The 288358-nt window shown below is 38.9% G+C and overlaps 5 protein-coding genes across 13 annotated transcripts; 4 read left to right on the top strand and 1 right to left on the bottom strand.

Moving 5' to 3' along the window:
• Nucleotides 1–2866: 2866 nt before the first annotated feature.
• LOC101879336 (arg8-vasotocin receptor-like) lies at nucleotides 2867–5574 on the bottom strand. The gene is made up of 2 exons (XM_005154296.3): nucleotides 4659–5574; nucleotides 2867–3601 (listed from the first exon to the last, which is right to left on the bottom strand). Exons 1-2 carry the CDS (start codon nucleotides 5572–5574, stop codon nucleotides 3402–3404), a joined length of 1116 nt encoding a protein of 371 aa, XP_005154353.2. The 3' UTR covers nucleotides 2867–3401.
• A 17535-nt stretch (nucleotides 5575–23109) lies between these two features.
• Nucleotides 23110–61200, top strand: PNPLA8 (patatin like phospholipase domain containing 8). 4 transcript variants are annotated; one of them, XM_034062969.1, is made up of 10 exons: nucleotides 23110–23246; nucleotides 25287–26128; nucleotides 26672–26821; nucleotides 28060–28211; nucleotides 29967–30061; nucleotides 34587–34758; nucleotides 39526–39583; nucleotides 41801–41995; nucleotides 58335–58530; nucleotides 60575–61200. In XM_034062969.1, exons 2-10 carry the CDS (start codon nucleotides 25310–25312, stop codon nucleotides 60847–60849), a joined length of 2112 nt encoding a protein of 703 aa, XP_033918860.1. In that variant the 5' UTR covers nucleotides 23110–23246; nucleotides 25287–25309; the 3' UTR covers nucleotides 60850–61200. The 4 variants fall into 4 exon arrangements, with proteins under 4 accessions (XP_033918860.1, XP_033918859.1, XP_033918858.1 ...); XM_034062968.1 differs by having other exon boundaries at nucleotides 23129–23246; nucleotides 25026–26128; XM_034062967.1 differs by lacking the exon at nucleotides 23110–23246 and adding an exon at nucleotides 23402–23671.
• Nucleotides 61201–78225: 17025 nt separating this feature from the next.
• NRCAM (neuronal cell adhesion molecule) lies at nucleotides 78226–232279 on the top strand. 6 transcript variants are annotated; one of them, XM_034063145.1, is made up of 29 exons: nucleotides 78226–78386; nucleotides 128525–128608; nucleotides 162369–162557; nucleotides 167033–167138; nucleotides 170074–170270; nucleotides 171189–171311; nucleotides 171703–171873; nucleotides 174478–174589; nucleotides 176837–177021; nucleotides 178414–178545; nucleotides 187138–187281; nucleotides 188470–188581; nucleotides 189225–189391; nucleotides 189475–189622; nucleotides 190156–190280; nucleotides 192571–192672; nucleotides 196168–196365; nucleotides 196479–196549; nucleotides 197432–197657; nucleotides 197964–198079; nucleotides 200146–200350; nucleotides 200539–200661; nucleotides 201632–201817; nucleotides 211388–211513; nucleotides 212548–212700; nucleotides 216991–217122; nucleotides 220035–220113; nucleotides 221876–225884; nucleotides 229914–230047. In XM_034063145.1, the coding sequence occupies exons 3-28, from the start codon at nucleotides 162452–162454 to the stop codon at nucleotides 223716–223718; spliced, it is 5388 nt and encodes a 1795-aa protein (XP_033919036.1). In that variant the 5' UTR covers nucleotides 78226–78386; nucleotides 128525–128608; nucleotides 162369–162451; the 3' UTR covers nucleotides 223719–225884; nucleotides 229914–230047. The 6 variants fall into 6 exon arrangements, with proteins under 6 accessions (XP_033919036.1, XP_033919035.1, XP_033919032.1 ...); XM_034063144.1 differs by lacking the exon at nucleotides 221876–225884 and having other exon boundaries at nucleotides 78235–78386; nucleotides 201632–201808; nucleotides 229914–232279; XM_034063141.1 differs by lacking the exon at nucleotides 221876–225884 and having other exon boundaries at nucleotides 78235–78386; nucleotides 229914–232279.
• A 37820-nt stretch (nucleotides 232280–270099) lies between these two features.
• Nucleotides 270100–281195, top strand: LOC117436197 (ankyrin repeat domain-containing protein 26-like). Its single transcript, XM_034062911.1, has 16 exons — nucleotides 270100–270314; nucleotides 270875–270989; nucleotides 271230–271403; nucleotides 271491–271597; nucleotides 272230–272371; nucleotides 273625–273843; nucleotides 274365–274583; nucleotides 274924–275142; nucleotides 275664–275882; nucleotides 276404–276622; nucleotides 276964–277182; nucleotides 277707–277925; nucleotides 278445–278663; nucleotides 279183–279464; nucleotides 279879–279925; nucleotides 281045–281195. The coding sequence occupies exons 1-16, from the start codon at nucleotides 270100–270102 to the stop codon at nucleotides 281193–281195; spliced, it is 2985 nt and encodes a 994-aa protein (XP_033918802.1).
• Nucleotides 281196–281541: 346 nt separating this feature from the next.
• LOC101868590 (ankyrin repeat domain-containing protein 7-like) lies at nucleotides 281542–288086 on the top strand. Its single transcript, XM_034062910.1, has 4 exons — nucleotides 281542–281738; nucleotides 287343–287463; nucleotides 287708–287881; nucleotides 287994–288086. Exons 1-4 carry the CDS (start codon nucleotides 281542–281544, stop codon nucleotides 288084–288086), a joined length of 585 nt encoding a protein of 194 aa, XP_033918801.1.
• The last annotated feature ends 272 nt before the right edge of the window (nucleotides 288087–288358 follow it).

Below are 288358 nucleotides of genomic sequence, written 5' to 3'. Positions count from 1 at the left end.
AAAACACATGTTGGGATTTTCCTTTCATTCTGCGGGGTTTGTTTTTTTCTGTAACAAATTATACAGAATTGGTAGATTACATTGTCTTTGATCTTATCTGCACTGCAAAACATAAACCAATCATTTGTAAGAAAGAAGCTAATTCCTTTTACTGATCTGTGCCTTTCCCATGTAGTAACAAAACCCTGGAAAGTAAAAAAAAAGACCAATCACCAAACCACCCAGATTAACAGAAACTACCACAGTGCCAGGATCAACAACATAGTCATTCATCTCCAGAGTGTGACTAGTATGCCATGTATTATTCTGCTCAGAAATGGTTCGTGTGAGAAAACAGAATCTAGACATCATTGAGGAAGGCTTTAATCTCACAACTGATTTTTTCATTTGCACGTGCTTCCACAGTGCCTCCAGGGACTTGTATATTTGAGTTTCCGATTCTCCCATATGGATTAAGCACCATGGCAGGCTAGTGATGTCTCACAGTCATGTCTCTTAATGAGACACTGTAAATACATATTGGAAGTCTAAGTAAGAGAATCGGGAAAGCTATCATCCATCTGAAGAATCAAAATATATAGGAAAACAATAGTATAAGATGTCCAAACTACGGCTTGCAAGAAAACCAATGGCTAAATTTACAAAGAGAAAAAATTCATTATACTTTAAATGTCATTTTCTTAGGAAGTAAGAAAAACCCTGTTAAAGGACACTTTATTAAAAAAAAAAAAAGAAAAGAGCTATTGAAATTAATTTTCCATCATTTGAGAATGAATTTTGACAGAAAATTGTGGACCAGAATCAAAGTCCCCACTTAGTGTGTTTGTCAGTGATCAGTGTTGCCCATTGGGCAGGCAGGGTAGGCCATGCAGGATAACGACATAAAATGACTTACAAGTGAAAAATGCAGCCCAATGCACTTTGCTAGGAAAAAAAAGCAGGAATACCTGTGCTCAAATACCTCCTAAGGGACTGAAACTAAAACTATCCATAGCCTGTAGTTTGACGCTGTTGTTGAGTAACCTTTATTTTTCGTCTTAACAGCAGGACAGATCTCAGGGGAAAGAAAATTAGACAGCACTTGAGAAACAAAAATATTGTTGTTTTCAACATTACAGACAGCGACTATCCATTATGGAACTTCAGAAGTTCTGGCATTTCATTCATCATATGATCAAAATATCTGAAATATGGACAGTTAATATTGCCCTCAGACATTCATAGAACACACTAAGCTATTATTATTTGAGAAATTAAGCTCTACCAAATTATTTATAGAGCCAGTAACAAATATATGAGCAATGCAGAAGTCTAAGTAGTAGAAGTTATGCATTTTAAATATTGGAGGCCAGATCAGGGGTGTAAAATGGCAGAGTTTCACTACAGTCTCTGAGCAGCATTCTGACTTCGATTCTGGATCTGGATGACTATTTACACACAATTTGAATGCCTGTTTTCTTCCAAGTGTACAGTTTTTGAGGTTTTCAATGTGTTTTCCTGCAAATCCAGTAGTAAAATGTCAGAGGTAATTCCTTGAAGCATTTCTATTTACAGTCCTTTTCGACACTAAATTTTTAATACGTTACTAACTGCAATCAAAGGAAGTAGAAAAACAAAACCTCACCATTAACCACTGAATTAGGTCACGAGAGAGAACCTGAGTGCTAATTTGACTGAAAGTCTTAGGAAGTCAGCGGCTGAATATAGACAATATCCTATCAATAGTATGGATTGTATCTTGGATGTTCATACCCCAGATGAGAACGCTGTCATTTGAGTTACAGAATTACTATGATAGAGTGCATGTGGGGTAGAAATAAGAACTATCAATTAAAGGGGGGGGGGGAATCAAACAAACAAAACCAATGTAACAAAAACAGCAAGAAAAAATTACCAATTGCAATTATAAGAGACTTCATATCGACTCTTCCAATTCCTGTCATGTTCTGGTACCATCTTCACCCACCTTCTTCCTAATTTTCAGAGATCTGTTCTTCTTGCCAGCCAGACTGGGACACTAGCTTTACCCGTGATGATGAATAGCAATATTTCATTCATACCTCTACCTGGTCTAATTATACAGGGCACAGAAGTGACAGCATATTCAGCAGGCATTAACCTGAAGTATAAGTATTCATTGTACAGCAACACTTCTCACAATCCAATAAGTGTTTAGCTTAAATCAATAATTCTTTGAGTATAATTTAAAGACTATTACACTCCTCACACTTTTATAGCTTTTCCATTGCAATTTGACACTGCTAGCATTCACAGAAATGAAATGTGCATAGCACTGATGAAACATAGTATAAGGTAGGCAGATGATATGCAAGTATCACCAAGAATCTCTGTGAATGCAGCTCTAGTCTCACCTGAAAGAGCCTTACTGATATTGCTTCCATACTCCTTTGATTAGATTGCAGGCACTGAGAGGGGATTAAATAGCTACCTGCATAAAACACCCACAAATCAGCAAGCAAACGGCATTTTGAGATAAAAATACACAGGTTTATTTTTATCATGAAGGAGTAGTAATTGAATTTGAGCCTGAAGGGGTTCTAAGCACACTCTGTCAATAAATTACATGCCAGGGCAAATAGGTCAGAATACCAAAATAAAGTGTATATTCCTAAAGCCCACTTTTATTTAAAGTATGTACACATGCGTGTATTGAGGGAAGAGGGAGTCAGTTAACTGTTTGCACACCAGGGAATACATAGAAGATCAAATGCCATAGTGTGAAGCCACAGACCTGAACTGCTACTCTGCTGATGACACCTGTGATCCACAATGGCATCTGAAACAGAAGTAGTCACAAGAACATCGAATTCCTTTTCTTTTTTTAATGATATTATGCTGCTTGGCATTTTATAAATGTACATAAGGAGTTAATTTCAAGCAGGTATTGATAATAGCTGGCAAATGATTTTCCTGACTTTCTGCTGCCTTCTCAAGATTTGCCAGACTGCTCCCCAGTCACACGAGAATGATGAACAATTTGTGGTTCAATTGGAAAAAACATATTCAAATCTAAGTATGCCAGACTTTCCAATTATGTTTTAATTTATTGGACCAGTTATTTGTAAAATTTTACTGCTTAGAAACCCAGAATCAGAGGAGCAAAAGTACTTCAGGACAAAAATATATAAGACACTTTTACATATCTCTATCAGTCTTTACAAGAATTCACTCTGAAAATGTAGTGGTGATGGAGGTACTGAGTCAGGCTTGCACAACACAGAAACTTCCTGTATATGCTACAGAACTGCAGAAAAACATACTTATACAACAAAAGACAATTTCCCAGCTTCTTTATCCACAAAACATGGGATGGTGGCAATATAGTGAATTGTGAATATAGCAAATGTAATGTAAACAGAACCACAAAAAGCATTCAACATTTATGCAGCAGTACTGTTTTCCTCAGGGTCTCTGTCCACAAGATGAATGCTTCCCGTGATTGCCGACTCCTCTTGAGCCGAGGTGCTCTCTACCTGTTTATTTGTGCAATATGGAATGTGGCCACAAAAATACATGTAAATCCAAGGGTTGGTACAGCTATTTAAATTGCCAAGGAGCATGATAATGGTGAATGCTGGACCTAGAATGGAAACAGTTAAAGGAATAACAGTCAATAAAGCACTTGTACAAATCAGTAACATTTTCATAGTCTGCTGCTTTCTGGTATACCTGTTCATATATTAAAGTTAATCTAATAGGAGGAAATTCCCATTTATTCAAAGAAATTTTTAACTGTTGAAGGTATGAAGCACACCTTATTCTATGCATTTCAGAGTTAAATAGTTTCAAATAGCTCTTTTTTGATGTAGCTGCTTTAGATTTAAAAGCAATTACTAACCTGCTATACAGATAAATATAGATATAGGTATTGATATAAATGTATGTATAATAAGACTCAAATTCACACCGACAGGAAGAATTCTTAGAACAAAAATCAGAAGATGGGCTTTTTTCATCGGGCAGAGCTAGTATCTTTTTTTTCCTTTGGTTTATATCTTTGAGTTTAGAATAGGTGAACTTAAACAGTCACATACAGAGTCTGCCTTTCACAAAGAGGTGATAGTATAAGTTTGACAAGATTAATTTTGTTTACAGCATGGTGTTCTTTGATACCTCTCTCAGGCTTGCTTTTTTGCCTTATAAACATCTGTTTCACAACTTTTAATTATTTCACAGTGTACTACAGAGATTTCATCAATATGATTTTATGATTTCAATATTCAAAAAAACACAGATATCTTATAACATCACTGTTCTATCCAATAAATAAGAAATATTTCATTACATGGAATAGTTCATTGTTTTCACCTCAAGAATCAAAAAAAATGAAGCTATAACAACTAAAACCTCTAAAAGTCTGAACCTTTGATAAAGCAGATGATACTTTTCACTGTGCTGTTCATTAACCTTTAAATCATTAATCACTCAAAACACACAAAATACACATGTTTTGATCACATAACATTAAGTTCTCTGAAGCTAACTAGGTACAGTAGATAATCAATGCAGAAATTTCTTTTAATTATACTCAAATGACCACATGTAACTTTTACACAAAAGCGAAGTGCAAATTTAAAGCAACATAGCACTTAGCTAGCTTGCTATGAAGTTATGAATGAGGATGGAGAGTATCTTACCTTCTGTCACGACACTGGGGAACCACACGGACCACAGCTGTGCAATGAAGAAAGGTGACCAACAGAGAATGTATGCAACAACTGTCACCACTGTCATTTTTACAGTCTTGATCATAGCCTTTGAAATACAGTTCACACTGCTTGCTCGGGATGGCAGGACTTGCTTCTGATTTGTTACTTCATATTCGTTCTGGTTTTTGACATACATATTTCTTTTGATTTTTCTGCAAACCTTAACCTGGCACGTGATGAGGATGACTGAGGGAATGAAGAATATAACTACAAAAATCCAAGTCACATATGCCCTTGGGCCCCATGGCTGAATAAATTCACCCCAACATTCAAAAATTCCTGGAGATATTTCAGTCTTAGAAAAGATAAATACCTGCGGTAAGCTAAGAAACAGTGATATAGACCAGCTGGTGCAAATGGGGATGTTCCAGAGAGCTCTCTTCTTTTGGAAAGTGACCATAGGGTAGCAAACCGCTTGATATCTGTCCACTGTCATGACCACTATCATATAAGTAGAGGCAAACATGCCTAGCAATTGTAGATACTTGATACTCCTGCACAAGAAATCTGGCCCTATGAAAACATCTGTAATATCCCATATGAGTTGAGGCAGCACTTGAAAAAAGGCTACCACTAAGTCAGCAATGCTGAGGTGAAGCATGAACACATACATCCTAGAGAGCTTCTTTCTTCTTCGCCACAACACCAGTATGAGAATAATATTGCCCACAGACGCTGTCAAAAATATGACCCCCAGTACAGCAATCTCTACTTGAGCTAATTGCTCATCTCGTTCTGGTCTTCCAACAGGATCTGACTGATTTGTCAAACTCAGGAATCTGTGAGAAGAAGGACTCTCGGTCTGATGTGTATTATCCTGCATAGGAAATGAAAAATTCTTCATAGTGCACAGCAGCCACTTACAGTAGCTGCTACTTGCGACTCAGGTTGACAGCTGTGAAGTACTGGCTAGCAAACAGACCAGCCTGGGTTCAGGTTTCAGTATATCTTCAAGCAAATCTCCTCCTGCTTGTGTGAACCACAGCAGTGGGACCTGGATCTTGATAAAATTCTGCCTCTTGCTGGCATGCAAAAAGGCTTTATATAGGCTCCCAGCAGACAGAGCCTTATGTAACTGCAGAGCCCTCGGGTAGGCTGCAGGGAACGCAGCCAAAGGCAGCCCGAGCCACACAATTGGGGGAAATATATAAATAAAAGGCAAACTTCAGAGGCTCAACGTAATTCAATTACTCACTTCAGTCGAAGCCTGAACTTGTAAATAGCTGTGGCTGAAATCATACTTAAATGATCCTACTCCAGAGAGTTCTTGCAAATTTTTTTTACGCAAACCAGAAGTGAACACTTTGGTCGAAGCAAAAGGAATGTTTATACGTAGATGGAAAGTTGGGCCCTGAGCTCAGGCACATCATAACTGCAATTCTCTAGGCTCCTGGGGCATGACCACATCCTAAATGCAGCAGGGACAGAGAAATGCAATTTTCCAATCTCGCCTTCTTTTTTTTTCCTTCTCTTTTTTTGAGTCACCTGATTCTAAAAAAAAAAAAAAAAAATAAAACCAACCAAACAAAAATATTTGACCTGCCCTAAAAATAATGTTTTTATTTCAAGACGGGGTCAAGGCTCAGAGGTTTTTTCTCAGCAAAATGAAAAATAACACATGTGAAATAAATTACTTTTAATGGGATTGTGAGTCTACCGAGAATTTAATAGAGAAATAAGTTAAAATTCAGTGGGAGATCCAACTGAAGAAAAGGTCTCTACAACAAAACAATTTCCAAGTGCCTCTATTCTACTATAGTGCTAAAGATTGAGAGGTCATTTTTCATTATCTAAGCATTTTTAGTTTTGTGGAGTAAGTTGTATTATGACCACAAGAGTTTCACTGGGTTTTGACCTTCTGTGTGACTTTGGTATATTCTTAGTGGACGATAAAAATAGCAATTTTGATTTAATTTCATTTTTTATCCCTCAGTCTGCCCCTTTAATCAGAAAAGAGAGATTTAATAAAATTAATTAATCTAGTACGAAAGATAACACATATTTGTATGCAATCTTCTTTGGAGCTAGAGCACTCATATCCTTTTGTTTACAATTGGGAGACTGGCAATTTGAAGTCTTTCTGAAGAGGAAACTAGTAAGAAAAGTATGTCCATGACGCAAGTACATGTATAGCACATAATACTGCACCTACACTGATCACCATGATCACGACTATGTTATAAAACCAGCTCAGGAATCTCACAAACAGACTACCATCTCTTTGGCACTATATGTATCAACAGACAGGAGAAAGCCAAATTCATAAACAGGATGCTAAAGTAGACAACAATGGTTTATAAAATCAGTATGATCTAATTTCTCTCCTTTTCCACTTCAATCACACCATGAGACTGATGTTAATACCTTGTCCTGGTTTCAGCTGGGATGGAGCTAATTTTCTTCTACTTAGTAGCTGGTGCAATGCTGTATTTTGGCTTTAGTCTGGGAACAGTGCTGATAACACCCCAGTAACACTGCTTCACAGTAGCACTTACCCTGACCAAGGACTTTTCAGTCTCATGCTCTGCCAGTGAGGAGGGGCACAAGAAGCCGGGAGGAAGAAGAGACAGGACACCTGACCCAAACTAGCCAAAGGGGTGTTGCATACCACAGCATGGCATGCCCATTATATAAACTGAGAGAAGCTGGTTGGGAGCTACCGATTGCTGCTCAGGAATGAGCTGAGTATCAGTGGGTGGTGAGCAATTGTATTGTGCATCACTTTTTTCTTATTTTTTTTTTGGGGGGGGGTATTCCTCTCTCTCTCTCCCTTCCCTTCTATAATTATTAATATTATTGTTGTTGATGATGTTATCATCATCATCATCATCATCATCATTACTATATTTTACTTTAATTATTAAACTATATTATACTTTAATTATTAAACGGTTCTTATCTCAGCCCACAGGTTTTTGCCTTTTTTCTGATTTTTCTTCTCATCCCACCAGGGTGGGGAGGGGGCATGAGTAAGCTGCTGCATGGTACTTGGTTGCCACCTGTGGTCTAACCATGAAAACCTCAAGCAAGGGGTAAGTCTGTGAGAACAGACCACAGCGAAACTGAACAATCTCAGGAAACCTTGCCACTGACAGCAGCTGTAAGAATCCATAATCCAGATTTGGCTGAACACTGCTGCAGCTGCCTGAGTCTACACCAGCTTTTCTCTAAGACCATGTTGCAAACAGTATGAATCACAACTTAATGTAATATACCAGATATTATTTTTTCCTAAATGGAAACCTAATGGAAGCCTTCAAGTATGAAACCTTAATTCCCAAGGTTGTTTCCTTTTAGTTTTTCCCCCACTTCAGAATCTATGTCAATTAGTAGGAAACAGCATGGCAAGACCATAAGGAAACAGATGGGTTTGTCTTTACCCTCACACTCCCTTCCCAGCAAACTGAAGAAGAGTAACTGAATTGGCCACAGACCACTAACCCTTGGCAAGGCTACTAATAGTAGACACTGAGCTGTAGAACAGGCTGGCTGAGCTCCAGTTCTGCCTTCAGATGTATGATCCAAAATAACTTACCTTGATCATCATCGCTCCATGAATTAACGAAAAGCCAGGTGAGATCTTCACTCTTCTAGCAGAATACAGAATAAACACGCATGCCTAGGCAGAGCTAGGACTATGTGGGTTGAAACAGAAACATGTTGAATACAAAACTAAGCCCAGGCTCAAGCACTGAAGATAAAAACAAATTTAAATTTCATTATCTGATCAAGGAATTATACATAAAAAGACCAGAATGTGCAATACAAGTCACCACTGGGATCCTACTGGAAAATTAACATAACATAGCACCATGAGCATGTATTTGTACAATTTTCGTAATGCACAATGTATGGTAGACATATATTTCAGGCAAACGTGTTTGTTACTTAAACCTAGAATAGTTCAACAGGAGCCCTGGGAACACACAGCTCTTCCTAGGCCTACACATGTACACAGCACACAACATCTGGACAGCAGACGTGCTGTAATAGGTATCAGACCCAGCATGTGGATACAGGTTAAAGGGCAAGCACACTGTGCAACAAGCAGACTTTGCCATGTCTATAAAAAGGGAGGTTGCCCTCCTTGTACAAATTGTTCTAGTGATGTAAGACTACACTCCATCTTGAATATAATCAGTTTAATGTAACTTGATATTTTCATAACTTTGCAATTGTGCGTTTTCCATCTTTTTCATCCATGCTAGCAGACATTTGGGATAATGTTATATTGAAATTTAATCCACTCTGGGACTATAACTGGCTGAGAAAATTAAAAAAGGATAACAAATGAAAACATTTAAGTCCTCTTAGCTGTTCTTTTACTCCAATAGCATCCTTCTTCTGTTGCCTAGCTTTGCTTTGTTCCAAACCATATCTGTCCAAGTTAAATTTTTTTCCTAAATTAAGTTCAGGAGTGTGGGAAGGCACATTTTAATTAACTTCTGCTGAATTTATCAGTGTGGGCTCTCTTCTAATGTTTACTGGTTAGCTATCAGGGAGGAATTCAGCTCACAGATTAAGACTTAAATTTAGATGTCTGCTTAGAATTACAGAATTATACAGCTGCTCAAGAAAGGGACAACACTGAACTCATATAATCATAGAATGGTTTGTCTTGTAAGGGACCTTAAGATCAACTAGTTCCAACCCCCTGTTATGGGCAGGAACCCCTTCCACTAGATGAGGTTGTTCAAAGCCCTGTCCAACCTGTCATTGAGACCAGTTTACATAGGGTTTGTCCAGACAGATTTTGAAAACCTCCAAGACCTTAGACCCCAAATCCTCCCTGCGTAACCAGTTGCAAATGCTTGACTATTCTCACTAGGAAAAAGTTTTCCTTACATGTCACCAGACCCTTCCCTGGTTCTGACATCTCTTGTTCTCCCATGATCTCAGTAAGAGCATGGCTTGCACGTCTTGCCAGCCTGCCTGTAGGTACTGGGGGGCACTGTTATGTCCCCTGAAGCCATGTGTCCTCCAGGATGAACTAGCTGTGCTGGAAGCCTTGCCAGAAATGTTGGATTTGAAGAGTTAGTGATCTTGAACAAGACATGTCTGGTCTGCTGAGCCTTGTGCCTTAAAGCCTGTGCTGGCACTGGTGAAAGTTCTAAGAGAGATTATGTCCCAGCCTGTCCAGGGAAGATGGTTGTTTGCTACACAAAATAAAAGGCTCCACATCATGGGAAGGGGAAGGAGCACCTCCATAGCTGGCATCTGTGCAGTGTGCTGTCCAATGCTGCACAAAAGCAGGGTTCCCAGTATTGGAAGAGACCAAAGATTTCCTCACTATCTGTATTTCTGGTTTTACCCTATCTTATTAAAACAGTTATGTTTCCTCCCACCCTTTATTGTTGCATTTTCTCCTGTACCTGTAGCTGGGTAGCTGTTTCAAGTCACTTTGTTGTTCAAGGAGATATTTTCAAAGCTTTAGGCAAATCTCAGTCACTACTGACTATACTAGCCTGAGTACCTTAATCATGGAATCACCGAATCATGAAAATATTGGTTGGAAAGGACATCTTGCAGACTTCCTCTGGGGCATAACTGCCTATAGGAGTAGGACTATCACCATCACTAGATCAGGTCAGACATAGCTTTGTCCATCCAGGTCTTTAAATCCTCTGTCTCAATCTGGTGGAAAGATGTATGTGACTCAGACCTGGTCAGAGTCAATGTATTTGTCACCTGGTAAGAATTAAGGCACAAACAAGGCCAGATGCTGAAACTCTTTTAACAAATTCAAGTGTTTATTCCTGAACAGATCAATGTAGAGGGAGAGAAAGAGAGCAAGAGAGAAAAGGGAGGGGGAGAGGTGAGTTGCAAGCAGATAGTTACCACCTGTGGATCCAGCGGTGTTGTCCCTCTTCACCCAGGGTGTTGCCGGTGGTGGGAGCTCACCCTCTGACCTGAACCCTGCCCTTTTATGCTCAGGTTTCGTGGGGTGTTATCCATAATTTGCATGCAAAATGTAGAGAGGTGTTACTATGATAATGGTGGATGTGTTTCAGTGAACACATATGCAGTTCCACAACTGGGGTTCCGTGATGGTTTTCTTGGTGGTCGTTGTCCCTCATGTTGTGGCGCATTCTTTGAGTCAGCATTTTTCACAGTACTGTGGAGGCTTATCAGCTTCAAACAAGAGGGTCAGAACGATCCTGCCTATGCAGTATCAAAAGCCAACATCCTTGTTATTTGCTTCGTTTGTGATAATTCTTGCAAGGCCTCCCATGGTTGAATGCAAATGGTATCAGAGACAAGCTCAATTACAGCGGTGTTTGAGACAAATTCAGTTTCCTGACTCTCACACTATGGAATGTAAGCAGTGTTTGAGACAAGCTCAACTTCCAAGCTCTCACATCCTTCAAGTATGGAAATTCCACCTCTTTGGGCAGCCTGTTCCAGTGCTCTAGGTGAAGAACTACTTCCTAATGCACTTTAGGATCCTCCCACAGTGGCCATTGCCCCCTGCTAGATCACCTGTCGCCACTGAGACGAATTTGGTTCCTTCAGCTCCATAGTTCCCCTGGAAGTACTCATAGGCTAGTATTAGACTACTCCTTAACCAAATCTTTGCCAGACTAAACCATATTTGTCTTCCAAAACCTGCATGAATTGCAGTGCACTGCAAAGCCAAGAATGGAAGATATACAAAAGCAGAAATATGCACATTTTAGTGTTAAAAGCCCCCCCACAAGCTTCTAGAAACCAGCAACTGGTTTATCTCATGACAGACATTACTTATTAAATAGAACTTGTGAAGATTACAGGTTTGCATTATTTTACTTTGGAATGCATAAACAAGTTCTAAAAAGTTCCTATTTAATAAAAGATGAAATGGAAAATCCTGCTGTCTGCTTTTGGTTTACGAAATGAAGGTCTGCCTCTTTTCTCTGGGAGACTGTGTAGAGCTGAAGAGCTAGTAGGTTACTGCTACTGTGCTTTCCAAACAATGAAAACCAATTAATTAAGAAAAGCAAATTTTCACATGATTGGCCACAACTCTAGAGGATTTTAGAGAAATAAAAAAATTAATTTCCTTAGGCTGATGTGATTCTATTTCTTTTCAAACACTAAAATGTAAAAACCAGCTACCACAGACCTGATAGTCTGAAAAGGATTAGAATGTGCAATTAAAAAAAAATCAGTTATCAAGAAGAGGGTACAAACATTTACTATTTAATATATTTTACATAAAACATTTACTTAGTAATATAGTCTAGGGTACATAAAAAGAATTAACACAGTATTGCATTGAAATTGCTTTAGTGATAGAGAATACATTCAAGGAGCTGTAAATACATAATAATAGCATAAAATGTAATGAAAACTTCTTTTGGAAGTAGTGTAATGGCTAGCAAATGGATTCTTTCATACAGGAGTTTAGCCAGCTACACATGAGTACTGCTCAAGGATTTAGCCTGCAGCACAGATGCATTTACAGCAAGGTAGATTCATATTTTTCAGTATTAAAATATTGCTTCTTTCCCAAATGTGAGGGAAAAATCACTTCACTCTCAGTATGTTTACTGGACTAAAATTATGTACACCTTTTTGCTGCTACTGGTACAGCCTCCTACAGTTCTGGTTTCTTAAAAATATAGATAGATAGATAGATAGATAGATAGGTAGATAGATAGATAAAATCCTACTGCTAATTCAATAGTTATATTAACATACAAGGTTCTTCAGACCAGGCTTAATGATTCACTTCAAACCTAGATATTTAGAAATTTACTAGAGAGAGTCCATGGAACTAAAGAAGCCTCAAATGCAACGGCTAAAGTGAATGTGACAACAAAAGATAAAGAAAAATGTATTGCAGACAGCACATATACAATCATGTAATGTAGGCAGCTTCTAATGCATGAGAAGACACAAAATGATGAATAGTGTCAGTAACTCCATTCCTCAGAGTTACGCTTTGATTCAGACAAAACTGCTTTGGGACAAGAAGAACTTTTAGGGAAGCCAAAAGACTATTACAATACGTTAACACAAAACAAAACCTCATCCATTTCCAGTCAAGACATACTACAAATAACATTTAACACTGTAATAAACATGGGACAACATTCTGTGCTGCTAACCTTGATCGTATAACAAAAGTGGAACTTAAACCCTTCAAAGTCAGTTTAGCTCTTAGCTGTGCACAAGCCTATGTTTTGTGTACATATGTATGTGTGTGTGAATGCTGCTTCCCTGCACACACAAGATCTGGATGACTTCCACTTTCCACAAAACTATCTTAATTTCTCAGATAAGTAAATTAACTGTGTTTTTAAAGGAAGGGGATGTTACTTTAGTAAGATTAAAACTACATAAAAATGAATCCAGCTTAACAGCCTTAAAATGTTAAGACTGCAACACATCAAACTACTAAAATTACTGTTAAGCAATATTTTGGAACAAGACTCTCCTAAATTAAGTGCATCCTTCAGTAGAAATTAGCCACAGGCATTAAAGCCAGAGAGAAAACAACGGGTATGGGCCCCCTGTGACTTGTAACTAGGCATGTCCCAGATACTCACTGTAGAACAGTACCACTAACTACGTATATTACTACGTGCCTCTTTTTAATCCCTAAGGAGATTCTGTCTGAAGGAGTAACTTTTTAACCTGTTTCAGTAAAATCTTCATTATTAATCAGTGCTGACCTCATTGAGTACGTTTCTGATTTCACAGGCATTACTGACAGCAGTGAGAGTCCCAAACTGGAACTGGTTTGCTCAATTTATGTACTTGAATTATGGTGATAGAATTATCTTCTACAGCTTGTAAACCATCCTCTAAATAGCAACTTTTTCCCATTGCTGATGTGAAATTTCATGCAACTTTAATAAGTAGTGTTTACCTGTACAATACTGAGCTTTTACTAGTACTTCTGCAACTCTTATCAGGCTACTTTAAGTTGAGATAGAAAAAAAAACATTACAAATCAGGTATGTAGGCTTCTGCCAAAAGACATCTTTTTCATTTGCAGCATTCCAGACAGTCTGGATTCTCCATTAGGACACTAAATGACCTGTCAGCTCACCTGCCACCAGGTCTATGGAAAACAACTGACAGATAAGGAGCCTCACCAAGGCTGATCAGAGCGAAGAAAAATGGAGAAATAATGAGTAACTTCAGGAGAAGGAACTATGATGAACTGGTTTTAAAGAAGAATAAAGTATATTTGCCACAGATGGGAAGCTATGAAAAGAGGGGTTTTTAATAAAGTGAAAATGCTGAGATAGAACCCGGTATAATATCTCAGTGTCTGGTGCAGAGGCCAGCCATATTTCAATGTTTTAATGAAAAGACAAAGTAAATAGCAGTGAGTCAGTTTCTCCAACGATACCAAATAAGCAGTTGCAAACAATGTGAACTAATTCCAGCAGACCTAAGAAGACTGTGTGTTTTGACCTCCTTCCATTCATGCCAAGAACTTTGTCTGATACTTGCACAATCATACTCTCAACCAGACGCTGCAGTAACAAAATTAGCATCAGTTCTTGAGTGCTGAAAGATAACAAAATTACTATTAAAGTAATCACAGGGGCTGAAAAGGAATTGTAATACGATCTCTAGCATGAGTCTGAATTTCAAATTCTAAGTAATTAACTGCATTATTCATAACTACTATACAATTATTTGATTAGTACACTCTTGCTTTTAGCAGTTAGATTTCTAGAATGCACAAAAGGACTGACCAAGGCCAGACACCATTGATGATGAGCTGTGGAGGCACAAGAAATCAAAGATAGCTGTGTAAAGGTCTTGAAGTATGAATTCCCTGAGCAGAATCTAACCCCCTGATTTAGCAATCCAGAACCCTGATTTAGGGATCCAAGCACCTTTACACTGTGTGTTAAACTGCCTGGAACTTAGCAAAGTAGGAAATAAATGGGGGGGGGGGGGGGGGGGGGGGGGAGGAAGGGGAGGTAAATAGAAGAGAGGTAGCTAAACCCTAGATCCGAATTCTACTCTAAAGTCTTAACTCTGAACAAATTACCATTACCCATTCAAAACGCAGGGTCCATAACTCTAAAGGCACCTTACAACCATTCCTTTGAGGAATAAGCTGGGATTTGGCCAGTTCTTTCAAATGGGGTGAGAAAATAGAGATATCTGGGCAGGGAGAGGAGGAACACCTGGGAGGATCAGGAACAAGGTAATCAACAATACCTAGTATAACACTATTTTCAACAGAGTATTTGCCTAGGAGATGAAAGAAAGTGGGGTTAGTGCTGTTTTCAGACTGAGAAGGTTTAAATACACATTTCTAATTCCCTAAGAAAATTTCCTTTTCACCAACTTATTGGCAAGGCAGAATGGAAAATGCTTTCTAGTCACCTACTTGAAACTAGGTGACTAGGCACAAAAGAATGGAAGATTCACGGAACTAAGAAGAAACCCTGGAAAAAGGGACATACTTCTGTATCCTTGTGGCTAAAGAGCTCCCATGGGAAGGGGAATGCCACGCTCTGGTGTTTGCTTCTATATATACATTTTATATCAAAAGCTATTGCATAATGAGAATAATCTGCAGAACCAAGGCTGTGGCCATCTTTGTATACAACTTCCTAACCATGAAGCAGGGAAGTCGTATTTATTTTTCCTCTTACCCTTCTGTTCCAGTAAACTTACTTTTCTCATCTGGAACAATTTTAAGTGGAAAAACACCATGGGAGTAACTTGAGTCTTTTCAGATTATAGTTCATAAGGCTGCCAGCACCACTGAGTGCAGCATTGAAGACAGCCAGACTGGCCTGGGGTCTGTGCAGCCACAGTACCAGCACAGAGAGGGAAAGATCAGGTGGTATCTGTGTCACCTGTTATGGTTCTGGTATGATACATGCACATCACAGTTTAATAGCAATAAAGTGTGTGCTTGTCCACCAATTGCCCTACCCATCTATACATAATATGCAATCCAAAGCAGTTTTTTGTACAGCAGTCCCAGACTCCCTTCTTAACAGCACCTTGTACATGCACAGAGAACAACTGCTTCATCCATGGTGCAGACAGTAGCTCAGATCCTGCAAGCAGTCACATGAGTGTGGTGCTACAGCTAGGTGAACTGATATTTTAACGTGTGGTTCAGTGTGGATTGCCCCGGAATGGACTCTGTCAGAGATCAATGTGATCAGACAAAAAGCCATTTATTGCAAAGCATTAACTCCTTATATACTATTGCTTACACACACCTGCAGCAATTCGGCATATCATGATTGGGTACTTGTCTTGAAGACCCTCAGTGACTAACATATAATTGGTTAAGCACAGGTGTGAGAACTTGACCTCAAAATCTTGCCAACAGTCCACAGTTCTCATCAGTCAGTGAATTCCAGCTTCTTCTTATCTTGCTTGCTTAAGCTTCCTCGGGCCTCCCACGGCCTTGCTGTATCCCTTGGAGTTATTCAGAGCTCATGTACCAAATATCCATTCTCCTGTGAGAACACTGTCTCCACATCTCCCCCTTTTTAGTTTTACTAAAAGTTTTTTACAATTTGATGTGTCTGCTCTATCACTGCTTGACTTGTATAACATAACAACCCACTACTCTAGGTAGCATTATTTCAGCAAGATTAGTCTGATTTGAAGTCACTTGAACCTTTATAACATGTGGCATACAGGTGGTTTTATACACAAAATCACAACCTCTAATAATAGCTACTTTACAAGCACATATATTCAAGCTGTTACTTTTCAGTTGCCCCCAAGTGATGTTTTGCAATTATTCGTTTTTCTCTTCCTCTATGTCATTTTGCTTAGGGTATTCACAGTCAGCTCCTGTAGCTGATGCATCAAGTTCTTCCACTCATCTGTTCAGCTCATGGTAAGGCTTGACAAACTTTGCAGGCAGCCGCCATGGACCTGTAGGTAGGAGGACACAAATATACCCCCTCTCCCAGGTTATCAGTTCTTGAGTAGACAGGTTAAAGCGATTCCTAAAGCAGAAGCATTCTGATGCAAACGGAATGTGAAGCAGCTGCAGAAATAGACTGCACATTTTTAACAGTCAAAGGGGTTTGCTCCATCATTACACTCCCCCCTTTTTTTTTTGTCACACAAGCAGAATCAAAAGCAATACTTCCTAACCCTTATGGCTCAGACCACATTGTAACATTATAAGGGGGGTTTCCTTGAACCCTTTATATTTGATCAGCTTATCAGTGTCCCAGGAAAGATGAGACCCTTGTGTCCAACCAGCCTGTCTGCATCCCATTGTGGGAACCATACGGGACAGCCCACTGTATCGGAGGGTGATTCGACTAACCTATTCAGGGACCCACGCTGACAGCGTCACTGAATCAAATCCCTTACATGCTGTTGATAGTACACTGGCTGGAAAACAAGCTTGAAGCAATACACAACAAAACTACAGTCACTAATAACAGCTAGAGTGAGTTATCATTACCCATTTTTTTTTCAAAGCTGCTCACCCTGCTTTGCACAGCTAAAACCACTGGCCTATCAGCAGCAGCCTTCTCAGCAGCAGCAACCATAAATACCTGCCGCACTTTTGCATTAACCCTTTCTTGCCTGAAATGTTAAACTGCTACCCGTTAAAAACTTTTACATGAACCCGACAACAAAAAATATAGAGAACACCATCTGCCCTCATCACACACACACACACGTATGCATGGGATCCCACAAGCACACTCCACACAACTACAATATTTGAAACACAAAATCCAGACAATCATTACTCCCGCTACATGGTCCCACATACAGAACGTGGCACAAGGACCCTGTGAAAACTATCAGGAAACCAGCTCCGAGAAGCATCATCGCAGTGCAAGGTGGCAGGCTCAACCTTAGCAGGCATCCCCGCAGAGGCTCTGCCTCCTTCACATCGCATGAGGCTTGGGCTTTTATACTGACCAAAATGCACACGCATTCCAACACAGGTGGCCAGCCTATGTTGGAAGAAGTTGCCAGCAATATCTAGAAAGGTCTCCAAAGGTCGCTAGAAACATGGACATACTTATTTTTACCAACTTCTAGTACATGAGTATCACAGAGAGACTGTATCAAAAGGGGTTGTATATGGGGTCCCAACTCCACGGTCTGACACATTCTGCCCGATACCCCTGATAAGAGCATACAAGAGACCTTCACATCTCGGGTGGGAAGCACACACACCACGGGAAGCCGTGCAATACATCCCCATCCCCCACCCGTCTCGCTTCTCCCTTTACAGCTGCCCATTTATCACAAGGATCTGGGGGATATAAATCAGGCTTCTTTTCCGGATGAATAGGCTCCAGGGCAAAAGCACCATCCAGGTCAGCATTGGCATTATCAGGCGTCAGAATCTCAGGAGCAGCAACAGCAAACTGATGAATGTGCACAGGCTCCTTGTCGGGGTCAACAGGGCATGCTGGTCTCCATTATCTCATTTTTTGACTTTAACGTCTCTAAAACAGTTCTCCAAATGACTAACAAACTTTTCACAGCATCATTGCCTTTCGTGGCTGCATTCCACAGTTTAACTCCTGCCCCATTCCACAGGGATATCTCAGATCCATCAATCTCTGGGTAACGCATCTTCTACCATTTCAACATTAACTTTAAGTCTGTCTCTTTAAGGGTTGCTCCCTTCACCTTAAGAAGGACTGAAAACATCCATAAAACGGAGGCTTCTTCCTTAGCAATTTTTTCCCAAGTCTCAAGATTAAAGGCTTCGCCAACTCCCACAATTAACTCCTTACTCCTGAGCAACAATCTTTTTAGCATAGCTTCATCATAGTTTGTCCCTCTCACAGAGAGGATATGTTGGAAGAGCTTAAGTATTACTTCTTCTTCTTTACTTAACTGTTTTCCCATCCTTAAGCTCCCTTCCAACCGTCCGGCTGCACACTTTATTTACACTGCACAGTGTCTTCCAGGCTCACAAGGCTCCGATCCAACGATTTCACCCCCGAGGCTTCTGCCTCCCGATCTTGGTCCAGCCAGATCGATTCCAGCCGATTTCTTCATGGCCCAGCGATTCACACCCTCTTCCATTTCAATGTGAACTTATAGAGGGTCCCTGTTCAGGCACCATTTGCCCCGGAATGGACTCAGTCAGAGATCAATGTGATCAGACAAAAAGACATTTATTGCAAAGCATTAACACCTTTATACTATTGCTTACACACACCTGCAGCAATTCGGCATATCATGATTGGGTACTTGTCTTGAAGACCCTTAGTGACTAACATATAATTGGTTAAGCACAGGTGTGAGAACTTGACCTCGAACACTTGCCAACAGTCCACAGTTCTCATCAGTCAGTGAATTCCAGCTTCTTCTTATCTTGCTTGCTTAAGCTTCCTCGGGCCTCCCACGGCCTTGCTGTATCCTTTGGAGTTATTCAGAGCTCATGTACCAAATATCCATTCTCCTGTGAGAGCACTGTCTCCACAGTGGATGGACAACTGGGGACTCTGACCTTTCTGTTACGCTTCTTTTGGAAGATGTATCTGGGAGAAGAGTAGGGTAACAATTCAAAATATTCACCAGCTGGTACAGTGAACAGATTACATAAGATTTAATACAGCAATTTATAATATTCCATGCAAATGAGCTGCTACCTTACCAAATGTGTTACTTCTGTATTATGTTCTAAGATCTGATAAGAATAAGGATCAAAGCAGCCTAACTACTTCAGGTAATCAGACTGATATAAGACAAAGATACTAAGCAGTTGCAATAGAAGTCTTACACTGTTTTCTTTTTGTATTTATGGAAGGTGATTTCACAACCATGCAACTACCTGGCAAGCACAGCTTTCTCTGAACATTTCTATATGAGCCTTTCTGAGGCTTTGAGAATTTTTAGTTCTTTGACAAGAGCAAAATATCGAAGGGAAGTAACAGAGATAAAGCAATAAGAAAAAAATGTAGAAAAATTCCAGTTGATTACTTGCAATATTTGTGTCAAAAATCACAGCTAAATGAAAACCAGAAGCATGATGTTTTGTGTCCGTGTCCAATGGCCTTTATTCTTACTATTTTAAGAACTTGCAGTGAATGTTCACTCAAGTTGCAAAATAATTTTTTGGTATTGTTTCTGAAAAGAAGGAAATGTTTTCCCATTTTTGTCTGCCATCTAGTGTTAAGAGGCAGAATACCTGCCTTATGCGTTTACAAAGCTTAAAATACTTGGGACCACAACGCAGCTTTTGCCTATGTCTAGCTATGTTGATGAAAATGGCACACAGCATTTTCCATAAGGCTTTAATTGAAGATGTTATATTTAAGCATTTATCTCAAATACCATTATTAGCAGAATACTACCCTACCCATGTATGTGAGTTTGTCATAGTGCTTTGAAATACCTGGTGTTTTTTAAGTTGAGCCTCTTAGGTGACAGTGCTCTGTTTCCAGGATACTATCCATAATAAAAATGGCAAATCAAAACAAAACCCCTGCCTGTACATACTGAAATTCTAATCATATCACACCTCTGTATCAAATATACAGTGAAAATATATGCAAACCCATTTTCTCAGAATTAATATCTCACCCCTGGAAGCTGTTCTATTCAGGTTTAATTCATCTAAGCTGAAGTCACTGATCTCTGCAACTGGAATAGCAACAAGGAGTAATACTTAATCTTGTAAAGAGTTGCAGAATTACTTTACTTCAGTGTATTTGTGCCAGTTTTTATAGTGGAGTGTAAGAAAATAGAAAATTTTCGTATTTCATGGATTGAGAGAGAGAACCCTAGAAAGACAAATTTTGGAACAACTATTTCTGGTAAATATCCAATTCTGATCAAACTGCCTTGTAACGCATTATGACCCTCTCTCCAAGTAGCAGTCCAAGACAAACATACAAAGGTGAATGTTAGAAATAATGATATTTGTAAGTATAGCATTCATATAAAAGAACACAGTTAACTCACTTGTAGTATGAATATAACAATAGTTTGGCTGTAACATGACAAAAATCATATACCTCAAAGAACTCATTAAAGTAGGAAGACTTACCACAGTTTTTGATTTGCAACTTGATTTACAAAAGCTTGCATCTTACCTGCAAAAGCATGTATGAACATGAGGAAGGCCTTTGATTTTTTTAATCAAGATACAAATCAAGATTTTTTTAATACAAGATAGCACTCACTAAAATCAACCTACTTTCAGTGTTGTCCTAAACTGTAAACTACCATGTTTTAAGAGACCACTCTGATAGAGTTTCAGTGCTTGGTATGCAACCTAATAGAGATCAGCAAAAAAAACCATCAATAATCACAATAAATTCTTGCTTGAAACTTCCCATAGAAAGTATTGAAACAAAAGGACTTTTAAAACAGTTAATATACATCCTATTAAAGTTAAAATTAATATAGCTCAAAATGTGATAAATGGGATCATTTCCATACTATGTGAAAATTATTGTAACTGAGGTTAGCCAGAGTGTGAAATCTGAGGGTGGATTCATCTCGATCTAAAAAGTAGGTGTTTAGTCAAATGGGATGAATCAACTCACCTTTAACTATTAAGTGAACTTACAAAGTTAGCTTAGTTAAAGTGTCTATCTTTCCTTCTTAATGTCATGACTGCAGCAAAGTGAAGGCTAAATTGGCAAAATATTTGAGAAGGTGTGGATGCAGAATTTGTGCCTTGTAATGCATAAATTTATCTTTTTTATCCAGTGTTTTTCAGTTCTTTCAGAGAGTTGTGTGGTTGTTTTGAGAAGCTGATCAATCACGAGCCTCTGAACATGTCAGATCAGCCAGGTCTGTTCATCCTTGGGGAAAGCCGTGCAGCAAGAATGCATGGGGTTCCAATTAGACCTGACATGAAATCCTTGAATCTTTTTTTCAGCAAAGGTATGAATCTACATACCATTATACATATTCCAGCAGCAAGACAAATGCCTGGGCAGACACAGAAGAGAACTTTACAATGAAATTGTGGGAGAAAGTGTGACTGTTTTGTAAGGAGCTAAGTGCAACTAAAAGGGATGAGTTGCCACCTACCTCCAGTACTTATTTGCAAGTCAGAGAGGCAGGATGTGTTCCAGCACCATGAAGCATAACTTAGCCAAACTTCCTCGTCACTGAAGTTGTAGGTCTTGTTTTGCCTAACACTTTGTTGTAATAATGCAAGTCAGCGTGTTTAATGCCATCTCAAACTGTGGCTTCAGATGGGCCACTGCTGCTTACGTCGTCTGGTGAGATCCAATTCAGCTCATGACACTGGCAAGCAAACAACAGTCCTGGGGCTTGCACAAGGGCAGACTCAGCAGGGGAAGCTACTTAAGCAAACACTGCTACCACAGCCTAAACCACATCAGTACAGTGTTGCTCTTGTAACAGTAAGTGGCCTTTACCTGAAGAAATTCATGCAACAATGGGCAGCAAAACCTCCCTGCTTAGCTACATCTGGCACTTAGGGCAGATGCCACTACTATTTGAGCTATTTGGTTTTAAAATGAGCTTAACCATATACAAAGAAGTCCTGTGATAAAGAACAGCACACAAGTCTTAAAAACTGCTCCCAGGAGTAAACCATCACTAGATAACACAACCAGATGTGTCACCTACAGACAGGGCAGGCAGACCATACCTGCAGAACAGGCCACTGTAATCCAGGAAGCACCAACTCTGAAAGCATTTAGGAGGGAACAGAGAATCACCTGGGTGTGAACCACCTGTGCAAAAGGATCCTAGATAATACATGGCTCATGAGCTATTTGAGTAGCTCACTGAGGAAGCGATACCAGAATACTGCCTTTAAGTCTTCCCTTGATACTCTTATTGCATTGTGCTCGTGTGACAAAATTTTGACAGTTCGGGGGTGGGGAGGATGAGATGACGACAGAAGACGGTACAGGCATGGCTTCTGTGTAAAGATACCAGAAGCTGTCTCTATGTTGGAAGGAGCGAGTTCCAACCAGCTCTAAGATTAACTCACTACTGGCCAAAGCCAATCCCAACAGTAACACTGATAGGCTTGGCTTTTATGACAGTGTCCCTAACATAGTTAAGACGAGGAGGAAAAACCACATTGAAAATGCAGCTGTAGAGAAAGTGAGAATACGTGAGGCAAACAGCCCTGCAGACACCCAGGTCAGTGCAGAAGGAGGGCAGGAGGTGCTCCAGGTGCCAGAGCAGAGATTCCCCTGCAGCCCGTGGTGCGGCAGCTGTGCTCCTGCAGCACATGGCAGTCACGGTAGCGGAAACCTCCACCTGCAGCAGATCACAGGCTCGCTGAGGTGATGACAGACCCGCCTCTCCCACTGCGTGCTACTCCGCACGTCGCAGCCCCGCCCCGGCCACCCGCAGCTCGCACGCAGGGGCGGCTCTCTCCACACCCCCATCCCGCCTGACTCCGCCCCGCCTCCTCTCCGCCCCGGCACGTCTCAGCTGCTTCCGGCGTGCCTGCGACGCGCAGGCGCAGTAGTGTGGAGGAGCCCTGTGCGGCTGTTGCGGTTCGGGTCCCGGTGCCCTCCCCACCGGTACCGGCACGGCACAGGCCCTGCCCGTGAGGGCGGCGGGCGGGGGGAGGTGGGAGCTGCCGCTCTGCAGGTACCCGCTGCCACCGCCAGGGTGGGCCGCGTCGTCCTGGGGGGCGCAGTGAGGAGGGGGAGAAGAGGGGGAGCGCGTGCCAGGCACGCGGGGCTCGCGTGCGTTACGTAGGATGGGTGTGGACGCGTGACGTGTGGCGGCGGCGGCGGCGCCGCCTCCGGGCGGGCCGGGGTCGGGCCGGGGTCGGGCCGTGCTGTCCCGGGACTAGGCGCTTGTTTACGCGGCCGCTCTCGGAAAGCTTTTCTGCGAAGTGCCGCAAGGCAGGAACAGGACGCGCTCCCCCTCCCGCGGCGGGGGGCGTCTGCTGCACATATAGCGCTGTGCTCGCCGCCGCGGCCCGGAGTGCTGCGGCGGCTGTGACCCAGGCGGAGGGCTGGCCCGTGTGGTACCGGCACAGCCCAGGGTCGGACATCGCTGAGGAAGGAGTAAGTAACGACGCTGCTGCCCGCGGCCTTGTCGCCTCTGCTGTTACTGTGGTGTCGGCCTGCTCGACCTCCTCCAGCACCAGTCACGGCAGCAGGGGAAGCCTGAGCTTGTTTGTTAGGCAGGCAACGGCCTTGCGCCTGCGGGCTTAGCACACAGCTAGTATATTGTGTGAAACTGATCTGCCCATAGAGTTACGGTTATACACTGCCCTTAACCCTTAAGGTGGAAGCAGAAGGCTCAAGGCATTGGTGTCATTACTCCCACGGGATGAATTCTGTAAAGGGGTGGTAACATAATGACAGTTTCATTTGAAATTTGGTCTCTGCATGTGATAGTTTGCTAAAGAGATAAAAAATTCTCTCTTTATTGGAAAGACTGGCAGGCAATTGCCATATGTCTCTACATACTTAGAACAAGTGTTATGTATTACTCGAAACTGGTTTAAATCTGCCTTTACAGAATAACACATTGAAATTGAAATTCTGGGCTGACATTGCCAAATGACCTGAGCAATAGATACCCTGTGAGATTACTTGATGTGAATGTGTGCCTGTTTTTACTTAAAGAGTAAGTAGGCTGCATCTGCTTTAAGCAACTCTGTGATTTTAGTTTAACTTACTACTGGTTTAGGGTTTCCATTGTTTTCTTTTTCAGATAATATTGTGACACACAAGACTTATTTATTAAAATACCTTTTCTGATATGAAATAGACATGGAATTAAATTTTCTGGAATGAAATAGGCAAACAACATTGGAAAGGTGTAATTATTTATAAGTAATGATAGTTCACTTATTTTTAGATGCATATTTGTTCTTTTTGATTAATCCCAAAAGTCTTTGGTGGAAGCAAAGAAACAAATACTTGTATTTGTATGGACCTGAAGTCTGGTGAAGGATAAATCATGCCATTCACCTGAGAGTTTTTCATACAAACGAGTCTCAGTGTAAATGAGTGTCATTTACATATAGTGCCATAATTTATGGGAAAAGTATCTTGGTGACAAAACCATCTCTGTTGTGGAGATGGTCTTTTGTACTCTATTAATTTATATTTCAAATATCTACAGTTAGAAAAAATAAGCTGTGAATGGGCAGTTTTACAATTTCTTACAGGTATATGTCCTTGAAGACCACAGATAGGAACAAAATACTTTTTAGACAAGTTGCTGGTATATAAAATTATGGGACCTATCACCTATTTTATTTGTGAATATTGATATTTTAATAAGTAGAAAGTATATTGTGTTTGACAAACTTGTTTGTATTATAAATTATGAGATGGTACATAACTTACTACTCTATTTGGAGCTATTGTCTGATTTAGATTCTTATGATATACTTTTGATTTATAGGTACTTATAAGTAAGACCAGTCCTTGGCAACCATTACTCAGTAAAACATTACAGATTTGCATATTATTACATATGTGACCATGATAAACATATTATACCTGTTGCCAGAAATAGAAAGTGCAAGAAAGGAACTATGATCAGCAAAGGAACTATGATCGGCAAAGGAGCTATGAAGCAAAACACTTTGGTATAACAAATACATTTGCAGCCGTGACTTTTTATACTACAGAGTTGCTAAACTTTTGACTTCTTCTTTCAAAGGACTTACAAAAGTGAACAGTCACATGTCACGAATTAAGAGGACCGTAGAATCTGTTTCAAAGGCAGTGTCTGGCGCTCACAGTGAACTGGTTTCAAGGATAGCTCGATTGAAGTCACACTCGGGTACGCTGGGAAAAGCAAAGAAAAATAATGGAGAGGCAAGTCTAGAAAATGATACGGAAGTCACAGATGCCAGAACGCAGGAGGACTGCAACAGAGGCCCAGCTGCAGGGAAATCCAGTTGTGCAAATGGAAACTTGGAGTCTATGTTAATAAGTTCAGGTGGTGCTTACCAAGATACTCTGAAAGATTCAGCATCTGCTAGAAGCAACCTTTTTCATATAAGCTGCTTTTCTACAAGTTTTGGAGAGACTTACAACTTAATAGCTGATCATATCAACTGGTACTTTAGTAGTAATCCTGTTATGGATCAAGAGAGAAAAAGGAATGCTGTATTACAGGACTCTCAGAGTGAAGAGAGGAATAAGCTTCATTCATCAGAAGACACTGCAGTGAGTGAAGAAAGGACGATGGATTCAGCAGCTACTTTAGCTCCTGAAGCAGAGACTCTAGGTGCTGAAAAGCCAAGTACTGCTCTTCCAGTTTCCACTAAAAAAACTATTGCAAACTTTCTTTCACGTCCCAGTAACAGTGTACAAGCTTTTGTGGATAGTTACATTGGTGGGTTTGTTCCCAAGTTAAGATCCGATACAAAGGCACTTTCACAAGAAAAGACTAAACACACAGAACAGGAAGTGTCTGAGAAGGGTGAGGAGGACAAAACAAAAGAGGCTAAGGCTGCAGAAGAGAAGGAAAAGCGTCTGTCTTTTCAGAGAGAAAAGGCAAGCCTTTGTTTAGTGTGTTTTCTTTATGTATTATTGCTATGTGTATTTTACACAAGTGTATATATACACTCTGCATATATGTGTATATATGTGCCTATATATAAACTATATATACACACATATAGTTACATAAATAAGTATATACCTATGGAGATACATATATACATATATAGAAAAATATAGAAAAATTTTGTTGTTTTTATTTGTTGTAGTTATATTTCTTAGACTCCTTCATGGTTCAAATCCGGTGATTTCTGAGTTGTCCTGAAAATACATCTGGGTACATGCTGACACATGTTGTGTTTGGTGTATTGTTGCTGTGAACTACCTTTATTTATTTTTCTATTAATCAAAGAACCAAAAGGTTGCCTGTCTACATTTAAGCAATGCTTTCTTGGAGTCTGTGACAGATCTCTGGTGCAACATGCTGTCCATTACTTCTGAGAAATCTTAAAATAGCAGTTTGGAATTAGTCTTGACAAAGCTTACACATTTCTTAGAGTAGTTCTGTTTTGTTTGTGTAACTTTATCTTTTTTTAGATTATTGCAAGAGTGAGTATTGATAACAGGACTCGAACTTTAGTGCAAGCACTACAAAGATCCTCTAATCGAAGAGTCTGTATCAGCAGGGTTGAAGAACTGACCTATCACCTTCTAGAGTTCCCAGAGAGCAGAGGAGTTGCAATTAAGGTACATATTGTCTTTATGATTAGACGAAAAATAGCTGACAGTCGATTGACACAGAGTAACATGAAACTTTCTTGTGTGTTTTTTGTGGGCTAGCCATGTATTCTATTCTTAGCTATTACAATGTGAATGTCTCTTGCTGTAGCTATTTTTTAGCTGTTTCAAGCAGATTCATATTGCAGACTCTCTGCAGATTAGCTAAAGGCCCTCCAGATTGTAATGTTTAATTTAGAAGCATACAGCACTGTCATGTGGATAGATAGTATAGTTTATTCTAGTGGTAGGCGACAGTCGTACACTGTGTCCTCTGACACAGTTGCCCAGATGGGAGTGTTCAGTACAGTCAATCAGTTGATCTGCATATGCCCAGCAGTTTTTATGCTTATTTGCATGCTTCCTTTAAAGAGGGATGACAGTGGTGGAGTATAAGCATCAAATAAGTTCATGTAATTTAGTCCTACTTATTTTCTTTCCTGCAGTGAAAGGACAGGACGTGGGATGGTAGACTGTTATAGCCATATGAGCCAAATCACAGCATTTGTCAGTCTCATGCCTTTTTCCACAAGATGTAACAGATGTGTGACATGGATTGTGGAATTTCTGGAAGACAGATTTTGGGGAATGGAGTGCAGGCCAGATGAATCATCCAGGCAGGGTACAGATCAGACATCTACATGGATACATGTGAATTGCTATATTATGAAAGAGTACATTCAATACTTCCATTTTGCTTATAATACTCTGTATCTTAGTGACAATAATTATACATTTAAAATTACTGTGAGGAAGAATTTTAATTTTTATTTTGCTTTGATATTGATGTACTTGGAAGGCATTTCCTGTTTTGAAGCAGTGTGATGCTTGTTCATCAAAATCTGTGCCTTTAGCTGTACTTGGTGTGCTCCATACTTGAGTTTATATTTGGTCAATGTGACACTCAAGTCAGTAAAACTAAACTGCTGGTAAATGCAGCTTTTCTAGAGATCTGAAAGATTTGCTTTTTGCCTTGATTATTCAGTTCTGATAGGGAGGTAGTTTAGCAGTGAGGCATGTACGATGTAATATTGAAATTCTTTCTTTCCCTTGCTAGAGAGATGGATAAATACAGGTTTAAAGAAGTTTTCCTCTGAGCTTCACTAATATTTCAACTTTTATACTGAAATGCCAAACAAGTAAATTTAAGCATGGATTCTTTTGGTATAAATGCAGTTAGAATGAAATGTCTTTGTATTTATCAATAGGAAAAAATAATCCCATGCCTACTGAGACTAAGACAGGCAAATGACGAAAGTCTTCAGGCTGCTGTTAGAGAGACTTTAGCTATAATTGGATATACAGACCCTGTGAAAGGCTGGGGTATTCGAATCCTCACTATTGATGGAGGAGGAACAAGGTAAAACCTCTCTATTATATACTTGTAGTCTTTTTTGTACCATAACTGGAAATAAAATTGAAGTTTCCCTTTAAGTTTGGTGCCCAAAGATGCCATTTATGATTTACAGTTCTGTTTACATTTGACTGTTCAAGTGATGGGTATTATTTTTGTTTACATTTGTGCTTAAATTTCCATGCATTAATAGTTCTGTGACATTGAAATGACTTGCCTTTTTAAAGCTGACTGTACAATTAAGTGCTTGTATTGGCTCTTTCTTCTTTTGGAAGTAAATGGTTATTTGAGTTAGTCTATTTACAAATCTAATCTCAGAAATACAAAATCTAGTGCGAAATGCTAGAAGTAGTTTATACTCTTTGTGATCATGTAGTCTTGTACTTTTCTGGAGGGTGTCTGCCTTAGCAGGGCTGGTCTTGTATGAAAGAATGAATAGACTTGTGATGAAAGCTATTCTATTCATGCTATTCTATTCATGCTATCCATTTCTTTTTCTTCAATTTATGCACCACATGTCCTTAGTTATGTGTGCTCTAGTTCTGCAGGAATTTATGCACCTGCCAACAATTTTTTAAGAGTAGTAGCAGAAGCCTGTTCATTAAATATTAAGTCTGAGGTTTTCTAAAAGCTGTGTTTGTTTTCAGGCACATTTGAAGAAATCTTGTCAAATATTTCCTGATTCACAAATATAGATTGGTAGAAAGCAAAGTAAAAAGTCATTGCAGAAACAACTGCACAAGCTTTTTTTTCCCCATAGTATTTATTTCATCAGAATCAGTTGTCTTCAGTAAGGTGTAAGTGTATGTCACAACTTTTGGAAACACAGATGTTGAAGTTTATGGTAAACCATAAAGAGATTACAAAGTAGGAAGAAGGATGCTTCACAGATAATGTATGATGCCTATATATATAAAAATACAGTATTTTAATTTTTCTGTTAGATTTACAGGGAGTGACATAGAACACTTTATCTTTAGAAAGCAATACCTACATCTGTAATGCTAAATGAAACAAGTCCAGACAGTGAGCCCGAGTACCAGCTGTTATGCTGCTTAATTGGTCATGTTCAGCTGGTTATAGTTTTGGACTGGGTTAACAACAGCTCTTCAGTGCAAGGCAAGACAGATTTGGAGGCAGCATGCAGGTGGTGCCATTCTGAGCAGAATGTGTTGGTAAGATGGATACTTGGTTTGGTGCTCCTTTTGCCATATGTAGTTTTCTAGCTCTAGCTCAGCAGATTTAGCACCTCTGCATGCCAGATACTGTTTCGTGCTACAGAAGCACAGTCTGGTGCTCTGGAATGCATCTCTCCCATGGTTACAGGTGCATAGAGTTGAGGCAAGAAAAACTACAGGCAGAAAACACTATGCCCCAAGGAGCTTTATATAGCCCTGTTAAGACTGAACTTTTAAGTGCTGTGTAGTGTGGATGCAGCTAAAATCTGTCCTGAGTCTCCATCCACAGATGATCATTCGTGAGCCTTGTCTACAAAACTGTATGGCAACAAAACAATATGGCTGTAGCTGCTGAGTGCTAACTTTGTTATGCCTGAGTATGTAAATTGTATTTATTTTTCATCATTCCATTTTAATTTTGCTACTCCTTCATTCCCTGAAATATTCAGGGTTCTTACCATTGCAATTACTCAGTCATAACTGGAACAATTAAGCAAAGATGGGTTTAATCAGTGCTATGTAAGATAAAACTTATTTATCTTAAAACTTACTATTATATGTGAAGGGGATTTTTGTGTTTCAGGGGTTTAGTTGCACTTCAGACTCTACGGAAACTCGAAGAACTAACTGGAAAGCCGGTTCATCAACTTTTTGACTACATCTGTGGTGTAAGCACAGGTAATTGTTGAGTCACATTTTGGAATGTTGCTATCAATATAGTAAAATAACGTCTGAGAATAAATGTAGATTTTGCAGAACTTGCCAGTTTCTGACTTTGAGTATAAGCTGGGAAAGTACAGGTGTGATTTCTAAAGTTCTTCTTTTCTGAGTAAGAACTTTGGGTGATATGTGATACATTTGCCCTCTTTTCAATGAGTGTGAAACCTTCTGTTTTGCACTCAGATAGAAACATCTTCGGTGTTTATGGGGCTTTACTGGCAACAAAGGTAATGTGCCTCAGGGACTGATACTGGGCCAGTGATGTTTCCTACCTTTATTAATGGCCTGCACAGTGGGACAGAGTGTGCCTGTAGCAAGATCTTGGGTGATGTGAAAAGTGGTTAGTACAGTGGTGCCATCTCTTCAGATTGGCCTGTACAGGCTAGAGAAAAGGCTTGACAGGAACTACCTGAGGTTCAATAAAGCCAGGTTCAAAGTCCTCCATCTGAGGTGACATTTGTGTGACTAGAAATCAGTTTTGTAGAAAAAGGCCAGGTTTTGTTGGAACAAGGAAAACGGGAGTCATCAGTGTACTCCTGCAGCAAAGAAAGCTGACTACATACCAGCTTGTATGCACAAGAACATATCCAGCAGATTGAGTCTTTGGCTACTGTATGTGTAGTTACAGGCTCCTCAGTAAACTCTTAATCTGTTGGGTGTGTTCTTGTAAATACTGAGTCTAGCAGAGGGCCAAGTAGATGGTCGGGGGATTCACTGGAGGTCATGACACAGAGGGAGAGAGTGTAAAAATTGGGTTTATTCAGCCTTCAGAAGGCTAAGGTGGGACCTTACTGCTGTTTCAACTAATGGGAAAATGCAGGGAAGATGGACCTAGATTCTTCCTGAGGTTCACAGTAGTTGAAAAGCCATCAAGCAAGTTGGAACATGGGAAATTACAGTTAGGTATAAGGTATCATGCTTTCCTTCTAAGGATGGTCAGACACTGGAAGGAGTTGTCTGTGCAGGCTGTGGAATCTCCATCCCTGTAGACAGTCAAAACATGGTGGAATGAGTCCTGAGTAATCTGTTCTAATTGAACCTATTTGAACAGAAGGCTGGACTAGATGATCTCTAGAGGTCCCTCCCAGGCTTAATTACTCTTGTGACTCAATAGCAAGTTACTCCTACCTAGGAAGTAAGAAACTCTAAAGCAGAAGTTTCTTTTCAAAAGATAGACCTGTCTTTTAGAAATGATCCTAGACCAGTAGCAGCATAATGCTGACTTTTAACTGAAGAGGAATACTGTAGTTCAGTAGCTCATTTTTCTCTAGAAACCCACACTATTCTTTTTTTTTTCCCCACTATACTTAATCTTCCATACAATTTAATTCAAAAAGTAACATTAAATGCAAATCACCATGAGTAGATACAATGTTTGTGTTCCCAGAGATTTGCTTAATAGGCTCAAAATAGTAGAGAAGATGGGAATGTGTAGGTCTATTAGGCATAATTTGTTTGTAGGCACTATATAGTTCTGCATTTTTAAAAACTCTTTGAGGGGAAAAAGAAGTTAATTTGGCAGTAAGTGCTTCCTTGGAAGATATTTTACAACAAAACACTTCCCTAATGTCTCCTTCAGTCATAATACATTTGTTCTTTGACGTTGGGGCCTGGTATTTTTAATCTGATCCCACTACTCTGATTAAAACTAACTTTATTCTTAATTCTTCACCAGATTTGGGGTTTTGTAACTCCTAGTAAGTACATAATGTGTTCTTTTAAGCTTTGTTTACACTATCAAGCTTTTGTGTGCAGTAGTCCAGCTTGCACTAACAGGTGACAGGGCATAGGTGGAAGATGTTGTTGTATCTGTCAGCATGTGCTAGCAGTGTACTTCATTTCGGTTTGTGTTGGTGGTACACATGCCGATAGGTTTTGCAGAAGCTTGCAGCTGGATGCTGTCTCCCAGTATATCAAAGTTACTTCTGAATAGTGGTGCATTTGTAATTCAGTCACAGGAAGCAGTTTATGACATCAAGAGTACATGATGAGGCAAAATGCTTTTCATATGTGCTGGCCTGCTCAAATAATTTATGCTTTCTTTTTCCCCCCTGAATTTCTATATTGAGCTAATAATTAGTTGCATTCAGATGCATCATCTGAGGGATCTGATCATTGACATACTGTCATTAAAGGTTCTTGAATCGTATTGTTTCCAGCGCATTTTATTATAAACATGACTGAATTGTACTGTGGATGTATACACATGCACAATTTTTGATGTGTAAATTTTGCATTTTTTGTCCCAAAATATTCCTCCCAAGTTAAGAAGTGTGGGGCTAGTGCCCTTATGAATCTTTCCAGCCTTCAGTGATTTACCAGTGATGACCCTCCTTAAAGCTGGCATCCGTCTGTGTTGATGATTTTGTTTTGCCCATGATGTCCTTCCAGTTTTGAAATGCATTTTGAAAACCTTTCTGATTAGAAGAAGCATTTTTGTTTTTCAGAACTCGTGAGTAAGTCAAGACATGGTATTATGGAGCTGGAAGCATCCTTAGGAGGTTATTTCATTTCCCAAGGGAAGGATCAGTGGTGTGAGTTTCACTACTGACAGCTTTGTAAGATTCTGAATCCTGTCAGACCACTTCAGAAAATCAGTGCTTGTGCTCTGCCATCTTTACAATTGGGAAAAAAAAAATCCAAATGTCTAATGTGAATCTTCCTGTTGCAGTTCAAGTTTGTTTCCTCTTGTCCTGACTCCCTAGGAACATAGATAACAGATTCTTCTCTTTGCAGCTGCCTTCTGTGCATTTAAAGGCTTTTCTCATAGCCTGAGTGACCAGGCTTTCTTTACACACCAATTTCCTCTACTTTTGCTTCTTTTTTTTTTTTTTTAATTTTGAGGACTTTTCTTGTGTGATTTTAATTTTTTATTTTCCATTGGTCCACATCTTTTTTTTTTTTTTTTTTTTTTTAAAAAAAGTGTCCCTGAGGTCTAGATGTAGCACTTCAGCTGAGATCTTACTGTAGTACTGAATGAGGACTTTCATCTTTCAGGTGTCTTATTAGCCAGCAGCATTCCCATGTTATTCAACATGTGTTCCTTAGCCTTGCAGGTTTTATTGAGGTATTTTATCCCACTGAAGTGTTGACTGTCAAGGCTGAGATGGTGGCTGGAGTGCAGGAGTCCATGATACAGAGCAGGATATGATGGAAGTGTCAGACATTTCTCACTGGACTATCTGGTAGAGCCTGCGCTATATTTTGACTTTGACCTTGCTGCCCTGTGGGTGTCTGGTTACAGTTCAGCAGTTTTCAGCCAAGCCCTTTAATGCGTAATCCTGACTCTGATAGTATCCACTGCCATTTGGGTGCTGTCTACAGTTTTGGGTTCTGTTTTTCAGGAGGTGAAGTGAAAATGAGTTTGTATGTGTTATGAATTTTGGCTTTTTGTGCTTGAAACTGTTCACCAAAATAGCAAGTGTGTGATGCAGTAGAATTAGTGCTGGAGAATTGAAAGAAGGTAGCAGAGACTTTGCATAACTTGGGAAAACTGTTTCTCTGCTGTTAGCTGTTTACCATGTGTTGAAAACAGGCATTTGGTAATTTGACAGTTGGGCAAGTGTCTCTTGATGAAACAGGTCAGGTTGGCCCAGGTTATATTAAACATGTGTGATACATGTAAATGGCATAAAATAAATTGAGACCATCAATCCTTGACACTCAGCTACCATGGTGGTGGAGTTTGTGAGAAGCTTGGAAATCATGTTTTGTTTAAAACCAATTGTAACTACCTTTTATGTAGTTTATGCTTTACTCTATTTCAAGAATTTATTCGTTTTAAAATTGTCTTCAAACCTATTGCATTCATGTCCAAATTGAAAAAATGACATGTCCTAATTATTCCTAATAATTCCATCTTCTCACAATATTGCACAACTCGATAATAAATACCAGTCTTTTCAATGGTATCCTGCATCCAGACTTTTTGGATACCGTTGTTTTGTTCCTACAGGAGTAGGTCATCATTTTTTAGGCACACACTAGATGGCAGTGTGTATGAATGACTAGTTAAAAATAGTTGCAACTAAATGTTTTCCAAACTAGACTTTACAGAATTTTCCTAGATTTTTTTCTTTCTTGAAAGAATCAGAGTTTGCCTGATAGGAAATAATGCTTCAGGTATGTTTTTAATACCACACCGTAGATTTCTCTTACTCATTTCTCTTTCCAAGTAAAGCAGTGGGCTTAATTTGCTTTCTGCCATATGCTTTTTTTTAGGGATGAAAACCGCAGAATGAACTAATGCCATTTTTCAACTTCTCATAATTTTGTTCTGGTGTGTAGACTCTTCCTATCTTGTATATGTTCTTTTAAAGCATAGTTTAGGATCTCTGAACAGAAATTTAATGATACAAATGTCAATTGGTCTTCTCTTTTCAAGATAGAGGTACTGCTGACTAATAAACAACATGAAATGGTAATATATCTTTATAATCTTACTCCAGGCTATATTTTACATTTCAAAATACTTCTTTTTCAGGAGCTATATTAGCTTTTATGTTGGGATTGTTCCATATCCCTCTGGATGACTGCGAAGAACTATATCGCAAGTTAGGATCAGATGTTTTTAAGCAGAATGTCATTGTTGGAACAGTCAAAATGGGTTGGAGCCACGCCTTTTATGACAGTGATATATGGGAAAAAATACTCAAGTAAGTAAAAACTGATTATGTGACAAATAATTAGTATAATATCTGAGAACCCTCAGCTTTGTTGTTGTTTCACTGGTAAGCAAATACTTTAAAAAAAGTAGAAGGGGTTAGCGTATACTCTTATTTGTTTGAAATAACTGTTGTCATATTTGCCAAAACAGTGAAAGTCTTTAATGCAATGATTTCTGTTTGTGGGGAATAAAGTAAGCTTCGATGCACTCATTTCTGATTATATTCCTGTATGCCTGCCAGCTCTGCTTGATCTGACTCATTACAGATCTGCTACAAATTTTACTGTCCACCTGCTGTGTCTTTTTTCCTATAGGAGACATAGTGAGAAATTAAATAATCTGCTGTAGTAGGGATTTTTCATCTTAGCTGCTACATTGAGGGGTTTTGCCCATTGCCCCTTTATTTGAAAAGGGAAATTTAAGGATTACGATCAAAAAATACTGTATCAGAGTCACCAATGGAATGGTATTTGTTCATAGATGTTTATACAAATGCATTCAGGAAAAGTCACTGAAAAAAAATTGTATTACAAGTTTTACTAGTTTAGTTTTATTCATCTGTATTTGGGGTCGTAGTAGTACGGCTGATGTTGTAGTTTCCCTAACAGTGTAAGCTGGCACTGCTACTGAAGAGCTGAAACATCTTTCTCTTAGAGGAAATGTAAGATGCAAATTCTTTCGATAAGTCATGGCAAGTTCCTCTGGGAACCTGATTAATGTATTTATGGCATTGGAAGAGTGTTTTTCTGGACATTGTATTGGTAACAAATGTGCTACCTGCGTTTTAAGCATCGCACTCAGCTGAAGTGGAGAGGCTTCCAAGCACCATTTCTCTGTGCCTTGGCAGATTTTTGGGAATGAACATGTTTATCAAACTAATATAATGAGTTTTCCTTCTCAGATGCCTGGAGTTCCCTCTTTTTTTTTTTTTAGAAACAAGATTTTTCTCTGCCTTCCTTCTTCTCCTTCCCTGCCCAACTCAAAACAACACTGTCAAAATCAAAATTACCTCATGTGGAAGTACATTACATACCTTTAATTAAAATGCTGTTATTCTTTACAGCTACATGTAACACATGAAGGAAGTAAAGCAGTCTGCTCTTGTGCAATGGACAGAAGTCAGGCAGTTATTATATTGTGCATAGATTAAATTAATGAAATGACATTTTGTTGACCTAATTCTGCACTGATGAAGGGAGATGCTATGCCTCCGCAACATTTTATTGAAACAGTAGGGATTCCTGCAGGCTTCCCTGTGGTTTGGAAGCCTAGAACTAAGAAGTGTTATATACCATCTCCTTATGACAATGAGAAGGTCAGTCTAACTTTTAATCACTGTGTGGGGAAAACTGATTTATGTTTTGTTTTAGATTTTAAAGCCTTGCTTGTGGTGGGTGGATTTTTGTTGTTTAAATGGTGGTAGACTTGTCAACTTTGCTTGAAACAGGGTATCTGTTTACAGGCATGCAGTATGTATTTAACCTTACCACAATATTGATGGTATTATTTTCTGTCAGAAAGTATTCTTGCTGAAAGTAATTAAGTTAATGTTGCTTTAGGCTAATGTTGCATGTATTCAGGAAATGACATCTGAAAAGGCATTTCTCAGTTTTAACTCTATGTATTTAACTCCTTATATATTCCTTGAAATGCAATTTCAGAGCCAGTTTTTAACATCTACTTTTATTACTTCATGCAGAAAGCTATACTTACTGTATGTACATCAGTCTGTGTAATGCTATATTGAATTACATTTCTGAGAAGAGCCTGGCTTACAGTTCCAAGTTGTCAGTTTTCTTTAGACTGTAGTTCATGTACCCAATTTTCTTCTTTCACACTGTCTTGAGAAACTACTAGAAAAATTTGGTAAGCAGCTAGAGGGTTTCACAAGTTAACTCAAATCCCATACTGGGAATTTGCAATCTTGAGAAGCAATCAAGCACTATATAGAGGGTAGAATAAAAGTTACATGTTCTCCATCCTTGGGAAAATGGATAATGCCTGTGTTTGGGATTACAAGAATAATGCTTAAAACCAGTATTTGTTATGCAAATTGAAGTGAAAATTGAGACCGCTCTCCAGCGGCTAGACAGGCAACACTTTTTCTGTAAGAGTTAGTCTCTCCAGACACACTTAACAGATTTTGCAGCATTATCAGCAAGATATTTTGTATCCTTATGGAGCATGTAATACATCTCCTGTGTAGGTTTGGCAAAGATGTGGTAGTTTCCTCAAAACTTTTGTTGCTGTTAGAAGGGGGTAAAAGTTACAATATTACTTTTGGTATTGAATGGGTTTTCTCCAGATTATTTGATTGTATCCTGGCTGTAGCACATTGGAATGTTTCTTTGACCATATGGCTGGCAATATGTTCTTCACAGCATTTTTGAAATAAGTGTTGCAATATTAATGACTTGAAGCAATGAAAGAGCAACATATGTAAAGGAGACTTGTTTCAGTAGGTCATGTCTAGAGGACATAAGTCACAGCCAGACACAAACAAAGCAGATTAATGGAAAAATAGGATGGCAAGTGAAAGTATGTGTGAAGTAATAACCTGTGATGGGAAAAAAGTAAAATGCTTACAGGATTTAAACTAACTCTAATATGAAAAGTAATTCGGGTGTTGTCATGAATGGTTTAATGAAACGCTTGTGTGCTCATGATCAAACAAGATGATTCAGTATATGACAGTTGTTATTCAAAATACATAAAGTATTATAATACCTTAATACAGTTTTAGTTTCATTAAGAATACTATTTATGGTTCCAGTTACCCCATTTTAGAGAACATCATTATCACAAGATTGATAAAAAGTAGCCAGTGAAAGAAAAGCAACAAAAGGTTTTGGAATCTTTACAAAGAGCAAACAAGTTAAAGCAGTAATTTGAGTTAGTAGAATATCTTGAGACTTACTGTTCTCACCTCTTTCAAGAAGAAGGGTCTGTTCCACAAAAGTAAAATGAGGAGACTTTCTCTTTTAACACATTATGTGAATAAACTGTGGAATAAATTGTGTTGTGACTTTGATAAAGAAAATAATTGAACAGTGAGGATTGACAAAGACAATTATATAATAAGCAATTACAGTATTAATGCTAGCAATAAAACTAAAATAAATTTGGAGGTGATTCTTTAGACCTTACAATGTAAAGTTGCATAGTAGTTTAAAAGCTTTCTCGTACCTACTCTGAAGCATTCATTCCTGGCCTTCCTATGAAACAAGATGGAAGAAAAATAGTTCAGTTGGACACTTCCTATAATTAAGCAGTGGATATTACTTACGCAGTTTTTTAATCTTTGCACTCAGGGTTTGGGAAAAAAATGTCTAATACAGATATTTGGGAAGAAGTAGATGAAAGCAATGCAAATCAGTAGATGCGTTTCATATCTCACCTCTGTCAATCTCATCTTTTATTTCTGTATATTCCTCCTTCATGGTTCTGTGTGCTTTCATCTCCTTCTGTACTCAATTAGTGGGTGCAGATGGCACTCCTCCCCTTCTGGTTGGTAACTGAGACTGGAATTCAAGCATTTGTTGGGGGGGGGGGAAAGTAAGTCATAGCTACTGATGTAAAAATTGTGTCAGCAGCAGTCTTTGATCACAGCACTAGAAGCTGTCTCCCTCCCTCCCTCTCAAGATGCATATACAGCCATTTTTCAAGCCCAGATACCCACCAGTGGAACAGTAAATTGTCCTGCTTCCAAATACAGTTTACTGTCTGCATTGAGGACTGCTGGTGTGGTAGCATTTTAAGCTCTTTGATCTTCTGACCTGACTGTGTTGATAAAGGTCTTATTGGTAACAGTGGAAGCAGTGCTACCTACTTTCACAGTAGTGCAAGCTATAAATGGATGATCTAACCACAGCACATGATATCACTGTGCTTAAAATGTGTGGCAATACTGAAAACTGTCTTTGCAGAATAAGGTTAAGGCACCACCTGTGTTTGAGTGAGCTATGTTCAAGGGGAGGAAGGAAACTTGCTGATTTAAAAGGAAGTCTGTTTGGAATAGTTATGGATGAGCACCCATTCTGTAGAGTTTTATACTTTTACTGTACCAAATGAAGATGAAATAGATGCTGATATGAGATTATTGATGAGTATGCTATCTTCCTGCCTCCTTCAGTGTGCAAGAGAGCTATCTTCTACTTAACACTTAGAACACTGACCCTAATGCTAATGTGGTGATAAATTACAAAGCTGAATGCTCATGTCATTTCGCAGTCAGATTTATACAAATGTATGCATATTAAAAAAATCCAGCTTAAAAAGGAATATTAAATGCATATTGAATTCCTGTTATGGAAGATTACATGTAGATGTTTTAACTTCTAAATCATGTAGAATGGTATTTTTCCTTAGCTTTGGTTTCCATAACAGTTCAGGAGAGTAGTTTTTGTTACTATAAAATACCATAATAAGGAGATAGTGATTTTTTTTTCTATTTTTTTAAATGTAACAAAGTATTTAATTTTCCTCTCACAAAGGAGTTGATAATCCTGATGGTTTATACTTAAGTATGTAAATTAACTGAATCAAGGCCTCAGACACTCTTGCAACATTTCCATTGCCTTGGAAGGTTTGGAATGTCGATCCATTGAAGTCAACTGGAGAAATCTGATTATTAAAGTAAAATCCAAGCACTGCTGCTTTAAATGCAAAGTTCTCAGAATTAAGGATGGTAAAAATCCATGTCTTTTGTTCATGCTAAACTGATACAGCATTTTCTCCTTTTTTTTTCCACTTGTAGAGAAAGAATGGGGTCAAATCTCCTGATTGAAACTGCAAGAAATTCCAAATGTCCAAAGGTAAGTACATACTAACTATGTAGTAGCTACACAGTAGTAAATACCATGTATTCCAGAAGTACTTTTGAGAGTTCTGAGTAAAAGTACTGTGCCCAGAAGAACATTGGATAGACAGCTTGAGTGTTGATATGCTCTCCAAGCTTCGGTATGAGATAACCCTTGCTCTTAAAGGATAAAAAATCATTAGGTTCTTAAACTCCTGAGCAGTTTCTCATAGTTTTAGTTAATACTTTAGGTTAGAATATGTTTCAGAGATTTTTTTTTAAAGGGTTGTAAGCAGAGAAATACTAGGTCAGCTTCTTGAGGTTGTGCAAAGTTTGGGAGTTTGTTAATAGAAGAGAATTCTAGTATCTGGAGATCCTGTCATGTCAGCTGTGATCTGTATTATTGTTTAATGAGAGAACAGGGTTTCTCCTCACTTTAGGAGGATTACCAGGTTTCCTCCAGTCACATTTGTAGGCCCGAGATCTTTACTCTTCCTGTAAGATATAAAGGGCACCAAATTAATTGGAGGGGTGTTATATCCAGCAGCAGCACGAGAGTGAAAGATGAGAAAGGAAGGTTATTTTATTCTTGGTGAAGGATAGGATGTGAAGAAAGAAGAGAAATATAATAGCCCATATTTCAGAACAATCTGTAATTAACAGGTGTTTTGGTGTCATAGCACTATATTCAATGCTTTACTGTTAAATGGAAGATATTCACATTTTTCTAAACATAGAAACATGTGCTTGACTGACTGCGTTCCTAGTCCATGTCTAAAACAAGGACATGAAAAGGCTGGAGTGGTATGTTGCTTTCTGGGAGAGAAGCTATCCTACATTGACTTGAAAGTTATCTTTGAACTGGGATCTTTGGCTTCTTTCCATGTTCTTCAGTAATAAAATGTGAATATAAATAGACCTGAAACTAGCTATTCCCAGTAATTGCTTTGTTTTGCTGGCAGTGATGGCACTCTTTACAAGGCACAGCAAAATCAAAATCAAACATGCAGTTGTATGCTCTGCTGCTGTTAAATTCACAGATTCTTCCAGAAGGTGCTCAGCACTTTGCAACTTAGACTGCATCAAAATATATATGGATATTGCCAAAAATAACGCATCAGTTTGATAAGTTTTTTATTAAATTTTCCAAAGGCTTTTTTTTTCTTAGTGCTTTTAGTAGTGCTTAGAAGCCAACCTTCCTTTTTACCAAAACTGGAAACTTTTCCTCCATCAAATGATGCAGTATGAATCACGCACGTGTTTTGCTTCTGCATTATCAAATAGAAGGTATACTTTCATTTTCTATAAGGATGGGCTTACTGTGAATTAAAGGATACAACTTACATAGCTGAAGAATGGAAATTAATGCAGTGATATCACAGTGTCAGCTCCTAGTGCTGTTGAGAAATGTTTCACAAATACACCCTATTACTAAAACAGTAAACAAAATAGAACTGAACACCCACTTGGCTGCTGAAGAGTATTGTTCTGGCAGTGCCGGCTAGGCTGGGTTCATCACCACTAAAAGGTCTTGCACATTCTAACACTCACTACAGCTGTAGGTACTCTCACCTCACATGATACATCCGTAAAATGTCATTTCATTGCAGTCATGTGTTTAGATTTATGGAAGTAGATTTTTGTCTTTTCTCTTAAATTTAATTATAGGACTTTTGCTAATTACATTTCAGTGTCCCTACAAAAAACCTTGAAAGATTTATACTGGATTCTTTGCGGATTTTGTCTCTAGGAGAGATTCCTCCTGCAGTCCATTAAATCAGTTTGAAATACTGAGTTATTTTCTTAGAGGAAGAAACTGGTTGACATTTCTAACATTTGTATTTAATGACATTTTTGCTTTGCTAGTTACAGACTAGTAAAACTAGTAGAGTTTTCATAAAGGCAAAACATTTTCAAATTGTATAGACTGCACCAGCTTTTTGTTTAAATATCAATGGATAGGTAGTGGTATAAACAGAAAAGCCAGTGGAAACAATCAATTTCAGATTGAAAAGAGCATTTTCTTTAGGGAGGTTTTTTGTTAAGTTTTCTGTATGTTTTTTTTTTTAATTTCACATCTTAAAATTTAGGTAGGCATTATAAAAATAAATAAATAATAGACTGAGTAGGATTCCTGAGACACATTTAATGTATAAATTGAATTTCATATTATGGAAAGCTGTCATCCTCATTATTATTAACATAAATATTTTTGTTCTTCCTAATTCACTAGGTATCTGCTGTAAGCACCATTGTAAACAGAGGAACACCACTAAAAGCATTTGTTTTTAGAAACTACAACCACTTTCCTGGTGTTAAGTCTCATTATATGGGAGGCTGTCAGTATAAACTGTGGCAGGCCATTAGAGCATCATCTGCTGCACCGGGTTACTTTCAAGAATATGCTTTGGGCAACTATCTTCATCAGGTAAGTTGAAATCTTCTTCAGTAAATTTTCCAATATTAAAGCTGAGAAAAAAAGTTGTCTGAATTTCTGAATCAGCACTTAGCAAGTAAATTGGTAGCAGAAAGGAAATCTAGGAAGCATAGGGTTAAGAAAGGAAATTTTTATCTTGTGTAGCCCTTACAGAACTAGGAATGTTATAGGCTTCAAAGTCTTAGTCTTCTTGATACAAACTTAAGCTCTTCTACTGTTCCTTTCTTCTTTGCCTGGAAGGAAACCTTATACGAGTTGTAAATTGCCTTTGACTTCCTGCTTACAACTGGTATTTCATTGAGCATTATTTCACTAAACAGATGGTGTGACTTAAAATCTAACAATACTGTGAAGTGTGGAAAAAAATAATCAAGTTATGCATTTCAGTGTTCCTTTTATTAGTGCATAATTTCAGTTTATGTTCTAGTTTTAATTCTTTCCATTGATAGCTTATTAAGCTCTACCTCGGTTCCAAGCTAGTGAAAGGAATAAGAGATGGCACAGCAGTAAGATTAAACTTGAAAGCAACTGTAAAATAAATTCCCTCTAGGGTAAAGCAGTGTATGCTGGTTTATTGTTAATCACTTCTATTGGTGACCCTGATTAGGAAAGAGCAAGGCAAATTAATTTCTTTAGTAGCTGGTTTTTAACCATTGTGTTCTTGTCCTCTGATGCCCCTTTATTGTTCTATAGTTGTCTGAGGTATAAAGGAATTCTTTTTACAGTACATATTAATGTAAAGCAATTAGTATTTATTTTTAAAAAGATGTGAGGCAGATGCATGGCAGAAAAGACTACAAAGGGTGACTGAACCCAAGGCCTTCTACAAAGACAGCATAGTATTCACTTAAATGTAAAGCATCTATTACTATGCTATTAATAGCATGGTTTGAGTAGTAAATGCATGTGATTCACATACAGAATTTCTCATGGTGTACATTAAAGGGCTGTGTGGTGTCATTAGTATTGTAATGTGTGTATGTACTACTGAAGTTTAAAGACTATCTTTAGCACAGTATATCTTACTATCCCAATAACATTTTAATCAAATGCTACCTGAAATAAGCACATAAGTTTGGGGGGAGGGGAAGGGTTAAAGCTAAAAATGGAGTAACACATCAGGTATTCCAAGCTTAAGCACTGCTTGAAATCCTGAAATGTGTTTGTCTTCCATCTGGCTAAGCAAAACTGGAAGGAGAGCTGCTTTAGCCTTTGGAGCTGTTCCAAGCTGCTCCTTAACTGCTTGAATGGGTCAGTGTTAAGCTATGGGAAGCACTTTTCTTTCTCACCTTTCCATCCCCTCTTTCCTTGAATTGCGAGTACATTGAAATTTGTGCTTCTGTATGAAGAATAGCTAAATAAGCAGCATGACTTTTCACTTCTACACCATACTTAGACAATTATTTGTCTTAAAATGGTTTTTGCATTGCCAGACTTGTGTGAAATATGGTAAGGTGGGTATTCATTTCATCTATACTCACCTTTAAGCCAAATTTGTCAGATTAGAGATTTTATGATTAGTGTTAATAGAGATCAGGTCCAATATTCTCCGACACAGAGCTCAAGTGAATCTAGCTCATTTTTCCTTACTCCAGAGTCTTTGGACAAAGCCCTTCCATATGATCTTACCAACACTGTTCCAGAAGCTCACCACTTTCTTCCGTTTGATGGATTTTAATTACTAGAAAGCATGGGCTTTTCATCTTTGTAAGCCACGAAAGTGTGTTTTCAGTACTAAACCTGGTAATTGTAGTAGAGCTAGACACTAAAATTCTGACTAAGCTTTTGTATCATCTGAAAATCTCTTTTCTACCCAGGCATTACATTTAAACACCTTTGAACTCTTTTAGAATCTGAAGGTTGTCATCTTTCATGTTTCTCATGCTTTTCTTTCCCTAGATTATGATTTTCTTACTACTTTCTATAATTATCTGTTTTGTTTGGGATATGCTTGGTTTTTCATGGACAGACAGGTAGCAAGGTGCTGCATGGCAAATGCTAAATAACTGTCTTCACACTGGTTTCAGTCTCAGGTTACAAATCCACTGCTGCACACTCAATCTGCCTTGAATTACCTTGGTTTAACCCTGGGGGAAGAGCCCTCACACATATAGCAGACCGTTAACCTTATGTTCTTGGGTGTAGTGGTACCTCAGTAGAAAATGCAAGGTAATCAGGAGTTTTATCTCTATTAAAGTATCCAAGACGAACTGAAAAGAATACATATGCATAAATACATTTTTAAGTAAATATAATCCTAAATGCAGTCATATTTCTGTTTAAAATAGCTTTGTGATTATTATATTAATAATTTTGTCCTCAATTATAGCTCATATCATAAATATGAGAGAGTAGATTGTTATTAAGCATCTTTATTCTAAAAGTGCACTGCAGTTAAGTTCGTTGGCCAGGTTACGTAAGATACTAACGTTTGTAGTTTATATGGAAGTACTTGCTCTCTTCTGTCTTACCACTTTAAGCCTGTACAGTACTTAGCAGGTTGAGCTGCTTTTGAACTACAGAAATAAATAAAGCATAACATTGTTAGACATCCTCAGTAGTACCATGATTTTTGAAAAGTGCATCAGCCTAGTGTGCATTAACTGTTAATAATAAATAATAATTTATGCCAAAGGCTCCAATATTGCAGTAGTGTCAGAAAGCTGATGGTCTTTTGAGGGTTGTTTGCTTTGTTTTTTTTTTTAATGGATTGGAAACATCCATTAATTAATCAATCAGCATAATCTATTTTCTGAACAGAAACTATGCCAGTTTCTCATTAATTTATGTATAACCTGCTTCTGCAGCCTCGGTATTTCTAAATAATTCAAAGTGTAGAGACAGCCAAATGTGAAAATGATTGTAAAATATCGTTCGGAATAGTAAATATAATGAGACTTGTATCCTGGCTTTGAAGTTTGGGATTCTAAAGGATTATTTGGAGACCGGGTTTTGTGTTAGCTTATCAGTCAGTGGTATGTTCAACTCTGAATGCAAAGCACTCTGGCAGTTCATCTGATTTAGGACTATTCAAATGTGTGAAAATATTTGTTTTGATAATGGAAATTTAGTGGAATTATTTTATGGTCAGCCTGCATATTCTTGTCTTACATTATCTAGCTTTTGTTGGAGTACTTTCTCAAACGGTGTGAAATAGTTGAATGAGTTCTGTGTAGGGTTAAGATTGATTCATAAAGATTTTGTGTATGTCTCTAGATGTATATGCTGGAATCATGCCTGAACCCACCTGTAGCTGTTCACTTTCCCATAATTTATAGATTTATATATGCATGTATTATATACACATGCAAGGGCTTTCTCTGGGAGTATTCTGACTTCCTATACTTGCCACTGTAAACGTTCAAGGGTCTGTAGTGTGTTAACTTTTTCAATAAGGTAATAAATGTATAGTTTTTCTGATGTAGTTGTAGCAAGAGGTTCCTAGGTGCCTGTACATTAATTTGTGCTGCAGGTGAGCTGATGGCAGGCTTCAATTTCTAGAAAAAGCAGTTCGAAACCAAGGAGCAATATTTACATTCAGGTCAATCATGCCATGCTATCTGGTTCCACTCTGTCAAGTAGGAAAAAACAGTGCAGCTGTTGGTAGATGAGGGGAGGAGGATTAATATTCTTTGTGGTTCAAAAGAGGAACACATTAACATTCAAAGGGATTTAATCCCTGTAACATGCTTCTCCAGAAACCATGCAAGTCAAGAGAGCCCAAGTCATGATGTTACAATATAGAAGCTGTATTGCCACATGTCAGCTCCTTTATTTTAAAATCTATTTATGAAGCGCTGAGGGCTCTGACCCTCTCCCCTGTCCTGTTACAACCACTGATACTTTTTTTTCCTGCTTCCCACGGTGGGGTTTTGTTTCTTGTATCTATTCCTTTTTCTCTTTTTCCTGTAGTGTGGAAGCCATTTGGGGTGCTCAGTAATGTCACTTGAGTAGACAGTACAGTATGCTCAGGAAATTACCATTTAATTAAAAGAGCAATTTAAGATTTTAAAAAAAGAATCATTATGCACACTTCATTTACTAGGTTTTACAGTAAAAACTAAATTTGTCCCACAGGATTAATTAAAAGGCAGCAGGGAGTGTGTATGTGTGTATGTGGTGTTGGCAAGTTTAACAAAGCCACAGATTTTTCTCCAAGTGAAACATACTGTATTTAATACAAAGAATTTGATCATCCTTTTCGTGATAGCTTTCCATGATTTCATTGTTGCATTACAATTTCATGTATTAAAATGCTGGTGTTAACTTATAGTAGTGTTCTAATAATCATATTTTCTTTGAGCAAGATCAGATAGTAAAGGGATTAAATTGGCAGCTAATCTTTCAGAGGAGTTTTAATAATGCAGGTATAAGAGGCTGTGTAGTGCGAATATGACTTAGAAATAAAAAAGATTTATAGTACAATAATGTGATGTAACTAAAATTCTACATCTCACCTTCATTTGAAAACACTAGTACATATTTCCTTCTTATTTTACAAACCTTTCCTTTTATTAGGCAGTAAATCTACAAAGCCGTTTCATCTTTGCAGCTTGCTACAGGAGAGGCCTTCAGAAGTAATTCGCTTAGTGGATCCTACCCTAATTGGTTTTACACAGTAGCTTTTAAAATTAGATTCAAGGGTGCTTCCCAGACTCTAAGAAGACATAGAATATAGGTCACATTGAAGTTCTTTTCATTCTTAGGATATGCCACGGTGATCAGAATGCACCAGAGCTTATACAGACTGTGGTTTAATAGGTGTATCTTGTTCTCACAATGATGGAAACAAATATTTCTTTGTTTCTCTGTCTACTTGTTGCCATACAGATTTTCCTACAGCCTTCGAGGCAGTGTCGCCTACTGTTTAAGGAAGAGGGGACTTACTGGATTGTGTTAGCTACATGGGCATGCATTTCTTTCCCTTATGGATTCTAGAGGTTTGGTAGCAGCTCTTAAGGTGGACATGCATGCTGCTGTTCACCAGCCTTTGTGAAATTGCTGTGGTTACTTCACCAGAGCAGACTGTTCACAGTTCTCTGCAGGGACACCTGCTAAGTGAGGTGTTATTGGAAGATTTAATTAAGAGTATATTTTGTTTAGGAATTTAACTTGGAAGCATTATATTTTATTTTAAATGATTCAGAGTAGTGCTTTGCTAATGTAATTTTCAGAGTGCTTATTTAAAGAAAAGCCAAACTGACTCTCAAATGAGCTGTATTACATTTAACTTTTTTTTTTGCTTAGATTTCTGAGTCCATGTATCTTTAGTGGCACTGTTTGCCAGCTAATATTTGCTATAAAACAAATCTTGTGACATCAAAGGAGCTGGTATAGTGAAAAATTACCTAGTGGATTCATAACCTCTGTACAGACAATGAGGTTGCTGCTCTCAAGTTCTGCTGTTAATGGCCACCATTTCTTAGACCAAAAATAAAAATTTACCATCAGTTCTTAATAATTTCTGATTACTTTTTCCCCTCCCAGGTTAGGGCCACATTTCCATACCAAATGGCTTTGTGATACTAATTACAAATAAAAGCCTAAAAATCTTATGGGTACATGGTGGTCTGGTGCTTAATTTGAACCATTGCTTGCAGCTTTGTCAGCTGCCATCCAGCCTCAGATCTGCCCTTTGTGTGTAGTTTAAGGAACTGCCCTCTTCTCGTCCTTGATACAGGTTCTAGTACTGTAATGGGAATAATTTTCACCATGTGTAAAAAGGTGCATAAAGTCAGTTCAATACCCAGTGCATTCCTATTAGTCAAAAAGGGCACAATGTCTACCCTCTGTTTTCTGTGCTGAGCTTCTCTTAGAATACAAGGATTAATCTATAGTATTGGTTTTGCAAACCCCCAATCAGTTGGCAAGCTCTTCAGGATTCTTTATGTTGCAATGTTTCTTTTACTGGGGGCGGGGGAGGGAGTATATTTTCACTGCTGGCTTTAGCAGCAGATAGATTTTTTGCTACATGTCGTGGTTTAAAACCCCACCTCAGTCTCCAGCAGTACCACACACCCCTTTTCCCCCCCCCACCTCCCCACTCCCAGAGGAATGGGGAGGAGAACCGGAGGAATACAACTCCCACAGGTTGAGATAAAGACCAATCCAGCAATTAAGGTATAACACAAATCACTACTGCTACCACTAATAAATCAATGATAGAGGAAATAAACAAGGAGAGAGAATACGATACCACCCGCCGAAACGCGCCCAACCCAGAAGAGAGCTAACTCCCCCCCTTCCGGCCAACTTCCAGTTACCTCCCCGAGCATGACGTGCTGTGGTATGGAATACCTCCTTGACTAGTCCAGGCCAGGCGCCCTATCTCTCCCTCCTCCCTGGCAGAGCATGAGCTCAGAAAAAAGGCCTTGGACAAACCAAGCATTTGAGCAGTAACTCAAAACGTAGGTGCCACCAGCAACCACTCCCAGCCCGAAAGTCAAAACACAGCACTGCACCAGCTACCAAGAAGGAGAAAAAATGATTGCTACTGCTGAACCCATGACACTACATAATTTAGAATTATTTCAGCTGGTGTTTCCTGGGCTGAGTGGGGGAGTTTTTGGTTGAGGGAGTATAGAATGAAACAGTTTCCTTCAGGTCAAATTCACTCCTCTGTCATGGTCACCAGCTGCATCACAGACTGTAGTTCATAAACATTCAAAGCTGCCTTTGCTGTGGCTGCCCTTGTAGAAGGTTACTTCAAGAGATTCATTTTTGTCATAGCCAGAAGATTTCTTGTTTTCACTCCGAAGTCAATTCCTAGCTAATGAATACGAATTCTTTTTGTGCCAGTACTGTTCTCTAGTTTAATCAGCTTTTCTTCTTGCAGTATTTACCCTTGTGATGTGTTTATAGAAAGCAGTCTCATCCTTTTTTAATTTTGTTAGTCTAAATATGCCAGTCTGTCTGAATCCTGTAAAATAGACTCTATGTTCTCTTGATCATCTAATGGTCCTTCATTGCACCTGCTCCAATTTGAGTAGTCTTTCTTGAAACTGGACTATTCAGTGTGGTTTGGCATGACCCAGCGTACATTGTGCAAAATTGAATGAAACACCAGATTCAAATCTAGCAGTTCTAAATTAGGAGCAAAATTCAGAGGAAATACTTTGATCAGGCTGGGACACTGTATTCTGTGTGTTGTCTTATCTGTGTCCTGTCTTTCCTTTCAAGAGGAAGTTACATCTTAGAATTACAGTTGCCGTCTCAACATCTACTTCATATATAGGTGCTTTAATCATTCTGTGATAGGGCTCTCTCTGCTCGGATCTTTCTCATGGTTGGTCTCACTTCAGCTTAGTTCTGAAGAATACAGCCTTTTGTTTATGGGCACTTGGGTTGGCTATATGTTGTCTCCTTTGTGTTTCCTTAGAGTCCCTCTGTATTTGCAGTAAGGCCTTTCTATTTATAAAGCCTGTAACTTTATAGTAACAGGCTTCATTAGCAATCGCATGCTTTTGAGAAAACAATAATGAAGAGGATGAGCCCCAAACCAGCTGCTGAGCTGCTGTGGTAGAAAACAGTCCCAGCTAGAGTTCCCCATCCACTGTAGACTGCTGTCCCATCGATTACCCTGCTCTTTCTCCACTGCAGGCTCTTTCATTGCTGCCAGTGGTCTGGTGTGTAAATTCAGATTTTCTTCCTATAAAAACTTCGATGTCTCTCTCCCTTTGTTAAGCCCATCTCTGTATTTTGTCATCTGGGCATGTACCTCTTAATTTAGATGACTCATGACAATGCAGAACTTTTCCTTCAGTTCTTTCTCACCTTTCTCTTGCCCCCACTGTGGATACAAATACTAGGTAGTTCATATCCAAATCTGTGGGTTTGGAGTTTTTTGTTTGTGGTTTAGGGTTTTGTGTTTAACTGTACTCTTGAACTTTGCCTGTGCTTCCCAAACATCATATGGAAAACCTGAGGTCAGGCCTGTGTTTGGGGCCAGCATAGATTCAGCCCCAGGTCCATTAGGTTACACATTGTGGTCTTTGCTTATAATGTTACAGGCCATTCATTATTTAGGAACCACAGTTAAAATACATACTATTTTAGTAATGTGTTCTATTGTTCATTGCAGAATTCATTTAATTAGATCTGTGCTGCACCTGCTTATCCTTTTAATGAAATATCTGACAATGTATTTTATTGCCAAATAATTCTCCTGTGACGTCTGTTAATATTTACCAGATCTTCATCTGTGCAGTGTAAGAATCTATCTTCCATATCTGACACAAACCTATGAATTCAGTATTGTCTTCTGAGCAGCTGGTTGTTTCTGTAAGTTAATGACTGGCTGGGAGGAGTTAATAATTTAAGATAATCACCCAGCCAGCCACCTCAGCCATCGCTTCATTCCAAAGATATGTCAAGAGCAAATATGGCTAATGTAGGGTAAAAAAAAAATGTAAAATAGGTTGTTTGCCTTGTAATGGCTATAGTATTGATAGCTCTCATAAGCATTTAGCATGACATTTGTGTGTATGCAAACAATGTATTACAGTGTTGCTAATTTTTAGGAAAAAAAAAAGATAAATATTGTATGGGAGAACAATGGTACTGAAAAGAAAGCTTTTCAGTAACCTTTCAAACCTTATTAGATTTAGGTTTTTCACTCCAAGTGATGTGATCTCAGTAGAAAGTGTTCTCTTCTTGCAACTGGTGTAGCAGAAGTACAAATGCAGCTAATGTGCCTTCTGGGGTATTTTTTAAACTGTCAGTATTGTCAGTGTTGTTCAGTAATACAAATGCAAATGCATTTAGTTTTAATGTTTTGTACAAATGTCTTCTGCAGAACTTTTAGCCAGGTCAGGGGGAATCCCTTTTTCAGTGCACACTTGAGCAGGAACTTATCACTGCTCTGGACTGTTTGCTTTTCTAGTGTCTGAAGCGAAATGGTAATTTTGAGTTAGCCTTACAAATTGATGAGCACAAGAAGTTTATTTCAGCAATTTTAAGGAGCATCTCTGCCTTTTGTTAAGTAACAGTATTGGCTCATTCTGAAATTCTTAGAAATGTGGTGTACAGGAGAATTGCACTGGTATCTGTCATCAATTAAGGACTGCTGGGAATCAACATAGTGCAGAATACATTATAAGTTACATGTCACTGACCCAGTGGCATCCCTGTTAGCATGACATATTAACTGTATGAAATATTTGCATAGAGAGATAATCGTAGGTCATTGCATAGTTTATAGAAAATTATCTTATTAAAATAATTCTCACTCATCTCTCATGCAGCAAAGTGGGTAAGATCCACCATTAGGACGAAGCTAAAATGAGTTGTTTAAGGGCACTGTACATTTTAGACCGAGATTTTTTAGAAGTATTGGCACTGCCATCCGTTGCTTGTCACCAAGATCAAGAGGAAACAATTGTACTTCTGTACTCTTTAATGTTTATATGGGGTCAAAATAGTTTTTGCAGGGAGGTAAACATTTCCTGTACTTGCTGGGAACTCATCTTCAGCAGCTTCATCCTTGGGAGTACTATAACCAGGATGACTACTCATGACAGCAGAGCTGTTATCATGTAACTTTTGTATTGAGGAGAGCATATTTGTGATAAACATTATAGGGGGTAGTTTATTGTGTAGTCAAATCTGAATGTGTCAATAGGTTTTTCACAAAGCATGTATTAAAAGTTTTAAGTTGGTAGCCCAGTGATGCTTCACTGTGCAAGCCTTCACACCTTCTATGTGGATATTCTAACACACTGGCCATGGGTTCCCAGTGCAGTGGGAGAACTGGGTCAGGATGTTAATCTTGAAGTTGTCTGTATGAATGGATCTCACAGGTAGCAAAAAAATTCTCCTGTTTCTCATTCCTGTCTTCTACGCTGGGGACATTTGCTGCTGCTTATGTAAATGCATTGAGCTGGTTTTACAGAGGATTCAACAAGGTGTAGCTGGTTTACTTATAGAAACTAGAGGAAATGTTTTCAGAGTAGTTATTTTAATTTTTCTAAGTAGTAACCACTTGGTACAGTGCAGCAACTCTTCAAACTCATTATTTGAAGCAATCAGCCTTACCCTTAATCTGCATATTTATGTTATTATGTTGACTATAAGCATGGAATTTTGAAAACACTTTCCAAAAAGTCCATTCAGAGTCTGAGCCTGTCTTGTCCTGTGATAGCTTTGTACTAGTTCTGTCTCAACTTCTTCACAGAGACAGTGAAAGTAAACAACAGAGCAAGTCTGTAAAAATGAACTAAAATGCAAAGCATGTCTGCACAGACAGTGAGGTGAAGTGGTTACTATGGAGCCAACAAACTCAGCTTCCAAATATCAGACTTGGCTTTGTTAGTTATGTATCCTTCATCCAGTGCTAGACTATTTTCTTCACAAAGTTTGACATCATTCAGGTGAAGCCCTGCCACACACAGGATGTTACACAGAACAATTACAAGGCACAGCTTGAGTCTGACAAAATTAGGAAGTGCAGTGCTAGTCTAAGAATGTACAAACTATTCTGAACTTGTTAGAAATAACTGCCCATGGTCAAGTATGGGTCAAACTGATTTATTATTATTATTATTATTATTATTATTATTATTATTATTATTAAGTTATTATTGTTATTGTAATATCTTCATTTTAAGTAACTGTTTCCAAAGTTTTGACTCAAATGTGTGAGGAGTGACGTTATGCACATTCATTATTTAAGTAGGACAAGATTATCAGAAGGTTCTGTGCTACCAGACTTACAAGTAGTCTGAGCACTTCCTTTGAGATTCCCAATGTATTTTCCTTCTGATTCTAGAATTTGCCCCTGACTATTTCATAGTGTTTAATCAGGCTTTTCTGTATTCCTAGAACTGGGCAAGCAGAGTTTACATTGGAGTATATGCCTAAAGAAGATGCATTTTTCCTGCTTTAAATAATTTACAGTCTGGTAGTCACATCATGAGAGAGTTTTCCCTGACTAATTTTCAACTATCAAAAAACATACAGAAAATACTGGCTATGACTTTAGACTTCTGGGTAATGACCATCAAGCCCTGAAAATATGGTTACAGTTGCATTGTGATGTATTTTGGAAAACTTCTATGAAAATGAATTTCATTGTGTTCATTTAGGTATTAGCTGCTAGAACATTAAACAAAACATAACAATTGAATGTTTACCACTTGGAAAGCCTGTGGCAAAATACTGAATGTCCCAGTTCCTGAGTTCACTGCTTTGCAATCGCTAAAAGCTTGGCTTTTTATGGGTATTAAGCTTCATTTTCAGGTTAATTCATTTCATTGCTTCCATTACTTTTGCTAGAAATTCTTAAAAAGTCTTTTCTCTCCTGTTTACCTGCCTGACAACATTAAGAAAGTTATGCAGCTTTTTTCACACTTCCTTGCATTAACATCTGTTCTGTGGCACTTTGTGTTTGGTGGGCTGCCAGCAAATTAAATTAACTCAAGTAGTGTTCAAGGCCATGTTGGACAGAGCCTTGGGTGACATGGTTTAGTGTGAGGTGTCCCTGCCCATGGCAGGGGGGCTGGAACTAGATGATCCTAAGGTCCTTTCCAACCCTAAATATTCTATGATTCTAAGTGTGGCATGGTTTTGCAAAGTTCAGCATATGAAGAATCATCTGGTGCTTGCCAGTGCACTGACCATAGCAGCACAGAAGGACACAAAAGGGAAGGATTGACTCACGTATGTTTGGGAAATGAAAAGAGTTTGCAGCCAGTTTGAGAACTGGCTAAGTGAGACGAGATGGTGAAATGTACGGAAGGCCAGACAATAAAGAATGGGAGATTTAAAGAATCGAGAGAAGGACGGGTTTGCTCTGGCTGTTTGCCCAGCACTGGGCCCTGAGTCAGAACTCGGGACAGTCGCACTGCTGTTCATCAGCAGTTCAGTGATTTGAAGTGTTCCTGTAAGTTACCCATCCAGTTACAGATTCTGAGGTATTCCAAGGAAAACACATCTTTGCATTTTCCGTAAGACTTAGAGTGGGCTGACAAAGTTCAGTTTCTAATAAGAGTGGCCTTTAAAGTGTAATTTCATTTTGCAGCTAAAATAGCACACATCTATGATTCATACTCTGTTTCTTGAAATAGAGTAGAACCTTAGGAAAATCGGAGGAGGACAGGATCTCAGGGAGTCCAGCCTCCTGTTCAAAATAGGAAAAGCCTCAAAGTTTGCTCAAGGACTTGTCCAGTTGAGTTTTGAAAATGTCCTGCATGGAGATTCTATGGCTTCTCTGGCTCTTGTTCTCCACTATGATTCTATGATTGTAAGCAAAAGAGCGATATGATGAATATTGTTAATAGAGTAAGCTGATTTGAAGCACATTATTGATCAGGATGTGGTCATTATCAACCTAATACCTTTGGAGGGGAAGAAAAAAAATCAGTTGCCTTCCTTATTGAGCCCTACTTCTGATTTACCAAACATGACATGTATGCTAGAAGTTACGTTGTAGGTGTCTAAATTGAGAATTCTTAGGAATGGCTATTTACTATCACTTCAATAAACCTAAATTGGAGACTGTTTAAATATGGAAATCACTGCGCAAAGCTGTTAATCATCATCACAGTACACGTTTGGTATGTGTGAGTACGTGTACTTTACCTTCCTTTGATCTTTTATTTATCAATATTATTAAAATGTTCTATTATTTTAGTATTATACATTCCCTAACCTTATACAACACTAATTTTCCCATGGTGAAGAAAGGGTGTTTAATCAAATTATATTGATTAGTGGAAATTATTTGTTAAGCATGGTTTTATTCTAGGATTTAAAGAAAAAGCAAGCACCACGAAGATAACTATTAAGATTTTTAAATTAAGATTTATGGGGAACTACGTCAAGGGTAAAAACATCCTTGTATTTTGTTTTCTGTGTAGAAGCTAATTTAAACATAAGCAAAAATTAATAGGCATTGAAGAGACCATTTATTTGAACAGTCTTTTGAGCAAAGCGGACAGTATCCAGAAGGAGTTCAAAGAGCTTTTTGTAGGTTGAAGTGAAAGCTTAATTAAAAAATAAGGCCGAAAACTCAGCACAGTAATCATGGTTTGGCTTATTTATCTAGCACAGCTGTAGCTACAGGGGTTTTGTAGAATGTTTATCAACTCCAAAACCTTTTGTATTCTACCTGAGTTGCTTTTTATTACTGTTCTTGTAATGGTCGGGTATGGGATACAGGGGTTCAGGAAGATTTAGGGTATAGGAAGCTATTGCATAATGCTTATTGTAGTCAATATTCTGTTTCTTTTGTATTTTACATGTTTTCTTTGTATAGATATTTGAATGGCTGTAAAGATATTTTGTCTCTCCTATTGTTGTTTTCAGCTTAAGTTTTTCCTGTATTAGTGTATTTTTAAGTCATTCCCAGTATAGAAAGTCTTACTGAATTCAAAGTCTAAAGAAATTTATTTCTTAGTTGAAGTGAAGGTCATTTTACTTCCAAGAAGTGCTGAACTTTTTGAGATTTGCTGGATCAAAATTGATTCTTACTGGTCCTAAAGTACTTTATCCCAGCCTCATCACCTACACTTTTGACATGTTCCTAGCAAAAGATGTTTCTCCTTACATCCAGACTTCTAAGAGTAGCTTTTGTTCCTATTAGTCTTTGGCTGAATTCTGATCTTCAGACAACTTAAGCCTCACATTCTCAGAGCCTGGCTCTTGGTGAAGACTTGAATTATCCTGATCCCTGATGAAAGGCAGTACAGAAAAGCTCAGGCAACCTAGGAGATCTCTCAGATGTATTGATGACAACTTCCTACCACAGTTGATGGAGGAGCCAGAAAGGAAATGTACTTTGCCAAACCTGATGCTTATGAAGAATAAAGGACTGGTCAGGGACATGAAAGTTAAAGAGAGCCTTGGCTACAGTGACCATGAGATGATGAGTTCAAGATCCTAAGAGAAGGTAGCAGGGATAGCAGGACTGCGGTGCTGGATTTAAGGAGAGCAGACTTTGTCCTCTTCAGAGCTCTTCTCCGAGAAATCCTATGGGCTGTGACTTGAAGAGAGGAGTAGTCCAGGAGAGCTGGCTTGATACTCGGTGGTCGCTTTCTTCAAGCTCAAGAAAGGACCCATCCCAGTAAAGAGGAAATCAAGCAAAGATGGATGGCATGGAGGAGCAAGGGGGTTCTAACTGAACTCAGATGTAAAAAGGAAGTGTATAAAAGGTGCAAGCAGGGGCAGGTCACTCTGGAGGAGTACAGATCTCCTGACAAATCTTGCATAGATGGGCTTAGGAAAGCAAAAGCTGGCCTGGAGTTGAATCTGAAGAGGAGTGTTCACAGCAGTAACAAAAGTTTCTGTAAGCACGTAAATAGGAAGACGAGGGAAAACATGGGCCCACGACTGAGTGAGGCAGTGGAGCTGGTGAGAGATAATAGAAATGCTTAATGCTTGCTGCCTTTGTCTCAGGCTTTACCAGTAAAACCAGCTTTCAAGAATACAAGGCCCCTGAAGCTAGAGAGAAAGTCTGGTGCAAGGAGGACTTACACTTGGTAGAGGAAAACCAATTTAGGGAGTGGCTGAACAAACTGAACATACATAAATTCATAGGACCTGATGGGTTGCACCTGTGAATGATGGTGGAACTGGCTGATGCTATTGCAAGGTCGCTCCTGATTATCTTTAAATAATCATGGTGATTGGAAGGGATTGGGAAAGCAAGTATCATTTCTATATTCATGAAGGACAGGAAGACACCTGTGGAGACCTAGTTAGTTGGCCTCATCTCATCCCTTGGGAGATGATGGAGGAAATCCTCCTGGAAAAGATTTCCAAAGTCATGGAGGACAAGGTGATCATGAGTAGTCACTGTGGATTTACAGACCATTTCATGATTGACTGATCTGGTAGCCTTCTGCAGTGGGGTGACTAGCTTGGTGGGCAAGTAGAAAGCCATGGAGATGTTGTTTACCTTAGTGAAGCCTTTGACACTTATCTCCCATGACAACACAGACAAGCTGACACACAGGGCCAACAGTATTAACATCTTCATTAATGACTTGGATGATGGGACTGAGTGCATCTGCAGGAAGTTCACAGATGTTGCAAACCTGGAAGGAATGGCTGGAACACAAAATGGTTTCACCACCACTCAGAGGCACCTCAGCAGGCTGGAGAATTCTCATGAAGTTCAATAAAGAGAGAGTCCTGCACCTGGGGAGAAGTCACCCCATGTACCAATCCACACTGGGGACTGACTGGTTGTAAAGCAGCTTGTCAGAGAAGGACCTTGGGGTCCTGGTAGACAAGCTGAACATGAGCCAGCAATGCACCCTTGTGGCAAAAAAGGCCAACAACATCCTGGGTTGCATTAAGAACAGTCTTGCCTGAGGGTGAAGGGAAGCTGCTTCAGGGCACTGCTTAAGGCCACATCTGGAGTACTGTGTTCAGTTCAGCAGTACAAGAGAGACATGAATCCAGTGCAAGGCCACAAAGATTTGAGCATCTCGTATGAAGAGAGACTGAGAAAACTGTTCAGTCTAGAGAAGAGAAGGCTTTTAGGAGTGCAACTAAAGGATGGGGGGGAGAGGGGGAAATGAAGATGGAGCTGTACTCTTCACAGCAGTGTCCATTGAAAGGATCAAAGCTGATGGCACAAATGAAAACACATGGCATTCCTTCTGAACACAAGAAGATCTTTTACTGTGAGGGCGATCAAATACTGGAATAGGTTGTCTGGAGAGGTTTTGGAATCTCCATTTGTGGACTGGCTATGGCCTTGGGCAGCATGCTCTTGCTGATCGACCTTGAGGAGGAAGATTGGACCAGATGAGCTCAATAGATGCCTTCCAACCTACATGATTCTGCAATTTTCCAAGTCTTAAAGTCAGGCTATAACATCTGTGTAATGACTGTGCTTAGAAAGTAGCCTTGGCTAAGCTTAGCTCTTCTTCATTTTCAAATCTGCAAGTAATCATTTGGATTTTGTTAGAGAATATACCCTTGTAATCCCAGTAATAAACTTTTTGAAATGCAGGCTTTTTTTTTTTTACTGATTTTTGACAATTTAAGAAGCTATCACTCTCTCTTACCTAAAAGGTCCTCAAAAGATGAAACCATAACTTAACATGTTCCAGTGAATAGTGCTCTTCTAGCCTACTTCTTCTGCTGCTCACAACAGCAGAACTGACTGCAGACACAGGCACTGCTCTGATGGTGTTCATAAACCCAGGAAGCCTGGCTTTGCAGCTGCTGCCTGGCACAAACAGAGCAGTTGCACAGAATATGGAAATCAGTGCTTGTTTGGTTTAACTGGTTTTGCTATGCTAGTTTTGTCTACACGTGTGATTTCTCTTGTGACCGTATGTCATATAGAATACTAACATTTGTATTTATTTTTAATTTACAGGATGGAGGTCTGCTGCTAAATAATCCTTCTGCACTGGCAGTTCATGAGTGCAAGTGTCTTTGGCCAGGTGTTCCACTGCAGTGTCTAATATCACTGGGCACTGGTCGATACGAAAGTGAAGGAAAGACCAACGTCACATACACCAGTCTGAAAGCCAAACTCACGAATGTCATCAGCAGTGCAACCGACACAGAAGGTCAGCGTCTTAAGATACATTTGTATTGTGACTGTTCTCAGGTTTTTATGTTTCCTAGAATTATAGTTCCGGTTCAGAGTGATCTGCAACCTTTAGTGTTTCCCCTTCTCCTCTCTACCTGCCACATTAAAAAAATACTTGAAACGTGTCTCTCTGTAACTCACTATGCATACTTGGTGTTTTACTACCAGTATTACAGGTTTTCTGGAGATGATAACGTGAATACATTTCTTAGCCTTCTCTCCATGAATCTTCCTTTTCACTATGTTGTTGCTAAGCTCATTTAGTTCATGAATTCTCAGCTGTGAATGAGGTTGTTAATATAGGTATAATAAAGATAAAAGGTACCTTAAAATTTATCAGAATGGCAATGAAAATCCAACAAGATTTATAGAGTGGTATGTTCTCACTTGTGCTTCACAATAGAGGCATATGTGGGAATTAGTTTCAATAGGAAAATCATGTTTTCTTAAATTTGGTTTGTTCTTCCCATAAAATGAAATGCTTAAATTTAACATAGAACATTGATTGGTTTTCAACAGCTTCAGAAAAGGTATTCTAGTTCTTTTCTATGTATGCTTTTATACCTGGACTTTTCCAAGGACTAGACAGTACCTGCCAGTAGTCTTAACTTCCATTGCTGTCAGGAGGAGCCATGCATGTGTTTACCAAAACAAACTCTGTTCCTAGGATGGGAGTACACTGGAACTCTTGTCACTGCCAGTTTGCATCTGTTTTGTTTTTAATATACAGATTCTTCCCCACCTTACAAAGGAAACTGATACTGTAAAAAACTAGGAAACAAGAAATACTCTTAATAGTGTAGATCTCTTGCTGTGTGACCTCTGTCAGTGGACTGTCATTAGTAAGGAAAAGCTAGATTTTTGGGCCACCTTTGTATTTTGCCCAATTGTGGAATGGCAGTGGGAATTGTGGAAATAGTGACTTGCCATCCACTTCCTATCCAGGGAAGAAGAAATTTAATGGCAGATTAAAAACCAGGCAAGAAATTTGATGGGGAAGAGGAAGAAAGGAAAGATCACTGTGGAGACCAAAGGAGAGGAAATAGAGGAGAAGAGTAGATTTGAGCAAATTGGTAGTTACGTTATGAAGGAAAAAAGAGAGAGCATTAAATAGGGCAAGAATGGTGAGACAAGAGCAAAGTGCAGTAATTTACAGGAGGAGAGACCAAGCAGAGAATATTTCAGGTTAAAAGGAATCTTTTGCTGTAGTCTTACCCATGGTATTTTTTTTCACTTTAAAATGTTTATATGACAGTAGATGTCTAAAAGAATGGAGGAGTGTGGTAAGAATACAAAGAAGGTGAAAATAAAAGAGAATGAAAGATGAAGGAAGTCATGGACATGTAATTTTAAGGGAGTCAACAAACAGTAGAGAGATCTAAAAGGAGAGAGAAAATGGGTTATAAGAGAAGAACATACCAATACATTACATAGCCAGTTTATGATTATACTAGTTAACTGTTATGATTCAACTTGAACATTTTAGATTAATGTTAAACCCAAAATCTGTAGTACTATATAAAAACTTATTTAGTTGCAAACAAAAGAAAGCTTTAAACCTACATACTTTTTACTTCGGTCTGAGAGAAGACTATATAGCTGTCATTTCCACAATACCTACTTCCTGTAGTACAGATTGTGACAAATCATGGGTATTCTGAATTGCAATGTGTAAGTTATGTGCCTGCTCTTCAGCATGCACTCTCATTTGTAAAGGAATGGAATGTGCATGTAATTAAAAATTGGGATAGCTGCAAAACCTTGTTAATCGTCATACCAGTGACATTGGCATAGAGTAAAAGCAGCAGCTTTTCCAGAGTAAACAGAGCTACAGGGTCATTTGCAAACCTTCTAATGAGAAAGGGGTTTTGAAAAAGCAGCGGTGGAAAAACATCTACTCAGCAAAGCAGTACATATTTACACTTACTGTGTCACTGCAAAGCACTTGTTCAGAGACCGTGAAGGACTGTTTGTCTGTCTCGTGTAAATATAATGGTTCCCTTTCTTTGTTTTCACTGCAGAAGTTCACACCATGCTGGATGCACTGTTACCTGCTGATACTTATTTCAGATTTAACCCTCTTATGAATGAAGATATACCTCTAGATGAAAGTCGTAAAGAGAAACTCAACCAGCTGCAGACAGATGGGATTCGATATTTAGAACGAAATGAAGAAAAACTGAAAAAAGCTGCAAAAGTATTAATGCAAGAAAAAACAGTTTTGCAGAAACTTCAGGACTGGATGCGGTTAAAGACTGACATGTACGAAGGCCTTTCATTTCCTTCCAAATTGTGACTATGTAATGCATGAAAGATAATAAATGTAAATGTCATTCCAGAAAAATCCATTCAGTACTGTAAAGGTATTTACAGGGGGTAAATAACATCTTTGGAAAGCTCTCAGAGTTCTGGAGAAAGCAATTCCGGATGGCTGGTTTGTGCACACTTGCTTGATTCAAGGTTTTATGATGTTAATTTTTTTTTTGACCTTTACAGATCTTACTGTTGATCTGGAGTTTCTTAAAAGTCAGTAAAACTTAAAATTGTGGAAAACAGTTGTCACACATTTTTTGATGTATGTACCATAATTATGGTGGCAGTAAATCTGTGTTTATCAACTATCGGACTTATTAAAAACTAACAAGAAATAAAACCCTTATTCACTTTCATGTAGGCAACATACCTGTAGGCTCTTACGTAGCCAGTGAATTTAACAGAAATGTAATGTTCTTACCAAAACTTTGCCTGTGTTAATTGCACTTTTACACCCGAAAGATGACATTTAAATTCTTCTCTTTATTTTCAGTTGATTTTGTACATAACAGTACTGACTAAGTGCTGTGGTTTAAACCTGGGCCGTAAGTCAGCACGCAGCCCTCTTGCTCACTCCCCCCACTTTTTCCCCCCATCCCTGCTCCTGGAGGGACAGGGAGGAGAATCGAAAGAATGTAACTCCCACGGGTTAAGAGCAGTCCAGTAACTAAGGTATAACACAAATCACTACTGCTACCACCAATAAATAATAATAATAATGATAAGAGAAATAACAAGGGAAGAGAATACAATACCACCCAGCGATACGCAGCCCAACCGAGCAGTGAGCCAGCCCTTCTGGGTAACTCTCAGTTACATCCTGGGCATGACATGCTGTGGTATGAAATACCCCTTTGGTTAGTTTGGGTCAGGTGTCCTGTTTCTGCTTCCTCCCAGCTTCTCCTCCTCCCTGGCAGAGCATGAGACGCACAAAGCACTTGGTCAAAGTAAATACTACTGAGCAGTAGCTAAAATTATTGGTGTTATCAGCACTGTTCCCAGGCCAAAAGTCAAAAACATAGCACTGCACCAGCTACTAAGAAGGAGAAAAAATGCCTACTGCTGCTGAACCCAGGACGCCAAGATATTTGGATGACTATAAATGGCATTTTAAATTATCAAAATGAATATACTTTTAGGATTTGCTGCTTATTGTTTTTATTGGGATAACTTCAGATTTTTTCATTCATTATTTGAAAATAATCCCAAGCCACAAAACTTCATTTGAGCAGCAGGTATTCCTGTCACAGGATAAAGGAAATAAAACCCTGGAATAGTTCACCTGAGGGAGCAGCTGACGATAGAAGCTTCAGTTTTAGTTGCCAAACTTCACGTGTCTCTAGTCAAGAAGAAAATCAGCAGTTGATATATGAAATAATAAATTATGCATTTTCTTTTATATTCTGATTTTCATATCTACATCCTTTTGAAATCACTTTACAGTTGCGAAGTTAACATTTCGAACTTACTAAAATCTTACTGCTCATTCCTTTCCAATTTCCTGCTTAATGCCAAGAACAGTGGGCAGGGCATGTCATGTACCCATTAATAAGATTGCTTCACAGGTTTCTGGGTTAGGTTTTGTCTCTTAGTAGGCAGCTGCAGTATGTTAAAAATATTTACCAGATAAAAAGTCCAGCTCCACCAGTGTGTCACTTGCCTTTTGGGACTAATCACCTGCCATTGCGTTATCTACTAAAAATAACATTTACTTTGATAGACACCTTCTGTACTAGTCATAGAAAATATCATTAGGCTGCCTTTATGAAAGGAGCTTTGAGGAAGAGAGCTGAGATCCTTCGTTAGCTTAGGAGTTGCTATATAGTGCTAGAAAAGATTTGATTTGGCCTGTTCTTAATCTGAGGTATTAAATTCTACCTGTGTCATTTCAGTCAGATACCTATACTTTTCTGGTGCTCCCTCAGTTCTCAGTTTAAATATATTAATTTTTCATGCTGTTGTCTTAAGGAAAGGGAGGGAGCACTTTATTTCAGTTAGGGCAAGATGAGATTTGTAATTACACAGGTTTTGCTGGAAGCTACTTCCTTATCTTCATTCACCATTTTTCCTCTGCTGTTCAAATATTTCTTAGGTGTGGCTTTTAAAAGCAGACAAGAAATCGAGTTGAGTTATAGAGCAATAAATTCAGACTGTTTTAGGCCACTGTGTGTATAGATTCACAAGATGCATGTATTGAATTCTTTCAAACTCTTTGATCCTCAGTGTTGCAAGTGCTGCACAGTCTATGAGGCACTAATTAGGAGTTTGCTCTCTCCTCTGGACCACTTTAAAATGTGCAGGTGCAACAGTTTTATCACTTTGGCTTTGATGAGTTTTTAGCTACTTCAAAATCTCTTAGTGGTTTGAAAGGAATCCTATTGTGGATGCATTTCTATAGCACTGAGCATAAGATAATTTCAGGAAGTTTCTTGAGGGATTAGATGTGGAACCCCACATGATACTTTGATAGAAAAAAAATTAATAAGGAGAACTGTAGAGGAATCAGGACTGGCTAAATAAGGAAAACAAATTTTAAACTAAAGCAGTTTATTGGTAGGGAGCAGATTTGTGCTGGGTCAAATACTAACATATTTTAACCGATCATTTGGATGGGCTGAAGAACGTAACACTTCACAGGTGAATCTAGGAGGGATTACAAATATGTTGAAGAGGATTTCAATGCAGCATGTGTTTGAGAAGAAGATGGGCTGGGGTGGAAAAAAGTGCCTCTGAATAATAAAAATGTAAAATTAAAAATGGGAGAAAGAATGCTCAAATGCAGAGCATCATGCTAAAAGAATCCTGCTTTGAAGAAGTACCCTTGGGAATGCCATGCAGTTATCCAGTTAGCAAATGGAATTGAGTCAGCACTCACAGTTACAAAACTACTTGTGTGTATTGATACACCAGAGAATTCCTTGGCCAGGAAAATGTGAACAAACCTGAAAAATGAGATAGAAGTGTGAATTTCGAATCTAGAATAAGAAATCACAAGAAGATGGTAGACATGGATTCCAGGTTATTTGTGAATTCAGAGAAAACATGAATGTTTGCCCAGATGAGTGTTCCCACTTGAAAATGTGCCATGTTTGCATCCTGGAGAGAAAATCAGGAAGTGTATGCTTTAATTTAGAAGGTGATAATGTGGAATCTTTGCAAAATTGACATAATGTCCTTGCTCTGATTTTGAAAGGCAGTAAGAAAGAGTCCATACCGGGGAATGAAAAGGTAGAGACATAAAATAATCTCCCTTTATGCAAAGCCAGAAAGTGAAAAGCCTCTAGGTAATCTCTTAGTTTCTAATTATCTATGTGGAAAGAGATCTTAATTGAAGGAGGTTTCATTATCAAAGGAAAGAAGCTAGAGATTTTAAATACTGAAGCGTGATCGCTGATTCTGGGATATTTCCTGGCAGCATCCATTCCAGCAGTGTTACGAAGATACTGATTCTGTCGCACAAGGCGCAGGCAGCAGCAGTGGAATATAATTACAGTTTTGGTGACTGCTATTACAGAAAGAGATATTCAGACTAAAACAGATGCAAAGGAGGGCTGCCAAAGGGAAGATTTAAGAGAGCAGGGTTTGCTTCATCTAACAAAACAAGGGCTGAAAGGAGAGTACATGCTGCTGTTTAAAAATACTTGAAGGAAAAGATCATAAGATAAAGGACAGCACTTGCCCAAAACCATATGTGCTCTTACCATAAATAAAAGGTGCTAAAACCTCAGGAGCAAGATTACAGAACAGGTATGCAGACAATTAACAGTGCAAAAGAAACTGTTTCAGTGTGTAAGTTTTAGTACTGAGCTACTGCATGGTGGGGAGGGGTGGCTGGTTTATGAAAATGGCTGCTAGTCTCCATGGCCAATTGAATCCCTTCTAACCTACATGGCAGGTGAGAACTCATTAACCTCTTGTATATAACACAGTTCAGATGCATCTGGAAGCTCCTAGAAGCTGCACCTTATTACGTCTGCTAGATAACAATTATGATTTGTCTTTGATTCATCACTTATAGACCATTTAATTTACTTTTCCTGTCCTTGCCTACCTGTTAAAGGGAGCTGATAGAGGCTGTAGTAATACAAGACACATAAAAGGTGAAGGAAAAATCTGGGGTGTGCTTACTTGGCACCATTAATTTTTCATCAGAGATTAAAACACTTATATGCTGCTGGGTCAACAAATAGTGCTGATTTTCTTCTATTAAAAGACTATTCTCAAAATGACAAGTATTAAATACAAACAGGAGAGGCTGTGCTAAAGACTGCCTCTTTCTGCTTAAGGACTGCACTTCCAGGCACAACTGTGGTACAAACCCACAGTCTTTTGCACTTAACTACATGAAGGAAGAAGACAAAACCACTTTCGTTTTTTGCACTGTTGCCTAAAAAGCAAGTCAAATTTCCAGACCTTGCAGAACTGTTCCATCTGAGGGACAGTTTGGTGCTGGAAGTAAGGTATAGTCTTAGTGTAATCATATTCAAGAGAAATAAGCATGCCACATGCCTTTTCCTCTTCCCTTGCTCCAGCTGCATATCGCTGTCATTTGAACACAGGGGACTGCTGCCTCCCAGTTCTCCTGTTGCTGCTCAGCCTCCTTACTTCAGCCTCCTCATTCCCACACCTACAGTCATGTTTGCTCCTGGTACTTAACCAGTGAAGCACAGTGTGCTGCCTGCTCTAGTGCTTTGCTGATGGCCTTCTCTGTTTGCACCTATACTTACATAACAAGATTTTTACTTTTAATTCTTCTTCTTAGTCTATTATTTATGTTAATAAAGTTGACAGACTTCACTAAGGGAGAACCATTAGCAATTTTCAGTATAATATAAAAATCTAAGCAAGTACTGAAACATTCCAGTAATTATATGTTGGTAATTAACACATGTTTAATCCTCAGTAGCAATGTTATTTTGCCTTTTAGTTACTATTTCATTCAATTTATTGGTTTCTTAGAACAGTATCATCAAGGGCTATTTCATCATATAGTTGCAACAGCATGAAAAATACACAGCAGCATTTTGAAATCTTTACCTTTCAGGAAGAAGCTGCAACAGCATTTTTATGTAAAACCACACAGACAACCTGGACAGATTACTAATACCATTAGAGTGCAATGCTGAGTTCAGCAAACTTACGATTTTAGCATTTAAAAGCTCTTTGCATTTTAAAATCCTTGTAAACTGCAAAAGGAACAGATTTTTGAGCTCACATCATTATTTTATAATTGGATAAGATAATATTCATCACAATAATATCACAGGGGAACACTCTTCCAAAATGCCTCAAAATTTTGATAGCAAACCCCCAGCAGTAATTTCTTAACTTGGTCTGTGTCCGCCCTTGGGCATAAGTTCAGCAAAGCTGCTGTTCCCTGCTTCCTCACTGGCTGCTCTCTAGAAATCACAAACACAGTCCTGTCCTCTCCTGTTCTTTTGTACACCTCATCTGAATATATTTTCATGTAAGCAAGTCAGGCAGTCACAGAACACTTCTAACAACAAAACAACACCTCTTTTTGTAAAGAAAGAAAGCATAAATGTTGGAGTGCTTAGGTAGGGAATATTTCTAGCCTCCTACAAGGAAAGGCACGTATCTCAGGTACTGCATAAAATGTGGAGTCAAAGGACAAAACTACTGGCACTACTAAATCTGACTTCAAAGCATTACTTTACAGAGTTACTAAGACATAAGCACATCATAAGTTCAAAACTTGAGCATTGTGCCCATTCTAGCAGATTTATTTCTTGCTAAATATTATATTTAAAACTATCCCCAAACAGATCAGAACAATGCTTAGAGAAGTCTGGGTGTGAATACAGCAGGGAAGACAATATCTCTATAGCAGACTGAGTTTTAAATAATTTGCACTAGATAGGTCATGAATCCTTGGGAAGAGCTACAGATCAGTAAGGAAAGCTTAGATGAGATTGTCAGGAAGCAAGTGTGTTAAGGACAGCTGTTTATTGCGTGGGTTCTTATATATATATATAAATGGTTGTGTATATTAGAGAGAGGAAAGAAAAAAGCAAGGCAAAATACTTTCAGCGTGATGCTATTCCTATATATTTTCTGTCTGGTATGTAAAATGCACTGACTTCAGATTGTCTTTGAGAACAGAAAAGCTTTTTCTCACCTACTATGCACGGCTTGGCACACTGCAGTCTCTCAAGGTGAATGTCATCTCTTTTCAAGCCAATACATTTACAGTAGGTGCACCATAATTCAACTTAAAACAAGTACTGTAAAAAAAAATAAAAGAGAGATCAGTTTCCAGAACCAGATATATGCAGGATGTGTTAGATCAAAACTGACGAGTTGCTACTGGTTTTTGTCAGTTTTTTGCTCTGAGTTGGTTGGAAGGCACTGTCCCTGTGGCACACCCAGAGAGCAGTATTACCTCCATGCAGCCACTTAGCCAATCTGCAAAAGGACTCTGCTGGCCTGGGAGACTGTGGCAGCTGTACACAGGCAGCAGTCGGATGTTCAGCAGATATTCTCTTCCTCCACATTAAAGTTGTAGCCACTTCATGTTAATAGTCACACAGGCCTTTACAAAATCAAACCACACAGAAAAAGATACTTCTCTTTCCTTCTGCAGATAATGAGGAAGAAGACTTAGATCATTATTGCTGTCAGGACACAATGCCTTTGTTTTCCTCCCTCACAATAGCTACTTATAAAGAAGCAGCTCTTGCAGCCAGACCTCAGAAAACAATACTCCATGGTCCAGAGTCAGCTCAAAATTACTAAAAGCACTGGAAGGGACTATTTCTCACATCCCCAAAATAGTTTGAAGTGTCTGATTTCAAGGTGGGCTTCCACTACCAAACCCTAAAGGCATTGTGAAAGATTGGTAGTGTCAAGAGGTCCCTCTGCAGAAAGCACCCATGGTAAGCTCCCCATTGCCAAAGCACTTCAGAGGTGTGGAGTCCCCAGAACAAATAAACTCCAGTTGACAGCAGGTACCTTGTTACCTTGTCCTGGTAACCTCTATCAAGAGCATTTCTGACAGACATGGTGTAAAGTGCCCAGCTGACATATAGGGATGTTTGTGAAACTGGCAGTTATTCTTGGCAGGGAGCTGATGCCTTCTCCTTTCTGCTCAGGACAGTTACTCAAAGGAAGATTCCCATGCCAACATTCTGTCACAGAGAAATCTACTGTACAGTGAGACAACAGAAGTTCCCAAGCTTGATACAGCATTGGGCTGACAGGTGTTGGAGCATGTTTTCAGGTATGGATGGAAGGGAGCACATTTCCTGAGCAAGCCAAAAGATGAGCATGGGTGCTGCTCTGCTAACCCTACAAGCCACTTGTGTAACCTTTGGTTGTCATCATGGGGTGACATGGGGATAGGCAGGCTGCTATTCCAAATGCCAAGTCTTCTTTTGCATGAGAGGATACTCTCCTGCTGCTGGGAAAACACATGTGCCAGTGCAGCCATGCTTTATACAGCTGTGCTATCTATATGGACAAAAGCATGCATCATGGAGGTGTCATGAAGTATGTGCTGGCAGTCTCAAATCACTGCAAATCACACAAGGAGGTGATCTGAATGGTAGTGTAACCATTCCTTGAGGAACACGGCACCTGGACATCTGCTAGGTCTTCCTCCAGAGCTCCAAAGCATTATTGGTGCTGTCAGAGGCATGCTAAGGGACAATAGACCCAAATCCTGTACAAAGTAGCAAACAGAACTTCTAATTAGGTGCTCAGAAGTATATACTTTTTTATCATGACAGTTCCTGGACAGCTTTTCTTCCCTAGTTACCTAAAAAGAAAAAGGAATAAAGAGCTTCTTCAAAAGGTAAGTCACCCTGTCAGACTGTATTTGTAAAAACAAACACATTGCATCTCATAAACCTCATCTGCACAGCAGATTAGAAAATGATTGAATGTAGTTGTTTTTCTAATCCTATACAGACATGCTTGAATAGCTTTACAAATATAAAGTACTGCAGCTTTCATTTAGCTTGAATGAAACAATACCTGATACAGCTAGCCTATATTTTAGTGTTAGCCTCCTGCCTGCAGTCACCTACTGTGAAGGTCAACAAATTGGATCACAGAAGGCTCATTGTTAGTACCCCACAACTTTGAGCTTTTATTCAGGTATATGTGTCAGAGTTGTGTATCTCTAATCTCTACGTATGTCTCTGTCGTTACTAAAGCAAGATGTCACAGTAGATGGTGGCTCTGCGAAGTTGTCTAGGATTTCATAGTTTTGCTCAGACAAGTCATCTTACCTTATTCTCATCTTGTTTTCAAGGTCTAGAACAATAGCTATTGTGAATCAAGGGCTAGGTTTACTTCCCTAGGGACAAAACGTACAATAGCATTTCTATATGAGTTCCGACCTGAGCACTGCTTCAAGACCTTTCCTTTTTACTGGAAAAGATAATTTATTTTCTATGTCATTGTTCCGCATTCTGAAGAACTCTTTTTTAAGTCTGCCCTGTGGACTTGTCTATGCCTGGTTTGACTTCTCATGCTATCTCTAATGCTCTATCTATAATGCTGTGTTTTAAGGCACTGACTTTAATGATCATATGCCTAATTTTGAAAGCTAATGCTGCTGTTATAAACAATTGTTAAATGGCTTACAGAACAGTCTTTGTGTTCATCTATTTCTCTGTTTATTTCTGGACAAGAGTGTACTTGCCTAAGATAGCTCTCTTCATGTTACTTCTTGAATTCATGCCATAGAACAAAGAATGACAAAAGTGTTACAGGAAAAAAAGCAATAGCCTTGTCTCTCCTGCTCAGAAATGTCAGCATTACAGCATTTCTAAACCTTTGAGCTGAGCACAGATGTTTCTCAGAACAACAGATGATTGGAGAAATGAGGAAATTATTATCACATAGGCGAAATAACAGAAGATCATAGATGGTGCCAAGGGATTGATTTTGGGTGTGGTAGAAGATTTCTCCATAATCAACAAAACAACAAAAAATAGCTTTAGAACATAAGTGGAGGCTAGCAGAAAAAGGCAAAGTTTGATGTCAAAAATAATATATATACACCACGGTTTTAAAGAGAAATCTAGATGACCAATGAATCTATTTGGCTCGAAGACACAGATTGAACCAGTAAGCCACAACTTTATTTGTGCATTGATTACAGAAATTCATATATCAAATATGAAAATTATTATTGAATGTGCTAAATAAAATGGTTATTTATCACATGTAAACACATTAGGGAACTCACACTTAAAGATGTTTCCCTGATCCACGGTAGCCAAAAATAGTGAACAGGTGCACGCATACATTGAGAAAAAACCTGGATGTATTCACACCCAAAGTTCCCTGCAAGGAGTACAGGAATTCTCCTGGGTCCATTTTCGGGATCATATTAAATTTAAAAGTCATGAAACCAGTTCCATAGATCCATAGGCTTCCACCTCCTCTCCTATGGTTGATTGACCCACCCTGCCTCCAGAGTGGGCATCAGAGCCCACCAGCTACACCTGTGAAGGCTAGTGCCAGGCTATGGACCACATTTCTTGTCACCAGCTGAGATTTACAGCACCATGGAGAAACAAAATTGCATGTCTCACCTTTTGAGGCTTGCTTCCACTCTGCCTTTGTTATTTAAGAAATGGAAAATTCAGTTGGCATTAGTTTGAGTAAATCAGGAAAACTTCTACCACTGTTGCTGATGAAGTATCACGTAGTCTATGCTGTCACTTCAATCATCTGATCTGAGAGCATACAGCTGGTAACTATACTAATTTGTTTCTGCAAGTTTTCAAACTATTCAAGGGAACTTCTGAGCTGAGAAAACTGATGGGTTCTTGTGGCAGTCAGCAGCACAGCAAGCAGGGAAGTGTGTTCTCGCACCAGAGGAGGTAAGTAATTATCCTTTAAACATGAGTCCAGCCTGAGTACTTTGGAAAGAGGCAGGTAGTTATGGAATGAAAGACAGAAAGTCTTAGGAATGTGAACTGGAAAAGGGCTCACTTCCATTGAGAAGAAAGTGTGAACATCAGGGATCATACACCATTAACTAAGGTTTTTCATGTATTTGAGTGACATACAGCACATAGATGGGAGATACCCGAACTTCACAGTAATTGCTGTATGTGATACTACCTCTTTCAGTAAAGTATAAATAGGGAGATGGAGGAGAATCATTTACAGTATTCTCAGAAATCGTGTCACTTTCCTTCAGCTTGTGTAAGGAAAATTACATGTTCTTGCCAGAAAAGAATGGAAAAATAACAAAGCTCAGGGACTATGTGGTTAGGGGAGATCAAGCAGAAGAGGACATAGTGAAGCATTCTGTTGCTTTACTGACAAGTGCTATGCCAGTATACCATGAATTGAAAATGATAAAAAAAATACGAAAGCACAGGCAAAAAAATACAACAGCTCATCTGCTAGAGACAGAATAGTAAAATTAAATAGACCTGCTTGCTGGTTATGTATAAGTGCAGTTTTCTACTAGGAATGAGAGGATAAAAGAAAGGTATTCCTTCCTCATGCTGAGTCTCCCATGTGCACATGCAACAGGACCTTTGCAAATTTGTTGCACCTCAACTTGATTTCAAAAGCATGGGGAAAATTACTTCCAACAGGATGTCACCTGCTGAGTAAGGATACCAGTGAGCATTTGGAATATCCCACAATCTTCTCATTTTTAAATTCCTTTCTTTTGTTAAATGTGTATATTTATATTACATTTCTTGGGATGCACGAATGCATTGTTTTTAATTCATCTGTTGTGTTCCATATCAAATCCTTTCAGTAATTCTTTTTTCTGATTCTTTCAAAGTATTTGATTAATCTGAGGCAGATTTCTGGAACTCTTCTAAATTCCCAATTCATGCCTGGAGGTCATCACTGCTAGAATGTTTTCAGGGCATCTGAGCTCCATTTTCAGGCTTCACAAAGGGTAGTAATTAGATAAGGCAGTGATTATCAGCCATGTCTTCTGAACACCATTTGGTGTTTGGATGACCACAGACCGTACAAATTATTAACTAACCTCCCTGGCAGATAAAGCTGAGAATACTCACATTCTGCATTACAGTGTGCACTGTTATTGAGGTGACAGGCTGCACGAGTGTTGCTTTTCCTCCTATCCTGGGTGTTTTGACTGTGTGAATTGTACGTTTTATTTGGTATTTTGGACTAACATAAATAAAAACATGAAGTACAAAACTTTTCATTTAAAGTAATTATTGTTTTCTGGACCTTTAAAAAGACATCATTACACTGATATGGTGGTGAATACAAGAGGACCTTGGAAATATGTTTGGTTATGCAGGAAAAAAATAAAGCTGATTGTTCACTGTCATCTGTTTCAGAAAGCTACAAGGACTATGAACTGATGACTTTCCTCTGGTAACCTAGTAGAGCCAGTCAATTTATCTGTAGGTTTTCTCATTTAAGCTGCTTCAAGAAATTCAAACATAAGCCATTAAGACAATGGTATGTTTGCAATTTAAACATGTCATCATTAGAAGGTCCAACTGACTTAGAAAACAAGGTGTGTCTTAAGCAGACTAGAAAAGCTCTTCAGGCATTTTTCTAGTTGAAGACTAAAGGATAACTTCAAAAGGACTTAATTGATGTAATTTTTCATCAAAGATTTCCTCTTCTTCATCTTAGTTTCCCAGGCAAAACCTTTCCTTCATTCTAAGCCTTAATACATGTGATCAAAATTCATAATCATGTCTTGGGAAAGGCAGCAGACTTTACTCTTTCACTAACTTAGCTCATTCTCTCTGTCATCTGAAAAGACTTATGTACATGCTTATTTTTTGTGTGTGTGAATCCTTAAGTTCAGTCACTTTATATATATGCACAATAAACAAGTGCATGAACATTTGGGGCATTGGAATAAAGTTTCACTAAAGCAAGAGTTACAGCTCTAATAGCTATTAATAGGCATTTTCCAGAATCTTGAAGTTGCTTCCTAGTTCATTTCTATAACAGAAAACTCCCCACTAAAGACAGACTCTCTTAATCTGTGAGATATTCAGCTAAAAGATGTAACAGGTTAAATCATAAGGTCAAGTTTGACTTTAAGCTCCTGTTCTTGAAAATGGAGCTGCTTACTATGCAGCACTTTAGAAGTCCCTTGGATAAACTGCCTGGTGTCTGTGGACGTTTGATCTTTGAAGAGCAGTTTTTCAAGAACTCTGAACCATGAATTAGGCTTGTAAGAGATTTTAAACTGTCTCAGCCAATCTCTTGTAATGGAAAAATGTGAACTCTAATCATTCCACAAAACGCGTTTGGTGTTTGCAGACAGTTTAATCCGCTGTGTGTGAAGGACTTCCTTCCTTTATTTATACACCAGATAAAACATTGGTCCTGTTGAAATCTATATCAAATTTCCATTGACTTGAGCCATTTCACCATGTGAATACAGCTGTCAAAAATAGATGTAGTTTCTGTAATATGCCAGGCATTAAATACATATTTTATATAATCCTTTCTCAAGTTTCTGACAAGATACAACGGTCCTTTATGCTCCTTGAGATCACATTCTGAGCATGGCCAAAAGCACTGTGGTCTGCATACTCTGGTATCTGTGGATGTTTTAAAAAGTTGCTCTCTCAATTTTACCTGAAAAACATCATCTCTTAAGCATTCTCAGAACATATTCATCTGATTGATTAAACTTGACACAAAAACCAAGCTGACAGAAATGTCTTCTTGTGATTAGAATTGTCCAGTATGTTTAACTCTTTTTTCAGCCTTTGCCAACAAGCAGCTATGAAATAGAATATTCTGAAATAAAATGGTGTTGTCATCGCTCCTTTAAAAGGTATTTCACTTTGCATGGCATTATTAAATACTCATAGGCACAAGAGAAAACACTCTTAGTCTAGATAGTCAAGCAGCTGGGGAGAAGGGAGGCTAGTTACAAACCTAATTAAAAAAAAAAGGTTTGTGCCCTGAGAAGTTGAAGTTTATTAAGCAAAGGAAAAAAATGAACCTCCTACTTCCCTTCTCAGCACTGTAATGGTCAAGCTAATGGAAGATTGGACAGGTGATAGCACCAGCAGCTCCTCCTCTCCATCTGTTCCTTGAAGAACAGGATCCTCTTCTTTCATTTTGCATTCAAGCTTCTAATTTCTGAAGGAAGTTTCAGCCCTGTGAATCTCTGCAGTGTCTCCCAGCAGTGTGGAATATCTGAAATCCTAAAAATCAAGATTAAAAACACATCCTTTCCATGTTGCTGTCACTAACTGGCTCTTTGCTTAGCCTGCTAGCAGCCTTAGGTGCTAGAATGTCTTGTAAGGGAAGCCTAGGTGAGAGCTTATAAACATATATATACATATCTACATATATAAGCATGGCAGTACCTAACCATAGTCACAAATTTTGAGAGAATAGTTTTGAAGCCTTAAATTAAGTATTATTTTACAGTTCTTGACAGCACATCAGAACACTTCTGTGCAGTGTCTTTCCTGTATGATCCTCTTGCTAGCCTAGTTCTCAACGTATCTGACATCAAAACACATCCTCTGCTTGGTTTACTGTGAAAGCTGATTTTGTTACTGTACACCAAGCAGTACAGCTTTTAACATTAGAGATTATCATTTAAGCTTTTGAGCTTGTCTTTCATCTTTTTCTGCTTAGAAATATCCACATTTTATGCTGCTACAGTAAACAAATATTAGCTTCCAAAAAACATTAGTACAGCAGTAAGTGTGTTTGCTCTACTATTACAGTATCAGAAGGTCCTCCAAAAGAAATCTGAAATGACCATAAATAAATCAGATTAAAACTGATCTCAAAAGTTGTTCAGTTTTTGACTGGGAGGGCCCATAATCTACTGCAGGGTGGTTGGAACTAGATGATCTTAAGGTCCTTTCCAACTCTATGATTCTATGAATATGATTAGTCTAAACTGATTTTCAATATAACGAGTGGGGTATTCCTCACCCTTTTACTTTGTGTAAAGTACTCTGCATGCTACACCATTCACCACTGTAAGACCTCAAAACAAGTGGAACAGTGGGACAGTGGGATAACTCATGTTCAGATCACATGGGGAACTTTCAGCTGCATAAATGCAGAGTCTTACAATGTAGACATTTACAGCTGAACAAGACACCCCTGGTCCTGTTACAGTCAATGGAGAAAAGCAAGCATTTCTAGGATGTAACCCAGCTTATCCTAACATAGATATCTAAAATAGGTTAAATGAATCATACACTAAAAGTGATGATTCATTTCTGATTCCCTTTATATTCAGTAGGAAGAGTGACTAGCTCAGATGTAGACTTTCACATAGTAGACATCTAAAGTTAGGTGAGATGAACAACCCAAGATGTCTCCCATATACCTTAAAAAGTCTGGTCTACGAACAAAATGTCAAGGAATTCTTTCAGCTAAACTGAGCCTCTTCCAGTGTATCAGCCCTCTGAGTATTTTATTTGGTAACTTCTTCCTAAAAGCACTTTTTAAATGCCCAGATCATGCCTGACATCCATCACAGACAAGTTTTGTGTATCAGTGCAATGACTGTCATGTACCTGACCAACGCTTCCCTAAACAAAGACTACAAAAAACTCTAACAGATTAATATAGGAGAAGGTGGTAGATCACTAAGTGAATCAAGATTGATATTAAAGCAACATGAAGACCAAACTACCATGTTTGGAACTTTCTACCCATTGTAATAATTGCATAAACTGAACAGAAATATTACAAAAAGTAGTATGAGGACTATGGAAGAGATGCAAGGCAGCAGAGAAGAAGACTGGAAGCTAATATTTCTTCAGCCATACAACTTCTGTGTATCATAACGGCTGTTGTTGTTTATGCCAGCAAGCCCACCTGTTTGTTTCTGCTTGGTGACACTATCCTACTGTCAGTATGGATGGCACTCGTCCACAGTAGTGGATGCCATCTCTAGCAGAAGCAAGTAGCTCCGAGCTCTGTGATAGCCTGCATAGACCTTTGAATTTACTTGTTTACTGACAGCTATATGTATGTCACCATTTGGAAAGTTCAGCTTTGTGCTACTGAATGTATATATTTATTTATCTCTGTAATACAAAAAAAATACAGAGTTTCAATTCTCAGGGGAATCGTAAGAGTATAATCATACCAGCTGCAACATTTCAGCCTAATCATACATCAGTACAGAGTTGTTTATTACACCCTCCTGGCAACAGTGACATATCTACATTTATTTGGTTTCTACGTCTAACTTGCACTGTGTGGTTTGCCACAGCCCACAGGTTTATGCTTATAAAATATGGTACATTTGCCACCCAAACACTAGCCAGATATTTATGCCTACATTTTAAGGAAGTGAAACTCAAGTCTTTCCCCTCTAGTGCCCTGCAGTTCTTCAGTCCACCTCCTGAAGGTTTGGCTCACCACATTCCCCTGGGAATCTGGCATGGACCCAAAAAGATAACAGTATGAGAAATCATCCTTCTCTCAACATTTTACACCCATATTTTCTCAAAGTCAGGAATGGCTACATATTATCCTTTCAGAACACAGTATCTTGGAAGCAAAGTCAGGCAAAACCCTAACATTTTAGCTCCTCTGTTTATATGTTTCTAGATGTTCACTTATACTGTAATGTTTTTGTATTTAAGGTTAAATAAATTAGTTGGGAACATGAGAGCAGTACAGTTAAAAAAAAAGCAAACAAAAGGAAAGAACATTTAGAGATACACAATAAATTTGAGCACTTACTGCCCTCTCCTTAGGAAAAGGATTCTTTTTTAATCTTCTTTGCATATTCAGGCCTCAAACAATAATATCCTAGCTTCAGATTGATAGGAGCTTGAATATCTACAAAGTCTGAAGCAATAGTGTCTGACTTACTGTTTAACCCTTGGATATTTATATGCACGTGCTGTATCATTTATAGAATCTGTTATTCATCTAGAGCGTTGCTTTTCAGTCGGCCAGATTCTCAGTTTTAACTTGCCAGAGTTGTAATGGGGTTTCTGACAAGATGCCAGGTAGGGCTTTTTCTCATCTTGAGCATTACGTTTTGCACTACTAAGTTGTCATTGTGGAGTTCACTTTGAAAGCTGTTTTCTGGATTGTATAATAAAGACTTAACCATTCCAAAAGTTGCCACCTTGCAATGCACAAAAGGATGTTCCTAAAATGGATGATCCAAAAGCAGGTTCAGCAGTGGCAGATAATCACATTTACTATATGCTAAATGGCGACGGGGATTAATGTTGAGCAATATCGAGCATAGTCCATAGAAGTCTCAAAACAACATTAAAATGCTTCTGACATTGTGCATATGAACTGCAAGATGAGCAGGAAAGGTGAGCATTGTGAGTGCCCCTTGATGGAGAGGCGTGCTCAGCAGAAAGGTTTATTTGAAATAACTCTCATCTGAGGCTCTTCTCCAAGCAGTCTCATCCAGAGCTTCTCTTTAAGCGATCAACATCTAAGTGCTGACTTCCTGAACTTGTGAACTGGAAATTTAATCTAATTCAGTTTTGCTGTGACTGGTGAAGAACGCGCTTGTCCGAGCTGTGGGCAGGCCGCTGGCTCCGCTATTTGCGGCAGTCCCCAGGACAACCGGCATGCCGTGGAGGATTCCACCGCCCCCCAGAAGAAGCCGGCAATGCAAGCCTCTGTCTTCCCAAGTCAGTTTAATTTACTGTATTGTTGTACCCACAGCCGCCGAAATTATTGGCTCCGATCCTGCTAGCACCCGGGTTTAACTACACACATGTAAGCTGCACTACCGAGTTCAATAGGACTATTCTCGAGTGTAAAATAATATCCTTGTCTCCAGTTTGGGAACTAGCTGAAACCATCTATTTAGAGGGGCACTGCCGGGCTAAAATAATGCGTCTATTTAAAACTCCGCCTTTGCCAGCTCCCGCACCGCTGGTGGGGGTGCCCCGACGGGTGCTCGGCTTCCCCGGGCTGGGGGAGAGCAGGGGAGCTGCCCGCCGGCTGCTGAAGAGGCCTCCGAGTGCCCGGTCGGTTACCACCCAAGAGCCCCAGAAGGGGCAGCGAGGGGGGTCTGAATTGAGAAAGCCGAGACCTGGCACCGCCGGCAGGTGCGATGAGGATCTCACCCCGATTATCATCCGGGCGGCGGAAGGAGGGAGAGGAGGGGGAGAGGGACGGAGAAGGGTCGGCAGCCGCCGCCGCAAGTCGGAGGACGACGGAAGCTCGGTTCTCTACCCCCAGCGGCGGCCGCAAGGCCATACCCCAGATGGAGCCACAGCCTGCGCCACCCCAGGTGCGAGGGATCGGCTGCCACCGCCCCTCCCGGCCCCGCCCCGCCCCGGCCCCCTCAGCCGTGCGCGCCCCGGGAGCAGCTCGCGCAGACGCGCGCCTTCCCCGCCCCTCCCGCGGGAGCGCGCCCCGCGGTACAGCAGGGGCGGGGGTGCCGGGGAAGTGATAGGCGCGGGAGCGCGCCTGCCTCGGCTCTGCTTGCTGAGCCGCCGAGCCGGCAGCAGCAGTAGCAGGAGGAGGTGGAGGAGTAAGAAAAGCGTGGCTGCCGGTCCCCATCCACACTCTCCCCGGGCGGAGGGGCTGCACCTTCCCGTGAGTACCGGCGCTGTCTCCTGCGGGAGGTGCCGTGCCCCGACGGTGAGGAGCCGCTCGTCCTCAGCCGCGTCCGCTGTGGGTGTCGGGGCTCCTCTGAGGGGACGCGCGAGGCGGCAGCAGCTGGTGCCCGGGGCGCGGAGACCTGGGCAGCGGCTGTGAGGAGGGACCTGGGAGCCTGCCCGATGCTGCTGGGGCTTTGTGGAGGCGGCCGAGGGAGGACCTACCGGGGCAGGCAGGCTGGCCCCTGAGCGTCGCAGCCGTGGAGCGAACGGGCCGGGCGGAGATGCTCCGCGACTGAGACGCGCCCACATCCCTCAGAGCGTAGGTCGCCATTTCGTGCGCTGGCCGGCGGGGGCGAGGGCGGCGTGTGAGGGGAAGGAGCTGTCTGTGCTGAAGTGCCGGGATCCGCGTTCCGGCTTCGACACGTTTGTTTGTCAGCACTGTCGGGCTTTGGTTTTGTTGTTTGTTTGCTCCTTCTGCGCTTTGCTGCATGCAGCAAAGCTGGCTTTATTTAAGGGTAAGCCAGCTGAAATGTGGCTGGATCCCGAGCTGTTCCCATTTGCCTGTGTTTTGCTTCCTTTCTCTTGATGGAGATTAATGCGGAAAATTGCAGTGGGATCTGAGCAACGAATGCGCTTGCTGTTTGGTTATAAAGTAATAATTAACTAAGTCTTCAGCTATCGCGGAACTCTTCGGCGTAGATGTGTTAGTTTTGAAGTCTGAAACGTGTTTAAACCAAGGCTTTGGAGTCTTAAGTGTGAACGGCCCCTGATTTATAATGCCAAGCTGTTTAAATATTTAAGATCATAGTGGGCTTTGACCCAGTCAATAAGGCTGTTCTGTATTGACAAATACTCTGTGAAAGGAATGCTGTTTCCTAGCTGTCTGTTTAATTAGATAAAACAATGGAAAATGTGGTATCTAACTCTACAGTGGAACCTATAGATCATGGTAACACATTCTTTTATCCATAAAGGTCCTTCTTTTCGTTGTTTATTTGTAACAACCTCCTAGTGAGTCAAGAAGTCAGTATTAACCACCTTGGTTTCTTTTTTCCTGGTGATTTTGCATATTTCTCTGTTTCTGAGCATTCAAATACATTTTGACTCTTAATTAAGTATCTTACAGAAAGGGTAGATGAAACTGAAAGCTTCATTGCATCTAACAGGTGCAGTATTAATAATTTCAACTTTTCCCATAATTTAACTTAATAGATGTGGTAATTTATGGATAGTAGTTATATGGGCTGTACAACAGCAGAAGGCATTTGGACTTCATTTTGAGTTTGAGAGCAGTGTATATGCCAAGAGATGCATCTTGCAGGTATCCTTTGCCAAAAGATATCACTGGGAAGAGAAGGATACTCTAGTGCTACATATTAGCTCAGAGGACCTAGAAGTCAGAAAACTGATTTGCAGGTGCAGCATGTTTTTAGTATTTGTCTAATTTGTTTGATCTTACTATTTGTATGAGTATACCTCAGGCATTTGTTTAGCTGACTCTTGTCCTCAGTTTGGATAGGAATCACAAAGCAAGTGATTAGAGTTGCTAAAGAGTTTGATACTGAACTCAGTGGAAGTCACTTATTTGAATGTTGAAGTACTGTGAAATTCTTTTAGGTGTCTAAAATAAGCTGTCACACTGTATCGGTACAGAATTGGGAAGATGGTGTTTTCTGAGACTATTGTATGTGAAGAAGCAAAACCAGAAAGCTGCTTGATGCTGTCAGAACTTGGGATCCATTGTATGAATTCATATGCTGGATTGTGCAAAGGCAATGTAGCTAATGGAAAATTGTACAGCTGTGTGACCACATCAGATGACAGGGTAGTGTGTACCAGCTGGTGTTAATGATGGAGCTAAAATCCTTTTCACAACTCACAGAATAAATCCACTATTAATCAGACTTGTATTGGTACCTTAGTTCTGTAATTAGCTTTACTGACCACGGTAAAAATACTCAAAAGTAATAATGTTCAAGTAAAAGAGATCACCAGAATCTGAGTTATCATTCCTTATCTTCTTGCAGAAGGCATAATATTTATCACATATATCACAGCTTGTTTGCTAAGAAAGGCTTTAATAAGAAGATTATTTTTTTTTTTTAGAATGGTTTTTATTTTCAGGGAATGAAATAAATCCAGTAGATGCTTTCTGATGCCTCCTGTTAGCTTGCTGTGCTTTGGTGTTTCTGGTGCTCAGAAAGGTGATGGCAGAAGCTTCAGTAACCAAGTTAGAGTTTCTTGGAATTAATGAGATGTCTCTCTAATTGACAGATTTTATTGTTTTGAGTATTCCAGTTTCAAGTCAGCAAAAGGTAATGCTAGACTCCTTCTTCTGCATGCTGTAGGGAAATGACTCTCCATGGTAGCTGGACATAAAACATCTTGAATACACTAAGGGTTTGGGTTTTTGTTAATGGATTATTGCACAGCTCAAATAGCTCAATCAGCCTAAAAATTAAATCTGTCTTGCCTGCGGCTGTGGAGTTGCTATTAGTCTGTAGTTTTATTCATTTGTCCCAAATCACCTTGAATTGCAATTACTTACCTTCTGTTACATTGGAACAGTACAGTGAAACTGCACTATTCAGTTTTCACTGGGTATGTTCATTTTGTTATGTTTCACGAACAGAATTGGTAAAATGGGAAGACATACAGAAAAAATATATTTTTGGTAATGTAAGCTGAGGCAATAATGTAGGAGGCAGTCTGCTGGGCAGTATGTAAGGAATATGATTTTGCCTTCCTGAGTGGGCTGATAGTATTCAAAAAATTCAGTTATACTTTCTCCACAGTGATAATTTGTTACATTTTGAATTGGTGACTATGTGTATTGACTGTTCTATTTAGCATTCTAGATATTGTAACTTAAGCATTTATGAATGTCCTCTTGTAAATACGATATTAAGGGGCTTTGTAAAGAGTTAATCTCCAATAATAAGATTAAAGCGATGCACCATAAGTTTTGTCCTACTGTTTGTTAACCAGGAAAAGATAGTTGCAAGCTAGCTATATTGCTTTCTTCTGAGCTACTGGAGACTGGCTGAGCTTTCAGCTATTTACCTCAATAGAAAACTGAAAGGGAAAAGTGAACAAAGGAGGTCTGTTTTGCCTGTCCCACTTGCTGGGCTGTTGTCTTTGCCCTTTTCAGTAGAAGGAGGGGGTAGAGCTGGGTCAAAGTTGAAGAACACTGAAAAGGAATTCAAGTCTTATATTGAACTGTGAATGATAGCTTAGTTTGAGTGCCGAATGCATATGTTTGAATTGATTTGGTTTTTTCCTATCTGTGGAAGCTTTAACTGGCAGATGGTGATGGACTGGTACATAGACTGCTAGAAGGTAGATCTAGATATGTATTCAGACCCTGATTAAGATGCTCAGTAAACAAGTACATATCTGATGAGACTTATAATACTGGAGATACTGATGCTAGACGCTGTGTGACACACTACACGTTTGATAGTGTGAATCAAGGGCAGACCTCTGCAGCTGGCATACATTCAGACTTACTTGTCTAGCCTAATTGCATTGCAAATATTCCTCTGGATTGCTCTTTAGCTTCTCCTGTCTAGTAAATGTTGAATAAGTACAGAAATGTTCATCTGGATCCTCTATTAACTGTTGTGAAGAAGCTTGGGTTTTTTTTTTTTGTTTGTTTGCTGTATGAATCAGGATAAATGTATCTCAGTATTCATTTTGTGAATACACTGTTTTCCTACACTCTTTCTAGCTTTGAAATGGCTCGATTCATAATGTGATTACAGCTTTCCCCTTGTTAACTTTTCAGTATGGAAGCATAACAGCTTGAATTATAAAATGTTTCTGTAAATGCTCACAGTACCCCCATTCTACTTTAAGCAGCTAAACTTAATATAAAAAGCAGCAGTTCATGCAGAGCATCTCAGATGCACAAAAATAGCCAAGTGATGAAAAAAAGGCCAGTTCAACTTATGAAGATACGATAACTTTCAAAACCATGATAACTTTCAAAACTTTTAACAAAGCATTAGGAAAGAACCAGCTGTCTAAATTGTCAATTAAATTGGACAGAATCTGTATGAACGTAGTCTCTCTAATTCTGTGAATACTCATACAAGACTGCTGAATTTGAATCTATCCTAGTAGGAATATAGTTGTCCTGATACTTTGCACCATTAGGTATGTATGACCTTTTAATTTCCTCTGGTTTTAAGTATGTAATTTTTACCATTTAACAGCTTGTTTGAACTAAAAATAAGTTGATCCATAGCTTCCTGGTTGTATGAATTAGTCTTTGGCCACAACTTTGGTGTTTCTGGACAGCCACCCCAAATATTAATGTACTGTTTTCCTTTAGGCTGTTACCTAAGTGAGGAGCTGATGGAGTTTATAGATGAGTACAGATTCTCTTTCTGAACTCTGCCTCTCACTTCTAACTTCCCTTTTCTCATGTTTTCAGTGCTGCTATGTTTGTCCAACTTAATTCTGAGGGTTCATGTAAAAGAGTTGCCTTTACAATGTCACAACACTGTAGGGTTCCCTGTGTGTCTGTGTACGTGAAGGCATTGAATATAATCAATTAGTTCAAAAGACAGCTTTTGTTCAAGAGTTGATTCTGCTGGTGCAAAGGCACTAGCCACGGGAAGTAATCCTATTGAATACTGTAGCATGGGTGGGATGATAAAAATTGACAAAATTCAAAGAGGCTGAAGGTAATAAGTTATAGAACAAAAAAAAATGATGATGATGACTACTGTATGAAGAGACTGATGAAGAACAAAAGGTATTATTTGCTTTTGAATTAGAAAGAAGTGGTAGTAAGGAGAAGATTGGGAATAAAACTAACTGGAAATCTTAAAGAGAAAAGGCTACAGTCTTGGAAACTTTGAGTAGAATAGGTTGAGAGGGAATGTACATACAACTCTTGTGTAAAAGTGTGGAGGATGAAGCAGGGGATAGCTCCTCAGTGTGAGCTGGGAAGTACAACGAGTCCTGAGGAAGGGAACAATTCTGAAGAGCATGTCGAGTAGGGAATTTAGTTACTTGAAGGGAAGCAGAAGAAAAACAAGTATTTGTCTTACTATTAATGAAGGATTCTTTTTGTTTGTTTTTTTTTATTATTTTTAATGAATTATCAAATTAAGCAGTTTGAAAGAAAATGTTACATACGCCTCCTGTCATTTAAAGGACTTTTCAAGAATATTTAAGTATTTAGTGTTGTTTATCAGTATGCTTGTACATTGCAAGTTACCCTTTGTAACAGGATAGAGAGACAGTCCTCTTCACTACTTTTACAGTCTTTTAGAAGGACTAAAAAGTGGGGCTTCATACCCTGCTGCTGTTCACATCTCTAGGGGAATCAAAATGCAGGAGGTGATTGATGTATCTTCCACACAATATTCAGGTGATATCAGGGAGAGGTAAGCTTGGCCATGGCTGCTCTGTGGGTGGGATAAACAGGTTTAGTGACCTGGTTACTAGCACTTGGAATAAGCTGGAATCTGTGGGTCCCTCCATGAAGCCCCTCCCACCTGTAGACTAATGCTGTGATGTCCAAACTAAGTACACAATAGGAAGTTTAATCCCCTTGAGTTGCTACTCTTTTCTTGAAAATTGAAGGTATTTTTCCTTGTCAGCTCAGCTGAATTTGGCAATTTTGTTGCAATTGTTACATGGCTACGGTCAATCACAATCTGATTCTCACCTTGGCTAGCTCAGCCTATTAACACCTCATCCATTTTCCTGGGTTTTAATCTGTTCTGAATTACTATTTATTACTGTAGCTCAGAGAAGGGAACTACTTTCATTTTTCTTTCCCGTCCTTCCAAAACTGTGCAGCACGTAAGTTTACAACAGGTGAGCTCTGCATTAAAAGAGAAAAGAATAGAAATTGAGGTTTTTGCATGCAGGGTTGGATAAACTGAGGCCTCTAGTCATTCCTGAGTCTTGGAGCAGTAAGTTTTGTGTTCTGGGTGTGGTTGCTGTGTAGAGTTGTGCTCTCCATGGATGGTGAGCATTTTCAGTTATGAGCAATTTAATGATTCTGGTGTGATTAGCTTTTGTTGTTGTTAAATCAGTTCAGGACATAACAGCAACCCATGTTCCATGTTGTGAATGGAGATCCGAGTGACGCTAAAAGCTGGAGTCAACATTGTGGTGTGTTGCAGAGTCCTGTCACATTATGAGGAAGTTGTTGCTGTCTCTGGAGTGTGGGGAAATCTTTTTGGTGCTGCAGTGATCAAGTCTGTAAGTCATGCAGCCAAGAGCCCTTGTGACTGGAGATGTTGGAAAGTACATGATCTTTTCAGCAGATATAAAAGATTCCTGCTTCCATTTGCCACTGTATTTACTTATTATTTGTAGTGAAGTTCAGAGATACCCAATGGCAATGAATGAGAAAGACAGCACCTGTGTTCTTGAGGCCATTGCAGAGAATCCAGTCTTCTGAGCTGTTCTTTCTATTGCAGGTGTCATTATTCTTCCCTAGGCATAGGCTTGATTAGGACATAGTGGGAGATGAGAACTATTATCACTATTACTGCAACTCAATCCAAGTAATACTACAAGGATGTTTGGGACATCTGTGAGGGTGTGAAGGAACCTACACTTCATATTGGAGCTGTACATACCTTATGTTTGACTTGCTTTTCTCTACTCATGAGTTGGTTTTTGGTTAGACATGTAAACCAAACAACAAATCTGATCTACAACCAACTGTATTTTGAATCCTCTGAAAGTTGTCTGTTTCTTGCATAATCTACTATCTTTAAAAGCATCAGATAATGAGGGAAAGAAAAGTCTACCCACTCCTTCTCTGACAATGAAGGCTTAGAGTTGGGAAACAGTTTTCTCTAACATTTTCCTGGAGATTATGTATATACATATTGATTCGGAGAAAACTCCATGAACAAACTCGCCAACAGATTTTCAAGTTGACAAGCAGGTATTCTTTATTACGGCGCCCGGAGACACGGGGGATAGCTCCTCCTAACGTGTGTCCCCGTATTGCTCTAGAGGCCATTCTTATATAGTCACTGGGAATATTATATCATTTCCAGGAAGTTTCCCGCATTCATACAAAAATGTGATGGTCGTTTACTTTTCCCAGCTTAATTAACATTACAGACATAGCAATCATCCTGTTCTTTTACTTATCAATAGGTTTAACTGCTCCCATCCTGGCCATCAGCTAGTCCCAGGTGCTCCCCACCCCCAGGTCGTTTTCCATTCTGTTTTTCTCACACCTTTTGTACTGAGGTTCTGAGGGCCTGAAACTGCCTTCAGGCAAAACGGTTACTTTCCATTACAAAGCATCAAACTTATCATTATTTAGAACTGATTACATTTTGTGCCTCCTTGTTTCAATATATATATGTATATATGTATGTATGTATAAAATACAAAGTAAGTAATTGCACTACAGACCTTGCTCCTTCATTATTGTTTGTTGTTTGTTGGGTTTTTTTTCTTGTCCATGTCAATCTCGATATAAAAGTCATGGAAGTTCTATGTAGTACAGCTCTGTCACTTTTTCCCTCAGAAGCATTTTACGTATTTATGGAACTTGGAATCTAATAGCCAACATTTCAATGCATTTCATGTTATACTATCTTCTCACAAACAGTACCAAGCATATAATCTCAACACAAATTGAAATTTCAGGTGGGGAATTTTTGCAAGTTTTCTGCTTTCCTGTAGTTTGAGTGCTTTAGAAATTGGTGTCTAGGTATGGGCAAGGCAGGGAACATCTTAAATTATGCATAGCCTATTTCTGCATGATAAAGTTGAAACATAAACAATTACATAACTGGAAACCAAGGGTCGAAAGCTAAATTATCTGTTATACCTTGTAGGTGGTAGTTGTATGAAGTGCATTTCTAAACTTGGGAAAGGTAAGAATGTGGGAACATCTAAAGGTGAATGTGACCACCAGAGGGCAGACACATAGTTTAATGACTCCAAAATCTTTGGAAAGGAGACTCTTGTGTAAAAACACACTGAGATAATGACTGAATAAGCAACACAGTATTGGTGCACAGAACTTCTTACATTGATAAAATACAGTAATAGTTAATGTTTAAGATGAAAGTAAATACACCTGCTTAGAGCTCACCTGCGGTTCTGTATTCCTACAATGAAAGACAGAACAGTTCATCAGGTCATATAGTTTGAACTGTAAAAAATGAGTTGTTAAACTTAACCCACTTACCTTTACATTGAGTCCAGTAATTTTAATACCAGCATGTTTTCCAGAACCCTGTCCATCTTCATTTGAAAATGAAAAATACTCTCCTTTCTCAATAGTTTCTCTTTGTAGTTAATTTAATTCTGAATTGAAGTTCATGTTTTCAGAATTTGCCCAGCATTTGCATAATTTTCCTCTTTATTGGTAATAATGTTTGTAGTCTTTAAAGCATGTAATTTTGCTCCTCAGAGTATCATGGAAAAGAATTAATATTATGGGCCTAAAATTAATACGTCAGTAAAGTAGCCTTTTTCAGGAGTGCTGTACTGTAGTTTTTAGTGAAAGCTGATACTCAATATTTTTGTTTAGCTTTTTTGTTAAGAATGTAGGTGCTTAATTAAAGCATGTCATATGTTAGCTTTTACTGTTCATATACCATCTCAAGTTACAGCAGTAGTGTCTTTTCTTTGAATTATTTTTGTGTAAAACTTAGACAGTTTTTGTAAGGAAACCATAGTCTTTATCCCACCATTTCAAAGTTGCAGTATTCTTTAGAGGAAACTCTTAAGAGCTATGTTTGCTCCCTGGGGGTCTTAATTCTACCAGTTGTGCCGGTGTGAAGTGTCTGATGACCCAGATTTCCAATTGCCCCACTGTCACTTCCAGCAGGTGCAGTTCCCTTGACAGCAGGTTTTCTGGAGATCTCATTTGTAATATGTTTTGCAGTTATCATCCCAAAAAACTTTAGCTGGAGGAATTTCTCAAAGTTATTTCTACAGTTTTATATACTTCTTCACAGCTGCTTTACCCTCTTGACATTGAAATATGGGGATAGGTTTCTCATCACAACCAGGGAAATGTACTAGCAGAACTGGCAGCATCAGACACTCGAGGGTATCATAGAGATTAATGATATAGTAAGATTTGTATCTTCATAGTTCAGTTGCTTAATGCATTCTAACTTAAATGCAGTGAGAGAGGCATTACTGCTGAGAACATGTGCAATAGCTATAGCTGGAACTTAGGTGGGTGCTAGGACTAATTCAGAAGTTGGTATTAGTAGGATTAGCCTTGATGTGCATTATGTTATACAGGAACTTATGTGTGTTTCCTCTTCTAAGGTAAAGCTGTCCTAAAAGAGTCAAAGATTTCTGTGACTTTCTCCCCCTCCACTTAGTTTATCTGAGATGATACTGAAAGACACACCAACAGTTACTAACCATACTCATAACAAAGTTACATGCAGCAAGCTAATGTAAATAAATACCATTATTATTATTATTGATGGGGAAAGTTCAAATATAAATATGTAGCAGCTTGATTTGACTGCTAATAAAAAGCCATGTTAATTCGAATGGAAGAGATGAGAGTAAGAAAGTCCTGAAAACAGAAATGTGAAAATAACAAAGTCAGGGGAGACAAAGTAAAGGGAAGAGGTCTATTTAATTACATGGAAATAGGTACTAACAGAATAGATCTATGCTTTCTTGTTTACTAAAACAAAACCCCAAGTTACTGTTTTAGTGAATGATGTCATAACAATAAAGTATTGTCTTAATTGGCACAGAATTAAGTTAAAAAAAGTAGAAAAATTAATCAGTTGTAAGATTCTTCTCATAAAGACTGCACATCTGTTCCTTGTCTTGCTGCTTACAGGTGGAAAAAATAACCTTCAACTGATGGTGTCTTGATCTAGGCTCCAGTGATTATTCTGCACACTAGGATATATGTATATATATTTATATATGTGTGTGTATATATGTGTGTATATATATATGAATTGAAAAAATGCTGAAAAAAAATTGCAACTTGATACAAGCACATATTTCTCTGAAGATCCAGAACAATGCTGATTCCAAAGTTTGAGTGCCTGAATTATCCTGGATGGTAAAGACATCTGTTCCTGAAAACATGTCTGTAAAAATAATTGAATATTTGCTTTCATTAGTGGCTGTTTTTATCTGTGGTTGTGGGAAATAATTGATCATTCACTATGGTGAGCCAATGCACTACTCTGACTAATACATGTCACTTTAAAAAATATAACTCAGATTAGTGAAATTATGAATCTGCATTTCATAAGGAATTATTTGATTATAATTAGGCTAGTTTTCCCCCAGTGTCAATTTGGTTTTATATTTAACAAAAAAAGAAAGGATCAAAATTGATACTGTGTTGGCATTGCCCTGGAATATGACTTGGAATTTAAAACATTTTATGTACTTTTAAATAATGACTGCTCAATATTGAATATAACGTATCAAAAATACACCTATTGATAATTTTTAACACTATCTAGTGTTAAAAATTTAACACTATTTAGTGTTAACACTGAAAAAACCGCCCATCTTTTTTCTGATGCAACACAAAAGGTAACTCAACCTTTGTAATGTAATTCAATTTCTGAACACTAATCCTCAAACAAAGACTTGTGCAGAGTCCAAAATTAAACACTTGCAAGTCTTAAATAGGACCCAGAAGAGCAACACTTTTTAGTTCTTGTGGCATCTTTATCCCTTCATTGCTGTTTCTACCATCCTGGGATAGATTTTTAAATACCTGCTATTCATGCACAGGCAAGTAATTAGTATGTAAATCTTACTGTGACTGCAGTTGTGTAATAGCTGACACAGAACTGTAAACCAAAACTTAAAGGCTTCTTTTAAGAAGGCTTGCATATTTAAACATAATTAGACAGTTGGACTTTGAGGTAAGTGTCTTGAAACCTTTGTTTGTTGTGTAATGATTCTTGAGTTTTCATATAAAATTATTTTGCAAATTTCTGTGCTCTTTGAGGCTGTGGCTATCTGTCCATACACTACAAATCCTAATGAGATTGTAGTTTATCCTTACAGCTCCTACACACAGTTAATGGGTACCATGCAGTACAGGTTTTTAGCACTTAGGTTTTAAAGAATATTAAAGCTTGTTCTAGTAAATATATTCACATTGGTCAGAAAAATGGTCTTTAATTTAAGTATTCCACTTTCACAAGTGTTTAATGAAACGCATCTCACTCATCAGAGGTTTTCTTTACTATTAACTAACCTTAAGGCCTTTGATCTTATTGGGGATGTGGAAAGGAAAACATGAATTCATATCCATAGTGTAATTCTGAATAGTGCTTTAGCACTTGAAGTTTAATAATGATATTGTAAAGAAAATATAGTATATTGCAGGCGGCTGAAGGACATGGCACCATTATACAGTCTAGAGAACCAGCATGGCCAAATTATCTTCACTGATCAGGCACAGATGATATAATGTTGTAATCAAATTATTAATTAGGTTAATAAATACAAAACTTGATGACAGAAAGATGAGTTTTGAGACTATTACACTACATTTGGAAGCAGGGGATGGGTTAGAGCTTTCCCTTAACACATCTAGCCAACTGTCTTGAGAACTGGTCCTTATTTGGTTTTATGTTACATTGGCAATTTGTAATCATTAGAGGTATCATCATACAATAGATTTAAATAAAAAGCTTTCTGTATTATTTCTGTTTATTCTTCAAGATGTGGCTTCTCTAAGGTTAATTTATCTGTAGATTTTTAGGGGGGTTATGTATTAACTGTTCTGTAAGTGCCAAAATTGGCTTCCTCTGAGCAAGCTTAAGTCAGACAGCAGAAGACTTACTTTTATGCAGTGCTGTCTGATCTGAGGTCAGTGTTAGCAGAGAGATCTTTGTCCATTCGTAGTGAGTTCATTGTTGACCTCTTCAGCATCAGTTGTACTGTTGACTGTTCTTCTGTAACATAATACATGTACACATGTATTATCCCTGTGTATTTTTTCTTGATTATCTGACCCCTATACTGCCTTGGATAACTGAAAATTAACTCTGCTGTTTCAGTTCGGGGGAGGGTGTGGGGTGGGAAATGAAAGTTCGAATGATATCTTACGAGGTGATGACTGTATTGCACCAGTTCCCAGCTGGTCCTAAGTTGTAACCTGTGTGTAAGGTATACTGCCATCCCACCACTCTCAATTCAAGACAATCGTGGTATAGAGGTTCTGTCTGAGGAAAAAGGTTGGAATCAGTTAACAGTGTATTTAAAGAAATAAAAATAAAACCAAGCTTGTGTTGTGATTGGGTTGGTTTGGGTTTTTTTGAGAAGCCAGAGTTGTGAAGCTGATACACTTGGACTGATCTGAGAACTTGTAATATAAGTGATAGATACAACCTTCACTTGAGAAATACTGTTCTAATCCTGTCTAAGTAGTATTTTAAAGTACTTGCAGGAACATTGGTAATACAGTGAGAAAAATGTGTGAGGAGTGTGTGGGGTTTAAGTTTTCCATCTGGTGTCATTAGTTTATGTGAAAATGTCTCAGTCCTTGGGGCTTTTTCTGATCTGTTTTCTATGTAAAATAGACTAATTGCTCTAGAATTAATCTGAAGCTTGAACTGGGCTTTTGATTACTTTGTGATTTAGTTCAGTACAACTTTGATAAAACAAGCATGCCAGAAAACTTTAATCTGGAAGCCGTTAAGGAAGCTACACAGATGCAGATGAAGTAGGCTTAATATGATAGCAAATGCTGGGAAGTGACCATAGTGTTTTCCTTGAGAAAGAGAATGCAATCCTTTGTCTCCAAATAACTTTCCTGATACTGTTGAACAGTCACAGCTGTTTGTTTAAAGGGTGGATGGGTAAAGTAATTGTCTAGTTTCTGTTGCATTGGGTAGTGCTCATCTGGGGAATTTAATAGCTCAGAGTCTGATGGCCCTTTACGAATGGTGATGGGAGTCTTTTAGATGGATTAGAGAAGACTCCACAAAATATTCTCTGTTTACTGATCTGTGTGATCAGTAATGTACAGAGCTTAATGTAACCAAGAGAAACTCGTTACATTTCCTGGTTGTCGTGCAGATATACAGGAGACTGCTACGTAACTGGGATCAGTTTTGGCTGCCTTGGTGAGTTTCTGAGGATGTCGGATTCTTGACCTGGGATGCTATTCATGTATTTAAGCATACAGACAACTCTTATCAGTTGGCCTATGCACAGCAGGAGCTGCTGGGGAAACTTTAGGGACTGTCCACAGTTCCTAGCTGGAGAGGTCCTGTTTACCAGCTGCCTTGTGGTAATGGCAGGTGGGGGTTCTATCAGTGACCATGCTGCACAGGGGCAAAAGGGACTGATTTGCGAGATTTCAGCTGAACCACGATGGGAGCTGGTGAATAGGTATCCTAGGTGTGTACACAGACACAGTCCTGATTCTTAGGACTCTAATTATAGGATGCACTTGAATTTAATTCTTTTAATTTTGTACACCTTTTCACAGTATTGAATATTACTTTTAGACCATACTTTGATAGTAAAATCAAGATAAAGGAACTGATACATGCTTTTAAAAGCTTCTGGAAAAACGTTACCATATTTTGCCGGTTTTATGGAAGCACAGTATGTCTTAGGTGTAGTTTCTATACTAGTCTTTATTGAGAACTTTACATGCTGTTACTGGTAATGGCTGTAATATTTGAAGTAGTGTCCTATAGCTTCTGAAATTGGAGGTCTTTATTCTGCTGACAGCAATGGTGTGAAAATGTTAGTACTTCATCAAGACAGTAGAGCAGTAAAGTTGAGCTATTGGAAATTGCAGCAAGCCGCTGAGCTTTCAGTTGATGAAGGCTGGGAGAGTATTGGCACAATCATGTCCTTCTCCCTTGGGTATCTGCTTTGCTGCTGTCCAAGATGAGACCTTAGACTAGATAGATCTTTGTTATTATGGTAAGTGAATGCCAGACTTAGTAGGGCATGCAGCACTTTTATTTGCATATTCGAAGAAAACATGAGATTTAAACCTAAACCAGCTTGGGGCTTGGAAATGTACTGAACTCTCTAGGGTATCTTTCTGGGAAATGTTAGTGTAATAGAGTGTATCTACAAACACTACTTTGTGTCTGTACATACTAAGAGTGAAATCCTGTCCTCCTAACTTAAACTCAGCTGTATCCGAATTTGAACTATTTGGCACAGGATAGTGAGCCAGCCTGTCCAATACAACTTTTTGCCTCATGATGAGAAATAAGAACTCTCTTAAGACGAGTCCAATGAATAGTATCTTTCCTTAAAAGCATTAAGGAGTCATTAGGCTGTTTTATCTACCTTTGAATTTGTTGCTGTGCTGAACAGGGTGGGAGAAAAGTGACTTCCAGATGTCCCTTCCAATCGTAACTATTCTCTAATTCTGCTGTATGTCCTGGCTCCATTTCAGAATATGTCTATAGTGCTGTGGGTGGACATTTAAGAAGTATTGGAAAGAAGAATGTTTTTTTTTTTGTTTTGTTTTGTTTTCCCCAGTGATCAAGGCACAGAAGAAGTGGAAGATCTTGGTTCTTGTTTTTTGGCTGGGCTGACCTTACCTTCACAGGGACTTTGTCACTTCTGTTCTCTGTGTCCTAACTGCCAGGACCCAGTGTATGCTATGTGAAAGTTTCTATCTGCTTGGAGCTCCTGTGCAACAGGGAATGGTTGGGAGAGCTGGTATGCCAGATCATGCTCTCTTGGCCTGCATTATGTAATAAATCATCATCAGCCCTACTCAACTAGCTCTTCTCATCTGAGGCTTGACTTTGGATCTCTCTTCCTTAGGTGTATTATCTAACCACCTGGCTGAGGAGAAAGTGGGCAGGGTTATCTGTTCTGCTTGTCAGAAGCAGTGATCCCCATCACCTCTGACTTTTCTAGCTCTTCTAGAGAGCTCTGTAGACTTCAGGTGCTTAAGCATATCTGCTTAGGGAGCTGTAGAAGATAGGTGTTTATCTACTAGAATATGTGCTTCTATGTACAGGGGAATGAATGAAGTCAACTCTAGGAAATTTTAAGGCCGAACTGTGACTTATCAATGTATTTGGGTGTCTGCTTACATCCTGGGACTTTCTGATGCTACAAACTGAATTGCTGTTCAGAATTTAAGTAGGATAATGTGAGTTAGCATAAGGTTTAATATTAACTTCCCACCCTAAAGTTATAATCTGCTTTACTAATGGCAAAATTTTATGTCACCATCCCATCTTCCATGATGTGAATAATTCACTGAACTGGAGCATAAGACTCTAATTTAATTTCCTAGAACAAGTGGTGATAGGTCTCTAATTTGTACTTTTACTAAAAGACTAAACTTCAGTGCTGTTTATGTATACCATAAATGCTACAGAAGAACTACTCATAAAATAAAGAAAAAGCCCCAAAGCAGCCATACTACGTGAGTGTATTTGTGAATAGAAGACATTGATTTGATGTCAGAAGTATTTTTAACAGGATTACAAAATGCAAATAGCATTATGTAAGAAAGATTACCTATGGCTTTAATACAGGATTGGTTTTAAGCCAGAGACTACATTTTGCTGGGTTATGTATGTTTGTTTATAACTGAGCACATTAGGATTAGGCTCAGCCATTTTCCAAATCTTTGATATTTTCAGGGTAGGTGACTTAAATTTTTTTAAATTTAAAATTATGAACTTAAAATCTGAATTGTGGTTTTTTTGAATTGCTTTCAAGTTGGATAGCTGCTTTGTTTAGGATCACTACAGTCTGATTTGTGTAGGTAAAAATCAGAAGTTGCTGTTGTCCATCATACCCCATATAACTTTTTTTCCTAAGGCAGACAGCCACCTGGTTCCAAAACCATCACAAAAGACCAAATGCATTTCCTGTGTGGCAGAACATATGTGGATGTCATGTTGGTGCTGTCGTGGTTTAAGCTGCACAGCTCGTTCACTCACTCCCCCCCTTGCTCCCCCAACTCCCGGAGAGCTGGGGAGGAGAATCCAAAGAATGTAGCTCCCACGGGTTGAGATAAGAACAGTTTAATAACTAAGGTATAACATAAATCACTACTGCTACTAATACTACAAATAATAATGATAAAGGAAATAACAAGTGAAGAGAATACAACACCTCACCACCCAGCGACCCATAAGTCACCCCACCCTGCCTGACTGAGTACTGACTGATAACTCCTCCAGCCCTCAGAGTCCTCGTCCTTCCGGGTAAGTCTGGGTTACATCCTGGGCATGACGTGCTGTGGTATGGAATACCTCTTTGGCTAGCCTGGGTCAGGTGTCCTGTCTCTCCTTCCTCCCGGCCTCCCCTCCTCCCTGGCAGAGCATGAGGCTCAGAAAGTCCTTGGACAAACCAAACATTTGAGCAGTAACTCAAAACATACTTGCTATTAGCAACCGTTCCCAGCCCGAAAGTCAAAACACAGCACTGCACCAGCTACCAAGAAGGAGAAAAAATGACTGCTACTGCTGACCCCAGGACAGGTGCCAAGCAAATCAGTGAAATGTTAGTTTGTACTGAACCACAAGGGAAATTTACAGGCAGTTGTACTCCAAATAATGTCTAAAAGGACTCATGTACAGTACCAGAAGTTCTTGACCTTTTAGTAAATGAAATTTCAGGAAGCTTACGCAGCTGGCACAGAACAGCTTCATGTGACTCTGCATTGTTGTCATTGCTTTATGCTCTGAGTGCCTGAAATGTGCCAGTCCCCATTAGACAGACATGAGAAAGAAGGTCTTTTACAAAGGTAATGTTTCCTTTTGGAAAGTTAAAATGTTTGATGTACTCAGCAACCAAGGTCCCTTATTAACAGACTTAACTGGAATCACACTTTTTTGTCTCCCCAGACTGGTTTCAGTTTTTGTATTTCATTGTGGCTTATTACTAGTTTGTTCAAATATGTTGACATCTTTTAGTTTTAGCACCAGATTTCTTCCAAACATTTATTAGCCTGGTTTTCTTTTGCCAGGGAAACATCTGGCAACATTTCCTGCATTACAAGGTGCATTTAATATATACAGGCCAAGGACAAAAAAGTAGAAACTGACACAGGGACACAGGGATGGGGGAAGATTTAAGCACTTGTGAAATGTTAGTATTGCACCTAAATATGCAAGAAAAAACCTCTCAAACAATAGCTTGCATCTAGATAGTTTCTTCTTCTGTTTTAAAGAATAAAGGTTTTCTTGTATTCTGTGACTTGTGTTCATATCTCTTATTACAACTGGAGGGTTTTCCCAATGGCTTAGTTTTCATTTCTGCAGAGCTTTGTTCTATGAGTATCAAAATTCAGTTCCCAAATGCTACTGGCCACAAGAAGCTTGAATGTTACGGAGATAATCAGAGCCTATGCTTTTAGAAGATAAATTCCTGTAGTACTCTCAATCTGCCACGTCTAGGTAGTATTCAGATGGATGCTGATGTGCTCCGCAGAGGGATGATAATTATTTCTGAGAAACCTGGAAAGTGGGACACTGACTTTCATGATTATTTGATGGTGATGTCTTCTGGTAAAAAATGGCTGGAAGGAACCTTAGGAAAAGCTCTTTTTAAGTTATTACATACAGTTTATGGTCAAACAGATAAAAATACAATGGGGTATGAGGTTTCATGTTCCTTAAATACCAAGGAAGCAGCTGAGAAAGCCCATAGCTTCCTGCTAAGCTCTGCTCTCCCTGTACAGTTTCAAGTAGGCAGGAATTAGTCCTGGAGATGATGTGTGTTTGGCTGTTAAATGATGGTCTGATCACCTGTCTGTGATTTGCATAGCTTTCACTTGGGGGTGATGCTTTCTTGCTATGCTTTTGGTCTGCATTCTGAAGTGCTGAAACAGAGAAGAGAGAGAGTGTTTGGAAGGGAAGAATGAAATCTCTTGCAGCTTGCTCTAGGAAGTAATGATGCAGTGATTTCCTTTAGGTAAAAATGAAGTGTGGGTATGTCCATTGAAACAGTATTATTTAGTGGTGGCCCAACATGTTTCAGTAACTAATTCCTCAAACAAAAATTTTATTTTTTTTTCGTTTTTCCTCTCCTATGCTCTCATGCTAACCCCAGACCTTTTGGATCATTCTTTTCAATTGTAGAATATCAGGTTAGAAGGGACCTCAAGGATCATCTGGTCCAGCCTTTCTTGGTAAAACATGCTCTAGACTAGATGCCCAAGTACCCTGTCCAGCTAAATTTTAAAAGTGTCCAATACTGGGGAACCTGCCACTTCCCTGGGTAGATCATTTCAATGGCTGATTGTTCTCATTGTGAAAAATTGTGTACAACAGCAATCTCCCCAGGAGTAACTTGTGCCCATTACCCTTGTCTTTTCCATGTGACCCCTTGTAAAAAGGGAGCCTCCATCTTCTTCGTAGCCACGCTTTAAATAGTGAAACATGGTGATAAGGTCGCCCCTGAGCCTTCTTTTCTCTAGGCTGAAGGTATCTGAAGAAATAAAATTCTCCTATTAGGGGAGGTTTGACTTCCTTGAGTGAGAAATTACTTCCTTTTCTTTGAACTGACACAGAGAGGAAGTAAATGTACAGATGTGTAGTAAATGTAACTGCAGAGTGACACCTGTTAGGTTCCACTGTGTCTTTAACCCCATAAGCTCATTTAAACAAGAGAAATGGTGCCTCTGAAACTTGAGGCATGTGACAGCTCTTGTCACTGGTAAAATGAAACAGAACTTGTCAGTGAATTCTTTAGAAGTGAGTTAGTGGAGCTGAGGTAAATACAGCAATTGTCTAGTAAGTTCTTCACTACCTCTATCTCACACCAGTGCATAAACTGTAGCTGTTTTTTTCCCTTAAGAGTGGAAGGGTACCTGTCCCCTTAGGGGGAGGGTAGAACCTCTGGTCTGACAGCTCTAGAAAAAAGGCTCTCTGAGCAAAAGGTCATGGATTTGTTTTATGCTGTGGATGTAAGCATGGTGATGATCTAACCTTCTGTTTCCCAAAGCTCTATTAAACCAGTGTGGCCCAGCCTACGTTACTGCTTATTCAGCCTGTTCTAAGAATTCAAACAGTTAGCTATGGATTATATCACCTAATTCCACTGTGAAATGAAAGAGAATGGGTGGTCAAAAACCTCCTGACAAGAGCTGTTTTGCTCTGAATAATGCAAATGAAGCATCCTAACCCAGTGAGCAGGGAGCTTTTCTCCTATAGCCACAGGTCTTTGTTCCCTTTTCTGACAGACTGCATATCCTTTCATCTCTGCGATTAGTAGAGCTGCTGTGGTCAGTCTGAAATGGTAAGCGCAAGTCTAGCGGATGTTGAACTCTCGCATTTAGGAAGTCTCTGCACAAGCATGTTTAGCTGTATTTCCAAGCTTCTTAATGGTCAGTAACAAGCTACTGTAAGTTAATTTGCAGATCACTGCTTACTCCAGTTCCTTTGTCAGAGATGTGAGGAAAAACTAGTATCTGCATAATAGAAAGACCAAATGTATTGCAAGAGAGGGAATATTTAGCAGATTTTTTCTTTTTTTTATTCCCCCATCCCCCAATAGCAAATGGTGTCTTTAATAGGATCTCTTCCATAATCAGTTTGAGAAAACAGAAGTTGAGCTCTGTTAGTTCAGCATGGGTTTTGGTGAGTCTTAGTGAGAAAGTATCTGTATCCTAAAACCAGTTTTGCAGACCTCTATTAAAATAGTAATATATTAAGATTATACTGTGTTATTTCTAAGAAGAGAAATAACAGTTCCTATTCATGAGAGATATGACAAGACTGGAAGACTGTTTTCAAAATGTTTTCCAGTGTGACTGTAGTTGGCTTTGATTTTGTTCCCTGAGATTTGAGAGAAAAGAGGTTTTTAAGCGAGGGCAAAAATTACACACCAAATGCAGATGCAGCTGTAGCATGGATTTATACTGTAAAATATCAGATATTTATATGATAGACATAAAAAAATATGTTTTTCAGTTGTTTTCCCAATACTTTGTTGTTTTTTTTTAAGCCACTGATGGGTGTTGTACTGACCTTAGGAAACACAATCATAAACCCACCACAAACCAGTATTTCATTTGTGATGCATACTTTTTAAACAGTGAATTCAGAATATTATGTTAGGATTTAAAAATTATTTTTAATAAAGTAATTGAAATTGTGAATAATAGCTGATTTTTCCATCATCTTTAATAGCAAAGCATCTTAATGCTTGATTCATGTTTTAAAACAAAATTATAACATGGCAATGCATACATGGTGTGACTTACAATTATTCTTTTAATTACTTCTGGCATAAATCCACGATTCAAAATCATGTGATATCCCTCCCCAAGAGATGTAGTATAATGATAGCACCTTTTAATATATCTTTTTTTTTTTTTTGCATTCAGACACTTGTTCCACTACAGTTATTTGATTTAATATATGCTCATAGTTGAAGATGAGGTCATTCTGCATTAACTCTTTTCTTAAATGTTACTTACCTTTGCATCATGAAAGCAAAAAACCCTAAAATGTGTCAAGCTTGCAAAACGGCATCTGTCTGTGGAGTGATGATATGTCATTTCTGGGTGTGTGAGCAACTGCTGGGTTCTAAAACTGGCTGTGGAGGGGAGGAAGCAGCAGCTCTGGCTGATGGGCAGAGCATCCAGCCCAGGGAGAGGATGGTTTGACTCAGTGCTCCCAATGAGTGTGCTTGACTTTTCAATGTATTTCCAACCTTTTCTTGTATCAAAATAGCTGTAACTTCAGGGCAGCCTGACAACATTGTCATTCTGTGTAGTCATTTGGGGAAAGCTGACTGATTCAGACTTCTTTTTAAATAGTTGCATGTGTAGAGGCTCTTCTGGTTTTGCAGTGTGTTGGTTGTTATGTGTTGAGCTGGACTTGCAGTAATTAATTTCTATAATGTTGCCCTTTGAGATCGTATTTTTTCTCCTATGACTCAGGATTCCAGTAAATTGCAAATAGGCATCTTTGTTCTTTATTTCTCCCCTCCTTCTGTTAGTCAGTGTACGTGTAAGGGTTTCAATGGGCAGGACAGTAAGAAACAGTTGGAGGTGATCAGAAAATTAAACCTCACAGCTCTCAAGAGTAAGTGACTGGTAATGGCAAGATAACAAAAGATTTCTTTCAAAGAGTTGTGTGAAGAAGCAGAGAACTAAAATTGTTTTCAGCTGTATTAACACAAGAAATAGTCTACATACTAGAAAACTATGGGGAAAATGCAAGAAAAAACACTTGGAAAAGATTAGGTTGTCTTAAGGACAACCTTTAAAATGAGAATGAGAAAATGCTTTTGTAACTTTTCAGTATTTTCGTATGATAATTTAGACTTTCATAGAATCTTCACTTCATACACCAGTTCTCTCAGGACATGTGGATGCATCTCTTCAGGTCCCTCCTTAGATGTTCTTGAACCTGATCTCCTACAGCAAGTGGTTCTTCCCTGGCTTTGCCTTCTGCAGCTTGGGTTGGTGTGGCTGGAGCACTTGCTGGTGGAGAGGCAAAGTAATAGTTGACTACGTCGTCCTTCTCCTTGTCCTAGATTAAAAGGTCTACTATTTCCTTCTGGAGAGGGCTCACATTTTCCCTGGTCTTCCTTTTATCGCCAACTTACCTACAGAAGCTTTTCTTGTTGTCCTTGATGTCTCTGGACAGATTTAGTTCTGTCAGGGCTTTAGCTTTCCTAATGTGATCCTTGGCTACTCAGACATTTTCTCTGTAGTCCACCGAGGCTAACTTTCCTTGCCTCCACCTCTGCACACTTCTTTTTTGTGTCTGAGTTTGTCAGTAGCTCCTTATTTATCCATGCAGGCCTCCTGATGTTCATGCCCTGCTTCCTCTTCTTTGGGATTCATCACTCGTGAGGTTGGAGGAGATGATCCTTGGGCCTTCTTGAACTCCTCTTTCTTCTAGAGAGCTTGATACTCTGCTGAGCAGATCCCTGAAGAGGCCCAAAGTCTGGTCTCAGACTGCGCTCAGTCCAGGGTAGGAAGCTTGCTGTGTGCTCCCCTTGCTGCACTAAGGGTCCCAGTAATCTTAAGTGTCTAATGTTGCTCCGATGCCATCTTCCACTCCCCGTTGCACTGTTGTTTTCAGGGTCATGTTTATATATCTTGAAAGGAAATGTAAAGATTCCATGCTGTCTCTAGGGCAGCATGTGTGAGAGATTTCCCCTCAGTCTTTTTTCTTATCAAAGACATATTCAGTTAGAACATAAAGGGAAGACCTCCCATATTCTGGGCTGGACTCATTAAATGTGTAACAGGCTGTTGTAGCCCTGTCTCTGTGACCACAGACATGCGGGTAGAGAATAGAGCTGACAGATGAATGCAGTGTAATGCACTGCTCAAGAGGAGTCTGTTCCAGTCTTTTCTCCGACTTCCCCTGAGGCAGTTCATCTCAGCACAGTAACCTCTTTCAGTCTTACTGAGCTGTATTGCAAACTCACTAAAATATGACTAAAATTAAATACAACAAAACTTTTCACTTTAGAAGATGACCTGTTAAATTCACAGGTGTTAGTTGATCATTCTCTTTTACGTTTTATTTGTATTTGAGAACAATTACCTGTACTAACTAAATCTTGATTTCTTATTTTTTTTTTAACATCTTATGTTTAGAAATATTTTAAAATCTTAACTTTTGTATTTGATTTATGTCTCTTAGAGATGGAATTTTTAACTTTTTTCAAGTCAGACTATGCTTAATATTCAGCTGCTGAACTGAAATGTCTTGGGTGCAGTTAGAAATGTTGAATCTGCAGTTTAAGGTCAATCTTGCACTCTTGAAATGATAGTAAATATTTGTGTTTGACTGAAATGGGCTTATGTGTTCATTGAACAGGGTTAATTTATGATACTATTTAGCTCCTAAAAAAGCATAAATGCATAAGATGGGGATAGGTGCAGGACTATGTCTCAGAAGCATCTGTGAACAGAGAGGAACTGAGGCTGTGCTGCCTGGGGATGAACAATTTCAGGCATGAGGGCTTGTGGCCCTTCCTCTTTACTACTTTCCTATTCTCCATGGGTTCTTAACTGTATTTCGTGCTACATCACGAATTTGGGTCTGACAGAATGCATTTTATCAAACAGAGCCTTAATTTGCCATCCATGAGCAGTTGTTGGGTGTACTGTGGAAGAAGCAAGCTAGAATATAAACTCCTCAAGGCCTTGCTTGTTCTGTGACTATGCAGAGTCCCATTCCCTCTGTTTGACCTGGTCAGATGTGACTCGGCCTGTGGTGTCAAGCTGCAGGGCTCCTATGAGTCTGAGATGGGCGATGAGCCACACAGACTTCAGATGAAGAGCATGAACCCCCTGTTTTTGTGTAGATCTAATGGTTAACACCATGAGGCTAGCAAGCAAATAAGCCCTTTTCCATTCTCTTCCTGGCGAGATACTTACCTGTCTTCATTGGGTTTTGTTGGATGGACTATTTATGGGGGTTTTTTGGTGTTGGTTTTTTTTTTTTCAGTTAAAGTGAGCTTTTTAGACCAAGTAATTTATAGTAGTACCTGGTTAGTACTAATTTACTAGTATAGGTGTGAAGAACATGATGATAAACTTCTCTGTAAAAAGTTTTCTGCAGGAGCAGACACACCTACACCCAAAATTTAGTCCTGTTTTCATTGGTGTGGTAAGAGCCAGCATACTGAATCAGACCAAAAGTCCTACTATCAGTGTGGGGTCTGAGGGTGGATGTCCATGGAGAGACCATAAGTGAGATCCTGTGCACTAAGTCACTTACTGTTACAGGTTTTGTTGTAGATTTGTGTCTTAAGTCTAGTGCATACCTTCCATTTAATATTCACCATAATCTATACTAAAATTAATAATTACAAAACCAAACCACTGAATTCTGAAACACTGAGAACTTGGTTTTAGACTTATGGATGTGCTTGTGTTAGATTTCATATTGTTATCCATGCTCAGTGTGAATTTACTCATCTTTTACTTCTCCAGAAAATTTATTTCAGTTTGGTACTGAAAATATTTGATTATCAGTATATACGTTACCAATTTTATTCTGGCTCAATGTTTCATATGGAAATCTACTGTCCCCAATGGTGATGACGATTCAGGACTAAGAAAGTAGTACAGTGACTTATGGACATATTGCCATAAGCTTTCATGGCATATTAATTGAGGCTTAATTTTAGTGAGGCTCAATTTTGCTCTTTCAATACTGTGTTTCAAAATAAAACTAAATGGTTCTTTTTAAGCTTTTTATTTAATTAATCATTAATCTAGGAAACAAAAAGTGAAAGTTTTCATCTAGGAACTGGGAAGTAATTTTACTGCAGAGATTTACTGAGAAATTCACAATGTAAAACTTAATCATCTGTCTGTTCTTGTATGGTAAAACCTTAACGCTCCATAATGACCAGAGTTTGCTACTGTCTGAAGACCTTGCACACCTCAGCATTTTTGTTTGTAAGACCCACAGAAAGTGCTCCTAGAGTGGTCAAGTGTTTTCCTTATTTGTATGTGCCCAACTAGGTGACCATGTGCATGGAAGCACTTGTGTGTTCTGAAATCTGTCCCAGTTACTTTGAAGTTCTCCAGCCCTGAGAGACTTTTTACATTAGGTCCAAGGTATTAAAAGAAATACTTTCAGGTATGGAAAACCGTACTTCCATTTGGGGAGAGAAATTGGCATAGATTCTCTGATACTTCTTCTCTGATACAACCCTGCTTCCCCCTCTGTGTCCAAGCAGAGTCCATGGCTCTGAGGGCTGTGCTCTCTGATTCCTCATAGACCTTCCCTTCTAATCTTGTCAGCCTCTGCGCCATTGATTTCAGTCTGCTCTTGCTACTGTTGTGTGCTGGTGCAATCACTTTCCCCTAGCACAGACAGCAGAAAGGTTGAAATGCCCGTACGAGTTGTAATGCTGGATGAGCTAGGCTGAGGAGACTGTGGCAGCACAAAGGATTCCCACTCATGGCTCAGCACGGGTCCTGCCTGGGCTTGAGCTTTCTCCTGCTGTCTTCAAATGGGATGTTTCTGCTCTGCAGTTCTTGGCAGGTGCAGGAGTTTGGCTTAGGTTCAGTATTGGGTCCAAGTCAGCCTTACGCATTTGTGTATTGACTGTACGAGCTAACAAGTTCTTCTGAAGTTTAGGGTGCTGGCTGCATCTAAACTCTTTCCAGTAAGCAGCCTGAGATTCCAGCTTGCAGTTCAGAGACCTAGTCTGATTGCTTTTAGCCTCCCCCAGCCTGGCAGGATTTACTTGCTCAAGGCCAGCACAGAGAACCTGAGTAGGCATGCTGTTTCTCATGGGGTATCTGAAATTTTCATACAGAGCTGCTTTTACATGGCTGTAATGATGATGAGCACACCTGTGTGATGCTGCCTCTAATACTGGGAGCAGCAGCACAGACCTCAGAAAATAACAGATCGTCTTTGTTGTCACTGTGGGAGCCAGCTTCTGGTCCCACATTGCCCTGGGGATGGAGGTTTCTAGCACGGGAGCTTCTTTGTGTCTAGCTACACTGTGTTGTGCTGTCTATAGAGACACACAGAGATAAAGGAGTTATTTAAGGCAGTCTGAAGCTGAACACTGCCTCAGTTTTAATGTTAAGAACAAAGGTGTATGCAGCTAGCTTGTAATGAATGGGGGTGGAGGATAAGAAATAGGAGGTAAGGGAACAGAAGAAAGTCTGACAAAAGTACATCTTATGAGAGAAGGAAGCTTCTCTAGTGAGGGAGCATAGGACGGGCATAGTGAGGCTTCCAGCTGTGAGCCCTGGTCTGGTTTTGTGTCTTTACTGTTGGTAGTAGTTTGATAGAAACAATCTGGGGGCTAAACTGTGTGGTCTCTCCTTCAGGACAAGTATCTTAGCCTAGTTCAAAGTCCTGGGCAGGAATAAATGACACCTTCTGGACCTGCTGAATGCCCTGACGAGTATCTGACACCTTCTGTACTAATGGTGGTTTGTGTGCTGAAGCATGCAGTGACCCAGCTGCAGCAAAAGCAATTGCAAGTACTCTAGAGTGGTGGCTTCTATGGCTTACACTCATGGCTTGGGTATGGAACAAGATGGGTTCTGCTCAGTCAGGCAGAAGTGGGTGTTGAACCAGGGATGGGGTGGTATTAATATGCATAAGGTTATTGCAGTCTCCAGCGTGTTTGGATCCCAGATGACTACCTGCCATTGTCCAACACCAATTCAAACTAAGATGATAACCTCACTAGGCATGAGATGTAGGAAGACTCATCCCTCCTAGGGAAGTTGTGACCTGTAATCTAGGACAGAAGCTTTTTCTCTGGAGTGATCTTGAAAGTTTAGCGTTTTAAATTTCAGTCAAGTTAGAAGTCCTGGTTAAATGTTTGGTTAAATATTTGCCTAGATGAAATGGTGAGAGAGGGAAAACCCAGTTGCTTTTTGCAACTTTTCAGTTTAAACTGAAGAATAAGTTTGTCTAGGTTTACGCATTCTATTTAGCTTTAAGAGCAATAGTTGCAACGTAATTTTATTGTTGTTTTTTTTTTGTTTAAGCTACCAGGTATTAGAAGCTAAAAGCTCCAAGAAGGAAAGGCTTGCTTGGAAAAGTGCTTGGAACATACGGTAGAAAACTTCACAATATACATCTGTAGTTGAAAGTCAAACAGTGTGATACTCTTAAATTAAGAGGAAAAAGGTGTGGTGTTTCAGGTTGGGGCTTTTTTGCCTTACAGAAACATAAAACTTGTATGTCATGTTCACTGGAATATGGAAAGACATGGAAAGCATAACTTGTGTGTCAGGCTCAGCAGGGATTCTTATTGCTTCCTTTCATGTTTCTCTCCTGCTTAATGTCTCATAAATCAAGATAAGTATCTTGCTATGCTTCCATACAATGTCAGCGTTTTGGGGCATGATTAGTGTGCTTGATAGGCATCCTCATTTCTTCAGTAAGTAATTATGATCCAATAAATACACTTTTTGTTTTGTCTTTTCCTCTGCTGCATTTCATATGCTACTTGTTAGAGAAAGCTAAATAACTTTGTTGTTTTCAGCCTATTACACTTGTCATTATTGTCCTGTATTGAATTCTAGGGCATAACATTGTTATTGTTTCAGATTCTTCTTGTCCTCTGTGCCAGACAGCCAAAGATCCATGTGTATCTGAAGTACCTTTGTTAAAATAATCAATGAGGTTCAAGATGATTTATAGAAAGCAGTGGGTGATCCCTCTTTGTTGAAGTGTCCTTTGTAATCCTGAGGATGGCAGTGAGTGGGCTGTAAAGAGCAAGGGTGCATGTGGGGTGATTCATAGAGTACTGAAATGGGAGGATTTCAAGTGAGGGTTTTCTAAGATTAATTTCAGACTGTAGAGAAACATTTTGCAAGTACAAGTACTGTTGTGAGAATGGGAAATAATTTGTTATTCTACCTTTCATTTAAAGTTTTAAAGCAGTTTGAGACAGTTCTTTTCAGTTTGTTTCAGCTTTGACTTCTCTTGGTAAGAGTATTGCCTCATTTAACTTCCTGGCTCTAACAATAAAGACCTTGGAAAGACTTTTGTGTATTGCCAGACAGATGATGCAAGGCATAAATAGAGCTTTGGGAACATCTTTATTGTCTGTGTTAGTGAAACCTGAACATAAAGGTTGGTATTTTTAAGAGGCAGGATTTCAATAGACTTGCATCACCATTGGAGCCCAAGTATATATATATTTTTCTTGCTGTACTCTGCTAAGTGATATCAGATAAAATGTTGTGTTTTCCCCACTCCAAGGAAGGGAAGAAAAGCACCTATAGCATCTGAGTGTTGGTTTGAGCATTTTCTAGTGTGAAGGAGAGCGATGACAATAACTTCCAGTTCAGATAATGATTCTCAGTTAATCATTACTTGTGATAATGTGGTGTATTAAAAATTCTAAGCTTTCCTGACATAATTTTCTATTAATTTAATAGCTGTTAGATTTGACTTGTCTGTCTATGCCCTGCTAGCATGTCTTGCTTTGGAAAACTTCTTTTTCCTTGTTAGCTATCTGTGTCTTCAATTACATTCTTTCTGCCTGCAACACAGTTTTAGTTCAGTTTATACTTTCTAGCAATCAGTGATATTTAGTCACTTGTCATATGCTGTTTGACAAACATAGGTGAATTTCCCCAGATGACCTCTTAAGGAGCATTGAAGCTGTGTTGCCTTCTAGCACTGGACCCATAGATTATTTTTTGAGCAGAGTGAAAAGAATTAAGCCAAGGTGTAAGGAGTAGCATACCCAGGTTCCTTTTTACACAGAATATTTGCAGAGTTTTTACTAGAAAAAATAGTTTGGTTTTGCACATTTTATAGGATGGATTTACACTGGGTGGTACCAGTATTCTTTAGATATCACTAGAAAAGGATAATACAGAAAAGTAAAAAATGCAAGATGTGATGTAGTAGGTATTTTTATTATTTTTTTATTTTTTTACTTAAAGACTGTCTTCCTGTTCAAACTACTCATACTTGACAAAAGCTTTTACTCAAATAAGCATCATGTGCTAAAAGTGCAAGTTTGAAAGATTACTGTTGTGTGTTCTCCACATTTCCATATTGCTTTTCAGTTTTGTTGTTTAAATATCAATAAATAAATAGTTTTGTAGTTTCCAACTATTTAACACTCTTAAAGTAACTATCTTCGTCAGCAGATAATTAGTGAAGCCAGACAGGATGATGGGTCTTCACAAAATTATAGAGTAGTTTGGATTGGAAGGGACCTTAAAGATCATCTGGTTCTAACCCTTCTGCCACAGGCAGGGACCTTCCACTAGATGAGGTTGCTCAAAGCCCTGTCCAGCCTTGCCTTGAACACTATCAGCATTTACCACTTTTCTGGGCAACCTGTGCCAGTGTCTCACCACCTTCACAGTGAAGACTTTTTCCCTAATAACTAATCTAGATTTCCCCTCTCTGTTTCAAGCCATTCCTCCTTGTCCTGTCACTACATGCCTTTGTAAAAAGTCTGTCTCCAGATTTTTTGTAGTTCCTCTTTAGGCACTGGAAAGGTGCTGTAATGTCTCTCTGGAGCCTTCTCTTCTCCAGGCTAAACAAGCCCAACTCTCTCAGCATGCCTTCATAGAATAGGTGCTCCAGCCCTTTGATTATCTTTATTAGCCCTTCTCTGGACTCACTCCAGCATTAGTTTTTTAATAGGTTATAACAAGTGCCAAAATGTTGACTGATTTCAGTATTTAATAAATATTTTAGGAGACTTTGTCAGATTATCTGTCTAATGATTGGATTTGAGATCTAAAGGGTTTTATTTTGTAAATTCCATTAATTTTGAGGGGTCTCTTCCTTATTATTTTTCAGCTGTCCACAGTGTGACTTTCATCATCATAGAACCAATCACTAATTTTTTTTATAATGCACCAGAAGTCTACATAATATCTCTTCATGGAGTAGAAAAAGACAGTCATTGGCAGCTGTTTCAGAAATACATATGATCGTATACTATTTGTGCATTTAGAAGTTTAGTATCTCAGCGATATTTGAGAGCTAGAAAAAATGACTTAAAAACCTCAGCTAAGAGTGTTTGGATCCCTTGTGCTTATTATACTGATTAAACAATTCATTATAAGAATGCATTATGTGGGATATATTTGCCCATACAGCAGTTCACTTTGTATGAATTACTCAAAAGTTCCTGGAAAACCTTCTTCCCCCAGTCACTTGGTTTGAATCCAGCTCTTTACATAAGGAGTTGGTGACAGTATGGTCCACTAATGAGTACAGAAAAGTATCTTTGCAAAGAAAGCAAGCTGGCAGAAGGATTAGAAAACAAAGCAAACCAAGAAAACAGGGGTGTCTGTGCAGGACTGGATATGTGACTTTTCAAACTCGTAGTCATCCAAACGAGAGAACTTGCGTCAGAGTCACTGTGAATCACTTGAGTCACTGTGTCTTGTCCTTCCATTCAGGGTTTTTAGTTTTAGGGCTTTTAGCTTTGGGTCTTTGGCTTCTTCATTTGAAAAACCTTCTGTATATATATATATATATATATATATATATATATATACTCTATAGGAAAGTTGAAGCATCAATTTTAAAGCACCTGGTCACTTAGTGTTCTCTTTTATAGGGTTAATTTTTTAAAATGGAAAAATAGTTCTTGTTTGGATTGAGATGCTTCTTTATCTGGAGTGGGTTCTTAGCCCCCATGTGGGGACTCCCTGTTGAGCTGGGGTGGGGTGTGGGAATCTAGCAACATTATTTACAATACAGATCTTCACCCACCATGCTTAACCCATCAAATATTCAAGTGCCTTTTTTTTAAGGTTTATTGCATAATTGAAAGGATCCTATACTTTTTCTTCTAATTACTAGAATAAGCTGATGCTGCATGTGCAGAACAGTCTGACTTGTATGATTGTGTTGAACAGTGTGTATTGCAGAGTTCCTTATCCTTAAAATATCATACTGTAGGTATATGGTGGCAGTTTGCTTTTGTGAAGGTCAGCCCTTCAGGAGTTCTCAATTTGGTGAATCATGTAGGATGGTGCAGTGATTAGATGTCAAGTCACGATCCAGTGCTTTGAGCTAATTTTACTTCCAGTGTGCTGCTTTTAAATTCAAAACTCTTCTTACTGACACTGTTCTGTTACAGACAGGAAAGGAGATCTCCTTTAGCTGCTCATGGTTGTTTTCTGGTTCTGAGCTTTTCGCAAAGGTCTGTGCCTCGCAGTGTGGGCTGCCTGGACCTTGGGATGAAATTGACAGCTTCTCAGTTCAGGCTCTAAGGATCCCAGCTGCTTCCCCAGTAGTTTTAGTGAATGACACCTATGTATGTAGTAAAGGATAATCTGCTGCTTCATGCTTGCTTCAATCCTGATCCAAAGTAGGCTCCTAAGGATGTGTAAGCACTGAACCAAAAGTGAAGTATTGCCCTGAGCAGAGCAGATGCTGCTGAGCCATCTGAGTAAGCTTTGTGCTGTGTTCTGGATGCAGGCTTTCCTCCAGTGGATTTCAAAAGTAGTTGAGAACAACTTTCATTCTTTAATACTTAAGAGCTTGAAAGAAAATTATACCTGAAGAAACAGTTACACAATGCTGAGCTAAAATTGGAGCTCTGTTCAAACCTGGAGATTAGCTTTTGGTATATGTTCATTCCTATTTTGAGTTATTTTGATTCGCATGGGCACAGTGATATCAAGTTGCACGAAATAAAAATAATTTGTAATGGCTGATCGTGTCTCACCCTTTATTATTATGGAAGGGATTGTTAATGTGTTTTTAAAGCTGTTTGACACTGATGTTTGATGCGAGCTAAATTTGTTTGCAAAACTTCAGCAGAAGTAATTCAGTCACTTCTGAAGATGATGACAGAGTAGGAAAAAAGACATTTTTAATTTGAAACCTTTGGCTTTACATCAAAGGTCTGTATGTTGCCCTTTCTGTGACCATTTGGTTATCACTGGCTAAGTTAAAGAACCTTCACTAAATGTTAGTTTGTCCATTTCCAGTAGCAACACATAAGCTGTAACAAATACTGTATCTACAGACATGTGCATCCCAGATCACACCTGCAAGTATCTGAAAAGGCTTTCTATGTAATTACAGGAGTATCAGGGGCGGGCCACATCTGGGGCTTGGCAAAAGAATTTGGTGGTTTAAGGGGGAAAGTGAGTTTTCCCTTTGGTTAATAATATTGCTTGTCAGTAATTTAGATGAATGGCTGGTATGATGGAAGAGCAAGAAGAGTCAGCAAGAGGGCGAGTGGGTAGGCCCAGAGCCTGTGAGGAGCTGGGGAGCTGATGAAACAGGGACTGGGAATTGTTAGGCAAGAAGGGATTTCTTGCCTGGAAGACAATTGGGGTGAAGTGGCTGATTCAGCTCTGTTAATGGCTGCATCCTCTTGTAGCCTGGCCACTTCCACACTGTGTGGCATTTGGTGCTGTGTCTTGTCCAAGTCTTACATGGTAAACCTGTCCCTTAAATCAAAGTGTCTGGTATAATGTCAAGACTCTGCTGCAGCTCAGCAGGACATTCTTTTTTTTTTTTTTTTGTACTATGGCTTTGGTTATGTATATTGTGTGCCCTGGGGAACATAAGAGCATAGGTGTGAGAAGAGCTGCCCAGATGGTGCTGGAGTGCTGTCAAATGACACAGAAGTAATTCTGTCTTATGAATGCTGCCCGTTGCCAGAAGCCCCCCAAGTGAAGTGATATTTTAGGAAGCTCACCACACAGTATTGGATGGTCAAGCTCCGTGCTTCAGCTCCTGCATATACCTTTTTTTCTGTGAGCAATACGTATGTGTTCAATGTGACTGAATTGGCAGAGATTAGTTGGGCGATGGGGAGGGAAAGGGTTGACCTGGAGGACTTGAAGCTTGTTTATGCACATGGAGTTGGAGGACAGAAAAGATGAGCAGAATAGATAACAGTAGGAGCTGGGAAGAGATGAGATACCAGAAGAAACCCTAGGAAACTGGAAAAGCTGAAGCTTGATTAGCAGGGAACATGAGACAAGACTAAGGTGCAGCAGTGTAAGAAGAGACAGGACACAGATGTACAAAAAGTTCATCCAAGCTGAGAAGTGCTTCTGAACAGTACTCATTACACAGCTTCAAAGGCTGACCCAACTATTTTGGGGTCATCTTTCTACTGCTGTGTAATACACCCCAAAAACATAAGTTATCTTTTTACACTGTTGCTTGGCAAAGAGAAATTCACTTTTGAAGTTTGTTCTCTTCAGATAACTTGTGCAGATGTAAGGTCAATGTTTAGATGACTTGTCAGACCTCAAGTTCCTAACTCTGCTTTTAAGCTGTGTCATTATTTATAATAATGCCATCTGATAGAATTTCTCTCTCCAAAACCTTCTCTGAGAAATCTGGTATGAAGCCTTTGTTGAAAGAAATCTGAAAACCTCTGAAATAAAGCGCTCAATAGAAGCATAACAATAAATTTGCAAGTGCGATAGCGCTTTAGTCTCATAATACATGTGCATTATAATCATTACATGATAAGGCATGCTGAAGTTGATGTAATCTTATGCTTATATAAGGGGCGGGGATGAAATTGCTGCTGGAAAGCTTAATTATTGATATGGTTATAGAGATCAACTTCAAGATAACAGTTCATCCTGCCATATGTTATGAAATGTATATGGATTTGGGTGGTGGGGGAAGTGCACATACAAGGAACTGAAAGGCACTCCCAGAGTGTTAAATATCAAAATCTTCTGGAGAGACACTTTTCAGAAACTCCCCCGTTCCCTAGAACTGAATTCTCAATTATGTCAAGCACAGATGACTTGACTCCTCTATTTTCAGATACCTCCTGAGAGTCTTATGGGTCTCTTTCTCACTCTCGTCTCCCGGAGTTAGTGTTTTCGACGTTGTTCAACACCCAGCTTCCAGCCTTAGTGACAGCGCCGTCATTGTGGTGCTGGCGGATGCTCTGTCAGCCCTTTTCCTGCCAGTCAGTGGGGGTTTGCAGCACACAAAACCCCAGTTCCCACTGCCTTTTGGGAGAGCACAGAACTTGGCAGCTTTAATCATCTGCCAGCTCACAGAAACATGTTGGGATTTCCAACCTTGTAGCCAAGATCAGAATTATCTCTAATGAAAGTTTGGTTTTGGTGGCATTCCTTGCCATTCCTCTTGAGGCAAAAGCAATCCCTAGTCATTGTAAGGGGAGAAACACAGGTTTTGTTTTCCTTGTTATCTTAAGTATTACTGCTTGCTAGAGAAGCCAGGTGGTTTCTGTGGATTGCTCATGTTCGCCATAGGTGGTGAAAATTAATTTGATGCCCTGTAGCTTTGACAGGTGTTATTGATATATGTACTTTGTGCAAAATAAAAGTATCTTACTGTCATTTTACCCAGACAGCACTGCAGACTGTCTTGTTATCAGACAGTCCAGTTCTTTTTCCAGTGTTTCAATACCCAGATGCCTAAAGTAGCTGCATAAGTCCAGATAGATTTGTCGCTTGCTTCTGACATGTAAAAAAGGGAAGGAAGTACTCTGCAGTGATTTCAGTGAATACAGCAGAGTATATTTGAATGGGAGACTGTTTTAGACTGCCAGATGTGCTTAGCAGAAAGCACTCCTAAAACAGGTACGTCACAGTGTTTGCTAAAAATGGTGCATGACCTATACTTGGCCATTCTGGCAACTGCTGATATATTAGGAAGTGGCTGCAGAGGCCTGCTAGCTGCAGAGAGAGAGGGAGCCAGAAAGCAGAACTAGATAAATCTGGTAGGCCCATGCAGATCAGGGTGAAGGACTAGTATCTGTTAATGTGATCTTGTCATCACCTTAGTTTTTTTTTGTCTTTTGAAGCTTGTACAGTTGTCATACTAGAGTGTATAATCTGCTGCTGCTCTCTAGCCCTCAGCCACTTCAGCTCTCAATAGGATGTGTAAAATAAGAGCTGCCATTTAACTGTGCTATGTTAAGTGCTGGTTTGAAGCTTGCAGAATGCTCCATAAAATAGTCTTGTATTTAAAGCTATATTAAAAAGATTCTTTTAGATTTTAATTTTCCAAATAAATAATCTTGGACTTCACTTTATGTTTGCACATCTGAATCTTATAACTTTCATATATTAACATAGGAGTTGGAACTCCTATTCCTATTAACATAGGAATAAAGAATAAATCCCACAGAATCACAGATTAGGGAACATTAACTTTTTTCAACTGAAGGATAATGTTACTCTGCTGTTAGGTGACATCAAAGTTTATCCAAGTTCAGCATCATTTACCTGGGTACTTTAGTGTAAGGCTGGCAGAAGAGTGTGTGCTGTTTTAACAGAACTGCCCTCAGCATGAGGTTTCAGTGCAGCACTTCTTGTGCAGTTTAAACAGAAAGCCAGAACAACACTTTTAAATTATCAAAAGCCATCATTATTTTATGAAATGTGTTTAAGAAAAAAAAGTTTTAATTTTGACTTTTTTTTTTAATGCAGATATCTTCATTGAGCTGGTAGTGTTGTAACTGTTGTGAAGGCACAATTCCTCAAATGTCCTCAGGAACTGGAAACTAAAATTCTTCTGCTGCATGCTTTAAACTTGAATCTCTGTCTCAAAAATGTACAGATGTTCTTTAATGTTGTTTTTTTTTTAATGTTCATAAATCGGATATCTTGTCAGCATTTAGAGTCAAAAAATAACTAATAACACCACAGCTTTAAAGTTGCTGTGTGTCTTAAAAGCTAGCTCAGTGCTTCAAAGGGAACTGGTAGCACTTGATGTTAACCTCAATTAATATATACCTAAATATCCTTTTAAGGAACCTGGAGTGGGTATTTTTTTTTCCTCACACTGTCTTGGTTATTTTTCTTCCTAGCCTGTTTGAATGTCCATCCCCTTATTGGATTTAGCTTTTTCAGTAGCATACACTGAACCTCTTGCTGTTTGTCACATTTTGAGAGTAAAATTATGTTTTAAAAACTGTTTGCTACTGGTGGTCCTTGCCTGAATGTTGTTTTCTGATAAGGGAGAACTGTGCGTGCATACCACACTGTCTGTGCTGATGGATTATCCTAGACAGACTACAACACCGTGGCAACAGCATAAAAAATGTTAATCTGATTTGCACTTGGAAAACAGTTACACAGCAACATTAGAATGAAATATGCTTTTGATTTTATTTACTGGATTACTGTAGCATGTATTCAAGTCCCCAATTTCTGCTTGTACATTATGATCTTTTAAGTATTTATTGCTTTTATGTTCTTCATAACCTTTTCTTTTTCTTTAAAGAACAGTAATAGTTGCCAGAATTACATTTAAACTGGTTAGTTTTAGGTTCAAGTGTATTTGGAAACAAAAAACCTCCAAAGCTTAGTAAAGTGAAAAATAGAACTTTGTTTCTGTATTTGTAGAAAAAAGTTACAAAAAGCTTCAAAGTAATATTAAAGTCAAGAGGTGGCCTACTTGAATGTCTTATTTAAAATGTTTTTGGATAAAGTGGATGATATATATTGATATCCACAGACCATAATAGTATAACTGAAATTATTTTTTGACTAAATTTTCAAAACTGACTTTTCCAGTGAATAATGAAGTTAAAGATGTGAAGGTTGGGAAGAAGGGCAAGTATAACTTACTGGAACTGGGAGCTTTATTAATATAGAGAGGTTTTCAGTACAGCCAGAAAAGTAAATTAGGAGACCATGTGATGAGTAGATGTTAACAGCTTTAAAAGGGTATTTACAAATACCTTCTATTCCATGATGTTCTTTGTGTGACAAAATAGTGATTGCTACTAGTACCCTGACTAAAACAGGAATAAAAATCTGTCGTGTCCTTAGAGGTCCCTCAAAGGCAATCAAAACCACTGCTTTCTAAGATCACATTGGGTTACTATATATGTTGTAAACTCATCAAACTTTGAGCCCTGAGGCTGCATTTGTCACATAGATGTGTTATCTGCCCTTTTGGAGGGAAGCACAGTACATTTGTGTTACCTCAGCCACCTGCTTCAAACACATTGATTTCCTGGCCACAGCCATTTGGAATCCAGCACCACAGGTTCTTGTACAAATAAAACCTGTCCGAAGGATGAAGGCCTCCACTAAGTTTGTAGGAACAGGTAGCTATTTTACAATTCTACATATGGTATGTAATTTGATAAGCAAAAAGTGCTTAAAATGGATTATATTTAAATATAGAAATTATATGTAAACTATATTCCTCCTCCTCTAAGAGGTAAAATCATTGGAGTCCCCCTCAATAATACCTTTAAACACATGTCATATGGTTCTAATGAAAGTAGGACACTGTTTTTGCAGGGGCACTATCTGGCCTTGGGAATTAATCCAGCTGTACCTGTCGGTATCTCAGAGTTCCGGCTGTGCAATTTTTCCAACTGCTTCAGCTCTGTGTCTGCAGCAGTTCTAGCTGAGGCTGATCCAAGCCAGATTTGATGTACAGAAAGGAAATGGTAAATAACTGAACTGAATAGTTGGCAACTCCAGCCAGAAATTATTCCAACCACCTTTCTTCTTGAGGTGCTAGGAAAGAAGAGAGGTGCTGCTCATCAGACTGTTTGATACCAGCAAAACAGGCTTCCACAAAGGTGGTAGGTTCTTACAGAGACTTATAGGCATTTATTTTATAATTATTTTAAAGTTAACAGGACATAATTTGATAGATTTTTCCTTCACATATTTATCAAGCACACAACTTCTCTGGGGGTTATAAGCAGTGATAAAGCCTATTTCTGTATGTTTATGAATATCTCATCTCTTACTGTACAGAAACGCAAAATCATGCAGTGCATCCAAATCAAAACACTGAGCCTGCTGTGAGTTTGGATGTGTGGGAATTTGGCTATAACGAATCTGATGATAATTACTTTAATAAAAATTACATATTAAAATATTTTAATAATGAGTTTATCTCTACAGGAATCATACCCTCCCTTTCAGTCTTTTTGTACACCTCCTTCTTGCTACTCTTTTCCTTCACTGCTAGTATTTGCATACTGTATTTTCTTGCTGAAACTGTCTCCCGAGCATGTGATTTAATTGTTCAGTTCACCTGTATTGCCGTATAGTTTAACTATCTTTAAAGAAAAAACAAATAGTTCCCATTTTCTGTTGTTGCAGAGGTGATGATACAGGGATGTTGTCTGGGAAGCTAGGGGCAAGGTTAGGAAGACTAAGGACCAATTAGAATTTAACTTGGCTAGGGATGTGAAAGACAACAGGAAAGGATTCTATAGTTACACTGCAAATGAAAGACAGGCCACGGACAACGTAGGCTCTCTCCTGAAGCTATCAGAAGAACTGGCTACCCTGGATTTGGAGAAGGCTGAGGCTCTTAATGGCTTCTTTGCCTCAGTCTTCACTGGCAAATGCTCTGACCACACCACACCAGTCTTGGAATTTCTGCAAAGCGTTCAACACTGTCCCACACAGCATCCTTGTCTCTAAATTAGAGAGACATAAATTTGATAGATGGACCACTTGGTGGATAAAGAACTGGCTGGATGGCCACATGCAAAGAGTTGTGGTCAATGGCTCAATGTCCAGTTGGAGACCAGTGATGAGTGATGTCCCTCAGGGATCAGTGTTGGGACCAATCTTGTTCAACATCTTTGTCGCTGACATAGACAGTGGGAATGAGCGTGCCCTCAGCAAGTTTGCAGCTGACACCAAGCTGTGTGGTTCGGTTGATACGCTAGAGGGAAGGAATGCCATCCAAAGGGACCGTGACACGCTTGTGGGGTGGGCTGATGCCAGCCTCATGGAGTTTAACCATGCCAAGCGCAAGGTCCTACACCTGGGTTGGAGCAATCCCAGGCACAGCTACAGGTTGGGCAGAGAAGAGATTCAGAGCAGCCCTGCGGAGAAGGACTTGGGGGTGTTGGTTGATGGGAAAATGAACATGAGCCAGCTCCAGTGTGCACTCACAGCCCAGAAAGCCAACTGTATTCTGGGCTGCAGCAAAAGAAGCATGACCAGCAGGTTGAAGGTGATCCTGCCCCTCTACTCTGCTCTCGTGAGACCTCACTTGGAGTATTGTTTGCAGTTCTGGTGTCCTCAATGTAAGGACATGGAACTGTTGGAGCAAGTGGAGGGCCACGAGGATGATCATGGGGCTAGAGCACCTCCTGTATGAAGACAGGCTGAGAAAGTTGGGGCTGTTCAGCCTGGAGAAGAGAAGGCTGCGTGGAGACCTCATAGCAACCTTCCAGTATCTGAAGGGGGCCTACAGGGTTGCTGATTAGTGACTATTCATTAGGGACTGTAGTGACAGGACAAGGGGTAATGGGTTAAAACGTAACAGGGAAAGTTTAGATTGGATATAAGGAAGAAATTCTTTACTGTTAGGGTGGTGAGGTACTGAAATGGGTTGTCCAGGGAAGCTATGAAGGCCAGGTTGGACAGAGCTTTGGGTGACGTGATTTAGTGTGAGGTGTCCCTGCCCATGACAGGGACGTTGGAACTAGATGATCGTAAGGTCCTTTCCAACCCTCACTATTCTATGATTCTATGATGCCATTGTGCTTGTGTAGCTAGTGCTTAGCAATTTTTCAGTGGCTGTACTAAAAATGACATATAAGGAGGAAATTCTTTACTGTGAGGGTGGTGAGGCACTGGAATGGGTTGCCCAAGGAAGCTGTGGGTGCTTCATCCCTGGCAGTGTTCAAGGCCAGGTTGAATGGTGTCTTGGGTGACATGGTTTAGTGTGAGTTGTCCATGCCCCTGGCAGGGAGGTTGGAACTAGATGATCTTAAGGTGCTTTCCAACCCTAACAATTCTACGATTCTGTGATTCATTCAACCCAAGTACAGAGAAGATAGTTGCTACACTAAGTAATCTGACAATTTACAAAATACTAATAACATGTAGTCTTTATGCAGATGTGAATGGCACATCAAGAAACAATACTTTGAAATCAAGAATATAATTACAGAGAAAATATCAAGTGTCCTCTTTCCATAAGTAATAGCAAAGTTTTCAAATCTATTTAAAATTAAATGCAGTTCTGATCAGAATGCAGGAATAGAATGGTTTAAAGCTTTTGAATTTTCTTTCAACTACAGGTCAACATTTGAAATTTCTTTCCAGATCAGTAGTCATCAAAATTAATTTACCTGTGAGATGATTGACAAAAAGAGCTTTTTAACCTTGAGGCCTTAAAATCTTTATTTTGCAGTATGAAAGGGGTCTGCTGTCATGGAAAACTTGCAATGCTTGAAGAACTTAAACTTGAAGGCAGTTGCATGTGTGATTAACATAGTTGTTCAGAGTTTAGCCTCAGAAATAGAAATCAGGTTTGAAGTGAAAGCTTGTGGCAGATGATGTCCAGAAATAGATTTTTGTACAGTGTGATACTTTTCCCTTTTAAAAATAGGGAGAAATATATCAAAACAAGAAAATATGAGGGCTTTGTACTCTGGGACCAGCAGTGTGTATCTATGAAGAACTGGGCTATAGGAAGGCTGAGACAGAATCAGGAGGTGCCTCCAACCAGTCTTCTATTCAGACTCTGCTTCACTGCTGACTGCTGGGTTGTTGGTTTTTTTTTTTTTTCCTTTGGGTGAAGCTCTTAAGTTTGAAATGTACTATGAGAATTATTACAGCTTTGTGCCTTTTCCAACAAACAGCCATGACATTGCGACACTTGCTGGAGGAAAGACAAGATAAAATATACCTTCATTCAAAGTAGATACAAGCCCACATCTTTTATCTCTGAGGAAGATCCTTATTCATCATGTTTCAAGATCTTTGGACAGCAAGGACAAAGAGGTAGAAGCAAGAGTCTTTTTTCTTGAACATGTTCCTCAGATTTTATCTGCAGGGGGAAGAGAGTATCTTATCTCTCTCTCTCCAGAAGGTGTGCCATGAGGGCAAAATGCTGAAGACTCTCCTTTACACAGTCCTGCTATGTGTAAAGGAGAAAGTGCTGCTATACAGCACTTTCTCTGGCTGTCATTTTAAACAAAATCACAGCTGTGTCAGAGATTTGGGGAGCCCAGTCCTTTTTCTGCTGTAGGCATGCTCTGTCTGTACCTCCTGAAGCCAGCCCTTTAGGAGTTTCAGGTGGCTTAACTTAGTTTCACATTATCAGTCACAGTATGACTCGCAGGGAGCTGCTAAATTTTTCAGACTGTTGGAGTAGTAGATCACTAGAAAGCCTTCAAGTGAAGTTTAAGACACTGATGAATTTGGGTTCTTCTAGGTGTTATGGCAGATAAGGTGGAACAAAGGAACAGCAGGAGTGGAATGAAGCCATGTCCCAACTAGAACCTCCAGTGCAGCCTTGGGTATAGAGCATATATGTATATATGTCACAGGCAGAAGTTCAAACAACTTGTGCTTTACCAAGAAAAAGAAAAGTCCTGGGCATCTGAAACACCATGAAAAAGATTCCTACATCCAAAGAAGACTCACTGCATTTTTATGTACTTTTGTTTTCACCTCTCCTTGAGCATGGATTCAAACCTGCATATGCCAAAATTTTGATTCTGTGTTTTGAGGTTTTTTTGGGGTTTTTTTTTGCTTGTTTTGTTTGCTTGTTTAGATGGTTGGGGATTTATTTGTTTGTTTGTTTTGTTTGGCTGGCTTGGGGATTTTGTTTGTTTGTTTTTGATTGGTTGATTTCTTGTTTGCTTGGGTTTGGTTTGTTACCAGAATCAAGATTCTAACCTCCCTTTGTAGCTGTCAACTTCTTCCTTTTATCCTCTTCCATTTCTCCCCTTAGGCTTGATTCTGTCTAATTTATTTATTTACTTATTTGGGGTGTAGTTGATGTAAATTTATTTAGACTATGCACTGGATGTGTTTAGGAGGGGTTTAGTTACAGTATCTTCTTCCCTAATTGTCTACAGGCAGTTCACGATCAGCAAATCTGCTTTGTTCCTGAAGCTGCAATTGGTTTTCTAGCTGCTGATAAATCGCCTCATCCTGAGGTTAGCAAGTGTACATTTGTCTAACTTACACTGCGACTCTGTGACACATGTATTTAAACTGCTTTAGGCATCCAACAGTCAAGGACACTCATTGTGCACAAAGAGAAAGGGCAAAGCATTTGTTCCTTTATGAAAAACAATGCAAAAAAGTAATTGAGAACATCTTAGTATAATTAAAGTTAATGCTGTGAATCTTATGGAACATCCTCATCAAAAAGTAACATTAAAGTAGAAAGAAAGCCCATGTACTTGAATGGATGGCAATACTAAGCTGTGTTATAGCTAGTAAAATAATAAAGTGAATGAAACAAGTTATTTGAAGAGGACTGTTCTCATTCTGCCTTGTTGAAGTCACTTCTGAGAAACCTCACTCTCCTTGACAACTTCTTTGTGTGATAAACAGCTTATGTGTCTTACGTGTGGGAACTAAGTCCCTCCCTGTAAGACATTCAGAGAAAGCAAACCAGTGTAAGTCTACATCCCCAAAGTGTTTGAGAAGTGATTTCTGTACCTGGCAGATAGCCAGCTTTGGCTGGTACAAAGAACATCAATAAAATGTAGAAAGGAGACAGAGAAATCTAAGAATGATAATCAGGACATACGTGCTACAGTGATTTTGGAACAAAAATTATAGGGTTTTCAGGTCTGGTTTAAAATTATTTAACCTGCTTTGCCTACGATAAGCTGTTTGTTACTAGTAAAGAATAACTGAATATGTTCTGGTGTAGAACATCCTTATGTATGTTTCTAGGGAAAAAAACAAAAGGAAGCAATAATTACTGAGGAGACACCAGCAGGGGGTTTAATCCAAGTAAGTCCATGAAGTTTCAGTGGTAATGGCTAAAACCAGAAGTGCTTATGATGATGGTTTAAAATAAATAAACTTTAAAATCCTCAGAGGATCATCATCTTCACAATTTTAACTTCATAATAGCACTTAACTCGCTAGATACTCTTTAAAATTCACCTCCCAAAGCAAATATTTGGAGTGATTCACTGGGAGGAGGACATACAGTTGAACAGTCATCTATTTTAATATGCCCATGAAGCTATGTTTTTGAATGTCATCTAAGGTTTGAAGTCTTTTCAGACCCTCTAATCCTAAAGGGATTCTTCATAAAGAAATTGGAAACCATATGGCTTTTGCTTCTGCACACAGAATTATGATTGCAGAAAAGTTTACTGGTGAAGTAAAAGAAATTGAAGCTGGAAAATTAAAAAAGAAATCAGTTTGCATGTGGAAAAATGTGAAAAATAATGATATCTAGCTACAGTTATCACTTGGTAACTATCAAAACACATGCAAAGAACAAAACTAAATCAAGGCTACGCATTCTGTATAGTCCCATATAGGGAGTGAAGTATTTTCACTCTTTTTTTTCAAACAAAGAGACTGTAGTAATAGTAACAATTAAACCTCTCCAGCATGCCTACTCTTGGTTCTTGTGTGATCATCAAAATGAAGTAACAGCCTTGAAAGGTGGGCAAGAAGACCTAATGGAGGTAATGATACACCCAAGAATACCTTTCAATACTCCAGTCTTTAGAAGGAATAATATTTATGTGATTTCAGGTGTAATTATTAGGCATATGAAGCTTTTAAAATATCTTCCAAAATAACAGATAAAACAACCAGCACATCTTATTACAATACTACAATTGTGAAACTTAAGTTTTTCCCTGCACTGACCTAACAGCAGGAGCACCTTTTATCTTCCGTCTTCATGTACACTTTCCCTGGGTAGCTGTGAAGCACGCTGCCTTTCTAGAGTTAGAGATCATACACCTCTTTGCCTACTCCCACCTTCTATAATCTGAGGCCTACACGTGGGGTTAAACTCTATGACAAGGCTAGCTGTTGAGCTGCTTGAAGATCTCAGCTGAGTAACTAGCTGCATTTTTATGGGAGTATGACTTTGACCTTAGAGAGCATGAATGGTTTGTGGCTTCTCCTTTTCTAATATGTCTAGAAAGAGTTGAGGAAATTTGGAGAATAAAGGCAAAGGTTCATGGGAAAAAGAGATGGGCGAGTAATCAGTATCAAGCAATTTTTCAGAATCTGTGTTTAGTCTTTTCTTGAGCAGATCTCAAAGTAGGGAATTGTGCACTTTATGTGCACATCACAGTTATTTTCAGCTTGAACAGTTCAATAGGCTAAAAAGTAGTTTTGTTAATATGTAAATTTTGCAGTAAGATATTCCTAATGGTTGTGTTAGTTTAAAGATTTCCTGAGGCTCAAATGGTAATAAGATGTAAAACAAGATGCCACGGGTAATATTATGATCACAAAAAAATGTGTATATCAGTGAACATTTTCAGAGGCAGACATGATTATTTATGTGGAAATAAAAATATCTGCTGTGGCTGAAAACCTCCTAATAAAAATGTGTTGAGAGGTAAGAGAACTAGTTCAAAGGCTTCTTTTTAAGTCTCCATCACAAAGAGTCTGGTTTATTATGATAGCTGCTGTCCTGACCGTCAAGTGACAGATTTTGCTATGGGTTTTGACCTGTCCATTAGATATAGCACCTCTATTTTTTAATGTTTTGAGTAACCCACTGAGTAGCTACTGCCTGAAAAGTGGGAGTCACAGTGGGAAGCTGAAGGGGAATGGGCCTCTGGAGCATTTAGTGTTTAATGGATCAACAGCTGTACTGGAGCAGTGTGTAGAAATAATTCTGCTTAGGCTTGGTCAGTCAGATGCAAAATGAGCCCTGCCCCTCTATCATTCAGCTCTAAAATTCAGAGAACAATTTCTGCTTAAAGCCATTTAAACACAAAACCCCCTGTTCAGTCAGTTATATTTTTAGCTAATTTCTTGATGTGATATGCTGTCAAAGGCAGAGGGGAGCAAATAGTTGAGTGACTGTACTGGCAAAATTGCCTTTTCCATCTGGAACTTCATTTTGGAAGGAATGATCGAAATCATGAAAATAGTGATTTTAAGAATTGAGCTTTTATGGGAATTAAATCTTGCTAAATATAAATAATAGATTGATATTGTGCCACATTAGTGGCATGGTAAGTAGCTTCTTACTTACATTTTCATGTCAGCTGTTGTCAATAGAATATACAGCTGTAAATGTGTAATTAAAGAGCAATAACTTTTAATGGCAGAGGGTTTGCCTGATCAATACAGTATTATTTGACGATAAATCTTCACAGCAAAAAAAAATCACCTGTATTTGTAACTTCTATTTTTATAAGATTCTTAGCCTTCTTGGCTAAGTCCCTTGCAGCTCTATAAGCACAGTACATATGGGAAGTGGGAGCCCAGTTAAGATATTCTGGTCTATTTTGGCAAGTTTAAGAGGTCATTTGCATGCAATCATTACTGAACCTCACTGGTTAGTCTGCTTTGAAGTAGATTCTTAAGTAGAAATTGTGCTTTTGTGTAAAGAAAAGTATTGTTCTAATAAGCCTTGAGAATAGAGTAGATTTCAAAGGAGAAGGTGAGGTTATTGTTCTGAACTAATGCTTGTGCTAATAAGTGCTGACAGAATTCTTACTGCTACCTATAAAAAGATACAAAACTCCTAAAGCTAGAAATCTTCTAACTAGACTTAAAAACATCTGGATTTGTGCAGAACAGAAATGAGAAGTTTTAAATACTGTTTTTGTTTTGTTTAAGAGTTGGAAAAAAGCCACTGTTCTGTTCCAGTGTTGCTTCAGGGTAGTTCCTTAGAAAGCGAAGGTGGTCCAGAGCTTCATGTGGGGTGTGAAATGAGTGGCTTTAGTACTGAGGACAAGAACATTCAACTCTTCTAAAATGTTTTCATTTGTTTCTCAGTTTGTTTAAATTTGGGAGGGTTGTTGTGAAATTTCACCAGTTGGCACAAATAGTAGCTTTTGCAATGATCTGCCTGTTGGACAGTGTCAATGGATACCAGAGGACTGCCCCACTGGCAAGTCATCAGGTAGATTTACATAAGGGAAAAAATCAATTTAGAGCTCCAAGTTAAGAAGCAAGTCACAAGTCATTGCTTAGGGGGAAACTGTGGATAAGGCAAGATCTGGATAAAAATCCTTGTGGATTTTAGTGACTGCATTGTTTATGCACTATGTATAATGAAAAGGAATTATTTTTTTTCTTTTTGTATCAAGATATATAAATATATAGTTCCTTTTATTATAAAAGCTATTTACTCTTAAAAAAATTAAAAAATGGAGAAATACCAGTACAGAGTGAGCATCATTTTACTAAAAGGTTCCTGCAGCTAAGCAGATTTAGCTGCTTTTAAATAAATACAGGGAAATGTTTAACCCCTATTGTATGGCTACAAAGCCTGTGCTGATCACAGAGAAACTTGGGAGGGTTGGGGACAAAGCGACGGGCTGCTCTTGTACGTGCTTCTGCACACAGTCCAGCAACAGCAGGGCTTAACAGCAGAGTTTTGTCAAGATTACTACATGAAGAGGAGCATGGTGCAAATTCTTACCTCTCACTAACAAAAAGAAAGGGATAAAAAACCCCAATCCTTCATCAGAAAGGGAAGAGGACTATATAGCTATATGTGCAAGGTAAGGGATGATTTTCCTTTTCTATTCTGATTCTTTTCAACCCCTTACATAGCTGAGGTTTCTATATCTTTGTTTGATTTATTGGAATAAAGGAACATGAGGAAATGTAGTTTAAGAGGAGAATAAACCTATTTTATGCAGCTTACTGAAATATATAACTTCGGTTAACAGTGTAGGAACTGATATCAGTGCAATTATAATTTACGTGCATGGAGGAAGTGCATGACTTCACAACATGTTAAAGATCAGATGAAACTTGTATTCTCTTTTGTTTATTATATGATGTGAAAAATTAAGGTATTGTTCATAGGGATATTAATGTAACTGGACTACTTGTCAAGGAAATGTTTTCATGAGGATATGTGTATGAAAATGAAAATCCAAATAATCTAGTCTTGGTGTTTTTCCAGGATATTTTTTCCCATTATTATTTTGTCAGAATCACCTGGGGTTGAGCACTCAGAAATAAGAGATATGACAAAAAGATGGATCACTACCCTCATCAACCAACAGGGTGATTGTTTCTCCTTGTCTGAGGTCTCCTCATTACTCTTCAGTTCTGAAAGAAGAAATGACATAAGGGTGAATAAAGGAGCTCTGAAGTACTGGATTGCATAAGACTCTGCTTAAATACACTAAATGAGTTTTATATGTTGCAAAGTAAATATTTTTGTCCAGGTCCACTGAAAATATTTACTATTAAATAACTTTCTGCGGTAAAGTAAAACTGAATCATACATATCTATGCATATAGATACGTTACTAATTTTGGGGGGGGAAGCTGTATATTGTCTTGTTCTACTGTTTTTTTAAGGTTACATTAAAAACATTAAAGTGCCTTAACCTTTTAATGAATATTTTGACAACATTGTGTATAAAACCATTTGGCCAATCAGATTATAAAATAAAAATAGAATTTTTGAATTTTGAATTCTTTACGTTTGGACTTTTTGCATAGACAAATATTAAAATCTATGGATTTTTCATTCCAAATTTTACTTCCGTAAAATCTGTCAACACTATTAGCAGAGAAGTTTGCAAAGCAAATATACTACGTAGATTTTAGTTCTTTCACATTTTTTTTAATTAATAACTATACAGAATAATGTTTGGGAAAGTAAGAAGTGTGCTTTACATTTCTGCAATATGCTAGTGGTCAAGCAAATTACATGATTCAAAATACATCTAATTCTAAAACATTTTTTTAATCTATTAAAAAAAATCATACTATCCATTCACTCATGATTTTTCTGTATGGGTACAAATGCTCCTCTCACTTTGGGAACCAGACATCTGTTTATTAATTTACATGTCTAGACATGAGGGGTTTGTGGCTAGTATGAAGTATATGAGACTTTACCTGTTGTTATAAGTTCATGCCACCAAGTAATTCAGAGTAATTCCTCTTCACGCACTTAACATTGTGAATAAAAATGCAAACTTTTATGTCAGCTGTCAGACAGCAAAACAATCTGAGAATGCTTCTCTACTTCTTCATTCACTCGAGATGTTTTTTGGATGTTCAGGTGCTCTTCTACACACGTTTTACAGAACTTCTCATGGGTATGATTTCCTTGGTTTCAAGCTTTTGTTAAACTCCCTTCTAAGAGACCATCAGAGAAAATAAATGATGTCACAGCAAACGAATCTGGTCATGGACTGTAAATAGGTTAAAGCTGCAGATGTCAAGAAGAACTATAGCAAATATTTATTTTTGGAGCAGCATGTGTGTAGTCTGAGCATCTAAAGAGACTGATATCGTGACCATTTCTTATCCAGAAATTGGAAGCAGTTTGGCCATAGTACAGTTTCTTTCCTACCAATAAACCATGAAAAATTGTAAGTCATTATAGTACTTACCAAACCATATATACTATTAAGAGACCATATTTACTTCAAAAGAGTAAGGGGAATAGAGTGATTATGTTTTCCCTTTTCTTTCAATGAGTGTTAGAAGTCTGGAAAAGGTTACCTGCACTGTCAATAGAGCTATGGTTTTCTGCTGTATGTGAGGTTTTACACAAGCCATCCTTGGGTTTAAGAGCATGCCTGACTTCTAAGCATAGCCCTTGAGGCTGCAGCTGTTCTTTACTGGTAATAACAGCAAGACACAGACAAATTCCTGTCATCAAGTTAGGCTGGTTGGCAGAGGCTTCACTGCCTCTGCATTTTAATGTTTTAGAAAATTAATCTCTCATAAAATACACTGGCTGTAACTTGAGTTTCATCTGAGTACAGCAGTGTTCCTGCAGTCCTAATATGCAGCTAGTGTTATAAGTTCATAGTATCTGAAATAGTGAGAGCTATGTTGCAGCCCATCAAAGTTGTGATTTTGCAGCCTAATATTTTTAAGTCTGTGGTGTATCCTCTAGCGTGTGACGTGGAGGCAGGTGGAGTGTGTAACAGAGGATGCATTGTCTTGCATGGAAGAACTGCAGGACTGTCTGGAGTGGAGAATCAAAACTTACGTAGCCTTATCTATACTGCCTTTGGGAAGGGTCCCTTGGGCTGAAGTGTTCCCTAAAGTGTGCTCTGATCTTGTCTTGGAGACAGTGAGTTAGTGGACTGAACCACCAGGTTCAGTCCATGGCAAGCTAGATGTAGACATTACCTTTATACAGAATTTGTGCGATCAATGTCATATTCAAGTGTTTTGCTCAATTAAGAATTGCATGCATGTAGCAGTTCTGAATGCAAGTTCTGTGTTGACTGTGGCTCATCAAGGTCCTGTTGGTTACAGGCAGCTCTCCCAGCTGAATATAGAGGTGGGGGGTTGGAAAGGATTTGAGTGTCTGAATAAAGATGAAGGCAATAAAGTGAATTACCCTAATTCACCCCACTAAAATTAATTATGTATGCCAAACTTCAAAAGTTATCAAGATAATGTATTATTTCCAGTGCTTTATTATGTAAGAGCAACAAGTTGATTTGAAAGAGCCTGATCATGAGCAATTTATGAGAAGTGCTGGTTGTTAGTGAATGTAACAGCTACAGGAAAGTTCTAGCCAACAGCTGGGGTTTTGCCAATCAGCAGACCAATTTAACAGTAAAAAGGCTTTTAAAAGGATACTGAAATAAATAGTACAACTGCTTTATCAGTTTGATGGGAAATTAAACCAATCTTACAGTATCACCGTTGTAAGCTGAGATTTTGCAGTCTCTCTTGTTTTACCCAACCAAACAGTGCTAATTTGCAGTTAGGTGTAAACAGTGAACTTTATGACAATAAAATGTATATACTTTTATGTACAGCATATGAAATAATGGGTGCTGCAGTGATGCTAATCTGTTGCTATTAGTTTCACTTCATCATTAGTCCACTGAAATAAGGGCTGCATATTGTGGCAAGCATTACTGACTTTGCAGATGAGCAATGTGTACTGTAAAGATGGAAGGGGAATCCTCAGTTGAAACTTTCTGAAGCTCACTCTCACAATTCATGATCTTACTTGAACCTTACTCACTTGAAAGTCGAACTCCACATATGCCTTACCGTGGAAAAATAAACAACCTTCTCAACAAGACTGATGTGTTTATAATGGGTTAAAGTAACAAAGAGTAAGAGAAGAAAGGGTCTGGGTGCAGAATTGCTGTGAGTAAATGAAGAAAATAGCAGCTGAGTTCAAAACAAAGCCTCTTCCACTGTTTCCTCTTTCTTTGTCTTGTGCTTTTAATATGAGGGGGTGGGTGCTGGGTAGAGGAAGGGGGCTGTTTGTCCCATCCCTCAAATAGAATTTAGGATATTGTAGAAAATGGGATCTCAGACAGATTACAAATTGACTGTAATCCCACATGTGTCTCTGGAAAAGTGCTGTCACCAAAGGCTTTTCCCACACTAGAGGTTTGCTGTCACCTGCTCTGACCTCTTCCAGCAGATGTCTTTTTACAAGCTTGGGCATCTATATCCCAAAGACCACTGAAGTGTTTAGTCCTTAGGTGATGGAGCTACCCAGTGTGCCATAAACTGGGTTACTGAGTGTTAGGAAGATGTGGTTAGGTTAGGCCTGCTCAAGCTTTGTGAAGCACTGACTGTTTTTCACTGATGATACTGTAAACCTGGATGACAAAATGGGTGGTCTGGTTTGATTTGATGTGACTGGCTATGTTATTTTGGAGAGCTAAATGCAAAACATGATTTTGAAGTCCAAGGAGCTGCTTTTTTTCCCCCTAATGTTTCTTATTCTTTTTTTAACACATGTATAAATCAGTTCCTATTAAACTACCATTCCACTTAACTGAATTTAGCATTGCAGCTGTATCAAGATATATATGATGTATTTGTTGTAGTCTAGCAGTGAATATGATTATTGGCATCTATAAATATTTCAGGTTGTATGTTATTTTTTTCAGGCAAGGCAGTGACATAAAGACCTGTCATACAGGGAATAAGAAAGAAGGTAGAGACCATCTTGCTCAGAAGCTATTTGTACAAAGGTAAGATAATTTTTCTCTCTAAATTTTAATTTCTCATGCTTACTGGGAAAAGAAATAAAAAAAACTTTACTGCCATCAAGTTTCTATCTGTTAAGTTTCTATCTTTCTGTTCAGTTTCTATTAAGTACTATCAGGGTAGTCATGTAACATGCTCTGCATGTACCTGCATTTCCTGTTTATTTAAGGAGTTTGTGATCAGTATAATTTTTAAAATGTCGGCTCAGCTTTTAACTGAAGGGCTCATATCAAATATGTTAACTGGAAAGGCAGTTAAAAATGTTTAATATCCTCACATAATTGAAGGTAGCCTTAATCTCTGGTGTTCCTTGCTGGTGAGAACAGGTGTTGGGACAAGTCAACTAGTAAAAAAATGGAATCTGGAAAAATGAACTTAGAAGGAACTTGAGATATTTTTATAACAAAATAATAGAAGATTTTATTATAGCATAGATTAGAGATTTGGTTATAGGGACATTCTGAATTCTTCACTCTCATGGAATAGGTCCTAATGTTAAATGCCTGTTTTGAAAGTTTCAAAGTAAGCTTTGATTTTTCTTATTTCAGTCCCCCTCCAATCCCTTCCCACTCTTGTGTTTGAGTTGCATTGATCTTTCAGTGTAAGAACAGAGATAGCCTTACTATTGGTAGTAGCTGCTGAATAGTCATTTGTGTTCTAATATCTGATTTTTTTTTGAATGAAAAATCTGATTTGGGGGTCCTGAATGCAGTATTGTACACAGTTTACTGGAACAGACCTTTTCTATCTCTTATAGTGTGTAGGCGTGGGTGGCTGTGCAGTGGTTTATCCCTAATTTATGTGTTCAAGTAGACAGAGTATCTGAAAGCATCAATAATACGTTTAAAACAGAAAAAGGAGGAGATGGCTCTGAAATGTTTTGACCTCTGAATTACATGCTGGTGGTATTACTAAAAGTAACATTTAGTGCACCCTCTCCCTGCCATGAAAATATTTTTTTATTATTATTATTTTTTAACCCTTCAGGGATCTTTTCTGAAATGGCTCTTGTGCTAGTCACTGAGGAGTTAAATGTAGCTTGGGATAAAGAGGACTATTACTGTAAGGTTTTTAAACTAGACTGCTCTGGAAAAAAGATAACCATTGAAGACTGTGAAAGGCTTTTTGGATGGTAACCAAGTAAAGGAAGCTCTGATGTTCTTTGGCTTTGCTGCTTGCTGCTCTGGCTCACCAGGATCCTGGCACCCTATCACTGTGCCCTCATTGCCTCCATAGCTCCAGTTCTCCTGTCAGGGAATTCCACCATACAATAGGTCCCCTGAGGCTACTTGGATGAGTGACAACCAGCCAGCTCCAAAGTGACAAGTGTTTGAATGTCTAATTGGGTCAGTGCACAGGTGCTTGCTTCTCATGAGTGAGATGTTCTAGCTTTTCTTTGTGACGTTCTCATGGTTCCTCTCATTTTTCCTACAATTTCGAAACATAGCTGTCAATATTTTGATGCAAGAGAGTACGCATTACGAAAGGAGAATGATGGCTTTTTGGTTAAATGGCTTTAGTGATTGAGTACTGACTGGATGGAGGCAAAGAAATCCATTAAAGTGATGGAAGTTTGCTGATACAAATTGACATTGTAATAGGTAATAAAGTGATTTACTTGGCTGGTGAAAACATACATTGGCTTAATCTCTATGTTAGGTAGTTCTCATCCTGGTTAGACCTACATTCTTGGGCATCAGCAATTGCATGGAAGAGAAAAAGGACTTGTTTTGTTGTAGCAGCACAATGAAGTTTTTTCTGAGTCTAATAAACAACTTGCCTTCATAGAGTGCAGTGAGGTACAGGTAACTGATATGCAATGGAGCTGTTTTATCTTTTAGAAGGCTTGGTCTGTGCAATGAAAACCACTGACATGAAGCCCATATTCCTCAGATTTAGTTGCCCTCCTTTTATCTCTTACCCTATGCACCACAGAATACCTGGGGTTGCAAAGGGTATCTGGAGATCATCCAGTCCAACGCTCCCCCTGCTCAAAGCACAATCAATTAGAGCAGCTTGCTGCTTGGCCACCTAGTTCAAGCGCTTGACAACCCTTACAGTAAAAACATGCTTTCTTCTGCTCCAGGGATGTAATCTGTTTTAATTTGTGCCCATTGACTCTTGCCTTGTTGCTGGGCACCTCTGAGAAGTCGTGTACCCCTGCCGCCCTCAGGTATTTATACATGTTGGTAAGATCTCCCTGAGCCTTCTCTTCTCCAGGCTGGAGTCCCCAGCTCTTTCAATCTCACTGCATATGTCAAATGCTTCAATCCCTTAATTGTCTTTGCAGTCCTTCACTGGACTCATTCTAGGCTGCTTATGTTTTGCTTGTACTGGGGAGCCCACAAGTGGGCACAGCACTCAGCTGTGTCTCACCAGTGCTGAATAGAGGAGAAGGATCATCCATCTCCCTTGACTTTCTGGCAGCAATTTTCCTAATGCAGCCCAAGATGCTATTAACCTTCCTTGCTACAGGGGTATGCTGCTGGCTTATGGTCTACTTGGAGCCCACCAGGACCCCCAAGTGCTTTTATTCAGAGCTGCTTGCCAGCTGGTCATCCCTATCCTGTACTGTTGCCTGGGGTTATTCTTCCTGAGATGCAGGACTTTGTATTTGCTTTGTGAACTTTAAGAGAATCCTGTTGGTTTATTAGTCAGCTTTTCAAGGTCGCTCTGAATGCCAGTGCAACCAGCTAGTGTATCAGCCACTCCCCCTAGTTCCTCTCATCAGCAAGCTTGCTGAGGCTACATGCACTCTGTCCCATCATCCAGGTAATTAATGAAGTGACTAAGCTATACTGGCCACAGTATTGATCCCTGAGGTACACCAGCAGTCACTTTGCTCCAGCTGGACTTCATACTGATCACAGCCTTTTGAGCCCAGCAGTTCAACCGGATACCAGTTCATCTCAGTGTCCATTTATGTAATCTGTACTTCATAAATTTGTCTGTAGGACGTAGTGTCAAAAGCCTTCTAAAAGTCAAGATAAACAACATCTGCTGCTTTCCTGTTACCCACTGAGGCAGCCAGTGGCTGGTCTGTTCTGCTCTGAGTGTCTCAGTCCCAGCAGGTGCTGCTGGATGGTTGCTCTATGAAATCAGTGCTTCCACGGATGAAGTTTTGTTTAAAACAGTGTTGTCACTTTTGCTTTGGCTGATTCAAATGTGTTTTCCTAAAATAATGCTTTTTTTAAGAATGGTGTATATTTAAAAGAGGAAGAGTAGTCACTTAAACCTTGTCAAGTTTGAAAGTATTCCAAGTGATGTGGTCAGTTACATAGCTATTGTCAACACTGTTAATATAGCAACTTTGTGTTCCAACCTCACTGTCTTTGCTGATAAAAAGACCTGCTGACTTAGGTGAAAAATAAAGACAGTGTTTTATAGCTGTGTGCTGCATAAGATAGACTGAAGAAAGGAAACTTTAAGTTGTCAGGAATCAGAGGAATTCTAAGAATAACAGAAGCACAGTTTTTCCAGTTTACATTATTCCTTGTAAAACTTTTATTGTGAAAAATGTCCTCATTCTAAAAGGACTGGCGTATCATTTAGTTTAAACTTAGGAAACCTGATAGGAGAAATCAGCTGGAAAAGAGAAACATATTTCAGTAATGTATAGTTTCTTAACAGCAGCAAAGGGAGGATGAGAATGGTTTCTTATTCAAGAATGTAAATGTAGATATTTTTAAGTGACAGAAAGTGCCTCTAAAAATCAGAGACATTTTTAATGGATTGGAGGAGGGATAGCTGTAGAAAGGGAACACAACTAGTTCCTTTTGTGGAAAAGCATGAATGCATTTATGTTAAAAAATACCTTCCAAAACTCTTGCTTAGTGATAATAAACTGATGTGTTTCATAAATTAATTTGCAGCTAAACAGTTTTAAAACGGAAGTAACTGTAATCTTTTTAGAAATCACAGCCACTCTAGTTCTATTAAAGCTTGCCCAAATATAGTAAATGTATGTTTTCTAGGATAATTGTACTGTTCATATAAAACACTGGGGTTTGCGTAGGTTTTCTCCTCACTTTACATTCTCTGATTTCCTCATATGTAAATTGGTTAAATTAAATGGACCTCTTTCTTCAGGTGTTCCTTTTTTAGTTCTCTTGCAACGTTTTTTTTTCAATACCCTAAAAAAGATGTAAGAAAAACATGTAATCCTTGGGTTTATGTGTTTAAATATTTATATGCACCATCAAAATAGCTTTTCAGTTAGCTATATTTATTTCCAAATGTTTTGATTTGTATAACACAATGCATCATTACATAGTCACAGAATGGTTGAGGTTGGAAGGGACATCTGGAGATCTGGTCCAACATCCCTGCTTAAGCAGTGGCCCAGAACCACGTCCTGATGGCTTTTGAATATCTCCATGATAGAGACTCCACAGCTTCCCTGATCAACCTGTGCCATTGCTCAGACACCTCAGAGTAAAAAAGTGTTTCTGGATGTTCAGAGGGAACCTCTCATGTTTCAGTTTGTTTGTGCCCATGTGATCTCAGTATGCTCAGATGATCTCAGAGCTTTGCTTTCCAGAGATCCATGACTGCACTTTTTCTCTCTTTCAAAAACAGCTTGTAGGAGTGGTTTTCATTCAGGAGTTCTTGCATGTACAAACTGGGAAAGAAAATCACGTACCAGATGTTCTTATTGAGTACTTAGGCAAGCTCCAGTAGTAATAAAGCCTTCCTGAGCTTGAAAACACTTCACCACTCAAAACTTATTTGAAACTTGGGAAGTATTTTTCTGCCTCAGTTAGAGGAGTGATTTAAACCATTTTAAACATTGGGGAAGTCAGTTATGTATTTTTAGTTTGGTGCAATCAAACACTTTCTGTTATGAGTATGTCACTGGATAGAAATAGAACCAAAAGCCAAGATGAGGCACTCTCTTCAACATAAATGCTACTTACTTTTTTTTTTAGTTGGAAGTTTCCCAACAGTTGACAGTACTGTCTGTAGCTGATCCTGCTTTAATTACAGAACAGCGACTAGATTCCGTCTAGTTTTCTCTCTGTTAATACATTAACACTGGCTTGTGCATATTAGAAAGCTTAGAGGGGCGATAGGGTAATGAAACAGTAAAGGTTGTCATAAACAGTTCTTACAAATCTAACAGAATAAAGCAAAAGCATAACCAACATGAAACAAAATTTTTAAGCTACAACAGAAGACTTTTTTTTATGTGAGTGCATATAACTTCCAGTTGTGACTGAAGTGTGACTGAAGTTTGGAAGATGGTGATGTTTTTGTCCTTTTGTTAATAACTTTTCCTCTCGCAAAAAGATGCCTCAGTGGAAGCTTAGGTGAAACTTATACACATACTTTTACCTACTGCAACTACTCTGTATGGCAATTATAGATCATTTGATCTTAAAGACTCTTCAAGCTATTCAGTTAGTAGAATAATGAAATAATTTAGTTTATGAGGTTGTCTGTTGGACCTGGAAATCATCCAGTCTAGCTTCCTGTTCAAAGCAAGGCAAACTTTAGAGTCAGAGCAGATTATTCAGGATTTTGTCTCATTCAGTTTTAAAGATCTCCAATTTTATGGCCTTCTCAGGCAACTTAGTATGTCCTTAACTGCTCTCTTCAGAGAATTCTTTTATACAAGTCTGTACTTTTATGTGCTGTACCTTGTGACTTCTGCTTCTTGGCTTTTTGTAGTGCACTTTGAAGGAGTCTGTGTTTTCTACAACTCCTCTCCTGCTATGACTTTAGGGAAATGGTATTGGGAATGTACAAAAGCCTAAGCATCAGCCTGACTCAATACTTTATGAAACACTGAGATACTATTGGGAAGCATTATACTTACTTGTTTAAAATCTAATTCTACTAAATATTTTATGGCGTGTATTAACAAGAGAAATGGGCAAAGAAACGTATTGCTGAGAAAGACTGCAGCATTGAACCAAGACCTGTTGTAAGGAAATCCCAGAATACATCTTTTTGCCTGGGTCTGTCATGTGGAAAGCTTGGAAATGCTGAATTTTTTTTATAGAATGGTTTACTAACATGTAAGCTTAATGCTCACATTTTCAGGAGTGGGTGGTTAAAAATAAGCTGAAGCAAAGGACATAATTGAGATTTCAGAAGAATTTGTGATACTGTGAGACACAAAAAATCAGCTTACAAAATCAGCTAGGAAAAGACCACTGGAATGGATTACACCAAGATATAAAGGGTAAAGGATAACAGTTCAACATGGAGAGGGATAAGCTGTTTCTGAGGTCACTGTTTTTTATTACTGTCTGTAATAAAAGAAAAAAAAAAGGTGCAGTTTCTTGATTTTATTATAAATTATGGAAGAGTTAGTAAGTGTAATGAACAGGCATAATATTACAGGATAATCTGGGCAGATTTACATATCAATAAAATGTAATTATGTAATAAAAGCAGAAAATGCACATTTTAATATATGGAGGGCTTCAGCCTCTGTTGAAGACAAATGTTCTTTTGCAGAGAAGTGTAGCTAACCATGAATTATCTGCATATTTTTCTAGTGTTTTGCAACAGTGTATAATGTCTAAATACATGTGAATATTTAAGTGACTGATAGCAATGTAACACTTCACTTTAATTTTGTACTATTTATTTCAAGGAAATTATATTCCAAAAGTTTTAAGACAGCAGAATAATCTGTGCATTAATTGAGCTACATGTTCATCTCTGAAGCAAGATGTTCATGTTATCAGTGTTACAAGCTGGTAGTATTTGAAGAGACATCCAAAATGTATGGAGAGTTTACTAAGAAGCTAGGGATATAATGGCCTAACAATTCTAGACCTGTGCTTAAGATAGAAAGAATAAAAGAAAGTAGTAGGTTGTAACTAACTTCCTCCTTCCCTTTTTCTTCCCAGAAATATATGTCAGTTAGTTCCCCTGTATGGGAAGCATATAATAGCACCAAGGAAAGGCACAAAGTGGATAGAAGGTTATTTACTGCTGAAAATAATAATAACTGCTCTGTTGAATGTGCTTTAATCATGACTTTGCTGCAGTCTTCAAATCCTGAATGATATTTTGTTGTGCTGCCTCTAGGAGAACATATCAGACCGCTCACTAAGGTGTGGATCACTCACATTTTCTGAGCCACAGTGGCTCCTGGCTAAACTGAATATAACCTTCTAAAACATGGAGAAGTGTTAAGAGTAACAAGATGGAAGCTGTATTTATTCCTTATGACCTGCACTGTTCCCAGCACGGTGCTGTATGTACCTCACCCGGAATTAATTCCTCACCTATCCCTTTGTCTTCAGAGGATGAGGCTGGTGCCTGATCTCAAGGCAGTTGTCCATGTGGCTCTTTTCTTCTCCAATGAGGGTTGTGGCCTATTTGCATTTAAGAGGCTCAGCAAGGACAGAGAAGTAGCTTTAGTCTCTTGCTGATTTTGTGATCAGAGGGAGTGCTGTTGGTGTACCCTGACTCCTTCTCTTGGTCATGTCATGTGTGCCTCTGACAACAAGTCAGATCAAACTTATTAACACTTTACTAGGGTTGTTATAACTTCGTCTACTTTCTGAAATATGATTGCAAGACAAAAATGAGAAATTTAGTCCCAACAACACAGATATCTGTCCAGCCTTCCATCCTCAGAGAGTACCTGATGTTCACCTTTTCTGTAGGCAGGTAGAGGAGCTGTTCAGATGCTGTTTTCTGATTGTGTTCTTTGAGCGGTAATCCCAACCCTTTCCTTGTTTGCGTCTTTTGGTAGAAACCAAATTGTTCTATTTCCAGATTTTAGTTTAATTTTTCACTAGCAAGGCTTCCTTTCTCTCTTTCCTTGTACAGTCTCCCAGAGTTTTGTGTTATTTGCAGCGGACAGCTTTCTTTCCCTCATTTGAAGCCTGGCTGCTCCGTGGTGCTGCATATGATAATGCAAGAATCTGAGGGTACTTAGGAAAGGAAACTAATTAGAGGTGCTTATCAATTGAAAATGAAGATTAAAAGTAAGTCTAGAAGCAGATGACAGACTTTTTTTCTGATATACAGGTGCCAGTTTTTAGTTGTTTTGGCTTCTTTTTTTAATGAAATGCTCATTCTGAGTTCTGTGAATATTTTAAAAAGTATATTTTGGGAATCTCATTTTGTAGCCAAACCATAAAGAAAACAAGATCTTTAAATTAAGACTTCTTAAAAAACATGATTTCCAAGCTTAAGTTGCATTGCTTGGTTTTACTCTCAGAAAGCCAAGCAGACACTGTACAGAATGTGTCCTAATGGGCTATCAGGTCATGAAACTGTTATGTTAGCATGATTTCATCTGAGTGGGAGATTATGTGAGACTTTGTTAAGGATTTGAACTGTGAAATATAAATTAAAATGCAGTTGAATAACTTTATATTTCTTAATGCAGCTTTCAGTAGCATCATAATTTCGGGGGTAAATTGATACTTTTTTTGAGGCTATGATTTGAGACCCCATCTCAATCTCTGTTCTCCTTAATCCTACAACTATACATATATTTCATTATTTTAAAAAATGATGGAGAAATCAAATACAGAGATCTGGGGAATGTAAAGCTACAGAGATTGGCATTTCCAAAATATTTTTCATTTTCATTATTTTATCTAAATAATATATCCTCTTTACAAATCTTTTAATGTCTGCTGCACATCTGCTGCTCTAATTTTTCTATGCTTTTCTAGCTGTCGTGTTGCTAGAACCTGCTCAAGTAGATGGAAAGGTTACAGTGCACTCAATGGGAGAAATGTCTCAGTGAAGTGAGAAAAGCAATAGAATTGTATGAGGACCTGAAAAAAAAGTAAGAAATAATAGTTGAGCTATTGAAGTAATGTCTTCAATATGAATTTGTATGCAAGAAGCTTATCTTTAACTGCATTAGTTCATTTTTAATGAAGGTTAGCCCTTCATGGTAATGTATTCTAACACCCTTAACAGGCTTGAGTTAGTGTTTACAAATCTTGATTTTTCTGAATTGACAATATAAAAAATACTCACTAAAATATTAATATTAAAATGTGTCATGCGTGATGAGCAGCCTGCATTCTAGTGTAAACATTTTCTTAAAGCAGTTGTTTCCAAACAACAAAAATCAAATGGATTATTCATGCCATGCAGGGCATCACTGCAATTCAGTGTTACCTCAGTTTACATTTTTCTGACAGATAACAGAGTTTCCAGAACTGTGTGAGCTACAGAGTTTACAGTATTGTGAAATGATGTCAGCATTTTTAGGATATTTACTGCAGTTATTTGGCATTTTCTTTAATAAGAAATTCCTCTGTTACTTTAATCTTCAAATTTCCTGTCTTGTGTTCTTCTGAGTCCTTTTGCTTTATTATGGAAAACTGTTTATTTTGAGATTTGAAACTGGGAATATAAAAGTGTTTCACTCACTAAAAATAAAAATTCAACAGCTTAATGCTCACCTCCACTGTGTTTCTTATGCTGCGTCATCATGTAAAGCTTGCCAACTTCAAATATATGACACACAGTCAATTTGGAAGACCTGCCAAAAATGCAACAACTGTATAAAGAGAGGCTAAATACCTGTAGAAGTTTAAATTGTCTAAGAAACACATTTTCAAGTATGAAATCTTTTCAAACTAGAATTGCAGTGCTTATGTGTAGCTAGATATATTAATTACCCAAATAACTATCACAGTTCTCAAAAGCATTGCTGTAATGGAATTTAGGATTGTGTTTGGTGAGAACTACTACCTCCTGCATATGGCTGTATTCAGCTCAGTGAACTTCATCCAGTCAAAAATTGATTTTTATGGCTGGAGGCCTATCGAGCAACTCTGCCCTCCCCACTGACTGTGGAAAGATGAATTAAGCATTACAGGCTGTTCCCTCTGGAGTCTCTTAGGGCTGGTCTACAACTTGAAGGTTTTGTTGGCAATTTACTGGGCAATTAAAATTCTCAGGAAATACTTCAAAGGAAAATGGGTGTTTGGCTGGCAGGAATGGATGTTTTCCAGCCAGAGAAAAGAGAAAAATGTTGCAAGGAAGATTTAAACCCTGTAGGTCTTTTTAAAATAACCTATCACTGACTATCATCATAGGTCTTTTTCCGAATAACCTATCACTGACTGTCATCTCTTCCTACTAGTTTCAGTTTGTCTGGACAAGTTTCTCCAGTCCTCTATGTGATATGGAGGCTCTTAGGCCACGCAAGTTTTGAAGGTATTGAAGCTCCTTCACATCTAGAACAGCAGACTGCAGAAAGGTAGCATACTTCTACCCACTAATGTCTTTCAAGCAGTTGTAAGAGATACAGTCCTATCTTGAATGGTGATCTGGAATAACATACAGCAACCATTCTTTCAAATTAGTCACATACTTTAAGGACAGTATTAGTTGCCTTGGACTGCTTGCAGAGTCCAAACAACTTCATTTCGTGCAAACTAAATGGATTAAGTTTCTTACAATGTACTGTAACTCCCCGTCCCCCTGTTTTTCTCCAGGTCTCATTGATTCAACTAGCACAGGATTTGCTGTTGAGAGAGTAAATATCTTTAGGATCTTTTCTAGAACAGTGAGATGTTTGAGAAATGTGAGAAAGTATAAGCATTTTAGATGCAGCACTTTGGATCTTTGGTTGGTAAAATGTTCATGAATTTAGTTAGTCGATACACAGGGAAGGCACAAAATTTTCATTCAGCCTGCAGATGTCAAAGGTGGTTGTGGGATTTAATGGGAACCATAAAAGAGTTATTTTTCTATGTTAACAATAGAGTCTTTTTTCTTTCCTTACACAGTTCCCCCAAAATGGTATCTGGTCCGAGATGTGATTGTGATTCTCAACATTTTCACATGTATGCTGCTATCAGTTTTTAACTTACTTTATAAGTGAGCTTTTTAAGCTGAAGCTTTTGTAAAATTAATTTGCTCACTACAGAAGTATGCTTTGTTTACTCAGTTGAAAATTAACACAATTTTAGAAAAGCTGATGGGGCATTTTGTTTGACTCACTTTTTGGCAATGGTGGAGTAAAGTGATTAGTAACTCATGCCTAAACTGTAAGGAAGCTGGATCCACACCTGTTCTTTTTCAAACCAAAGTAGTCCTTTCAAGTGTTTGATGCTTGTTCACTGGTATTACAAAAGTAAGTTATGAAAAGGATTTTGAGAGCTTAATTCTTCAGACTGCAGTCAGGTACCTGTAAGAAGTTGCAAGAGTACTGATTAGCAGGAAGTAAAACTGGGAAGGGTGTTTGATCCATAGTTTCTATTTAAACAATCATATTACAGGCTTATGACAGCCAAATGTGTTATACTAACTGAAATAATCATAGAATCATAGAATGGTTGGGATTGCAAAGGATCATCTAGTACATCACAACCCTTGTGTTTTCCCACTATTACTGCAACATTTAGATAATGCCTTTTGAAGCTGAAGTGAGGCCCATTTATTAATTTAAATCTGTATCTTTGGAGGAGCTGGTGAAGTTGAAAAGGATTTAATTAATTACGTTTTGATACAAAAAGCTTTATTTTAGAATTTTAAAGGGGAAAAGCCACAAAAGCCCTCCCTTAAACCTCTGAATGTTTATTGTGCCATATCAAACTGAATAAAGGTATTTTTCATTGAAGTAACTGTTTTACTTAACGGTCCAAGGAGGATCCTTAGTTTTATTCTTCTCACAAGCATGCTGTAGCAGGGTGTGCTCTTTACCAAGTGGTTCTTAGCACTCTTAAGGATCAGAAATAGCTTCCACAGAACAGCAACTAGCACATCAGAGTACTGGATTTCTATTAGAGGGCAGCCCTAAACACGAAGATGCCTAGATTTTGGAAGATAGTGTACTACTATTACTTGTTTGCTGTATATAATCCAAAGAAACAGTTATATTTTCTTAATTGCATAATGGCCCAACTTCAGAGTAATACAGACTCCTGAGAGTCTCGTGATTATGGCCCTTTGCTAGCATAGACCTGAACTGGAAAAAAAACCCTAGCATACAGTTTTCTTCCCACTCCATAGTTACATTGCCACACTACTGTGTACAGCATTGCTGCATCCTTCTTCCATGCTCAAGCACGGTCTCATGATTGCACACAGGATTTCAGCTCTGATTTCTGGTTTCTTACTGATGTAACAGCACTTTGAATTCTCAGAAGAGAATTTTTTCAGTAGTTCTTGTTGGCTGTGATAAGCATTTCCTTACAGAGGTTGTTAGATGTTGTGAATACTGTGCATAAACATCTGTCTCTTGTGTTCAATGTAACAGGGAATGTAGATGCCCAGACCAACAGTGTGAATTCTCTGGAGCTAAGTGCTCATGTGCTTATGGTGTTCAGTGCTGGGAAGCTTGTGTCTGTTGTTTTTTGTTTCAGTTCAGGGTGTTCAAATAGGTTCTTGTGGCTTGTGCACCTAGTATTTGATATTCTCAGGTTGTTTGTTGTCAAGCTATTGAATGTCCATGCGTTGCATAACATCCAGTGATGAATGACCTAACCAGTCAAGAACAGGTTTTTCTTCCCTGGAAAAATGCATATAAAAATATTACAAACACTGAGTTGCAGATTTTAACAACAAATATTCCTGCACCTGTGATTCTTCTTGCAGCTGCTGCACACCATCTCTTTGTAGTCCCAGCTTTTCTTCTACACCTGTTGTTCAGCAGTGGTCTCTGCTGTAGTCTGTACATCTTGCCTCAGGGCTGCTGAGAATCTTCCAAGAAGTGATGCTGTACAGAGGAGTGAGCATAAGAGAGAAAGGTTACAGAGAACACAGGCTTAGGATACAGACAGACTGTAAGGGCAATAGGTGGTATAGGCATTTGTATTTTGACAGATGTCAGCACTTATATCTGTCATGCATACACTTACCTTCCATGTCTGTTTAGTACAATAACTGCCTGTGACATGTTGTGTCTGGCAGTAGCTTCTTTGTGGAGCCTGTGGTGTGGTTTGCACAGTAGCTTTGCCCTTGGGCACTCTATTGCACCCTGCTTTCTTCTCACAGGCCTCAGGAAGGCAGATTAGTTGACCTGTACTCTCCTCCTGAATTTGGAGGACATTAGTACAGTGTAACCTCCACTTTGTTTCTAGGAGACATCCACTTTGTACCTGGGTGTGTAGCTCCTTTGGAGCTTGTTCTCAACCAGATAATAACCTTATTTGATTTGAGAAACCTCCTTGGATGCAATGATGTCTAATAGAACTTAGCAGCAGAATTCCTATTGACATTATTAAGTTAGGACATCATTCGTTATCCTTGGGTGTCTGTGATATGATTGCATTTGTAGTGGTATATGAAAACTGATGGAATTAGATTTAGATTATTTAATTTACTTTTCTATTTGATTTTTACAAGCTTTTTTTTTCATCTGTACTAGTCTACACAGGTAGGAACATCTATAGAAACATGCCTATCTTTTTTTCAACTTAATTAATTTGAAAGAAAGGTGGCCATAGTAGAATATGAAAAACTTTCTGTAACACACTATGTGACATTTCGTACAGCAAGTAGACTTGGCCTTTATTTGGACATTATCACTACACAGCAGTTAAGAGGCCATTGCTTTTTAGGGTACCATAATTCTTCACCATTTATCCACAGTAGGAAATGGCTGAAGGAGAGCACCATCCTCCGTTGATGTAATTTGCTTTCTAACATAGTGACTTCTCAAGGTAGCACGTAGACAGATGGGTGTTCTTAAAACAGCCTATCACCCTGTCTGACTTTTTCTCTCTGCTGATGGGTATTGCCTTCCTATGAGAGTCAGATAAGTCACTCATTTGACATTTTACCTGTTTAAATCTTGTTAATTCCTTTGTTGATTGTGCCAGCTAGAAGAGGACATTTGTCTGTAACTTTACACAACCTGTACTATGCTAGTGATGAAAATTAAATTGTCCACAGACCTGTAGTGGTAGATCAGAAGCCATAATAGCTTGATGAGGATTTAGGGATAGTAGCTGTGGTTTTGTCAGGTGGATTTGTGGGACCTAGTCTAGCATGTGTAAGTCCAGGGCCAAAACTCAGTTCTCTATCTTTAAAATTACTACTCAGAAGCAGGAAGAATAACCTCAGTTTTTAACAGGGCTGAGCTGAAATCACAACAACCCTATAAACGTGATCAGTGAAGTACTAGACTGGGCCATGTGGGCACTATCATCAGAAGGGAAAAAATGCTTAAAGTATCACTTTTCATTCAGTTGGGATCAGTATTAGAACAGTAAAATGTAGCAGGTGATTTCAGACCTCTAATTATACACCAGGGACTGCACTCCCACTGCAAAAAGTGGAATCTAAGATTTGTGATATGAAAATTTGCCTTTTTTTCAACCCTTGTAAGTCCTTTTTGAAATAGAAAAACTATTACGTTTGGAAAACCATCTATGGAGCATAAACATTTTTCAAGTTTTTATGAAGTAATTAATCTGTATAGGATTTGTGGAATCCAAAGCAGAAACATTGTTAAATAATGCATGCTGAATAATATGTAATCTGATATTTATTCCACAGGGGCTTTTGGTTTTGTTTTGGGATTCAGGAACTCTCATGGGTCTTCTAAAAATCAGCAGATATGAGTACTGTAATAGCTCAGTAATATCATCTGTCTGGCATCAGGAGCCCTCTTTTGCAGTAGCTAAGTGTCTTTTGATATGTGATGTGCTCTGCTAAATGTGTTGTAAAGCTCTTTGGCTTCACTGAAGAGTAAAAGACTGAGTATCAGCCATTTGTAAAGCCTTTTAATAGTGCTGAAAGAACAGATAATGACAGTGTACAGTGCTAGAACAAAACAACAAAGACTGGATAGGCAAATGTTGATGGTCACTTAGTTTTGCAAATAATTACAGTTCATGTGGTTTTGGCTTTTACAACTTTGGAGTATAAATCCTTTTTGTTGAATTTCTATAAAGTGTTATTCAGGAAACACATTTCTGCAAGAAAACTGTCAAATGTTTAGCAAAACATTTAACAAAACAGCAAAAACACTTCTTTGAAACCTGTCATCCAATCATCTGTCAGTATATTCATTGGTTTTGAAATGCCACCAAAGCAGCCATGAATTAAAAAGGAAAAAGTTGTTTTGAAAGTCGATATATCCTTCTCATGTTAAAATTTGTAGTACAGTTTTGTAAGGAAATTACTGACCTAATTTAGTGACAGAATGACAGAAGAAATCAAATATTCTGCCTGGCAAAATACAATAAAAATTGAATCTGTGGATTATTCACAAAATGCTTTTATCTGTGTCTTGTTTTGTGTTTCCTTTAAAACAAGTCAAAACAGTCTGGAAAAAGGATGGACAGGCTCTCTGGGAACAGTAGAAAGTCCCTTTTATGCCTACCTACTGCAGCACTGCATTTCAGCCAATTGGCAAAAGGAAAGGCTTTACCTACTCTCACTACCAGAGGAGTGCATTCACCTCTGTTCAGAAAGTATACTCTCTTTCCTCAAGAAAAATTAATGTTAATGTTTTTTTATTGCATCCTGTATTCAGTAAGATCTCATGTAAATTAGTTATGAATTTCTGAGTAGAGCATCTTTAAAACTACAGCTGGCTTAGTAGAAAACTTCCTATGAAAGGTCTTGTGCCTATCAAGATGCTTCTATGGGTGTTAGTAATGCTGTTGATGTTTCCTTCATGTTTAAAGTACCTGACTGCCTTTGGAATACAAAAGTTATCTATTACTATCAAATAACACTTCTTGCTGCTGTTAGACTTAGCTACTGCTGTTGTGAGAAAGGTGAACAGAGTTAAATTCTTCTACTATACGACTCCGGTTTGCTCATCTTATGTCTTTATTGAGCTTTGGTTTTGTTACTATAAACTCGTATAATTATATCCACATAACCACACCTGTGATTTGCGAAAGCCAATACATTTATGTGTTTATCACATTTATGAAGGCAGTCTGAAGAAAAGAAGGCTCCAGGGAGACATTATAGCATCATTCCAGTGCCTAAGGGAGGCCTACCAAAAACCTGGAGAGGGACTTTGTACCAGGGCATGTGGTGACTAACAGAGTTTTTGAAACTGAGAGAGGGGAGATTTAGACTAGATATAAGGGAGAAATTCTTTATTATGAGGGTGGTGAGACATTGGCACAGGTTGCCCAGAAAAGCTGTGCATGCCCCATCCCTGGCAGTGTTCAAAGCCAGGTTGGACGTGATTTTAAGCAAGCTGGTCTAGTGGAAGGTGTCCCTGCCCATGGCAGAGGGTTGGAATTAGAAGATCTTTAAGGTCCCTCCCAACTCAAACCAGTCTGTTTTAGCAAAAACAGATTTACAATTCTGATATAGCTTGATGAGTTTTGATGGAGAATCTTGGCTTAATTCTCCCACTGTGTCACATTCCAGAGTATTATAATAACCTAAAAAATATTCTATCAAGTACCTGCTTTTGTCTGTACTCCTTTTCCATAAATACCTAAAATATGACTATCCAGTTTCCTTTTAAATAGCTGCTTTGACTTTTAGATAACTTAATGATTTGTGTATCATTTGCAAACTGGTGTGCAAACGAAAGAAGCTCTGTATTACCAGATGTGTTTGAGATGCAAGTGAGCACAGGAAATGCTCAGGGTGCACTTTTTTTTTTAAAGGAGAGTACTCATCAAAGCAACATGTTCTGATTAAGCTGAGAAATACAGTTGTAATTTGTCACAGAGCAGGCTAAATATTGTTTTCATATGTGTATGTGTGTATACATATTACTAATTATATAATTTGAGAAATTATAGAACTTATGTGTACAACTGGCTTTCCTCTATTTAGAAATAAAAGCCTTCAAATACAGAATTTACACTTTGTAAAATGCATCCTGGTAAATACATGTGAAGGATGGTACTATGTTAGAATTATTTTGCAGGAGACTGTATGCACTGATGTGTGGTAGTTGCCCACACTTTTTTTGAACTATTTTATTCAATAAATTGAATAAATCTTCTTTGAATAAATTTGTGTAAAAGGCTGGTGGATATAAAAGTCAAGGAAATACAATAAAGGTTTGACATTCCTTTTTACGTGACTTACAGAGCTTGCAGAATATAGTGCTCCTCTTCAGACTTAAAAGATTGCATATCTTAACAGACTACACTAGGAACAATGCTGAAAATCATTAGAAAAAAACACAAGGACATGTTTTGAATCAAAAATAGTAAAAATGAAAAGTCAATGCCATTTGTTTAATGGAAGTGTGCAATGAATTTCATTAATGCATCAGTCATCTTGTGAAATGGGTCAGTGAGAGAAGAGTCAGTATTTGGGAAGCTGCCTTTAGATAACATATTTTAACTTTTATAGACTTTGTAGAGATGTGAAAAAATCGTGATGGATGTTGTTGACTTTCGATTCTATGATTCATTGAGTCAGATGGAGTAAGTCAAAGATACTAGGATCTTCCTTTGCTTTTTTAATTTTTTTTAAATTATTTTTAAGAAAAACATCTGTGCATATATATCTCTTTTCAGGTGTTTGGCTTTGCTCTGAAGTAATTTTCCTTGGCCTTGCAGAGTATGCCTCACCAGTGCTGCAAGTAGGACAGTCAGTTTAGCAATGGGAATACTTCAGTGTGGCATTCACCCAGGTCAGATCCATGAAGACTTGGGCTGTGGGTACATTTTCACATGATGTTTTACTTCATTTAATTTCAGACTGACATCCAAAAGAGGTAGTTCCTTTTGGGAAATCTCTGTCATGTCAGAACCTAATCTTTTCTTGCATGGGTTTAGTTATTTTTTGATCAGTGAACTGATGTACCTCACTGGAGATACTACAGTTCTTAAATGCAAGAAGAGAGGGCAGGAACTTAGAGTGAAGAAGAGGAGCTCAGGACTTCTGCATATCTTCTTGACAGCTACTTGTCATTAGATCAAAGCAAGCCTAGTATAAAGATGCACCCCTAAATAAAGTACCAGCTTTTTAATGCAAGTGAAAAGCAATGTTGGAGAGAACTCAAAGGACTGCTCTTGAAAAAAAGGAAGTGTGGTCACTGAATGGACACACCTAATTCCACCCCGTTCCCCCATCTCCCCTTCAGCCAGGTTCTATTTTAATTTGTGCAAATTAGTTAGCTGTATAATTCTGTGACTCTGACCACTGAATCAAAGAATACAAGTGGTTGTTCTAGTCTGCATGAACCTCCTTTTTCATACCTGCAGTTATTTGGGATATATAGAAGATTAAGGACTGAAATGTACCCTCTAATAAAATACTTTGGTGATCAACAGACTAAAGCGATTGCTGGCAAAAAGAGAAAAATACTTATCTAACCTAACCCTTAATGCTTTTTTTATAGTAGCGAAGATAATTGTGTTTCTAACTTGATTTCTGTACAGCATTCAAGTTAATTCAGGCTTAATTGTATTTTTCTCAGATTTCACTGGGTACATTTTTTGGTGCGGGTTCCTTGTCCCAGATACATTAGAAATGGTTCATTTTGTATAAAACAGTATTTTAAAATATACTTCTCTTCTTTTTATATCTTTTTAAATCTTTTAAAATCTTCCCTTTCCCTCTTTAGTTTTCCCATGACATTCAATATCTTTGCCAAACCAGTGCAGTGAATTAGGTAAACTTTGTCTGATTAAACATGTGAGAAATCGTATGTGTGAAGTTCATAGCGTCTCAGCCATGCCAACTGTTGGCTTTATGTCTGGAAAATCTGGGTCTTAAGATTAAACAAAAGGTGTATCACACTTTTCCCAGCATATGCTGATGTGGGTAAATCTTGCCATGTTAAAAATAGCCAATTGTCAGCCATTGTGGAAAAAAAGGAATGTGGTTTAATTAAGCAGAAATGCTATTATCTTACCTGGCAACTACCCAGCAGCAAGCATTACATGTGAAAATGTGTAATTTGTTGGACCCAGCCTAATTCTGGGAACACACTATCAAGATTAAAGAAAAGTTAGTAAAAGTTTTTACTTCATCTTTACCTTATCCACCGTTTCATGGGGAGTGTTTCCAGGTGAGTCCTTTTTCTGAAACCAGCTCCTGCTACTGAATGAATTATAAAGTCAAAAATGAGACATGAGTGTGAATGCAGAGATCCCTATGAGGCACTGTGAAAACATGTAGCAATTCAAAATAAATAATGAGTGCCAAAGGTTGGTTGCCTTTGTGTTCCACTCTTGGTTCAAATGCAAGACAACCAAAACACTTTATGAATTTTAAAGGGGACATAGACTCTCCCGTTTCTCCTATTCAGGGTTACAGGAAAAGTATTTTTGTGCCCTACTGAGCCTAAATATGTTGATGCCTATTTTCTGCTTTTTTCCTTCTGGAAAATGAAGCTTCTAAGGGTTTCCTTGATTGCTGTTGTCTCCTAAGTGTTGCAAAGGCAACCAACGTGACATTAACCCCTTTCATGTAGTGCAGAATGTTTGCTCCAGGATCTCAAATGACAAAAAAACAAAAACAAACCCACAAAAAAACCTGAAAACAAAACCCCCAAACAAGAAAAAAACCCATAATTGAGAAACTTAATAACTGTCTTGATATGAAAAACATTATTTCATGAACTTACAGTGAAAGTTGATTTGCTACTTTCAATTTTATTCTGATTGGGGGTGAAGCTATTAGTTTTACTTCAAATGTTGTCTGGGCAAATTGAGCTTAATTTACTTGTGGATTATAGTTATGGATTTAACCTACAGTTTATTCCAAAAAATGTTGAGCTACTTTACCAAATATTTGCAGTGAAGCAGTTTGAGTCATGTGCCTGCCAAGGAAGAAAGGAATCAGGGCTGCTACCTGATATTATCAGTCAGTCTCAGCTGTTGTAACTGCCCTCCATGAGAGGCTATTATTTACTTAGTGTTTTAGTGTTCTGACAGTAGGAAAAACCCTGTCTCAAATCTTCAGTATTAGGTAGATTGTTCTTTGAATACAAAGTCTGACTGAGATTTTTTTTCCTTGATGGACTTTATTTCCCATCACCCTCCTTCATACTTTCTCAGCAATATGGAGAACAGTTCTTTCACCAATCTGGTGTCGCCTGGCTAGCTTATAGTTTTTTAGGAAGGAATAAAAGGCAGCATCTGTCTGTCTTTAAGAAGGAAGGATGCTTAGGAGAGATCAGAATGTGGGAGGGAGAGAGATGCAGGATATTAACAACTGGTTGTCTGTGATCCTGCTGTGATTTCTTGCTCCTTTTTCATAAGGAGTCATTCCAGTTTTCTACTGTATGCACAGAGAGGCAACACTTATGAACATCATGAAAGTACATGCTGGGTAGAGCTGCCTTTTTCTTTTGCTCTATCCATGTGTCTGGTGAGGCATTTTCCGGGAGCCCTACTTTAGGCTTCAACTTCTTCCCATAGACCACATGGAAAATGTGGTAAGACATTCCCATTGCCACAAGTCTTGCTTTCCAGAGGTACTGCTTTGAGATACATTATTCTTCTAAGCAAATATGAATTGAGAGTTGAAGCTGTGGAACCCTAGGGAATAATGCCTGAAGGGAAGTTAAAGGTGAGACTGAAAACCAGGCTGGTTTCAGAGATGTAAGAACAGGAGATCAAAAATTATTTTCTTCCCAGCGCTGCACTAGTTTCTACATGTCCTTACAGACCCAATTAAAATAACATTTGATTAAAATGAATACAACAAAGCACAGTTTAAAGTGGTGCTAAGTCTCTGGATAAATTGAAAAACCAGCAAAATTTAATTTCATATTAAAGATTAAAGAGTACTTTCTGGTCTTGTTATATGAGGGTTTCTCTGGTGTATAAGCAGTAAGACAGTTTAATGTAAAATTAAAAATCCTTGGACAACAGCATCTCTCAAATTAGCATGGCTAAGAAAATAGGCTTTAATATTGTTTTATGGCAATTTTGCATTCTTTTCGTGTTGAAATACAGATCAGTATTATGCTAATATGGCTATATCACCTGCAGGTGTTGCTTGAGAGTCCAGTGAGCAGTCCTTTGTATTTTCTTTGAAGGATCAATATTTAAAGATATGGAAAGGAGAGGGGTCTGGCTCACAAGCTGCCTTAATACACTGTAATTCTGACTGTAACTGGATTGACTGAAAGTTGCCTCAGAGAAAGATAATTTGTAAAAACTATAAAGCATAGGCAAGTGTTTGAAGTAATCAAAGCTAATTAGGAATATTATTTACTTTAACTTCTTGAATGTCTTGCCTTCATTTTTATAGTTTCTTGAAGTTTTCCTTCTGAAATGCTCATATTTTGTACTGCATTTGCATTATTAGATGTTACAACTGTGCAGAAATCAGAATTGGCAGAATTTATTGAAATAATTTCTAATGTGCTGTGAGAAATTGCTGTTGCGTTTACCCATATTGTTGGAGAGAAATTTGGTTTTTGTTTTATGTGTATGTTTAGAAATTTAGCAAATAACCTGTCTTAAGAAAAAAGTAAAAAGGTAGTTTGGAAATTAAATGGATGCATAATTATAAAAAAGTGATTTTGTCATGAGAGTAAGAATTCAGTTGTGAGGTCATGCTGCCTTGTTACTGTGTGCCTTAGGATGTCTTATCATGAAAAAGCAAATGTTTCTTTGGATGCCTCATTGTTTGATACAAAACCTATGTATGTGTGTACATTAATAAGCTGATTTTATTTTTGAATGATTAAATGTAGTCATTACTGTGGATAAAATAACACATCAGTCGCTGGATTACAAGTTATGTAGTAAAGTTCTTTTGCAGCACTATCAGCAAAATTTCAGAAGGATTTTTGTTTGGGATTTTGTAACATGTTCTCCTCTTGCAGTGCTATTTTTTCTTTCACTTTGAGAATTTTTTTGTTAATTTCAGTATTATTGATTTTGTGGGAGGATATCATATGTGCTTAGAATAGTGTTCTTATAATGAGAAAACAGAGTATTTAGACTAGTACATTGAATGGAAGAAAGTTTCTCCTCATCCATTGGTGCAACTGTGCAGAGCTACCCTGAGCTTAACTCAAACAACAACAACAAAAAAACCTGACAAAAAGCTCCTATTCTTACAATGTGTGCAGTTTTCATTTGAGATCTTGATTTAAAGGATAAATTAGTTGTAACAAGCCAAAGAAAACAGTTGTAAACAAGACAGTATAAAAGATATGTCTTTTATCTCCTTGGTGGTAATGTGAATGTGAAATTCCAATGAATCTGTGAACAATGTAAATTCTTACATCAAAGTGTAATGTTTACTTACATAATAGGTACAAAGTCCTGGGTAAGATTTTTTTTTGGTGTCATTAATGAATAGCATACACGTACAAAACATGGAGGAAAAGCTATTCCCAGTTAGGGAACAAACTGGACTAACTCCTTGATGAATAAATGAGCTTTTTTTACCCTAAAGGTTTGAGTTAATGATTTGTATAAAGAAGCTCACTCAGGCTCTAGTTATTGGCTTTGTCGTATTGCAGCTTATTTGAATTGCACCTAAAAATACGTTATTTTAGTGGTGCCTTCTCTGATTCTTATAAATGAAACATTGAAAATATTCTTAACATATAATATGTATTCCAAATGAAAGGGCAAAAGCATGGGAATGTAGGTTAGCACATATAATTTAGAAGGTTTCAGTTTGATAATGGTTTCTTAAAACTTTATTAGAAGTGCAAAATTAATTGGGAAAATTAAGCTGCAGGGTTTTATTTTTGATACAATAAAAAATACATTCAATTAAAAAGCCATATTAATCCTTGAACATCATAATAGCATAAAAAAAATCCACATTTGGATAAATGTAAAAATAGGCCCTTCATTTATATTCTTGAATTACTTTTTTTTTGTCTCTTTGATAATCCAGATACAGGAAAGCAGAGGCTGGAAAACAGAGATTTAACAGAATCAGCTGCAATACAGATTATAGAACAAATCTTAAGAGTTTTAATCAAGTCAAGTTCAGATGAATCCAGTGGCAGATTTTGTTGAATAATGCCAGCAAAATGAAGGATTAATTCTAAAAATACGAATTTTGGTACATTGTATCTATTATTTGAAGCTGGCCCACTAAAATAACCTGTTCTATCCACTTTTGTATTTAGACAGATGAGGTTCAATAGTCTATGCCAGTAAAACTAGCTGAAATCACATAGCTTATTTAAAACAAGAAGGAAAATACACTAAGATTTTGAATAAATGTGGTGGTTGTGGTTAGCAGTAGACTACAGAGGGAAATAATTATAGGTATAATGCTGGTTCATCCAGAATATCATATTAGCTTCTGGTAGTTTCATCCAAGCCAATTTTCTTGAACTAAAAATGTTCACTTTTATAGGATCATAGAATCTTCTAGTTTTGAAAACACTTTAATATCATCAGTTCCAACCATTAAGGTAGCACTGCCAAGTCCACCAGTAGACATGTCCCTAAGCACCACATCTACACATCTTTTAAATACCTCCAGGGATGGTGACTCTACCACTTTCCTGGGCAGCCTGTTTGAAGGCTTGACAACCCTTTCAGTGAAGATTATCCTAATATCCAGTCTAAACCTCTCCTGGTGCAACCTCAGGCCCTTACTTGTCATCTTCTCACTTTTTACTTGGGAGAAGAGACCATCACCTGACTCTCTACAACCTCCTTTCAGGTAGTTGTAGAGAGCAATAAGGTCTCCCCTGAGCCTCCTTTTATCCAGGCTAAACAACCCCAGTTCCCTCATATGACTTGTGCTCCAGACCCTTCACCAGCTTCACTGCCCTTGTTTGAATATGCTCAATGTCTTTCTTGCAATGAGGGGCCCAGAACTGAACACAGGATTCGAGGTGCAGGCTCACCAGTGCCAAGTACAGGAGGATGATCAATGCCCTGGCCTGCACTATCTCTGATACAGGCCAGGATGCCATTGGCCTTCTTGGCTGCCTGGGCACAAGCTGGCTAATGTTCAGCCAGCTATTGACCAACACCCCCAGGTCCTTTTCTATAAGGCAGCTTTCCAGCCACTCTTCCCCAAGCCTGTAGTGTTGCATGGGGTTGTTATGACCTAACTGCAAGAACCGGGATTTTCCTTTGTTGAATCATACAGTTGGCATTGGACCATCAATCCTGCCTGTCCAGATCCCTCTGAAGAGCTTTCCTTCCCTCAGCAGGTCAACACTCAGTCCAGCTTGGTGTTATCTCAGGCTTACTGAGAGAGCACTCAGTTGCCTTGTCCAGATCATTGATAACAATATTAAGCAGAACTGGCCCCAGTGCTGAGCCCTGGGGAGCACCACTTGTAACCAGCCATCAACTGAATTTAACTCCGTTCTTCACCGCTGGCCATCCAGTCAGTTTTTCACCCTACGAAGAGTACACCCATCCAAGCCATGAGCAGTCAGCTTCTCCAGGAGAATGCTGTGGGAAAAAGTGTCAAAAGCTTTACTGAAGACCAGGTAAACAACATCCAATCCACAGCCTTTCCCTCATCCAGTACGTGGGTCACCTTGTCATAGAAGTTGATCAGGTTAGTCAAGCAGGACTTGCCGTTCATAAACCCATGCTGTCTGTGCCTCATCACCTGGTTTTGTGGTACAGTTCTCTGTGATGGCACTCAGGATGATCTGCTCCATAGCCTTCTCCAGCACCAAGGTCAGAGTGACAGGCCTGTAGTTCTCTGGATCCTCCTTCCAGCCCTTCTTGTAGATGGGGTCGCATTTGCTAATTTCCAGTCACTGGGACCTCACTGGTTAGCCAGGGCTGCTGATAAGTGATGGAAAGTGCCTCAGTGAGCACTTCCACCAGCTCTCTCAGTACCCTTGGGTGGATCCCATCTGGACCCATAGACTTTTGTATGACTCTGTAGTTTAACAGGATGTTAAACATTTTCCCTTCGATTATGGGGGCTTCATTCAGCTCCCCATCCCTGTCTTCCAGCGCAGATGTCTGTGTACCTGGAGAGCAACTGGGCTTGCTATTAAAGACTGAGGCAAAAGTGGCAATAAGTACATCAGCCTTTTCCCCAGCCTTTGTCACTATGTTTCCTACCACATCTAATAAAGGATGAAGATTCTCCTCAGCCCTTGTTTTGTTGCTCAAGTATTTATAGAAATGTTTTTTTATTGTCTTTTACAGCAGTATCCAGATTAAGTTGTAGATGGGCTTTGGCCCTTCTAATTTACTCCATGTATAACCTCGTGATATCCTTATGTCCTCTTGAGTAGCCTGCCCCTTCTTCCAAAGGTCATAAACTCTCCTTTTTTTCTGAGTTCCAGCCAAAGCTCTCTGCTCAGCCAGGCCCAACTTCTTCCCCACTGGCTCATCTTTCGATAAGGCTTTTATGTCTGATTGGCAACAGAATTGACTAAAGTAAAAGCTGTATGAGGAGGAGGATACTCATGATTTGTACTTCAGAGTGAGAGGTCAGGGTGGTGACAGTCACAGGAGTCTGTGCTGATGTCTGTCTGTATATTCAGGTTTTCTGGAGTTTGCCTTGCAATGGATCTGTAGTGGACCTGCAGTGTGTCTGAAGCCTTCAGGACTTAGTGCTTTTAAATATTCCCTAATTATTGCAATGTTGATTTTTCATCTTTTCCTTGTTTCTTCCTGTGAAATATCTGTAATGCTCTCATAGCCTTTGTTTAGAGGTGAAACCTATGCTGAAATAATCTGTCACTGGGAATTCACCAAAGAAGGGAGCAGAGCTCTTGCAAATATTCTTGTGCAAACCAGTAGGCTGGTGCAAGGTCTGTTTTTTCCCCATCATCTTCCAGATTGTGTCTTTCAACAATGATGTAAAATTATTTTTCTTTCTTTTCATGTTAATATCATGCTGAATACTTTTAATTTCTCTTTCATGTAGATAAAATTTTAACATGTAATTCCAACCTTAATGATTTTAAACATATGCTTTCTTTACTTTTTTCCTTTCCTCTCCCTCTAACAAAACCCAAAAGGTGCTATTTATCTGGTGTCTTCTCAATCCCATCGAAGTGTTTTGCTTCAATAATTGCCTGTTCCACTCCTTCACCCCTTGCTCCCCCCAGTTCCAGTTCAGAGAAGCACTTACCTCATCTCTCAGGGTCAATCTGCCACCTAATGGAGGACTGACATTATTGTCCATATTTGTAGGCAGAAGACAGTACATCCAGACTGCTCTGTGCCCTAAGCATGGAAGGTAGGAGAAACCCAGGCAGAATTCATCCGTGTTGTGCTGGGGAGCTCCCTGTGTGAGCTCTTGAGGGCAGACAGCTTTGCTTTCCCAAGTGCCAGCTGAGTAAGTCAGCTCTTAATGATGGTGACAGCTAGTGAGGTTGGGTCATTGTTTGCAGCGCAGTGTTGCACAGATGCAGTGTCCATCCTGTCAGGCCTTGCCCTGTTGTATACTCCCACTTAGAGCCTCCACAGTGTACACAAGAGCTCATGTATTCAGGGACCTGGAAGCTCTGCAGGTTTGTAATAGAAAAAAACCCCACAAACAAAAATAAACCACCCCCACCCCAAAAACCAAAACCAAACAACCCATAAAAAAAAACCCAACAAAACAAAACAGAACACCAAGCAAACAAAAGCCAAGCAAAGTCAGGATGAAAAAAGGGCACTTGAATGCCAGCCTTCCCTCCTTTATCTATAAAGCTGAGGTAGCCAGCTGTAGCAGGCAGGTTTTATGCAGGTGATGAAGTTAGTTAACACTTTGTATGTTATTATGAATTACTTGTGAATGAGGGGCAGAGATGCTGATATAAAGAAGTGATGAAATCAGAACATCTTGAAGTTGGCAAGTTCTTTCTGGCCATTGTTAGGGCACTAGTCATCCCTGCACATGTGATCCTTAGTAGCACACCTGAGCATGGTGACCTGGTTATGAAATGTAGCACAACACTGTGCATATCTGCAAACATATTTTAAGGAGCTGGTTTATTTGCTTAAGTCTCACACCATTCGGTTTGGAACAGTAGCAGCATGAATTAGTGTTGTTTAGAGCAGGGGCAGATCTGATTTGCAGAGCTGTAATCATTGAGAACATTGTCAGCACTTTTAGAGAGAAAGGCAAGGGTATTTCTAAGGCATAGAAGTGTTTGTATCTGAGCTCTTGTTTCATTTCGGTTTTTAATGGTAGACAGAGGTTGCAAGATAACAGATGTATTTGGAACTCCTTTAACAAAATTAATTAAAATGTAGCCAGCAAACATGCTGACTTTGCCTGTTAAATAGATGTTGCACATAGATGGCCAGTCCCCAGCCCCCATCTCCAAAAAGTCTACCCAAAGCAGCTAGCTGGAGTTTGTACAGTTTGTTCCCTCAGCACTGTTTACCCTCCTTTGTTCATGTACTTGTTAGGGTTTTATATCTGACAGAATGCCTTAGTCCTCAGTTTCTGGCACTGTCCCTATTCCAAGTGATCTCCTCCCTAGCATAACTATTCTGGCATTTCATGCTAATATTAGTGGTTTCTGCTCTACTTCCCAAAGGGAGGAGTTTCCCTGTCTTTGAATCAGATTCTGCTCTTTTGCACAGTATGCTTTTCACAAGAATATCTCCAGGGTTGCAGGAATACTTCTGGACAGATAGTGGGTTAGCTGCAGGGATGCATAGAAGGTAATTAACCAACATAATACAGAATGTGTTACTTTCTCCTAAGCCAGCTCTCTGAAGCCCTTGCTCTGAATTCTGGTGAGTTAAAAAATAAATACAAGGAAAAGAAAGGAAAACAAATTTCTTTCATCATATCTCTTGGGTAAAGAAATTAGCATTTCAGGGAGCATTTCAGCTGAGCATCCCTTTTGCATATTTACAAGGAGCTAACTGTAGTCACTGAATTGGGAGTCTTCGCTCAGGATGATGGTGCATTTTTCTTCTGCCCACTCTGCAGTTTTCCTTCTGGTTCTATTTGCACAGTTACTTATGGCTGTCAGAGAAATCTGATTATTCATAGTTATTTATCTCATAAGCACTGTCTATTGAAAAACCTTTCAGAGGGAAGGAGATGGGCTACTTGAAAACCTTTTTTGTATTGAAGCTCATTCTGAATTAGATCTTCTGAAAGTGGACTTACCGAGTGACTAGATCATTTGCATGCTTCTAAAAATGCCAAAACATAACCTAAAGAGTTATCCTAATGAGAGCATCATGTGGGTTTTAATACTCAGGTGCTGTAAAAATGTTGTCGTAATTTGTTTTCTCTCACTCACTCTGAATGACTTCTGACTCATTGAGAAATGTGATAATCTAGCTGAATTACTTACTCTCCTTGATGACCGTATTTAGTGATTTGCTTTAAGCCAAACTATATCTCTCTAAATCTGTGCAGGTTATGTTCTTACTTCCTGCTGTGCAAAGCCATAGTCCTCAGCAGATTTGCAGAGTTGCACTCAAGCGCTTCAGTCAGGTCTTTGAAAGACAGCAAAATTAACCGTACATGCATAAGATACAAAGCATTGTTGTTCAGGCTATAATGACTCTAAAGGACTACTAAAATAAATGGCACTAAACCATTTGTTTTGTGCTCCATTCTATCTTCTATTGTAAGTGAAGAGGTAAAAAAGGTGAAAGAGTCTGAATCCAGTCAAGAATTCAAGACACCAGAAAGCACTCAAGCAAGATTGCTGTTCAGCTGTTGATTTGACTCTGGAGGCATCTGAATTTGCTAGATTTACTAGGCTTACTTACTTCCCTGTTTGAAAGCTATCCACAGCTTTGCTCTGCTGTGTATGTAATCACCACATTTAAGCAGTTTATAATTTAATCTGAGCAGGACCTAGAAAGTAAGTGCTCCTCTGTTTAAATCCTCAAAAAGGCCAAATTCTGTATAGGTCATCCGGGACCTATAAGACAACCATAAAAGGACAGATCAGCCCTGCCTCAGTCTTTTAAAACTAACTCTGCTTGTCTGCTCTCAAGAGAAGGTTTGTGTGGATCATTACTGAGCTTACAGGCTTACTTGCAGCCTTTAATGAGACATTTGAAATCTGTGCTTAGTTGGATTTTTTTATCCTGCATTTTTGGGTGCTCCTAGGATTTGGCACTTGCACTTCTAGAGCAGGCAGTTGAAATAAGACTTTGCCAAGTGGATTTTTAAGGACCTATATCCTTGATTTTTTAGCTGTACCACAGTGTTCATAGCGATTTACCAATGAGCAGCAGTTAGCAGCTATATAATTTTATAGTGTTCAGGGAAGTACAACACTGAAGACTCACAAAAGTAAAAGGGAAAAATATTTTGCGAGAAGAAATTAAAAAGAAAAAGAAGTGAACAAGACAAGGTCCAGATTGCGTATGCCTTATCACTGTGGAAAAGCTCAAAGTGACCTGGAACCCAGGGGTTTCCTTCTGTCTCCCTGTCAATGGGCAAGTGGCTAAGTGGCTGCTAGAAGGAGGATGTCTTAGAGAATACCCAAACAGACATGTCTTCATTTAGACCCCCATCTGCCCTAAAACACTATTGAAGGACTGATGTAGTGTTGACTGTGCTTAGGTAGACCCTGAGCATTCATGGCATTGTAGGACCCTACTCAGTCCTGGTTGAACCAGGAGAGTCAACCTTGTGCAAGGCTGCATCAGCTGGATGGGTGTCAGATGACCTGGTACAAGTGCAGTTCAGTACCGATGCAAAATGGGTGGATAATGAAGCTGGTTTACATTGCTAGTTCTGTAGTTCATACTGAAGTTATGCTGGAATTGATTGGATCTTCTTGTGCTGGGGCTGTGCAGATGCACAGTCAGTACTGACACTTGTCTGAAAGAGCTTCTGTTCTCTTGGCAGATGTGTTGGCTATTGCTGTGGAGGAGACAAGCAGACAAATACTTGGTTTATTTTTATGGACTAAGTGTTAAGAACAGAAACAGGATTAGCACTGTTTTGTGAGCTCCTTCACAGTCATTTGCTTCTCTTGCTGTTTTATTATTGCAAGTAACATGATGAATTTGAAGAAAAAGTATGATACATCATGTTCAGATGGACACCTTTTCTAGTCATAATAACCATTAATAGGTACTATAAATAATGTGTGTTGAAGATACAGATGTTTAGCCAGCAGGTCTAGGTGCAATGGGTCTAGAGAAGCCTGTGGGGGAGATTTCTGGTTCACAGGTTTTAATTTTTAATATGTTCCTTAAGACTGGAAGAAAGCTGGTGTTCTGCCCAGATTCAGATTCAGACAAGCAGATTGAGCAGGGTAAATGTAGCCTGATATAAATCACAGTGAACATATGGAAAAAAGCTGATTGGGGATTCAGCTGATAGGGAATTAAAGGCCATGAGTAAAATTAATTCTACTCAACATAGTTTTATGGAAAGTTGGGCCTGTAAAACAAATGATTGACAAAAGCCTGATTTTAATATTTTAATATTTGATAAAATTACAAGTTTGATAAGATGATGCTGTACTTCATTCCTTGGACAGTTTACATCTAATTGACTCCTGTTTGCTATATCGTAGCTTCAACCTTTAGTCCATGTTGTTACTCACAATCAGCATCTCAGCAAGAAGCACAGACGATATAAAAAGTGATATTTTGCTGTGTACGTGAGAGCTGTAGATAATCTTATTTGTACAAATCAGTGACTAGAGTCCTGAATGAGCTGCCAAAATGCATGTGTTTTCCTATGAAAAAGGTGGGACAAAATGTCTGAGTTACAAGATTTTATATAAATTATCTGGAGGAAAAGGCAATGTGCTGTATAAATACTTCAAGTTTGGAAATTGAAGCTTTTACATTGATCTGCACTTAGAGGCCTGGCCTTATTTTGTAGCAGATAATATTGTGTCAAAGCAATGTTTAGTTCTACTCAACAGCTGTTGTATTCATACTAAATTATGTCAGATTTAATCTTGAGTATATTCAACAAGAGCACCCAGTTGTGCTGACAAACCTAAAATCATTTTCTGTTAAATATGTTCTATCACAAGCCATTTGGGCACACTGCCTCTCTGAAGAATGACAGTCAGTGTGCAAGCTCAGCTTTGTAATTCATGTTGCCTGTTGAATTCCCGTATTGTATCCAAACATCCCAGCAGTAGGATCAATAGATACCCTACTGGAACCTTGCAGTAGCAGAGGTAGACAATGTAAGGCATTTTATTGTAAACGTAAGGCAGGTATTACTTTCACAATAATTTTAATTACACATGCCTGACTCACCACTGCTTTGCTTGCCTATTCATTTGTACTTGTTCAAAGGGAATGCAGTTTGATTTTAAAATACCCTCAAATCACTGCAATAGTCATTTTACATGGTGAAAGAACATGTCAATAAAGTGGATAACAGGTTTTCAGAGTTTAATAAGGAGAACTGAAATTTTGCTTGAAGAAGAAACAAAAGTCAAAGTTCTCTTGTAGAATACTTCAAAGAATGTCCTGTAAATCCTGGTTCAAACACATTGTACAGAGAGGACACCTTGTTAATTGCAGTGATGCTGTAATGAGGAGATGACATAAAGATCAGGAGAACAGTGTATGAGAACCTAGTTTAACTGGAAAGGAGCACACAGCTGTAGTCGATGGAATAAAATCAGCTCTTCTGGAGAGCACTTCATTGCAGGAAACATGCTGGAGTGCTCTCAGGCACTCTCGAGAGAAGCCTTTCTCCTTCCCTTTACTGCAGTGGGAGCATAGGAAACTATATGCCAGAAGTGGGACGGAAGAAACATTCTCCCCTTCCCGAGGTAAATCCCCAGGGCTTTATGGCACTCATTTAAAATATAGGAAAGTTCAGGTTATTTTTCTGTGAAAGTCTGAGTATTTGTCATGCTTTCCTCTTGTATGCCTAAACCACTTTTGGGGTAATTTTTAGTTAGGCTTGCAACTTTGTCTGCTTCTGCAGTTCCAGTTTGGATAAATAATTATGCAAAGGCTAGAACTCAGGTGTTCTCTCTTCTGACGAGTTTTGTAATCTTTCTAATCTGCCATAACAAATACTTGTTTCATTATGGTGTGCAGCACTGTAGATAGTTTTGAATATAAGTGATTTGCCTTCTCATGTGATGCCCCAGTCAGTAGTTCCCAAGAGCTCCAAGAAGCAGTCCATCTCTAGCAGTTTGACCCTGTGGGCTATTTTGATTTTGAAACAAACTTGTTATAGATAGTGACAGTAAGAACTGGGGAGTGTGATGCATTAGGTTAGGATGAGATGTTGAGTTCTACATACACCTCAGTTCTGGTTTCCAATTCCAGTCTCTGTTCAGAGAAAGACCATTTGCAGCAGCAGTTAAACATAATTTATTCTGTAACATAAAGATCAAGGGAGATTCCTAGCACAGAATGATTAAGTAACTTCAGAAAGCACAAATAACTATTTATTTAACATTTGTAAGACAGCTGCTTCTTTGCAAGTCTTGCTAGCACATCTGCAGATAGCTGAGGAAGTGCTCTCTTCAAGGTAAATTAAAGCTGATCACTATGAACTTTCTGATGCATCTGGCATTTGGGAGCTTCCTCAGCTGATGTCCATTTACTGAGAGTGCATTGTGTAAGTGTTATTTCGATTTCTAAGGCTGTATTCTTACAGCTCTTTGTAGGTAACTGGTGATGATGATGGGGCTTGTGGGCAGCTAGTTTTTGCTCCTTCAACATTCTTCTAAGTTAGAGCTTTGTCCTGAATACAGTAAGACTAAGGAGGGAGACAGAATAATTCTGCCCTGGCTAATGTGATCTCTCATGCTTGGTTGAGGCAGAAAATCTAGCACATTTCAAAACCAGATTTCTCTGGCTTCATTTATGCCACCCATTCACAAAGTAAAGAAGGAGAAGAGAGCTTGTAGTGAGCTGCCAGTTAATTAGATTTTGGTTTCAGGCTAGAAATGACAAAGTATTTTATGTTACATATTTTGTGTGGAATCAGAAATCCAGGAATAGGAGCGTAGGTTCCTATGCAGTTTATAAGTTAGCAGTGGCAATCCATGAAGTCTTCTGTATTCAGTTTACAGCTGTCTGTTGGAAAGAGTTCCAAAGTAGGGAGAAGTTCATGAAGTTTACTCAGCAGATTTGTAGTCAGACACGTTTTCATTGGAGTAGATGCCTAAAATAACCTTTTCCAAGAATTGTGCAGGGTGTTTGAAAGAGAGACTAGGTGACCATTCAGAGCTTTAATCCCATAGATCTACTTCAGGGGAGTATTTCCTTTGGTATATACTGTTTTTTTTAACTAACTGGACTTTATACTTGGTGCTTTATACTTGATGCTTTATACTTCTTATGAGAGGCATTTGTATTTCCATTCAATGAGGTTATGAGAGGTGTTATTATAGAATCATAGAATAGTTAGGGTTGGAAAGGACCTGAAGATCATCTAGTTCCAACCCCCCTGCCATGGGTAGGGACACCTCACACTAAACCATATCACCCAAGGTTTCATCCAACCTGGCCTTGAACACTGCCAGGGATGGAGCATTCACAACCTCCCTGGGCAACCCATTCCAGTGCCTCACCACCCTTACAGTAAAGAACTTCCTCCTTATATCCAAACTAAACCTCCCCTGTTTAAGTTTTGACCCGCTACCCCTTGTCCTATCACTACAGTCCCTAATGAATAGTCCCTCCCCAGCATCCTTGTAGGGCCCCTTCAGATACTGGAAGGCTGCTATGAGGTCTCCATGCAGCCTTCTCTTCTCCAGGCTGAACAGCCCCAACTTTCTCAGCCTGTCTTCATACGGGATGTGCTCCAGTCCCCCGATCATCCTCATGGCCCTCCTTGGGACTTGTTCCAACAGGTCCATGTCCTTCTTATGTTGAGGACACCAGAACTGCACACAATACTCCAAGTGGGGTTATGATCTAGGTGTCCTGAGAAATTCTTGAATTCTTAGAGCTGTGTGTAACAATTATTCCTAGATATAGTATGTAGACTGCTGGTATTTCATAGTATTATTAAGATATGATCATTCAAGTCTCCATACTGTCTACATACTATTATTCTCTTATTTTTATTTGCCAGGTTTCTTGTCTATATTCACGTAACTATTCCAACCTACCTAGTCTGATGAAGTTGAACTTCATTCTTCAAGTGTGATTTACTCAATGCAGCCTAAAATCATGATGAAAAAGAAGAGTATATCTGCAAGCAAAGCTTCCTTGGTCCTCTTTCTGTGCCAAATGATTTCTGCATTGGATGTACCTCTTGACTGTAAGTATTAACCTGCTAAGTAAATGCAGAATAATGGAAGATTAGTTAAATAATTTCTGCATAGGAGGATGACGATAACTCCAACATGGAGCTGAATGTGGAGTGTGTTTGCTCACTTCAGTCAGGATATCATGATTATGAATAATTATACTAATTTGTTGAATATTTTCAAAAACTGTATATAAAATTACTTACATTGCTCACTTGAGAAGGGTTAACAGGATTCTCATGGGTACTCTCACTTCAGTATGCCTTGATTGAACATTTTATTTGATGAAATAAAGAGCATCAGAGAATCCCAGTTAAATGCTATTTGTGAAATTAAGATTTTATTTGCTGAAACCCCAGGACAGTTCCTAGTTCCCGTAAGCAAACATCCTTATTTGCATATAAGAGGTTTCCAGGAGCTGATATGAGATCTCGTAAAAGGATCAAATACCTGAAATTCAGACACTTGGAAGCATTTTACTTTTCTGATCCAGAAGAGTAAGTTAGGCTCTTAGATTTCCTAAGCAGTGCCTGAAAACAGTTATGTACCTAACTTTTAAGTAAAAGTATGTGTGCTGAGCATGGAACTCTAGAATTAACCAGTGAGGAAACTTCTAGGAGAGGGGAAATACCAAGATTTAAAATTCTTGTCTAATGTAAGACAGTGTTAGTGGGGAACCTTGAAGGTAGCACAACCGTGTTGAAAGCAGTGGTCAGTGGTCACTGCTGCATTTTGTAGTTCTGATAACTAATTTTATTAAATTATTCATGCTTCAGGTTGTTATTTTCTTCTTGAGATAAGCACAATCACATTTTCAGAATTCAATGAACCGTGTTGCACCTCACAGTGACTCTTCATTCGTTAAACTAATTACCATATGAGAACATTAGGGCTGGTGTTAAATTGATGGATTAATATACCAGTAAATTTGCCTATGATTCTAATCTGCATGGCTTTCTTCACCTCCATGTTTTTCATCCTTTCCTACCTTCCATAAATGCATGATTTTAATTTAATAATCATTGACATACATTGCAACTGCTTTGGTGGTTTTTCTTCCCCTGTATTTACAAGCCTCTCAAACCAATGACCTGTATTTCTGTAGCAAGATCAATATATGTTAATAACATCAGACTTGTGCTGTGAATGCCTTTAGAGCAATAAACTGTGGCTTAAAGAGAGTATATAAAAATTTGATGAATTAATGTTTTTATTTTTCTTCCTAAATATTTTTGTAGGCTAGAAACACTATTTTAAACCCATCTTGTAGTTTAGGAATAAATGCAAATCATGCACCACTCTAATATCTATTGCATAGAGCAACACTACAGGTTAAATTAGTGAGAAATGCATCAATATACAAAAATGAGTAACCCTTTAGGATGTGTTACTATTAACTTGCTCCCTCCTGCATAAAGTTTAATAACTTTGTTAGGCCTGATACTATCACATACTTTTTTTTTTAGCCAAAATCATACTAACTGAAATTACATCCATAATGATGTTATTGTTTTCATAAATAATGGTTAGAATGGGCTAAGGGAGAGCACCACCAAGGCAGGATATACATTTTCTGTAGGTCTTCCCTACATACCCACCGCAGAGGCCTGGCGGTGAGAACATACTTGATCAGTTGAGCCTTTAGGTTTCATGCCAGTTAGCAGTTCCTATGCTTGTCAGTGTCTCAAAGCAGGTAAAGGATAACTGACAGTGCAGCTGGCAGAAAGCAGTTTGACTTGCTCTAAAACATTGATGAGAAGAAAATTGTGCAAAATATTTGAATTAAGCAATAAAGATGTGACAACTAAAATTACTTTTTTTTTTATTTATTTTTCAAACCAAACGGGGTTGCATGTTTGTTGAGCAGAATTAAAAGATTTCATCTTTGTAATTTTAGCCTGAAGCATCTTTGTTCTTCCATATGGTCATATGGGTGGATTGATTTTGACTGTAGCATGAGGGCAGTGCCCTCCATTAATTCTGATTTGCTGTCTCCTCAGTATCAGTGTCCTTGCAAGGCGAAAATCATATATCATGGTTGCCCTTAAAAAGTCAACACTTCAGAAAAGTTTCTCATACTATGAACTTTGAGATAAACTTAGTAATATCTGACTCAAAAGAAATTGTGGCTGGAATTTCAGGCATCGCTGCATGGGCTACAGTGATAAATGTTTTAAATGTTTTCTTTTTAATGGTGACCAGTGTACTTGTCAGAGATACTTACTTTCCCTCTCAAAAATGCTAATTTTCTTTTAACTAACAAGTGTTTCTCTTTAATCTCCATTTGTCCATTCAACTGCTGATTCTGATGGGGGAATAAAAGCAAAACTTCTAGAAGAATGTAAGTTCCTGTCCACAAAAACTAGGCTGTGTGCTGCTGAAAATTAATGCTGATTGTGTTGCAAATCGAATTTTCAGTCCAAAAATGTGTGATTCTGACATTTTGTTGACTACTTGGTTTGCTGTAGCTAGATGCTTTGTGCATGCAGTGTTCAGAAAATAAACCAGTGTTCTCATATTTTGAACAAATTAACTGTGTGATTTTTGATGGTGTGCTATCTGAACATTAAGATCTTTACTCAATATCAGCATGAGCAATGTTTTATTACTACTTTCAGGAGTAAATATGTTTGTTAAAAATAAATTAATTGGAATATATGTACTAATATGCTATTGCACATGTCCGAGTTGGAGATAATTTTATATCCTTAAAGAATAGTGGATACAGTTATTTCAGTGTAACTCATCTTTTATGGGATTTCCTAAATCCACTCTAGTGTCATGGTTAATTTAGTAAGTTTTACATGCAGTGCATAGCACAGGAGTAAAGGCCTCAGGTCCTTGATGTACATCAGGTGGAATATCCTGTACATTGAGCAGTATTCACATCTTGTCCCTTTTCAGAATGTGCTTGCTTTTCCCAAGTGACCATCTGAGGTGTATAGGCCCCAGGAACTGCCTCTGAAAGAGAAAAGGAATGTCTTCAAAATGCTTCGCTAAGGAAAGACACAAAAAGTCATCATCATTTAAAAATGTAGCCTTCCTCTTTTAAACACTCTCCTCTATCCAGTGAAGAAAAGGAGCAAAACCCAGCTCCACATATCCTGTTCTGTTCTGCTTAGCTGCTAAATCTCGCTATGATTCCATTATTTGATTTTTGTGGGGTTTTTTGTGGGTAGGGCTCTATAGGCAGCTACCTCTGCCTGTGCAACAGAGGACTTGATGTATAATGGTAGGGAAGACTTAAAATAAAAATCACACTTTTACAATTTTAACTGGCTAGAATGAAGCATGAGTATACAGCTACTGCAGCAATTGAAATATTTTGCTAAAGTGGCTAGAAATGACCCAAAAGTATTAGCAAAGGGCACGGGTGGACAGACAATTTACAGTATTTAGACAGGGATGTTCACAAGCATGTTATTAAACTGGTTCCTTTAGATGACACTAAAGTATAAACAGATGAATAATGTTAAGGAAGACACCTTTCTCACTTTCTTAATATCATAAACAGGCTTGTTTTGATGCAAAAACAGACACAGATAATGGTAACAGATTATAAATTAAATAGGTAGGTAACAACTACTTTGTCAGATGATTACATTCTGGTGTTTGCTACTCATTCTAGAGAACTTGATAAACTTGATAAATCATAAACATTAAATGTTTGGTTTTCCTGGGGCAGTTCACAAGGTTAACTGTGTTTTTGTTTGGGTTTTGGGGTTTTTGGTTGGTTTGTTGTTGGGTTTGGGTTTTGTTTGTTTGTTTGTTTGTTTGTTTGTTTTTGGGGGGGTTGTGGTTTTTTTTTTTGGTGTGTGGTGTTTTTCTTTTGATTGTTTGTTTGTTTTAAGGAGAATCAGTATTAAGCTTTTCCTACATGTTTCCTCTATTAAAAACTAGTTACTACTTGGTTAATCTTTTGCAGTCTTTTATTTATAACACATATTTTACTCCTGAAGAGTAGCTTCTAAAAGCATGCTTTGTAGATTAATTCAGTGTGTTGAGCACAATAAATGTGTGAAAAGTTTAAACCCATAGAGAATTTGGAAATATGGGAAATGTTTAGAAACACAAAGCAATGTATTTTTTTTCCTTCTGTGTGGTAAATGACATTTTGTGTGTATATATGTTTCACAGTTCTTCATTCAGGATATGCTGGGTTTAGAATTCAAGTGTCCTTTGGTTTTGTGAAAATCAGTTGAAATCTGATGTATAGAAATGATATTCCTTAAACTTTTTTGGCAAACATCTTCATCTGCTGTAAATTAGCATAATTAAGTTGGAAGTTAGTACAGCTACACTGATTTACAAGAGTAGAGGGCTTCCGCTTCCTGATACAAAGGATGCTTTAATCCCACTGTTCTGTCAATGATTTTGTTCATTATTGCAATATTGCAATTCTGCTTTCTCTGCTTACAAAACTATATCACATGTACTTTGAAAATATTGTTAAATTCCTCTCTGTTTCTTATATTCCATAATGAAGTGTCGCAACCTCCTACGATAACTCAGCAGTCTCCAAAAGATTACATTGTTGACCCTCGAGAGAATATTGTAATACAGTGTGAAGCGAAAGGAAAGCCACCTCCTAGGTTAGTAATATTTTATTTTGCTTTTGTTGGCCTAACATCATAGGAAGACTAGGAGAAAATAACTTTTGTAAATTAACAAGTATATGCATGTGTATGTGCTTGAACATGCATAAACATGCACTCCTATCTTTGTAATTTAAACAGCTCATAGTGGCATAAATTTGACTCTTTCCATACTTGAAATTTAAATTTTTCTATAGTCATCAAGCAACTGTATTTTTTTTTCTCCTCAAAACTCTAACAATAAAAAAACTACTGGATTATTACATAAGCAGATAGCTAAATGCATATGGAAGGCACTAGGGTGTGTGCCATATAATCAACTGAATCATATTCCAGAGTCAGGCAGTGTGTAAGAAGAGTGAACACTGAACAAATTGAGAGTAACACTAATAAATGGAAATCTAGTGTTTTGTAAATAGTTCCATTTTAGGGGCCTTGTCTTGAAATACATAAACGTTTTGTCTGAAGTTATGTAATGTGTATCAATTTTAAGGATTGGTAGCTTTGGTTTAGCAAGTGTATTTAATAGCCATAAGTTTTGGGTCTGGCAGAAATAGTAACTCTGTGTGTGGATCAGATTCCTGATCATCTTCCATTTTAAGGCCCTGTTTCAGTGTCTTCAAAGATTTGAAAACTACTCATTTCAAGATATTGATTTTGTGCAGTGGAAAGAGTAGAAGCTGTGATACACTCTGGTATTACTAGTTGACTACTCCTGATGTCAGAGACTATAAAGAGAATTGTGCATCTTTTTGCTATGAGTATTATGCTACAACTTACTAGCAAGGTCAGTCTATAATTGTTTAGTCAGGCACAGACAGAGCTCATTAAATATAGTTCTTCTGAATAACCAGGGCTTTTTCTACATTATTCCTTTGGTTTTCTTGGAATCATGGTCATTATCATGCTGGGCAGCAGAATGGAAATAGATATTATCTATGATACTATTACCCTTTCTAGTGTTCTGTTACTGGTAGGAGTTACATAAAGCCTCTGTGTCTAGCAGCATTTTAATTTAGCAGGCACGATACCAGTCTCAAGAGTCTGGGTGTTGACCTGAAGGATCAGATGATTATTGTGTGCTTTGGGACAGCTGTCCTGCTTCTGCAGGTGTTTCTCTTTAATGCCTTTTCATTTACCTGAGAGAACAAGAGCAGTGTCTGTGAGACTGACCTATCTGAGTCATGTGCCAGGGCTCGTGGCTGTACAACTTCATCTTCCACATCAAACTTGTCTCTCTCTTTGTTCACCTACTACAGAGGAAGTGACAGGATTTAAGTGCAGAATTTTCTGAGGAGTTGTCATGGTTTAAGCATTTTATAAACTCATGCTTATTTTTGCTTCTTTAAAATATATGACATTCAAATAATTTATTTCAATAGTTATAACAATAACTATTGTAGTTATAATAATAATAACTAATATTTATTATTATAATATGAGTTCTGATCCACCAGTCTTGATGACCTGCAAATGCATCTTGGAATTTGAGCTGCTTCAAAGCTCTGAAATGGAAGATAAACTTTCTCAGCCCAGAGTGTGAATTCTTTGTTAAAACTGGGTAACCTCTTATTGGTGAAAGCAGTTGGCATAAAGGTTTATGGAGGTGCTGCTACCTGTAGGTTGAGAACCAAAGATTCTGACTTTCATGTTATCTCAAATTCAGGTGTTTGTACCACACTTGCTACTTCTCATTTGGAGCTACATAAGAGTTCTCTGTATCCTTCAGAGCTCTTGGTAGCAGAGGATTGCAGAAACCCCATGTTCCACAGCTTCACCTGCAAGGTCATAAGGAGCAGGTTGACCGTTGGTTCACTATGCACGCTGTTCCTTCCAAAAACAATGCAGTGTGGTGCAGTGCTGCTGGTCAGGTCCAGTTCTTCTGCTCATCCTTGCTACAAGGTGCAAATAGCATGTCCAGTACTGCTCTCCTGCTGCACAAATAAAATCCTAGCTGTCAGCGCACAGTTTGAGTCACTTGTAAGGTACTGGGAAAGGTCTTATTCTAAGTTTCTACTTTTACAAAGCATTCTAACCTGTAGGCATATATAGCATTTGTGTTTAAGATTACAAAGATGAACTGTAACAAGTAAGAAAACTGCTGTGCATAGCATTTGAACCTGTCAGTGTTCAGCACTTCACAGGTGTTGATTTAGTTATCAGTAACTGTACTTTTGACCATTAACAAAACATAAGTAAGTAACTGGTGTTTATAGCAGTCTAAGTTGCAGGCTGCTTTTTTACATTTTTTTAATGAGTTCTAATAGTCGTAATTTTTAAAGCATTTCTTGGTTTGAGTAACACCAGTATAAATTTACTAGGGTAATTATGGGCTATCAGACTGCTAAATTTAATTTAAAGAATCACAGTTGCTTGTGTTAGAGTAGTGAAATCAAACTTACCACAGTCTTTAATTCACTTGTATAACTTTAAAATGGCCAAACCAATTAAAGAGATGGTCTCCTGCTGGGGCCTAAGATGACATATTTCAGCCCAGAGCAAGTTTTCAAAGGCAGGTTTATAAACTCTTTCAACAATAGGTTTTATAATGGAAATGCTAATGCAGCTTTAGCAGTATCAGTTTGTGCAGATGTTACTGTATCATCTTTAGTAGAAAGAAAATCAGTTCTTTTCCATATACAATTAACTGCAGAATCTTTTTAATGTTTTTTTTTTAATATTGACTTTGAAATGGCTCCTGTTAACGAGTTCAGCCAAGCCTTTTATCTCAAAGTATTGCCAGATTTCTGATATTAAAAAGTGCTCTATTACTTTATTAGTTAATTTGGTTTGGGAACAAGTCTTGCTTATCTGCTAAAGAAAAAATACCATGTATTACTGAAAGTTACTTTTTTCTTCTTTCTCTCCCTACAATCTGGAAAAGGAAACTGAAGAGGAAACTTTTCTTTCTTTTTTTTTTTTAATATTTTAGCTTCTCCTGGACACGCAATGGAACTCATTTTGATATAGATAAAGATGCACAGGTAACAATGAAACCAAATTCAGGGACCCTTGTCATAAATATTATGAATGGTGGGAAGGCAGAAGCATACGAAGGAGTATACCAGTGTACAGCAAGGAATGAAAGAGGAGCAGCCATTTCCAACAATATTGTAATAAGGCCCTCTAGTAAGTGAAGCTTTTAATGTTCATAAAATGTGAAACACTTTGGATTGCTTATTTTCTTTTTTTTTCTTTTTATTTTGCCTCTTTTTTTTCCTCTGTCTTAAAAGTTTAATCATCAAAGTGTTAGTATCATGAAGCTTGTGATATTCAGATTTTATAATGTATTGCATGTTCTCTTCAGTATTCCTTAGAAAAATTCATAACCAAAATGCTTTCCTGACTTTTTTTTGTATGTTTGGAATACATATGCATGCACGTAACTAGGGAGAACAACTTGTATTCTCATTTTGTTGAATTTGTTCCATAGTTTTAATAATAGCTTTAATGCAGAACAGATTTGGATCAAAAGGAAGATATAGCTAAAAAAATGGGATTAATGGTAGACTGTTTCTACAGCTTTTTATCTCAGATCAGTTTTTCAAGCTTCTTGGCTTAAAATGTGCTGTTCTCACATGTTCTTATAAAACTGTGTGTATATTACTGTTTCATGAAGGTTATCTTTTTTTTGTAATTTGGTGCATTGCTTTTTTTTTTCTCCCCCCCATTATTGTAGTTAAAACTAATACTATTATAGAATCTTCATGGTGTAGCCAAAATGATTTGAATCCATTGATAATACTTTCAGCAAATCATTGCTGTACAACATGTTTTAAAGAAACCCTACTTTTCTTCTAAGAAAAAGCAAAAAAGAACAAAGATTAAATCTTCAGTAAGCATGATCAGACTCAACATTCTGATGCATGAATTTCTTCTGGTTTTCTGGAATATTAGGTATTTTCCTTAGATTCTGGAATTTTTATCATAGAATCATAGAATAGTTAGGATTGGAAAGGACCTTAAGATCATGTAGTTCCAACCCCCCTGCCATGGGCAGGGACATCAATCCCTAGTTTTTATGTGTGTTAAAATGACTTTCTGTAGGATCCCCTTTGTGGACGAAAGAAAAACTAGAACCAAATCAGGTTCGAGAAGGTGATTCACTAGTGCTACACTGCAGACCTCCTGTTGGATTACCATCGCCTATAATATTTTGGATGGACAATGGTGAGTTTGGTTTTTATGCAGAATTAGTTTACTTTTTGCAGTTTTTCTATACAGTTTATCATTGCATACCAAGACCACTGATGGTGGGGCTTGCCTCTAGGTTAAAATTCAGATAATTTCTATTTCTGTAGAAACAAAGGAGTAAGCAGACATGCAATCCAAAAGCATGAAGCCAAAAGCATAAAGCCAAAAGCAGCTAGAATTCTTAATGTAAGCTGTAGATTAATCTGCTGGGGAGGAATGGGAAGACAAGGGAGCTCGGCAGGAAACTTGGAAGGGTCTGTATTTACAAACCCCCAAACAGTGTAATCAAGCAAATGAGGAGTCTGCAGATCATAATGATGGATTGTGTATTATAATTGAGATAAGCGTGTTCTTGTTTTTCCCTTAGCTTTCCAAAGGCTGCCTCAAAGTGAAAGAGTTTCCCAGAGTCTAAATGGAGACCTTTATTTTTCTAATGTACAACCAGAAGACACCCGGGAAGACTATATCTGCTATGCAAGATTTAATCATACACAAACTATACAGCAGAAACAACCCATTTCTGTAAAAGTCTTTTCAAGTAGGTATTGCATTACTTAATTACATGCTTCATAGTATTTATCCAGGATCATCAAGTTATTTGCCAAATTGAAGTAATGTTACACTAGGGAATTTTGTCATTTTAACTCTGAATAAGAAATTACATTAATGTATAACCATAAAAAGTAATCTCCAGTTTTCCTGACATATAATTCTTTTTAAAAGCTGTAATTTTTTTTTCCCTTTATAAGGCTTTGTCTTTTAAAACGATGTTTTGTAGGATTTGAATTATTAAAAAAATACAATATAAGGAAATTAACAATTTTCAGATGGTTTTCGTATCCAAGAATATCAAATTACTATGATTACTGTAACTATTGAAACAAATTAATCAATCATTTGATTAACTCACCGTGGCCATATCATCACCTTTTGATTCCCAATACTTTGATTTACCCCTCTTGTATGCATTCTTCATGATATTCTGTTTATTTCAGTGGATTCATTGAATGACACTATAGCTGCTAATTTGAGTGACACTGATATTTATGGTGGTGAGTTACACTGGTCCCCACTGATACTCCTTGTTTCACAGTAGCATCTAGTTAACTAACTTCAGCTCCGTGGCTACTTAACCTTTTGCTCCTTTTTCCATTTCTAATAAAGGTATCTTATTAGTGCTGGTGATAATACATACTTTAGAAAGGGACTGCACAGTATGATCCTTACAAGTATTTAATGTTTCAATGTTATTTTAACTTGTGGCTCATAAAAAGTATAAACTCTTGGAAAAAGTGAGTCCTTTCCAACTGGGTCAGATTTTAAAAATTGCCTGTTTGATTGCTTCTCTACTGTGCTGCTTCTTTGTATTTGTCCTCCAATTTACATAGTAAATGTGTTCATTATCACTAGGACTATTCAATATCACATGCTGCATAATAATAATAACAACAACTAAGCATTTAACAGATGCAGTTCACATTTAACAGCTTATTGAATCTACCATTCATTTTTAACATATTTCATAAGTGTAAAACTGGAGTTAATTAAAATCTAAACACTTTAATACTCTCTGTATAAATAACTTCTTAGGGGAAAGATGAGTTTTGTTTGTCGGGTGTTTAAGCTGACTTTTACATTAATCTATGTTGAGTGGTCTTTTGTATATTGTGAATTAAACCCTTCCAAGCAGGTGTATGTATGTTTAATGAGGCTGACTTTGGAGCAACACTGATACTGTAACACTTGAGGTTCTAGATTCTCCACTTGTTATTATGTGAGATAGGTAGAAAATAAATGATATTTGTTCTATATGTTTTTTTCCTTGTCAAATGAGGCTTTGTATGTATTAAATCATAACTCATGGGAATCTAAAAGAAAACAGGGGCACGGAATGTTTTAATTCTCTGCACAAAAACAAGATGTCATTTGGGAGCAAACAAGAGCTATGTACCTGAACACAGAATGATACATTAGCTACAGTTAGTGAGGAAAACACCATTCAGTTATCTCACAACTCAGAAATACCAGAAGTACTTCTTCTGAATGTTTGTAGACTTGCAAAATGCATCAGCAGTCCTTGGCAGTGCTGAAACTGGGTAGATTAGTTACTGCCTGTGACTATCAACTGTGATCTTGACTCTAGACCACCCTTTTCTCCTGTCTTTAAGCTGTTTGTGTTCTGGTTCTTAAGGAATTCATAGCACATACAGCATTTTGTATTTATGTTAATCTAGCAGTAAATCTTGTACCCTAATAAAAAAGAGTTTATGTTTCTGATCACATTTTTTAAAGAATGCATTAATTTACTGTAAAGAGTCAGACTGCTATTGCAATTTAGAGCAACTTAATCCTGTATTTTGAAATAGATATAAAAGAACACGAGGGTATTTACAGAAACCACTCTATTACTATAGAAAGCACTCTTATTGTGACTTCCATGTAGGCACATGAAATACCATAATATTTCAAAAGCCAACAGAGCATGACATCAGAAATGGGTCTTATATTTATAGCTGTCTGTTTACTGTGGTTATTTTTTGTGGGTTAATCTATGGTTCTTTATTACCAGTCTGAGGAACAGCTTGAATTGAAGTTAATATATAGCAAGAGGAGAATACAAGGCCTGACTTCTGAAAAGACACTTCACATTGCCTAGAAAATATTGAACAAAGCATATTACAAAGTCAGGTGTAGCTTTTATCAGCTTGGTTTCTATTTCTGAATACAATAACTTTGCTTTATTTGTGTTTTAATGAAAACCCAAAAATTTTGGTAACTTTCAGTCTTGCATTGTTACTTCTGTCAGTGACCTCTTATTTTCCATATTATTTCTGCTGAAGTCAACAGGGGCTGTTTAGGATTAAGGCTGCATAGTTGCTAGGTAAAACTATGTATCAATTGCTCCAGTCTTTAATAATAACATTTTTCATGTGTGCTTTGAAAATTGTAGCATTTAACAGGCTGAGATATGTCTGTCAAAAAACTAATTTGTCAAGCTGTGTAGTTGTGTAACACAATGATTTTTAATTGAATGGCCAATGTGGAGTGAAACGTCTGTCCATAATGTGAGAATGGATGTATGTACTTGATCAGTGTTAAAATTATATTTAGAAATTAGTTGTTTTATTTTTTCTTGTTTCAGCGAGGCCAGTTACAGAGAGGCAGCCGGTTCTGTTAACACCAACAGGTAGCACAAGTACCAAAGTGGAACTCAGAGGAAATGTGCTTTTGTTGGAGTGCATTGCAGCTGGATTGTGAGTTACCTTTTACACAATGTTTTTGTAAATAAAAATACAGAAACAGAGGGAAACATTTCAGAGATGTTTAAAAGTTACTATTGTATAAGCTTACGTATTTCAAAGAAGAAGCAATGTAAAATGGAAAGAGGTCTTTCAAGCATGTCCACCACTTACTTGGGCATAATTAGATTTTAGAGCTGACTATGGACATAAGTATGGTCTCTGCCTTCTCTTATCCCCAGAATACAGGGTTCAGGTTGTACCACTATTTTTTTAAAAGCACACAAGGATGCTGGAGAGGAACTCTTCATTACTGATTGCAGTGACAGGACAAGGGAGAATGGGTTCAAACTTAAACAGGGGAAGTTTAGACTGGATATAAGGAAGAAATTCTCTGCTGTAAGGGTGGTGAGGTACTGGAACGGGTTGCCCAAAGAAGTGACAAATGCTTCATCCCTGGCAGTGTTCAAGGCCAGGTTGGACGGAGTCTTGGGTGACATGGTCTAGGGTGAGGCGTCCCTGCCCATGGCAGGGAGGTTGGAACAAGGTGATCTTAAGGTCCTTTCCAACCCTAACTCTTCTCTGATTCTGTGAAATGCCATGGGGTAAACTTGGACACAAATCTGCAAGATTTCACTCAGGAATCAAACCTCTGGGGTGTTTTTTCCTATGTTTACAATTCTTAGGCTCTCAGATAATATAAAAGTAGATAAGAATCTGCTAGTCTGACATGTGCTAATAATTACGGAGTAGATCAGCTAGGTAGGAGCTGTTAGAACATACCTTTAGTTTCTTACATCTAGTTTCTCATTGTAATTAAATTTAATTGGAATTATTTTTTCAATGTAAGTCGAGTTTGCTTTTGCTGGTTATTATGCAGGTAGAAAATTACTAAAGAGCAGTTTAACATTATGAATAAATTAAGTTTCATTGTCAGGAAGAAATCTGAGAATAGATTGGGTCTTGCAGAAATAGAAAATCATTAGTACCTATTTCAGGAACTGTGAACATGTTTACAGTACACAGAAGCATATAATGCAGAGTGCTTTGAGGTAGCCATGAGGAAAGCCAATAATCACAAATGATGCAGCATAGCATCATGCACATGTTCACTTGCCTAAGCTCCATAGGGCACACTCATGCACAGCTTGGGATAACTTGATACAAGCATCAGTGCAGTGTCTGTGTCAGCTGTGGTCTGCTCAGGTATCTGCATCAGCACCACTGGCAAAACCATACCTAGGAGTGGGAGCAGCATCATCACGTCAGGTAATCTTCATCTGCAATATAGTTACATGCTTTTTGACAACTCTGTAATAAAAGTATTCAGTGATCCAAACTCCAGTAAAATGGCTGGATAAAAACAGGGGGGAAATAGAGTATTATACATTATATGTCTTTGTGTCTTTAGCTGTCATGTAGTTTTCTGAAAAAAAAAAACAATGCAATGAGGAAAGCTTATATAATTGTCCACACAAGACCAGGTTCAGATTTTCTTTAAAACAACTGTTCCTAATTACTGATGCCATAATTAGAAGTCACTTTTGCTAGGTGTCTCCATTACAAAGTAACTGATAATAGACTACTAAGAGAATATTTGCCTTGATTCATTACTATTTGTGATAAGACATTCTACTCAATAAGCAACACTGTGTAATTTCTTGTAATTTTGGAAGTATATCCCCATGTATTTGGCTGACTTCCAACTTCAGCGGACAACATGAGGCATAGCCAAGATTTAGGTATGGTTCATTGACAAGAATCTGTACTTGACTCTGCACTGACCTTTTATTCTTGATTCCTTGTAGGAAATATTTCTGTCTCCTTACAGCTCTGCTGTAAAATTTATGACAATCATGAAGCGTTAGGATATTGCTCACATAAAGGACAATTATATACTTGTCATTTTCTAGAGGCTATCTTTTAAAGCACCATGAGCATCAATTTAATAGTATAAGTGCAGTAAGATTTGAAATACACTTCATTTATTAACCATCAGGATTTTAGACTAATCAGCATACAAATGTATTCAATAATTATGAAGCCTATGAACAGATGGCCATTGACAATGTTAGTGACACTTGTCATTTCCTAGAGACAAATGCTGGCATATTTTGCACATTTGCTGGACATGTCCCAGAATCTGGGTAAAGGCTCTTAAAATAGTTATTTGTAAAGCATATGTTCAAAACATTAATGTATTGAACTCACATGTTCCGTTTCTCAAGCTCCTAAATTTACTCTGTGCTTTTGCTTCTCCAGACCCACACCAGTAATCCGTTGGATTAAAGAGGGTGGGGAACTGCCAGCCAACAGAACGTTTTTTGAAAACTTTAAGAAAACTCTCAAGATTATTGATGTTTCAGAAGCTGACTCTGGAAACTACAAATGTATAGCAAGAAATCCATTAGGTTCTGCTCATCATGTCATTTCAGTAACTGTGAAAGGTAATACTAAATTCATCCTTAATGTAGTACTTTCAGTGTCCAGAATGTGAGATTGAAGTAGGCTTTCTAAGATAAAATATAATTGAAAGGAAGAATGATAATGGAAAAAAAAAAGCCCAAACCCTGAGGAAATAATCATTAAATGGGCTGAAATCTAGCACTGGAAGGACATTATAATGTTTAATCTCTTTTTTTTTAATATGTCATTTTACAAAGCATCAGGCTAAACTGAGATTGTACAGTGACAGTATTAAAATCTTTTTAGTTTATACCAGTGCTACATTTATTTTTGATCCTTTAATTATCTGTTATTAGACTGCTTCTTTCCTTTATTTTGTATTCCTCCCCACCTCACTTCTTCGTCTCCTTATTTTATCTACTTTTTCTGCTCTCCATTCATTTAGTCCAGATTCTTTCTCTTCTTATTTACTATTATCTTATTTTTTATATTCTTCTTCCTTTTCCTCTCCTATTTTACATTTCTGGGTTTCTATCTTACTAATTTTTTTTCCATGATGATGTCTTACTAGTACTAAAACACAGTATGGTTGTCCAAATAGGAATTGTAAGTATGTTTTGAATGCCGTGAAAAAAAAGATTGGAATGACAGCTAATTAGTCATTGAAATAATCAGCTGTAGTGCTTATTTTGCATGCTAAATAGCCATTTATTTTTTTGTAGATCAGCATCATTTGATGATCACATTCAACCTCCTTTTAAGAGCAGGAGTTTAGTTTTCTGTTTGCATCTGTCCATCAATCCAAAATCTGAAATTTAATTGCAAGATGTGATAACATATGCTATTTGTGGTTATTTATTGAGAAAGAGATGGAGGCATAGTATTTTTTGATAAGAACAGTGTTCCATTCATTGTGATCCTTGTATGTTTTCAACTGTCTCAGGTAAACATCTGACCCCACTGCAATCACCCATTGAATTCAATGAGACTATTTCACCATTTCTAAATTTCACTTTTGGCATGTAATAAAACCTGAATTAATTTCTAACAGCCTAACTTCTGTGAGCATGGATATCTCTGAAGTTAATCAAAAGACCACTCTAGTCTGAGCAGAATTCTGCTTTCTGTAGGAAAGGCAAATTAGATTCAAAGCAGGCAACCCTAAATGAAACAAAGAACATCTTGCTGATTATCTCAGAATTTTAATGCATTGGGTAACCAGTGGCTCAGTTTAGCCAAAGTATAATCTACTAGTTAATAATTGAGTAATCCATATGTATACATATATTAAAAAAAGGAAATAACAGTGTAACTGCAAGTCTATTTCTATATATGTATTGTTTGAATTACCTTCCAGTTACCATGACTGTGCCTTATGATTTTCTGTATATAATTTTGTAAAACAATTGCTGCGTTTCTCTTCCTAACCCCAGCTGCCCCATACTGGATAACAGCACCCAGAAACTTAGTCTTGTCTCCTGGAGAAGATGGGACATTGATCTGCAGAGCTAATGGCAATCCCAAGCCTAGTATAAGCTGGTTGGCAAATGGCGTTCCCATAGCAAGTAAGATCCTTAATTGCTTGACAGGAGAATGAGTAAGAGAATATGAGGAATATCAGGGTGGGGTTTTTTTCAAATATAAATGAAGACCATGTAATTGAGTAGTTTTTTGCCTGACAGGTAATGCTGAATTATAAATGAGGTGATAAAATACTGTGGTTCAGGAAAGTGGAACAGCAAAATGTGCTTCTAATGTGCTTGATCACACCAAAATCTGTGACTGTACTCCTGGTTATTCTGTCTAGTGTTCAGCTGATAATATCCTTGTGGAGATGGGGCTGTAGTAACATAGCAGTGCTATGCCCCTTGTACAGGGCTATTGCTGGGATGCAAATTTTACTGCTGTGCTGCCATGGCAGTCATGTTTGCTAGATCTGTCCTCTGCTGCAACACTAACTTTGTCTAGGAATTGTAACAGTAACATAAAAAGTTAAGTTTTCACATCTGTGGATGCACAGAGCACTTCTGCAGGATTTGTAGCTTGGAGTATATTTGAGACTTTCGGGCTTCAGCACTAAAAAGCAGCAGCAGCAAAAAGGAATGAATGTGTCAGCAAGTGCTTGGCAAACAGCTTGTGCCAAGTAGGTGTCAAAGAAAAGGAACCCCTGTGGCAGTGAAACAGCTGTTTCTGTGTGCATGGGTAAGAAAAGAAACCCTGAGTTGGTGATTGAGTCACATAATTACTGCAGTGTTATGACTGGCAATGCTGTAGGACAGATACAGGATAACTGCTGCATATAGCACAACTTTACTTGGGAAGAACTTGCTGGAGGACACTACAGTGTCTGATCAGTTGGGTTTGCAGTCTACATAGCCTATAACATAAAATCACACTTGGCTCTTCTACCTTTATCCTTCCTTTCAAAATGATAGTATAAAAAGAGACAATATACCCTGTTGACTTGTAAGACATAATATGCTCTAAAATACTGGTCAGTGCTGACCTATTGAAAGTATGACAGTGTAACTTTAAGAAGTTTCAGGAGATATTTAAGTATGTTGATGAAGTAAACATCACAGAGTTTGGGACATGGGGAAAGTTTCTCTACAGTGAAAATCTAGGAGAAAGCAACAGGTAATCAAGAACCCTCATTAGATATATTCAAAGTATTTGGGGTACAAGAGAGATTAAACTGAACTGAAAAGAAAAATATGCAACTTTTTTGGGGAAAATATATATAAAGGGTATATGGGGAAATGGATAGAAATACTCAGCAAAGAACCTGTTTCAGGAATCCTAATTAAATGTGAGCTGAGATCTTTGGATGACATCAAGTTGTGTGATTCAGTTGATATGCTGGAGGGAAGGAATGCCATCCAGAGGGACTTTGACATGCTTGTGAGGTGGGCTGATGTCAGCCTTATGAAGTTTAAGCATGACAAGCACAAGGTCCTACACCTGGGTTGGAGCAATCCCAGGCACAGCTACAGGTTGTGCAGAGAAGAGATTCAGAGCAGCCCTGAGAAGAAGGACTTGGGGGTGTTGGTCGATGAGAAAATGAACATGAGCCGGCTTCAGTGTGCACTCACAGCCCAGAAAGCCAACCGTATTCTGGGCTGCATCAAAAGGAGCATGACCAGCAGGTCAAAGGAGGTGATCCTGCCCCTCTACTCTGATCTTGTCAGACCTCACTTGGAGTATTGTGTGCAGTTCTGGTGTCCTCAACATAAAAAGGACATGGAAGTGTTGGAACAAGTCCAGAGGAGGGCCACGAGGATGATCAGGGACTGGAGCACCTCCCGTATGAAGACAGGCTGAGAAAGTCGGGGCTGTTCAGGCTGGAGAAGAGAAGGCTGCATGGAGACCTCATAGCAGCCTTCCAGTATCTGAAGGAGGCCTATAGGGATGCTGGTGAGGAACTATTCATTAGGGACTGTAGTGATAGGACGGGGTAACGGGTTAAAACTTAAACAGGGGAGGTTTAGTTTGGATATAAGGAGGAAGTTCTTTACTGTGAGGGTGGTGAGGCACTGGAATGGGTTGCCCAGGGAAGCTATGAATGCTCCATCCCTGGCAGTGTTCAAGGCCAGGTTGGACAGAGCCTTAGGTGTGCCTGCCCACAGCAGGGGGGTTGGAACTAGATAATCTTAAGGTCCTTTCCAGCCCTAACTATTCTATGATTCTAAATTAAATAAATTCCGTAAGCTGACATTAACCACATCATCTAACAGCTGTATTACAGGAAAATGTCAATTTCATTTTGTATTGTAAAGATTGTATGTAAATATATACCATGCCTGCCTTATGATCAAAGCTTGGTACCTGTCATGCTCTTTCCTTTCTGGCTTTTTGGTGGTCTCAACTTCCTTACTATTTTTACATACTTACCATTTGCTTTTTCGGTTTGTTTTGAAGAGACTTTTGTTCTGCTGTCCTGATAGTATAACTTCTTTTCAGGCTTCCTGACTAGTAAAGTCTTTTTCACCTAGCCATGAGATTCACCTTTGCCTCACACTGCTGCCTTGTCAAAGCTGTAGGACATGCTATTGAAATGCCAGACAGGTACATATTCCAGAAAAGCAATGATGCATTCTTGCAGGATAGCAGTAAAACATTAAGAAATAGAAAGTTTTCAGAAGCAGCTGCAGGATGCCACCAAATTTCCTGCATACAAGGGCTGCATATGTTGGTTGGTCTTCCAGGAGGGATCGGCACAGAGTCTTATTGGAAGGAACTCAGTAAAAATTAAATTACTTTAACCAAATTACCCGTTCAACCTCAGTAGAGGAAAAAAAATAAAACCAAGAAATAAGTAAGTAGCTCAGCCTTATGTTAAAGGCCACTTTCACTGCTGAGGAAAGATGAAGTTTTATCCACGTTCAGTATTTAACTGCAAGTTGATTGGATTGGTTCCTGTACAAAGAATCTGTCAGGGCATCTAAGAAAGAAGTATTACAATCGCAGAAAGTGCAGTTCATAAGATTCTTGTGATGTTGTATTATTCTGAGTTATCAAAAGCTGGTCTGGAAACGACCAAGTACAGTGTGTCTTTTTGTTCACTTGTTACCAAATTATAGAACTGAGGCCCTCTTCTTCCAACTGAATGATTAGTAAATTACCGTAAAAGGAAACTAAAGCAGCTGTTTCAGCTTCAGGGCAGTGCTGCTAGAGCTACACCCATGGAAGGATTTCAGAGAGAGAGAGCTACATTTGAATTTCAAAGCCCTGCTGTCATCATATATCCCGCAGTGTGCCTCCTGTGGCCCAGTAATCTGTTTGCAATACTTTAATTTTCTGTTGGAAAACACAGCTGGGTGATGCTTAATTCTTCCAGTTTTGTTTTTCCATAATAGTGTCAGACAAGGAAGGGGGAATGTTGAACCATTCGTCCATATCTCAGTCAAAGGATGAGGCTTAAATACCAATAGGGAAAAAGGAAAAAGAAAGAAAAATGTGTATCTTAAGCACCTATAAAAAATTGCAGTAGTGTACATTTTGTTCCAGATTAATCAGAGTAAAAAGATATTTTTGAAGGAAGATTTTAGGTTTCTTTGAAGTATTTTAATTAATTTTCTTCAACAATAATGCTTAAAGAAAAACTCCAGCATGTCTGAAAACTGCTTCAGACGTGGTGGAGTGGTAAGGGCCTAACTTGCTAGTATTTACTCACAGGAGTAATTTGAGCTCAGATGCACAGTCAATTAGAATTACTTTGGCAAGTAACAATTGAAAGTTCAGGCCATGACTCTGTCTTGCCTTGTGCTTCAATTAACACTCAAGATCTGCATTATTTATACCACTACCTAACCTATTGTGTGATACTGCTTAGATATTCAGCATGGTTTTACAAAGGGAAACCATGCATAAAGTATCTCAACTTTTAAGAACCTAACAACCCAGATTAATTGGGAAGGCGAAGCACTTTTCGTAATTGTGCCTCAGAAAGGCATTGCAAATACTGCTCAAAAGACAAATTTGTTGGTTCAGTGGTTCATAGTTCATGATGAGCTATTAAATATTAAATACACATACTTAGATTTATACAAAGTAGTGCACTGAAAGGCACTATTTAGCTTCTTTCAGAATGTTCTTCACTTGTTTATATCACATTTCACATTGAATCTTAGGTTTTAGTTAGTCTCCATTAGTAATCACATTGAATTTTAGGAGAAACATTAGCCCTTAGATTTCATTCTTGAAAAGCCTTGATAATCCCTGGCTCAGAGATTTGTCATCCATCATGTTCTCTGTGAGTACACATAAGTACACCATAGACATGGAAGGGTGGGGAAAACTTTTCTGGACTCTGATGCCCCGAGGAGTTAAGTCCCTGCTTCTGCTTGTCATTTTGTTGGAACTGTACATCTGGCCTAGGAATTTAAGGCTGAAATTATAGTAAGAGAACTACAACAAATATTCGGTATAAAAATCTGTTGCAGAAGAGTCAGAGATCACTTACTCATCTCATATAGTAACTTAGTTTATTGAGTTCTAATCAGGAAATTTAGGTATGTATAATATTTAATAAGTACTGATGGATTGGCAGTCATGCTCTACTATTACATTTAAAGTCGGTATTAGATACAAAGATGATCACGTAAGCTGTAAGTGTCTTAAATGTTACATGCATGCAAAAAAAATGTCTCTTACCAATCCATCAGTGTCTGGTGTAAGTCAAGGGATCTCTGAGCCTTGAGGAATCCCTGCTTAAGGGGAGATCACAGTTGTGCAGTCAGCTGCTATGGAAGAAGAGCTCAATGAGCCCTGATGGGTGCAGGTATTTATAGCATGAAGTGGGTGATTTGTAGTCACATTTTCTGCTGTATTCATGCAGTTTTTTCCACTTATAAGCCCAGTCTCCAGCCAAACCGTTTTTTTTGAGGGGGTTGATGCTGAGTCCTCACTGATAGCCTCATACAATAGGATTAACCTTGATTAGGTCTGCTTGCTGTGCATCTGCCTGGACCTCAGTTCAGTTATTTCTAATAGAAGTGCATCCATTACAAAATCTAAGCTAAATAATTGTCTCAGCTTTTCTGAGAAACTCATATTCCGCTGTTGATGCTCATGATAGCTCAGCTTTACTAAAGAAATAAGTGACTGAGTACTATAGCACTTAAACAACAGACTTTATATTATTACATTTGTTTTCCATCAATCGTGTAGTCGCTGTGAATACATGCATAGTAGCACTCATTACTTTTGATTCATAACTTTGACTTGCTAAAGAAGATGCAGGCATCTAAAGACAGTAGTGAATATTTCTGCTCTTTTCTAATTAGAAATTATTCTTCATTATGTTTTTCTGTGACATTTTACTGATCTAGGTAAGATTAGCTCTTACATGCCAAAGATGTGTATGTTCTCTTTGATACAGGGAAGAGCAGTCATTTTATCCCTTTCTTTTTCAGCTTGTTTTCAGCCAGGAAGAATCATCTGAGGATAACATCAGCTTTTTCACTATAGAATAGAAACAGTTAATACTCACATATCCTACAAACTATGTTTATAATCTCCAACATTATTCTGGAAAAAAAAAATGTATGCTACCTTAGGTTACACCATACTTTTCGGGCATCAAAACCCACCTTAGTTCAGTGCTTCCTGGGACCTGGAGTCTGTTAGCAGTGTTGAAAACTTATGTGAGATAGATCTCATACTCTTTTGTGTTTCAGAGTGTGGTAACAATATAAGGAACTCTGATTTCAGGAATGATGATTTTTACATTAGCTTTTTTAAACAATAGCAAATTACAGAATCACAATCAAAGGTATATACCTCCTTCCCAGTGAATTATTTATACCTTCTCTGTACAGGAATATGCTGTATGTGGCTACAAAGTCAAGAAGCTGTCTTATGCAAAGTGATGGAAAAAGTGGGTTAAAACAGGCAATAAGGTCTTTGTCCAAAAGGACATAAACAGCTAAGTTCATGAGCTAAGATTCAATGTTATTGAGAGGAAATGTTGGCTGTTACAGGTCATATGCTCAACTGTCTGTTACAGCAGCAGAACTCCTAGAACAAATCCTCATAATTCATTATCCCAATTGTACAAACCCTTTTTAAGTATTCAGTAATTCTCTGCTGTTTTGCCTATCAGCAGCAAATTACACTTGTCAGAGATGTCAAAAGCATTTTCTCCTCTCTGTATACCTATCCTGTAATGTGATTAGAATCCTTGTACAGAGAAACACTTGAGTTGCCTTGCCATATCCAGAGATCCTTTTCAGAATCAGCAGTTTTGTGTGTGTGTGTGCAGCAATGCATGCTTAAGATCATTAAAGCAGCTGGATGATACCACATCTAACTTTTAGGGCCTGGCCCTGCAAAACATGGTGCAGTACATGGGCAAAGACGTATTCTGTTCTGCTGCTGCAGACGTGCAGGTTCTGTTGGTGCTGCGTGGGAGGATGAAGCATATCAGAAGACAGACTGTTGAATAGGTGCCAGTCTCAACAGAGAGCTTTCTAAAAACAGTGTCCTTCAGCATGCAAGTGCCCAGACCAGTCAAAGGAAGCATTGACTGCCCTGACACTTTCCTTAGTTTGTTTTTTTTTCCTCTTGGGACCCACGACTTAAAGCCCTTCTGAGAGAACAGGCACCTACCTCCTTTTCTTCAAATAAGTGAAGAGGGATATTTTTTTTTTCCATAAATACAACAGTGGGAAGGGAAGATGCTACCCTTCTTTTTATATGATAATTTAATGGTTAGGTTGTTCTTTAAGATCCACTTCCTTCTTGTCATAGAGGACTGAGCTAATGGCTTCCATCTCTCTGCAGGGGTTATACCATCAGTCCGTAAGGTATTATGTATGGGAGTATATGTGTGCCGGGGGGTCTTTGCACCCATTAAAGATCTGTGGGCAGAAAATGCTGCAGGATTCACAAGGCATGAGGAAGAGGAGCTCAGAGCTTGGGGCAGGCAGTAGCTGTGATTAGAATGCCCGTGGGCAATCTCCTACCTCCTGGGAAGGTGGTTCTGTGTATTTTTGCATTTAATGGTGATTTGTATGCAGAAACAGACCACTTCTCACAGCTGACTGGCCTGCCTGCTGGGCTACTCACCTCCTCTGTCTATTTTCATCCCATGAATCTTTTAATGAAAATGGCATTTACATAGAATGGGAAGCAATATGAAACATGGAACACAATAGAAAGTAAAACAAAAGAGGAGAAAAGTAAGTGCCAGCAATCCAGAAGTCCATAGCATTTAAAATTCCAGTATAGCATAGCTATGCAAATAGCATAGCATTTCAAATTCCAGTAGTACCTTTCTCTACCTTTCCAAAATTTTTGAATTTGCAATATTGATATGAACTCTGAGTGATGGAAAACAAGAGTCAAAAATGGAGCTGAAAACTGCTCTTTGAGGCATCTGTTTGGAAATTGATGTAATTACTTTACACGCAAAATGTCCAAGGTGAAATACCCATAAGCAGGAGCACAGATCTGTGATCCACTTCCTCTGGTTTCTTCACTCTTAGAGAATTCAGTGATAGATACTTCAGTAGATTTGAGAAAGTAGAGGAGAAATTTCCCCATTTTCTTTACAGATGAGAACTGAGGTATTGTCTGAATCAAAAGGTTTTGTCACTTCACAGAACTTTTCTTTGAAACAGAAGAAATGAGAAATGATTTTATATAAAAATATATTCCACAAATATACCTATTTTCTCAAGCTCCAGCAAAACATAAGGATGGCAGTTTTGATGGTGCAACTAAGCTATGATGTATGCCTTTATGCATATATGCATTTATTTTTCATATTGGTATATAAATAAATTTTAAATTAATTTTCAATATTACTATAGTAATCTGGGTTTATCTAATATTTTCTTAAAATATTAAATTATAGCTTGTGCATTTTTATGTAGTGTGTTGTTACAAGCTGTGTTTTCTCCATTTTACCTCTCTAATGCTATCCAATTGTATCATAACTGACAGCTATTATTCTTCAGTAATATCTTGGAATTTTATTTTCGGTGATATTCTTGGTTCTTCTGGTATGCAAGAGCTGTTTGACAGCTCAGGTTACTAGCGAACATTTGAGGAATTGGCACTAAATAATTATTATGTAAGGGAGAGAGTGCCACCTACTGAACTACGATCGCTGCTCTTGTGAAGTCTATTTCTTGATTTTGTGTGAAAGAATTGCTTATGCTTTATTCCAAGATAGTTTTCAACTAAGTAAGTTTCTTTTATATTTGGAGAATAATTTGTGGTATTAAAATTGATCTGAAAAGCTGAAACTTTTGAGTCACAGAGGGCTGTGTCATTCTAACATCATTTTCTTCTGACATTCAGAAATATTGCTTTTTTTCCTCGATAGTCTGTATTTACCTGAATCTTGTCATAAGAGTATTTTCCTCTGTATTACATGCAAAATATGATCTCAAACTCACTTCTTTGAAAAAGAAACAAAGACCCCCCCCCCCCAGAAATGGGAACTCTACCATCCTGCATTAAGTATTTGTAGAATCGGATTAACTTCCTTTATCATACTCAAATTCACACCTTAACCAGTCAACAGTCACCCAGGAAAATAGAAGAAAGGGTATATTAGTCTTCCAAATTATTTCTTATTTTCAGCAATATGTAACATACCATCCAACATCAGCTTAGCAAAAAACAATTTATTTTCTTTACGCCAACAGTTGCCCCAGAAGATCCCAGCAGAAAGGTGGATGGTGATACCATAATTTTCTCACATGTGCAAGAGAGATCAAGTGCTGTCTATCAGTGCAATGCTTCTAATGAATATGGATACTTGCTAGCAAATGCATTTGTGAATGTTCTGGGTAAGAAACGGATTTTATAGTTTTCCATTTTTGTGGGTATTTAGGTGTTTCCTGTTGCTACAGGGACTGCATGCTCAGCCTTGCTCAAGATCTTCAGTGGGAACAGATGTATTTCATGAGCCCTGTAAAAGGCAAGGGTATACCTGTTTTTTTGTAGGATATTCCTGAATTTCACTATTCCTAAGTAAGAAGGATAGTAGTGAAAGCTACAAAAAAACTTGGAAGAAACTTTATATCCTTTCTTTGTTTATGTAAGGGCATGTAGTGATAGGACAGTGGGGGGATGAATTTCAGCTGATAGAGGGGAGATTTAGATCAGATATTAAGAAGTTCTTCACTATGAGGGTGGTGAGACCCTGGAACAGACTGCTCAGAGAAGCTGTGGCTGTTGCATCCCTGGCAGTGTTCAAGGCCAGGTTGGATGGGGCTTTGAGCAACCTGATCTTAGTGGAAGGTGTCCCTGCCCAGGGCAGGAGAGTTGTAACTAGATGAACATAAGGCCATAAGAAGCATAACAAATAAAGCAGGAATTAGTATTCCATAAGTTAGTATTTTTTAGCACAGTGTCATTGACTGTGAATGGTTTGGATCCGTTAAATAGTTGATCTCTAAATTGCTGTTGCAAGGGGACATGATTACATATTTTCCTTCAAGGCCTCCCAAGAGCATGTTTCTACTTAGAAGATATTGTGGCCTCTCTAATTCTTCTCACTGAATTTAACAAAGCTAGTAGAAAATCCTAAGCAGAATGGACTCTATAAACAATCCTGCAGGAACTGGCAGATGTTTTGATTGAGAGACATTATCTTTTAAATTAAAGAAAATGTGGGTGTTTCACAAAAAATACGTTTTAGCTTTTTTCTGCCTGCAGGTTTGTTCGAAATTATGTAGTTCAGTCTGTTCGAAGGGGTTTCTTTTCTCAAAGTGTGTTTTGATTTAAATTTTCAATTGAAATTGTCTTTGGTGTCCATCCCTATTACTTGTAAACAGGGAAGAAACATTTGTTTTTCCAAGATAATTCTCCTCCATTAACATTTCCTCAGGCTACTGACAGTACCTAGACTTAGATCAGAAGTCACCACAGGGAAGGGTGGTAACATATAATTCTGTAGGCCATTTCTGGATGTCTTAGTATTTTGTCCTTGCATATTTGTACCTGTATCTTTGTCTGTATCTTTGTATTTTCAGCTGAGCCACCAAGGATTCTAACTCCTGCTAATAAACTGTATCAAGTCATTGCAGATAGTCCTGCATTGCTAGACTGTGCTTATTTTGGTTCTCCTAAGCCTGAAATTGAATGGTAAGCTACAGTTATTGTGCTTAAGTTATATACAAAGAGAGAATTATATCTGTGGAAACAAGCATTTAAAGCTTTAAAACTGAATTTACTCTATTTACAATCTTAAAAATGTGTTTTTAAATATATGCTGATTATAATATGCTAATACAACATTATATATACTTAATATACAAGGGGCAATGGGTGTAAACTGGAGCATAGGAGGTTCCACGTTAACATCAGGAAGAACTTTACTGTAAGAGTGACAGAGCACTGGAACAGGTTGCCTAGGGGGGTTGTGGAGTCTCCTACATTGCAGATATTCAAGGCCCTCCTGGACAAGTTCCTGTGTGATGTACTCTAGGTTAGCCTGCTCTTGCAGGGAAGTTGGACTAGATGATCTTTTGAGGTCCCTTCCAACCCTTGGGATTCTGTGATTCTGTGATATTACATTTACTTAACATAATATTACATATACTTAACATGATAGTTAAGATATCCCTAAAGAATAAAGTAAAATTCATTATTTGATCCTGTCTAAATTTTATTATGTGATTCTATCTATATATTCTAATGTGGCCGTCCAAAGTTTGGATTTTCTAATAATAAAATACAACATAATTGAACTCTGATGTTGAATAATGATACCAATTTTTATATAAAGGTTTAAGGGAGTGAAAGGTAGCATCTTGCGTGGAAGTGAATACATTTTCCATGATAATGGAACCTTGGAAATTCCGGTGGCTCAAAAGGATAGTACTGGTGCTTACACATGTGTAGCGAGGAATAAATTAGGAAAGATACAAAATGAGGTGCAATTGGAAATTAAAGGTAAGAAATGAATCATTCTTTCATCACAAATTAGTACAGAATTTCAGACTTTCTCAATATCTAATAGTCATTTTAAATTTCAGATCCAACAGTGATAATTAAACAGCCAGAATACAAAGTGATTCAGAGATATGGCCAAGTTTCATTTGAGTGTATAATAAAACATGATTCTACCTTATTACCAACTGTTATATGGTTGAAGGACAATGATGAGCTGCCAGATGATGAAAGGTATGGACAAAATAATTTTCCTTTAATTTTTTAGTTTCTTTTGTCTGCTTCTTTTCCTGATCTTTCAAAGGAACATAGTGACCTACTGACATTTTTCCAAAGAAGACTTAGAATTATCACTGTCCTGTATTTGGTGACTAAAGGACTTATCTATCATGGTGAAAATGTTAAGATAGAATTAAAAACAAGTGAGATGTAAAAAATTTTACTTGTGTACATTGACTGTGTATATCAGTTGTGAGGAGAAGATAATGGTATAAGAAGCCAAACAGGTAATGGAAAAAAATTTTGCTCTAGATCTCAGATAATTGAAAGTTGTTTGAGTATATTTGGAAATAAAAGCACATTAGACAGGTACTGTGGGAAGATGGTCAAAAGCAATGTAGAAAAAGCTGAGGTAGTCCCATAGCTTATATTGCCATCTAGATATTTACTGAATATGCAGGTATATGGGATTTGGTAATGTCATATGCAGGTTTCTTAAAACAGTACCAGTAATGAAAAATCAGTGGCTGAATCTGTTGTATTTACAGGTTTCTAGTTGGTAAAGACAACTTGACCATTATGAATGTAACTGATAAAGATGATGGAACATACACTTGTATAGTTAATACTACTCTGGACAGTGTTTCAGCAAGTGCTGTGCTTACTGTTGTTGGTAAGAATACTCTCAAACTTTATGATAGCAGGACTGTGTTTAATTACTGTTAAGTGTGAAAACAGCATTAGATTTAAAATGAAAAGCACAAATATCATTTTGGTTTCTAGGATAGGACAAAGGAAGCATCACCTATTTGTAAATGTGTTACAGTGTTTTAAAAAATATAGTCTTGACCTAAAGTTTGCCTTTGAACCAGCTACTTTCAAAAGAGTCTGGTACCTACAGGACATATTTAGTTTCATGCTGTATAGATTTTTATTTGGATCACATCTGAGTTAACACAGTCGATTACATATTGCAGAGAATTTGAACATAAACTTTTTAAGTCAGGAATCTCTTTTGCAGCTAAATTATGCTTCAGAAAGGCTGAGCATGCTTGCTTGTACGATTTTTCAAGGATTTTCTTTTTAAAGTAGCTCTCTCTGTTAAGTTTCTATGATTGCAGATTGTTGCCCCTTCTCCCAGTCTGTGAGAAAGTTTTAAGTAAATGTTCTGAATGGTTCTTACCTGAGTTCAAGCTGTGATTCAGAGTCAAGTATGCTTCTGTTTTAAAATCGTGCTGTGGTCTTATGCCTATACAGGAATGACATACTACTGTATCTCATTCACCAAATGTCTAGACTTATTTAATAGTTTTTATAAGATTGCTTACTTTATTTTTTTAACCTATCCTTATTTAAAAAATGGATAAAACATTCAAGGATACTTTTATAACTTTTCAGTGAAAAATTATCAACGTATTATTTAAAATCTGACATTTACTCTAAATATATTAACTTTTCTTTGTCTCTAATAATTATAGTCTTTAACTACCTACAGAATTCTGTTCCTTTGGCTACTAACTTATTAAATACTTTATATTAATGTTCTTTTCAGCTGCTCCCCCAACTCCAGCTATCATTTACGGTAAACTAATACAAAGTTTTCTTTCTACGTCATCTGTCAGATATATTTCTCATTTGCCTATTGCAAAGTGCAGCATCTTTTTGTCCTCTTTTTCCTGTGTTCTGGTGTGTGTGTAGTTTCATCCCATTTTACCAACTGCTTCATTACTGGAGTACTGGACTTTGGAATTTTGCAGTGCAGGCTGCTTTGTATTTTAGGGAATAAATGATTTTGAGAGATAAATTATTTTTAACTAAGGTTGGTTACAGTGTGATAATGGTTTTCTCAATAGAGTACACTGTAATGCAGCTTAGTTATATAATAAATGAAAGATCTAAAAGATAAATCCAACTGTTCATTGAAATCTAATTCACTATCAAAGAACTTGTACCAACCAAATTATGGTATGTTTTTACTTTGTTGCCACTTTTGATGACAGTTTTGTAGGTCTGCGGTACTTTATTTCATAATTTGTCTTCATTTTACTTCATTCATAAAATGGATAGGACCATATTGACCAGTTTGGTGTATGATTGATTAAATTGCCAATAAGGTATTTTAAATTAAAGCTGAAATCACCCCCAGAAATATGTCAGATACAGTCTTAAATTTGACAATATAAAGCCTTTGATTTGTTTTTTTGGTTTGTTTTTTTTTCCTCAGTTTGGGTTTTAAAATGTAATATAATATGCCTAAAACACTTTTGAGTGTTCAAAGCACTTTTATGTAAATCCTATCATGTTAGTGAAAATGCTTATGTATTCTTAAATAAACCTCATTAGTCTTGATTTTTTGGCAACAAATCATGTAATTAATTATTTTCAACAATTTGGGATAGACAATTACATTTTTATGTCCTTTAAAGATGCATATTAACAGCTTGAATAGTATTTCAGGATTTATTAAAAGTACAGCAAAAAATAAATTACTAACTTGCAATTAGTTTCTGTTTGAACCGTACTTGTTTTGAATTCACATGTAAAATATTTGTAGTGACTCTAGCAAAGCTTCTTTGACTTGAATGCTTCCAGATTTTTATTAAAATGCTTCTAGTTGCAATAGAAAACCACCCATAATCATTTAAAGATAAACTAAACATGCATTTCATAATCCTTCACATCTCATTACATTTTTATATAACAGCACAATCAGATGTAGACAAAATCAAATATAGATTCTTGTTAATGTATTGAAGTTTCCAGGTACTTCAGTTGTCCATTTTATCTCTGTTTTGTAACTATTGCATGCTAATGGTCATCAAGTTCTGCTTACCTAAGTGAGTAGCTCCGCATTGCTATATTTGTGAAATTCCTTTTACTGGAATGTAAGAGGTTATTTTCAAAGATAAAACTGCGTATCTATTCTGGTGTGGTTATTTACTTTGTCTTCATTTGATTTACAGCTCGGCCAAATCCACCCTTTGACTTGGAATTAACAGGTCAGCTAGAAAGAAGTGTTGAACTCTCATGGATACCAGGAGATGAAAATAACAGTCCTATTACAAGTATGTTTGTTTGTATCTATTGCACTATGTTAACAGAATTATGTTAACTGTTCTCAGATTCGAAAGAGTGAGTTCTGAGATAAATTTTGTGTGCAGCATGAAAGAATGGTAAATTCATTCGCTACAGTTGCCATTTATTTACATAACAGAAATTCACTAAATGTCCTTTAGTATACCGCCAATCAGAAAAGACTTAGTCACTGTCATAAAGAGCTGGGCTTTTCATCCAAAAACTGTGCTAGTTAACACAGAAGTTGATACTGATATGACCTCTGTCTGACAAGGTCCTTTTTATGAATATGTATAGAATAGACTTGTTCATTAGTTGTCTGCTTCTGAAGGAGAAACCTACTAATATCTTGCATTAACGGTTTTCTAATACACATGAATTTGAAATAACATCAGTACCTGTATCTTTAGGAATTATCCATCATTATGGATACAGAAGCTTGTTCTTCATGAAAATATAAAGCAGTTTGTCTGGTGTTTTGGTTTTTGTGGATTTTTTTGGTGGTTTTTTTGTTGGGTTTTTTTTGTTGTTTTGTGGGTTTATTTGGGTTATTATTATTATTATGATTATTTATTAGTCCAGACAACTGAAGGAATCAAGCATGTCCATAAGACAGAGAAAATAGACATCTACAAAATTTTGAGACAGATAATTTGTCTTAAATGCTGTTATTCCTCCGAGTAAAACATGATGAAAAGTACTCTTATATTGAGCAGAGTGGATGGAGGGAGAATAAAGGAGGAAGGAAGAAGGATATTACTGTTTGTTTGTTTGTTTTCCAAAAAATAGTTGGATCAGAAAGATTTGTTGGGGCAACCTTTTAGTTGTGAGCAATTTAATGTAATAGTTTAATTATTTATGCAGTGTATTTTTAGCTAATAACTGCCACAGGTTACCAAGGCTGGTGTTCATGTTGTATGTGGAATAAATAAGTTAGGCTGACTTACTGAGTGTTGCTCTTCAGGGTCTGATTCTGGTTGTTATCAACACTGAACACAAAACATAAGTATCAGGCATCTGGAAAATAAGTTTTGTAGAAACAGAATTCCACAAGTTTAAGAGCACATCAAAGATTTTTATCGCATTTTAAAGAAACACCAACAGATTTTACTGAAGTTATACACTTTCATACTTGTCTAGTGTATATCAACTAGTAAGATATTTCTAAAAATATATGTAAGTTTAATGTAAATATTTGAATTGTACTAAAGATATGGCTTATTGATATACTTGTGTATTAGTATTTTCATTTTTTTCCAGACCAGAAGACACAAGTCCCTACTTTCTATAGGAATGAGATCACACTGTTTAAAAAAAGATACTAAGTGGTGTTGTCTCATGTTATTTTTTCTTAAAGTGAGATATTGTATGCACTCTGGTATTAGAAATTGAACTCTTCTGATTAAATGCTGGCTTTTAATTATGATACAATTTATATTGTAAAATAAGGCATTTACTTCAGAATTAAGCTTATTACTGCTGTTGCTGCTGCTGTCACTTCAAAGTGCAGATCAAGACTCAAGGATAGTGTTTCATTATGAGTGATCCCTTTACACAACTAATATGACTGACATGCTAAACCTCTCTGAAAGCTCATAGAATTTTTTCCTTTAAGTTTCCTATATATCGTTCTATTAGAGTTGCAAGCAGAATGCTAGTTACTAGGGAAGCAAATACCAGTAGTGAAAACTTTTGGGATGCTTTGTTTTACTTTGTAGCATGTAGTGTTACGAGGAGAAGAGGCTTTAAGCTGGCAGAGGGGAGATTTATTTTGGACATTAGGTAGAAATTCTTCACTATAAGGGTGGTGAGACACTGGAATAAGTTGCCCAGAAAAGTTTTGGGTGCCCCATCCCTGGCAGTGTTCAAGGCCAGGCTGAATGGGGTTTTGAGCAACCTGGTCTAGTGGAAGGTGTCCCTGCCTATGGCAGGGCATTGGAATTAGATGATCTTTAAGGTCCCTATGTAATAGTCTAAACTTTTCACAAAGACTTTGGTTCAGAGAACATAGCATTCCAAGAGCTTTATCTCTGAACAAGCACCACCACTTTATCTCAGGAGTAATTTAGGGCCAGTTCTTTCTTACTACTCAAGTCAGGATGAAATCTGCAAGCCTTAAGTCCAGAAGGCTATGATTAGTACTACTTATCTATTTTCCTTCTTGAACAGCTTGGCTCCTCAAACTGTCATGTATTATTCTAACTGGTACTGTAATTATTCTTCTACAAGCAATTTCTAGATGTCCCTCAGAATTTCTTTAGTAGTGCAAACAGGATTTATTCTAAGTTATATTATGGCATTTTGTCCCACTTATACATGGGATAGGGGAAAATTTTTGTTACACAAAACACAACCGTTTGATGTTCATGTATCTAAATTTAAGTTTCTGTGGAATGTATTCAGACTATACATTCTTCCCCCATTTATTGACAATATCCTAGCAATTCCTCTAAAGTGTTTAAAAATTTGTATTTTGACCCAGAAGCTTCTTTGACTTGTTCAGAGCTGAAAAAACAAATGTCATTTTGTCTTTGATAATAAGTAAGATTTTCTTTTTTGATGTCTATAAACCTAGTTATCCCTGAGATTATATACTCTGTAGGGTCTTAACAGTAATCATGGTGATGTTCACACAGAGAACTCTCCAAGAAATTTAACTTCTGAACATGTATTCTATGACTTAATTAGAAGATACTGAAAAGTTCTCTCGGAAACATTCCTCAAGTATTGGTTCTTGACTTTAAGTAGTTCTTCACTAAGAGACTCTCACTGGGGAAATTGGAATACTCAGAGAATTTTAATACTGTATAGGTAGTACTTGTCAGCCTGATACAATAAGACCAACATATTTGTCAGCCAAATATTACTTTTGCATCAAAATTCCAGTCTTGTCCAACTTTCTTGCTGTGATAGTTCAAGGGTTCCTGTTACATTAAAATCCAGTACTTGAGAGAGAGAGCTCTTGTAATAACATGCTACTTAGCAGGTAGCTGCATTAGCGAGAATACCAAATAATAAAAGTAAGGGTGTTCCTACTCTATATTCTATTCTCAACATATGTTCCACATATATATTATACATTATATGTTTAAAATATGGAATATTGTGTATTATATATTATTTGTTACATATATATTATGTTATACATATTATACATCATATATACTATATATTTCATATTGCATATGCATTATATATTATGCATTATTAATTATATATTATGTAGTATATATTATTTATATTATATATGTCTTATACTGTATATATTATATTTTATAATTTATATGTTATATATTGAATACCTAGGTAGTAGTTTTGAGTTTAGATCAGTGTTCTAGTTTATGTACTTACATTTCAATTTCCATTGTTTTTAAAAGCAGAGATTGGATCAATCCCTTCTGATTAGCTCTTTCAGAAATGCCTATATTGATTTAGGAAGGTGTTGCAAGTTTTGACATAAAGTTGGATTCAATTTCTGTTTACAGACTTTGTGATTGAATATGAAGATGGACTGCACGAACCAGGGGTATGGCATTACCAGACGGAAGTTCCTGGAACTCAGACAACAGTACAGTTGAAGTTGTCTCCGTATGTCAACTACTCATTCCGTGTGATAGCTGTCAATGAGATTGGCAGAAGCCAGCCAAGTGAACCATCTGAGCAGTACCTGACAAAATCTGCAAGTAAATAACTTTTCCCACTTACCAGTGATTGATTTCTTCTATGAATGGCATTGAATTTGCTTAGAATGCAAACAACAGTCATTCTTGTTCACATGCAAATGTTTTCTTTTTAGACCCTGATGAAAATCCTTCTAATGTGCAAGGGATAGGCTCAGAACCTGATAATTTGGTAATAACATGGGAGGTAAGTTTGGAGTTTTGAGGTTTCATTTGCTTTCAGGTATGTGAGTAGCTTTTTTCTTTTTTGAGAAATAATAATAATCTAACTGTGAATATACTATGAGAATAGCCAATGCATTGCTTGCTTAAAATATTCTTGAAAAGGAGTAAAATCCAGACATTTCCCCATCTTCATTTTGAGGGATAAGCTACATGTAATTTAAAAAAAAAAAAGTAATAAATTAAGGTTCTATATTTTCCTTGAGTGATTTTTCAAGGTAAGCCATTAATTTGGTAATACAGGTTGTTTCGCTGCCAGTTTAGGAAAACTTATATATGTAAATTGAGGTTTATCTCAAGTAGAGTCTAATTTTTAGAATGAATTCTAATGTAAATCCTGATTCTACCATCAACTTTTGTGATAAACTAAGCTATTGTGCATTGTTCCACTCAAAATTTCTGTGGAAAAGTTTTCTTTATAATGCCCTTACCATCATGATGGGAGCTCAAGGGAAACCATGTAAAACCAGTTTCCCATCCCAGACAAGGAAACATTGTCTAGGCAAGAGTTCACAGGAAGATGGTGTAAGTCTCTTTTTCCTTCTTTCACTTTTTAAGAAGTACTTGAAAACAAGGTATGTATACAGAAATCCCAGTCTTTGGTTGCATGAGAATTAGCCAGGATCACAATTCAATGGTATTTTTATAAATGGATCAAAAGCAACTAAACTGGCATCCTGTAAAAGCTAAATTGCATAGCTTGGAAATTTCAGCAGTGTTTCTCCATCGCAGAACACAGGGGTAAATTTTCAGTAAAATTCTAAAGAAGAATCTGTACATTTCCTTTGTGGTTTTGGATTTTTCAGATGCTTCTGAATATTTTCAAAAGTATTTCTTTCCATTTCAGTCTTTAAAAGGTTTTCAGTCTAATGGACCAGGGCTTCAATACAAAGTCAGTTGGCGACAGAAAGATGTTGATGATGAATGGACATCTGTTATAGTTGCAAATGTATCTAAATATATCGTGTCTGGTACACCAACTTTTGTTCCTTATGAAATAAAAGTGCAAGCTTTAAATGACTTGGGATATGCACCAGAGCCATCAGAGGTGATTGGACATTCCGGGGAAGACTGTAAGTTTTGTAAATTGACTCAGTTGTACTGATTAAAAGCAACTAAATGTGTAACCTAAATGGATATTTAAAATACTAAGATACTGAAAAAGGGATGGATTGTTGGATTTGGTTTTATTTAACATTAAGTAATTTGAAGATAATAAAGCTTCATAATACTCTATAGTATTAATCCTGAGGTCAGCTTTTTTAACATAGGAACATTTTAATTTGCTCCTTGAGTGCAATGCAAGGACTCATTCTGAAAAAGTATGTCCGTGTGGTTTCTCATTCTAACTAGGTACTTGTTGCCTCCTTTCCACACAGTGCCAATGGTTGCTCCAGGCAATGTGCAGGTTCATGTTATTAACAGCACATTAGCAAAGGTGCATTGGGACCCAGTTCCACTAAAAACTGTCCGAGGACATCTTCAAGGGTACAAAGTAAGTAGCATCAAAAGCATTCAGTTTCTTATTTATTACAATAGATCACTCTTCCCATATATGTGGTTGTATCCAGATTGAAATTACTGAAGTGTAAGAAGACTCTTGCTTTTCACTGAGCTCAGGGGTGTTGCTGAAAAGAGCAACAACACGGACACAATTCATTTAAATTTCAACAATGTTCCAGCCTTGTAGTAGTAGCCCTCTCTGACATTGTTCTTGAACCATAAATAAAACAAGCTCAAGACCACAGGACTGACAACAGACCTGACCGCTGAGTAGTTTTGCTGTTATGGCTAGGACAAATGTGACAGTGGTATACCATTGAGTAAGTTGCGGATGCAGCAAAAGTTTCTTAAACAAGTTTTGCAGATACAGATAAATCAAGCTAAAAATAGGTTAAAAACATGACAATCCCTAAGACCTGGTGGATAGGTATTCTTATAAAGCTTTATGCCCACTGAAAACTTTTCAGGGATGCAGAGTGTGCTTGGAATGTCTTAGCTATTGGTGTAGCTTACAAAGGACATGACTAACTCTTTTTAAACACATCAGAAAAATCCTACTAGCAAATTCAGGCTTTCCTATTTAATGAAATTATTTCGGTGAGATATACTGTGTTATAAGGCATTTCAAACCTAAGAGGAACTTTTAAAAATAATTATTTTCATTGTTACTGCTGCCATTTTTCCCTGTTACTCTTATGAATTCAGTGGTTATTCAATATAGTACATGAAAAATGTGAAGCAGTCTTTTTCACTGTCATTTTCCTCTTCCAAATCACTGCTTATCAAACCCATCTTATTAAAGCTCTCTTTTAATTTCAGCCTGCCTAGTGAAAATTGATGACCCATCTATAATAACATGCTTTGAGACATGTTACTGGCTAACAGTTCTTAAAGCATCATGAACTATACCTTATGAGTTTCAATAGTAATGGTACCAACACTTCAAGCTTTTGTTACCTTGTAAATGGTGGGATGAGAGCTACAGGATGACAGCTGGTAGTGTTGAAAAACATTAACTCAAGCCGTGTAAAACATGGTAGCATTTAACAGCGATTAGAGTGATACGGTATTTTGTTAGCAATTGAAACCTGGTGTTAGTGTAGCATTGCTTTATAACCTATCTAGTTGGGCTTTGTAAGTCTTAACAGTTCCCTTTCTTGAATTTGTATGTCAAATTCCAGCTTCCTCAATTAAAGAGGTGTTTTGCAGTTGGCCTAAAAGGAATAGTTGCATTGCTTTATCAGTTTTAGTGTGTGATTGCACGTGCATAAAAATTATTCTGTGAAAAATTAGCAATGATATGTTTGAAGTTGACAATCCTAGAAGTAATACAAGTCTTTGTAGGAGCAACTGTTAATATCTTGCCAGATATCATGTTAGAGAGACTGTGTAATAGAGTCCAGGCAAGTTAATTACATCTGAGGCTCATCTGTAGTTTCTTAGAAACTCAATCAGCAAAATGGCTACCAGAAGCAGCTTTGTGGCATGATCTAATTGTCACATAAATGGAGGAATAGTCTTCCTATCCTTAGGTGGAAATCTTTCCATGAATGTAACCTCAGAGACCTTTCAGGACTTGTGTGTTTTTCCAGCCCAGCCAAATATTTTGGTTTCTGTCCCATTTAAAAATGTCTACTTGGCTTTCACATCATAGGGAATAGCACAGTCAGGTGTGTGACATAACAAGGTGGCAAAGTACAAGTCTGCTTTGGAAGCTGTGTAGACATCTTGCTTAAGGAACGGATGATTTGAATGAGTCTACCTCTCAGGTGGGCTTGCTAACATGAGAACCATCACACAGTAATGCAATTCCAAACCGTAATTTGTGTGAAACTGGCTTTGAGCATTAGCAGAACTGGCAGGTGATAGTTGTGTAGACGTGACTGTTTCTGGACAAAGCCTGTTTCTGGAGTAGGAAAGCTGTATGCTATGTCTCACCTGAGTTTATTAAAATTGCAATTATTCCTACCTATAATCGATGACTAATCATGAAAAAGCTTAGAGTCTGTAAAACCAGGACACTTTCAATACTCACTGTAGATTTTCTTTCATCCTTAGGTTTACTACTGGAAAGTGCAGAGTCTATCCAGAAGGAGTAGGCGACATGTAGAAAAAAAGATCTTGACTTTCAGAGGAAACAAGACTTTTGGAATGTTGCCAGGGCTGGAACCATATAGTACTTACAAGCTGAATGTTAGAGTTGCTAATGGTAAAGGAGAAGGACCAGCAAGTCCAGACAAAGTATTTAGGACCCCTGAAGGAGGTATGAAATGAGAAATCTGGAGAATAAACTTAATATTCTTAAAACAATAAGGGTATAATTGCTGATTTTTCATTTTGGACATAATAAAATAATTATCTGGCTCAATACAGTAATATTTTAAGAATTAATAATTCATCAGCTATTTCAAGATAATCTACTCTATATTTACCGTATATTTTTGTTAAAAGTTCCCAGCTCACCCTCCTTTTTGAAGATTACTAACCCAACATTGGACTCTCTGACGCTGGAGTGGGGTTCACCAACCCATCCAAATGGTGTTTTGACATCATATATACTGAAGTTTCAGCCAAGTAAGTTGATTATAAATATATAAGTTTAATTAATTAAGTTAATGTATTATATGTACAAAAGTTATGATTGCATTATAGATGTCAAGTTTGGAAAAGACTAATATATGTTGACAATAGAGATGACTGGAAAACTTCACTTGCTTAAGTACAAAGTTAGCTCTTCTCCATTACTTTTATTTCTTCAAATCATGCTTCAAAGAAAAATGGAAGTCCTAAATATAATTGACTGCCAAGTTAGAAGCAAGACACCACACTTACAGATCCCGTGTTTGAACTGCAACGAAAGTATCATTAGAAGTAGATCAAAATACATGACAATTACATTGTTGTCTGCTTCTGCAGTTTTCATGGTATTTTACTCTTCAAATGAAAATTCGTAGATGTGCTATTTACTCATATCAGAGGTATAAATCACTTCCTTAGGATCCCCATGCCACTGCTTATTTGCCAGAAATATGTCAGCAGTGACACTGGACATCTAAGAGGTTTGTGTGCCTGGAACAGGTTAAGGAAGTTTGTTTTCTTCCACTTACCAACTTCCACTGCATTATATACAAGACACTTGAGTATTTTTTTATTCCTGAGCATACTGGATTTATTATGACGCAGGTATTGTAAAGTTTCAGAATTTTTTAATGATCAGTGTTTCAAATGTGTGTGAGTTCAGATGATTTGATGTGGACTCAGTTGCTTTGAATTCAGATATTTACCAGAATGGAAGTTGTACTTTTAAAACTTACAGGTGTTTCCTATCTCCCTGTTGAATTTTGGCTCCTTGAGTAAATGCTTTTTACACAAAGGTGACTTTCTTTTGAAACTGTAGATTATCATTCATATAACGTGAAATTGACAGTGCAGCAGACAAACAAAGCAAATAAATACAAACAATATCAACAGAATATCCTGGTTTAGCACAATGACAATGTAATCAATTTTCCTAACTAACGTTTTTTTTTCCTTGTAACAACAGTCAACAACACACATGAATTGGGTCCCCTGGTAGAGATAAGAATTCCTGCCAACGAGAGCAGCTTGATATTAAAAAATTTAAATTACAGCACACGGTACAAGTTTTACTTTAATGCGCAAACTTCAGTTGGATCAGGAAATCAGATAACTGAGGAAGCAGTAACAATTATGGATGAAGGTAAGATGGGTATGTATAGAGGAAACCCATAGAATTTAAAAACCACTGCAAATTTTATTAAAACTATTTCTACTACTCCCTTCCATTAAGGAAATAGCCCCTGTTTTTTTCTAGAGCTTTCTTAACTAATAAAAGATTTTAAATAGTTTTTAAGAAAAGGTGTGTAAAGGTTTTCCACAGTAGTAGAACACCCCAAAAAGGTGTGAAGCCCCTCCTTTTAGTATAAAATTGCAAGTTCTAGCTCTTCATCTTTTCTAGACTTCAAAGATGCATGTAAGTTTACATCTGAAGCGATTTTCCTCTGTTTATGTGTTCTGCTTCATTGATCTGCTCTGGTCACAAAGAACAATCCTGAAATAGAATCATGGAATTTTTTAGTTTGGAAAAGATCTTTAGATCACTGATTCCAACTGTCAATGAAATGATGCAGCTTCATGGCTAGTGGAAATAATTTCTCTTTTGAAGTATGCAACAACTTCTGTGAGGTCTCAACTTTTTTTTTTTTACAGAGCTGGCAAAAACTGTAAAAAAACCCATAAACTTAAAAAAATGTGCATAAATAAATTTGTCATCTATGGCCCCAAGTAACTGGTGACATTGTATAATATTTTAAAACTTAGGTGTATTCTTCAGTCCTGTCATTGATTTTTACATTTATTGTCATTCTAGATCTCTGATTTTGGCAGTTATTTTGTTAAAGATGTTAAGCAAAGGGAAAATTTTGGGGGAAAGTATTTTATGATTTTGCACATCTTATTATTAGGAGTCTATTTTGATACCATCTTTTCACAAATTTTTGTGCTTAGTAAAATTATAGTTTATTGGCATTTCTATAGATGAGTTGGTATGCAATGCAGTTTCTCTAATACTGTATTAAGGTTGCATATAAACTACATTTATTCTAAATTGTGAGCTTTAACAAGCATGAGCCATGAAATTTTGTAAATGCATGTATATTATTTTTTTGTCTTGTAATAGTCTGTCAGTGTTCAGCATAAGTGGGTCGTTTCTAATTTATTTGAGTTAATACTTTTTATCTAGTCTGCATGCTTTTCTGTTTTATAATGAAATTATATATGTATGTTCCCATTGGTGTTGTATCTAATTATATAGTGTTCCTGTTCTTGTTTTCCTCCATTAAAGCTGGTATTCTTCATCCTGCTGTAGGTGCAGGCAAAGGTAAAATGAAACTGCATGATTTGTTAATGTGTGGATTTTGCAGTGTTGCAAATGGGGGAATTGCAGTGGTAAGGACAGAAAATCTTGGATTACACATTGCTATACAAAATGTTAATTTGTTCTGGACAAAAGCATTTGTGGGTTTTGTTGGGGTTTTGGTGATTTTTTTTAATTTTTTTTTTTAAGTAATACAGAATGTTTATTAATACCTTTCATCTTACTATTTTGCCATATAGTTCCACAGGAATTCATTAGCTTTGCTTCAGCAAAGTCTAATTATTTCTGAATATTTAACAGATGTATGTCAGTGACACAAATATTCAGGGTCCAGGTGCACTTGCACTGATTAGCTGGAGTAGAAAAAACAGCTCTTCTGCAAAAGAGATTTTTTATTGCCTGTGCCATGTGCAATTTTTTTGTCATTTTAAAAAAGTAGATGCACTCTTGTTCTCACTGCTGATTAATGCTACCCATTTGATCACATTAATTTTATTTACAAGTCAACTGTGCACAAGAGATAGATGACTGACAATACCCTCTGTATACGTCTCAGTTTGAGTATCAGCTTGAATACACAGGCAAATGGCTTCCTGCTGCCTTAGGTTCACAGATCTTGTGAATGAGTACTTGAGGATATTTCAGTTAGTGGGACCTAATGTCAACCTTATTCTTGAATTCAGTAATACTTAGGTTTTTATGATGCAGTTCTTCTGAATTTTGATACCTTCACTGTCAAAAGCAAAGGTCTTCCTGAACACTGATAGATAGCTAAAAGTCAGAAAGGTGTCTCTATATGTGTGTGTCATTTTATCACAGAAGTGTCATTTGCACCAATGAACATCTGTGCCTCAGATTCTCAGACCATAACCATTCCAAATCAAAATCTATGCATGAAATACCCAGTATTTTTTTCCAACTTGGAGGAGGCAGGATAAAGTGTTTTACCTATAGTTTGTTTCCACTTAATGCTCAGGTATTTGGAATAATAATAGCCAGAAAAAGGAACTTAATTTTCTCAGTCTCATATGATTCAGACTATAATATATATATGTATGTGTGCGTTTGTGCATATATAATATATATATTTGTACATATAAGTGTGTCCCTGCCCGTGGCAGGGGGGTTGGAACTAGATGATCTTAAGGTCCTTTCCAACCCTAACTGTTCTATGATTCTAATATGTGATGCATTTCTGGTTAGTGTATGCAGTTGTGGATTTATTTTAATGACAGCTCCTTGCTGTTTTTCAGTCTAGTTGTAGCTGAGAAGTCAGCACAGATTTGAACACTTCAGTCTGGCTTGTAGACTTGGACATTAACAGCAGAAATATAAATTAAGTTCTAATTATTTATAGCTGACTAAAAACTCATGAAAAGAAAAATGGATTCTCTATGTGAAACTGAGGTCTAATTATAGCTGTATCACAGTCTGTGGCTAGCAGAAAGCATCTTATTTGTAAGATCAGCTGGAGCAGCTCATATTTCAGAGCTGTCATCTCAGATTCTCTGAAAACTAAGCAGATGTCTTCATTTGCTTCCATGCTGTTTATGAGTTCAAAGTTTTCACATATTCCTATAGCATCTAGCTCTTACTATTGCAAAGAAAACTTTGGAACTGCAAACAGAATGGAACTAAAGCCATGACATCTGTTAGGACATCTGAGTTGCTGCAGGTCTGAGATGAATGTTCATACTAGCTACTTACATTAACACATTAACTGTTTTGCTACTGATCAGGGACCATGAGGAAGGAAGGATTATCATATTACCAAGTACTAAGTGATTTTGTCTCATGAGTGGGTAGATTTGGAAGATAGAAATACTCAGCCCACGCAAGGAGCCATACCAAGTAGTGAATTTTTATTCCTCCATTAAGTGCAGGAGGGCCTGTATGTAGATACAATTCCTACTAATATGGACCCAAAGCCAAACCAAGGAGATAGTGAAATTTGGATTATCCCAACCTTTTGTGACCAAAAACATATCTCTTTTTTTTTTTTTTTGCTTGTTTTGAAGGGCAGACGTTACCAGAAAATTTGATTTATCCTTTCTCTTTCAATTTGAGCACATTCATCTTGGAAGTTAAGAAGATAATAGGTCCTAGATTCATCCAGCCGAAATTGTACTGGAATATTGGTATTAGGTGTTTTCTAGTCACTAGGTGCCCCTGAAAACCTGCAGCTTGGCCAGTCAGAAACAATAAACACAAGGTCCTGGAGGATTTGAAATCATTCAAACCAGGGCAAGCTGTGCCACCTGGGACATATTTCACTTCTCAGACTAAAATTTTACATTAAAATGCAGAGGGAAGTATTGCTTCAGTGAATCTAAGGTTCTTAAGAGTGTCACGATATTTTTATTGTAGTTCTGAAATACATTCCCTGTCTCTTGGCACCATTTGCAATGAGAGTAACCACAGTCTGCTTACTGCTGCACCTCATATTTTAATACTTGTCCCAAATAAGTTTGTTTGATTATAATGACTGTACTGATGTTAAGTAAAGATATCTAGTACATTCTAGACCAGTAAGTAGAGAAGCAAGTTTTGTGCATTTTTTACCATGAGGTTAAATAAAAATTTTAGTTGAAAACATTAAATATGAGGTCAAAGCTAGGGGATTTAGATAAAGAAATCATTTTTTTTGCCTATAGCTTGCATAGAAAAAGGGGGGACCGTATAATATGGGCACCATGCTAATAAAAAATTTCTTTAGACAAACAGTGCCATTGTATCAGACAGCACAACTACAATGTATCTTGGCAAATCACAAGAATTGAGGGTTTTGTCTTCTCTAAGGGAAACTTAACAGAGGAGATCCATGTCATTCTCTCACAAGCCCACAAGTAAATCATGAGACACATTATTTTACCAGATGGCCAAGATGTCCTGCTATAGTTGATACTCTCATTTGACTTGCACTATCATTTTTCCTTTCTAGTACTGTGGTGTTATAAGTGATTTAAATGTTACCAAATTCTGGCACTACACAGAAAAAAGTGTTTTTCTTCTTAGCAACCTGGATTCTGAATGTGTCTGAAAACTACATATGTGAAACATGATGTATTATACCCAGTACTAGATAAGCAGTGTGCATTGGTATATGTATCAGCATCTAAGGACAAGCATGAGGTAACAGAGGTGTGAGAAAAAATGGGAAATAATAACCTGATTACATACAAAGTAATTACATTAGCAGCTGGAATGTGACTGAGATCATCACTGGAGTCAAGCCTTTTCCACCCTTTTCCATTAGAATTTTTGAATAACTGGTCTATAAAGGAAGGAAGAGAATACAGATTTGACCAGTAGTAGAAATGAGAGTTGCTGATTAAAATAAATAGTCACGTGGGCTCATTACTGTGTTTGTTGTAAGCTAAAGTGTAGGGAGTCATGGCATGATGTGTGAGTCCCATTTCACAAGCCTTCTTGTTTCTTCTTTTTGATTTAGTCAGCACTTTTTTGTTTGAAAGCAAGGTCTTGTAGTCTGCATGTACACAGACAATGAACTGCAATTAAAACAAGGTTGTGAGATGACAGTTATCTTTAATTGAAGCTAATGCTTCCTGTCAATGCAGTATTCAGTCTGGTCTGCTGCATTCATGTGAACTTCACATCATAAGTATTATTGATAGAAATACTTGTTTTGCAAGGGAGAAAAACACGTAGTCTAGCCTCTGAGTTTGAAAGTATTCTTTTTCTTCTGACTGAATCTCCATTATGTAGCTCTTCACTGTAGGCTAGAAGTCATTCTCAACTGAGTCTATAACTCTGATCTCTTTGTAGAAGATAGGGCACTCTCAGTTTTCTTTGTTCCATACAAAGTACTGCTCTTTAAATCATTTTCCCTGCCCACCATCTGTTTTCCCTCCCTCTTTGCATCACATCACATAATGTCTCCATATTTTTTGCTAACAAGTTCAAGCTGCTTTTTCTTTTCAAGTTGTTCATAGTATTTTTGTACTCCTCCTTCAGCCACTCTCTCTCTGTGGACTTCATGATAAATCTATGTGATTGTTTCGGTACAATCTGCGAAGCAGAGCCACAGTTCTGTCACCTTTTAAGTCTACTGGAACAATAATGATGCTTTGCATACCAGACTAGAGAAAATTATGGTTATTGTAAGGCAAATATTCCTGCAAATACTTTTTGCTTTGTAGATGTCATACAAAATCCATGCCATCCTAAATGCTTATCGGTGAAATGATTTCTTGCATTTCTTCTTCTGTAGTTATTGCACTACAGGAATGCTCTTGCAATGGCCTAAATTATCTTAGAAGTTACTAATGCCCATCTCTCACTGCCAGAAATGGAATTCAGTCCTACTGTTATGCTAAGGCCTGAATTTCATACTTTAAAAGTTATACATTAAAAAGCAAACAAAAGCAAAACCCTTCTCTGTGTGTTACAGGCTCTGGCAGAATCTCTTACCGGTTTACTTCTTTTCCTGTGTGGGTTTCTTTTTATCTCCCTTGAATTTATTTTTCTCTTCATTTATGCATTTTAAATAATTGTCTGTTATATATTGGCTTGTTGTTTTGTTTTGGGGTTTTTTTTTTCCATTTAACACCAATCTTCAAATGTGTGCTTGTCACTTACCTACCATTTTTGCCTGGAAATCAGGTAAATCCCATGAAAATTCCTAAAGTTTAGTCACTTTGGGGATTATTTAATTTATTTTTCTGCTGAACTAAATCTTGAGAGAGAGTACTTGTTCTGTTGTTAAAGGCTATTCACATCTCATATCATGTCTTACTAAATTCTATTGAATCTGCAGCCCAGGTATAACTATGTTATTTGGAGGAGCTCTGTTCCTGAATGACTGGAAGATTAAATAGATCTCTACAAAAAACTGTACTAAAAAGGTACAGGAAATAGTCTGAATTGAAAGGAAAATTTTACTTTGAGTGTAGGCCACTTTCTCAACAGCTGGCAAATACTCTTATGCTGTATCTCGCTACAGGAACGAAACTGTTCTCAGAGGTGCCAGCCAAATTTTGCATTGTATCATAGTGTGAATAGAAGAGCTTAATTTACTGGAGGCAGCTGAATAGGAGTCTGTATAAAAAATGTAGCTTATTAACAATCCATTCCCATCAGTTTTAGAGCAAGGCTTTTGCCAGCGCTGCTTCACAGTGTTGAGCATGGTTACAGAAAGCACAGTGCTCTACTACTGAAAACTCCTGCTCCCTGAGACAAAGCTTTCGACCCCCCTCTTTACCAACTGGCGCTTGCACACGCTGAGAGGTTCTGCCAACTAACAATTGCAGACTGCATTTGTGAACAGTGCTGGGAAACATGTTGAAGAACTATGAGGTTAATTATAATTAGAGGTGTGCTGATTGAGAAATCAAGAGTCTGGGTAGATTGGAGACAAGCTTTAAATGTTGTAACCACTTCAACTCTGTGCTTTCATCAACTCAGGATCCATCTTTTATCTTCCTGTGTTTATATTCATGTTGCCAATATGGCACATTTAACAGACTTAACTAAAATTTTCCTTGCTAGAAAATCAGATGAAGCAGTAATGCAAAAGAGAAGGAATTGCAAAAATAATGATCCTGAAATTAAATGTTCTACTGAACAAATTTTCTTGGTGCACAGGATTCAACAGGAAAAAAGTCACAAAACTTACATCTGACCAAATACTGCAAATGGATAAATCTATACAGACAGCTGTTGGTAAGAATCAGATAAGAGTACATCTGATAAATGTAAGCATGAATCAGTCACAAACCAAAACACAAGATAAGATAGAGGTTTTAGAGGAATGTGATTATCGAATTTGGTTAGTGTTACAGAAGCTGCCTGTTGTCTGGAGTCTTTCACACAAGATGAGAGAGTTACCTTCATCCCCAAGTGTTCAGGCATGATGAGGGAGAAGTTAGGTATAATTCTGTGACATCTCTTTGCAAGAGTTTGAAATGGTTTACTGCTAATAGTTTCTTCTGTCTAACATTGGTGACAAGTATCAGTCATACAGTTGTGCACTAATTAATTCTTTTGTGGAAAAGCAGAATCCAGGGAAAGACAAGTTTGAGAAAACACAATTTAATGGAACAAAACAAAGTAATCTGGAATACCAGCCAGTTGTTTTCTTGGCACAGAACAAGTGCTTTGATGCTGTTTGTAACAAACACCTGTTCCTATGTACGAATGAGAAAGGAAGTTATATATCCTGTCTGCAGTGTCAGACTGCAGCTTCTAAATTTGGAACCTGCTGTTCTTTCCTCTTACTGCCTTCAATTGGTGCAGAGAATCAGAATCTAATCCCCCTGCATTACCATAGTGTATATGGTTACATGTTAGACTTGCCCTAGACATCTATCTGGCACTGGCATTTCTTAGGGGGTTTGTTGTTGACTTAGTAACCTAGATAGCTTTTTTAAAATCTTGTGCTTCCTATTTGATTTTTTTATTTCAGGTGTTTTTAGCCAAGGAATAAATATATTGTTTAGGTTTTAAATAATATATTCCTTATTATTTTTGGTTGGTGAAAGAAATTACATGTAAAAGATACAAGCTCAACTTACATACAGAGACATCTAATGTGGGAATAATTAGTTTAATACAGGTTGAAGAGTTAAATAAGTACTACTGGAATAGAGTTAAGAAGAAAAATTTGATACAACTATGGGGATAAGAAGTCTGATATTGTGAAATATGTTTTGTTATCAGTACATATTTTCAGGAGAATTTATGTTACTTGAGTAGCTTAGATATTTTAAAAACACGCAGAAACTGCAGTTTCCTAGACATAGTACTCATATTATTTAGCCTGAGCTAGGGGCTTCTACATAGATTCATTTATTTATGTCACTGTGCCAAAGTAGGCCATTTGCTCCCTGAATCTATTTTGGAACTTTTTCATCAGCCATATGGACAAAGCCATCCTGTTTTGAGAAGAAAATAATTCAAGTATATAGATAAAATCTGTACAGCACCTCTTGCCTTGAGAACAGGCTTTTGCCCATTTTATTTTCTGGTGTAGTTGAATCCATTGGAATCCTACCATTTGTCTTTACTGAGGGTAGGCTTTTACCTCTGATGTTTCATAGTCCTTTGGGAAGCATTTTTGAGTCTATTTCTAGCAGAAAAGGTATTTTTAGCAAGGTAGAAAAGTCAGTGGCAAACCAAGTGAGGCATTTTCATTAAAAACTAATTTCATCCTTTGAGGAGTATCTTTTCTGTGTCTGCAATATTACACTGCTAGAACTGTTAAAATATATTCTTCATTAATGCTAGGCAAACAAAAATACTGAACTATTATGTCCATTTGTAACAAGTATAATTGGAAAAGAAAGAAATAAGGTATAAGCAAAGTGGCTAATTACAGGATGCTGAAGAGAGAAGCACTTTTTATGTTCAATTCTTAGTCAATACATGTGGGCATTATACATCTCTGTGAAAAGGACTGCTGTCTAACAAGAATGTCAGCAGTAAGACACAGTACCTTAATGAACAGCTTCTTGCATTTCAGTGATTTGTGTCCTTCACACCAGAGTATTTTGATACTGGCTTTCCAATATCTGACATTTAATGTTCCAATGTCTAAAGGTGCTGTGAATCCACAATGTTAATGATGCTGATTCAGAAATGTTCTGTGAAAGTAAAGGTGTCAGTACACACACACTTCAGCTTGTTTTCAAATACGTGTGTATCACTTAGCTATTTCATATTTTACCAAGCAAAACTAATTGATTCCTGCATGAGCTAAGAGTGTGCATGTGTTATTCATTTAACAGGTAAGGTTTTGCTGTATTATTTAAATGTTATTTTTTGATGTAATGTGGTTTTACTGTTTATTTTTTTCTTTCCTACTATCTCTGATGAAGGATATTCAGAAACCCTTTTTGCAACCTCCCCAGTCATGCACACTGTCCGTCCAACATTCTATAAGGGTATTGTCTTCCTTTTTTATCATTATCAATGCAATAGAGACAAAATCCTATAAGGGCTTGCAGTTGAGGCATTTGCAGTCCATCAGTGATGGGTGGTGTAAAGGGAGGTGTGTACCCCCCTTCTCACCCTGTTGTACCTCCCTTATCTCCTATCATTTCCTGATACCTTGACAATATTCTCACTTTCCGTTGCATTTCACATCTAGATGGATAGAAAGACTGTTTTCCAGAATTTTGTCAGGTGTTTTTAAGTATTTTTTGTGATACAGGGCATGCTCAGTAGAGTACATAGATGTTACTTTTTAATTTTATAGTGTAGCAACTGCCTAGGATTCAATTACCAAATACTTTGGTCACTGATTTCCAGTAATGGAAACAAAGACATATGTACTATACTTTCTTTGTATGGTCTAAATTGAAACAGTAACTTCTTAAAATATTTTTTATTATTGTATAAAGTCACAATTTTGCATTCTGCTTTGTTTTTCTATTGTATATTCAGTGCAGCCACTTTATCCAAGGATCAGAAATGTTACAACAGCTGCCGCTGAGACCTATGCCAATATAAGTTGGGAGTATGAGGGACCAGATCATGCGCACTTTTATGTTGAATATGGTGTAGCAGGCAGTAAGAAGTCATTTCATTAAATTTTGCTAGAGTGTTCAAATATATTTTTAAGACTGTTGTAGTAAATGTAGTCCTAAATTGACCCAATGGTAGCAGTAGCTCTAAAATATCTATAAGAATTATTTTTTAATTTGATCATGAAGATCAAATAGTTTTCATTTGAATAAACATCAATGTGTAGCAGGTATTTGATGCTTAGAAAGATTATCAGCCTTTGTTCCTTTGTATTTTATAAATTCTTTTGAATGTGAACTTCTAAAAATGTAGTTAGCATGAAGTTGTTTATAATGCAGTGATTACATGTGTTAAAATATGATTAGTTGCATTAAAATAGGCTATAGCAGTTTTCCTAAATTATGCCAAATTCAGGGGAAAAAAATAAATGAGAGCAAATCAAAGCAATATTCCTTGTTAAATTAAACCTTAAAATAAAACATCAACAAAATTACATGCTTTTATTGGCATAAACTCAGATTTTAATCTTTGATAATACCACTAGTAATTAAAATACAGCTAATAAAAACAACATATGTGTATTCTCAAACATTCTATCCTACTAAAGTTATGATTAAGATGACCAATCTGAAAATTGGAATATAAATGGATTTTTCTGGATACTGGTCTCAGATACAAGAGAGATGTTCAGAAAGTGATGTAAAACTTCTTAACTAAAATAAATATTGACTGACACTACTGAGTGTAATTTAAATTATTAAAATCTATTTTAATATATTTTATAATTGCAAGTTCAGTAGCCTTTAAAAACAAAAAAAAATACTGTTTTTCTGGTACAATGGAACAAATGTTTAAAATAGTTTAATAAGTCATGTACAATGTCTTTAATATATTGCATGCAATATATTATTTGAACTCACAATTTTATATGATTTTATTATTTTTCTGAGAAAATGGTTGTTTTTATTTCAGCCATTCCATAGTTTAGTCAAGTAATGTTGATAGTGTCTGTCTAGAATCTTCCAATAATACAGAGAAAATTAAAATTCCACTGTGTTGTTTTCCTAAAATTTTTGTAGGCAAAGAAGATTGGAAAAAAGAAATTGTAAATGGTTCTCGAAGCTTCTTTGTGTTAAAGGGTTTAACACCAGGAACAGCATATAAAGTCCGGGTTGGTGCTGAGGGCCTGTCTGGTTTTAGGAGTTCAGAGGATGTGTTTGAGACAGGTCCAGGTGAGGCATGCCATACCAATTCTGTATTGTAGTCAGAATCGTGGTAGACCAAGTGCTGAAACATTGAACTGCTTCTAGCTAAGAGATGCTGTAGCTTTATCTCTGCATGCTCCTTTTATAGAGCAATGTTGAATTATTTTATGAACTCCTAAATAATGCCAGGACATTTATTATGTAGATTATGAATGTTTCCTCCTTCCAATACACTCTACTTTTCTAATGTTTAGATTAGAGGCAAGATACTCACTGCTTACACTCAAGCCTGTGTGCTGTGCACTGAAGATGACATACTTCATTTATTTCTAATTAATATAATTAGATGGCTGTATTTAAATAACTTTAATAGAGCCAAGTATTTATTTTTAAAGATAAAATTCTGTATATGATTAGTTTTAATGCAGAAACTCTGAGCTAAAATGTTTCCATAACCAGAAGCGCAGATTCAATCTGATGTCTCACATAATATGTTTATACCAGTGTTAAAAGATTCCAACCTGTAAATGTCTTTTCCTGTCAATATACTGGGTTTATATGGATTTTGATGTTACAACCATACCTGTGAATCAGTAAGGCTATTTAAGTTCCTTATGTACATATTTCAGTCCCACTTCTTCATAAACAAATCAGTAACGCTTGTTCTTTTAACTCAGAGAAAGGGTTTTGTTGGATGTTTTTTGATGTTATGCTGAATATGTTGTTTCCATCACAGCATGTTCTTAGTCATCTGTTATTATTTGTTGTGTATTTACTAGCCTCTTCTGCTCAGTCCAAGCATTTTGGTCAGTGCATAGTTATTTCACAGTAGCCTCACTGACTCCAGAATGTTATGATTTAAGAAAGTAGTTTCAGTATGAAAACATGCTTGAAAATTATGTAATAACCACGAGAAAACAAAGTAAATAATGAATATGCCAGTTTGAAAGCAATCACTTTCTAAAATCATAATTTTTTGCTTTGTTTTGTTCCATTTCCTTTCACAGTTTCCTTTCAAAACAGGAAGGTTTTGAAAACATGGTGCTGGATAGCAGTGCCAAGCAAATAAGTATGGGCTAAACACAGAGGCTATTTATGCCAGAGAGCAGCTAGTTGTATAAAAGCAGATCTGTAAAATGTTATGCAAATACACATCCAAAGTCTAAAGTAGCAGTAGAGCAAGGATCAAAACTAGAGTATAATTCAAAACAAGCTGAATGGAAACTTTCCCAAAAGCATCTTTCTGCACAAAAATTACAGTCAATTAGGAGCCAGTCAATTAAGAATCCTGTTCATAACCAGTCAGCTTGGCTCATGTCATTGAATAGTTAAGGAAGAAGAGAATTTAAAGACACTCTTTTCTGCTTCTTGGTAATGGTAAGGTTCAGTGTCTAGCACTGAACTATATACATAGCATATTTCTTACAGAAGAATGTTGTGTCACACGATCTTCAGCATCTATCAAAGCTTTTAAGCACTGCAAAATCTTAAGTGGACAAAGAGGAAAATATGAGAATATGGAATATGTTCTTAATTAGGAATACAGCTGCAATATTTTATATCAAAGGCTTTTGCTCCATAAATATTCCTAGAGAGCATGTTCATAGTGTGCAGGTTTATCTTTTTGAGCATACCAGAACAGTGTATTGCATTAATCCCGCATTAGCAGTTCAGCAAGAGTAAATGTCTTTCTGCCTGAAGCAGAGAATTTGCTTAGCGCAAGCAGGAAATGTTATTCCATTTTAAAAATTGCACTGAGATCTGGAAACCCTTTCCTACTGTATATGCGATTAGTTAAAGAATACAGGAAGCTACATAAGGAAGTTTTCATCTTTACTCTTTCCCATCTATCTTGCATATTTTTATGCATGAATTGGTTTCTTGATCGCATTTCTTACTACATTTGAATGTGAAATGCACTTTTGCATTTTGTCACAATATGTATTATACAACCTTTAATGCCTTATTATGAATGCATATGAGCAAAACTAAAAATAATTTTAAGCTTAATGTGAAAACAAAATTTTGTTTTCATTTTATTTAGAAATCAGAAGAAGATTGCCTTTGTGATCTTGTTTTTTTAAGACTGCCACTTATATATATATTCCTATATTTACATATGGTATATGAAGTAGAAATATAAAAAAGATATATATATTTATATAACATGTAGACATTTTAATGCAAAATAGTTTAAATTATTGTGCATATAAGAAAGTCAGTTTAAAAAATATAGGAAAGGATATTCTTAAAAAGAGGCTGGGAAAACTCCTATTTGTAACTCCACAGTAACCAGGCACATTAATTCATTGATCTGTTTACATGAAAATCAAGTCATAACTTTGCCCAGTAAGACCAAAAAGAGGCAGCAAAAATAGAGAGTTAATTTTAGCCTAGTATTTGTAACATGAAATACACATTGGTCTTCCCTGTGGAATGGAGGGTAGATACTGTCTCCAGACATCAGAGATATTTGGGGTTTTCATAGAGACTATGGAAAATGCTCAGGAATCTGGTACTGTTGAGAGCTGATGTTTCCAAGCTAGTTGTTTCAACCTAGCCTTAACTAGTAAATAACCTTGAGACATAGGCTTGAATTCTGGTCTGTAATTGCACAGTGTTACATTTTACTGTTAGTGTGCTTGCCAGCCCAATGTAGTCTCTTGTCAGCTAGCTGTCTGCCATGCAATGCTCAGGTGTTATTCCAGGGCAGAAACTATACCTGTACACCAACACAGGACTATTCCCAGTTGTAATCCCGTATGTTTTGTAAGAAGAAGGATTTAAGCTGTATCACCTGGAACTGGGGCTAGAAAACAATCAGTGCTCCATTGAAAATAGGTACTCCCTGATGTGTTTTTATGAATCTTCCCTTAAAAGCAGATCTTCTCTAAGGAGAGATGGAAATCCTTATGGGGCTCCGGGACTTTCACATTTCTCTGTGTAAAGTTATTCATGCATTGGGTCTTCCTCTTCAGTGGAAGCAAGTCTAAGGACTTGTCCTATTAGATATAGATGGCACATATTGTGCCATGAGAGCTGATGTACTCACAGCATCCTAACAAAGTGATTGACTGAAGGTCTCAAATATAATCAGGTCTTAGTGCAAAGTGTCTATTAAACTGAGATTTGAAGTACTATTGATTCTTACTAAACTCCTAGGTAATGTATGGGCTGTGAATAATCTGATACTTTATCTAGTAAAGCCATTTAAAAAAAATATCAGAAACAAATGCTAAACCAAAATGCTGTATGAGTTACACATAGGAAGTGTTTTGCATATCACTTTCCTTATTCGTGTGGAATTTTCCGAATAGAGATCTATTGGGCAACTTTTCACAGAGCTTCAAACTCTTGGGTTTTGGGACTGAAGGAGAAGGTGAAAAAAGAACATGATAGCTTTGGATGGATGCCAGTATTCCTCCACTTGATGGTTTCTGTCTGTAGCATGCATCCCTAACTCCTTTCACTCATCCCACTTTGTCCCAACAGCAAATCCTATCGCCAGTTGCCTGCTGTCTGTTTCCAAACAGGGGAATAGAACACAAGCTTCACCAAGAAAATCTCCATATTGTGTTGGAGACCAGTAGGGAGGGATACAGCCCCCAGGCTGCACAGATAACTTGTTTCATTATTAGTGACTGTACTGTTTCCTGTGTAGTTTGCTTATCATTTACGTTATCTTGCTGTTAGAGTTGGCATTTGGAGAGAAACAGTGCCAAGGAAAGGCTTCCCAATTGCTTTGTCCTCACTATTTCTGAATCATGGCAATCATGGTAAATTGTAGGATGAGGTATGTGTTTGTGGAGAGGAAGAAAACATGATGCTTAATAAGGCTTTAAAGGATGCTTCATTGTTGATTTTCAGTTGAAATTGAATGTTAGAACTTTGAATGACCCATCTGTTTCCCCATTTCAGACTGATGGGAGTGCATTAGCTAATGAGTATTGGCTTTTCATTCAGTTTGAGAATGCAATTGGCATGTTTGTGTGAATTATAATTTGCAATTTCATTTCAGTAGTTAATGTAAAATGGTTAAGAATAGTTTCATTTGTGGAAATCAATACAGTATGTGCACAGATTTTGCGAAGTAGTTGCAAAGCATAAGTGTTGGCAGAATTCTTACATACTATGTACATGGAAACATTTTGAATAATGAAAATGTTCACAAAAGACAGTGTCACTATTCTTCTTAATACTAATCTTCCTGGTGAATTTTATTCCTTAATGGACAATGCATACTCGCTATTATTTGTCTGAATTAGTGTAACATTTAAATGCAACAAAACATCTCATTTTTCTTTTTTTATTCTTTAGCAATGGCAAGTCGGCAGGTAGACATTGCTACTCAAGGATGGTTCATTGGTCTTATGTGTGCTGTTGCTCTTCTGATCTTGATATTATTGATTGTTTGCTTCATAAGGAGGAATAAGGGTGGAAAATATCCAGGTAAGATATATAACAATGAAAGTAAAACTTGTCTACTGGTAATCCATTAAGACATCTCAGGTTTACTGGAGAAATTGCATTTGCTGCTGGTTTACATTTACACTCTATATAGACGATAAATCAGTCTTATCATTTGGTAGGCTTCTCAGGAGCAATCTGCCTATTGGTAAAAAATCTCAAATCCATGTAAGTGTAAGAAAAGAACCTCTCTAGAGAGGTTTGAGCTTTGTTTGAGATACTTGGTCCTCCCACCAACCAATACTGCACATTCTACTTTCTGAAGTCTAATGAAGATGGGTTTGACTCAATAAAATAAGCTGAGCTAGAATTTACTTGGTCATAAAGTGTGGAAACATATACCAGATCATAGTCATGCTGTTACTTTAGAGTACTGGGAATGCATTTTGTAGAACAAATCCCTTCACAGGCTATTTTGTCTTAAATACATTACCCTTCTTAGAATCTGTGCCGTCTTCAGCCTCTGCATTTTTGCAGCTAAATTTGAGGTTATCATCCTTCAGTTAGCCTGTTTTTTCTTCTGAAAGTTTCTTCTTTGTAAAAGTTTCTCAGGTTTGTTTGGGTTTGGGGTTTTTGGGTTTGGGTTTTTTTTTGATGTTAGTCCTAGGAATGGACAAGTATAGTTTATGAATTATAATTAAAATTAGAACTATACAATGTACATCTTTTATCAAAACTCTCATTCCTCTGGGTTGCATATTATGAAAGGCATGTATGTGTGTATGTGTGCCTGTATGCATCTTTCCCCAGTCTTTCAGTTCTGTTTATGTAGTAGGTCCATAGAGTAAAGCTTTCTTGAAAAGAATGATGACAACCAGTTTGCCTAGTACTGACTGACAGGATCTCAGAACAGCTGTTGAGGTATGAGTGGATATGAATGAACTTCTAGTGGGCATCAAATAGTAATTTGATTTTTCTTTTTCCTTGCCTAATCGCAATAGAAAGCAAAATTGCTAAATTTAATGTACAATATTGATTTCATGAAAAAAATCTGTTCTATATTACAGACTCCAAAGGTTTGGAAGTTATATAATTAGCCAGACTCTAGAATGCTTATTTAAAGTCAACTCAAACTTCTTAAAGTTGCATTGTCAATTTGGACATGAAAAAGATGTAAGCACTTAACAAAAGTACAAGAAGAAAAACTAATCCATACCGTGCTTTAATTTCTCACACCTGTTTTGACCAGTGGACTTCTGAAAAGTAGTGTCAGTGGACACTGAAAACTTTTCATAGGCAAATCTTTTACAGCTGAACTTAACATAGTAAATTGCTTTTATAAGAAGATAAAATCACTTTATTAAATACAAGAATCTTACTCTGCCAAATCTGTTTGCTTTACGGAGAGAGCAAAAATTTACAGTCACAGCAAAAAAATAAGAAAGAGAAGCTTCTGTCCCAACTGCCTATGCCCATGCAAAGAGATGATTAAGGAACACATAGTTACATAGAGTTGAATGATGGGCTGAAGACGTCATCTTTGGTTTTTTTCCAAATATTTCAATTTTTTAAAAGGAAAACGAGATTGCAAAGGATGTAGGACAAATTACTCTTTGTGGAGAGAATTGAGAAAACGGAAGAAAAATTAGGAGACTTGAACAAGTGAAGTGATGAAACTGAAAAGAGGAGGGAGGACTTGGAGTGAGCCACTAGACTGTTAAACACCATTTAAGTAAAAGTGTAGAAGACAGTTGGATGCCAAGGTTGTCACTACTTTGGGAAGATCCCTTTTACACTCTTCCTTTTTTCTGCTTCTGCATAATTACTAGATGTATTCATTTTTTAATGCACACATATGCATGCATATGCATGCGTGTCATTGAAAATGCATTGTTGCACAGATAGTGACAAATACAAAGCACAAAGTTATTAAGTCTTTCTCATCGTAATTTTAGCATGTCATCTTGAGATTGCCTATGGTTTGAATAAAGTAATAAATCATGTTAGTGTGGAATTCTAGCAGCCAGACAACATTTCAAGGTGTTATGAGTTGTAGTAATTACAGAGTTAGAAAATACTGTCAGGAATGATTCATATAATCTTAAGTAACAGCACATAAGCTAATGATGTACAAATTAAGTGTGGAAATTACCAGAGAAAAAGATAAGAGATTGTATATTGGATTATATAACTGTCTGCTAAAAAGGGGAAGATTTGAGTAGTAGCCAGAAAAGCAGAAATGAAAAGGCAAAGGGAAGCACTGTAAAGATAATTGCATAAGTCAGTATATTACTCTGTCAACAGTCTTAACTTACAGAAATACATGTCTTCTATAAGAAGCCTGTCTTCTTAGGTGGGAAAAGGCTTCCATGTTAAAGGACACAGTGCTACACAGGCTTTCTATAGGGATAAGTTACATGCACAGATATATTCCCACCAGTGAACTACAATTAAACCTATAACAAGGACATGCAAGAGATACAACTGTGTTAAATTTAGATGCCAGTGTAGGTAGTTTAGCTTTGCTTTTGATCATGTTATAGAAAAGCAGAAATTAACAGACCATGGATATTTTTTCCAATATTAATAATTCTTAAAAAAAGCATTAAAATTCTTGGAGTCTTCATGCATGAACCCTCCCCCCCCCCCCCCCCCCAAAATATACAAATTGACAGTGAAAACAAGTGAATCTGATTCAGTTTTAGCAACCAGTATGAAAGGAATATCAAGAGGAAATACAAAGCATGGATGAGTAAAACTGGATTATTCAGATTTCACTAAGCAATGCCTCTATTACTACTTAAGTGGAGAAATTATTTTAGTTGGAGTTTACCAACACTTTCTCTTTAGTTCTAGAAATGAAAGGAAGACATTTTACTAATGCAGAATGACACATTATATTTTGTGCTTGAATTTTATAATTAATTAACAGATCTTTCCCTTCAATATTTTAGTGAAGGAAAAGGAGGATGCACATGCTGATCCAGAAATACAGCCTATGAAGGAAGATGATGGAACATTTGGCGAATACAGGTGAGCAACTTATGTGTTTTTTCATGTTCAGTGTTCAGATCACATGTGCTGTATATAATACCACACATATTAATTCAGAACTAACTTTTTGTGTGTGTTTACAAAGAGTCTGTATCCAGTGTTGTATAGATATCATTTTGACCACACCATTAGAAAAAAAAATCAACATGCAAGCTTAAATAAGCCATTCGCTAGGTGAAAACAAAGATTTAAACACAATGGTCTCACAGTGAGTAATCTTTATTTACAAACCCATTTTCAGGTAGTTAAAGTACAGTGTCTTTTCAGTTAAGGAACATTTAGCATTATGGGTTTTGAAAATACATTTCTAATAGAAGCCTAATAAGGACAATTTTGTGTTACGTGACTGGAAAACAAATACATTTAAAATGGCTCCCAGCACTAACCCCTAATCCAATAACAAGGAATTATATACACGGAGGTGAAGGAACGTCATACAAGGAAAACCTTCCTTTCATGTATTTCAGTACAAGATACAAGCAGCTTCAAAGCATGCAACACAGCACTTATTCCTGACTCCCTTTATTGTAAATGTAGTCTAGCTGAATTGAGTGGAATAAGAAAAAGAGTGCATTGGCAAATCTGTTAATATAACAATTATGAGTATAGCTTATTAAATAAGCATCATTTTAGTTGTCATTTTACATTAGTATACATTAGTATAGGAAATAATGTTATTATTTTCAAAATATGTCAATGCCATTATATTTTACATGGGTATTATAATTTTACAGTGTATTCCTATGTCAAAACAATTGAAAAAGCCCTTTGTTATTCTGAAGATGTGACATTTACAAATGTACATAGAAAAATTATTCTTTTCAAGAAGGTTCTACTCTGTTGCCATAGCTTCTTCATATAAAGGAGCTGTACATCTTGATCTGACTGCAATAGTTATACAGTTCTGGATGCCAGAGAGCAGTTTCTGTCCATTCTTCCTTAATTTAAAAAAAATAAAATTATACTCTTTTCTTAGGTTAATGAGTTCAGAGTAGTATTTTATTACAGTGTTACATGCATATGGATTAATTAAATTCAGCTGATAAAAAAAGGAAGTGTGAAGCGTTGTTTGGAAGCAGTGGTAAACAAGTACTGTATAAGTATAGGCAGTCCGCTTTGTATTCTCCTTTTTTGCTCCACTGTTTTTTGATACATGGAACCTTCAGCAGCAGAAACTGACCTTCATACAGAATTGTACAAATAATATGACCTCACTACGCATTTTCTCAGGCGTAGAATAAGATTACTCAAGTCTGCTGTCATGTATAACCTGTAGCGAGATTTGAATGTATGTCTCCATATTTAAGTAGCTTCAGTTAATCTATAGAATCAGTTAGTACTTTACTAAATGTTTTTATAATGTATTTACCCACCTCATATCTGGTGAATATGGACAGATGCATGCCAAGCTCTCAGACTTGTTCACATAAAAGAGCTCATCCTATTTAATGTGCAAAAACTCCTTTCTAAATGTATTTCTGTGTAATTAGTCTATATTGGGCTTTCCTCTTTTTTCCTTAGAGACAGGGCAGCAGCAGCAACCAGTCAGATTACAGAAGATATCTCTCTGCAGCCCAGCATCACTGCAGCCGCTCAGTTCCCAGTTTGTCTGCCTCACATGGAACTGGTTATGATGCAGTGCTTCTTTGAGGAAAAAGGGTATAGGGTTTCCCTTGAAAGAAAAAGTGATTTTTGAAAGATCTAGGAATTCGAGTATTTTGAACTTTTTTCATCACTTCAGGTCCATGTCTACTTGGACAGGAAAGAAACTGGACAAGGAAAAGAAAAGAAAAGGTAGCTGTGCCAATTCTCCTGAAGCAGACCCTGTATTTACCAAAGCAAAGTCTGTGAGATCTGACAGATCGAACTTCTTCAGAAGGTCAGGGGATCAATACTCCAGCACCAGATCAGAGACCTCCTACACCAGGAGGAGGGCTAGGCAGTCTTCAGAGCTTGCAAGGGTTAGGTCTGTCTCTGCTTCCCTCTGCCGAGAGGAAAAGAGATCAGATGAATGGAAGTGCAGGCATGGCTCTAGACATCATGCTTCTGAGCAACAGATAATGGGGTTGGAGGAGGGCTCAGATTCTCAGGCAGGACAGCCATCCCCTTTCCAGCAACCCCTCAGCTGCAACTCAATTCATGGCTCACTGACAAGGCAGCATTCTTCTCTCCAACACTGGTTCAGCCAGACCCCCGACTACAGCTCAGATTCAGAAGATAATCAGAGCTCCTATCACAGGAAGGTAAGACCTTCTACTACTACTCACTTCTCTGAATCTGACAAGAATTCATTAATGAAATCTGTAATTTTGCCTGAGTTAGCTACTGTCTTAAAAGATGCTTTGACAGCAGCCAGACAAAGTATAACTTCTGTGGCACAGGCTAGATCCCTTTCAGTAAAACATCCCAGGGTACCAATTACAGAAGTTCCAGTGGTTCCTCTAGAAGCTAGTGGGAGCAGTTCCCAAACTTTTGAGTCTGACTATATGGACAGTTTAAAGGATCAAACAGCTTCTGAGAGGGAAAAATCTGAGTCTGTCAAAGCCTTGGAGGTTGAGTCATCCCCTGAAGAATGGGAAGTGTCATCTGAGTCCCCTATAGAAGACAAACAGGGACCAGATCCTCTGCGTAAATTTGACATAGAAAATCAGAACTACCTGTTCAAGCACATAAAGAGAGTGTTAATGCTAAAATCTTCCAAATCTGAATGTGCTTCAGAAGAACTGTTTCTCCCATCTGAAGAAAGCAAGGTAAATAATGCACTTCCTATCCACTCAGCAGTGGAAGATCTTGTCTGTAAGATTTGGGGTAAACCTGAGGCAAAGCACGAGGCTCCAGCAGTCCTGAGTAAGCTCTATCCTTTTCCAGTGGATAAAGCTGCTTTGTGGGGGACCTTGCCACAGGTAGACAGAGTGTTGGTTACTGGTGATTCTGTATTATCAGTGCCTGCTAATACTGATGCTCTCCCTAAAGATCCTACTGATAGAAAGGTTGAGGAAGCAATTAAAAGATCTTTCAAGCTTGTTGCAGCCCAGCTTGCAGTATCTATCTACAGCACTTACGCTTCTAGAGCATTACTAATATGGTTGGAGGAAGAACAAGACAGATTCAGAAAGAAATGGGTCCCATCTGGTGCCATGCAGAGGAAACGCAGGCTGTGTAAGATTGCAGCTAATTTTATCCATGATGCAGCCGAGGATTCTCTTAGACTCACCGCCAAAAATATGGCATGCCTCACTGTAGCCCGGAGAGCTATATGGTTACGTCCTTGGGCCTCATCGCTAGATCTAAAATGTAAACTGCTGTCTTTACCATACACAGGCGGCAAGCTATTTGGTGAATCCTTGGTCCAGATCATGAAGGATTTCTCAGAACACAAACACTCCTTACGTCAACTGAAAAAAAAGAGCTCTCTTGGAAGCTCTTCATTTTCATGTTCTCACAAGTGTCAGAGCTCCTTGCGTTCCCCTCCAAAGTTTAAAGGAGGGAAAGGAAAGTATAACGTCTCACAGTCATTTCGTGCCAAGTACAAAAGGACATCTCATTTTCAGAAAGACACCAGACCACCAAGAGGAACTTTCTAAGAGTATAGATTGGCTTCTTCCTTTCTCAGAAACTGGGCAGGGTGAAAGACCTGGAAATTTATACTTGAATAGCCTTCAATATTTCCTACAAGAAAGTTCAACACTTAGAAAATTAGTTGTTTTAAAATAAGATTGAAATTATTAAAATACTTAAATCTTAATGACTAATTAAGATGTTCTAGAGGAGTCGTAGCTCTCAATTTTAGGGAAGGTTTCTCTCACATTCAATTTTTGTGCTTCCCAGTATTGTTGGGATGGCTTGGACTTGTTTTGAAGTTTTGCACTCTTCAGCTTCATCAAAGAGAATACTTCCTGCACAACCAGCCAACATCAGATTTTCCTGCCATATCGATCCAACAAAGGAATTAATGCTTAAGGAAATGCAGGTGCTTCAGGAACCACTGAATGACCAGGTACACTATGTCCCTGAGACTGGAGGAATACCTGCACTTTTACATAATAAGGGAAAACAGTACCTCTGTAGCTAACTGCAGTACAATCACAGTGGTTTCCTGAGTTGTAGAAGACTGAGATAGCAAATTGTGGACAGTCAATGCTTACACCAAGAAACTGCAAGAAATACAAGAAGTACCACAAGTATATGTTTGTTTAAATTAAAGAATATCTAGAGCTCCTGTGCAGGTCAGTGTAGGTGTATAAAACAGCCTTGATTTCCACTCTGGGCCCTAAATCAAGAGAAATTAAGAAATTATGGAATCTATAGACCTGTAGATTCATGGGTAGGGAGAGACTGAAAGCATCCATTTCTTAGTTCATTTCACAGGAAATATGAGTCTAGCATCTCATTGCAGTTTGCAAAATGTCCTTAAGCTCAAACAAGGCAAGGCATCTGCAGTAGTAGGACTGCTAGTGTGTTAACACAGTATGTTTGCACATTTTCTTGTTTATTTTGCATTTTTCCTTTAACATTCTGACACACACAATATTTTTCCTAGAAGTTCTTGGATATGCAGTGAGAAACTTTCTGAAAAAGGTTGGTAGAGAGTTCTGAGATAGCTAAATCATATATTACTCTTCCTTATTGTTCTGGGTTGATTAACAATGAAAATATAGTTAGTAACTACAATAGTATTTTTTTCTCTTGTAGTTATTCAAGTTCTGTGGCAGTTTAGGTGTGTTTCCGGGGGGACCTAGCAATGTTTTGTGCCTCAGCACTGTAAATATGAGCTTGGTCCCGTCTCGTGCAAGAGATTATGTCAGTGAACTGCCTTAAGAATTCTTGTCTCTCAACAGTCCGATTGATATGGCAGTGTTCTTATTGTGTCCTCATTGACACACACGTGCTTTCTTTAACGCTTAATTATTGAACATCTGTGTCAGTACTTTTTAAATAATTGCTTTGATTTTCCTTTGCATAATATTCCACCAGAAACAGCAAATGTGGAAAGTTGGTTGGATTTCACTAAAGAAGATTTTTCTTTCAAATTTTCACTTGGAGTCTGTCAGGTTTTTTTTTTACTAGCAACAGTTATTTTCAACCCATTGCTATTTAAAGGCAGAGCTTACCCTCCCAGCTTTTCCATCTTCTGCCAGGGTTGAGGACTGAGTTTTACAGATGCTGATGAAAAAACAGTCAGAAAACTAATCTAGATGTGCTTATGGTTTACCTAGATGAGAAGTATCAAAATGTGTGGAAGTCTGGATTGATTCAGGTGCATAGGGAAAGTAATTTACATCTGCACAGCCCTGTCAATCTAGGAGCATGACCAGAAACCTGTTAGGTATTAGGGCAGAGGTTCTCCTGGAGTGTGCAGGGTAGCCCTGGTTGAAGGTACTTCTGTGGCTTTACATGACTGCTTGTACTTAAACATTTTTGGGCTATTCACCTGAGGGCACAGAAAAAGGAATTTAGTGCCAACAGTTTTCATCCTCCTGTGTCCAATAACCCAGAATGCTTTAGCCATTTTGTTTGGTTTATGCTGCCTTTCTTCTGATAGTCATGTTATAAGGAAAAGTAGTATATTGCTAACCATATATTGAGTCTTTTTGCATGTCCATGAATGTGGCAAAGTTTGGTGGGAACTAGTTGCCTGCTGGACTGCAGAGCCATCGTAAAACTGTCTTCCCCATTCTGACTGGTTGCTGCATGTACCCATATCTAAGGAAGAAAAATTGAAAAGTTGAAAGAAGAAAGGAGATTTCAAGGTACATATTTTGTCAATAACTGATGAGCTTGTGAAATGGAATTACTTTTAAAAAAAATAAGTTTGTACTTTGCACTTACACGCTATTGTCCTCTGCATACTTCTTACATCTCTTAATCATTAGCTGTAAGCTTGATGTTTCATTAAACTAAGAAGAAAAAGAAACACGTATTCATATATTAGCAATTGTTCATTTAAAATATTTTAATCATGCTTTTAGAAGAGGCTTTGACATTAAATTCTGTTCTTACTAAAAGTGCAAGAAATGTGTGTGGTATCTACGAGTACTTACCAAAATGACTTCTACTTGTCAGTCTTAATTGAGAAACTTCCATCCTTAAAAAGCTACTAGTTTGGAATTTATTTATAATAAAACAAATAGTAAAAGTATCACTACATTTAACTTCCATGACTGTCTAGTCTAAATATAGAACTATACCCATTTTCACCTCTTGTTTTGTTCTCTCACAGTACTTGTTGTTTCACTATTAATTGTATGTACTGCATGCATGACACTTTTCAAAAACTTCAGTTTTCCACTATAATATTAGTCAATCCAAATTTGCACTCTATTTTTTATTTAACGGTATTACACTAAGTGTAAATGTCAGCAAGCAAAACCACAAACAAAAACTGAAAGTAATTGCAATCTATCCTGGTTGCATTTTGGAATAGTTTTATGAACATTTGTAAGCAAGATTAGCAAATCTTTCAGGTCTTGTATCAAAATTTATGGCTTTAACATGTTTTTGTAATATAATGTTACATATTCTACAGCCTAAAGTGTTCTATAGCTCCTTGGGCATCCATATTAATAATGCAATTTGGCAGCTTTTGGGGTTTGCTTCTTGGCAGCAAACAAAATAAATTAATTTCCCCAGAGCACCCGAGTTCCTTCTCAGTTTTGCACCTCCAGGGTAAGAAAGTGCTGTCCAAAACATTGATATCTTCACTTTTCTCTCCCTTTCCTGCTTCTATTTTTGGGTTGGTTTCTGGATTGGATTTTTTTCTTTCTTCCTTGATTTCTTTCCCTTCCACCCAAAACTTTACATTTGGCTAATACAAGAGTCATGCTCCAGTTTGATAAAGAATAAGTAGTGCCATGGCATATGTTTCCTTTGCCCAGACAAGGAGGGGAAAGCACCCTGGATAATCCAACTTGTTTTTTCACTGCCAGAGATTTGGCAGAACTTCTTTCTGGACTTGAATAGTGCAAAAGGAGAGGGAATCCTCAGGTTCAGATTTGATTTTGTACCTGTTGTAATGGTGCTCTCACATCAGCACTCACCTCTGTGCAGGTGCACTCCTGGGTAAATCTGCAGGTTTGTTTGCTTGTGTTCAATTATGCAGACGGTAGAAACTGCATCCTTACTAAAGTGTAGGAAAATGACAGACACAATGTAACCAACTGTTATTTCTTCTTTGTTGCCTAATAAATAAACTTTGTTTACAAAAAAAATCAAACAACAAAACCCTAAGAGCAAAATAAAGGAGAAGTTCCCGTACCCAGATTTAGCTGAGTTAAAAATGGAAATCAAGCTTTTTGTTGGATTAAACACAAAAATGTGGATATTTTTAATACAGTGTATTATTTTTATACTGTATTATCCAGAGTAGTGAAATACACTGAGTAGGGTCACGCTTCAGAATTTTTGCACAGTTTTTTGCTCAGTTGCAATACGGTACAAATGTAATTTTAATTTATTTTCATTCCTTTGTATTATGGCATAAGCAATTATGAAATTGTTCACCTAAAATGAAACAGCAAACCATATGTGCAATGTTCTTTACTTCATGGCATTACCTAGAAAGCATTAACCACTGCAGGTCATTCTTTATTTGGGGACTACATCCACTTGCTATTTCAAAGTGAGGGTCTGATCTTCATTTGGCTTGAATAACCTATTTTAATTACTCTAATGCCCTCTCATGAGGGCAGTGGATAAACTGTATTATGTGTGTGGTTTTTACTTACTTAATTCTGTCTTCAACCTTTTAAATGCAGAGTCCTTCCGAAATGAACTCTCTTCAGTAATGTCTCTGTAATTTGCTTGTGCTTGCAGTGTTCTAACATTTTAACTTTGCTGCTGGATGCTTGACATTTTGGAGTAGCATTTATTTAAATGTTACTAGCCTATGTGTTTACAGTATCAGTGAGCCCAGGAGGTCAATGATACAATATTTATCTGTGTGCCATGTACACTGCAAAAACTGAAAACAAAGTCAAGACTGATATAGTCAAGTTTAGAATTTTTGCCTTTGTGTGTTTTAAACAAGAAAGTTTTCTTACTCATTAAAAAGGTAGATACTCCTACCACTTCTTTCTTGTGTATGCATAGAGGGATAAAATTTCTGGTATGCTTTTTCTGTAAGTATATGCATATTAGAGGTATCCTTTTAGAATATAGTGGTATACTTCATTTAGTAATAACTTTGAGTCTTCAAAGGCAAAAAAGATGAGATGAAGAGAAGCAACTTGATGGAAAATCGGTGTAACGGTTTTCTAGCCATGTTGAAATGTTTCTAAACATGGCATCTGTTACCTAATAATATATAATCTGTGTGACCTTCTATATGTTATATAGATATGGTTTCTCAAGTGTTCAAAGATATTAATTAGAAAATAAATAGAAAGTACATCGCTGGAAGAGCTAAGGTATTTGGGGTTAGATATTAGGTAAAATAATTTGCTGAATATATATTATATATATTATATAGTATTGTGGATATTGTAAAATGTATTTTAATTTCTTTGCTATTCTATATACGTTTCTTTGTATTTTCTGTAATCTGGGAGTCTTTAAATAAAAACTAAATATCACTAACTCTTTTGTGCCCTCTATGCAAATAAAGTCATATGTTCTATTTAAGAAAAGATAAATATTTGCACAAAATATAAATATTTGCTGTCAATAGTGGGTTTTAATTCAAAATGCTTTGGAGCTGCTGCTGAAATCTTTATCATGAAACTGAAGTGCAGTGTAAAGGATTCCAAAAAGAGCCCAGCTATTTCTATTTCAAGAAATGCAAGCCTGCCACAACTGCAGATTTATGTGAGGATGCTGATGGTAATTGCAGCAGCTTTTCCACTGGCAAGAGAAAGACTACAGGACTTTGCTATGGGGATCTCTCCTCCCTTTGTTTCTTTCTCATTTCCTATTGTCCTCCAAATCAGCAATTATCACCATCAGAACATGTTACCAGTTACCGATTAGGACAGGGAGGTTGATGTGATAAGTAATGAAAAAGGCTAAGCATGCTCTCTTCAATTCTAGCTACTGTAAACTAAATTGTTGCTTTACCTGTAATACAGTAAATGTTTTAGCAATTTTAAGAGCAACTTGGTATTGATAAAATACTGATCACTATCAGGATATGGACTTTGCTTTTCTTCTTAGGCTATTTTCATTTGTTTCTTCTGCACCCTTTTAATGGAATATGTAGGTCTCTTGAAAGGTAAGGTTGAAAACTGCAAGTCTGCCCTGCATTTTGTAACAAATTATTTGAAATGCGGCACTTTTATTTTCTTTATACTATTAAAAAAAAAGTATATTTCATTTAACCAGATTCATTCTTCATTCATGTTCAAGGAGTCAAAGAAATCAAGAAGTTTAACAGACTAACTTCGCAGCACATCATAAGCTCGTTACTTTGGAGAATAAATTATTTATTTATTTATATAACTTTACAACCCACTTTTTAATGCTTGCAGTTGCATCTAAATTGCTTCCAAGCCAAGGGCACAGGTCTTATCATCGAAAAGTCATGCACGATGCAGCAATAAAAAAAAAGAAAGAAGCTGCAACCCCCTCCCTCCCTCCACTGAAGACATTCTCTGTTTAAACCATTGCTACACCATGTATTCATGTCAACTGCATCATATTGATATGTCTCTACAATGTGATGTGGATTTACTAAAGGATTATAGGGCTGCACACATGCTTTTTATAAATTCTGCATGCATGGCTGATTTTCTCTTAATATATTATACATCAGTTAATTCCTTTTGTTTGTTTGTTTGTGTCTCCAGTGATGCAGAGGACCATAAACCTCTAAAAAAAGGAAGCCGGACACCTTCAGACAGAACTGTGAAAAAAGAAGACAGTGACGATAGTTTAGTTGACTATGGAGAAGGTGTAAATGGTCAGTTCAATGAGGATGGCTCCTTTATTGGACAATATAGTGGTAAAAAAGAGAAAGAACCTGCAGAAGGAAATGAAAGCTCTGAGGCTCCTTCTCCTGTAAATGCCATGAATTCATTCGTGTAACCACAGAACTTGATCCCCTTGTATCTTCCATTTGTTTAAAGCACTTGTACATCTTCCTCCTCATACTATGAACATGCAGGTAACGGAGCTCCTCACCACAAGATGTTAATGCTGTGAGAATATGCAGGTCAATACAGGTTTACAGCATAATGACACATTAAGTGGTATGTTACTATGAATCAAAAGACAAAATTCAAATTTTGTTCAGAACTTGGGTATTTTTACTTTTTTTAAAAAGGAACTGACACAAACAATAACATTAACTTGTAATTTTGTTTCCTGTTGAAAATACAATAAAATGCATGATAAAAAAAAGGAAAAAAAAAGTTACACAATTCACAGATGAACTCACATACACTATAAAAACATGGTTTGACAATTTGTTATGCAGTCCTCCTCTGAATCCCTGGGTATGAATTCTGTTTTCATTGTCAGAGTGTTATAGTAGTATTATATAGAACTTCAATGTCTTTGTGGACATTGTTGTGAAATTGGTGACTTAATGTCTAGCTATCATATGTCTTTTTTGCAAGACAGTTAGGAACAGTATGTACAGTATATAATTGCTAAATGATTTAAATATGACACTTGCATTTGCTGATGCTTAATGAGACCCTATTATCTGCTCTTTCCTCCTATTACTTTATAGCCTTTTTAATCTGTCAAGTATTACAGCAGTACAGTGTTCTATTTTTACATCAAAATACATTGACTTGATTTTAGGGCATAAAAGATACGCATTGCAATGCATTTTGGAATTTGTACTGTCATGGAAAGAAAAAAAAAATAATATAAAAATGAGAGAAAATATTCCAGAAAACACAGGGCAAAATACATTCAGTGCCTTTATACAATATGCATTCCATAATGTGCTGTACTACTAAATCGGTTGGTGCAGTAAACTGTGATTAGTGGACTACTATCATTGCCAAATAAAGTAAAAATGTGAAGAAAAAATGTGTTATGAAACTGTTGTGCTAAAAATTGAAGGTTTTAAATATTTTAAACTACACAGAAGAGTATGGTTTTTTTTCCCTTTAAAAATAAAGTCAGTGCTTTCTAGACAGGTCCAGCACAACATGTTTTCATGGCCTCCGAAAATTATAAGTAAAATAAAACCAAAAACAAATCCAGAATTCAGTTATTTACTAACACAGCAAGGTACAAGCTCTTGTAAAATAAATTGTTAAACACCCAAACCAGCCGCCTACACCAGCGAGAGTGCATTTCCCTCTGTGTCCCGGCCTGATCAGTATGGCAGCTTTGTAATTATCTACACCCTGAAGCAGTGTGGGGGTTACTGCTGGGAACCGCAGATCTCAATCTGACAAGTGCTAATATGGTTTAGTGGTAAAGGGTTACCATGATGGGTTACAAAATTCTTTTCTCGCATACTATTTCAATCAAAAGTTTACCTCCAAATATGAATTTTTATAACAACCTATGGTTGAAGGAATGCTCAGTTTCATTTGCCAATAAATTGGTTTTTCATAACTTGCATCAAGTTTAATTTTAAGTAAGCTTTTTATATGTAGATATTTTGTTGAATTTGTAAATACACTTAAAGTGTAGATGCTATATGCTTCTAGGTGTTACATACAAATAAACCAAGAAAGCTTAAGTTGTACTGTGTAAGAAGTATTATAGCCAATGATGTGCATGGAATTTAAAAGCATCTACTTAAGTACATTTTTTTTTGCTGTGAAAACAAAATAGTGAACTGTTCTGCTTCTTTACTGCAGATTCCTAATTGAACCATTCAGAGCTTTGCCAGTGCATTGTTTTAGACCGTACACCTTGCAGCTTTCATGTATATATTGTAGGTAAAGCACAACTGAAATAAGCTAGCTGTATTAAACTGCTTTTGCACATTTGAGCTTTCCATTGATCAGTTTTCTTAATGGGAACCGAAATAAGAAATTAATTCTACAAACATTGATTACAAAGCACAAAGAGAACATTTTTTAATAAGACTTGCCAATGGTTTTGGTAAAAGAGAAATATAGTTTTACTCTTATTTAATTGTAGATGCTGAATTATCTGTGCATGTGGGGGTAAACATACAGGCTCACTTCTGTAATAGTGCAACAGATTTTGTATTAAAAATAAATGTGGTTTTAAACTTTCACCGTTTGTTCTGTTTACACTAGCAGTAAAAATGACATCTGATTCCCCGTGCAATTATGAATTCAAAGTGGACAAAAGCATGAAGCAACTCTGGCAGAAGTTGTTCCCATGAAGCTCTAGGACTTTAGGTACTGCAGCCAAATTATTTACATCTTTACCCACTGCCATTTGAAAGGATGTGAATTTGTCTGACTGTTTCCCATTGAAATCTGCTATTTACATTTTACTTCCATGGGTGCTTTATTTAGTCATATGTCTGCAAAGAAGAAAAACAGACCTGCAAGAGTGAATAAGAGAAAATAAGAATGTTAGTTCAAAATTAAGAGCCCTCAGGTAGGATCCCAAATCAGGATTTTGTGTCATAGAAAGTTCTGGGTGTCTGTTTTTAAAAGGTGCATGAGGTGAGAAAATTTTAAGTAGCATCTTTTACAGTGCACAAAATCCATTGCAATGCTCTTTTCAGATTTTGTCTATTCTGTGTATGAATGGAAACAGACTGGGCAGGAGGGCAGCTGCTCTGCAGAGAAGACTGCAGGAGGGCCATGGATTCCAAGAGGTCCAGGTGCATCAGGAGATACATCAGAGAGCTGATATTTGGCCATGATGCTGGAAAGGGGATTTTATCACTGAATCACAAGCCATCCTGTCAGCCCTCCCGTGTGTCATTGGAAAACCCTGGCTATTCCAGCCCTTGTCATCTGCATACTGTCATTTCTGACACCTTCAGATACTGGGCTGCCTATTTCTCTGTACAGGTGTCTGTTGATTTTTCCAGCAATGTGCATTGATTGGGAGACATGAAATACAGCTGTTTCTGTTTTGATTAAAGAATAATTCCTGAAGAGAGGGGTCTGAGCTGCCTGAGCTTTGTCGGGACAAAACTGTTTTTGAAGAGACACATACATTCTTTGTGCATGTTCCCCAAAGTGTCCTAATACGTATAGTTGCTACATTTTCCTTATAGTGAACTTTTGCTTTCAGTTTTCTTCTCACTGAAGTGACTGTATAAATCCAGAAGAAATTAAAGAGGATACCCAGTGGTAATTTTTCTTGTAATCTATTCTCACATTATTCCTAGGAAAGCACAGTTTCCTTGTGGCTCCACATGGCAGAGGCAAAATGGCAAAAGCTTTAAGAACCAGATTCTCTTCATATTCTGCTGGCCTATTTTAAGACAGAACCTATATAAATAATATACAAAGAAATATTATCTACAGTATGGAATTGTTTTCTTCTCTGAAAAAAAAAAAATAGAGAGAAAAGCAGGAAGAGGATGAGATTTTGATAATTCCTGAAAAGTAATTGTTGTATTTCTGTCTGTCCTGGGTTCAGAAGTAGCAGTCATTTTTCTCCTTCTTAGTAGCTGGTGCAGTGCTGTGGTTTGACTTTCAGCCTGGGAACAGCACTGATAACACAGATGTTTTTAGTTGTTGCTCAGTAATGTTCACTCTGACCAAGGACTTTCTGAGTCTCATGCTCTGCCAGAGGGAAGGAGAAGCTGGGAGGAAGCAGAGACAGGACAGCTGACCCAAATTAGCCAAAGGAGGTATTCCATACCACAGCACATCACGCCCAGGATGCAGAACTGGGGGCAGTTACCCGGAAGGGCCAGATCACTGATCGGGTCGGGCTGGGTATCGGGTGGTGAACGGTTGTATTATCTTCCCGTGTTATTTCCCTTACCATTATTTTTATTGGTGGTAGCAGTAGCGATTTGTGTTATACCTTAGTTACTGGACTGTTCTTATCTCAACCTGTGGGACTTACATTCTTTCACATCTCCTCCCCATCCCTCTGGGAGCAGGGGGAGGTAAAGAGGGGAGTGAACGAGCAGCTGTGTAGTTCTGGGTTGCCAGCTGGGCTTAAACCATGACAGTTCTTTGTGGGGCCCGAAGGGTTGAGATAATGACAGATCTGACCAGAGTGTGTCTACTCGTATGTGTGATAAGCATTTATTGTTTCGGATTAATAGTCACTCATCACAATGCTGATTTATTGGCTCTCAAAGCTGTTGCTCTTGATCTCAGAGTTTCAGCATGTCATAGAATCATAGAAAAGACCTTACTTACAGCCGGTATTTGCTGTGTTAGTGTTTATTGGTTGGTAGGCTTGGGCTTAGGTTCTTCTTTGACTGTATTTTATGGTAATGACTTGTAATACAATAGAATCATTGATTATGAAATTGATCTGGCTTGCGTTCCCAGTGTGGTCACCACTTCTATACTTTGGGAGGTATGTAATAGAAGTGTTTAGCAATTACACATATTTTTTCCCCTCCTCCTTTTTTCCACTATGAAAGAGACATTCCCTTAGGTTCCCAGCTCCCCCACCAGACTATTTACAGCATCATTTGAGGGTTCTGAAGGTTTTGAATGGCCTTTGAGTGCCATTGCGACCTGCCTGCTGATTGTGATGGGGATCACCATGTTTGCACACATGCAGAGTGTATTTTACCCATGATCTTTTCATCTGATCTCAAAAGCAGAGTCGGGTTTGGGTCTTGTCTAGGGTTAGACTGCGGTATAGGAGGACCAAGAGATTTTCCCCGAGGCTGGACAGTCATGAGTGTCAGGGTGTGTGAGATAATATGGGCAAGGGTCATGGGTTCAGGCCCCACGCTGGGCGCCACAACTGTCGTGGTTTAAGCCCAGCTAGTAACTCAGAACCATGCAGCCGCTTGCTTACTCTCCCCTCTTTACCTCCCCCCACTCCCAGAAGGATGGGGAGGAGATTTGAAAGAATGCAACTCCCACAGGTTGAGATAAGAACAGTCCAGTAACTAAGGTATAACACAAACCACTGCTGCTACCACCAATAAAAATAATGGTAAGGGAAATAACACGGGAAGAGAATACAACTGCTCACCACCCGCTGACCGATACCCAGCCCGACCCAATCAGTGATCTGGCCCTTCTGGGTAACTGCCCCCAGTTCTGCATCCTGGGCGTGATGTGCTGTGGTATGGAATACCTCCTTTGGCTAATTTGGGTCAGCTGTCCTGTCTCTGCTTCCTCCCAGCATCTCCTTCCCTCTGGCAGAGCATGAGACTCAGAAAGTCCTTGGTCAGAGTAAACATTACTGACCAACAACCAAAAACATCTGTGTTATCAGCGCTGTTCTCAGGGTGAAAGTCAAAACCACAGCACTGCACCAGCTACTAAGAAGGAGAAAAATGACTGCTACTTCTGAACCCAAGACATTGTCTCACTCCCTCTCTCAGTCTTCTCCCTCTCTTAGGAAGAAGCATTTCAGAAGCCTGGCAGAAGTAGCAACTGGTATCATGAGGAGATGGGAATGACTGAATGTCCTACTTGTAGGAATCTGCCCTCAAATGATGCCCTCCTGAGGTGCAAATAAGCCTGACAGGCCATCATTTTTTAATCTCTGAAGGGATGTCTTGCTGCTCTTCGTACACATGAAGTGGAAACTTTAGACCAAACTGTCAGGATAAATACATGTCAACAGGACTTAAACAGACAGTAGATGTGATCCATCATGACTCTAAGTGAGGAGGAAAATTGTGATCCTTTTGATCTCATGACTTTTGGCAACAAAAATATACACAAAGTTCCTTACCGTGCTCACATGCAGATGTGCTGATAAAACATTCATATTGTGTTTAATATCCAAAAGATGGATCCTTCATTTGGGGTTGGAGAAGTTTGCTCAACTGTGAGTTAATTTGGCAGCACTGGCTTTGTCCCTCACAGGATAGAACTGAAGCCAGCTTGCAAGTACTACGTTTGCATATGTTACATGTTGGGGAGTGACGTAGGGCAAGAGACAGCTCCTATCAGTGGGACCTGGCCAGCCTTTTGACCTGTTTCCCTTAACCTGAGGTGCTCAGGTCAAATAAAGAAGTTTAGAAGATAGTACGGTTTCCCTGACAGCTGGATAAATCCCATGGCATCACATCAAAGATCTAAGCTGCTACTGTAAATCGGATTTAATTCTGGCTAGCTTTCTATTATATTTGGTGAAGAGGAGGAAAAATACCTGGTCCCCAGCCTGCCATGTTGCACAAATATGCATGCCCAGGGTTTCAGATTTGAGTCTTCCAACAAGGAAAGTTTATGCAGTCTAATTCTGGTGCCTAACTTCTTAAAACTTGCAAGGTCTTGTTCCGCCTCAAGGGATGAACTACATTTGCCTCTGATAATAAAGTGTACTTGGTATGTCTTCCAGAGGTTATTGCCCTATTTCCCATTCCAGAGGCTTCTATAGAAGAGTTCTTTGGTCTTGAAACCCAGCATCTTTCCTGACAGAGGATAGCAGACCCCTTCATCCATAGCTCTTCTCCTTGTGTTTGCAAAGATCTAAGGGCTTCAAGACTTCATAGGACAAAGGTGACATATTTTCTAAATGGCAGTATTCAGAGTATATTCCAAGTAGATTATCTGTAACACACGTGCTGCAGTGGGAGAGGCCTCACAGGCATGTTGGCAGGAAAAGTTAGCCTATTCCGTGTGGTAAGAGGAGGAAGTAAAACAGAAACCGTTGGGGCATAGAAAACGAAAAAACCCAAAGGTACCATATTGCAAGTTTCTTGTAAAAGAAACTCCTAGGTAGGAGAGGCAGCAGAAGCCCTTACCAGTCCAGAGTAGCATGACCTGCTGGGTGTAAACTGGGTTATCTGTTGCTGACAGAAGCCATATAACAGATTAATAGTGCATCATGCTCCTTCTAGAGAATTCTGTGGTTTAGTTTGGGTTGGGCTTTTCTGTCTATTTATCCAGCTATTGCTCAGGAAGCTCAGAAGGACTTTCTAATCTTAGAAACTTGTGTCATACGTAGTGAAAACTGCCAGTAAGTTTGTAGGTTTGGGGTAGGAGGAGTACTGAGGCAGATGGACTAACAAGCAAAGCAGTTGCTTTGATTTCCTTACTTTTTGAAGCAAGTTAAAACTTATCTCCTGGTAAGCATCTGTGTTCTGTAAGCAGAGGGCAAGGCCAGCTGAAGAGATCCCTTTTCATTTGCTTGGGAATTTGACTAGTAGTGTTCCAGTAATTTGGGGGAAGTGGGTGTTTTCCACGCTGTTGAGATAAGAAAGATACAGGGGAAACATACAAGGTGTTTGATAAATGAGCAACATGATGAGGACTGCAAACTCGGAATACCAAAATGAATGTTTTTGAAGAACTTCTTCAGGAAAAAAATTAAGGAGGAAAAAAAGGCAGCTGATTGAAACAGGTTTTGGCCAAGTCAGAAGGCAGAGGAATGGGAAAAAAGCTGACATGGAGTGGAATACTTTGATTTCCAGTGAGGAGAGGAAACGTGTCCTTTTCTAGGCCATCTGATGGTCTGCAGATACAACCACCCCATGTGGGCACACTAATAAACCGGTTACACTGCCTACAAGTCAGTGCTATAGCTTTAATGCTGTAGTGGCCCAGAGGCCACACGTTTTTAGGTGTATTATATAACTTGAGCAATTAGTGAGCCAATTAGCCAGCAAAAACTTTTATCAACCTTTATTTTTTCCTCCTGGCTTTTTCCCAACAGATGCTTGGCTCCAAATTTTTGCTTTAATAAGAAAACAGCCTCTGCTGTTCTACTAAAATTAGGCAATGGCCCTTCAACTTTATCAAAAGGGAGCTTGTATCTGTTCCTCTAAAACAAACTGATTTTTTGTTATTGCAAAAGACAGCCCAGCCTTCAATCTTTAGCGTTTAAAACTAACAATTGACCACTAGAGGGAAGTCACAGTTGTTAATAGAAGCCTGGGGAAAGCTGCTACTCAAGCCAATGCATCTAAGTTCACATCACATGTGACAGCATGTATAGGTATATGTATATTTATATGTATATATGTATATGTATAAAAAGCCACTACAAAATAGTGGCTAATGAGAATAAGACCCAAGTTCATAATGATTTACTTGTTTTGCAAAAATCAGTACTGCTATTTGTATAAGCTGTAATGCTAATGATCTTATTCTAACTCACCCATATGTTATCATGCTCATAAATTGCAGGGATATTTTGGGCAGTATTGCTGTTCATGTGAGAAGCCCAGGAGCCCAGCCTGCACTGGGTACTTTGTAGGCCAGTATTTCCTTTTACCGTAGTACTGCACTCAGTCTGGGTTTGAATTTGTCAGGATTGCCCTCAATCTCTGTGTCAAAGAAGGCTTGAGGCCCTGACACATAAAGATGGAAATAGCTTGTCACACAGCAGACTGCACTCAGGCAGGGTGGGTGTTGCAGCAGTGAAGCAAAACACAGTGCTGTGCTGGCTCTGCCTGCCATGCCTGCCCCCTGCTCTGACCCACACTCCTTTCCAAGTGTGCCCACTATTAATCCTTGTGACCAGGACAGGCAATGCACCACACATTTTCAGTATTGCACCACCAGAATCCCTGCTGGTCTGAAATGAGATGAAGAAACACTGAATTGATTCACGTTGTCAAACAGCATCAGCTTCAGAGGGACTTGGCCCGTGGGAGCCATCTCGGCACATCAGGGCCCATTCATGTGAGGAGGATGGAGGCTGACATCACATCACCCATGCGGTAGCAGCAACGGGTGGAAGGGGAAGACATTTGCAGGGTGTGCACAGCTTTGTAGCAGGAGACTTGTTGCACAGATCAAGGCAGTAGAATAAAATAAGAGAGCCTGAGGTGTTGAGAAAATAGGAAGTTTTTAAAACACTATTTTATTAGCAAGTATCAGCATCACACCAATTACACAGGTATGAGATGTCTGAAATTAGAGGTGGGAATGCAGATACACGTGAATGAGTAACAAAAAGTAAAATTTGGCAAATTGTTCCTTTTTGCTGGTTGTGAAAGCAGAGACAATGAAAACCAGAACCCAGGACAGCTGTTTGGATGGAGCGGGCAGTCACTGCCCTGCCAAACCCATTGAAGCTGCATTCATTTACACCAGCTGAGTCTTCTGCTTGTGGCATTTGAGGCAGGGCTTCGGGCAGAGGTCTGCATAATGAGTAGGTTTTAAATTAATAACTGTCTAATAGAGTGTCAGGGTTTCTTCACTAATGACAGCAGCCTTCAGCAGGGCTGTCGCAGCCACGGCCGGTTCGCATCCTAGAGAGAGCCACATGGCAGAGCCCAGGTCTTTCTTTTCTAAATCACGTATTTCAGAGCACAACCAGAAAACGTTCTACTATGAATATTAAAAAAGCAAAACATCTCAATTATGCAGCTGATTTTGGTGAGATTATTGTTGGTCAGTTGTTCACTAAAGATTTGCCACAGTCACAGTAATGCAGCAGGACCGTTTCAGAGGCACAGTCCTTGTTTTTAAGAGGCTTGCTCTCAGAGTGCACCTTTTAATTCCACACACAAAAGCTTGAGGAGAATCATCGCAACATCCTTCTTAATTGTGGGTTATATTTTCTAATTTTAATGGCTGGAATTTGATGTTTCTTGCAAAAGATAAAAGAAGGTGAATTTCCCTGACACTCATCTCAAGCTTTTGTGCTGGTATGGCCCTGGTTTTGGTTGCCTGTCAGACATTTATTTTTTGTAATACATCTGGTCAGATAGGTTTCAAGGGTGATTTACATCCACTCATCACTGCATGGTGAGGTTTTCAGTGAGCTTTTCAGAGAAAAGTTGCTAAATGCCATAAGACTGTGTTTGTCAGAAATCAGATGTGACAATCAGTGCAGCCTAGTCCTACATTTAGCCATAGTTTTTCCCTGCAAATTAGATTTTAATTGCAAATAAGTTTTCCATGGGAGACTTGCACTGGTATAAAAATACACAGATATTGAATCTGAAATGTTCAGCTACTTCAGTTGGCAAAATAAAAGCTAATGTATGAAATATATGGATTGCTCTAGTTGAAGACAAATAAAAAGATGGTCATTCCAGAGGGGTGGTTCCTACTGAAGATAATAATGTCAAGTGAAGACTAGAGGAGCAGAAGCGATAGCTTTGATAAAAAATTGCCATTAATGCAGGTCTCGGCCTCACATCAGGAGCCACGTTTCTTTTCCCTGTGCACAGCCATGAGGAGCCAGCTTCTTTCTGAGGCTTCCCAGCACTGCAGGGCTCTCTGCAGCAGCACAGGCCCACCCAGGGACAAATTCCCACCACCACTCCAAAGAAAAGGAGTTATGGTGGGAGGATTCTGCCCTGAATTGTGCCACCACCCATTAGTACTCAATACTGACCTCGTGATAAACACATGATTTTACAGCATGTTACATCGTGCCATTACCTCCCATGCTGATCAACAGCACATTCAATCCCTAACCATTCTATGATTCTGTGGCTCTATGATGAAACCGAACTATACTGTTGACTTTTGGCTTTTTTGATTCTGACAGAGACTCTTGAGACATACACTAAGGAAAAGGAATTTGGATATTGGCAGAGATTTCTTAAGCAAGTTAACATTATAGTGTATCCTCACCTGCAAAACACTCCTCAGAAATGAGTGCACTCTGTTACATGAAACAAAAAAGCATGTGGGATTGTTTTGTTCTCACCGCATAAAACACTAGTGAAACTAAATCCTGAGAAAGCTGTATCATACAAAATGAGTACATTCCTCAAACACTGCAGGTGGGCTACAGCCATGCGCTGTGAATCTGTAAATCTTTCCATGTTCCATTGCCGCTAACAGCAACAGGCACTTAGAAATGCATCGAGTGCAGCGCTTCAAAACCCAAGATGGTTTTTGTGTAGTTTGGCTGGATAAATATGTTCATTGGAAGGTTATTGTCCAGATTGAATAGCCCCAGGCATTCTGCTTCAGTTTTGGTATGGGTCCATGTATCACCCTTGCAGGAAGGCTTGTCAACTTCATTAATCTATGCACTACTGATTTTTTCACCTTCTAAGATCCTAATGCACTGCACACAAGCCTAACCTTGCAGTGATAGCCCAAATCATACTTGAGGAACTGTGTTCTGGAATAAAACCACACAGAGAATTGAAATATAAACTGATTAAAATAAACAGCACAGAGCCTAGCTGCATGTGGCTGAGAATAATGTGATATTGTAATTACCCATTGCACCCCTACCTTTTCAACAGGTGTGCTCAAACCACATGCAGAGTGTATGGATGTTTCTGCTAAAATATACATATACCCAGGTATTTTCAGTCATAATTCCTCAGAAAGCTCAAACAATTGCTGAAGCCTCTCCATGGTTCCTGTCTAAAGCTCAGTGTGACTTTGAAACGTGTTGGTTTACCTTATTCTTCATTTGAGATCATTCACATCTGTGCAGTGATGCTGAGAATGGGTATTTCAGGGAAACAAAGGATTTTCAGTTTCAAAGACATGAACTAACAGCAGCAACGAAGATGAAAAAGTGGACAGGTCAGAGGACATGAATGTACCACATGCACCCACAGTGCCTGGTATATATGATGTAGATGTACTCTATGAAAGGTACATTTCATGTACATGTTCATTCAAGCACTAACACATCAACAGAATTCAGAGGTAAGTGCCAAAGAGGAGGGCACAGAAGGAATGAGGATGATGGGTAAATAGGTAAGCAACAGATTGGAGGAGAAAGGCAGAGATAGGAAAGTGTAAGCAACCCAGACCAGACTTTCCTTGCACAGATGTATTTACATATAAAGCTTTGAGAGAAATGGATCTGTAGGATCTTCACATTGGGTTTACATAAATAGACAAGAATAAATACATCTAGAAGAACTTTATTGCCTCTAAACCATGATGACAGAAGGATTAACCTTGAGGAAACATAAAAGCAGAGAAGAATGGCTGGTTGCCCAAACCTAAAAGGAGACTTCCTGCCCACTGCCACATGTGCACTTGTGTGATGCCTTAAAATGTTTTTGTTGGAAGGAAAAAAAAACAATTTCAGAGCCAAGTAATTGCCACTCTTTTATTGAATAGTGGTTAATCAGACATCCAGGGAGAACTGGGTTGATCTGAATACTTTATTCTAAAGGGTATCCAGCAATCATGTTCTGACTAAATGGATAATCAAATAAGTCACACCATTTAAAAATGCGGTCATTGCTAATGGACCTAATATCTGAGCACACAGTTTTTGTCACTATATCCAGACACAGGGGCAGTTAAAAAAGCACAGCCCCTTCAGTGGCCCAAAACACTCTGAAATGGGCTCAAAGCACCAAAGCAGCTGAAAAAAAAAAACCTGTTTAGTTTTGAATAGTCTAACTACAAGGAGGTAGGATATATGCATGCTATCAGTTCCAAAATGAGTAACATCCTGATAATAAACTTCACAGTAAATTCAAATTTATGTGGCAGTAAAGTTAATGGAAAGAATTGGATTTTCACTCCTTTTACCATATACTTTACTAATTTGTTTTCCAGTGGGTTCCGCTTCCTATCATGGTGCCTACAGCCTTCCAGCAGCAAAAGACAGCACACTTGATCTTCAGCTAGTCCATAAGAACCAGTTCCCACACAGCTGAGCAGGACTAAACTTGTTTGAAATAGCCAACTCTACACACTTTGTCAAAATGAAAAACCTGGACTGTCAGAATTCAGGCAAATTGGAAAAGAGATCTCAACAGAATGAAATATGTCTCTTTTTCCTGTTCTTTTATGTCTGTGGTTTCCTTCCATGACATCATATCCATCACAGGAAGAAATCATCTGTGGTTGTTATTTGTGTTAGCAGCAAAAGGCAGATTTTAGAGATCCTGATGTGTTAAGTGATAATAAAAATGAGATAGGACCCATCCCATCTCATTTAAGTTGCTTAAAAAACAACTCAAGTGTTGTCTTTAAGTTCACCCTGATCCTCTCACAGGAGACACTGATTAGCCATTATTACTCTTATTTTTGATGATTCTCTTGAGTGACAGCCAACCATGAGACTCGAGCCCATCTCTTAAATCCTTCTGCCAAGAGTGAAAAGGTGCATTACAGACTGGGAGAGGAAATGGAGAGACAGCGGGACCTGTGGGACTTGCAACTATCCACTTACTTGTCTTACTTGTCAGCAGGAGGAACTGGCTTCACTGTTCTCTATCCTGCCCCAAGAACTGCAAGCTTGTTGCTCAGGGGACAGAGTTTTATGTAAAATATACTCACCTCCAGCTAACAGCAGAAGTTAAGGTACACAACTTCTTCAGTAATGCTGTTACAGACCCCTGGGCAAGCTCACATAGCAATAGAACTACTTTGGCAGGACCAACCTCATGGGTTCTTTCTGCAGGTACCAATAATGAGCAATTTGGTATCAGGAAACTCAGAATTTGGCAGGTTCATCAAACAGGAGGATAAACAGGAAACTGCACAAAACCCGACACTTGTTTTTAAATCACAGATTCTATACGAAAGCAAATCTTGGTCCTTGGAGAAAGTGAGGCAGATATTTTGGTCTGTTAAAGCCTGGCAAGGGCAATTTGAATCAGTTGTGTCAGAAACACAGTCATCCTGTTGGAAGAACTCCAGAAGAGATTAGCAGTTGTTCAAGCAGGAAGTAATAACAGCAGTTCAGCCTCCTCCATGGAAAGGTAATACCACAGCAATGTGATGTTCCTGGGATAATGGAGCTTTAGGCTGGTGAGTGAGTTGATGTAATTGATAAAAGATAGACTGGAAACCGTGATTACTCCAGTGAAATAAATTTCACTCTATGAGAAACTACATAAATCATGACATGTACCTGAAAAACAGCTTGACAGTATACCTGAGAAAATAAAATGGCTACAAACACACCTGGTATAATACAAAGATTGTAAAGGTGATATTGATAGTGATATTCCATCACCTGGTATTTTAGTATTGTGTGAACCTCCAGGTCCCATCCAAAATCAATGAATTCTGGACAACACATTTTTCCCACACAGCTGTGGAACCAAGCGCTGAATCCTGACCTTTTGGCTTCATCAGAGCACAGTTCTGTTGTGCCTTGACTCCCCTAAGAGGTGACGTCCCATAGCTCTCTTCCCCCCTTTGTCCATAGCTGTTAGTTCTATGATTTCATAGTGTTGTACTTTGATGAATGGCTCTAGGCTACACAAGCACCCTTTTCTGCAGCTGGACCTGCCACTTAAAAAAGGCAGGATTTCAAAGAAAAGTGTGATTCATTTTTTAATTATCACTCCTAAAACAACACAGAGCACAAAAAGAAACCAAGCCAGTGGGAGATGAAGATACTAAGGGCAAACCAAGAGCAAAAGATGGCAATTTGGCAATTTAAGGAGCGCTGGAGACCAAGGAGGCATGATAATGAATAGGAATTGTTTTACCAGGCACTGAATACAGCCACTGTGATTCAGATTTGGAAGCTGTATAAAGGTCAGAGAAAAGTAGGAAAAAAAAACCCCAAACATTATTAAGACTCTAGTTTTAGCACATCCTACATAACCCCCAGAGCCTGAGCTTGGTGCTGTGATAACATAGCTCACCACTTAACTGGAATGCTTTCATAGCAATATATAAAATGATTTCTAGGAAGATGGAGCTGCAGCTGAATCATTTATCATTGTTCATGGCCTGGCTGAGTTCAGAATAGTTCAGTTTTATGGGCAAAGATGCTCCTCGTGGTTCTAACTCCAAAGCATACATATTAGTGTAGGCATCCTTTACTCCATGACTGTCACTCTTCCTCTGCATTGGAAACTAAACAAATCTGGACTCTGCAGTGGCAGAGGATCCCATAGTACCCTTACTTGTCCAGAATAGTCCCTTTCCAATTTCAGGGGCTCTACATTATCAAGTGTGGAAAATATATGGGCAAAACACCTCAAAAGAACTCCAGTTACTGTGGAAAAATATAATTTTCCCGGGAGGCAGAGAGAGAGACACACAGACAGGCAGATTTGACAGATGAACTAACATTTGGACAGTGAAAAAAATATGAAGAAGATCAAATATGACTGCTGAATAATGGAAAAGTCAGGGAGAATACAGTAAAGTTTTAAACTGTGCAAAGAGCAGTTGATCCTGGGGAGAGTTTGGAAAGGTGATAGAGGCTCTGGAAGGTCTGTAGCTAGAGCTGTGTCCCAAACAAGGAAGAGAGACAGGCTGAGAAACAAGCCTGAACAGAAAGAGGCAACAAGCAAAGGGTCAGATCTGAAAGCTGTCAGGCTGAAAGCTCAGGCTGACTCCAAATAACCCAATAAACTAAGCAGGTACATGAAGAAAACACAGTTGAAGTACAGGAGAGAGGCAGACGAGTTACAAAGAAGGAGATCTTAAAGAGGAGTCAGGCAAAATCTCACATAGGATGGGATGTGGCTGCTGTGCTGAAAGAGTCATTGCATTGGATGACACAGTATTTCCTCCTCCAAAAGTGCTGTAAAAGCTCTGTGCAGAGAAGTTTCAAAAGAAAGGCTGAATCAATCCTAATGGAAGCAAGGAAAGAGCCGGGCAGAGGAGCACTATGCAGCAGCCATAGAAGGCTCATCTGGTGTAAATATAAAGGCACAGATTAAAAGGGGAGATATACAGTGCAGGGTGATACCAAAATCACATTTATACCTTGGTATTTCTATAGCATACATATACAATGAAAATTCTTTAGAAGATAAGACTGACAAAAACATTTAAAATGAAAATATTTTAAAATGAGGTAATGAATATATTTCTGAATTATTCACTTAACAAGAGTTTCTGCAGTTTTCAAGTACAAAGGCTGCAAGGTAATTAAATGGGTATATAAACCAAGTAGATATCATGGTCAAAGAGACATAACCTATTGCAGGGAGGTGCAATTGAACCTGCCCCATATAATTAACAAGCAGTCAGCAGCTTGCTCAGCCCCTGCAGAGACGTGCTTTCATTAGCCTGTGCTGGCTATTGATAGCTTCTCATATTTCCATCATTCCCTGGAGCATGAGGCAGCCCTTCACGCCTGTCTGTATGCAGGACTGGTTGGTCAGATGTGGGGAAAGACTGCTAGGGGCCAGCCAGGATAATGATTTTTAGCAGCTGAACTACAGAATCCAAGGAGATTATCTAAAATGAATTCAGTTTGTGAATCCAATTAAAAGTGTTTTAGCACCATGAGAAAGCAAAGGTTTTCCCTGCAACTACAAAAATAAGCTTATGCTAAGTATTCCCCTTACTGGAATGCAAAGCAATGTTTGGGGAATACACTTCTGTACCAGCAGCAGTTTACAGGTACTGTAGAAGCTGCGCAGGTTTGAAAGCTCAGCCCTGGTCAAGTGAGAAATGAAGCGAGTCTGAGTGAGTTCCCACACAAAGCTAGGAACTGGAGCAGGCTTTTGGTTTCATGGCACCAGGAGCTGCCGAAGGTCTGGAGCCAGGGAGATTCTCACAACTGAAGAAGCAGTTCCTTGTTTCATAATTTTAGGCTGCGCATTGACACTGGCTCGTAGCCACAAGTTCAAAAGTAAATGAGTGCAGCTTTTGTGGGAGTGCAGAAGTAGTTCCCAGTGGCTGTGGTTACTGGGATTATCCGTCTGATGATAAATAATATCAGATGATATTATAATCTAGCATGTTAATATTATAAAATATTACTATATATTATATGTTATATATATATTTTACTATATATATTACACTATATATAAAATATATATTTATAGTATATATTTTATAAAATATTATATAATATTTAAAAAATTTATGAAATAAGATTGTAGCAGTCCACTGGTGTAATTATTTTTTTCTGTTGTTACTGTATGTGATATTGCATCTATCTCATCATGGCACCATAAAGAAAATAAATCAAACCCCTTTAAAATAATCTCATTCAAAATTGCCATGGAATACTCCATTCCTAAATCCCATTTACAAGTTTATCATCCAAGTCCAGAGACAACCTTGCTGATCTCATTTTACATGTCTTTCTCTTCAAGTGTAAGGGTAAGGGTTTCAGCATGACAGATTCCCCAGAAGCAAGATAAATCTTATTTTCAGATTGTGTGAGGGATACACACTGGCACTGACCTGCTTTTCTTGAAGTAAAGGAGTAACTATTCTACCTGGGCAGAAACAGAGATAATAATTGATGTATGGTTGTGCACTTTTCAGTGTCAGGGTGAATTAGATGATTAAAGTAGATCTGAAAAGATCAAGTAGTCTCTGTGATATTTAATTCACAATCTTTATTCACCTGATGAGATTTCTGGCTCTTGCTGCCTGTCTCAGCACAGCCACAGTTGCTATACACAGGTGGAAGGCCCACACAGAGGTGGGTCCTCATCTTTATTAACTCTTCTTCCCGATGTCTCTCTGATGTTGGCCTTGCCAAACTCACTCAGAATCTTGTATTACATCTCAATACCTTCCAGGTCTTTTTCACTGGGTTTTCATAGTCCTTACCAACCTGGACAGCTTTGGCCTAATACTTACCCTACAAGACCCTGCTTCCAGCCAGGGAATACAGAAAATGTTTGGCAAAGTGTTGCCTCGCACTTGGTACCAGGAATATTTTAAGAAGCCATAGGAGAGCTTGAGGAATGTGAGTGAAACACCTCTGGGAGGCTCATTGCATGGGTTGTGCACTAATTCTGAAACCTGAAGTAGTCAAACCCCTGATATTTAGCTTTTCATGCAGTTGTCTAACACTGGAACTTGACATTAGCAGAAAGATATACTTTTCTCTCAAGTGTTTTCAGAGTGTTGGGCCCTCCTGTGCACAGGAGCCACTCAGGAGTTTTGCCTCTGGGACCCCTGAAGATAGGAGCAGAGCAGATAGAAGGAACCTAACATTTGTGTGGAGGCTTCCCTTAGCTTTGTTGGACTGGGTGAAAACAGTGGTGGCAGCTCAGCCTGCTCAGATCTGCCTGATTTCAGCCCCGCTCTCTTTCCAGGGTGCTGCAGTATCAAATGATGAGAAAATCTCAGCGAGCCTGCCGACCCGAGCAGCAAGGCTCTGGGGTTCAAATGAGTCTTGGCCCTCTCCCAGCGCAGGGCTGTGAGCCCAGTCACCAGTGAATGAACCTCTTCTGCCTTGTAGGCCCAAGACACAGGTTTCTTTGGAAGGGAGCTGCTATGAAGTGAGACATTCACAGTTCCTAAGAAAGGACAGCAATGAAGCCAGGTGTCCTTGCATTTAGTAAGCTCAGATAATGCCCTCATGCTTTAAGGAGGATGTGCTATGGAGATAGCAGACTTGTATGAGAGCCACATTTCTTTAAAGAGGTGTCCTGGGTTTGGCTTAAATCACAAGAGGAGAGGAAATTTTGGGAGATCAAGGGAAACAGCTCTGTGTATCTCTTCTGTTGAAAGTGAGCTGATAAAACCCTCAACACCCACTTCTTTTACTTTCCTACCTGCTTACTGACTGTTAAAAGGCTGCCTTGGCATCTGTCTTGACAAGCATTGTGGCAATGACAGTGAGGGGTCTTATGGGACATAAGGGGTGCCCAATTAGTACCCAAATATCTCCTTCTAAATCGTGGAAAATATTCCTCCTACTCCACTCATTTAAATGATGCAGAACCCATGACAGGAGCTAACCAGGGAGGGATAAACATGTGCAAATGAATTATTTTGCATTTCCCCACCCTTTTTCCTGTGCATGGAAATAGATATGTATACAGTTATATGTATGAAACATCAAACATACTGCTATGTATGGTATGTTCTTTGGCTGACAGAGGGTGACAGTGCCAAATGCTTTGAATCCTGATGTAGATACATTTGGATGGGATTATTTGGGTACCCAGTGTAGTCAGTTCTGACAGTGGTTCCTGGCATCTAAGCACTGCAGCACTGAGCACCACTGTGTCCCAAGCCCTGCGTTCAATGTTTGTCCTCTTCTGGCTTCATTAAGTGGAAGGCTAAAACTAGGTCAGTTTGGTGAGATAAGAGAATACCTTAGTTATATGTCTCACTGGCATTTAGGGGTTACAGAGGTGGCAAAGAAGCTCATTTATGTAATACACAATCCAATGCGCTCCAAGGGGATATATTTGCTGGAAAGCACTGCCAAAAATACATGCTTAAAAAATTTAGCAGCTTTGGGGGATAAAAATTGGACTTGAGCAGCTATAAGGATGATTTGCTCCTTAAATCTCTTCTGAGAATCCTATTAAATTCAACTTCCACAGCCTCATGAGCTTCTGTCTTCTCCCCCTGCCAACTCCCTAGAGAAAAGGAATGTGTTGTGCTGGACAAAATATGACTCTAATAGAGGGCTTCTCTCACAAGAAAAGCTGAAAAAATGCTCTCAGATCCCCAAATTACACAAGATTCAGTTCTGTGCAGACACCTTTCTTGATGTGTCTTTGAGCCAGTTTTGTCTTCCTTTTACTGACCTGCATGAATACTTGATGGCTATTAACTTTCCCACACAGTTTCAGAAGCAACTAAGGAGAATGTTTGGAACCAGTCTATTTCCAGATATTCCTTTGTTTTGGTCTCTTTGTGTAGAAACAAAGAAAACTAGAGCCTAAAATTATTCTCCTTTTTGGACTTAAGAATACTGCAGTACTGTACAATGGTGCAGATGGTGAGAGACAGGGCCTGGTGCTGAGAATATCTGCTCCATTTCATAAAAGCTGTGAACACATTGTGACCCCATCATACTGTCTATGTTTAGCTGAGCTGTCTGGACACAAGAGAGCCTGAAGTCTGGACTGTCTCCAAGACGCCCTGTGCACACTCAGCTTGTCCTTGTAGGCAACCTGAAATCAGAGATGCAGTTGCTCCTCATCCTCATACAACCCTAACATGTGGTTTTGTATTAACCCTCTGATCTCCCATCAATCTGCACCTGAAGAGACTTCCCATGGTCATGTTGTTAATAAGAATAGACATATAGAATCTTAGAGCCCAGATTTTAAGAGGCACCTAGGTGCTTATCCATGCACATAAACAGCTATGTATGGCCCAGGCCACATCAAAGAGGACATGGGTAACTGGGACATGAAGGTGGTGAACAGCACCTGGATAAGGGCCTTGTGGAGTTAAAAAATCAGAAATCTCCTGGGGGGGGGGGAAAGGACAGAAAAAAATCTCTGGTTTTAATATGGGAAAGACAGTTTTGGGGGAAAAAAACCCAAAACACTTTCTAATATAGCTATAATTTTTTTGAATTATTTTCTGTTGAATTACTAATCTCTGATATTTATTGGCAGCATTCCTCAGAAATAAACAGTCATACAAGATCACACTTTGTCTAATTGCTCCCCTAATGAGCATGTCATCACAGTTAATTTTGCATTTTAATCTTAATTATGGCCATTTATTTCCCCATCGTTGAATCAAGCATACTTCCCTGAGCCCAGCACTTGCACTGTATGAACCCAAGCATCACACACTGTTTGACAGCCAGCCAAACCTGCATTAGCCTGCTATTTCAATCACATACTGACCAACAGGTCCAAAGGGTTGAAGGAAAATGAAGGTCAGGGGCTGGTAGTCGTGTCTGCTAGTGATGTAAATCTGTGTCCTCACAGTAGCGCTGCGATTTCATCACTGCATCTGACTCTAAAACACACCAATGGGTGGTGTCATGGAGAATCTACAGCGTGTTCTTGAGAGATAAGCGAGTGTCTTTTATAGCAAGGAAAGCGTCTGGATTTGTCTCATGATGTGTGCATGGATAATCCATTTCTTATGGAACTGGTCACTTAAATTTTAAGACACAAATAATTACCAAATGCCAGGTGTGAGAAAAAAGCAATCATCCTGATTCTGACCTCATTTTTAAGCTTGTGTTAGCTTTTTATTTAACACACACAACTGATGCTAAACAATAAGGTGGTTTTATACTGTTGTGACAGAATGAGTGCATATTTTTCCTCCAAATCTCATAACTGCAATAAGGATTCTGATGAATAAATAAAATTTTATGTAAGCTCTGTATTAAAAGGTTGTCTCCTTTTAAGTCTCCTTGTCTAACCTATTATCTGTGCATATCTCATATGTTCCTACTGCAAAACAAAGGCTAGATTGCATTAATTAGTCTACAGTACATCTGATTATTAATATTTAAAAGAGGTCCAAATCTCATTTGTATTTTCCAAGCATATTGGAGGTCATCGCTTTTATTTCCATATCTAGAACTCCATGAAGTTTTGAACTAACACAGCTTCCCTACCAAAAAAAAGCAGGGAAACTGCTGGAGGATGGCACCCTTTGTGGATAAAACCAACATGGGACTTCTTAGGTTGGAAGTTGCACAGGTACTGATACTTAAGCCAACACAAGAGTTCATGCAACCCTATCTGAAGGCAATTCATTACAACTCTAAGCACCCTATAGAACCACTGACTCCTTAAGTCCACCATCAGACAGACTGTCAAATTCCTCTGCTATATCTGGTACCAAATATAGAATAGCTGCTTTGATTCTTACTGAAGATCAGGTACGTACCAGCAGCAGTAAGTGGTAGTTCTCCAGTGTCTTCCTTTGCCATGCCTGGTGCAATATCCCCTCGGTGAGCACACCAAACCTAGCAGCAGTCATGCTGCTTCTAGCACAATGACAGGACCCCAAATAGAGGAGAAGGGTTTCCTAAGGTGAGGCAAAAGAAGCAATTTCAAGTAGTTTGGCTTGCCACTGCTGATTCTGGGTCAATGTGTATGCTCTGTATGTTGCTCATGCAACTCAAGCTTGTTTAGGAACAGGGAGAGTCTGAAGCATGTTTATATGTGAGGATGACACAAGGGATCAGGAGCAATAAGGTCAAAGCTATAGTGGTAAAACTAACAGCCTCAGGGCACTGGCACTCATCTGTCTGTACTCTTAGGTGACAGCACAGTTTTGACCAGGGCCAGCAACCACTCCAACAAGTAATGTACTGACACCATTCAGAAACTAGCACAGCCAGAAACCTTTCCCAACAGGCAGTGGCAATGAGGCCCCCTTGCTGCACAGAGCAAGAGAATATTGCCTGGCAATGCCAGGCCAGCTGGTCTCTGTACCACAGATCAGGCACTTCTAATTTTCAGCAGGAATATACCATGAGAGTCTCAGCTGTGCTTATTGCATCCTGAAGTATTTCACCTTTAACTTGTAAAACAGCAGCACTTGGGCAAACAATTTGCCTGAGTTTGAGCCAAAACTGAAGTGAGCATCAAATGACAACTCCTTATCCAAAGGATAAAGCCCCAGGGTTCTGAAGAGAAACATCAGCATCTTATGAATTCACTAAAGGCTATACTCTAGGTATTTGGGCATGGAAAATGTCAAGCCACGTGCCTGGAAAAAAAAAGAAAAACAAAACCAAAAACAAAAAACAACCTAGTTTGGAAAAACTATATGCAAGTTGAAAAACATTCCTAATGCAAAGCATAAGGCGATCTTGATCATAAAGTACCTGTAAAAAGCTCCTTTGCATAAGGAGCCATAAAGCTGCAGAGATAAGATTTACTTTTATTAGTTCCACCAGCAGAGCAGCAGTGAGTTTATCAGCTTTAGAGATGTTTAGCCCATGGTGAGATCAGACTGTGTTCTCTCCAGAAGACTGCTGGCTAGTAATTCCTGTTTAGGCTGCATTAAAGCCTCTGATAATTTCCAGCAGTTTTATATTCCTCTTGGTCAAGTAAGAACGTTGAATTCCTTCCCCAGCATCTCTCTTAAAGGTCAGCTCATCAAGTGTGGCCTATGGAAAGCTGCAGGAATAGCACGTGGGCTGCCACATAAGGTGTGCACAGCTGGGGTTTAGCAGCTGTGAGCTGAAAATCAGTGTAGAACTCAAACAAAAACTGCTGCCAGACTGCTAGTTTGTTGGGTTTATTTATTTGTTTATTTATTATTGCTTAATGGTCGCTTTTTCTGGTCATAAAGAAAGCTTCTTCCTTTCTTTATACATGACATTAAAATTCTCATTTGCTATGCAGTCATCGCTGGCAGTTCCATCTTTAAAGCTTTACTGGTGTCAGGTTTGTGCACAGCAACTTGCAGAGATTACTGAGGCTGTGGGAAAGTATCACTGAGCAGCGTGATGGTGTCACTGCTGAAACCTGTCCTCGTGTTTGAAAGCCCTTAATGCACTTGGACTTTGCTGGACAACTGATTCTGCTTGAAAACAGAAACTGGATGGAAAAATAACACATGGTCTCATTATTCACCTGTGGCCCTGATCTATGGCTGCTTTCTGTGTCACTGGAACTGCTGCCAAAGGCCAGACCAGGAGCAGCCTGGCCACAGCAAAAGCGATCTTCAGCATCTGTTTCAGAAGCAGTCCTTGCTTAGCCACACATGATCAGTTACCATGTTGCTCTAACCTCAGCTGGGCACTGAAAAATAAGCAGTGCCTTTGCACTCCCTTCTGGTTCACACACAGTCTGTTCTCTGATTTTTTATTTGTTTGGTTTGTATTCCTACTGTGTTATGGAATATCCCACAGGTATGTGGGTTCTCTAGCTTGGAGCACCTGCTGCTTTTTAGAAGATAATTTAAATCCTAAGGGATGCATCATCATTCTGGATTAACTCCAGAGAGCAGTAACCTTGTGGCATTCTGGAATCTGCTTATTTACCCACCTGTGCATTTGGCTTTTCATGTCTATATTGTTTATTTATAATGCAATCTCAGTGACTGCAGTCTGGAACATACCAGTTATCTGGAGGTCACCGGAAAATAAGTAAATATGCACATGAAATATTGATGAAGCATTTTGCCCATGGTGTTTAAAATTCTAAGCAGAAAATTAAGAGCTTGATCCAGCAAACTTCACCATGTAGGTAGTTTCATTGACCTCATCGGCAGTGGCAAGCCTTTTGTGTGTGAGGGTATTTTCAATCTTTGTGTGTGACAGTGACATGAAAGTGATTTAGAAATGAACACATTTCTCTAGGAGTGTCTGAATTTCAGTGCTTAGCAGCTTGGAAAAACATGACAGTTTCATTTGTGATGCATTTTGGTGAAGCCATATTCATTGCATTACTGTTTAAAATAAGCTGTTGATGTTTAGTGAATGGTGGTATGTAATGGTTGAGTCACAAGGCAGTAGTGTCGCATGCCATGCTTACAAACACACCACACTGCAAGAAATGTTCAATATTCTTCACTATTGCCAAAATCTGATGACAGGACCTGGGCCAACAACTCCCCACTCCTTGAGGCTCAACCCTCACCTGCTGAGAGATCCTGAGCCATTTGAAGTGTGCATTTCACTGAATTCTAGAGGATGGTCTTTCTCCATCTGGCTTCTGTATTCTGGATCCTTAAGCAATCAAACAACAATTAAGCCTCTATGAATTTGAGAAAATGTTGCCTGAAGTAGCCCCAGAGCTAAGTTTTCTTTGATTTTTCTCCTGCAAGTGACTGAGAATGACTCCCGAACTGTACAAAGCAATATTCAGAATGGAAATTGACAATTAAATGCTTCTGCTGAGTACATACACTGTGGCCACTAGCATGGGATCTGACTGTCATAAGCAACCCCAGAAGAGAACACTATCATAGATATAAAGAGAGAAATATACTGGCGGCCAATGCTGAAGAGAAGAAGGGCAAGGTGGAAGTGCCAGGGATCATGAAACCAGTCAGGGTGCCTGACTCTTCAATGGAGACAGTGGTAAAAACCTGTATACTCAGTAAGATTTCAATTTTATTTTATTTAACAGAGTTTTTGCATCCTGAGGAAAACTGTTTGATCTTGTAGAGGAAGGAAGAATTAAGGACTCAAAGGGTGAGGCTAAAGAAAGCATTCAGCTCTTTTCTCAATTATAAAATAGTATTTTCCTGAGAACCGTGAAATACAGAAGACAGACATTTTCCAGCAAAAATCTTAGGGATAGACATGAAGTGAAGTGATCCTCCCTTTTTTTCTGTTTTTTAATGACTGAAGTATAATAACCTGATAATGAATATATAACTCCAAATACAGCAGGAACCAAACCTTAATACTTCATCTGGGGGCCAAAGAAAGAAATACTATGCTTTTCAATATAAATGGGCATTCTAATTCAAGATAAATAGCAATGCACTGCAGTCATGTACACAGCAGTTTCAGTCAATAGACTTTTCAGTCTATTGAAAGATAATGGCCCTGATTTTACATATTAATTCACTGGTTTTAGCATAATTTGCCTGATCATACTGCTTGCTTATGGAGTCAGCCATTTCAAATTTATTTATAATCTCTACCTCCTAGCTTTATCTGCTGATAACAGCTGTTGGAGCTAACTGAGAAGCAGAATGAGGTCTTCTCTCTACTACCCTCTATTTCAAACAGTTGCTAGTCAGCACTGTTATGTATCTAATATTGGGATGCGGATATCGTAGGACTCTGACACCCTGGGTAGAATTTCTCTTAGAAAATGGGGATATTTGCCATTCAGATTTCCCTATCTGAGCTATTCATCTAGTCTGCATGTATTCAATGGAGAAAAATAAACACCTCTGCTCATCCCACCCTAACATAGACATCTAAAATAAGTCCAATGAGTTGCACCCAAAAATTGCCTAGTTTTTTTGTTTACCATGAATGTAGATTAGCATGCATGGAAGGTCATAGACATTTATACTGTAGACATAAGAAGGTGAGATGAATCTAACCACTGCCTTGGGACTCTCAGCAGTTGTGTTTCATAACTGACAGGTTATGTTATGGCTGAGCAGGTCCCAGGCAGGGCAGTAATGAGGTAACCACTGCCTGTGTTGCAATATCTTATGAAAAACAGCAGGTGTTCCCATCATCATGCAGTTAATGCAGACTAATATGTGCAAAATAATCTTTTATGGCTTCAGACTGCAATATTGCTATGATCTAGATAACCTAAAAAAGCTACTGAAGATACTCAGGACTCAGTTTTGCTGTTGCTTGAGGCTTTTGCTACCTGAAAACAATCTAGTTGAGATTTATACATCAATAAGACAATCAATCACAGGGATTAAGGAGCTTTAAAGAGATTGCTTAGTACAGATGAATTCCTAAGGCAAGATCATCCTTAGTGAGATTGTTCTTGCTTTCACAAAGCTCTCAAATTGGAAACTTCAAACCGTTAGTATCTTAACTAGTGCTTCTTTGTCGTAATTTACAGCTGTTACTTGTCTTCTCTAATATGGGCTTGAACAACAGTTGAACGTCCTTCTCTTCCACCTTTTATGTAATATGCTGCTGTCATGCCATCACCTGGCTCCGCACTCAATAGACTAAACCTCATTTTGTCCTATTTTTCCATACAACACAGTGACTCTTCTCAGCGTGTCTCAGTTCTGTACAACTGCTCCACAACCGTTTGCTGTCACGTCCCAAACTGGACATATGACTTTAACAAGGCCTTTTCAGACCTGAGCTATGTGGAGGAACTGGTCCACATATTCTGCAGCTATTTATACATCCCAGTTTGATGTTCAATCTTCTTGCAGCAATATGATGCTATTTGCCTGTGCTCAGGAATCATCTCAGATAACCCACAGATCCTTTCCTACAGTGCACTGATTCTGTCAGATTGAACCTCCAGTTGTCGTGACTCCACTCTGAGTTAAAGCCTGTCCTCTGGAAAGCTAGGTCCTTTCTATCCAGACCATCTTTGACTTTCGTAAGCTGTGTAGTCTCTTCTATCATCCCTCTCAACAATGCAAATATTTAACAGTACCATGCCAGGACAGATCCTTGACAAACATCTCTCTGCACATCTCTCCATAATTAGTAATTAGTTATTACATTTTGTTACTGCATTAGTCAGTACTAATTACCCTGAATGTGTTTTTCCAACTGGTTTTGTAGCCAGGCAATAACATTTTTATCTAAACCACTTTCCTCAATTTGCTCAGAGTCTGTTATGAAAAACCTTAAAAAATTCCTAGTATTTGACATCTACGGCATTTTATCTGTCCACAAGATTGGTTAGGCTGTTGTACGAGGAGACTGGACTGGTCTGATACAATTTGGCCTTGACATACCTGCAGAGAAGTAGAGAGGTAGGTTAAGAAAACGACTTAAGTACCACCTGTCATTTCAGATATCTAAGACCCACATTCTCTAAACTCATAGCTTTTAAAAATCTAAATTTCCTGGCTTTTATAGTTCTCCTAGGAAGTGTGTATTTTCACAAGTGCACTCTGCACCCCAGTAGCATTTAGCTCTTAAATTCCAGCAGGATTAAGAGTCACTAACAGAAGCTATGTGGAAAAGACATGAAGATTTAATGAGAGAGATATGAGAAAGAAGAAATTATGATGTCATTCATCCAGGAGAGAAACCTTCACGTTCTGGTTTCTGTTCAGAACAGTTTCTGTGTCTTCCATTAGAAAGTCGCTAGATGAAAAAACAGATGGATTCTCTTTCCAAACTACCCGTTTAACAGAGGAATTGTGTGTACTACAGTGTAATGATGCAGTTTCCTGTGATTACTCACTAAAATGTTAGGAACTACAGAAGCATTAATTGTAAACTGTAATTGTTGGGGCTTTTTTCTCCCCTGAGGTATAGCATCTGCTGAACACAGAAAGCACCAAACCACCAAGAAACAAATACTAACCTCGCTGGAGCTGTAATTTCTGTCTTCACTTACTTTTATAGCCTTGTTGACATTAAAATGAAATGTTACATGGATAACACTGCATTTCTCTTAGAATTTTTATTTTTCTTTTTTCTTCTGAGTTGCATTCCAGGCTTTCAAAGAAGCCACGATAAAGCTTTTATTTTATATTTATATGCTCATACGTTATTTTCATTTGTATCTATAACTAGGTAAACATTCTGCAAACTCATGTGAATTGCATTTGAATAACTCTCACAGTTAACACAGTTAATCAAGAAGGGCATGCAAGCACGAATGTGCAAGCACAAAATCAGGTAGTAGTGTAGCAAACCTCAGACACGAATTCAGCATGTTTTATGTACCAAGCAGACAGGATCATCTGAAACTAGGCTGTTTCCCTGTGTTTTACTCAGTGAAAAGTCTCAGTTTTGAATTAGTATTGCATAAACCCTATAGATAGTGAGACAGACTTTTCTTGTGGATAACAAGCAATTTACATTGAATTTGGGACTTCTAAATGGGCACTCCATCTCAAGAAGATTTTATGATCTTTAATAGAATGCAGCTTTTCCTTAAATCAAGCCATTAACAAAGTATTTCTACTCTGTCCTGCCTTCACTAAATGTGTAGGAACCTAGCTCTGAAACTTCAGTATTCTAAATTTGGCCAACAGGTTCAGAGCTCTTCAAACGATCACATGAACAGTGTGATGGAAACATGTACATTGTAGCTATAAAAAAAAATCACTTCTATCAAAAAGGATTTAAAAGTTAGACAAATGAGGTAGGCAAATAAGGCTGACACTGTCATTCCTAGAGCCCCAGGAAAGAATCACCTTAAGGGAAGAAATTCTGCCAGTCTGAGATGTTAAATACTGACTTTTGCTTTGAATCCTAGAGTGCCAATAAGAAACCACCACCCTGAAAACTCGGTGATGCTATAATCCACGTTGCCTACATTTATGAGATCATTAACCCACATTAATGATCTTCTGTTCCGAAGACAAGACCCACGTAGTTTTTACATTTAACAAATGATGTAGCTTGTTACATGAAAGTGTAAGAGATCACACAAATCAGCTTCTTCTGAATGGCAGAAAACTACACACTTCATGTCTACTTTGAAACAGTATGTACAGCATCCAACCATGCCATCATGTACAACAAAACACACAAACACTTCCTAATGTATACATTCATTGAACAATAACATGATTCAGGATATCATGTACTGTGCAAAAAAAAAACGGGATGATCGAGAACATGACTAATGCCTAAGCATCTGAACTAGTGTGTGTGATCGTGTGCATAAATATATTATTTTTCTGCTTGCTTCTGCAATTAATTGTGCAGCTTTTATAACAGAGTTGCTTATCATGACATATTCCACTGAGAAAAGAGGGGATATTTCAGAGAAGGATTAAGCAACGTGATTTGTAGAAATATTACAGTATCTGTAATGAATGCATTATAATACCCAAAAAGAAATTAAAAACTTCAGTTCTGCAAATACTTATGGACATACTTAACCTATAGCAAATCTTTGTTCTTTTTGAAAAATAAGGAATGTCTTTCATGTTTCATTATATTATATATACACATATGTGAACACATCCATACATTTATTTTTAAGTGCCAGTGTGCTAAGAAAACTTTCGTACATTCCCAAGGAATGTAGTGTATGAACCACATCTCAGAATTATGTGGAAAAGTCCCATATCCTGAATATGTAGAGATTGCAAAATTGTATTAATTGTATTTTAAAAGTTGGAATTTTCAGCATAAAAATGCATACAGGATGACATCCTGATCACAGAATCACAGAACGTGTGAGGAAATCATCTAGTCCAACTGCTAGATGTCCAGAAATCATTTCTGGAAATCATCTAGTCCAACTGCCATGCTCAAACAGGGTCAGCAAGGGAAGGCTGTCTAAGGGCATGTCCTAAAAGTTTTTAAGTTCCTCGAAGGATGGAGCCTCCACAGCCTCTCAGGTCAACCTGTCCCAGTGTTTGACCACCCCCACACTAAAAAATTACCTTTATTTTAATATGTGCTCACTGCTTCTCATAGTGTCACTGGGCACCACTGAAAAGAGCCTGGTTCTGTCTTCCTTACTTGGCCCCCCTCAAACAGTTATGCATATTTATAAGACTCACCTAAGCCTTCTTTCTCCAGGCTAAAACATCCCAGCCCTCAGAGCTAGAGAGGGCAAGCCCAATCTCTTAGGTCAGATGCTTCATCCCTTGTTCATCTTTGTGGTTCTTCACTAGACTTGCTCCAGTATGTCCATGTCTCTCTTGTACTGGAATGCTCAGCACTGGCCCCACACTCCAGATACGTCTGACCAGTGCTGTGGAGAAGGGAAGGATCACCTCCCTTGACCTGCTGGCAATGCTTTTCCTAATGTAGCTCTGGATGCCTCTTTGCTGCAAGGGTGCATTGCTGGCTGCTGATAGTTGTGCCAGGTTTCCTGGTGGAAACAATGACAGCTCTACCTATACCCAGAAATGGGAAAATATTTTAACACATTTCTAATATTAAAACATTTGAAACTGGAATATCTGGAACACATGCAAAATACACTACAATAATTATGCCTAAAGTCTTGCAAAGAACTTTCTGATTGTCAATTAAACTTCCACATAATCAGAGGTTTAAGAACCATCTTTTTTTTTCAGTATCTTTCTCATAAATAATGCCTCCTAAGCCATGGCTAACACTCATTAAAATAAATTCAGCAAAATTAATTATAAAATTTATTAAAACTATTAATTACATCTCCCTTTCTTTATTTCTTCACTTTTGCGTCTTTTTAGAAGGAATACACCTTGCTTGAAAAAGCATGAGTGAAAAAAATACAGCCTTTTAAAATTTAAGTTCCGGGTCTTCATAGTTTAAAAATTAGCCTTTTATTAGATGATCTGGAACACTGAACAACCAATTTGTGTCTGTCCCATGATAATACTTTAAATTGAAGAATGGGGTTGATTGAAGAATAGGGTTGCAAATAAGTAACCTCAAGAATGTTAGGCTTTGTTAGGCAATACAGAGAAAAGGGAATTACTAACATGAGCTTTGCCCGAATCACCTGGTGGTTACCGATATGACAATGATCCTAAAACAACGTAATGGAGAAATAACCACCAGGGGTCCAAAAGACCACTACCACATTTTTGGATGCATACAGGAGGCATTCTCTCAAAAGTATGATGTAATGTATGTAATCTAATGAATATGTGTGTTTAAGGACAATATAATCACAGCCTGGTTGATGCCTGGGAAAGACATGTTAGCAGGAGCTATCTCTGGTGTCTCCCGGCGCCACAATAAAGAATACCTGCTTGTCAACTTAAAACTTTGTTGGTGAGTTCCTGGAGTTTTCTCCAAACCAGTTTGGCACCCCAGATGTGACCTTCTCTGCTCAACTGTAGGACCTGCTGAGGACAGGGCTCCCTAGGGCCCTCAGGAGTTTTTCCCAGAGGAACCCCTCGCCTCATTTGGATCACTGTGGGAGCAGACAAGGACCATCTTCATAAAAGGTACTCTTTTCTCTTATATAGTCTGCAAGGTGCAGGGGGCATCTTGATTTGGTAAATTGATTTAGTAAGGTTTGGAAGTCTTCCGTAAATCGAGATAGGAAATCTCATGCGTAAAGGTGTATACCCAGCCGCTTGCGTCCATTTGGTATACTCCCACAAGAAGCAGCGGGCATCCTGTGGTTTGGGTCCTACAAGATGCAGTAGGCATCCTGTAGAAATGGATTTGGATTTTACTGGTATTTGACTTGTGCTGCAGTTTGTTATGATTACTGTCTTGGTGACAGACTGTTATAACTGCATTATTAATTGTCTCTGTTTCAAGTGTTGTAACTATGTGGAGTGTATCTGTGGGATCTCATGTGTGTGTGTGAAAGTGAGATTGACAATGGGAAACTGGCAGAGTGAAACGATCTTGAAAAAGAGCCCTTTAGGGTGCATTTTGGCACATTGAAAGAACTGGGAGGGTTTCTTGGGGGCTCAGTAAAAAAGAAAACATTGGTGAAATATTGTAACCAATGATGGCTATTGTATACTCTGGGGGATCAGGAGAAATGGCCTAAAAATGGAACTCTGATTTATAATACGTTGTTACAACTAATGTTTTTGAGGCGGCAGGGGAAATGGGATGAAGTAATGCATGCAGGTATGTTTTTCACTTTAAAAAACCACCCGGAGTGGCAAACAGAATGTGAAATTAATATAGCTCTTCCAGATCCCTAATTTTGGCTTTGGAAAATGACAGGTCAAAACAGAAAGCTAAGATGGAGAGATGTTGTTCAGCTTGTGATATTGGGGGAATGATGTTTAAAGTTAAAAAAAAATCAAAAAATGAACAGGAAGTAATCAGGAAGATACTTTGGGGTATTATTTATCGCAGGTACCTCCGAGAGGAGCACTCTCGGCATCTGCCCCATCTGTTATTGATAAGGAGGAAGTGGTTGCTGTCACTGGCAACAGAGCAGAAGGACCTGAGAATGTCAAAGAAGTGTGGAGAGTGCATAGGAATTGGGAACAGGTAGAGAAGAAAGAGCTGAGTCGTGCTATAGGCATGGCTACAGTGGCAGCCTTGGGACAAGGAGAAAGTGGTGGAGAGAATAACGTGAGGGGATGAGGCAGAGGTAAAGGAGGAATGTCAGGCAGAGGTGAGAAATTGAATTCTCCTGTGGGATGGGATCAGTGTGCATACTGTAAGGAGTTTGGCTGTTGGAAGTGAGACTGCCCTGGGGGGACTGCCATGGTGTGGCTCTGGTGACTGGATTGGAACTAGACTGACAGGGACTTGGGGAATCTACCATAGCAGATCCACTGATTAAATTAAAAGTAGGGACTAGAGGAAATAAAGTGGAATTTTTAAGTGGATACAGGAGAAACTTATTCACCGTTAAATCAGAGGGAAAAGAATTTATTACAGATGTGGGAGCTACTTGCCACCAAGAGAAAAAAAAAGAAACAAAAACAAAAAAAAGCATTCTTTCTGAAACCCTTAGAGTATAAATTGGGAAAACAAACAGAAATGCATACATTTTTATACATGCCAAATTCTCCAAAAATCTTTATTAGGGCGAGAAGCAACCTTTAAAGGAGGCAAAATGGAATTAAGAGTCAAAAACGATCAATTAATTGAAGTTTTGAGTTTATCTGTAATTCAACAGAAAAGCAAACAGGAGGACCTCCCTGAAACAGAAGATATACTTAATCAGGTATATCTGGGAGTATGGGCATCTGAAGTTCCAGGTAGGGTGAAAAAATGCTTTGCCTGTTAAAGTAGAAATAAAAGGGAGGCCTGCCCAATTAGAATTAAACAATATCCCTTAAAATTGGAGGATCTAAAGGGAAACAAAGAAATAATTTTTTAAAAAATATGGATTATTAATTGAATATGAATCTGAATATAATACTCCTGTCTTGCCATTGAAGAAATACGATGGGAAAAGTTACAGATTAGTTCAAGTTCTCAGAGCAATCAACAAAATTGTGGAGGATACTCATCCAGTAGTAGCTAATCTGTATACTTTATTGACTAAATTGAATACTAATCAGGAGTGGTTTACTGTTCTGGACTTAAGGGATGCATTTTTCTGTCTGCCCCTGGCCAAAGAAAGTCAAAATTTATTTGCTTTTGAATGGGAAAACCTTGAAACAGGAAGAAGGACACAGCTCACTTGGGTGGTGTTACCTCAGGGATTTAAAAACAGTCCGACCATTTTCAAAAATCATTTGGCACAAGAATTAGAATTCTGGGAAGCACCCACCCAGATAAGAACTTTACTACAGTATGTGGACGACCTGTTAATTGCTTCCAAAACTGAGAGAGAATGTGTTCAATGGACTGTAGAATTGTTACACTTTCTGGGTCTAAATGGATACTGGGTATCTAAATTGAAGGCTCAACTAATTCAAACTTGAGTATCTTATTTAGGATGCAAAATAACAGGAGGACAACCAGAACTTGGAACAGCTCAGAAGGAAGCTATCTGTCAAACAGCATAACCATCCACAGTTAAAGATATCTGGACATTTCTGGGAATGACAGGACAGTGTCAACTCTCGATCCATGATTATAGTGTTCTGGTAAGACCCTTATATGAGCTGCTAAAAGGAAATCCAACTTTTCTAAAATGAACAGATCAAGCTGAAGAAGTGTTTAAAAGTTTAAAGACAGAACTCAGGAGAGCTACAACTCTGGAGTTCCTGGACATAACTAAACACTTTTGGCTATATTCCGATGAGAAACAGCGAATAGCCTTGGGGGTTTTGGCTCAAAGATTGGGACCTTATAAAAGAGCAGTGGCCTATTTTTCAAAACAACTGGATGAACAAAGTAAAGGCTGGCCTGGATGCTTGAGAGCAGTGGCAGCAGTTATCTTAAACCTCCAAGAGGCCAGAAAATTTACACTGGGACAAAAGATCACCGTGTTAGTATTACATGCAGTATCAACAGTCCTAGAAGAAAAAGGTACACACTGGCTATTGCCATCATGTTTCTTGAAGTATCAGGCCATCCTAGTAGAACTGGATGATGTGGAAATTGTGATCACTAATGTTGTGAATCCAGCATCTTTCCTTCAGGAAACTCCTACTGAACCATTGACACACAATTGCCTGGCCACTGTAGAGACAGTATATACGAGCTGACCAGATCTGAAGGAGAAGCCTCTGGGGGGTGCAAATTCCTGGTTCATCAATGGCAGCAGCTTTGTTAAAGATGGTAAACGAAGAGCAGGATATGTCATAACTACAACTTCAAAGGTAATAGAAGCTAAACCATTACACTTTAGCACCTCAGCACAAAAGGCAGAAATAATATCCCTGACTAGAGCCTTGGAGTCGGCAAAGGACAAGCAGATAAACATATGGACTGACTCCAAATATGCCTTTGGTGTAGTTCATGCACATGGAGCAATTTGGAAAGAACGAGGAATTTAAAATACCCAGGGAAGACAAATTAAACATGCAGCGGAATTTCTACAATTGTTAGAAGCTGTACAATTACCCAATGAAGTGGCTATTATACATTGTAAAGGACATCAAAGAGGTAATTTTGATCAAGAGATTGGAAATAATTTGGCTGATCGTGAGGCTAAAAGGGCAGCAGAAACAGAAAGAGTTGAGGTGATGTCCTTAATTCCTGATGGTAAACTAGTAATTGAACAAAATAAACCTAGGTACTCTAAAGAAAATATGAAACTAATTGAAAATTTGGAAGGACAGGAAAATGAAAAGGGTTGGATAAAAATACCTGATGGGCAAGTAGTGATCCCCTATAATCAATTATGGGAGTTGATACAACAAGAACATAACAAAACACATTGGGGAAGTAATGCCTTGTATAAACATTAGAACAAACAGATCATAGGAAGAAATTTATATACCATAGTGCAATTAGTGACAAAACGGTGTCAACTATGTTTGAAAGATAAACCAAGATAACTTGGAAAAGTGAATTATCAGGGACAACAGCGGCAAAGAGATTTTTCTCAATTACCTAGAAAAGGAGCTTCTCGATTATTTGTTGGTATTAAGAGATACTTTTTCAGGGTGGCCAGAAGCATTCCCTTGTGGGATAAATGCTGCAAGAAAAGTAATTAAAACATTATTAAATTATATAATACCTTGTTTTGGAGTACCAATGGCAATTTCTTCTGACCAAGGCTCACACTTCAGTGCAAAATTGTTACAAGAAGTTAGGAAAAATTAGAAATTGATTGGCAACTACATGTTCCATACAGGCCCCAGGCCAGTGGGCAACTAGAAAAGATGAACCATCTGATAAAATGTGGCATACCAAACATGGACTCCAACTCTGGTGAAATCCGAAGACCTTTATTTCGCATCTCTCATCCCTTTTAGAGTCTACTAAGTGCTAAGCAGTAACTTTCCACTCTTTTACTCCCTTATCATCCCGATTTAGCAAAACTACTAAGGGTTACAAATATTCACACTTGTTTGGTCTGTCTTTGAGATGCACATTCCGCGTTATCACTGGCTCTATTAAGAATTCAAACTAAACCTCAGTCGAAAGAAGAGGCTGACCCATGCAAAATTTTATATGGAAGACCATATCAGTCCCAGTTTAAAGGAGAAAGTCTTCAGAGACTGGGAGAAGGCTATCTCCGACAGTTTCTGATCAAGCTGGGAAAACAATTAGAAGAAACAAATAAGAGAATATTAGGGACAAGAGCGAGAGGTTTTGATTATCCTATTCATCCTTTTAAGCCAGGAGATTGGGTTTTTATTGAGAATTTTGCAGGTGATCCCCTAGAAGAGGAGTGGACCATACCAGGTATTACTGACTACCTTCACAGCAGTGAAGATAAAGGAACAGCCTGCTTGGGTACATTACTCAAGAATCAAGAAGGCACCAGAACCAGAAACACATCAGAACCGAGAAAAAGTATGGTGCGTCGAGTCTCCACGACCCACACATATGAGACTACATTGACCGTAATTTGGACTTGTATAACAATAGGTGTAGAAGCATGGAATCAAAATCTGTATCTAAGATTGATACAAAATGTTACAAATGCCTTATACAAGAGTGACTGCTGGATCTGTACTCAGCTACCTAAACCAGGAGAGAGAATGGGTATTCCTTTAATTGGCCTCCCTATCCCCTTTAAGACAAATTGGAACAGATTCTGGAGAGATCCTGTTTATACCAACAAGAGCCATACAAATTTACAGGTTTTAAGGACACAAGCTTCAAAAATGTCAGAAGTTAAATGTGTAACCACTAACAAAACTCTTAATCAAGGCAACATGTCAGTAGGAAATTATCCATATTGCAGCTGGTCAATGCAACTTCACCTTCAAAAACCTTTAACTGGTTATTGGAATGTTCCTGAAGGGAAAGGGTGGTATTGGTTATGTGGAGAAAATGCCTATAAGGCTTTGCCTCCTAACTGGAAAGGGACATGCACACTAGATGTAGTGGTTCCAAAGTTGGTTCTGTAATCAATGATAGCTGTTCCTCCTATGTAGATCAAAGTGCAAGAATTACTACTGATCTAAAGGAAATGTGGAAACAAGTTAAAATGTTTCAGAAGGTGGCGCAGGACAACACCTCATGGGGGTTTGAGGAAATTTGGGAAAAACTAACATCGTGGGTACCCAGTCTCTCCTGGTTCAGAGAGTTGGTTTTTTACTGTATTTGTAATAATAGGAATGGTTGCAATTACATGTATAACGGTCCAACGCTCCTTTTGGTCTTGCAAACAAACCATGATGAACTATGATGAATGGAAGAGAAACAAAATAAAGCATCAAGTAGAAACAGGGAGATACTTTAGGACACTTTAAATAAAAATGAAATAACTCAGTTGCAAAAGAATTTGCAATAGGACAAGAAAAGGGGGAATTGAAGAATGGGGTTGATTGAAGAATAGGGCCGTAAATAAGTAAGCTCAAGAACGTTAGGCTTTGTTAGGCACTACAGTGAAAAGGAAATTACTAACATGAGCTTTGCCCGAATCACCTGGTGGTTACCGATATGACAACGATCCCAAGGCAAAGTGATGAAGAAATAACCACCAGGGGTCCAAAAGCCCACTACCACATTTTCGGATGCATACAGGAGGCATTCTCTCAAAAGTATGATGTAATGTATGTAATCTAATGAATATGTGTGTTTAAGGACAATATAATCAGTAATCTAATGAATACGTACGTTTAAGGACAATATAATCACAGGCTGGTTGATGCTTGGGAGAGACTCGCTTGGAGGAGCTATCCCCGGTGTCTCCCGGCGCCACAATAAAGAATACCTGCTTGTCAACTTAAAACCTTGTTGGCGAGTTCCTGGAGTTTTCTCCGAATCAGCATGTTAAAAATTTCCCTCAGGTGCAGTGAAAAAGTAGTATTTCTGGTAAAATACTCACGTCAGCATTCTTAGCCCTCCTCAGTGGGCGAAGGGTTGAGTGTCAATGAGCAACAGTAACGACCCAGGTAGATGATTCCCCAACTTCATAAAATCTGAGGGTTTATGGACGCTGGGAGGTGTCCCTCCCAGAGGGAGACAACTGGGTGACAACATGCTGTGGTCCAGGACAGCTCAACAGGATTTTCTCTTGGGACCACTATTTATAGGGTGGTAAAATGATTGGCTTTAGTCAGCACAAATTTTCATCCTGGTATCATATCTTTGTCAGGGAATGATCTACCATTCAAAAGAGCTCCTGATAGGACAAGGGAGTATCCAGGCCTTCCTGTGCAGCAATTCCCGCCTTTGTTAGGCGATTAGAAGGAGTGGTCAGGGAGTGCCCAGCCATCCAACTCTGTGCATTTATGCAAAGGCTAACAGGAATTCTTGGGGAAACAGATGGGTCCAGGAGAGGGGTGGCGGGGAGGGGTAGGGGGACCCCCCCCTACGCCGTCTCCTCTGAACACTGGAGGCCAGTGACTAGCAGTGTACCCCAGGGGGGTCAATACTGGGTCAAGTCCTGTACAAAAGCTTCATTAGTGCTCTGGATGGTGGGGTACAGTGTACCCTCAGCAGGTCTCCTGATGGCACAACACTGGGAGGAGTGGCTGATACACCAGAGGGCTGAGGGACTGCAGCAGGCTGGAGAAATGGGCTGACAGGAGCAACACCCAGTTGAACAATGGATTAAAAGAACCCAGGCACCAACACATACCTGCTGCATGCCACCAACGTGGACAGCAGCTTTGCAGAAAAGGACGCAGGGGTCCCAGTGGACACGCAGCTGACCATGTCATGGGGGGAGTGCGCTCCCAAATTAGAATAGTGGGGGATGTAAGCAGCGGCAGCCTTCCCACGGGTAACCTAGGTGCTTAGGATAGGCTGTAAACCTTGGCGTATCTAGCCAATAGGGAGACAAGGGAGGGACTCTGCAGTCCCAGAGAGGGCATAAAAGGGTGAAGGCATGTAACCACGGTGGGCCTACCCATTAGGACACCCGTTTTTGCGAAAACGGCTGATTAATTGCTGCTTTACTGTGTCCTGCCTTAAGCAGTGCTGGTAACTCAGAGCCACGCAGCCGGTCTCTAACTCTCCCTTCTTCCTCTCTCCTGCTCCCCCAGGGATGGGGAGGAGAGCGGAAAGAATGTTAGGACACTGTTGTGTCTAACCTGAGCCTTTACAACAACAGTTTTTAAGTTTCCAGCACCACCAAGTTGACCATGAGCCAGCAATGTGTCCTTGCGACAAAGGAGGAGCACGGTATCCTGGGTTGCCCTAGGAGAACTGTTGCCAGAAGTCAAGGGTGGTGATAACTTTAACCCAGCACTAGTGAGGAGAGTATTGTGTCGGGTTCTGGGTTCCTCAGTGCTAGACGGGCATGGACATCCTGCAGAAAGTACAACAAAGAACCACTCGGCTGACTGAGGGCCTGGAGTGTCTCAAATGAGGAGAGGCTGAGAGATCTGGGACTGTTCAGCCTGGAGAATTGAAAGCTCAGGGGGAATCTCATCAGAGTATTTAAGAACGTGAAGGGAGGGGTCCAGAGCTCTTTTCAGTGGTGTGCAGTGACAGGACAAGAGGTGATGGGCATAAACTGAAACACAGGACTTTGGCTCGAAACATGGGGAAACATGTTTTCACTGTGGGGGTGACCGAGTACTGCACACGTTGGCCAGGAAGGTTGTGGAGTCTCCATGCTTGGAAATATGCCAAAGCCCAGCTGGCTGCAGCCCTGGACACCTGGCTTTAGGTGATGCCGCTCAAGCAAAGGCTTTGGACCAGAGGACCTCAGCCGTTCTGTGATTCTGTGCAGGCGGCGAGCAGCAGCCTCCAGCACTGCGAGGCGGGGCCCTTGACCTGCCCAAGCTGGGCTGAGGCGGGCCCAAGCTGGGCTCTGACCCCGGCTCGAGCCGCATTTCAGAGATGTGTGTCCCGGCACCCTGGCCACGCGCTGAGACGGAACCCAAGAGAGGGTGCGGCAAGAGCCGCTCCAGCGTCTGCCACAGCCGAACCCCCCAGTCCCCAGAGCGCCCGGCATCCCTCACCGGCCTGCCCTCGATGCCCTGCCCGCCCCGCGGAGCCACCTTCACCCCCGCCCGCCAGGCGCCTGCGGGCGGCCCCCGCCCCTCACGGCAGCACCACCCGCTCTGTGACGACCCCCCGCTGACGGCTCCCTCCCCGCCCTGTGACCACCCCTGATGACGACACCCCCTGCTCTGTGACGACCCCTGGTGACGGCCCCGAGCACGGCGCTATAAGGCAGGGAGCTGGAACGGGGCCTCTGCAGTCACCGCCGCTGAGCGAGTGGCAGCGTTTCTGGAGCCGAGGGCGCCGGTGCCTCTTTGACCCCAGCTCGGGGGCTCAAGGCCGCGACCGCTGCTCTACGGGAGCCCAGCTCCCCTGTGCCTTTCCTTGTCCTCCTCCCCCTTGGCTTTCCCACATCCTCCCCTTTGCCCTCGTCCTTGTTCTTGTGCTGTCCCTCCCGGAGCCCAGCAGAGTCCGCCGGGTGCCTCCTGCCGCTGGTCGCTCCCCGCAGCGCCGTGCCCGTGCCGCAGTACGCAGCGCAGCATGCAGGGGGTCGTGGCGTCCTCCCGCGAGTCAGGCTCTGCAGATGCCTCTGGGCAGCTTCCCACTGCCACCACCGCCTCCACTGCCTACGATCTCCGAGAGAAGAACCTGGGCAGGCTGCACCGTGCAGCTGCCCAGGGCGACTTGGCCTGGCTGAGGCGGTGGCGCTGGTGGCTGAAGAGAGTCGGCACTGACAAGCGAGACAAGCAGAAGCGGTGAGGGGCTGTGAGCTACTGATGGGACACCTTGGCTGCTTCTGACAGGTGTTGTGGTGGGAGGCTCTGAGGCAAGCTCTGCTGGTCCTCAGCAGCCCCCAAGCCCAAGGAGTGTGGTGTGGACCTGCTGATCCAGCAAGAACATCAGCATGGCATGACCACCTGCCGTGGCAGCTTTTGGGTGCCATGCGGAAGCGGCTCCCCTTGAGGCTTTGTGTGGGGTCACATTCGGGTTAATCGCTTCAAAAGAGAGATGTGCCCTGTCAGCTGGGAGTGTGAGCTCGAGAGCTTTTCATTGCTTGTAGCCAGCGGGTTGGCTCAAATGTTGTTGGACGTGCACGCTGCCAACCTGCCGCTTTGTCGTGGTCTCCCAGCAGGGTTTGTTTTGGGGTTGCTCAGGTACCACCGGTTCTCTTCTGCCCTGTGGATGATCAGCACAGGATGGCAGCAGCAACAAGCGAGAAGAACAGAGTCTAGGCAGGGTCCCCAGGGCTGTGTGGCAACACAGCTTTGGCTCTTTCGTTGTCTGCCTATGTTAAGTTCATACGTTTACTTCTTAGGACTCCCCTGCATCTCGCTTGTGCGAACGGCCATGTGGATGTCGTCAAATATCTAGTGCAAAAGAACTGCCAGCTGAACCTTGTTGACCGTTTGAAGAGGTCGCCGCTGATGACGGTATGACAAATATGTTATGCTCTTGTAAGCTGGGTTTATTGATGGTGCATTAAATGAGAGGTGTCTGGCAGGATTCTTGACACAGGCCTGCGTAGAAACATGCATGTCGTACTCAGCATGGAAGAGGCATGCGTTAGCTAATCTTTGAAGATGTCCTCCTTGCCCAGAGTTTGGAAGCTGGGCAAGTTGTGACGGTGGCACATAAATACTGAAAGTCTTTCCCATATGTGTTGATCCTAGGCAGTAGAGTGCCGGCAAGAGAAATGTGTGGCTATACTGCTGGAGCATGGTGCTGACCCGAATCTGGCTGATGCTGATGGCAACACTGCCCTTCACCTGGCTGTCCTGTCTACTAATACAACTGTAGCAGGGCTCTTACTCGAGCATAATGCCGATATTGATGCTCAGAACAAGGTAACCTTGGCATTTGGTAAAGCTGCACTTTTGAAAAGGTGCCAAACTCGTCTGTGTTTTTCTAAATGGAATTATTTATTCTTTCAGGATGGTCATACCCCCTTTCATCTTGCTGTCTCCAGACATCAGGAGGAGATGGTAGAGTTTCTTCAGAAAAAAGGAGCTGACAGGCATGCTCAAGATCAGCAGGAAAGGTGGGGGGTTTGTCAAAATGACACGTAGGTCTCCTTAGTCATCTGTAAGTGTGGCTGATGAGAGGCGTGGGCATGAGTTTTGAAAGCGAAGGAGACAGAGGGAAAGAGTCCCCTGGAGTGACTGGTAAAAGCAGGTCTGCATCTGACTGCTCTCATGCCTCAACTGTTCTCGTACTTTCCCCATGGGAGACTGCAAAAAAGCATCATCCCACAGATGCAGACCCAGACCCGGACCCTGCAGGAAACGTGCCATTAGCTCAGTAGCACCCCTGCTTTGCAGAAGGGGGCTTTTTACGTAGGGGCATAGCTGATGCTGCATAAGTGTTGTCAATGGAAGTGTTGGGAGAAAGAGAGGTAACACTGTGCAACAGGCAAGGTGCCAGAAGAACTGCAAAGGCGGGTTGCTTTGTACTCATCCTGGGGGAAGGGAAGTCTTTCATTCTTTTCACATGAAATTTGGACACTCCAGGTGATCTGTGGCACAGGAATACTGTTTTTTCTCAGTAATCCCCAGCGTGCCAAGTCCATTAAGGTGAAGCAAAGCCACGCCTGTGCTGTTTAAGTAGGAGTATGTGAAAGAGGATGGTTCTTCCTGGGCTTCATCTTTTTTTTTTGACCAATTTGCTGTGTAGTACGAAGACACAACAGGATGGAGCTATGAGCAATGGAAGGGTATATGAAGAGAGAAAGATGGAGTCCAAGACCATTTCAGAGGATATAAGTAAAACCAGCTGCTCTGAAACAGACAGTGAAGGCGGTGGGTTAAGAAGAAAGGTGAGCTCTGGTTTGTTTAGGGCTATTGTTGTAGAAGCCCAGTCAGTAAAGCAGAACCACGCAGCCACTCACTCACTGCCCCCTTCTTTCCTCCCCCACTCCGAAAGGGATGGGGAGGAGAACCAGAAGAATGTAAATCCCAAGGGTTGAGATGAGAACAGTCCAATAACTAAGGTACCACACAAAACTACTACTACTACCACTAATAATAATAATAATGATAAGGGAAATAACAAGGGGAGAGAATACAAAACCAAAAGAGGAAAAGGTAAAAAACAATGAAAACAAATGATGCACAATACAATTGCTCACCACCCTCCGACTGATACCCAGCCCGACCCAAGCAGCGATATGGGTCTTCCGGGTAACTCCCCCAGTTTATATACTGGGTATGACGTGCTGTGGCAGTTTATATACTGGGTGTGACCTCCTGTGGTATGGAATACCCCCTTGACAGGTGTCCTGTCTCTGCTTCCTCAGTAGCAGTAGAGTTCCACAAAGTGCTTTTGTGCTTGCTCTGGCTGTTCAGTAACATGTAACGTTTTATCTACTCTGCTCATTGCTCAGCTCTATTGCTAAAGCAGCCACGTTTCAGAGCTACGCTTGTTTTCAGAAGTTGTTACTGTACAGAGTCAACTGCCTTTGCAGTGGCTCATTTTTACTCCAAAAGTAAGGTTTTTGTGTGACTGTTGGAAGAGACCTTATATTTCAATGACATGGAAGGGCATTATGTTTAGGTGGTGTTAATTCTCAAGTTTCTACTTTCTCTTAAGGCACTCTCCCAAGTGCTTACTTATGCTAGTTTTGTCGACTTTTTGTTGTTGTTGTGCATGTTTCTTAAACAAAAGACAGGACATGCTGATTTACATTAACTTGGTGTAGAAAAGGTATGTTTCCAAAGTGGGAGGAAGAGGAAGACGTGGCTACAGATGAGCATTGGGATTCTTTGCAAGTCTGGTATTTCCCACAGTTTTTTGAAAATAATCTGCAGCTTTGACCGAAAGAGAATACACCTACCTCCACGACTGCTGTAAAAGCTGCCTTCTGACCACTACTTAATAATGTTTAAGTGCAATGGAAAACATAGCGTATCTGTATCTCGTCCTGTCAGTTCTGTAATGAAATTTTGACTGTGATGACAGCATATAAAACTACCTCTAAAGCATGATACACGGTTTCTGAGGAAACCAGAAGGGCCTAGGCATGGGTGTGTTTGATTTCCCATGAGCATCTCAAATTTTTTCCCCCCACAGGTGACCGACATTTTCCAGAAGTTGGAGAAAGAGTCTAAAAACTGCACACAGATAGAAGCACAAAATCGCGATTTGCAAGAACAGTCGTCCATCGTGTGTCTGAAAAGTGAAATACTGGAGGAGAGTGAATGCCAGCTGAAAGAAGAGGTGGCTATGCGCAAGCATCTTATCGACACTAACATGGTGGATCGCAGGCAGGTGGAGCAGTACAAAAGAGAGGTAAAGGAACAAGCTGCACAAGGAAAAATACATGAAATGCAAAAAGTCAATCTTGTTTTGCAGGTTTTCTCACATGTGTCTGTGGTTGCTATTATACATTTGTTATGGTCATCATTTTCTAGTATTTTATCTTTGGTGCCTGATTCCGTGCATTAGTGCTGTCTTTCCTGGAGTGTGGTGGGAGAAGGGAATATGGCTGGGCCAGAGTACTCACTGAGTAAAGCTAGGCCTTGAAACTGAATACATGCAAGTGACTGACGGGGAGAGATGAGCCCTGAGACCTCTCTTAAGAACAAGCTGAGTGGGAGGCAGTTTGGGTTTTTTTTTTCTAAATGGTGTCATCATTTCCTAGGACACAATGTGGAACCTGAGAAATAATGTGAAAGCTGTTCGTGTTTGAAAAGAAGTTCCTGGCTTCACTTTAGTTTTGATACTGAGTTAGCAGATGGTAATTACAATCTTGAGGGTCAATCCCTTCATCTGTTTCCTCCCTCTGCCCCCCTCCACCCTGCTGTCTACAGGTCGGTGACCTTTCCCAGAAGCTGGAGAAAAAGTGTAAAAAATGCACACTGATAGAAGCACAAAATCGCGATTTGCAAGAAGAGTTGTCCGACGTGCTTCTGAAATGTAAAATACTGGAGAAGACTGAACGCCAGCTGGCAAGGGAGGTGGTTGACCTCAAAGGTCTTTTGGAGAAAAACACGGTGGATCACAGCCGGATGGAGCAGTACAAAAGAGAGGTAAAGGAACAAGCTGCACAAGGAAAAAGACATGAAATGCAAAAGTCAATCTCATTTTGCAGGTTTTCTCACATGTGTCTGTGGTTGCTATTATACATTTGTTGTGGTCACCATTTCCTAGTATTGTATCTTTGGTGCCTGATTCCGTGCATTAGTGCTGTCTTTCCTGGAGTGTGGTGGGAGAAGGGAATATGGCTGGGCCAGAGTACTCACTGAGTAAACCTAGTTCCTGGCTTCACTTTAGTTTTGATACTGAGTTAGCAGATGGTAATTACAGTCTTGAGGGTCAATCCCTTCATCGGTTTTCTCCCTCTGCCACCCTCCACCCTGCTGTCTACAGATGGATGACCTTTCCCAGAAGTTGGAGAAAGAGTATAAAAAATACACACAGATAGAAGCAGAAAATCGCGATTTGCAAGAAAAGTTGTCCACCGTGTGTCTGAAACTTGAAATACTGGAGGAGAGTGAATGCCAGCTGAAAGAAGATGTGGCTATGCTCAAGCAAGATATCGACACTAACTTGGTGGATCGCAGCCAGGTGGAGCAGTACAAAAGAGAGGTAAAGGAACAAGCTGCACAAGGAAAAAGACATGAAATGCAAAAAGTCAATCTCATTTTGCAGGTTTTCTCACATGTGTCTGTGGTTGCTATTATACATTTGTTATGGTCATCATTTTCTAGTATTTTATCTTTGGTGCCTGATTCCGTGCATTAGTGCTGTCTTTCCTGGAGTGTGGTGGGAGAAGGAAATATGGCTGGGCCAGAGTACTCACTGAGTAAAGCTAGGCCTTGAAACTGAATATGTGCAAGTGACTGACGGGGAGAGATGAGCCCTGAGACCTCTCTTAAGAACAAGTTGAGTGGGAGGCAGTTTGGGTTTTGTTTTTCTAAATGGTGTCATTGTTTTCCATGACACAATGTGGAACCTGGGAAATAACGTGAAAGCTGTTCGTGTTTGAAAAGAAGTTCCTGGCTTCACTTTAGTTTTGATACTGAGTTAGCAGAGGGTAATTACAGTCTTGAGGGTCAATCCCTTCATCTGTTTCCTCCCTCTGCCCCCCTCCACCCTGCTGTCTACAGGTGGATGACCTTTCCCAGAAGCTGAAGAAAGAGTCTAAAAAATGCACAGAGATAGAAGCACAAAATCGCGATTTGCAAGAACAGTTGTCCAACTTGCTTCTGAAATGTAAAATACTGGAGGAGAGTGAATGCCAGCTGAAAGGAGACGTGGCTATGCGCAAGCATCATATCGACACTAACATGGTGGATCGCAGCCAGATGGAGCAGTACAAAAGAGAGGTAAAAGAACAAGCTGCACAAGGAAAAAGACATGAAATGCAAAAAGTCAATCTTGTTTTGCAGGTTTTCTCACATGTGTCTGTGGTTGCTATTATACATTTGTTATGGTCATCATTTTCTAGTATTTTATCTTTGGTGCCTGATTCCGTGCATTAGTGCTGTCTTTCCTGGAGTGTGGTGGGAGAAGGGAATATGGCTGGGCCAGAGTACTCACTGAGTAAAGCTAGGCCTTGAAACTGAATATGTGCAAGTGTCTGACGGGGAGAGATGAGCCCTGAGACCTCTCTTAAGAACAAGTTGAGTGGGAGGCAGTTCGGGTTTTGTTTTTCTAAATGGTATCACTGTTTTCCATGACACAATGTGGAACCTGAGAAATAATGTGAAAGCTGTTCGTGTTTGAAAAGAAGTTCCTGGCTTCATTTTAGTTTTGATACTGAGTTAGCAGATGGTAATTACAGTCTTGAGGGTCAATCCCTTCATCTGTTTCCTCCCTCTGCCCCCCTCCACCCTGCTGTCTACAGGTGGATGACCTTTCCCAGAAGCTGAAGAGAAAGTCTAAAAAATGCACACAGATAGAAGCACAAAATCGCGATTTGCAAGAACAGTTGTCCGCCATGTGTCTGAAACATAAAATACTGGAGGAGAGTGAATGCCAGCTGAAAGAAGAGGTGGCTATGCTCAAACATCATATCGACACTAACTTGGTGGATCGCAGGCAGGTGGAGCAGTACAAAAAAGAGGTAAAGGAACAAGCTGCACAAGGAAAAAGACATGAAATGCAAAAAGTCAATCTTGTTTTGCAGATTTTCTCACATGTGTCTGTGGTTGCTATTATACATTTGTTATGGTCATCATTTTCTAGTATTTTATCTTTGGTGTGTGATTCCATGCATTAGTGCTGTCTTTCCTGGAGTGTGGTGGGAGAAGGGAATATGGCTGGGCCAGAGTACTCACTGAGTAAACCTAGTTCCTGGCTTCACTTTAGTTTTGATACTGAGTTAGCAGATGGTAATTACAGTCTTGAGGGTCAATCCCTTCATCTGTTTCCTCCCTCTGCCCCCCTCCACCCTGCTGTCTACAGGTGGATGACCTTTCCCAGAAGTTGGAGAAAGAGTCTAAAAAATGCACACTGATAGAAGCACAAAATCGCGATTTGCAAGAACAGTTGTCCACCATGTGTCTGAAAGGTGAAATACTGGAGGGGAGTGAACGCCAGCTGGTAAATAAGGTGGTTGAACTCAAATATCTTTTGGAGAAAAACATGGTGGATCGCAGCCAGATGGAGCAGTACAAAAGAGAGGTAAAGGAACAAGCTGCACAAGGAAAAAGACATGAAATGCAAAAAGTCAATCTTGTTTTGCAGGTTTTCTCACATGTGTCTGTGGTTGCTATTATACATTTGTTATGGTCATCATTTTCTAGTATTTTATCTTTGGTGCCTGATTCCGTGCATTAGTGCTGTCTTTCCTGGAGTGTGGGTGGTGGGAGAAGGGAATATGGCTGGGCCAGATACTCACTGAGTAAAGCTAGGCCTTGAAACTGAATATGTGCAAGTGACTGATGGGGAGAGATGAGCCCTGAGACCTCACTTAAGAACAAGTTGAATGGGAGGCAGTTCGGGTTTTGTTTTTCTAAATGGTGTCATTGTTTTCCATGAGACGATGTGGAACCTGAGAAATAATGTGAAAGCTGTTCGTGTTTGAAAAGAAGTTCCTGGCTTCACTTTAGTTTTGATACTGAGTTAGCAGATGGTAATTACAGTCTTGAGGGTCAATCCCTTCATCTGTTTCCTCCCTCTGCCCCCATCCACCCTGCTGTCTACAGGTCGGTGACCTTTCCCAGAAGCTGGAGAAAGAGTCTAAAAAATGCACACTGATAGAAGCACAAGATCGCGATTTGCAAGAAAAGTTGTCCGCCATGTGTCTGAAATGTGAAATGCTGGAGGAGAGTGAATGCCAGCTGAAAGAAGAGGTGGCTATGCTCAAACATCGTATCGACACTAACTTGGTGGATCGCAGCCAGATGGAGCAGTACAAAAGAGAGGTAAAGGAACAAGCTGCACAAGGAAAAAGTCATGAAATGTAAAAAGTCAATCTTGTTTTGCAGGTTTTCTCACATGTGTCTGTGGTTGCTATTATACATTTGTTATGGTCATCATTTTCTAGTATTTTATCTTTGGTGCCTGATTCCGTGCATTAGTGCTGTCTTTCCTGGAGTGTGGTGGGAGAAGGGAATATGGCTGGGCCAGATACTCACTGAGTAAAGCTAGGCCTTGAAACTGAATACGTGCAAGTGTCTGATGGGGAGAGATGAGCCCTGAGACCTCACTTAAGAACAAGTTGAGTGGGAGGCAGTTCGGGTTTTTTTTTCTAAATGGTGTCATCATTTCCTAGGACACAATGTGGAACCTGAGAAATAATGTGAAAGCTGTTCGTGTTTGAAAAGAAGTTCCTGGCTTCACTTCAGTTTTGATTCTGAGTTAGCAGATGGTAATTACAGTCTTGAGGGTCAATCCCTTCATCTGTTTCCTCCCTCTGCCCCCATCCACCCTGCTGTCTACAGGTGGATGTCCTTTCCCAGAAGCTGAAGAAAGAGTCTATAAAATGCACACTGATAGAAGCACAAGATCGCGATTTGCAAGAAAAGTTGTCCGCCATGTGTCTGAAATGTGAAATGCTGGAGGAGAGTGAATGCCAGCTGAAAGAAGAGGTGGCTATGCTCAAAGATTGTATCGACACTAACTTGGTGGATTGCAGCCAGGTGGAGCAGTACAAAAGAGAGGTAAAGGATCAAGCTGCACAAGGAAAAAGACATGAAATGCAAAAAGTCAATCTTGTTTTGCAGGTTTTCTCACATGTGTCTGTGGTTGCTATTATACATTTGTTATGGTCATCATTTTCTAGTATTTTATCTTTGGTGTGTGATTCCATGCATTAGTGCTGTCTTTCCTGGAGTGGTGTGGGAGAAGGGAATATGGCTGGGCCAGATACTCACTGAGTAAAGCTAGGCCTTGAAACTGAATACGTGCAAGTGTCTGATGGGGAGAGATGAGCCCTGAGACCTCACTTAAGAACAAGTTGAGTGGGAGGCAGTTCGGTTTTTTTTTTCTAAATGGTGTCATCATTTCCTAGGACACAATGTGGAACCTGAGAAATAATGTGAAAGCTGTTCGTGTTTGAAAAGAAGTTCCTGGCTTCACTTCAGTTTTGATTCTGAGTTAGCAGATGGTAATTACAGTCTTGAGGGTCAATCCCTTCATCTGTTTCCTCCCTCTGCCCCCCTCCACCCTGCTGTCTACAGGTGGATGACCTTTCCCAGAAGCTGAAGAAAAAGTCTAAGAAATGCACACTGATAGAAGCACAAAATCGCGATTTGCAAGAACAGTTGTCCACCGTGTGTCTGAAACGTGAAATACTGGAGAAGAGTGAACGCCAGCTGAAAGGAGACGTGGCTATGCTCAAGCATCATATCGACACTAACATGGTGGATCGCAGCCAGATGGAGCAGTACAAAAGAGAGGTAGAGGAACGAGCCATACAGGAATTAAGTCGAAAATTAGAAGAAGGCAATCTTGTTTTGCAGGTAAGTGGATTTTTCACACGTGGCTGTAGTTTCTATTACAGATTTCCATCATGGTCATCATTTTCTAGTATTTAAGTTTGATGCCTGATTCCATGTGTTTGTGCTGTCTTTCCTGGGGTGTGGTGGGAGAAGGGAATATGGTTGGGCCAGAGTGCTTTTATGTGCGTGCAATGTGCAGGCAGTTCCCTGAATCGACAGCTTGCCCAAGGTAGATTTCCATTTTGCAGGTTTTCGGTAGTATGGCTGCATACTGGTCTTGTTCTCACTGCTCATCCTTGACTGGGTGTTGCAATTTACAGGAATCCTTTTCTCCATGCCAGAGACAGTGTTCTTTCATGAGTAGCTTTGGTGAAAAATAGTGCTAAGAGGGGGGTTCTTTCTGAATGAAAAAATTATCTTGTGTGGTGTTTCCAGGGTTCTGCCTTGATGGCTGATGATAGTGAGGAGGCATGCTTGCCTCAGTGAGTAAAACTGGGCTCCTGAAATTCAGTATATGCAATTTACTAGCAGGGAGAGTTCTCTTTTCCTTTGTGGTTGTTGAAATTTCATTATCTGCTTCAGACACAGGGAGTTTCCGAGGATAGATTAGAACATGTCAGAAGCAGTCTTTATAACATGAGATACAGATTAAGAGATCTTCAATATCAAATGGAAAACATGCTAAACAGCTATAAAGAGAGTGATTTGCAACAAAAATCCCTGCGTGCAGAACGTCAAATACACAAAAAGTGGTATTTTGAGGAAGCCAAGTTCAGAAAAAGACTTTAGAAAAAGGTGAGTGCAAGTTTTTTTGGAGTGGTAACAAGATACTACTTTTTCCTCATGCATTTTCCTCCTAAAAACCCTCTCCTACATCTCGTCAGTATTACGTACGTAAGTGTAAGATGACGCATTTGTTACGAAAGTACCTTCAGTGACAGTGAAGATCTGTATGAAAGTCCAGTTGAGTGTCCAACTGAACTGGGACGTCTTGGCAACACTTTTGACACTGAACACTAATCTGTGTGTAGGAAGAACCATCCGAAGCAAGACCAGGGCCTCAGTGATACCAAGAATCATGGCTGAAGCCTATGTGGAAAATACGGCATTTTGAAATAGTGTTCTCAGCTACTGCTAAAGAATCCATAAGCAAAGTCATGTTTTTTAGCCTAAAGTTAGAATCCATTTATAGATCCAAACCATATGGTCTAATATACTGAAACAACTGCTAATGATCATTTTGCTTGTGACAGGTGATTCAGGAAGTTGTGTGCTGCGCTTCCTGGTCCTCAGCAGCCCCCCTTAAGGCGAAAGGAGTCTGTTACAACACACAACCTACTGATACAGCGAGAATGGGATAAATACATAAATGTATTGGCTTTCGGAAATCAGAAGTGTTGGTTATGTGGATATAACTGTATGAGTTTACAATAACAAGAACAAAGCTGGCATTTAATAAACTGTGCAGTCTAGCCCGTGTCTTTGTTTTCTTCTGCTCCCCCTTCTGGGTCTGCATCTCCTGTCCCCTGCTCATGCAGCTGTCCCACGTTTTTCCCTCCGCTTGCCCCTGGTACAGACTAAGACCTGTCTGATTGCTGCAGAATGGCAACAGCTGCTAGGACCGTTGTGACTGCCATTTTAGAACTGCTGCATTTTGTCACAGAGTTTGAGTTCTTTGGACCTTGCTGGTGTGGAGATGAGAGCTGTATTTTTGAAGAGGCCTTCAGGCTTTCTTCCTGGGCAGTCTGTTAAGAGTTCTCCGTCTGCTCTGGCAGTCAGTCATGCAGACTTCTTGGAAGATGAGAGAGAAGCAAGGCCTTAAGTCTGAGGAGAACTCCCCTCTGCTCACCCCAGCTCTGTTCACAGCCGTCACAGCCTCCACTTCCTCCTTCTCGTCGCCGCCCGCGCGAGGCTGGTCGTGGTGGGGGCCGTGTCCCTGAGCCTGTAGCGGTCGGCGGGAGAAGGAGCTCCGCCCCCAGCCGCTGTACCGTGCCGGGGCCGCCCCCGGCTCTTCGGCTCTTCGCTCGGGCCTCGGCGGAGCTCGCAGAGGTGCTTCCTGCTCCCTGAGGTGGGAGTGTGCCCGCGTTCCTGCCGCGGCATGAAGAGGATTTTCGCGTTCGGGAGGAAGAGGAAGGGGCAGCCGCCCCTCGCCAGCGCCTCAGCGCCTCGTCCCGCCGGTGCGTGCGATCTCCGGCAGAAGGCTCTGGACAAGCTGCACCGCGCGGCCGCCTGCGACGACCTGGCCCAGGTGCGGCAGGGGCTGAAGAAGCGCGGCGTCGACGGGCGGGACAAGGCGGAGCGGGAAGGGGGGAGCGGTGGAGGGAGAGCGCTGAGGCGGGGTCGGGAGGCTCAGCGGTGCCAGGAGCAACCGCAGCACCCGGCAGCAGCTCAGCGGCCCTGGGGTCGAACGGGCGCTGCAGTGCGGGGAGCGAGAGGGCCGTTTGCAGCCGAGCTCAACCTTCGGCTGGCTGCGGGAGTCGGTCTTGTGCTGGCAGAAGCCCTTAAATTCGGCCTGGCATCCAGCTGTTGCCTGTTGCGGTGCCTGAAGGTAGCGGACATAGTCTCAGGTCCTTAGGACCTTAGTACAAAAGGTGTAAGAAAAGCAGAATAGAAAAACAGGACCTGGGGGTGAGAAATATCTGGGACTAGCAGCTGTCCGGGATGGGCACAGCAAAACTAACTGATAAGTAAAAGGACAGGATGATTGCTGTTTGTGGTGTTAATAAACCCTTTAAGCTTGTGTAAACATCTCCTGGGGAGCATCTGGGACTAGCAGATGTCCAGGATGGGAGCTACTGATAAGTAGAAGGGGAAGATGATTGCTATGTCTGTAATGTTAATTAAGCTGGTGATGAAGATTGCTGAGGAAGGGAAACGGCCCTTAAAGACCACAATCACATTTTTGTATGCATGTGGGAAACTTTCTGGGAAATGATGTAATATGCCCAGTGACAGTATAAGGATGGCCTGTACAGCAGTATGGGGGCACACGTTAGGAGGAGCTATCCCCCGTGTCTCCCGGCGCCGCAGTAACGAATACCTGCTTGTCAACTTGAAACTCCGTTGGTGAGTTTGTTCCTGGTGTTTTCTCCGAATCAAGAAGTCCTGGACTGTGGCATAGCTCCCAGTGATCCATCGTAAGCAGAAGGGATTCAGCTTCAGTTTCTGGCTCTTGTATGTGTCAACCCTCTAATGACTTTTCTGAAATGACTCAGAGTCAAAACTTCTGTGATGTTCTGAAGAGATCCGGGTTTCACCAGAGTAGCTCAGCTCCCTAGGCTGTCTGTCCTGAGGATTGGACTTCTGCCAGCCAGCTAGCTTGCTGCCTCAAAAAGGCCTAGATGTGTAGGAGAAGCAGGGAAATATGGAAATAGCTGCTGAATGTTTCTGTGTTTCCCCTGTACACTACACCCTCCATGAGGGTTGCAGGCCCAGCAGTGCTTGTGGGTGTGATAGGAGCTGTGAGTGACCACCAGATGTAGTTGTGTTTCAGAGTTTCATTGGGTCCTCCGACCCCTGGAAGAGTTGATATCACTGGAAATAGAAGTGAAGAACAGGAAGTGTGGGTAGTAATGGCTGAAATGTGTGTTTTGGTCATATGAATAGCTCGTTTCTGGTCCTTGGGACCTCCAAAAGCAAAATCCTGTACCAGGGATGAAGCAAGTATCACACCTACAGGCTCCTTCCATAAAATGGGTTCTGTAGCGCATAGGACCTCCCAGAAAATGCACTTTGAACAGCATCAGTTAGGAGCAGGCTTTTTTTCAGAGGTGGTCTACCAAAGTGTTCAGCCTTGCAGAAAGACATGTGCAAACCTCAGCCCAGAGTTGGAAGTACTGTAGGTGTGATGCTGGCTGGTCATGAATCCTGGATCAAAGCTAATAGCTAAGAGATTGTCGTGGTTTAAACCAAGTTCCCCAACTCCCGGAGAGTTAGGAAGGAGAATCCAAAGAATGTAGCCCCCACGGATTGAGATAAGAACGGTTTAATTGCTAAGGCATAACACAAAACCCCTACTGCCATTTACTACTACAAATAATAATGATACAGCAAACAACAAGTGAAGAGAATACAACACCCCACCAGCCACCAACCCATAACTCACTCCACCCTGCCCGGCTGAGCACCGCGTGCTCCCTCCTCCATTTTCCTCTAGAGCTCCACCCCTCCAGCCTTCTCTTTCCCAGTATGCATCCTGGGCATCACGTGCTATGGTATGGAATACCTCATTGCCTAGCCTGGGTCAGGTGTCCTGTCTCTCCTTCCTCCCGGCCTCCCCTCCTCCACCTGGCTGGAAAAAACCTTGAACAAAAACACCCTCAAAACATGCTCAAACCATGACATTATCCACACCTTATTCCATACCATTCACGTCATGCCCAGAACCCCCATTTTCAATACAACATCACTCTTAAGTCCACCCCTCGATCATGAGACATCTCTATGTTGCATCTCTGGAATTATGGCCTGAAGTATCTGGGCCCACCAGGCTCAAAATCATTCACCGTCCCCTTCAGCAGTTCTACAGCTTGCTGCTGGGGACTCCATACAGCTGCCTTCCACCTCCAATGCTTCCAAAGCACTGGAGGGGCCCAGTGGATCAGATACCTGGCCATACTGTCCCACATGCCCTGCCACTCTTGACTGTCCAGCCTTGGGGACAGTCTCCTGGTGCTCCTATATCCTTGTCTAACCCTAGACAAGACCCAAACCTGACTCTGCTTAACTTTTGGGATCAGACAAAATGATTGTGGATAGAACACACTCTGTGTGTGTGCCACCATGCTGATCCCTATCACAATCAGCAGGCAGGTCCCAAGGGCACCCAAAAGCCATTCATAACCGTCAGAACTCTCAGGTGCTGCTGCTGCACTTGTCACTGGGGCTGATGTAGCTGCCCTGCTTGCCAGTTCTCCCACCACCAGCTTCTCTTCTCCTGAGTCCACATCTTCCTTCTCTGCCTTGCTGGGAAATGCTTCGTGGTCTCCTGTATCCTGCTGGGGCTCAGCGGGTGACTTCCAGGGAATTTTCTCGGACCCTGTGGGGTTCGGAACGGCAGCGGGACTCGGTTCCTCCACTGCCTTGCTGGGAAGTGCTGCGTAGTCTCCTGCATCCTGCTGGGGGTCAGCGGGCGACTTCCGGGGGACACTCTCGGCCGTCGGAGGGTCAGGAACGGCCGCGGGACTCACCTCCCCCGCTGCCTGGTCCCGCTGCTCAGCTACCGCCCTGCTCCGCTCCTCCCCCGCCTGCTCCCGCTGCTCTGCCACAGCCGTTTGGCTCCCCGTGCCGCTCTCCCTGGCAGCCTCAGCTGCCGGCAGCTCCCGGGGCCACTCCTTCCTGGCTTCACGCAGCCTCACGCAGCCGAAGGCAAAGACAAGGGCAAGGACGGCGAAGAGCAGCGGGACGGCCTGGTACAAGTCCAAGTCCACGGCCACATCCATCCCCCCCTGCTGCCGGAGCCCCACCGTATTACAAGCCTCCGACACGAAGTACAGTGAAACAAAAGCTTTAGCCCAAGCCTCATGACTGACAAACACAAACACATCCAATCCATACACCAAGTACCCGGCAAAATCCCGAAACCGCGAGATCCAGAGAAAAACCTCTAAGAGCCAATAAATCAGCATTGTGACAAGAGACCATAAATCCGCTCAGATCTGTTCTTATCTCAAACCCTAGGGCCCCACGTTGGGCGCCAAAAATGTCATGGTTTAAACCAAGTCCCCCAACTCCTGGAGAGTTAGGAAGGAGAATCCAAAGAATGTAGCCCCCACGGATTGAGATAAGAACGGTTTAATTGCTAAGGCATAACACAAAACCCCTACTGCCATTTACTACTACAAATAATAATGATACAGCAAACAACAAGTGAAGAGAATACAACACCCCACCAGTCACCAACCCATGACTCACTCCACCCTGCCTGGCTGAGCACCGCGTGCTCCCTCCTCCATTTTCCTCTAGAGCTCCACCCCTCCAGCCTTCTCTTTCCCAGTATGCATCCTGGGCATCACGTGCTATGGTATGGAATACCTCATTGCCTAGCCTGGGTCAGGTGTCCTGTCTCTCCTTCCTCCCGGCCTCCCCTCCTCCACCTGGCTGGAAAAAACCTTGAACAAAAACACCCTCAAAACATGCTCAAACCATGACAGAGATATACCTTGTCAGCTGCCTGTCAGAGTGAACTCTAAAGCAGCTTGTAGCTGCTGGGTTATCGGCTCAAGTGCTGTTAGAAGCGTGTGCCGGCAGCCTGCAGTTCCCTGTGGTTTCCCAGTGGCGTGGTTTTGTGGGGAGAACTGCTCAGGCAGCTCTCCTCTATGGGTGATCAGTGTAGGATTGCAGCCACAGGAGAAACAAGGTCTGCCCGGGGTCCCCAGGGCTGGGTGGCAGAGCAGCTTTGGTGCTCTTGTGGGGACACTGATGTTCTCTGCCAGCCTGTGTCCTGAAGCATATCTTCTGTGGAAGTGAGCAGGCCTCGCTTCAAGCAGAGCCTTTTCCTTCCCTGCTGGCAGTCTGAGGGGCTTGGTTGAGGAGGCTTGCAGCAAGAGTCTGCTGGTTTTCTGAAGGCTTTTCTGTTTGCAGAGCCGATAGTAAGCTCTTTGCGTTTGTCATGTTTCAGAGTGCTTAGTGGCAGGAGGAGCTCTATGAAGGAGTCCGTGATCATCTAAACCAGTCCTGGTTAGCTTTCAGATGCTATCAGTCAGTTGTTTCTTCAGAGATGAAGTATTCTGCATAGTCACATGGGGGTTTCTCAAAAGTTGTGGTAGTCATTCTTGCAGTGCTCCAGTCTGTTCTCTCTCTCTGTAGCGATGTTGCAAGTTCTTTTGAAGTTTTGTGTGTTTTTCTTGCCCTTAACGTTGTTGCCCTGGAGGAGATCCATCAGCTGTCCTGTAACAAGAAGTACCTGCATTAGGACTTGCTGTGTTTCCATGGGAATTTCCTCTTGCTTCACCTTCAAGGGAGCAGGGTCCTGGCTGTGTTCTAGCTTGTCTCCTGCTCTGCTGGGACATGTGTCCTGCAGAGCAGCAGGCACTTTGCCTTCTGCAGAGAATGAAGCTTGTGCTGCTTGGTGCCTGTGATTTAGGGGGAAACACATGCAAGGAAGTCTGGGTGATTTTGTCTTTGTGTACAAGCTGGGTGGTTAATTAACACCAGGCTTAAGATGTTCTGTGGTTTGAAGGAGCCCTTCTCTTTTTGGCAAGGCGTTAACTCAAATTAAAATTTCATTTTTCTTTTGCTTTTCATTTTGCGCTTCATTTGCTTATGCTGGTCGTGTTTTGTGGAAAGACGGTATTCTCTCCTTGGAGAGGGCTTCCTCCGTAGTAGGCTTTTTATTGCTGTAATAGTCATACATGTCAGGAAGGTCAGATGTTGCTTTCCTGTAGTTAAGATTACAGTGTTTTGCTGTCTGGTTTACTGCAGCTTATCAGAGGCACTTGGGTGCAAGTGTTTGCAGCCCTAGTAAGCGAGCTAGAGAAAACCCGGTAAGTCTCAAAGTGCAGGGAAACACTAATGTTCTTGCTAAAAAGATACACTTCTAGCACATGAGTGTTCACAGAGATTTACTTGCCGTAGCCCTCAGATTTCTGATCTTTGGTCTCTGTTGCTGTGCCATGTGTGTGGTACTGCTGGAGGCAGTGACCAATGCCAAGGCACAGGAATCTGTGCACTTTCAGTTCTGCAGTGAAGGAAGTAGCACCGTACTAGATGGACACTGTGGAGACTTTTTGCCAGCAAGCCTCAGGCATTTGGTGTGCAGCTACCATTGCTGGTAATAGAATGAGTAGTCTTTTCTTAAGCTTGCTTTTTTGCAAAGTGAAACTTGTGATCATACCCATTTGTCACAGCCTGAAATGTTTTCCATAGTTGTTTGTCTGTGCTAATTTAATGTACTTTAATTTTTAGGACACCTCTGCATCTTGCTTGTGCAAACGGCCTTGCGGATGTTGTCACATACCTCATAGAAAACAAGTGTGAGTTAAATCTTGTTGACAATGGTAACAGATGGCCACTGATGAAGGTATGTGGAATATGTTACGTTCTTGTAAGTGGAGCTTATTGATTATGCACTAAACGATGTATCTTGCCAGATGCTTTAAATAGGCTTTTGTAGAACCACCTATATTGTAATTGCTGTGGCATAGGCATATGTTAGGTAACATTTGAGGATGCTCTTTTGTTCCACTCTAGGGAAAGCTGTGGGAATTGTAACAAAGTGGAATGTAAATGTTGGAAATTTTTCCCTTCTTGTGTGTTGTTCCCAGGCGGTACAGTGCCAGCAAGAAAAGTGTGTGGCTATTCTGCTAGAGCATGGTGCTGACCCAGATCTGGCAGATGCAGATGGGAATAGTGCCGTTCATCTTCCTGTTATATCTCCTAATACATCTGCAGCAGGGCTATTACTTGAGCATAATACTGGTATCGATGCCCAGAATAAGGTAAACTTTTAGATTTGTTACAGAAGCTCTTTCAGAAAGTCATGTTAATACTTATCTCGAGGGGGCTTTTTCACTTTGATTTTTAACTTGATGGATTTACATGTCCTAGCAGGAGGGATGTGCCCCGCTTATTCTTGCCGTCTCAGAACATCAGGGAGAGATAGTGGAATTTCTTCTTAACAAAGGAGCTGATGTACACGCTTGAGATCAGTGTGGAAGGTGAAGGGTATGTCAAAACTGCATGGGTCCCTTTAGTATTCATTAGGTTGGATTGATGAGAGTCATGGGAAGGAACTTTGAAAGCAAGTCTATGCTCGGCTGCTGTCAAACCTCAGTGGATGATTTTTGCAGTGAGGACTGCAAGAAGACATTGTGTGTGGTGGCCCTTCTGGCAGGAAAGGTGCCGTTAGCTCAGCAGCATTACCTCAATTCGAAAAACCGTCCACTGCATAGCAGCATAGTTTGTGTATAAGTATT

Source organism: Melopsittacus undulatus, chromosome 5 (assembly GCF_012275295.1).
Source record: "Melopsittacus undulatus isolate bMelUnd1 chromosome 5, bMelUnd1.mat.Z, whole genome shotgun sequence".
NCBI classification, from domain to species: domain Eukaryota; kingdom Metazoa; phylum Chordata; class Aves; order Psittaciformes; family Psittaculidae; genus Melopsittacus; species Melopsittacus undulatus.
Note: the sequence above shows the minus strand (reverse complement) of the source record. Positions and strands in the feature narration are given on the sequence as shown.

Excerpts from the sequence above, each read along its gene's own strand:
- PNPLA8 (XM_034062969.1), top strand. The coding sequence starts at position 25,310 with ATGTCACGAATTAAGAGGACCGTAGAATCTGTTTCAAAGGCAGTGTCT. Across the intron at positions 34,759-39,525 it reads ATATGGGAAAAAATACTCAA|AGAAAGAATGGGGTCAAATC; the intron begins GTAAGTAAAAAC and ends TTCCACTTGTAG. Across the intron at positions 41,996-58,334 it reads TGGGCAACTATCTTCATCAG|GATGGAGGTCTGCTGCTAAA; the intron begins GTAAGTTGAAAT and ends TTTAATTTACAG.
- LOC101868590 (XM_034062910.1), top strand. The coding sequence starts at position 281,542 with ATGAAGAGGATTTTCGCGTTCGGGAGGAAGAGGAAGGGGCAGCCGCCC. Across the intron at positions 287,464-287,707 it reads ACAGATGGCCACTGATGAAG|GCGGTACAGTGCCAGCAAGA; the intron begins GTATGTGGAATA and ends TGTTGTTCCCAG. Across the intron at positions 287,882-287,993 it reads GTATCGATGCCCAGAATAAG|GAGGGATGTGCCCCGCTTAT; the intron begins GTAAACTTTTAG and ends ATGTCCTAGCAG.
- LOC117436197 (XM_034062911.1), top strand. The coding sequence starts at position 270,100 with ATGCAGGGGGTCGTGGCGTCCTCCCGCGAGTCAGGCTCTGCAGATGCC. Across the intron at positions 278,664-279,182 it reads TGGAGCAGTACAAAAGAGAG|GTGGATGACCTTTCCCAGAA; the intron begins GTAAAGGATCAA and ends TGCTGTCTACAG. Across the intron at positions 279,926-281,044 it reads GAGGAGGCATGCTTGCCTCA|AATGGCAACAGCTGCTAGGA; the intron begins GTGAGTAAAACT and ends TGATTGCTGCAG.
- NRCAM (XM_034063145.1), top strand. The coding sequence starts at position 162,452 with ATGCAGCCTAAAATCATGATGAAAAAGAAGAGTATATCTGCAAGCAAA. Across the intron at positions 192,673-196,167 it reads AAATAACAGTCCTATTACAA|ACTTTGTGATTGAATATGAA; the intron begins GTATGTTTGTTT and ends TTCTGTTTACAG. Across the intron at positions 211,514-212,547 it reads TGAATATGGTGTAGCAGGCA|GCAAAGAAGATTGGAAAAAA; the intron begins GTAAGAAGTCAT and ends AAATTTTTGTAG.
- LOC101879336 (XM_005154296.3), bottom strand. The coding sequence starts at position 5,574 with ATGAAGAATTTTTCATTTCCTATGCAGGATAATACACATCAGACCGAG. Across the intron at positions 3,602-4,658 it reads CCCCAGTGTCGTGACAGAAG|GTCCAGCATTCACCATTATC; the intron begins GTAAGATACTCT and ends TTTCCATTCTAG.